General features: G+C 39.0%; 6 protein-coding genes across 29 annotated transcripts; 4 read left to right on the forward strand and 2 right to left on the reverse strand.

Moving 5' to 3' along the window:
• Nucleotides 1-488: 488 nt before the first annotated feature.
• On the forward strand, nt 489-37,862 carry CFLAR (CASP8 and FADD like apoptosis regulator). Of its 8 annotated transcripts, none has more exons than XM_074339935.1 (11): nt 713-1,138; nt 3,727-3,761; nt 11,616-12,027; nt 14,080-14,185; nt 16,144-16,279; nt 17,170-17,255; nt 20,266-20,323; nt 23,004-23,053; nt 23,758-23,839; nt 32,887-33,397; nt 34,918-37,862. In XM_074339935.1, exons 3-11 carry the CDS (start codon nt 11,666-11,668, stop codon nt 35,054-35,056), a joined length of 1,530 nt encoding a protein of 509 aa, XP_074196036.1. In that variant the 5' UTR covers nt 713-1,138; nt 3,727-3,761; nt 11,616-11,665; the 3' UTR covers nt 35,057-37,862. The 8 variants fall into 8 exon arrangements, with proteins under 8 accessions (XP_074196017.1, XP_074196046.1, XP_074196036.1 ...); XM_074339912.1 differs by lacking the exon at nt 713-1,138 and adding an exon at nt 2,948-3,122; XM_074339916.1 differs by lacking the exons at nt 713-1,138; nt 3,727-3,761 and adding an exon at nt 489-643.
• A 10,085-nt stretch (nt 37,863-47,947) lies between these two features.
• Nucleotides 47,948-83,122, forward strand: CASP10 (caspase 10). Of its 2 annotated transcripts, XM_019726789.2 has the most exons (8): nt 47,948-48,366; nt 50,783-51,115; nt 52,244-52,337; nt 63,452-63,587; nt 66,838-66,947; nt 74,665-74,779; nt 75,680-76,172; nt 78,712-83,122. In XM_019726789.2, the coding sequence occupies exons 2-8, from the start codon at nt 50,784-50,786 to the stop codon at nt 78,854-78,856; spliced, it is 1,425 nt and encodes a 474-aa protein (XP_019582348.2). In that variant the 5' UTR covers nt 47,948-48,366; nt 50,783; the 3' UTR covers nt 78,857-83,122. The 2 variants fall into 2 exon arrangements, with proteins under 2 accessions (XP_019582348.2, XP_074196067.1); XM_074339966.1 differs by lacking the exons at nt 74,665-74,779; nt 75,680-76,172; nt 78,712-83,122 and adding an exon at nt 68,592-74,651 and having other exon boundaries at nt 47,965-48,366.
• A 16,142-nt stretch (nt 83,123-99,264) lies between these two features.
• Nucleotides 99,265-123,650, forward strand: CASP8 (caspase 8). Of its 6 annotated transcripts, XM_019726794.2 has the most exons (9): nt 100,994-101,357; nt 101,765-101,929; nt 110,459-110,791; nt 114,278-114,383; nt 115,247-115,385; nt 116,374-116,483; nt 118,095-118,236; nt 120,712-121,213; nt 122,486-123,650. In XM_019726794.2, the coding sequence occupies exons 3-9, from the start codon at nt 110,487-110,489 to the stop codon at nt 122,619-122,621; spliced, it is 1,440 nt and encodes a 479-aa protein (XP_019582353.1). In that variant the 5' UTR covers nt 100,994-101,357; nt 101,765-101,929; nt 110,459-110,486; the 3' UTR covers nt 122,622-123,650. The 6 variants fall into 6 exon arrangements, with proteins under 6 accessions (XP_074196099.1, XP_019582353.1, XP_019582349.1 ...); XM_074339998.1 differs by lacking the exons at nt 100,994-101,357; nt 101,765-101,929 and adding an exon at nt 99,265-99,284; XM_019726790.2 differs by lacking the exon at nt 101,765-101,929.
• Nucleotides 116,454-155,070, reverse strand: FLACC1 (flagellum associated containing coiled-coil domains 1). Of its 4 annotated transcripts, XM_074340003.1 has the most exons (16): nt 154,641-155,069; nt 149,356-149,515; nt 148,764-148,838; nt 144,687-144,735; nt 142,569-142,696; nt 140,662-140,755; nt 138,688-138,749; nt 137,472-137,569; nt 136,450-136,502; nt 134,002-134,101; nt 132,318-132,421; nt 129,357-129,419; nt 126,619-126,708; nt 126,392-126,501; nt 125,538-125,695; nt 116,454-116,574 (listed from the first exon to the last, which is right to left on the reverse strand). In XM_074340003.1, exons 2-15 carry the CDS (start codon nt 149,466-149,468, stop codon nt 125,569-125,571), a joined length of 1,266 nt encoding a protein of 421 aa, XP_074196104.1. In that variant the 5' UTR covers nt 149,469-149,515; nt 154,641-155,069; the 3' UTR covers nt 116,454-116,574; nt 125,538-125,568. The 4 variants fall into 4 exon arrangements, with proteins under 4 accessions (XP_074196104.1, XP_019582357.2, XP_019582359.2 ...); XM_019726798.2 differs by lacking the exon at nt 116,454-116,574 and having other exon boundaries at nt 124,796-125,695; XM_019726799.2 differs by lacking the exon at nt 116,454-116,574 and having other exon boundaries at nt 124,882-125,695; nt 149,356-149,512.
• A 3,774-nt stretch (nt 155,071-158,844) lies between these two features.
• Nucleotides 158,845-215,100, reverse strand: TRAK2 (trafficking kinesin protein 2). 3 transcript variants are annotated; one of them, XM_074340039.1, is made up of 17 exons: nt 214,967-215,100; nt 214,037-214,233; nt 195,538-195,825; nt 187,994-188,188; nt 180,570-180,646; nt 178,917-179,033; nt 177,681-177,890; nt 177,166-177,244; nt 175,523-175,653; nt 174,993-175,067; nt 173,790-173,927; nt 171,796-171,875; nt 171,289-171,492; nt 169,682-169,980; nt 167,384-167,650; nt 165,400-165,505; nt 158,845-162,837 (listed from the first exon to the last, which is right to left on the reverse strand). In XM_074340039.1, exons 3-17 carry the CDS (start codon nt 195,626-195,628, stop codon nt 162,159-162,161), a joined length of 2,748 nt encoding a protein of 915 aa, XP_074196140.1. In that variant the 5' UTR covers nt 195,629-195,825; nt 214,037-214,233; nt 214,967-215,100; the 3' UTR covers nt 158,845-162,158. The 3 variants fall into 3 exon arrangements, with proteins under 3 accessions (XP_074196140.1, XP_074196139.1, XP_074196145.1); XM_074340038.1 differs by lacking the exon at nt 214,967-215,100 and having other exon boundaries at nt 214,037-214,279; XM_074340044.1 differs by lacking the exons at nt 214,037-214,233; nt 214,967-215,100 and adding an exon at nt 205,742-205,759.
• Nucleotides 213,187-236,255, forward strand: STRADB (STE20 related adaptor beta). 6 transcript variants are annotated; one of them, XM_019726802.2, is made up of 13 exons: nt 213,187-213,262; nt 213,585-213,809; nt 218,399-218,495; nt 222,716-222,796; nt 227,262-227,361; nt 229,907-230,028; nt 230,903-231,011; nt 231,859-231,982; nt 233,218-233,389; nt 233,695-233,799; nt 233,952-234,196; nt 234,886-234,928; nt 235,422-236,255. In XM_019726802.2, exons 3-13 carry the CDS (start codon nt 218,484-218,486, stop codon nt 235,563-235,565), a joined length of 1,257 nt encoding a protein of 418 aa, XP_019582361.2. In that variant the 5' UTR covers nt 213,187-213,262; nt 213,585-213,809; nt 218,399-218,483; the 3' UTR covers nt 235,566-236,255. The 6 variants fall into 6 exon arrangements, with proteins under 6 accessions (XP_019582361.2, XP_019582362.2, XP_074196172.1 ...); XM_019726803.2 differs by having other exon boundaries at nt 213,227-213,262; nt 213,678-213,809; XM_074340071.1 differs by lacking the exon at nt 213,187-213,262 and having other exon boundaries at nt 213,650-213,791.
• Nucleotides 236,256-238,026: the final 1,771 nt, after the last annotated feature.

Below are 238,026 nucleotides of genomic sequence, written 5' to 3' on the forward strand. Positions count from 1 at the left end.
GGGGTTGAACACACCCACCTTAGTCGCCTGGGGACAATGAGCATCGGTTGCTTTGGGACAGATATCTGGGAATTGGAAGAATTTTTATGGTGTGGTGTGAGAATTTCGGGGACCCTGCCTTTAATCTTGTGATGCTTATTGTAAGAAATCAATAAATACCCACGATGACCCGATTCGGGGCTGCAGTCCCTTGAGGCAGCGAGTCCCTCCGTCCTCTGTGATTTAAATGTATTTGAGTCTCTGTCTCTTTATGATAGTTTAACCCTCGCCGCCTCCCTCGGCTTCCCACCGCCTGTGTTGTGCAGGTCGCATCACTGATTGGTTGTTATGAAACCACTCTGATTGGTTAGTATAGATGTAAATGAGGATATAGCTGTGTAGTGTTCCTATTGGAGGGCGCAGATATCAGCCCATTGGCCCAAATATGATTTTATACGGGTAGTTTCAAAAGACAGGAGCAGTACAGGAAGCTGGCAGCTCAGCCTTTGGTTTTTCTCTGAAACCACAGTGCGTGAGTGGTCTCTGCCAGCATTCGCTGTTAGACTCTGATTATGAATTTGAGACCAGTTAACCAGGAGTCCTTCTTGGTGGGTGTGTTCCTTCTCCAAGGTCAATACTCTCTTGGTAGTCTTGCAACTTTCCTGTAAGTTTACATTTACTTCAAGTTAAATTTTTAAAAAATCACAAAGTAATAAATAAATGAAAACACAAATAGCTTTCACACTTGCTATTTATTATTATTCGTATACATCAGTAAAAAACACTAACAGTGTTTGTTCGTAGCGACAATCAGAACTCCTTTAAACAACCATTCTGGGTTCACAGCATGTTTTATGATCTTTATATCATAGAGGATATAAAGATAAAACAGTGGGTTGGCTGTGGCTAGGAGAATGTTTCAACTGAAGGGGACTCATTGGGGGCTGGTAAGTAAAGGGTCTCTGGCCTAACGCAGTGAATGTCAGCCCGCCCAACTTTTGTTCTGGAGAGGTGTGCGCGGAAGGCCACGTCGGTTAGTGCAACGTCCGCTTCCAGGCTTTCGGTTTCTTTTCCTCCCTTTTACTGCGTTTCTCAAGCTTCCGGGACAGTGAAGCCAGGCAGCTCGCTGCAGGAGGAAAGCCTCACGGTGGACCAGACGGTACGTGCAGGCACTTAATCCCGCCGCTCCGACCCTCCTCAGTCCTAGAGGTCTCATTGCAGGTTTCCGAGACTGTGTTGCCGCAGGGCCCGAGCGCCGCCTCTCCGGTCCCTCGCCGCAGCTCCCCGACCTGCAGTTTCCGGGAACTGGCCCTGGGCAGGGGCTGCCCGGCTAGGGTCGGGGATGCGGGGGTGGACCTTGTGACAGGTGACTCAGTTTAGTAGCTTCCTTAGATATGGTTTGCCCGCGAGCGCCCGCTGGGGCGGAGCCCCCGTCCCCGCACGCACCCCCGCACCCATCTCCTTGCCCCGCTCTCCTCGCACCCGGGATTCCCAAGAGGGCTGTAGAGGTTGCCCGGATCCCAGGTGCGGTCCGCGGTGCTCCCGGATCCACCGGGCCAAATAACCCTTAGCGGAAACAAGCTTCGGTGGCGGGTCGCGAGCATCCTGTAAACTTTGCTTAAGATCATCTTGAGAGTCACTCACTTCCTGGGGTGAACTGTTCAAAACATTTGGCAGTTTTCCTTTTAAAAAGTTGATGAAAAAGAGGACTTTTTCCTGCGCAATGTATGTGCATACTCGCCTTTACCTGGCAGGGGCAGCCGCCCGGCGGGACATTTCACTCTCTCGCAATAACTTGGTGAAGTAAGTAGGGCAGGATATGTCTAAAAGCATTTTAATATAGTATATTTTGGCAAGTTGCAAGGAAAGCTTGCCGTGGGAAAGTCAGAATGACTGACTGATACATTTATAGAAAGCCTTAAAAAAAAACAAACAATACTTGTTCCGGGCTCTCATCTCTTCCCCTCCAAGAGGATTAGGAAATAAATATATGGTGTTTTCAGATGTTGCCGGATGGTGACCGGATTTTAAAATGTTAACAGTGGATTGCAATAGAACAAAGGCCAGTGAAATTTAGACCAAGTTTTTGGTTCAAGGCAACAAGAAGTTCAAGGACGTTGAAGGTCTGGCGAATATTATTTGTTGACATTTTAAACTTGTTTACGCAACCGAGAGGTGGTGCCAGTAAGGTGACAGCATACTTGAAGCATTTTGAATAGGGACAAACCCGGATGGACGGATCTGCTTTCGATAGGAGATTCAGATTAAGAGGAACAGAATTTTTGGTATTTTCTGATTTGTGGTTCCTTTAATTTTACCAAAAATAGTCTCGTTGAGAGGAGCAAAATAACTTGGCTCAACTCCAACAAAACAAAAGACTCGAGCTTGGAAGGGAATTTTGAATGTGGCCAACAGACTTTTTATTTTAACCCTTGTTTTACTTAACAGCTTCTGAGTTGGAGGTCCTGATTAAAATGGCTTTTTCTAACGACTGTGTTTTACATTTTGTTTGTAACTGGCATTTGCACTTCCTTTAACTATCTTTACACCCTACTTTTCACCCGCTTTCTTAGGTGAATCCACCGGCAGGTCTGCAGGAACGGGGTGCCCTTTGTCCTCTGCCCCCTTGGGAGTCTTGTGCGACTGGGGGCGTTGGGAGGATAGTCGCGGGTAGTGTGTTGTTGTTTTTTAATAGCGGTGGCGGTAAGTATTGGAAGCAAAACGAAGGTGTTTTTGTTACTAGGACGCCCACCGGTCATGCACTCGCTCTGTGAGGTAGTGGGGCAAGCAGCGCCCACTCAGTTACCGCCCGTTGCCGGGAACTTCCCGGAGCTACACGTAGCCCCCTTGCCCGTCCAAGGGCGAGTTTACTCACCGAAGAGACAGGCGTGTGTGTGCACTGATGAAGTTTTTAAGGTTCGGGCGGAGGGTTCTCAAGCCTGAAGTGTCAGGTGAGCAGCGCGTCCCTGCAGGGGACTGACGCTACGTTCAGTTCGAGGAACTGACGCTACGTTCAGTTCCTCGTCCTGTTTGGAGAATTTACAACTCCGGTTTTTCCCAGTGGTGGGTCTGATCGTGTTCCGCATCGGTGGGGCGCCTTTGCAGGCGGAGATCCTGCTGGAAGAGCCGGCAGCTGCCCCGGCGTGAGTAGACCTAGAACCTTGTTTACTCCTCTTTTTCTTGTGCTGACGTCACCCTGGACTCTGGGGGGATCGGGGCACTGTCCCTCGATCCTGGTAGAAAAGGATTGAGTCGCTTTTAACCCTTTTGCGCTTCCTTGACCCTCGTAGGGACTCATTCACAGCGCTCCTAGTCACCCGGCGTGTAGCTTTTTAAATTTTCCGGATTGGACTCCAGTTGGTTATTTCTTCCTTGTAGGGCCCCAAAAGCTAACTCGCATTATGTACTGAAATGCCTCCTTTCCTTTAATTCAGGATAATCCTACCAATATTTATTTAGCTTCTCTGGGTCAGGCAGAGTTCTGGGTGTGAGAACATAGGGATGGATCTGAACTTGGTTCCTTCTGCGTGCTGGAAGCTCACAGAGTGGTTGGGGAGACCTACGCAGATAACTTGCCACGGACAGACTGGAATGGGAAGGTACAAACCAGTTGGGCCAGACTGGGGAAATAATGGCAGGTCACAGAGCTGTCAACGTGTACTGACACGTGGTCCTTGCTTTCTTTACTATAAATCAGTGAGGTAAAAAAACACTGTTATTGATATGCCCTATTCCTTTTACATTCAGCTCCTGTCGCCTCTAGGAAGACTTCACAACCCACGGTGGGTTCCTTTACTCTATGCTTGCATATAATATCTCAGTGGCTATCTTTGCACTTACCATAGGATTGCACTTCACAACACTGTATTGGCATACTTTTTCTTCAAAACCTTTCAGTCAAATTGTATTATAATTATCGGAGTTAAAATACATACAAAGTAAATAGAGAAAGCCCCTAGGAGTCCATTACCTAAGATAACCAAAGGTGGCTGTTTAGTGTCTTTTTCAGAAATGTATGCACTCAAATACAGTCTTTTAAATGTCTTTAAAATATATACATTTTTGCTTTATTTTGTATGGTGCTGTTTCTTCAATTGTATTTCAGAACTACTGTTTTGTGTGTTTTTTCTGTTAATACTCTGCTTTTCTCACATGTAGTTTCACTCTCCTCTGGCATCAGTGTTTCTAATGAAAGATTTTTTTTCTTCTAATGACTACTTGTTTTTAAGAATGTGTGTACCAACAATTTACATTTCATGAATCTACTTGTTCAGATGTCCAAATGTTTTTCCTCCCTCCTCAATTCTGCGTTTAGAGAAATAATTTCTTCTTTCATCCCATCCACATACAAATTTATGTAATATATAATATATACCTATATTCTTGAATCTTTACAGATAAAACTCTGCTTTCTTTTCCACACTTTGTACCTTGTTCTGTATATCTGTTTCTTTGATGGTCTCCACTTTAGGCCAGGTAAGCTCTTTTGGCTGCTTAAGTTGTCTTTATTTGACCACTTAAGTTCTTGTGCAAAACAGACAAAAAACTTCTTTGTTATTTTCCTCTTATTTTAGATATTGAGTTTTCATCTTTAGCAATTCAGTACTAATGAACGAACTAATCTCCACCAATTTGATACCTAATTTACTTGCATATTCAAGATATGCAGTGAACTCTTCAATTGGAGAAATTAACTCATTGTTATTTATATACCTCAGTTATACAATGTAATTGAAAAAATTCTTGTAGCTACTGGCTCCAAGGTTTCAAGTGTTTCCCAGCCTAATGACTTCCTTTAAACATCTGAATTTACAAGTAAGAACTAAAGCTTCTTTATCTACTTGTGAATTCTTAAATTTTTTTCTTTAAAAAAATTTTCAATTACAGTTGACATACATTGAATTTTTTCTTGAAATTCCTTTGGATCTTCCCTTTGGCATATATATATCTATATATATGTTTGTTCTTTTTAGTTGAGGCTTTCAAAAATAGTTTTTAAAGTCAATGATCTTTATTTTAAAGAGTAGGCAAGAGACAGATATTGCTTAAACTCAGACAACTTGGCCTGTTTTGTTTTTTCCCCCAAGGATATTGAAGCCTCATAGTAAATTGATGAATGCAGTAAATGTCACACATTCTCTGACTTTTTCATAATAATGTGAGTGAATACAGCAATAGCTCATGGAAAATTAGCTGAGTATTAAACTTATAACATATCATGCAAGGTATTAGTAATTTTTTATTTTTTAATTGGGGAATACTGGGGAACAGTGTGTTTTTCCAGGGCCCATTAGCTTCAAGTCAAGTCGTTATCCTTCAGTCTAGTTGTGGAGGGCACAGCTCACTGGCCCATGTGGGAATCGAACTGGCAACCCTGTTGTTAAGAGCTCGTGCTCTAACCAACTAAGCCATCCGGCCGCCCTAAGGTATTAGTAATTTTGAGGATATAAAATTACTAATTAATAATCAGTAATTTTGAGATGACAGTCCTATTTGAGAAAAAAATACTTTACATTTTAGGCACTTTTGAGTTTATTCTAGGAGAATTAATTACATCTACAGAGGACTGGCCTGGAGGTTTGGCAAAAAATGAAAACTTGGACACATAAACCTTACAGTTTTAGAAATTGTGATAAGTGCAAAAGATAAGTATCTAGCTAAAGGTATGGGGAGATGCACCTTTTGCTAAAAGGCTGGGATATGTCTGGTGCACTTGCCTAGAGACATTGTATTCTGCCTATTCAAGGTGAGGTCCTGCCAACTCCCTGGGTGCACTGCGTGTTCATATCTCAGTGGGGATTCCCAGATACCTGAAAGTTTTGCATGCTGCTTTCTGCAGCTGGCAAGACAGGCTTCTTTTCATTACCGCCCAGTTTTGTAGTGTTGTTGGGAAACTGTGGCTCGGTGGACCTGATCTTGCTTTCATGCTGTGCCATGCCTTGCTTCAGGTAGAGAAGCGTATAAAGAATGGAATATTAAGTATGTCCTTGGATTGGTTAAGGTATGATGGGAACTAGTCATGCTGGCTGCTATGTGGAAGGTTGTGGGAACTCGCTCCTGATAAAAGGCAAGGTCATCAGATGAGAAGTGGCACCAGTGGTTGGTGTTAAGATGGAAGGAAGCAGTGAAAGTGGAGCTGTTGTGAGGATGTTGGAAGAGCTGACCAACGTCCTGTCAAAATAATTGCCAAGCAGCAGTAAGAGACCTACTGAGGTTGAAAAATCTCAAGTGTGTGGTTTGATCTTTCTGCAGCCCTTCAGCATGACTTGATACTCTAGATGTATGAGTGCAGGAAGCTCACCATCGAGAATGGGATGCTGGGGTGACAACCATCCTGTTTTCCCAGCACTGAGGAATTTTCTGGGACATGGGACTTTTAGTGTTAAAACTGGAAAGTCCTGGCAAATCAGGACCAGTTGGTTACTCAAGGTATTGCAGAACTGGTGGTCAGGAGGCAAAAGGGCAAGAGAATTGAGGGTGCTGGCTAGAGAGTTTGTAGCATATGATCTAGGTCCAGTATGGGGAGAAAGGGAAGTGGGCTATTGGTAGCACCTTGTGAAACTCCGTTCATTTATTCATTCAACAAATACTAATTGAGTGTCTACTCTGTGTCAGGCACTGGGGTCTGCACAGAGGATTTAACTACAAAGAGGATACAAATGCCCTTATGGACTGTCCTTCTGTGGTGGATCGGGTCAGTGGGTGCTCAGACCCATTCTCACCTCTGTCCAGAGGGTGGAAAACTATAGACTATATTTCCCTGTGAGTTTAGTTCTGCCAGATAGGTGCATTCATGCAAGATTTATAAACAGAAGTGAAGTAGAGGCCAATAGCTGGCTGCTTTTCTTAGTTTCTCTGCAGGCAAGCATGGTGGTGGTGATGTGGGGATTTGGGCAGCAGTGTTATGGTGTCCAGTCACCAGATTTGGAAGTGTTGGAGGCAAGTATGGTGGTGGGTGTGGGCCCCCTTCTGATCTCTGGGTCCCTGCCGTGCAGATGATCTTGAACTCAGCGCTCCCAGGGGCGGCCGCCTGATTCCTCACTGCCCTGGCTGAGACTCGTCTTTCTGGGAGCCCCAGGAATCTTTTTCAGAAGCCCAGCCAAGAGCCCCTACCTCTAGCCCTTGCATCAATTTTGTAAGCATCCATATTAAATGTATTTCTACTGAAAATACATAGAGTGGTTTCTGTTTCTAGAACATCCCTTCTGTTAGCTAGTGTTGTGGAAATTCATGTGGAAATTTAACTTAGGTCAGTTTTGTTTAATGTTTGAAATAATTGGTAACTGTCTCATGACTTCCACTCGAGAAATGAAACTGGAACTCGTTTTAGTTTTAATCTGGTGGTGACTAAAACAGATTTTATGTGGGTGTGGAAAAAAGGAGAGATGTAATTCATTAAGGTAAAATTTGACGGGGCAGGGAGAAAAGAAAAGGGGAATTCCTTAAAAATTTAAAAAAAAAATACAGATTTCAGTTTTGTCTGGCTAGAAATGAGTGTCTTAACATAGTGGGGTGAAACAAAACTAACAGAATGCTGATCACTCAGGAGGACTGGGAATTTGAAAGCAAGAAAGAAGAATTGGGCTTGGATAGCCCCTTTGTCACCTGAGTGAGGTGAAGCAAGTGACTTCAGAGGAGATGCTGAGTGGGGCAGCTCAAGCAGGGCAGGGCTGGTAAGTGGTGGCCACTGCCCTTTTACAGACCTCTAAAGAAGTCATTCCACCTGCCACCACCCCTGCAAATCCCCTTTATCCCCTCTTGACCTGTTCTTTGTGAGAATATCTCTGGGCTTACTTGTTCTAAGGTTTGTCTGTATCTACATCAAGGAAGGTCTAAAAGCATTTTGAATTCTGTGAGATAGTTTCTATGTAAGTGTGGTAGAGACAGAAACGAATTTTTCAGTTTAAAAACCTATAGGGTTTTCTTTTGACTGTTGTTTCCTAATTTTATTGTACTATGGTCAGAGAATGTGGGGCTCGGTATATTTATTTTGGTATCTGTGTACCTATTGCTTAGCTTATGAACTAAAATATAAATTCATCTGCATTTTTGTCTAGTTCCACTCATCCTGTAATGGAAACCAATTCAGTATTTATGATCACTGTGTTTTAATATTTTCACTACACACACACCCTGAACAATACATAGTATTATTTTTAACACTTAGGATTTTAATGTATGCTTTAGCAACTTGTTTTTCCCTAGGCAAAAATATTTGTTTTGTTGTTTTGCTTTTTGCTTGTTTGTAAAATTCATGTAGTTCTCGTTCATTCATTCTCAGGGCTGTATAGTATTTCATTAAAGGCCTATAACATTTTATTCAATCTTTGCTTGATAGCGTTTTAGATAGTTTCCATTTTTTTGCTATAATATCTATTGATGCTAGGAACATTGTGTATGTGTTTTGGTATACCCATCTGAGTTTTTTTTTTTTTAAAGGCTATTTACTTAGGAATGAAATTTTCGTGTCATGGAGTAATACACGTTTTTATCTTTACTAGATATTGCCAAATTGTTTTTCAAAGTAGCTGGACCAATTTATAATTCCTCTAGCAATGTATAAGATTTCATATTTCTCTGTGTTTTCTATAACATTTGGTAACAAATACTAGCATTTGACCAATGTGAAATGATAATATCTCATTGTAGTTTAAATTTGCATTTCTGACTACTGTTGTGACTTGAACATATTTTCATATGATTAGTGGCTATTTGGGAGGTTCTTGTAGATTTTCTTCTAGAATTTTGTGTCTTGGACTTTGGTACACGTGGAGTATGGTATGAGGAAAGAATCCCAGTTTCCTCCCTGTATACATGGATAACCAGTTCCAGCACTGTTTCTGGATGTTTCCGTCCTTTCCCTATTCATTTACAGGGCCCCCTCGGTCATCTGGGTGTAGACTGATTTCTGAGCTGTCACCTGTGTATTTGTTGTTTTGTTACTTATCCCTGTGCCATATTACTATGTATTTGTATTAAATCCCGATATCTAGAAGTTGGTTTGGGTTTAAAAGACACCCCAACAAAATAGTGAGTATTTGGATCCTAACCCTACCTCTCCCTTCCATACTCCCCGTTCTTAAGTGCCTATCACCTCTGGCCACAGTTAACTGCCCCCAACACTATCCCACCACATACACACTGGTATTTTGCTGCATCCTGTTGACCTGGCTCAACACAGGGTCTGTAATTTTCCTTCTGCAGTTTTCTCTGAATATGCCAGATGCTACCACTGAGTAATTTGGATTTTGCTGCCAAACTATACCTCCATTAGTACAGGGAAGACAGCATGCCAGTTCTTTTGCTTAGTGTACATGACTGGCAGAAAGTAGTCTTGAGAATAATGGATGGAGAAAATGAACTGAGCAGATAATGTTTTTTTAAAATGACTGTTGATGACATTGTTATATCACTGATAATTATGAATTACAAAAGTTAGATGATGGTTTTTAGGGAGTTGAACGTTTCATTTCTCGTAGTTCAATTTGTTTTTTTCAGATATGTCTGGTGACTTTGGATAATATCTCATTTGGTTCTCTTATGTTTAATTATCTCTTATTTCATACTTTCTAGTGTATATAAATATTTTATAGGTTAATTTGTAATAACAACTACGAACAATACTGTGACTTTTAGTGAATAGAAAAAGAACTTGACCTCGTTTTGTGGAAACTAATGACTACATTAAAGTCCTGTTAGCCTGTGAGTGGAGCATAGGTTTAAGCTTTCTGGAACATGTAAAATTAGTATTCAGCTTTCAGATAAAAAATAAATAAATAAAGTAGTCTGAGTACCAGTTATTTTTAACTTTCATTAAGCAATAAATCATGTACTTTCATTACTCTAGTTATTCACAAACAGCCATACTTAAGGGAATTTTGGAGGAATGGGCATGGGATTGGCATAGACACACCAAGACTCATTAACACACACTCTGGATAAAATGTCTATTTTTATGAAGAGCTCACCCATTTAGACTGGTTGTGGGAGGCCAGTGTAAAAGGTACGAATGCATGGTGTGTTTTAAAATAAAATATTTAAACTTTTTTAAGAAATAAAATAAAATTGAAAATGAATGGAATATTATTACTTTCAGGCACTGAAATACTTATTAATATTTTCATTGGTGGGGAACTCTAGGAAAATTGTGCTTCCTCTAAGAATCTGTTCTATTTTTCTTCTCTTGAACAGCAAGCACTACATATTTAACGTCCCTTAATCCCCTTTTTGCTTTGACTGCCAGGAAGTTTAGGGACAAATTCACAGCCTGTTAAAATTTGTTTAGGCCTTTCTGGCCTGCATATTTGCATTGTGTTCTCCCTCTCTCCACTCCATTTTTGACTTTCTAACCTAAATTTTCCCCTTGTTCTCATATAAAATTTTTTTCTACTTATGTGTTTTTATTGCAAGATGCCTCAAATCTTTTATGAACTGAGATTGTATATAAGTAAAATAGGTTATTTATATATAAAATAGATTCAGTGTTCATTTTATTAAATATAGTTAGGTAAATATGTAAATATACTTGTATGCAAATACACAGCAACAGTTAGCAACTTGCCTTTGGGTTGTGTTTCCAATTGTTTGTTGCTATGGTGAGCTTTTAACCTGAAATGTTCTCTGACAGAAACAGACAAAGTACTCTCACAGAACAACACAAAAACTTCTTTAATGTGAAATTTAGATATGAAACTTTAGAATGAACAGTGATTGCCATCTGCAACTTAATTTTTAAGAGAAAATAGGTTGAGTTCCAAGGGAAGAAGTTAAGAATACACCCATGGCATGACCTCCCTACCACTCCCACCCAGTCCCATCCCAGGATGGGGCTCTTTTCCCACATCTCCTGTGCTACATCCTTCCTTCAGCTGATACCATCAGGAACTCTAGTGATAATTGATGCCCTGCCACAGTATATCGAGAGTCAGGGGCCTCTGGCACTTCCATGGGGGGCTCCTGGTCTGAAGAGGTGATCAAAACTTGACAATGTTCAGCTGTGGTGACAGATTCTAAGAGCATTCATGATGAATCTGAAAAAGTCCTGTGACTTTGGGAGGATGGTAGTGAAGATTTATGCTTACAGGGGTGAATGAGGGATTTTAAAGAAGGAGAAAGACTGGAAAAAAGGGGAGGGGTAGGAATAGATGCCTCTTTCTACCATCATTTTTGATACCCCACAGAGGGTACCTTTTGCCAAGACCCGTATTTATTCAAGCCAAAGGTCAAGAGTGAGGTCACCGAAAGAGGGAGTTAACACTGTGACACACGTTTTTCTGGTCCAGTGCTCAGTCATGGGGCTTTTTCCTTTCCTCCCATTAATGTCATTCATTTGTCACTTAGTGACTAACCCCTTGTGTCATTTCCACCTTACTGTGTATGTCCTGATAAAGCATGTGGGGTCTTTTTGGGAATAATTTGTCTGTAGTTTCATTTTCTTTAAAATGTAAGTTATCTTCTTTGTCTGTCTTGGTTTTGGGATCAGTTGCTTTGTTACTGAGGACCACTTTCTGTAGACTTAACAATATGAATTTAATGTGCTAGGTTCAAGAAACCAGCAAGAAAGGAAGAAACTATACTTTGCATAAGCATAAGTTACTTTGATAAGAGGATTTTAAAAAATTCCCTTTTAACCACAGCACGCCTCCATTGGAAAGGATTCTGAAAGAAATGAAGAAAACCATCAGAAATGAAGTCAGTTGCCTCGTGGCCTTCTGTTGACTGGATTAGAGTCTTACTATTAGAGTTCTCTGCAACGACACTCTACAGCATGACTGCTGAGGTCATCAATCAGGTCGATGAGGCACTTGATGAAGATGAGAAGGAGATGCTTCTTTTTTTGTGCCGGGACATTGCTGCAGATGTGACTCCACTTAATGCCAGGGACCTTTTGGATATTTTAAGTGAGAGAGGAATGCTGTCTCTCATGGATTTGGCTGAGCTTCTCTACAGAGTGAGGCGGTTCGACTTGCTCAAACGGATCTTGAAGATGGACAAAATGACAGTGGAGGCCCACCTGCGCAGGCACCCTCATCTTATTTCGGACTATAGGTAATTCAGGAGCTCTTTCTGAGGCTGACAGGGAATGAGGTGGTTTAGACTTCTGAATGAGAGAAACAAAGACAGTAAGAAAAGCAGCCTCATTATTTTCTCTATCCACTGATCCAACTGCTGTAGATGTTACTTTATTCCTTTGAACTTTAGATTGAGTTTGTTTAAAGTAATTGGGTAGAAGATCATAGTGAAAGTGGAAAGGATGGATGGTATGTGTTTGCCTAATAGATAGAGTGAGAGAGATAGAAATGATTAAGAGCTAGTAATTCTTGCCAGCCTCTGACTGTGAAATCAGCTGTGGTCTTCTCTACCTTGATTTTCTGTGACGTCAGACCGTGGCAATTTTTGATACTGAGAAAGGAAATAAGTTTGACAAATGATCTCTGTAGAACTCTGTGTGATCCTTCTTGAATCCCCGCTGGTCTTTCCTGCAGAGGAAGCCAGTGGGATGCATTTCCTTTCTGTGAGGTCCCTGCTCCCATAGGCCGTGGGGAGCTCAGATTGAACCTCTCTTCAATTAACCACTTCTAGCCCCCTTCAGTTCAGAGAGCATGTCCGCTGGAGTCCCCTTTAGTTCAGACAGCCTTTAAGTTATTCCTTCCTCCTGTTCACATCGTACTCTCTTGGAGGTTCTGGAGTGCACAGAAACCACCAGAAAGGCTGTTTCTGGGGAATCGAAGACTACTTGTAATCTTAAATTAGCAGTTCCTTTTCTCCAGACGACCAGCCTTTAGTTATGTCAGTAATTATATTTGGAGATGATATGTATTATTAAAAACTGTATTAAAGAGAGTTGAAAGCAGTGTGGGCCTTGAAAAGTGCCTGAGACTTGAGGTCTGAAGGCCTGTTTCAAGCCTCAGAACTGTCAATTACAGGCTTTGTAGGCTGAGCCAGCCACCAACATTGGTTGAGCCTTCATTTTCCTACTTGTGAAGCTAAGAATAATAATACCCGATCTCACAAGTTTGTTTGTGAGGATCAATTGTGCTAATTTAAGTAATTGTGCTAATTGAACATGTGAAGTACTTTTTAACACTGTGAAACACTCTACAAATGTAACTGTGTTGTTGCTGATCTTTTTCCACCTCTCCAACCATTATATAACATCAGTAATCTTAAAACATTTTGGAGAGGCACGACTGGGTTTTGGTGAATAAGTTATGGCACTCTCTCCATCTCCTGTTCCCTAGCTATGGTAAGTGGAGGCAGTTTCTCAGGGCCTCTGAGCAGAAAGGCCTGGCAGTGGGAGGGGAGTGGTAGATTATTCACCTGTTCAGTGGGCTTTTTTGTGGTTTGGGACATGCCAGTGTTTGGGGAGCGCTAGAGCAAAACGAATGAAGACTTTCATCCTCAAGACTCCATGAGAGTCTGATTGGGAAAATGGCCCTCTAAGCCGTGATGACAATGTCAGGGTAATAATGCTCACCTTATTATGTCCCGGGAGCTCCGTTAAAGCGTGATGATAGCTCCAACTGGAGCAGAGGTGACTGAGTCAGGAGGGGCTTTCTAGACCAAGACATCTATGGTCATAGTTCCCAAGCTCTAGGTGCCTTTTTCCCTTTGAGTTCTCAAGCGGGCTGGGATATCTGGGGTGTTACTTTGCTTTAGAATCTTGTGACTCAAAGTATCACCATCAGATCAGAATCTCCTGGAAGCTTGTTAAACAGAGAAGACAAGATGACTTTGAATTCTATTTCTGTCTCCATCGTAGTCATTCATGTACCTCACTTATTTCATTGTAACTTCTGGGGATGCTAGGAGATTCTTTAGGGACTTTTTTATTCTCTGGGTTGTTTTCAGAGCAGTTAGTTGGAAAGAGAAGTACCATTTCCTATTGAAAACTGGGGAAAAGATGAGTTTCCTCTTTGAGTTCCTCTTAAGAGCTCTTCCTGGGGTGATGTAGGCTTTCTGTCTCGTGACGGGGGCACATTCAGATAGGGGTAAGAACTACTCTTTTAACCAGTTATTGGCACAGAGGATGCATGGGCTCTTGGTGTTCTCACTGGGACTAGTATCTGAATTTACTAAAGCAACTTGTCTGTTTTACAGGGTGCTGATGACCGAAATTGGTGAAGATTTGGATAAAACTGATATGTCCTCATTACTTTTTCTCATGAGAGATCATATGGGCCGAGGCAAGATAACCAAGGATAAGGTGAGTTTTCTTTGTCTTGGTTCATGATCCTAAGAACCTATCAGAAGTTGGAAGATGCTTTATGGTGTGAAGAGAGGGAAGCAAGCACTTGATCAGGGGGACCCTGTGGGGACAGAGCCAGGAGTGCAGTTTCTAGGCTCTCGGCCTCACATGGAAAGGTGCTGGCTCTGGTAGTAAATGGCCATCAACTGTGATTGGGTGGCCATCAGCTGTGGCTAGTTGGCCATGAGCTGTAACCAGTGAGCCATTGGCCACTAATATAACTGCTGTGGCTACGCTAGCAGAAATTGGGGGCTAGCAAGAAGATGGTGGCTCAGCTAGCAAGCGGCTGAGTGTGGATTGCGGATAGTGTGGCTCCTGCTTCCTGTGTCTCCAACCCAGCCACCAGCGAGAATATAGTGGTATGACTCCCCTATTTATGGCTCCGTGGGTGTTCCTTTTTGGCCTAGCCACATCCTGCGTTCTTATGTGGGGAGCGGGGCCAGAGACTCCGCATGCCACCCTGCGTGACAGACCTGCTGGGGATGAAGGTGGGAACTGAGAAGAGTGTGGATTTTTAAAATAATAATATTGATGGGAAGAAAATTGATTTATGAATTGAGAGGAAATGCAGTGATATCTTTTGGTGTGGCCCAGGGTGTTTCTTTCATCCTCGTATTTTTTTCCTTTGTTTTTGTAAAATTCATAGACCTGCCTTACACATCAGTTTTTCTCCCTGGTTTGACAGATCATCTGGGAGGGTTAGGCAGTTCCATCTGTTCGTGCTGAGTAGAAACAGGTGGGAAGTGCTAGTCCACGCTCGTCTTGCTCTCCTTGTTCCTCTCTTTCTCCTCAGATAGCTCGAGATCAGTGTGGAGTCATTAGGCTGCATGTGGAGATGGGCTGTGGGGAGATCCTTGTGGTTGATATATCTGGGGAATGGCAGAAGTTGAGATCAGGGGTTGAAAACTAGGTAGGGGTGAAGAAGTCAGGGATTCAGGGATGTTGTGATTGCTGGAAAAGTATTTAAATTCCAGCTAACCCTATAGTACTGCTGACCTAAGGACAAGCCAGGAAGAGCTCAAGCCTCTAGTATATGGAAATATGTCCTTAAAAGACCTGCGTCTGAGGACTCGGGTAAGTCATGGCTTGAGGATTTCCTCGTTTCTCAATGATTGTAGTTTCTGAAATCTGGGAATACAGGGTGACTGTATTACTCCCACCATCAAATGCAAAATGGGAAGGGAAATGAAAAAATAGAACTTTTTTTGGGTGTCCCCCAATCAGTCACTTTCCCTCTCAATCGTGTATATAGGTTTAATTAGGATTATTATGTTTAAAAGTAAAGATAGCATTTCAGTAACCACATGTTAAACAGAAGGTAAATGAAATCAAAAGCAATGCCTGTATCTGAAATATAGTTCTTTCCCAATCTCTGTGGTTCAGGGTAATTGACTAGCAAAATGCCCTAACCTTGTAATTTTGCTACCTCATAATCCCGAGTCAGAATAAGTCGGAATGCCTAGCAATGTTTTCAGAACTTCGAAACTGTATCATTGGGATTTGTCTACTTCTCCCCAGCTACCTACTCTCCTCCTTTTTCAGGAAAGCCATTAGTTTTTCAGTATAACGCCAGCCTGACTTTTTGGAAGAGAATAAACTCAGGAGAATTTTACTGTATTTTTAGGGCCTGCTTTCTCCCCATACTCCTAATGACACAAAATGGCCCAACTTAGGTACAGGTTGGCCACCAAAAGACTTACCACTACCTCTTTGCTGAGTAAAATCCAGGAGAGTAATTTGCAGCTGGCCTTGGAGGGACTATAAAACAGAGAGGTCTGGGTTAGGATCACCGAAGGTCTGAAGGGGCTCCTCCTGTTGCCTTTTCTTGCTGTTATAAATCACATGGCCTGAGGTTTGCATTTGGGATTTAACAGTCAGCCCTACTTACATTTGTTTCTTGTTGGTGGTTCTCTTAGAGCTTCTTGGATCTTGTGATGGATTTGGAGAAACTAAATCTGGTTGCTCCAGATCAACTGGATTTATTAGAAAAATGCCTAAAGAACATCCACAGAATAGACCTGAAGACAAAAATCCAGAAATACAAGCAGTCTGGTAAGCAGAATTTTGGCCTCTCAGTGGTCTAAGGAAAATACCCTGTGCATAGTAAGTTTGGTTGGTAAAAATTCATTTGTTGGGTGTGTGGATGGAATGGAACCTGAATGTCCACAGCTCCCACTAGACTGTAATTAGAGATCATATCTCTTTGTATCCTTTATCTCCCAGATCTGCTGACTTCATCACCCCACACACATGACCACAGAGTGTTGGCCCTTGGCAACATGCCGCTAAGTGGTTCTTAACACTCCCACCTTCAGGAAATAGTCTCCACCCCCATTTTCTGCACCAGGTGGAGGTGCTGTGGGCATTTAGTTCTTTTGAATATATGCTGAACCCTGTTGCCTCGTTCCAGTGTTGGCCTGACCACCATCTAACTCTGGGTGGCATCTTAGCACTGAGCTTCTATAGCTGCCCTGCATGTGTTCTGAGTTTCACAAAATCTGCACATGGAAAAGGGTATCTTTTCTGCTGATAACCCCTCCCTCCGAAAAGGGGACCAGATTCCAACTGTCCTTCCTGCCCCATCATCTTTTAGATTTAGCCTCAGCTTGGGCTCTGTTAGCAGTCCACTGCCATCAGAGTCACAGTGTGAAGGGCATGGCTGAGACCCAGTAATCTACAGACATCTCCGTCACTACCGCCCCCCACTTCCCCACATAGACACCTAAATGACTCATAAAAGGTCAAGTACAAGAGTAGAATTTTCAATCCATTCTTAATGATGCTGGTGGAAGAGTCATCTGATCTGGTATTTTTAATTAAGTAAGGTGGCGGGAAAGTTTTGGGTATTTTGAAAGATGATTGACTCTGGACTGAGCCATTGTTGAAGATTCATTTGATAATAATTGGATAATCTTAATTCAGTACCTCTCTTCTGCTTACAGCTCAAGGAGCAGGAACAAGTTATATCAATGCTCTCCAGGCATCTCTCCCAAACTTGAGCCTTAAGGATCCTTCATATAACTTAAGAGTAAGTCTGGAGCAAACGTGTGGAATTCCAGCATGAAATAACTTTGATTCAGAACTTTGATTAAAAATATACGTATTCTCACATACACCTTTTATAATATCTGAAAAAAAATTGTAATAGAAATGTGCATTTCTCTTTAAAATATATATAACTTCTTATGGTTACAAAGCTAATATGTGTTTATTGAGATAATTTGGAAAATACAGAGAAATACAAAAGAGGGAAAATAGATCACCTCTACCCTACCTCTCAAAGATAACCATTGTTAATATTTCGTTATATTCCTTTCTAGTCTTTTTTCTTTTTGCGTGTGTATTATATGTACAGTTGAACATTTTTTTCATTGTTCATTTGTTCCTTTGAAAATTTAGCATTTTAAATAAAAATTAGGTCAGACATGCCCATGGAGAAAATAATTCAAAATGTACTAAAATAATTTTTAAAGTGTGTTTCGTCCTACCCTACGTCCTTCTCCCAGAGGCAGCTATAATTAACTATTCTCTAACCATCCAGAGATAGTCTATGCACATATTATATTTGATTTTTGTTTATTTCTTTTGTACAAATGGTAGCACACTGTGCATGCCCGTTGTCCTGCTCTGAGAATTCTTGGAAATTATTCTGTATGAATCCAATGAAACTACCTCCATTTAATCATTGTTTTAAATAATTGAACATGGTTCTGCTTTCTAGATGTATAACAAGATGTTTAGCCTTTCCTTGTCTATGTGTATCTAGATTGTTTTCAGTCTTTTGTTATTAAAAATAGTGCTAAAATAAATATCTTTGTATTTACCTCTCTGAGCATTTGCTTTTTACAGTGTTTATTAATGATTTCAGCAAAATGTTTTTGTTATCGAGAGACGTTATTGATTTGTGAACATAAATATCACATAATCACTTATGGTTGTTGTGTTAGTAGATGGTGCAAAGTATCCTCAGAATTATTCTTGGGTTAGTTTTTTGTCTCAAGAAGGTAATCTTAGTGTAATCTCATCCTTATTGCTATATAAAGATATGTGGAATTTGTAGTAAGGACTTACACCACAGTGCAATTTCATGGTTAAATTATAAACACTTTCATAAAAGTATGTGATGGAAACATTAACTACCCCTATAATATAGTTTCATGAGGAACCTGAGCTGTAAGAGATACCACTGAGCAATAGAATTTCCGAGCAAAAATGGATGTTAAGGATTATATTGTCCAACCCCCTCATTGAACACAGGGAACCTTAGTCCTAAAGAACATTAAGTATTTGCCACCTCCAACTATCACCAGTCCCTGCTTTTTCCTCTATACCATGGCATGCCATAGCTTAGATACATCTATCATTTTTCAAGAATCAACTGTTTCTTTTGTCCTTCTGAATCTCTGTGATACCAAATCATGAGACAAACTGATTTAGGATAGAGATACAGATTTTCTGAGCTTTCACTGCTATTGTCTAATATGAATTATACTGCCATTCTTAGTTAAAAGCCTGCAATATTTTTACTATTGCCTTTCTGTTTTGTTAATGAAAGTAATGGTATTCATTGTCTATGTAGCCCGTTGGGAACCGACATGCTCTCTGTGTAAACTTCTTACATTTGCTATATCAATCTGTGACCCTCATCATTCATTCATTAAGTATGAATTCAGTGAATTTCTCACAAAATTTAAGAGCCAAATACCTGGATGTAAACTCATACAAGGATGCAAAAGTGCTTAAAAATTACGGCGGCATTAAATGACACATGACACCAACATATTATAGAAGAAAAAAGTTGTATGACTGCAATATGATGCTTTTTAAACCTAGCTTTGATTTAATGTTATATGTCTTAATACTATGTAAAAGTGAATGCATATCCATGTGGGGTTTGACCTTGGATCCAATATCCTCAGCCTGTGGTTAAGTCACTGGTAATTAGTGATAAAAGCAACTTATGTATTTTCTTTAATTTAGACACACAGACTTAGCTACAGACACAGGTGAATGAACAGTCTACTTCTCTCTTTTGGCTAGGATAGCTTCAGAGGAGAAAGCTGAGCGTATCAGATGGTTGACAGTATGTGGTATGTGTACCTCTTACACAGGACCTGTCATCTGAGAAGAGAAAGGGTCGGTTCAATCTTTCATTCTCTGATTAATCCATCCCACTGTAGCCCTCAGAAGTGGTAGCTATTACCAAGAATCAAACCCACATGTGGCTTACGTATAGCTAGGCAATTATAGAAAAAAATAACTGGACATTTATTAAGCACTTCCATGTGCTAGGCACTGTGCTGTTTTGTGTAAGTTTAATTTTCACACAGATTTTATGAGGTAGGTACTATTATTATCCTCATTTTGAAGATAAAGAAACAGGCATTTTGAGGTTAAATAACTTGCTTGAGATAACATAGCTAGTAAGTGGCAGAATCGGGATTCATAGCCAGGTTTGTCTGGGCTAGACCTCCCACTGTTATCCATACATACCGTGTTTTCCCGAAAATAAGACCTCACTGGACCTGTTATTTTAATATAAGACCGGGTATAATATAGTAATAATATAATATAATACTGGGTCTTATATTAAGTTTTGCTCCAAAAGACGCATTAGAGCTGATGGTCCAATGAGGTCTTATTTTGGGGGAAACATGGTATTATACATTGCCTCTGTGTTAAAGGATCCGGTTGAAGGTCAAAGGCATGTTCCAACAGCTTGTTCTGTCTTGGAGCTCTTATAGCAGTTCTACTACACCATAACATCTGATTTTATTGAGCTGTTTCAAAACATTCTAATATGGTAGTTTAGCATATTTTCATGTGCATTGTATTTTCCGAGTTGCCTTGTTTCTTTGTAGAATATAGGATTCACGGAGTTAATGGCTTTTGCTATTCTTCTTTAGATAATTTAACAGTGAATGTGATATTTTTATTTTTTCCTGGGTAAAAATCCTATTGAGATATTTAAAGAGGTGTAATATAATGTGACTCTGAAAAAAATAACAAGAAATGTGACCTATTCTTTATATTTGAAGCTTCAGAATGGGAGAAGTAAAGAACAAAGATTCGTGGTCAAACAACTTAACATGCAAAGTAAGACCCACTTTTCTTTATGTTTATTCTTTATAAATACTTGATAATTCTGGTACAAAATGTTGCATTTTTAGAGTTGGCCATTTCCATTAAATACACATTCTAATTAAGCTCTCAAAATAAAAAGCAGTTAAAGTCTTAAAATGTATTCATTGGCATTTCTAGTTATCTATTGAATTCACTTATTTGAATTTAAACACCTCTTACTCTGTCAGCTTCATCATCTTGGCTATATAATTTGTTAAAGATAATCTTTATAAGAGTTTATTTGAGCCAAACCGCGGACAATGTCAGGAAGCAAGGTCTCAAATGCTTCCCTGGCTGCATTTTTAAGAAATGTGACAGTCCACCTGAAATGGAACAAGAACCAGGCTATGTTGAGCATTAATCTAGCCATGATAATGAGCCATGTTAAACCAAATTATCTAGCAGCAGGAAGAAGAAAGTTTACTAGGATTTTGTGTTATAGCCCATTTAATGAAGTTAGATACTCTACAGATGACATTCCCCATCCCCTAAAAAGAAAGAAAAAATACAGTAAAAAACTAGTCATTGCAACCCGTATGACCTCTTCCATTTCTCTTAAAACATCAGCACTCGATCCCCTCATTTTAAAAAAGTTATTTCTTTTTGCTTGTCTTGAGTCCTCCTTGAAGTGAGGGCTGAGACTCAGTCTCACACTGCAGCGGAGGTAGGGGTTGATAGGCAGGGAAGGAAGGTCAGTCTTACCGAGGAGTTTGGACTTCGTCCTGTGTGCAGTGGGGATTGTGAACATTGTGGGTAGGGCAGTGGCCAGATGGAAGCCTTCTTTATGTGGCAGCCTGTGTGCTATCTGCGTGCACCTGGAAACAGAAGCACTTTGCCCACATGAGCAGAGGGTGCAGCTCATGTTCTTCCCCACCTAAAATTCCCCTCTCCAGCAAAAGCCATTGAGAAGTGCATTACTCCCTGAAGTAATTACTTTCTGACAATCTGTTTTTGAAGGAACACTGGTGAGGCTGTAAAAGCTGTTTAAAGTCAAATCGGAGAGGAGACCTGGTAGATTTGGATAGGAATGAAAACCAACTGGTGTTCTTTCCATTGTGCTTCCTGATGCAGGTTTATCTTTGATCAGAATCAGACAGGTGAGGTCATTGAGGCTCCACCCCGGTGATCCTTAGTTGAGCCATTATTTGCTGTGGCCTGGACATGGTTTCCAATAAAAGAAAAAAAGCATTCTCATCACTTACCTTTAATCTAATAGAAGTTTAAAATAATCAAGCCAAGTATTCATATTAATTTAGACTTCCAAATAGATGTCAACTGAATGATGATGATAACTACAGTTTATTAAGCTCTTACTAAATGCGTTAGACTGAGATAGGCATATTACATAGATTATTTTGTGTGTTTTTATTCTGTTGATCCATGATTACTAAAATACAAAAAGATAGTGAAATTTCCTCTTAATTCCAAGTATCAGACATAACCAGTTAATGTTTGATTTATATACCTCTAGACTTTTAGCATATAGATGTGTAAGTATATGCTCACAACTACATATTTTTAAGTACCTTGGATCAATATTATCATACATGTTATTCAGTAATACATTTTCAGTTAATATATCCTGCATATCTTTTCATGTCAGATACATAAAGATCTCTCTTATACTTTTTACCATTGTATAGTATTCCGTTATATGTAGATTAATTTATGAACCTGTTTCATGTTGGTGGGCTTTTTAGGTTCTTTCTAGTTTGGGCAGTTATAAACAGTCATTCAGTAGATGTCATCCTTGACATTTTTAAACACTTGCTCTATTATTCCTTAGGATAAACTTCTTGAAGCAGAATGTTGGTCTAAAGGGTGTTTTGAATTGTCCTTTAAAAAGACTGTTTCAACTTACACAGTAGCCTTAGAATTTAAAAGTGCTTATTTCCCCCAAACCATACCAATGCTCTCATTTTCTATGCCTGTCTTTAGACTTTACTTCTCATTTTTGCAGGACTTTTATAAAATAGATGTTGGTATGTTCATCTTAGAGATTTTAAAAAAAATACCCTGCGACTTCAGGAAGAAACTTGCCCCAAATCACAGAGCTTGTCAGTGATACTGCTAAGGTTTGAGCTACCCTTTATGGTTTCAAAACTAGTGGTTTCTCTACCTCCCTGAACTAATAAAGTCATTTTTATCTAACAAAATATGCTTCAGGCTCATCTACTTTGTAAACTCTCCCCTAGTTTGCCATTGACATTTTATTTTATGATCTAAGAAAACATGGCCATCAGTTCAGTTTCTAAGGCTTTTTGTTCCCTTGGGCGTTGTCCAGTTTTAGCACATGTAAGATAGCTATTGATATTGTTGGGTGATGAGTTTATTAGATTCTCCCTATCAGGTTAAAAACTCACCAGTCACCTGATCCTCACCTGGAGAAGGGGAAGGGAGAGCCTTCCCTCACTTGCGATTTAAGCAATTTTTCTACATAACTTCTGTTTCGCACAGAGACTTGGGTTTCCTTGTCAATTAGGTTTTTCACTGTGAGGTTGGAACCTTGGGGCTGAGTACAGCTGAGGAAGAAGAGATAGTAGGGGGAAGGAAATAGGGAAGAGAACGGTTGTAAAATAAAGAAATTCAGCCAGCATAGGAGTGGGCTTAGTTCTCTTTCAGCTTTGTAAATGATTTCTCTCTCATCCCCCAGGAGAACCAGTGAAGACATCTATTCAAGAATCAGCAACATTTTTGCCTCAGGTACAGAATAAATGATCTGATTTGGTTTTGTATTGTGTATGCACAGTATCTGTGGAGAACACTGACTTGTTTAAAAATATCTGTCCATTAAGAATTTTTTGTAACAACAATAGGATTTTGAGAGTGCTATTCTCATGAGAACTCTTCTAAAGGGGAACCTTGGATAGCAAAGAGTAAGATGAGCAGATTACATGAGTGAATTTCAGAATGCAGGAAAATTCCAAAGTAGCACTTCTCTTTTCAGCTGAGTGATTACTGAACAAATAAGTAAGCAGTGACAATGAACCTTGACTTGCTCTGGGTTTTTCTTAGGCTGATACCTTTTGTTCATAAGAAGAGGCAATAGAAGGTTTCCTTTTGTACTGGTTTGGAAAGATATCACTTGTATAACCTCAGGTTACTGAGGAAACATGATCCATCTTTTCTCTCTGTTTCAAATTATCTTTATCCTGCAAAGCTAAGACACACGTAAAGAGACTGCAGTTTTCATTAAAATTAAATAAAAACTGAAATAGTTTGTCTTAAGTACATTATCCGAACAGGGAAAAATTTGATATTAGGGAAATATCAGCTGTGATGACTGGTGAGTGACTCACCTGCCAAAGGGATGTTTAAGGAAATCCAAAAGAAAAGATGGTATATAGGTGGGATCCTGAGGAAACATCAGTATCCAGAGTCTTTAACAATCGTACTTTCCTTTCCAGCACGTGCCAGAAGAGAGATACAGGATGCAGAGCAAGCCCTTAGGAATCTGCCTGATAATTGATTGCATTGGCAATAACGCAGGTAGGTGTAGATGCTACAGGTTAACTGATGCACCCACAGTGAGATCATGGCATAGGCAAGCTGTATTCAGAGTGACCAATGCTAGCTGCTATAACAAACCACTGCCAAAGTCTGGGGTTTCAAACAATGAAGCGGAATTTCTTACTCAGGTCACAGTCTCCTGTAGATTGGGCTGGAAGAACTTAGTTCCATGTGGTCATTTAGTGACTCATCATCTGAGATCTTAGAGTTTTTCCCAGGACCCTTTGTACCTGGCTGTTGGATGAAAGAAGTGGAGGATCTCAAAAGGTTTTAGGAATCAGTGGTATGCATCATTTCCACCCACATTCTGTTGGTTATACATGTGGCCCCACCTAACCACAGTGGACAAATAATTTAGTCTTTGTGTCAGGAGGAAACTGAAAGGGGATTTGGGGAACATGTAGCATTGTGTCTGGCACGCAGGTGTGATTTGTACAAGTTGGTAAGCTTTAAGCCTTATCTTTCCATGCTGGATGCTGTGGCTAGGTGGAGTCCTGGGATCCAGAGGGGCATTTAAAATGGAAGCCTTCCTGGTTTCAATATTATTAGATGCCTCAGTATTTCTTCCACATGGACCGTGAAAACTTTTCTGGGGAACATTAAAAATATGATAAACGTGTGTTCACCAAAGGCAGTGTGCCACTTAGTTCTGCCACCCTGTAGTTCTGCCAACCGAAGTTGTTGGTCCGAGTCTGTGCTACTTGTGTGTCACCAGTGTTTGAATCTGAATTGATTCTTTTGCCCAATTGTTGATGGATGCCTGACTCAAATGGAATCAATCACTGGTGCATCAAAAGAGAATGAGAAGAATCTAGGTAAGTGAAATAACATTGTTTAATTATTTATCTCTTCTTTGAGAGGATTGATCAGTTTCTAGCTGCCCAAAATTCTCTTAGAATGAGTCAGAGCGATATTTTAGGCTCACTTAAAATGTTCCCATGGTGAGATTTATGGGAAAAGAATCTTAACAAGTCAAATCAGCAAATATTAGGCTGGATGTCTCAGGATTTCAGATAAGATGTCACTTTCCTATATCCTATTTGGGGTTAGATGTTGAGAAATGCTGTCTCCTCAGCTATAGATATGTATCCTTCCTTTTATAGCCATAGTTCCTCATATGAGTATGAGGAAAATAATTTCCCAATGAGTAACTTCCTGCTTTAAAAGAGATTGTGTAATTACATTGTTCTTTCAGTTGTAATCAGTTCTGTTTCATTCATTAGCAATTACCAAAGGTACATGATACAGGATGTGTATCTGTTCTATGAAGGGAATTATAAAGCCATGATCTGTTGTGAATTTGTGCCTAAAATCCAGTGTCTGCTTGCTTCCCTTGCTGGGTTATGGGCCTCTCATGGGCAGGGACGGAATGTGTATTGGTATTTTTCTGTATCTCAAGAGCGTGGTCAGAATTGAGACCTGGAATACGACTGCATGGGTGTGAATCGTGGCTCTGCTATGACCTAGCTTGTGACATTGGGCAGTTTTCCTGGTCTGTCTCTGTCTAAGTTTTCTCTTCTGTAAAATGGGTTATTAACAGGACCTACTTCATAGGGAGATTGGGAGGAATGAGTGAGTTCAGACTTGGAAAGGGCTCAGAGTAGTGTGTGGCACACTATAAGCATGTATTAAATGCTAGCTAACATTATTTTTCCATTTTGTTTGTTTAATTTTAGTTGCAAACCACTAAGCTAGAACTTGTGTAGCTTTGTGCTTGGTACATAGAGTCTGATCTCAGATAAGTGAGGCATGAGAGAACTGGGGGCCTGAGGCCTGTGCTGGGCTCTGCTGAGTCGGGCAGGTCCCCGCAGGCTGGAGTTAAGTGGAATGGAGGGGATGACCCAAGAGGCGGTTACTTCTGAGGAAATACCCAAGTGGAAATCTGGACAGACCTACCAGTCATCAGTATTAATGGGCTTGGCAGAGAAAGAGATGCTGAGTACAAAGGCAGGAAATGTCAAGACGCGATAGGAGAGAAAAATAGAAAGGAGGCTAGAATTGGAGTTGGAGCCAGGGGCACCTGTGTCTTTGGCTTGAGGTAAGAGCACGTGTTGGCCTTCGGTGCGTTTGTATGTCTGCTTCCTTGACTCAAGCCCTCCCGGCCTCTGGAAACAAAAGGAATATCTGGGCTTGAGGCCACTTATACACCCCTCTGGGCTCAGGTTGCCAATTGACATGTAAGAAACAAGACAGCACACATTACTCCCACAGTGTTGTGGCTTTTATCAGCTGAGTGGCCCTGAATCCATTATATGCCCAGTGGAGACTCAGAGCAGCAGGAGAGGGCTAATTAATCTGAAGAGGAAGGCACAGTCTCCTCTTCTCACACACTTTCTCTAGGCCTCCATCTCTTCATTTTCCCAACTCTCCTCCTGGTGATTTTTCACTGAGGACTCCAGGCCTGAGCTCTTTTGTTGACAGAAGCTTTAATTAAGTGCAGCACTCTTCATTTCTTTGTTTCCATCTGAACAGCATGGGGTGATTCATCTAGCGCGATGATGTGGAGTTTCCATTGTCTCTTGCCTAGTTAACTTTGTCATTTGGTTGACACTGAACATTAGGAGGAGTGTAGCAGTCTAGTAATAAACCTTATTGCCAACTGAAATGGGCTCTGAAAAGAAACTGACAGTAATATGATAAGACTAACTTGGGGGTGGTAGTGATCAGAGTGTAAAATTTATTAAAAATCTGTGTGTCAGGTACTTTGCTAATTCCTTTACATGGATTCTCACTTAATTTTCATAAATAATATTGTAAGATAGGTACTATTAGCCCCATTCTCAAGGTGAGCAAGTAGAGCACAGTGGACTCACTTCCTAACTTTTGTAGTAACTGGATAGAGCTGGGATTTGAAAGCTGGACTCCAAAGCCTCTGCTCTTAGCTACTTTGCTATGTAATGTTAGTTCCATGAGGGTGTGGAGCTTGTCCATCTCTTTTACTATGTGTCTTCAGTACCTGGAACAGTGGCTGGCATATAGGAGCCCAGTAAATATTTGGTGGGTGAATGGAGGAAGAAGAAGCTCTCCTAGTCCCATCGTGTTTCTAAAACTATTCCTTTGTATCTGTAGAACTTAGCAGACTCTTTTATACCTATCTTCTGTCCTCAAAAAGAAAAAAAAAAAATCAAACTTTTATCCAAAGAGTGTGCAAGCCCTCCAAACATTTATAGTTTTATTCTTCCTTTATCCCATAAATGTTTGTTGAGTACCTACTATGTGCAGAGCACCATGCTTGGCCCTGTGTGAAGCAAATATGGAGGCAATGAGGTGGAATCTGTTCTCAGAGCCACATTGTGAACAAAGATACAGCGAGTTTTTTGGTGGCTTGTTCTTGAGAAGCATCCTTATAGAGGTCAGTAATCTCTTCTTGGAGCAGCCGTACAGGCTTAGGAATTTGGGACTGATTATCTCAGTTTGATAGAATTAAATAAGTCCTGGTGTTGCGGTGTCTGTGTCTGACTTTGCAAAGCTAGGCCTGGGCCAGGCGCTGATTCGTGGTGCCCTGATGTAGAGCTGACCTTTGATCTGGTTAGGACTAGAGACTTGAATGTCCCTGGTCACAGACAGATGGACTCTGGGCCTTGATCTAAAGGTCTGGCTGATTGGTAGGCTCCTGAATGAAAGATGATGTTGCAGATTTTAAGAAAAAAAGCTTGAAGATTTTTCTGTACTTTGAAACCAGGCTAAGACTTTGATTTCTCCAGCTGATGCTGCACATGTCCCTTGAAAATCTTGAATAAGTAAACCTTCTCTTCTAACAGCAACAGAAGTCATGAAAGCCAGTCGTAGTTTGGGGAGATGCTTTGCTAACAGCCCTGTCCTAACTGCATGGCCAGAAAAAAAAAAAAAACCCTGTCATTTCAGGTAGTTGGTTTGTAAAGAACAGAACTTTACAAAGATAGGGCTGGGTCAGGAGTGGAGTTTCCAGGGTGAGTAGAATGAGAAGTGGGACTTCTGCAGTTCGTTGAAATTTTACTTTCTATACTCAGCCCCCAAGTTTTTCTTCCCCAATTTGCGGGGAAGAACAGGCAGTTACTGTGCTACATGGGCCCCTTTTAGTTTAGGATATAGAGACCTCTCTCTGGGTTCTAAGGGGGTAGATTCCATGACAGAGATGCACTACAGGCTCTCTGATTTGTGATTTGAAATGGCTGCCTTTATTTTCTTTAAAATTATTGTATTTATAAGCACTCACAATTTGCAAAGTATCTTTTTTAAATTTAAAAATAATTTTTTTTATTTTTTAAATTTAATTTTATTATTAGTTTCAAAACAACATAATAATTAGACATTTACACACCTCACAAAGTGATAACTCCCTCGAGTCTACTATACATCTGACACTGTATGTAGCTATTACAATACCATTGACTATGTTCCCTATGCTGTACTTGACATCCTGTGACTATATGATATACTATATATGTATATTTAATTATAGTTGACATGCAATATTATTTTATATTAGTTTTAGGCATACAGCGCAGTGGTTAGGCACTTATATAATCTATGAAGTGATCCCCCCGATAAGTCCAGCACCCATCTGACACCCTACATAATCTTTATAACATTACTGATTATATGGTGTTACCCCGAAAATAAGACTTAGCCGGACCATCAGCTCTAATGCGTCTTTTGCAGCAAAAATTAATATAAGACACGGTCTTAATATAAGACTGGATATAATGTGATATGACATGATATGATAAACATAATATAATGTCAGGTCTTATATTAATTTTTGCTCCAAAAGACGCATTAGAGCTGATGGTCCGGCTAAGTCTTATTTTTGGGGAAGCACGGCATTCCCCACACTGTATTTCACATCCCTGTGACTACATTGTGACTACCAATTTGTACTTTCTAATCCCTTCACCTTTCTCACCCATTCTCCGAACACCCTTCCCATCTAGCAATCATCAGTTTGTTCTCTATATCTCTGAATCTATTTCTGTTTTGTTTGCTCATTTATTCTGTTCTTTAGATTCCACATACAAGTAAGATCATATGGTATTTGTCTTTCTGAGCCCTACGTATTTCACTTAGCATAATACCCTCTAGGTCCATCCATGTTGGTGCAAACTGTGCAAAGTATCTTGACAGAATCCTCATTGGGTCCTCACAGCCACCTTTTGAAGACCAAAGTGTAGGCATTAATATTAATCCCATTTTATAGGTGAATAAACTAAGGCTGTAATGTATTCAAAGTCACACTGTTACCACCCCTTTGATCCTATAAATTAGACTGGACTATGTCTGTGTCCTTGTGGCCCAAGAAATAAAGTTGCAGTTGCCAGGTAACATCAGTTGCCATGCTACCTCACCATCTGATAGAGGAAATATGTGATATTAATGAGAAATGTCAGTTGCAATGACTTCAGGCTGTGTCTCTTGAGTGACTGTGTTGCCTGAAGGATATTTAAAGTGCTCCATGTTGGTCTGAGGCCCGTCCAGATTTGATGTGTATTTTTGGCAATGGGTGCCTGTATGGTTTTCGGTTTCACTTCCAGTTTTAGCCTTTGTTCTCCTGTTAGTTAAGAATTCCTGCCTCAGACCTCAGATTCCCACCATGGCCTTCTTAGCCCCTCTGCTTGTGTAAGTTAGTCCTCTTTCAGGACCAGGCAGAGTTCCGACCCTGCAAGTAGGGTGAGGAGGCAAAACTTAAACTCAGATCTTGTGATTCCAAGCCTGGTTCCTCTTTTGCCCTGTACCACGCAGCTGCCTGCTCACTGCCGTGACAGCTGCTGCGCCAGTAGGAACCTGTAGGGAGCCCAGATAAAGGAAAGAGATGGGAGGCACAGGACAGCATTTGTCCCTGCATATCAGCACGGAAATAGAGACTATGGCTTTCTTTCAAAGATTTTGATAAGACAGGAAATCTATCAGTGCAGAGAGAGTTTTGAGGGAAGTTAACTATTCTGAGGTAAGTAAACACAGCTTTGAGGCTGGTGTTTCTGTTTCCTTCTGCCCCCTAGAGGAGAGACTACTCCAAGATTGGAGACGTGTGAGTCCTGAAAGGAAGTGTTTGGAATGAAACAATAGTGATGGAACTGGGTCCTAGTCCAGATTCTCTCACGGTACAGTCTGGATTTCAATCTGAGCACAGTCCTGGGTACCGAAGCCTTGCCCACATGCTCAGAGGTGATGCGGGGGCAGCACTGCTAGGCCTTTTCTGCTACATTGAGATCCTATGAGGACAAGCAAGTTATTCTATTTAATAGGATATCAGCCACCTGTGTATTATGGTCTTTGTTTCCTGGATAATACTTATTTATCATAGGGTTTTAAGGAGATTGGCAACTTCTTTATATCTCTTCATTATTATGTGATACATAATTCATTTTTTTTCACCCTTACCTGTGGGTAGGCAGAGGAGAAAAGTATCATATTTTGCCGTGTATAATGCACTCCCATGTATAATGTGCACCCACGTTTTTGGCCCAAACTTGCAGGGGAAAAAATTTTTCATTTTAATTTTTTCAAATTGTTATTTGTTTACATTTAGGTACTTGCTTTTTTGTATTTTAAAGAAATTTTAGCATTTATTTTTTAACATATTATGGTACAAGAAGTTTTATGTAACAAATAATTACAAAACACAAGAACAGACACGAGGTACAAGATATTTTATGTACCTGTAACAAATTTAGGATGATATTTACGCATCATAGAAGATCAAGAACTCTTTGTCATTGCAAATTCGTCATAAGTTCAACAAAACCGATTATTGCATTCCAGGGTATTATTTTGCATACAGATATTGTTATTGATTTCTAGTTACACTTTTAACTCATAAGCACAAATAAAATAATCAAAAACATTTATATAGACATGGGATTACTACTACCCATGTATAGTACGCATCCTTATTTTTCCCTCACAATTTGGGCAAAAATGTTCGCATTATACATGGCAAAATAGGTAAGTAGCCCGGCTACAGTCTTAAGTCATAGTCATTGTGTTCCCTTTTCCTGACAGGAGAAGTCAAAGGCCTTAACTGGTGAATTATTTATCTAATAATGTGTACAAGTAACTCCAAAATTTAGTGGCTCAGAAGAACAATGCTAATATATTTATCTCCCTGAAAATTTCTGTGGGTCAGGAATTTGTGAGTGGCCGAGCTGGGCTGTTCTGGCCTAGAGTCTGTCAGGAGGCAGTGGTCAGATGTCAGCTGGGGTCATCGGAAGGCTCAAGTGGGATTAGAGGTTCTTCTCAGGTGGTTCACTCATGTGGCTGGAAAGTTGGTGAGAAGCCTCCGTTTCTCATGTGGGCCTCTCCATGTGACTGCCTGGGTGTCCTCAGGACATAGCAGCTGGCTTCCCCCAGAGGGAGCAGTTCAAAAGAGAGAAGGAGCCAGGAGGAAACTAACCTTTTTGGGATCTAGCTTTGGAAGTCACATAGTATCCCTTCTGCCACATTCCATTCATTAAAAACGGAGTCACAAGGTATGGTCCTCATTCAAGGGGAGGGCATTACTCTCTTTTTAAGGGAGGCGTGTCAAAGAACTCGTGGACAGATGTAAAATTGCCATATCTAGTAGCATGTTGGGCCACAGTCAAACCCAGCTCTTCTGAGTGTGAAGTTCTACTTGACCCTATGTGAATGTGTCTGGATACTGTTCACAGGCTGAGGAAATTAAATGCTGAGCACTCAGGCCAACTCTTATGTATCCGGTGGCTGTTATTCCAGCTGTTTGTTTACCCACAGCTGTTTCTTTTCTTCCCTTTTATCTTTTTTCTTATTTCCTGCTGAGAAGCTAAAAGAGAAATTTCTTTTTCACTTTTATAATTAGTTGTCGGTAAAGTTTGCAGGGCAAGAAGGTGGAAACTGTTGGTTGAAGCTATGAGTCTTTGAATTATTTGTGACAATCCAGACTTTAAATTGTTCCCATTTAGTGTAGAGCATTGAGAATTTATAGTAAACAGTTATGTGGTCCCTTCAGTTATGTATCTCCCTGTGATGCTTTTCTGTGATGCCTAAACTGGTAGAAGGTGGGGCCCCTCTGTTCCTTGACGGAAGTGACATCTGTTCTAATTGTTGCGTGTCATTTGGTTTGGGGTGAATGCAGTGGTAGACTTCTGGAAGACCATAAATACCCAGGGGAAGAAGAGAACACATAGTCATGAGACATGGAAATAAACCCAGAGTAGTTAATGGGCTAATACTTTGGATGATAACCTGAATTAGAAGATGCTTGTTTAGCCTCTGGGCTTAGGACAGAACAGTTTTTCTTCCCCTCAAAGGAACTAAACACTGGAGGCATCCCTCAGACAAGAAACAGAAACTTAATGGGTGGCTCAAAAGAATGTAGAAGTTTTGAATAAGGAAGAAAAACATGTATTTCTTGCTCTGAGAAACATAAAACAATTCTGGAGGCTGTGTTTATTTTCTCAATGAAAGCAAACTGAAAAAATAGGAAAGAAGTGGACTGGGTAGAGTGTCTATGGTTCCATGCCCAGAGAAACTTCTAGAAGATGGACCGAAACAAAACTTTTTAAAAGGGGAATAAGAACTGATTTTTATTGAGTACCAGGAGCTTTATTTGTATTATCTCATTTAGTCCTCACAGCGTTCTCACAGAATGGGTATCATTACTTCTATTTAAAGCTAAGAAGACCCACTTCCTAAAGTTCATGCAGCTCTTAGGTATGGCAGGGCCAGCAGACTCAAAGTCTTCTTTTTCCACTGCCTTCCACTGCTTCTGGAGTCAAAGTCAATCCAGGATTCCTGGAAACTAGGAGAAGAATCTTTGGAGGCACTGTAGGGAATTTTGGCCAAGGGTTCCCACTGCTTAGTTGAAAATTACACTGGGAAGCAGGTCATGAGAGGAGCTGGAAGGTCTGGAAATAGTCACAACTTATACCTTAGGGGCCCCCATATCAGCCCACAGCCGGTGGAGGTGAGGGAACTCACGAACCATGCCACCGTTTCTGCAGCTGTTTGGATCTGAGCTCTGCAAATATATATATTCCTATGTACTTGTCTGTTATTTTAAGAAAGAGCCTTTTTTTTTTTCCCACCCCTAGAAGTTCTTCGGGACACCTTCACTTCCTTGGGCTATGAAGTCAAGTGTTTCTTCTATCTGAGTATGGACAGTATAATTCAGATTCTTCACCAAGTTGCCCATACACCTCAACATCAAGACTATGACAGCTTTGTGTGTGTCCTTGTGAGCCGAGGGGGCTCCCAGAGCGTGTTTGGTGTGGATCAGACTCACTCAGGGTTCCCCTTGGATCATGTCAGGAGGATGTTCATGGGGGATGTATGCCCTTCCCTCTTAGGAAAGCCAAAGCTCTTTTTTATTCAGAACTACATCGTGTCAGACAGCCTTCTGGAGGACAGCAGCGTCCTGGAGGTGGATGGGCCAGCAGTGAACAATGTGGAATCCATGGCCAGGCAGCCTGAGCCCTGCACAGTTCACCGAGAAGCTGACTTCCTCTGGAGCCTGTGCAAAGCAGACGTGTCTCTGCTGGAGCAGTCCTCCTGCTCACCATCGCTGTACCTACAGTGCCTCGCACAGAAACTGAGGCAAGAAAGGTGAGCCACCCAGGCTGTGGCCCATCCCTGGACCACTTGTTTATTTTCCTGCTACTGATACGGAGATTACCACTGCTATGTTTGATGCCCTTCTTGGCAGGGAGGGTTTGCCTTAGGACTGTGATGCAGACCCCACACAGTATATGAATGCTTTGTGCTTTAGGAGGTCACTTATTAGTCAGCTTGTAGTTTGGATATTTTTCTTCAAAATTAAGAAAATGTTAATTGTTTTTATTACAAAAGCAATTCATACTCCTGATATATATATATATATATATATATATATATATATATATGAAAAACCCATGAAATATTGATGCTAAAAGCAGAATATAAGAAGCAGTTCTAATCCTCCTTATTAGAACCAACCTCTGTTAACCAAATCTCGTTGTATTGCCTTCCAGATCTTTGTTGGATACCCAATCATGTATTAATATTTTTAAAGCCAAAATGGAATCGTCATCTGCTATTACTTTATAACCTGCTTTTAGTTTGTATAACCGTATATCACATACATTTTTACACGTCAGTAGTCACATTTCTACAGCATCGTTTTAATGTCTACAGAGTAACCATAGTATGGCTATAGCATAATTTACCTGACCAATCTTCAAGGCATTGGACTGTGTTTTGCTTTCACAAAAAGAAAGTATTCAGCATCTTTGTAGCTCAGTATTTGTTGTTATCTGTAATTGTTTTCTTGGGAAAATTCTCAGAAGTGAATTACCGTGTCAAATGACATGTATTTTTAAAGTCCTTAATGCATTTTCTCAGATTGTCCTCTAGCACAGTTATACCAGCTTTGTTATGAGAGTGCCCGTGTCCCCAAGTTCTCAGTGACACTGCATATTCTTTTATTTCCCCAACTCTTGAGAATTTGATAGGTAAACAATGGTACCTGACTGTTCAGGTCTGCAAGTTTTTGGTATGTAGACATTTTGATATTTATTGGCAAAAATGCTTTTCTAAGGGAAGCATTGGTGACCTAGTTTTCATTTAACCTGAATGATGCACACTTTTCCTCAAATATAAGATTAGCAGTCTTTTTTTCACTGGCCCCCCAATTATAGTTCCACCTGTGAAATGCATTCTGTTGTAGCTCTGGGGTCCCCAGGAATAAATCTCATGGCCTGCAGCCCCCAGCCCCCTCATTGGTGGCTCAGCAGTAAGGGGAGAGCTAGAGCAGGAGCAACTCCACCTTCCAAGGTGGATACTTCATGGACCAGCAGTATTATTGGCCTTTTACATGCATCCTGCATTTGCATAGATGATCCAAGTGGGTTGTCATTTGGCTGGTGTGTCTCCAGAGTAAGACTCAATTTCCCCTTGGGGAAGGAAACTGAGGTCAGTGGGCCAGAGTGCTGCCAGCTGATTGGACTCACTAAGCAGCTTGTAGAATATTTAGAAAGGAACAATTTCAAAGCACTTTTATGTCAGTTGGTTCATTTCACCCTAATGATAATCTGTCTCCTCTTTGATATTTGCATGGCATTCATTTTTGCCTTTCTTCTTCCCTCCAGAAGACGCCCACTTCTGGAACTCCACATTGAACTCCATGATAGCGTGTATGACTGGAACAGCAGAGTGTCTCTTAAGAAGAGGTACCACGTCTGGCTGCAGCACACTCTGAGAAAGAAACTCATCCTCTCTTGCAAATGAAAAGCAAAAAGGACCATAGGGGGCCAGCCTGGTGACTCAGGCGGTTAGAGCTCCATGCTCCTAACTCCGAAGGCTGCCGGTTCGATTCCCGCATGGGCCAGTGGGCTCTCAACCACAAGGTTGCCAGTTCAATCCCTCGAGTCCCACAAGGGATGGTGGGCTCTGCCCCCTGCAACTAAGATTGAACACGGCACCTTGAGCTGAGCTGCTGCTGAGCTCCCGATGGCTCAGTTGGTTGGAGTGTGTCCTCTCAACCACAAGGTTGCCGGTTCGACTCCCGCAAGGGATGGTGGGCTGTGCTCTCTGCAACTAGCAACAGCAACTGGACCTGGAGCTGAGCTGCGCCCTCGACAACTAAGACTGAAAGAACAACAACTTGAAGCTGAACAGCACCCTGCACAACTAAGATTGAAAGGACAACAGCTTGACTTGGAAAAAAGTCCTGGAAGTACACACTGTTCCCCAATAAAGTCCTGTTCCCCTTCCCCAATAAAATCTTAAAAAAAAGAACTTAAAAAAAAAAAAAGGACTATAGGCCCTTAAGAGCCCTGCACTCTCTATTACTAGGCAGAAAGTAGTTTTCAGGCTAGTGTGTGATGTGGGTGAAGTGAGATCCTGCCCTGTGCTGATATCACCCTCTGTGAGGAATGCTTGACAGGAAGAAGTATTGGACGATAGTTTCTGACGCTATAGTAATCATAACAACATGGCATTGGCATAAAAACAGACACATAGATCAATGGAACAGGATAAAGAACCCAGAAATAAATCCATGCCTTTGTGGTCTTTTAATCTGTGACAAAGAGAGCAAGCATTTACAATGGAGTAAAGACAATCTATTTAATAAATGGTGCTGGAAAATTGGACAGACACGTGCAAAAAAAAAAAAAAAAAAAAGAAACTGGACCACCTTCTTATGCCATATACAAGAATAAACTCAAAATGGATTAGACTTAAATGTAAGACTAGAAACCATAAAACTCCTAGAAGAAAATATAGGAAGTAAGCTTGAAGACATTGCCCTTAGTGATATTTTTACTGATGTATCCTCTTAGACAAGAAACAAATGGAAAAATAAATAAATGGGACTACACTACATCTATATCAAGCTAGAAAGTTTTATCACAGCAAAGGAAACCATCAACAAAACAAAAAGATATCGTGCTGAATGAGAGAAGACATTTGCCAATGATACATCTGATAAGAGGTTAATATTCAGTATTTATAAAGAACTCATGCAACTCAACCCCCCCCAAAAAAAATTCGTAAATATACATATATATATATTTACAAGAAGTGGAGTACAGCATTAGGAATAGAGACAGTGGAAATGTAATGGCTGCATGCGATGTCAGAGGGGTAGTAGATGGGGTCAGTGGGTTATCACTGTGTGAGGGATATAAACGATAAATGTCTAACTATTACATTGTTTTGTACACCTGAAACTAATTTTTAAAAAATGTTAAAAAAAACCAAAAAGTAAAAACATAAAAAAAACACACACGCACACACACACAAAAACCTGGAAGTGAAGCTACCTTATGACACAGCAGTTCTACTCCTGGTTATCTAGCCAAAGGAATCCAAAACACTAATTCAAGAAAATATGTGCTCTCCAATGTTCCTGCAGCACTATTCACAATAGCCAAGCTATGGAAACAACTGAAATGTCCATTGGTAGACAATTGGATAAAGAAACTGTGGTACATTTATCCAATGGAATATTACTTGTCTGTGAAAAAGAATGAAATCTTTACCATTCGCAACAACATGGATGGACCTAGAGAATATGATGCTAAGTGAAATAGACTGAGAAAGACAAGTACCGTATGATCTTGTATGTGGAATCTAAGGAACAGAATAAATGAGCAAACAAAAATAGACTCAGAGATACAGAGAAAAAAACTGATGGCTACTATTACAGATGGGAGGGGTTTGGGGGGTGGAGGAGAAAGTGAAGGGATTGGAAAGTACAAATTGGTAGTCACAAAATAGTCACAGGAATGTTAAATACAGTATGGAGAACATAATAATGTTGTAAAGATTATGTGGGGTGCCAGATGGGTACTGGACTTACTGGGGTGATCACTTCATTGACTTTGTAGATGCCTGACCACTGCGCTGTACACCTGAAACTGATGTACAATAATTTTGAATGTCAGCTATAAATACACACACGCGCGCGCGCACACACACACACACACAGTGCCAAAAAAATGTATACACATGTTAAGAAAGGACAAAACTATTAAAATTGTAATACTCAATCTAGACTGATAAGATGAATACAAGTCACGTTTGACTTCTGCAATTACAAGAGGTGCTCGGAGTGGTTACCATCAGCGTCTAGACACTCCTGATTATGGCAAACTACTGCTTGAGCAAAGTGTCCACTTGTGTACATTTATATTATTGTTTTAGTTTTATATGTATGTTTATATGCTATTAACCAAAAACTTAAAAATAATACTGTATTACTGAAGAAATTAAGGCACACAGCTTTTAAGTGACTTGTTCCCAAATCTCAAAGAAAGTCAGTGGTGGTGCCAGGTCTAGAATGTTTACAACCAGCCTTATGTTCTCGTGTTCTTGTGAAACTAGAACAAACATTGGAAACGTGTGGCATGCATTCTGGGGAAGGCATCATACTCCACTCTTACATGTCCAGGCCCATTCTCTCCCCAGAAAGGTGGCCTGGCATGGTGAAAATACAGATCTTGACAAATCAGCATCTTTTCTTTCCTTCCCTCCCTTTCTTTCCCTCTTTTTAAACAATCACTTGTTAAATTATACTGTGTTGTCTGTTTCTTTTGTCACTTTTTTTTTCCGCTTTGATTACCTTGTTTTTATTAACACCATCCATCCGTCAATCCCCAAAGCCAAAGAGAAGAATGCTAGGTGTTTGCTGGTGTGTTTTGCAAGGGTCTTGGGGTGGAGTAAAGGGGGATTGTGATTCCAGGTCCAGGCTGACAAAAAGGGAGGAATAAGGCCTTGCCTTCCTTTGCCTACTTCACAGAAATGTTCTGAGAATGAAATGAAGGAACCTTTATGATCATACCCAATGAGAGTTTTTATGACTGCTTTGGTGATGCCATGCAAACATCATCACTATTATTATACCACACTATGGAGAAGTTGTTTTGGAAAGACTGAATCAAACCTTGAAAAGTTGGTAGGATTTTGGCAGGCTGAGATGGAGAAGAGAAAATGCAGTGGGAGAAGTAACAAGTAAAGGAACGGGAAATGCAAGACAGTAACTTTTAGCTGGAGGGGAAAGAATGTGAGCAGTGGTGAAGGGAAAGCCAGAAGATGTGGTTATTTTGGGAAGAGCCTTAAAGGTCCCTATCTTTGCCTTCTAGTCAGTTCTCATGTAAATTATTTTGTGAGTTATTTTACTGTAATAGTGGAATCTATGACCCTTTCTTTGGCACTTGTGTACACAAGCATTTGGTTACTATATGCTTATTTTTCACTGAGTATAATTTTTTAATGAAATACTTTAGACATACTAAAGAGAATGACATTTAGATAACAATATAATGAATAACTCATGTAACTACAACCCAGCTTAAATAAAATATTCTTAAGTATGTGTGAGGATTCTTAGTATATCACTTTAAGTAGTGGACCTAAATATAAAAGAGAGAAATGTACTAAAATACTTCAAACCTAATAACAGCCCATAACTGAGAATAGCTATGTATTCAGTCATAGGGGCATGGTTATGATGAGATGTCCACTGGCTGGAATTTTATGTAGATATTAATATTATATATACAAATAATAAGAGCTTACATTGAGCTGTTAGCTCATTTTACATGCATTGTCTCTTAATCTTTATGAGGTAGGTATGATTGTCCTCATTTTTTTCCTATTGTACAGATACGAAACATTAAGTAGCTGAATAATACTCCATTGTATAGATAAACTACAGAATTTTTATTCATTTACCTATTGAGGGACATTTGGGATGCTTACAAGTTTTGACATTATGAGTAAAGCTTCTATAAACATTTGTGTGTTGATTTTTATATAGAAATAAGTGCTCAACTCATTTGGCTAAATACAAAGGAAAGCAATTGTATGGTAGGCCTATGTTTAACTTTGAAAGAGAATACAAGGCTGTATTCCCAAGTTGCTGTACTAGATTTTGCTCTGCATTTGGTAGTGTTAGTGTTTCGGATTTTAGCCTTTTCAGTAGATGGGAGTGGTATTGTGTTTTAATTTTTGATTACCTCATGACATATGATGATGAGCATATTTTCATATTCTTATTTGCAATATGTATATCTTTGTTGAGATGTCTGTTCAACTTTTTTGCTGATTTTTAAATTGAATTGTTTATTTTCTTACTGTTGAGTTTTAAGAGTTCGTTGTATATTTTGCATGTAAGTTCTTTATCAGACACATTTTACAAACATTTCCTCCCAGTCTGTGGATTGATTGTCTTTTCATGCTAGTGTCTTTTACAGAGTAGAAGTTTTAATTTTAATGAAGTCCAACTTATCAATTATTTTCTTTCCTGGATTTTGTTTTAGATGTTGTATCTAAGAAATTATCGCAAAACCCAAGTTTACCTAGATTTTCTCCTGTGTTGTTTTCTAGAAGTTGTAGAGTTTTGCATTTTACATTTAAGTCCATGATCCATTTTGAGTTAATTTTTTTGTGTGAAAGGTTTAAGGTTTGTGTCTACATTATTAGTATTTTTTTGCATGTCCTATTTTTCTGGCACTCGGTTTTGAAAACACTATCTTTTCTCCATTGAGTTGTCTTTGTTCCTTTGCCAAAGATCAGTTGGTTTTATTTCTATGAGTTTATTTCTGGGCCCTCTAGGTGTTCCACTGATTTTTATTCTATTCTTTCACCAATACACCATTATTTTGATCACTATAGCTTTATATTAAGTCTTGATGTACCCAATGTTGGGAATACCAAGGAAAGCAATAACATTTTTAAATAGTAAACATATTATTTGTTTCATTTTATATAGAGCACATATCGTAACTTTTAAAAATAAAATAAAAATTACTTATTGTAAAAATGGTCTAGTCTCTTTAATATATATAAACAATATATTCATTTTATTTTAAACATAAATGGCATATTGTTTTAACACTGTTCTCTTTCTTTTCATTCATGTGGCCATTTTTATATCAATATGTCTGTATGCTATTTAAGTCATTCAGTTTTTCGCTGTTTAAATGATGATACAAGAAACATCTCTTCTTCCTTATCTGGTAAGGACTTCCTGCCCCAGACCTAGGATTCCTATCCCTTTCTTAGTCCCTCTTCTGGCATAAGTCAGTCCTCTTTCATGACTAAGCATTATTTCGACTGTCTTCCATCTTTAATCTCTTCCTTTGTCTTTTATCCTTCAGTCTAAAACCAAGCTCTGACTTCCCCATCAAATAACGTCCCTCTTTTTCAAACCACTGTCTTGTGTAAATTCTAGGCTACTCTATACTTCCTCCATTCTGTCTTTCCCATTTACTCTATACTTCCCTGCCATCTGGATTTCACCTTTAATCATCCTATGAAATCTACAAGGTCCAAGGTTGACATTGATCTTTGTTACTAAAACAGTGATCCGTGGATTCTATTGGATCATTGTCACTTTCCTGCTTCTCCAAGGTATTTCACTATATAAGTTCTATCAAGGATTTCTCTGGCAAGTCTTCTTAGTATCTTTCCCCTCCGGATCCCTAAAGGAGGATATTCCCAAGAATCACTCCTTTGTTTTCTCTCTATTTTTTGGTGACAACTTTGTAGATTAAATTAATACTCTTATGTCACTAACAAAATGGATATTTCTAGCCCAGCCTCTTCTCTTAAAGTTCAGATTTCACCCTGCAACTTCCTGGCAGATGCTTCCACTTGATTTTCCCTCTGGCACCTCAGACTCGATATACTCCAAACATAAAAAACAAAACACCTCTATTTCAAATCTCTTCTGCCTGTGTCTCCAATTTAAGTTAATAGGACCTCAGAAGATCATTCTCACTACAACCTACCTTCTCCTGTATTTCTATATCCAGCTATTTTCTAAATCAAGTTGGTTCTATATCTGTAATCTTTTCCACCTATCTCCGTCAGTATACTTCCCTGCCTTCATTACTTCTCCACTGAAATATATACCACCTCTTCTTTATCCATTAATCCATTGATGGGCACTTAGGTTATTCCCATATCTTGGCTATTATAAATAATGCTGCAACGAATATAGGGGCCCTCTTCATTGAGCTATGACAATAGTTTCTCACTGTTTCTGCCACAACCTCTCAATCCTGTGATTTCATACATGGCAACCCAAAGAATCTCTCTAAATGCAGCTTTGTCACCTCCATCCTTAGAAACCTTCAAGATTCTTCAGTGCATACACAATAAAATTGTGGCTGGGAGGTGGGGTGAGGGATGGAATGGAGGAGTGAGGAGGTCTGCTGTTTTAAGTACAGAAGTCCAAAGCCCTGAGAACCAGGAGCTCCAATGTCTGAAGGTAGGAGAAGATGAACATCCCAGTTGAAGAGAGAGAAAGAAGTTGTCCTTCCTTCTTTTTTGTTGGACCCTTAATGAATTAGATGTTGCCCACCTACATTGGTGAGAGCAGATTTTCTTTACTCAGTCTACTGATTCAAATGCTAAATCTCTTCCAAAGCACTCTCACAGACAGAAATAAAGTTTACTGGCTCTCTGGGTATCCCTTAGCCATCAAATGGACACATAAAATTAGCTATCACAAGGGTATGATGTGATTGTGACATATCCTAGATCTCCCTTTCTTTTTTCATTCAGGTAGAATTCACATATCACAAGATTCATCCTTTTAACGTGGACAATTCAGTGGTTTTCAGTATATTTAAACTTCTGCAATCATCACCATAATCTAATTTCAGGACATTTTCATCGACCTAAAAAGAAACCCCATCCCTATTAGCTATCATTCCCTATTCCTGCCCTCCCCCAGCCCCTAGCAACCACTAATCCACTATCAGTCTCTATGTATTTGCCTATTCTGAATATTTCCTATAAGCCATACAACACATGGCATTATGTGTCTGATTTCTTCCACTTAGCATAATGTTTTCATCCATGTTGTGGGACATATCAGTACTTCATTTCATTTTATGGTTGAATAATATTCCAGTGTCTAGATATACTACATTTTGTTTATTGATGGAAATTTGAATTGTTGCTATCTTTTTGGACATCATGAATGATGCTGCTATGAGTATTCATATATTAGTTTTTGTGTGGACATATATTTTCAATTGTCTTGGGTATATACATAGGAGTAGAATTGCTCTGTCATATAGTAAATCTATGTTTAACTTTTTGAGAAACTGCCAAACTGTTTTCCTAAGTGGCTGTACCACTTTACATTCCCATCAGTGTGTGAGGGTTCCAATTTCTCCACATTCTTGCCAACACTTGTTATTATTTGTCTTTTTTTTCTTATAACTGTCCTACTGAGTGGTATCTTATTGTGGTTTTGATTTGCATTTCCCTAATGACTAATGATGTTGATGTCGAGCATTTTTTTCATGTAAATATTGGCCATATGTGTATCTTTGTAGAGACAGCTATTCAAATACTTTACCATTTTTTTTGTTGATTGCCTTTTTATTGTTCAGTTGTAAGTATTCTTTATATAGTCTGGATACTAGTCTCTTTTTCTTTCACATGTACGAACGTGTTTTTATTAGCAATGCATATTGAAACATTTAAGGATTTAATGTCATATTGTCTGAATTATCTTAAAATACTTCCCCCAAAACTGACCTAAATGTAGCAAATATTGATAATTGTTACGTCCAGTTAATAGTTAAATCAGATTCATTTTCTTCTCTGTTGATTTAAATGATTTTTTAATAATACAAATGGTTAACATATTTTAATTAATAATAATAATTAAAATGCCCACTGGTTCCTTTCTCCTTTGACATCCCCAGGGCTCAGGTCCTTAGCCTCCTTTTCTGTCTGCTGTTTGCACCTTCCTGGCTGCTCCCCTTTTCCCCTTGTCACATCAGCCTGTGCCACTTAAAGACATGCTAAAGACATGCCACCTCTTGCCATACATCTCAAGGTTTGGTGGTTTAGAGGAGGGAAGTAAAAGTCTGAGGCTTCACCTACAATGCCTGTTTAGAATCAGTTTATGGGTGATGGTAGCAGAATCTGGGGGAGACACTCTCCCCCATACTGAAGCCACCCGTGTCTCAGCCATACAACACTATCACACGGTGGGGGCTAACCCGGAGAAGGAAATGACTGAGGGAAAATTGGGATCTCCCCTGGGGCAGGCTTCTGACTGAGGCTGAGGAGGGAGGCAGTAGGCTGGAGAACTTCCTGCCTCCCAATTTCTGTAATTACTTATTCCCTACCATTCCCTGCTTCCCCCCACCCACCCCAAACCAAAGCCAATCTCTGCCATACTCTTTCATTCAGTGTTAACATGATCTGTGCAAGAGAGGGCACTAGACAGTGGGGAGATGAGATGAATGAGTCATGGAGGAGGCAGACTCAAACACAGCTAATTATAATAAATTATAATATCCTGTCTTATATACAGTGAAAGAGATACATACACAAGTGATCCCTTTTTAAGAGACCTCATGCCCAGTTTTCTCGCCAACAAACTTCTCTTCCTCTTTAGACTCCCAGCATCCTCCCTTACAGTAGTAATCAGTCATCAAATTCCATCAGTCTTACTCCACAAAGGTCTTTCAGATTCATCCTCTCCTCTCTCTCCATATCCCTTGTCGCTGCCTTCAGCATAAGCCATCATTGCTTACTTGGATACTAGTCTCTTATCAGACATAAGATTTGCAAATATTTTCTCCCATTCTGTGGGTTATCATTTCGCTTTCTTGATAGTGTCCTTTTCAGCATAACATTTTTGGATTTTGATGAAGTCCAATAGATCTCTTTTTTCTTTTGTTGCTTATGCTTTTTCTTATATGTAAGAAATTATTGCCTAATGCAAGGTCACGAAGAGTTACATGTATGTTTTCTGTAAGAGTTTTATGAGTTTAGTTCTTACATTTAGGTCGCTGATCCATTTTGAGTTATTTTTTGCATATGGTGTGAGGTATGGGTCCAACTTCATTCTTTTGCATGTGGATATCCTGCACTATTTGTTGAAAAGACAGTTCTTTCTCCCACTGAATTGTCTTGTTACCCTTGTTGAAAATCAACTGACTATAAATGTAAGGGTTTATTTCTGCACTCTCAATTCTATTCCATTGATCTATAAGTCTATTCTTATGCCAGTACCACACTGTCTTGATTATTGTAGCTTTGTAGTAAGTTTTGAAATTGGGAAATGCGAGTCTTCCAACTTTGTTTTTCTTTTCCAAGATTATTTTGGCTATTTTGAGTCCCTTACATTTCTATGACTTTTCTTTTTAAATTAAAGTTTATTAAATTAAAGACAATTGTTAGTAAAGTTACATAGATTTCAGGTGTGCAATTCTGTATTACATCATCTATAAATCACATTGTGTGTTCACCACCCAGAGTCAGTTCTCCTTCCGTCACCATATATTTGACATTTCTATGACTTTTAGAATCAATTTCTGTAAAGAGGGCAGTTAGAATTTTGATAGTGATTGCACTGAATGTATAGATCAATTCGGGGTGTTTTTCCATCTCCACTAAATTCCTTTCCTACATACATTAATATCAGTGACATTTCTTGTCACTGCCTCATTCTTGTAGCTTTTTGTAGAATGGCTGTGTCCCATGCTGCCATTTTGAAAAATTATTAAATCAAAGGCTAAAACAGCTATCTCCCTAATTTTTTCGTCTTAGAAACAAGCTATCTTCTAAATGAAAGACCCTTCTGTCTCTATCTTTTGGTTCTTTTAAAATCAGCATTCAAAATATTTTACTCCTTTATCCACCTAGTTTCCTACTCGATCTAATGCTAGTTTGTTGAACTCTTTTAGGAAATATCACCATCTTGTGAGGTTTTGTTATTTCAGAATTACCTATCTCTTGCCCCAAGCCCATTTAAACAAGAAAGTGGGATGGAAAGCCTTCAGGTTCATAATCTGGGGACGGGTGAATTTAAAGATCAGCGTGCTAATTATACATTTGGGTTCATCCTAAGGAAATAATTATAAATTTGTGCAAAGATTTATCGCTAAGAATCTTCAATGCAGCCTTGTTTATAATAGAAAAAAATTAAAAACAAATTAAATGTCTAATAATCAGAAATTGGTTAGATAAATATGGTACATCCATGGAAGGGAATATCATCTAGCCACTAAACATTTTTCATAGTGATACGAAAAAAATATATATGTGTTAAGTGGAAAAAGCAAATTGTACAGCATAATTCAATTTTTGGAAAACAATATACACAGAGAAAAGTGAAAGGATATACATTAACATTTTAACAGTAGTTATAGATTATAAATGACTGCATTTCTATATTTCCTATATTTTCTACACTAAATTTTGGAAGTTCTCCCTGTCTCCTCCTCCTCCTTCTCCTCGTTCTCTTCTTCCTCCTTCCTCCTTCCTACTTCTTTTATAAACCACTTTTGTAATAATAGACATGTTGAAATAGATCTGTCTGTAGTATAGTGAATACAAAATGGGTTGCTTCTCATTTGCCTAGCTACAGTCTCTTAACAGTTCCCTATTTGGAGATCTCAAGGGTCAACTTTAGTTCAAGCAGTTACTTTGTCATGTTGGATTTGGTATTTGGAAATCTCTGCTAGGATCCTTACCAGAAAAAGTCTTCTCTTCAGAATTTAGCTTTACCATGCTTCTGTATACCCAGAATAAAACTAGTTTTGGGAAGGTCTGGAGTTTGTGGATAGAGGGATAGAGTGAAAGAGAAAGGGGGTCCTGGAAGTTGGGGATGGGATGGCTAATCAAAAGAACCTGCTACCACAGGAAGAGGAGGGGAAGCTTCAGGGCACCGAGCTCTTCTCCAGCTAGTATACCCAGCTCCCCTCTCACTTGTATCCATTCTGTAATTCAGAAGTTTTTACTCCCTTTATGGACTTTGAGGATGGGGAACTTGGACCAAAGCCCGGATGTTAAGAAAAGCCAACTATTGCTACCAGCATCCCCTCCCAAGGCAGAAACAGTGTGGTATTTCCCCTTTGTCACCAGGGCAGTAGTTGACTTGCACCACTATAAGAGACTATAAAGACTTTGATTGGCTCTTCTTGTGGGCGCAGTGGGGAAAGAGGCTGTAAGAAATGTTTATTCTTTGTACTACCATCAACTCACCATCAGCATGCTCTCAGTAATTGTATTCTAAATGAGAGGAAATATGAAATACTGAATACAAATAACTCAGCACACAATCTCACCTCTGTAACTTGGTTCAAGTGTTTCCCTTGCACACTAGGGGTACCAGGATAAAAGTTTAAGTTCACTTCAGGTGTCTCTAGTCTACCTCTACCTTCCAGGCTTAGCTCAGATATCTCCTCCTCCAAGGCATCCCCATCTCTGGATTCATACCTTGCTCCTTGGGTCTCTTGTGGCACTTAGGCGAAGCCCCATTGTGGCATATATAATTACAGATATTTTGTAATGTGTCATATGGAGTCACAGGCAGCTGTAAGTAGCCTTGGGATCAAGAGCATGGGATTTGGAATCAGAGAGACCTAGGTTTGAATCCTGACTTCCTATCTCTTCCTTTGGGATGACGACAAGGTACTTTGCCTCTCTGAGTTTTGATTTCCTCGTCTATTGAATGTGGATAATAGTGCCGATTTCAGACAGTTCATCAGAAAACAAGGGGTCAAGAAATGGTCGTAGTCATAGTTATTATGGAAGGCACACACTGAGTTTTATTCACTTTTGCTTTCTAATTGTGCCCAATTCAGTGCTATACACATAGGAAGAGCTTAAATGTTTAATATTATGGGAAAAATGGAAAAACCTGATACACTTTATGAACAAGGTGAGAAGTGATAGTTTCACCAAACTGCTGAAATGGTCTAAGGGAATGAAATATTTATAATTGAACATCTGAATAGAAGACCAAGACTGAGGGCTTATCTGTCTTTATCTTTTTTAAAAAAATCGTGTTAAAATATATATAACATAAAATTTACCATTTTAACCATTTTTAAGTGTACAATTCAGTGGCATTAAGTACATTTATGCTGTTGTGCAACCACATCACCCCTAGGGCTTGTCTTTATTAAACACAGTTCTCTAACTCATACCTAGGATATGGGTGCACTTTAATACATTTGTTAATCACGCATTATAAATCTTATTTTTGTTCAGAGATAAAATATCTAAGATTTCGTACTTCTTCCCAGAGCCCTGCACATTTGAATTAGCTGTTATAGTGTAGCGACTTAGAGCCAAACTTGCTAGTTTAAGTTTTGGCTTTCTCACGACTTCACTGTGTGACTTTGGACAAATCACCCAACCTTTTGTGTCTTAGTTTTCACATCTTAAAAGAGGGGTCATGGTAATAATATTTATCTCAGAGACTTGGGGTGATTAAGTGAATGAAGGGTGCCTGCACATGGTAGTTATTATTCTTAGAAATAATGTCTTCAAAGTCTCTTTTCTGCTGCCCTGAATGTGCTGTGAGGGCACAGACTTCATCAGTTTTGTCTACTTTTAGCTGAGTGCCTTGCAAATACCTCAAATGGGCTTATAGTTCAAGTCCCCCTCCTTTTTTTTTTTTACCTTAAAAATTTTTGTTTTGCTTGTTTATTTGCACGTCGACTTATTTGAAAAAGGGTTAATGGCTGACTACTATATCATGAACTTTGTGGGTTTTATTTATCTATTTTTTCATTTATCCTTTTAACATTTTTCCTTCTTATTATTTTTCTTTGTGGTAAGGTTGGGTTTTATTTTAAAGTTTAAGTGCATTTGGGAAAGGAGATGTTTAGTAAACTTGACACTTCCCTTTTTAACTTTCAGAGGGGAGTGACCCAAGGAATGGCTAAAGCACACAGTGCTTTCCAGGGGTTAATTTTAAGAGCCCTTGGTGTTACCTGGGGAAGTCCCGAGCTCTACAGTTGTGGAAAGTTGTGAATCTACCTTTAGGAGACGCTGTTTATCAGGATTATTCTAACCCCAGGAAAAAGAGCGGGGAAAGCAGTGATGACGCCATCAGGAAGTTAAAAGTTAAAGATACTGAAACCAGAAGAGCCAGTTTTCACTTGCATGGCCAGCAGCAAGTCTTGAGTTCTCTTCCCGGGTAAAGGAGAGCTTCCTTGGAACTTGGAGCACACAAAGGATTCTAATTTCTTTAAAACTTTGTTTTCAGTCAATTTCTCCAAGAACCGTTTACTTCCAGAGGCTCAGTCGAATTTGATTTGAAGGTATGTAATTAACACCTCCCCCCCCCCCCCCCGCGGGTCTTACACTCCCGCCTTTCCCTTGCTTCATGTCATAGAAACTTGCAGAAACTCGTATTTTCAGTAATGGCACTATTTCTGACTGCATTTATTAGCCGACCCAAGGAAAATGAAAGTTTGAACAGCCCTGGGAAGGCTTCAACACAGACTTATTGGCAGAAATATACGCTAGTCACCAAAGCTAGAGATTTAGACTCTTCAGGAACTTCAAGGCAAATGTACGATGTGTTAGAATAGGAAGATGGGTCATACGGTAATTCTCTTCTTAAATTTTTGAGGAACCTTCATACTGTTTTCCATAACAGCTGCACCAATTTACATTCCCACCAACAGTGTATGAGGGTTCCTTTTTCTCCACAGTCTCTCCAACACTTGTTATTATTTTGTCTTATTGGTGATAACCATTCTAACAGGTGTGAGTCACCCCAATAAATTTAATAATAATAATAAAAAAAGAAGATGTCTCCAAGAAACTGTATCACAGGGCTGCTAGAAGGGAAGGCCTCATGGATGGTTACATTAAAATGACATTTTTTTCCCTTTGTCTAATCATAAAAGTAATATACGTTCATTGTATAAAATTTGAGAAACTTGTACAGGAGCCCAGAGAAAAATTTATAGTATCTATAATTATACCACCTAGATAAAACTATTGAAGTTTTGTTTTTTCCCATGCTCTCGTTCCTTTAGAAAGCAGTTTCTTGTTTCTAAATAGCCAAGTCTTACATAGTGGATATATACCTCAAGTCCTTATAGAATGAATAATATTACATTGAAGAATTTTTATCAACAACCAGGAGAAGCATCACAGCCATCACCTCCTCACACATACAGAAGCACGAGTTTTCCATAGACATGGCCTGTGAAGGCTGAGCTAATGCGGTCCCTCAACAAGCTAGGAGGAGTTCAGTTTGAGATCGACCTGCCCAGCAAGAAGGTTTTCATCAAGTCTGAGCACAGCGTGGATACTCTATTGGAAAACCTGAGGAATATAGGGAAGACCGTTACCTATCTCGGCCTCAGGTAGTGAGGGCCTGGATCCCCAGCCTGCAGTATGGACCAAAGTGGGCAGGACACCCATCCTTTCTTGCCTTCCAGACAGATCCGGAACCTGGCAATCCTGCTCAACAATGGGAGTTCTGCAGAGACCCTCACTTGCCCTGCTCTTCCCTAGCTTCCTGGAAATAAAGTCCAGCTGCTTTTGTTGGGGGGAAAAAATAATTTTTATCAATGTATTGCTCCTTGGACTAGAATGAAATTTAGTGTAGAAAATACCGTAGTTTACGAACTGGTCAGGTGGAAATACTGACTCAGGTAGTTTGTGATTTCCTACATTGATTTCAGAAACTCGTCAAAAACCTCCCTTTATTTCTGGGGTCTAGGATTATGGTTTCTCTTTCTGTTAGATACAGGCCTGTTTTGTTATAATTAGCAATGTTACCTCATTGTTCTTGGGTTGGTAGACACTTCCGAAATATAAACTCCCAGATTGCTTTATTTATAAAATGTAGGACATAAATCTAAGTGCTGTTTCTGCCATTTGGTGGAAATGGATTAAGAGCTCCAACCAGAAGAAGTACTCCGATGAGAAAAATTGTGCTGATCTTCCTTTTTGACTAGTTCTCAAGGGAGATATTTTTATTTCAGAGAAATCAGCGTAAATGAGTTCCAATAAAAGCTCCTTCCAGACTTCCTAAAGGATTAGCATAAAGAGTTGGGGTAGAGTTTTCTGGGCTATTGGTTATTGAAGTACCTTTGCAGTAGTTTTTATTTCAGTAATTTTTTTTTTTTAAAGATTTTATTGGGGAAGGGGAACAGGACTTTATTGGGGAACAGTGTGTTGTCCTTTCAATCTTAGTTGTGGAGGGTGCCGTTCAGCTTCAAGTTGTTTTCCTTTCAGTCTTAGTTGTGGAGGGCACAGCTCAGCTCCAGGTCCAGTTGCCGTTGCTAGTTGCAGAGGGCACAGCCTTTGCGGGAGTCGAACTGGCAACCTTGTGGTTGAGAGGACACACTTCAACCAACTGAGTCATCCGGGAGCTCAGCAGCAGCTCAGGTCAAGGTGCCGTGTTCAATTTTAGTTGCAGGGGGCAGAGCCCATCATCCCTTGCGGGACTCAAGGAATTAAACTGGCAACCTTATGGTTGAGAGCCCACTGGCCCATGCGGGAATCGAACCGGCAGCCTTCGGAGTTAGGAGCACAGAGCTCTAACCGCTTGAGCCACTGGGCCGGCCCCCGATTTCAGTAATTTTTTACTTTTCAGCATTTCTAGGCAAGTCTAGTGCCTGGAACAGAGGAGGCCGGAAGTGGGCGAGGTCCTGGGAAATTGTGGTGCAATGTGTCCTTAACTCTCTAACATGCTGCCTGGCCTCTGTCTTTCAGAATGGCCGTGACTTCCAGTTCAGATGATAATCATAGAGAGAACCTTCGCGGGAGGCTTCTGAAAATTGATGGAAACCTGGGGGATCGTGAGGTGGAGCAACTAAAGTTTCTCTGCCAAGATTTTGTCTCCTCCAAGAAGCTGGAGGGGTCCCGCTCAGCCATGGATGTTTTTGATCATCTCTTGGCAGGGGAGCTGCTGAGTGAGGAAGATCCCTTCTTCCTAGCAGAACTCCTCTATATCATGAAGCAGATCTTACTGCTGAAACACCTCAACTACACCAAAGAACGAGTGGAGAGTTTGCTGCCCATCCGAAGAAAGGTCTCTCCATTCAGGTGAGGAGGATTTTCCATTTAGTGGTCAAGCCATGGGGCTTTGAAAGGAGGCGGGGATTAAGGTCTTTTTCTAATCTACCTCCTTGTATAATATAGTGATTCTATACTAGGAGATTTCTCAGTTCTAGGTGGTGATGAGATGAGAGGTTGGGGCTCTCAGGGTCTGATGGTGGCTTCCCTTAGTTCTACTTCTCACTGCCAAGGGAAGGCCATGTCAGTGTAGCAGGCCTACGTTTTTCTCTTTTCCCAAATTCCACTCCCAGCAGTCCTTTGGCTTGTGAGCCACTGGGTGTGTCCGCTTATATCCAGTGATTTGAGAAGAGAGGAATGCACACTTGTAGCCAAATTAGCAAAGTGGAAAAAGATGTGTCTCTGGGGTCAAGGAGGGACATCATTTATGCCATGTCCAGTTACATTTTTGGGTGAAACCCAGAAAGGTAAAATATAGGCCTCAGGCCTATCATGGATCAGATCTTAGACAACACTGTTTTAAATTGTCCACGGACATAATATCTACAGAGGACTTCACTGACAGAGAACCTCCTTCAAAGGAGGAGCCATTAAAGTGTTATTTTATCTAATTACCTGGGTAATTATGTCCTTCAGGCCTCTATTTTTGGGTCAGTGAAGGGATTCTGGAAATTGTTATATCCACTCTGCTGCTTAAACAACTGAGGAATGGTCTCTGATGTTCAGAGGTGTTAGTGTGTGATTGAAGTATTCAATTTTTCTGGTTGTCCATTAAATGGCTATCCAGAAGTTGGGGTAGTTTCCTTTCTCTTCAGCAGCAGACTTTACATTGACTGGTATCAGGTTCTCTCTGACAAAGGCCTATAAAGTAAGCCTGAATTCCTAGAATGGAGTTGGGAGATGGGAGGGCATGCGGAAATTGTGTTTTATGCCTTCCTCGCACTGGACTTGGAACCCCATTGCTTACTGTGTTATCTTAATTTAATAGGTCACTTTGAAACTCAAAGTTTTGGTTTTTGAATCTATGAAATGGGATTAATAATTGTCTACTCACAAGGTTGTGATCATTTACATGAGAGAAAGCATTGGTAAAAGTACTCAATTTACTGTCCTCTGCAAGGGTAAGGCTTCATTTGTTTCTTTGGGTGTATGTCCTAGAAACCTGCTCTACGAACTGTCAGAAAACATCGACTCAGAGAACTTAAAGAGCATGATCTTTCTTCTGAAGGAATCGATGCCAAAAATCCAGTTGGTGAGTGGGTCGTATGGAATGTAGTCTTGTGAACGTTGCCTTCATTGGTGTTTGGGAAGATGCTGGAAAGGGTTTTCAAGACCATTCATTTGTTGTGGGAGACAGTGTCAAACAATGGTTAGGAACGTCGACTTTGGTATCAAACGGGCTTGGATTCTAGTCCTAGCTCTGTGACCAACTCTTCCCTATGTGAGGCCAGTGACTGCACATTTCTGAGTCTTCATCTTCTCATACGTTATATTATGGAAAATCATACTACTTCCTTCCATGACGGTTGGGAGGATTAGAGGAAATAATGTACATAAAGCATTAGTACAGGGACTGTATTTGGCACACAGTAACCATGTGTTACTTGCTATTGGCATCCACTGTGTTTTACGATACAGAAATCTTCAGGGCATGATAAAGAAATGAGGAAGTGGGAAACAATGGCAGAGTGGGAATTGGTGGTTCGTCATTTACACTAATTGAGTTGTCTGAAGGAGCTGTGTGTCCTTTTCAGTGGACTTTGCAGTGTCTCCCAGGCAGGCTTCTGTGACAATCAAATGAGACAAATGTTTGAGGATGTACTTTGTAAAGGGCTGTTCAGGTGCTTTGAACGAATAGTAATGTTTTAAATATTAATATAATGCTATTTGGTAGTATTTTTTTCTATGTTGGCCACAGATTTTTTTTTTTTTTTATTAGTTTCTGGTGTATAAATATTGGTCACACTTAAGGGCAGGAAAATAGCTGCATGTCTCTCTCCCAGGCCTCAAAACTTTATATGTTTTCTTTTGACTCCTGTAACAGCGTGTGACAAGCAAGTTAGTCCATTTGGAAAGGGACCAATTTTCAAATTTTACCCTGTAACATTACTTTAATTGTGTTATTCAACTGCTATTTTTATTAGATTTTGTTATATAATGTTTGCTAAAACACACCAAAAATAACATGTAACATGTATGGAAGTTATGAAATGTAGCACTAAGTGAATAACCATGAATTCCCCCATCCAACTTATGAATGAAAACCTCACCAACCCTCTTAAGCCTACATGTATAGCCCCCCATCACATTCTCCCCAGATCAACCGATATTAACCACAAATAACTTTGTTTTTCTTTTTTTAGAAAAATCATTGAGGAATTGGAAGTTGTTTTACATGTGGTAGGTCAAACAAATGAGGACGTTAGTCATTCATTGCACATGTCTCCTGGTGTCAGACATGTAGCAGGTTAATTCTCTGTTTTGGCCTCAATCTTTGAGTCTTTTATTTCCCTTTCAAAGCCCTCAGGGATTTTAGCGTCTTCTTGTCCTTTGATTGGCCACCTCTTGAGGCTCTTTTCTTTTCTTTTCTTTTTTTTAAATTAACATTTATTGGGGTGATAATTGTTAGTAAAGTTATATAGGTTTCAGGTGTACAGTACTAGGATACATCATTCATATATCACATTGTGTGTTCATCACCCAGAGTCAGTTCTCTTTCCATCACCATATATTTGATCCCCTTTACCCTCATCTACCACGCTCCCCTCCCCCTATACCCTCTGGTAACCACTAAACTATTGTCTGTGTCTATGAGTTTTTGTTTCTTCATTTGTATTATGCTAAGCAAAATAAGTCAGACAGAAAAAGTCAAGAACCATGTGATTTCACTGATATGTGGGATATAAAACTGAAAACAACAAAAGAACAAGACAAACAAATAAGGCTCCTTTTTCCCAAAGATTGTTGTGGGTTCCTTTGGGGGGTGGGAACTGAGCCTTACTCCTTGTTATAGTCCCAGAACCTTGCAGAATCTGTTACAAAATGGTGCTCAGGATGAAAGCATGAATGAATGAAATGATGCTATCTTCCCCCTTCTCTTTCCTTCTGAGAAAATGGCCTGAACACTTTCTGTTTATGTGATTTTATAATGAATAACTAGGGGATGAACTAGCAGGATGAACTAAACCACCAAGATAGGGATGTGAAATATATAACATTCTCATAGTTGTTGCCCCTTGTTAGAATCTATTAATTTTCTTCCTTAGATAGCCCCTGGAAGTTCTGATATCCTCTTGTTTTTGTTTCTTACACTCTTTTCCTTTTAATCTTTTTATTCTTAAACCCCTCTCCTCAACAAATGATGACTACAGAAAATGACACAAAACAAACACACAGCTTAATGAATTATTATAAGGCTAATATCCTTGAAACCACCACCCGGGTCAAGAAAATGAACTTTGCCAGCCACTCCAGAAACCCCTCCATTTGCCCCATCCCAATCACGGCCCCTTCTCACTCACTTAGAAGTAACCATGTCCTGGCTTTTACAGTAACCACATTCTTATGTTTCTTGATGGTTTTATCACTTACCTGTACATCTCTAGACATCAATTTAGTCTTGACCAGCTTTTCTTTTGAGTGTCTTTTGATTTATAGGTTAAATTCCCCTCCCCCCAATCACTTTGTTTTTCTTAAAATTTATGTGTTGAAGATCCCCAGGACAACTGGCCTGTAGAATTTCCCCCAGTCTAGGTTTTGCTGATTGTGTGTGCTTGGTGCAGTTCAGCATGGTTCTCTGTCATCTGTATTTCCTGCAAATTGACAGCTGGATTCAGAAGCTTCGTCAGACTCACTGTAGAACTTTTAGTCAAGACAACAGTAGTCTTGTGTTGTATTCTTTTATTGGAAGGTATGCAATTCCTGGTTTTCTCTCTTTTTTGGTATTAGCAACTGTTGGTGTTCAACAGTTTTATGTATTGATTCTCTGGAGGTTGCAAAATGGAGATATTCAAATTCTATCATTTTGTTTTCCCATCATCTACTATTTGGTTACTCGGTGAGACATTTTATATATAAATCCTTGATTCTTTCTTTTAAATAAAAAATGTTCAAAATAGTTGACAGGCTTTCTCTCATTCTCTGAAAGTGACCCATTATAAAAATATATAATTTTTTTTTTTACCTTTTATTTATTTTTTATTTTTTTCCTTTGAAATTCTTTTTTTTTTTAAATTTATTGGGGTGACAATTGTTAGTAAAATTACATAGATTTCAGGTGTACAATTCTGTATTACATCATCTATAAATCCCATTGTGTGTTTACCACCCAGAGTCAGTTCTCCTTCCATCACCATATATTTGATCCCCCTTACCCTCATTTCCCACTTCCCACCCCGCTTACCCTCTGGTAACCACTAAACTATTGTCTGTGTCTGTGAGTTTTTGTTTCTCATTTGTTTATCTTGTTCTTTTGTTGTTTTGGGTTTATATACCACATATCAGTGAAATCATATGGTTCTCTGCTTTTTCTGTCTGACTTATTTTGCTTAGCATCATACTCTCAAGATCCATCCATGTTGTCACAAATGTTCCTATATCATCATTTCTTACCGCCAAATAGTATTCCATTGTGTATATACACCACAACTTCTTTATCCATTCATCCATTGAAGGACATTTTGGTTGTTTCCATGTCTTGGCCACCGTAAACAAAGCTGCAATGAACATTGGAGCACACGTGTCTTTATGTATAAATGTTTTCAAATTTTTTGGGTTATTCATAATTTTTTGAGGAACCCCCACACTGCCTTCCTAACAGCTGCAACAGTCTGCATTCCCACCAACGGTATCTGAGGGCTCCTTTTTCTCCACAGCCTCTCCAACACTTGTTACTATTTGTCTTGTTGATGATAGCCATTCTGACTGGGGTGAGGTGATATCTCATTGTGGTTTTGATTTGCATTTCTCTGATGATTAGTGATGTTGAACATTTTTTCATATGTCTATTTGCCATTTGTATGTCCTCTTTGGAGAGATGTCTCGTCAGGTCCTCTGCCCATTTTTCAATTGGGTTGTTTGTTTTTTTGTTGTTGAGTTTCATGAGTTCCTTGTATATTTTGGATAGTAGCCCCTTATCGGAGGCACTGTTTGCAAAAACCTCTCATTCAGTTGGTTGCCTCTTTATTTTGTCGATGGTTTCTTTTGCTGTGCAGAAGCTTTTAAGTTTCATATAGTCCCATTCGTTTATTTTAGCTTTTTTTTTCTTTTTTTTTTAAGATTTTATTGGGGAAGGGGAACAGGACTTTATTAGGGAACAGTGTGTACTTCCAGGACTTTTTCCAAGTCAAGTTGTTGTCCTTTCGATCTTAGTTGTGGAGGGTGTTGTTCAGCTTCAAGTTGTTGTCCTTTCAGTCTTAGTTGTGGAGGGTGCAGCTCAGCTCCAGGTCCAGTTGCCGTTGCTAGTTGCAAGGGGCAGAGCCCACCATCCCTTGCGGGACTCGAGGAATTGAACTGGCAACCATGTGGTTGAGAGCCCACTAGCCCAGGTGGGAATTGAACCGGCAGCCTTCGGAGTTAGGAGCATGTAGCTCTAACCGCCTGAGCCACCGGGTGGGCCCTATTTTAGCTTTTACTTCCATTGCCTTTGGAGTCAAATTCATAAAATGCTCTTTGAACCCAAGGTCCATAAATTTAGTACCTGTGTTTTCTTCTATGTAGTTTATTGTGTCAGGTCTTATGCTTAAGCTCTTTGATCCACTTTGAATTAATTTTGGTACATGGTGACAGATAGCAGTGCAGTTTCATTCTTTTGCACGTGGCTATCCAATTCTCCCAGCACCATTTATTGAAGAGGCTGTCTTTCCTCCATTGTATGTTTTTAGCTTCTTTGTCAAAAATTATTTGTCCATATTTATGTGGTTTTATTTCTGGGTTCTCAATTCTATTCCATTGGTCTATGTCTCTGTCTTTCTGCAAATACCATGCTGTTTTGATTATTGTAGCCCTGTAGTACAAGCTAAAGTCAGGGAGTGTGATACCTCCAGTATTGTTCTTTTTCCTTAAGATTGCTTTTGCTATTCGGGGTCTTTTGTGGTTCCAGACAAACCTGATGATTTTTGTTCTATTTCTTTAAAAAATGCCATTGGGATTTTGATGGGGATTGCATTAAATCTGTATATCGCTTTGTGTAATATGGCCATTTTAACTATGTTGATTCTTCCAGTCCATGAGCACGGAATGTCTTTCCATCTCTTTGTGTCTTCTTCAATTTCTTTGAAAAATGTCTTATAGGTTTCAGCATATAGGTCCTTCACATCCTTGGTAAAGTTTATTCCTAGGTATTTTGTTCTTTTTGCGGCAGTTGCAAAATGAATTGTTTTTTGTATTTCTTTTTCTGAGATTTCATTGTTAGTATATAGGAATGCAATGGACTTTTGTACGTTGATTTTGTAGCCAGCAACTTTACTGTATTCGTTGATTGTTTCTAATAGCTTTTTGGTGGAGTCTTTAAGGTTTTCTATATATAGCATCATGTCATCTGCAAAGAGTGATAATTTAACTTCTTCATTCCCAATTTGGATGCCTTTTATTTCTTTCTCTTGCCTGATTGCTCTGGCAAGGACTTCCAATACTATGTTGAAAAGCAGAGGTGATAGGGGACAGCCGTGTCATGTTCCTGAACGTAGAGCAAAGGGCTTCAGTTTCTCACCATTAATTATGAGATTAGCTGAGGGTTTGTCATATATGGCCTTTATTATGTTAAGGTATTTTCCTTCTATACCTATTTTATTAAGTGTTTTAATCATAAATGGATGTTGTATCTTGTCAAATGCTTTTTCTACATCAATTGATATAATCATATGATTTTTGTCCTTTATTTTGTTTATGTGATGTATCACATTGATGGATTTGCAGATGTTGAACCATCCTTGTGCCCCGGGGATGAACCCCACTTGGTCGTGATGAATAATCTTTTTAATGCATCGTTGTATTCGATTTGTTAGAATTTTGTTTAGGATTTTTGCATCGGTATTCATCAGAGATATTGGTCTGTAGTTTTCTTTTTTTGTGTTGTCCTTACCAGGTTTTGGTATCAGTGTAATGTTGGCCTCATAAAATGAGTTAGGGAGTACTGTCTCTTCTTCAGTTTTTTGGGAGAGTTTGAGCAGGATTGGTATTAGATCCTCTTTGAAGGTTTGGTAGAATTCACTAGTGAAGGCATCTGGTCCCGGACTTTTGCTTTTGGGAAGGTTTTGGATGACTGATTCAATTTCGTTACTGGTGATCAGTCTGTTTAGATTTTCCAGTTCTTCATGGTTCAGCTTTGGAAGGCTATATGTTTCAAAGAACTTGTCCATTTCTTCTAGGGTATTGAATTTTGTGGCATATAGTCCTTCCTAGTATTCTTGGATGATCCTTTGTATTTCTGTGGTGTCCGTAATAACTTCCCCTTTTTCATTTCTGATTTTGTTAATTAGTGTCTTCTCTCTTTTTATCTTAGTGAGTCTAGCCAAGGGTTTGTCAATTTTGTTAATCTTTTCAAAGAACCAGCTCTTTGTCACATTAATTTTTTCTATTGTCTTTTTGTTCTCTATTTCATTTAGTTCTGCTCGTATTTTTGCTATTTCCTTTATTCTGCTGACCTTGGGTTTCACTTGTTCTTCTTTTTCTAGTTCTTTAAGGTGTAACATGAGGTTATTTATTTGGGATTTTTCCTGTTTCTTGAGATAGGCCTGTAATAATATAAATTTCCCTTTTAAAACTGCTTTCGCTGCATCCCAAAAATTTTGGTAGGATGTATTTTCATTGTCATTTGTTTCTATGTATCTTTTGATCTCTCCTCTAATTTCTTCTTTGACCCAGTCGTTCTTTAAAAGTATGTTGTTTAATCTCCATAAAATATATAAATTTTAACTTATGGATTTAAATATATTTGCTTGGTTTCAATCCATTGCAATTATTATCCTTATTGAAGTTGAAATTGTCCTATTTTTGCCCAGTGGTAGCTTCTTCAAGTTGGTTCCTGAGTCATTTTGACATTACCTTAGTAGTCTTTGATGGCTTTTTTGGTGTGACAAGATGTCACAGGTTCATTTCATACATTTTTTTGCCCAGACCTAGAATTTGTCATTTTCCCAAAAAGCCCCAATTTCTTTTCATGAGAAATGTTATTTCAAGACTACAAACTAGACGCTGAAGATGCTCATTGTTTCTAGGTTGTTTTTTAAGGGTAGTGTTAGGAAATGGTTGTATGTCTAGTTTTTGTTTTGTTTTCATATAAAATACTTCATAAATTCATACTGCTATTTTCAAGTCAAATTTTAATTAACCTCTTCTATATTATACCTGTCTCTTTTTTTCTCTACTGAAAATCTTGGTCCTCATGTCACAGGGGATGGTAGAATTAGTCACCTGATTATTTGTTTTATGCCACATTACACATACAACACTCTCACAATATCTATATTAATAGTTCTATCACCAATATGATTATTCATAACTGCTGAAATGTTTGTTTTGCATGTGCTATACCCATTGTCTTTCCATTTGTTTTTAGGGTTAAGATGCATCTACATTGTCAGAGTATATAGCCACTATATACTACACTCTCTTTTTAAATTTTATTTACTTATTTTATTTTTACACTCTCTTTTAATCTTCATTTTGTCTTTTTACAAGTAAATGTATGGAAACCGAAAACACCCTATAAAGGTCATTTTTGTCCCTCTAGAGCACCCATTTAGAGCCCTTCCTTTTTGCCTGAGGGGTATTCAGGCCCTTCTCTACTGGCTGGTAAAAAATTTATTTCTGTGATAAATGTTTTGCAATTGCAATTGCAGATAATGCAGCTTTATTAAGCCCTGGTATGGAAGCCTAGATGAGTTTCCATACCAGGGCTTAATAAGGCTGCAATTTACACACACACACACACACACACACACACACACACACACGCATGCGCGCACGCGCGCACGGTGCCAGAACTATATATACACATTTTAAGAGATGTTATCTATGTAGCAGTAGTTGGCCATAATCAGAAGTGTCTGGATGCTGATGGTAACCACTCTGAGCACCTCTTGTAATTGCAGAAGTCAAATGTGACTATATATTGAGTATCACAATTTTAATACACTTTTTTCCTTTCTTAAAATGTGTACACATTTTTTTGGCACCCTTTGTAATATATGTATGTATTCTTGGATTCCAAAGGATCTCAGCTTTATTCTGAAGGCGATCTCATTCTTCACATTAGAATTGTGGCTGAGTTATACACTTCAGATAATACAGGTTAATCTCTATGGGACTTTGGGATCATGCCAGCCTTCTGAAGTGTGTGAAGGATAATCTCTAAGCCATCCAGATGAGTTTTCATACCAGGGCTTAATTTAATAAGGCTGTGTTATTTACAATTGAAATTGCAAAAGATTTTATCACAGAAATAAACTTGTTACCAGCCAGTGGAGGAGGGCCTGAACACCCATCAGCTGAAAAGAAAGAGCTCTGAATTCATATGGTCGCTCCAGATGGACAAAAATGACTTATGTAGGGTGTTTTAGGTTTCTTGTTTGATGGCTTTCATGCAAACTTCTAGCACGATAGCTGCCTCCATACATCCTTAGAGACCCTGTCAGGAAATGCTTTCTCAGTGTAACTTTCAATGTAGAACTGGTGGATGTAAAGGAAACCACACCCAAATCTACAAGCCTTTTAGCAAAGCAACAGAGCAAAAGAACTTTCAGACACTTTTTGCTAGTATTTGCAAGGATGGTGTTCTTTTATTTTAAAATTTATTTTTAATTATAGTTGACATATAATATTGTATTAGTTTCAGGTGTACAACATAGTGATTCAACATTTATATACCTTACAAAGTAATCACCATAGTAAGTCTAGTAACCATCTGTCACAGGAAGGTGTTCTAAAACTAGAATAGTGTACAGACTCCATTTAAATTGTGTGTGTGTGTGTGTGTGTGTGTGTGTGTACAAGGTGTCATTTATTAAACATCTAATAAACTTTCTACAAAGTCCAATGAATTTCCATCATTGTTTCTGGAATCATGTCTTAGCCCCTTTTCTTTCTCCTGGTAAGATGCTGTCAAGATAGGAGTTTTTATTTTGGGGTTTAGAGACAGCTTATTTGCACATAACCCACTATTGCACCTTGTGTGTGGGTTCCCTACAACCTGTTTGCCCAGCTGATCAGCTCTGGATGAATCTTCCTTCACCCCCAACTCTCTCTCCTGCTTTATTCCCTGGCCAAGCTGTTGGTGTGCAGGGGCTGCAGGTAGAGGCACGCACACTGTTTTGCCTTTTTGGTTATCCTACCTGTGTCTGGAGTTTCTTGAAAATTTATAATCTCTCTTTTGATCAGATGGGTTTGTAACTCTGGCCTTTCCCTTTGTTGTTGGCATTTTGACTGCCTTCTTTGAACACACACACACACACACACACACACACACACTCTAACTTTTTCTCATCCTTATGTTATTGCTCTAACTTCCTCCTTCCCTCTATTACCAAACTTCTTCTTGAAACAATAGTCTACACACACTCTTTCTCCACTAACTCAGCTCTTGGTCACATTACAGTGCATTCCAATATGGCTTCGGCTTCCATCACTGCAGTGAAACTATTCTTGCTGAAGCCACCACAAACCCCCCGCAAAACCAGATTTCTAGTTTCTCATCATTTTCCTCATGTGGTTTTCTTTGCCTGGAATGTCCTTTTCCATGTTGGCAGTGAAGGTCTAGTTATTTTTCAAGATGTACTTGAAGTATCACCTCCCAGGTGCAGCTTGTGTGAAGCCTGCTATGTGGAGTAAGTGAGTGATGGATGAATGAGTGATATCACCATTTGAAGTCATCTTTGAATCTTCCTTTATTTCTTCACCCATTTCCAACCGATCTCCAAAACTCACCAGATTATATTTCAGAAATATTCTCAAATCCAGTGCCTCTTCTGCATTTCTACCACTAGCTTTGGACCAGGTTTTAATCACCTCTTCACAAGAGTATTTAATCTTCCTGTCAATACTTTCTCTCTAATCCATTTCCTCCTCCAACCTATCCCAAAGACTTCTATTTAACAACAAGTGTTCATGTTACTGTTCTTAAAAACTACAACTGTCACCCAGTGACCTACGGGACACTTACTTGCCCGGACTCCTCATATGATGTGTGTGTTCCTTCACAGTCTGATACCAGCCCACTGTTCCATCTATGACCTAGCTCTTATGGTTTGTACTCATGCTTCCTTCTCAATATTCCTGAACACACTGTCTCTTTTCAACTGTTTAACCGTTCAGCATGTTTGGAGACTCTTCCCTAGTTCCCACCCTGCTGATGCTTATGGATACAGTTAGATAGTGTTCAGATGCTCACTTTCTGAATAGTTTCTTTTTTCTGGGAGCGCTAATATAATTTTATATATATATATATATATATATATATATATATATATATATATATATATATATATATATATATATATTTTTTTTTTTTTTTTTTTTTTAACCAGTTGAACATATTGAGAAGCCCTAATCATTGAAAAGATTATGGTGCCTTCTACCCCATACATAATTCAATATTAAAGTAATACTAGCCAATTTGCAGTTTTTCCTAGAAGTACATAAGATATTTTTTTCTCTTAAAATACCAAATACAAAATTCTTTCAGAACATTTTATGCCCCTTTCCTTGGTGCTTCTGTTTTGTGCTGCCCTGATCTATTATATCATCTATAGCTGTGAGTTAGAAGCAGTACAGCTCAATGCTTAATAAGAGAGACTTTCACATCAAATTGTTAGCGTTCAAACACCATCTCTGTCACTTATTGGCTCTGTGATGTTGGACAAGTTATTGAACGTCTCTGTGCCTCAGTTGTTTCATTTTAAAAATGGAGATTATAATAACATTTACCTTTACCTCATTGGGATGTTTTTTAGGTTAATATACAGCAAGCACTGCCTGGTATGTATATGTATGCATATATTTATATCTAATAGATGTAGATATATAGATCTATAGATCTATAATATATATGTGTATATATAATACACACATATATATTTGGTATATATATAATATATATATATATTTGGTATATATATAATGTATATATATATATATATATATTTATATATATATATTTGGTGTATACATATTTGGTATCTAGTATTAATATAGATTTTATAGAGAGTTATTTGGTAATGCCTCTTCCCCATACTATTGAACTCCTCAGGGATAAATACTCTACTTATTTATCAATGCAAAACCTGTGTCCGGTGGCCATGTAGGTAGTGTTTAATGAATGAATGGATAATCAATAGGCAAGTAAATGTGACTCCACTGATCCTCTTGCAGACCTCTATAAGTTTCTTGGTACATATGGAGAAACAAGCTCTAATAGATGAAAATAATCTGGTGGTACTGGAGGATCTCTGCGCAAAAGTTGCACCTCATCTTAGAAGAAAGATAGAAGAATATAAAAGAGAGAAAGGTAACTAACCTGTGCTTGCTTGCTTGCTTGCTTGTGCCAGGCCATGAGAATTTTTAAACTAATGGTCATGTATGATGTTTGCTCATCACTCTGATGATATACTCTTGGGAAAGCCAGAACTCTTCCACATTTGTTTATTCAACACATATTTATTGAATGCATACTTTGTATTAGACAGTTTTAGGAGCTCCTCATAGGAACCTATATTCTAGTGGGGAAAAGTGGTTTTAGACAAACGTCTTCTTCTCATTCTTATATGGGAATGAGAATATAGGAAATCATTTTGAATGAAATAACGTAAAAAGAAGGAGGCAGGAAAGCATAGGGATTAAGAGTGGCATCTATGGAGTCAGACTGCCAAGACTCTTTTATTAGTGGTGCAGCGGCCCATTCCTTAGCATTTCTATGTCTCACTTTCCCTATCTATAAAGTGGTGATAATGATAATACTTACCTCATTGGTTTTTTTGAGGATAAGAATTTTATAATTCCTATAAAACACATGTCTGGCACAGAGTAAAGCATTCAATACATGCTGCTACGAATATGTTTGTCAGAGAGGAAAGTCATGAAAACTTTCGTATTCTCAGAAATTACTATCAGAGAAGAATATTATTATTTTTCAGTCTGTCTTGTAAAGGTAGATTTGCTGTGGTATTATATAGAGGTAATAGCACAGGGGAGAAATCAAACCTGGCTGCCTCACCATGTATCAGTATGCCAAAATTTGTGTTTTTCTGAGTCTATTTCTCCACTGTTAAACAAGAGCTATAAATAGAATATCATGAATATATTCATGAAGCTTTTATGCCATACCCATATTACAGTTCAGTTAGTCAGTCTAGTGTGCAAATTTCTCTGGTTAAAAACGAAACTAGCCAAAAGGAAACGTCTCTCTAAGAATTCTATAAATATGAAATGAACTGCGGAACAAAATATATATTGTTGTTAAATTGATATAATCTCAAACCATAACTAAAGCAATGAATAAATGTATAAGTTAAGTAAAAGTTATGAAGAATAAAAACAGGTTCTTCTAACCATCAAGGAATCAAATGAGAAATAAAAAACAGGAAGTTGATATCGAAAGTATATTTGGAATCCTCAGTTGAACTCTGATCACTGAGTTGTTGTTGTTTTTTTCTAACTACATTGCTATTTTCCTGTAATGTAGTAGCCCACACAAAGTAAACATAGGGCAGGTAGTCAGATTATTTTTGAATATTTGAACCCTGCAGAAGGCACTCTTGTTTTTATGTAGTAAATGCCTCCATGAATCTCTAAGACCAAGCTTTATTTCAGAAGAATTTCAACTTTGATTTTTTTTTTTTCCCTACAACCTACTTGCTGTGTCATCTTTGGGTGTTGAAAGAAATACACTTGTTTCCTCTACTACTATCACACCAACACTTCTGACCCCAGATATGTGGGTATTTCCACATCTTGGTGTGGATAATTCTCCAATTCTCTGCAGACACCAACTTGGGTGTCCTACATTCAACTCAATTCTGACACTAACCAGAGTTAATGCAGACCCTAAGTTAGGTTAAGGACTCAATCCCCCAACACTACCCCCCATTTCAGACACAAGTTGCAAATAGTGGGTCCTCAGATTACCCACATCTTCTATCTGATTTGTCTACAAACTGGGGGTTCCCATGAACCCTTGCTTGGGTTCAATAATTTACTAGAATGGCTCACAGAACTCAGGAAGGTCGTTTATTTACTAGATTACTGGTTTATTATGAAAGAATATGATTTAGGGACAGCCAAATGGGAGAGATGCGTAAGGTAAAGTATGGGGGAAGGACATGGAGATTCCATGTCCTCTTCAGATAGTTTACCATTCCCGCACCTCCACATTTTCACCTACCCAGAAACTCTCTGAACCCCTTCATTTAGGGACTTTTATGGAAGCTTCATATTATGCACTGGTTGATTAAATCGAGGGCCGTTAGTATAAATTCAACTTCTAGCTCTTCTCCCCTTCCTAGAGGTCTAAGGGTAGGGCTGTAAGTTCCTCAGATCACAGGATTGGTTCTCCTGGCAACCAGCCCCCATCCTGAGGCTATCTAGGAGCCCTGCCCCACAACCAATCATCTCATTAGCATATAAAAGACGTCACTTCAGAGATTCCAGGGGTTTTAGGAGCTGTGTGCCAGGAAAGGGAGCAAAGACCAAATCTATCTTCATTATTACAGGTGTCAACTGATATTTTATAGTGGTTTTCTGTAGTCTTAAGAGTTTGGGCCTAATTCTGCCATTTAGGGTGAAGGACTAAAGGACTGGAAAGATGGAAGGTGTGCAGATTTTAGACTTTTCTGTGAGTGTGATCCTCAAACACAAGCTCTGTTTAAGAACCACCTGGTTAACTTTTGAGTTTTCTTGAGCCTTGGTGTGCTTTAATATTTTAAATTTATTATTAAAAATTTGTATAATAATTATGATAAAATTAAATAAAACTCAAATAATGACAATAATACAGAGTGTAGAAGGTGAAAGTCTGTCTCTTCTTCCTGTACTGCCAGCCCATACCTCAGAGATAACCACTATTGGAGAATATTTTTGTAGCCTTTCTTCTTTATGGAGACAATGTGTGTGTGTGTGTGTGTAGATTAATATATATTTAACTAAGATCATACTAATCATATTTTATAACTTGCTTTATTCTCCCCTAATATATCTGGCATTTTACCATGTATATAATATAGATATAGCTCATTCTTATTAATGGTTCTATAGAAATACATTTTATGCACATAACATTTATTTAATTACCACTTTTGAATGATTTTTCTTTTTCTTTCCCTCCCTTCTTTCCCTTCTTTCTTCCCTCCCTTATTTCCTTCCATTCTTCCTTCCTTCCTTCTTTCTTTCTTTTTCTTTTTGCTATTATAGTCTGAGTTCTGGTTTTATTCCTTGAGGTAATGCTTTCATAATCCCTACTTGGCAATTATTTGACACATTAAGCACCATAAGTACTGAAATAGTATTTGGTAAAGTATATAATACATTTTAAAGAACTAACAAAATTATAAAAATAATAAAACACAAAACAATAAGAAATAAAATATAATGATACAAAGAATAAAAATATAATGATAAATAAAAATAATTGATAAATTCACATTTATTTTTCTGGGTTTATATGTAGGTCTCTTTAAGCAAATGGCTCCACAAATGTATAGGTCTGTCACATAATTTCTTTTGCTGATTGTACCTTGAATTACTATCTGTAATTCTATTTCCAGCCTCCCAGGTAGTGACATCTCCGGTAAAAAAGGAAACTGAATCATTGCCTCAAGGAGAGGAAGAAGTATTTTCCGGTTCAAACGTTAAACAATTCCTTGGAGCCTTACAAGTAGGTTCATTCGTAAATGTTTAAGCACCAGTTCCACTCTCCACCCCCAGCCCTCAAGAAAGTGAGAGAGAGAGAGAGAGAGAGAGAGAGAGAGAGAGAGAGAGAGATATTTTCCATGGTTGATTTCAAATTACCAACATGATATCCATTGGATTGCAGAATTTCTGAAAATTTAACAATGGCTCTCACTAGCTGGTTTGAGGTGACTCCAGTACACTGTGTCATCTGTTTTTATCTGCAGTGTTATCTGCAGTGTTCGATCAGGGCTGGCTTCATGGGCATACAGCCTGTGCAGTCACATAGGGCCCATGCTTTTTTAATGCTTAGCTGTCACTATTTTGAAACTCTTAATAATGTATAAACAAGGGGTCTCACGTTTTTGTTTTGCACTGGGCCCCACACATTTTGTAGCCAGCCCTCCCCAGAGGACAAGAACTGAGTTCCTGTAGTGTTGATCACGAAAGTGTGAGTAGAGGGGGAAACACTGGGAGATATTGCAATCTGTTCTTCACAACATTAGCACGATTCTTAGGAGACATATGACATTCTTCCCTGGGATTTCTATTTCTTCCCAGCAGACTTGGCCAGTTCTATTTTGCCATCATCTGTGAGCCTCCACGAAGTTAGTTTGGCCTTAGAATTTTTTGTTTTTGTTTTGTTTTTTAAATTGTGGTAAAATACAAATAACATAAAATTGATCATTTTTAACCATTTTTAAATGTACAGTTCAGTACCATTAAGTCCATTCACATGGTTGTATAACCCATCTTCAGAAGTTTTATTTATTTTGCAAAACTGAAACTCTATATCCATTAAACAATAGCTGCCCATTTCATCCCTCCCTCTAGGCCCTGGCACATACCCCTCTAGTGTCTCTCTCTATGAATTTGACTACTCTAGGTACCTCATATAAGGGGAGCCATACAACATTTGTCTTTTTGTGACTGGCTTGTTTCATTTAGTATAATGTCCTCCAGGTTCATCCGTGTCAGAATTTTCTTCCTTTTAAAGGATGAATACTATTCCAGTGTGTGTATATACCACATTTTGTTTATCCAGTCATCCATTGATGGACACTTGGGTTGCTTCCACCTTTTGGCTACTGTGAATAATGTTGCTATGAATATGGGAGTACAAATACCTCTTTGAGACCCTGCTTTCAGTTCTTTGGGGTATTTACCCAGAAGTGGAGTTGCTGGATTATATGGTAATTCTGTATTTCATTTTTGTTTTTTTTGAGGAATCATCATAGTGTTTTCCACAGCAGCTGCATCATTTTGCATTTCTACTAACAATGAATAAAGGTTCCAATTTCTCCACATCCTCGCTAACACTTATTTTCTTGGTTTTTGATAGTAGTTATCCTAATGGGTGTGAGGTGGTATCTCATTTGATTTTGATTTGCATTTCCCTGATGATTAGTGATGTTGGGCATCTTTTCACATGCTTGTTGGCCATTTGAATATCTTCTTTGGAGAAATGCTACTCAAGTCTTTTGCCCATTTTTAAATTGGGGTGTTTGTGGACATTTTATTTTTTATTCTTAAATATTTCTTTCATAGCTTCTTTACCACTTTCATAGTTTCATATTTGTACAGTCACAATTTTTTATTTTTAAATTTGGAAATCATTTCAATCTTACAGAGAAGTTTTAAAAATGTGACTAAGGGGCCGGCCCGATGGCTCAGGCGGTGAAAGCTCCATGCTCCTAACTCTGAAGACTGCCACTTTGATTCCCACATGGGCCAGTGGGCTCTCAACCACAAGGTTGCCCGTTCAACTCCTCAAGTCCCGCAAGGGATGGTGGGTTCCGCCCCCTGCATCTAGAAAATGGCAACTGGACCTGGAACTGAGCTGCGCCCTCCACAACTAAGACTGAAAGGACAACAACTTGAAGCTGAACGGCACCCTCCACAACTAAGATTGAAAGGATAACAACTTGACTTGGAAAAAAGGCCTGGAAGTACATACTGTTCCCCAATAAAGTCCTGTTCCCCTTAAAAAAATGTGAATAATATAAAGAACCCTATATACTGTTTACCCAGATTCACCCACCTGTTGTTGACTTTTTAGCCCATTTGAAGTATTTGGGGGTAAAGAGCCATCATGTATGCAAATAACTCTCAAAAAGTTCAGAAAAAAAATGTGTCTATGTAGCTAGCTAGATAGATAGACAGGCAAAGATAGAGCGTGCAAACGATACGGCAAATGGGCTAAAAAGTCAACAACTTTCAATGTAGAACTGGTGGATATGGTATACATACATGGTATTTAGTTGTTATGTTTCTTTAGTCTCCTTTAATCTTGAACATTTCTACAACTCTTCTCTTTTATGACATTGAGACTTTTAAAGAATACAGTTATCCCCCGATACACACCTTTAAAAAAAAACAAAACGAATTTGCCAGAATATTACGTAAATGATATACCTTTCTGAAGGCATCACATCTGGAAGCAATGGTGTCCTCTGCCCCTCATTCGTGATGCTAATTTTGATTCTGTGGTCAAGATGTCTGATTTCTTCACTATATAGTTACTTTTATATTATTACTATTTTTCCCTTGCAACTAATAAACAAGTGGTGGGAAGACATTCTAAGAAGAAGCAAATATCCTACTCTGCAACAAAAATTTTCCTCTGGATTGAGCATCCAGTGATGATTCATGTGTGATTGAATATTTACTATGTTGGTTGAAAGCAATGATTTTCAAACTCCAGTATTCTCTCAACAATTATAAGTCAACACTCAGCGGTCTGTAGCAAATGCCCTTCTTTCTTCCTCCCAAAGTTTTTGCCCACTAAACTTTATTCCTCCCTCCCACTCTTTCAACTAGTTTTGTGTGTGCTCAGACGTTAATGTGCATGTAAAACACACACACACACACACACACACACACACACACACACACACACGGCTTTGCTCTTTGTCACTTAGAAATTCAGTAGTTTCTAAGGGCTGTGGCTCAGCCTTGGTCTCTAGTGCTGCTGTTTTGCTGACATAGGATGATTCTAGCCATGGCCAGAGGAAGATGAAGCTAGTTGTAGTGGTGCTGGACATATGCAGAAGGCTTTGGGGAGCAGCCCCTCACATTGCCTATGTTCTCATAGACTCTCAGGTTTGGAAGGTGTCTTAAAAGTTATCTAGGCAACGCTGCCCCTCTGCATGAAGTGATGGATAAAATAACACTTGGTAAATCATCTCATGTTTCACATGTACCTGAGAGGTTTCCTTATATAAGAGAGCACTGCCAACAATTGCATTTAATGAGAAGAAACTGGATTTCAAACCACATTCCCTAATTTGTTTAAAAAGCAAATCAATATTTTTGAGTGTGACATAGGCTTTTTTTTACTAGAACCCTCTTGAAAACAGTGGGAAGAACACCAAACATAGCCAGGCAGTGGGTCATTCATTCATTTACTCATTTCTTTCTTGGTGGGTGCCAACAGAGGATGCAACAATCTCTAAGAAAGAGAGCCATGCAGAGTTTAAAGCTTATTCCTCATCCCTGTTCTGGGATGACAAATCAAGGAAACCGGGGGCCTAGAGCCCATTGTTGCCCTTAAGAGTTGTTTGCTCAACTCTCTCAAAACCACCTGGATAAACTCTGAAAATAGCCTGCCAGAAGGACTCCAGAATTCCAAAGGAAGGGAAATGTGCCTTGCAAAAAGAAAGGCAGGAAGTCTTTTGGAAAGTGAAGCTAAATTTTCTTTGCATTTGTTCCCTCAGAGCTGAGGAATCCTGGTGTTGTGCAGCCTGGGAGTGAGGCAGTGCACCTTTGGTCTGAGTTGAAGATAAGTTACCCTCCTGTAGCCAGAAGCCTTGTGGGCTCCACCAGGGAGGCAGGCCCAGTGACTTGGAGGTGACTTGCTTGTCACCTCAAACAGGTCTCCTGGTGCTGCTCACCACAAAGCCAGTGGCAGGGTCAGCCCCTCCCCAGAATACCTTGCTCATGTCCCCTTTGGGGCTTTCTGCTTCAGGCGAAGGACTGGGGCTGGTGGGGGTGGAATGGGTGGGGAGGATGCTGCAGAAAAGCTGAGGGCCCTACACTATGTTTCAATTTTGTATTTAATTATATAAAAAAAAACATTTATGTAGGCCCAAAGTAAAAACTATAAATAGAGTACACAGAGACATCTGGATTACATCCCTGCCCCTCTTCCCTTCCCCCATAGATCATCATTTTTATTAGTTTTCTGATCTATCTTACTGTTACTTTTGGAAAAAGCCCCCCCCCCACCAATCTCACCTTTTTTCTAAAAGAGGAAGCATGCTAAAATACTATTCTTCACTTTACTTCTTCATGTAACAGTATCTCCTGAAGAAGTATATAGAGATTGTCTTCTGCATCCTATGCCACTGTGGGATGTACCATAGTTCTTTCAACCACTCCCTATTGGTAGACATTAGGGTTGTTTCCAGGCTTTAGTTATTCCAAACAATGCACAAGAATACATACCCTTGCGCATGTGTCATATCATATTCTTGCCACTCTGTCTTTGTGAATCTTCCCCTTTGGAAGAAGGGAGTTGATTTTCTTCTTGTAATCTACCAGTGACATTTTCTATGCGTGGAGATTAGGTATCTGTCCTTCTCTGCATCAAATCTAGATTTTTTTTTAACAGTTTACCTTTTCAGGTTTATTATAAGGGATACAACTCAGGAACATCCATATGAAAGAGATCCATAGGGCAAGATAGGAGGATTGGAAATGGCAGGGAGCTTCCATGTCTTCTCAGGGCACATCATCCTCCCAGCACCTCAGTGTGTTCACCAACCCATTAAGTCTAGATTTTCAACCCTCATCCTAACTTTGTAAATGTCCTGCATTTCCTGTTTCCTCAGCAGGAGGGGTCCTGGTAAGATGAGCCTGGAAGGAGTAATGGTAGATGTCCCTTTTTATAACTTGAATCAATATGGCAGGAATTCGTATATTTGGCATATACGAAGTAATTCGAGGTGATTTAGGAGAAGGTTTACAAATGAGTGGACAATTCATTTCTCATCTCAATCTAGGGCAAGCTGCTGAATGTATGATTATACCAGGCTTTCCTATGGGAGGGTGAAGAGGTGGTTTCTACTCTGAAAGCCTAGCATAGCAGCTTCTGGGGAATGCAGATAACCCTTCAGAATTCAGTCACCCTCTGTGGGGATGGAAGGCACCTAGGGCAGCAGTGACAGAGCAGAATGTGGAGTGCAAGGGAAGGTCTGGTGTAGGGTGGCTCCAGGGGCTGCTTGTATTTTTTCAGACAGAGAAAGGCCAGAGGGAGGGGTTTGGCCATGGTGTGTTTGGTGCCTTGACTCCTTGCCCAGAAACAATGACCTCAGGAAAATATTCCAGAATCTGCCACTGGGCTAACCTGCTTACGAACAGTTCTTTTTTTTAAAAGATTTTATTGGGGAAGGGGAACAGGACTTTATTGGGGAACAGTGTGTACTTCCAGGCCTTTTTTTCCAAGTCAAGTTGTTGTCCTTTCAGTCTTAGTTGTGGAGGGCGCAGCTCAGCTCCAGGTCCAATTGCCGTTACCAGTTGCAGGGGGCGCAGCCCACCATCCCCTGCGGGAGTCGAACCAGCAACCTTGTGGTTGAGAGGACACGCTCCAACCAACTGAGCCATCTGGGAGCTCAGCGGCAGCTCAGCTCAAGGTGCCATATTAGCTTAGTTACAGGGGGCACTGCCCACCATCCCTTGCGGGACTCGAGGAGTTGAACTGGCAACCTTGTGGTTGAGAGCCCGCACTCCAACCAACAACTGAGCCATCCCGGAGGCAGCTCAGCTCAAGGTGCTTTGTTCAATCTTAGTTGCAGGGGCGCTGCCCACCATCTCTTGCAGCCCTCGAGGAGTTGAACTGGCAACCTTGTGGTTGAGAGCCCACTGGCCCATGTGGGAATTGAACCGGCAGCCTTCGGAGTTAGGAGCACGGAGCTCTAACCGCCTGAGCCACCCGGCCGGCCCATGAATAGTTTTTTTGGTGTAGTCTCTCTGTGATGTGTCAAGTTTATCAGAGGACACAGACAGAAAGGAGTGGAGCGGGGAGTGGAACCAAGCAGTCTGACTTCACTCAGAGCTCACTCTTCGATGACCTGGACTGACCACTGTGTAGCTACAGGACCTTAGGCAACGGTTTCACTTTTCGGACACATACACATGTTTCTTTCAGTTCTGCAGTTCTGCGGTTTCAAAGTTTAGACATGGCTTTTCTTCTCCCAAGGTGAGGAGGAATGTAGAGGCCCTCCATATGACTGCAACTTGGGTCCCTTTCGGTGTGCTCTCTGGTCTGGGGGATACTGGACTCACTCAGCCTGAGCTGAGCACCCAGGACTGACCCTTAAGCATAGTTAATAATTAAGTCAGGCCTCAGAGACAAGGGTAGCGCTTGTTGGATTCTATTTGCTGGTGTGAGAAGAAGAGCTTCAAGATACATTTGCCTGTTACTGTCATACGACAAATAACTCATCGTTGGTTTCCTCTCTATAATGGATTCTTATTCTGAGGAACCAGGGAGCTTTGTAGGAACACTTACAAACAGCGCAATCCTCAGCCAATGCCAAAAGCATGACTAAGTAATCCCAGGGCTGTGCACTGGTTTTTGTCCTGCCAGTTGGGTCTCTGGGCCTTTTTATTCCCTCTTTCTTCTCCTTGGTATCCTCCCAGCCTCCCTCTATCCAGTCCCAGATAAATGGTGACTCAACCCAACCAAGATTTCTACCAGAAACTCTTGAACTGATTCATGTGATGTTGACTCTTAACCCATCCTGTAGAAGAACATCTAAGTCTTTGGGTCAAGATATTTGAAGAGTCCAAGTACTTCTCTTTCTGGGTGACAGAGCAACCCTGGTCTCCATGAAGATCTGCTTACACTCTAACTTCAGAAACTAGCACAAAGGTCGGGGCAGTTTCTTCAGGGCTTCTCCATCTGGGATCTAGCCTTTCATGACTTTGAGGGCTCAGAGCTCTTTGTGTCTGTCTTGGTTTATCTTCCTCTCTGTGTGATTAATTCCATCCTTCCCACATTTTTCTGTAACTATCCGAAGTGTGTTGACCTTTGGCGATAGAGGAGATGCTATTACTCTTTTAGTCATACATACCCTTTGAATTATTTCCAGAAAGGGAAATTTCTTTTTTTCCCAACTGATGCCACTTCTTTTCTGCTTGGATTAAAGATGTACCATGTTTTCAGGAGATCATTTTAGCCACACAGAGGCCCCGCTGATCCTAACTCAGATAATTTGTAATCATATGCTGTTTATAATAGCCCCCAGAAATAATTGCACATATTTAAAAATTCCCACTGTGATCTCTACAAAAGAGATTTCTCTGTTTTTGGAGGAATCAGATCACTCCAAATCCTACCATCTAAAAAAAAAAATTACCATGTGATATTTTGGTTGTCTTGTGAGATTCTTACCTAAGCTTTCTTCACTTTGCTAATCCAAAGGAAGACGCTTTTCCGTAAACCCTGGGTTTGCCAAAGTTAAAATACATATTCTGATATTTAACACCGAGAATTGACATTCTGCAGTCAAACCAAGTGAAGTCTTTGTCCTAATCAGGGCCTTGATTCCACCTTGGAATTAATCAATTAATTCCAGACCAGGTCCAGGATCTTGAGAACTCCCTGCCTTTGGTACTGAAAAATGGAGTGGCTGGTTAGAAACATTAAATCCTTAAAATGAGGTTCCCTGATAAGTGACTCTATCTCTTCCTCTTTCAAGGAGGCAGCTGTGTACCGGATGGACCGGAAATTTAGAGGTTACTGTGTTATTATCAACAACCACACTTTTACCTCGACCTTCCTGAAAGAAAGAAAAGGTACCAATAAAGATGCAGGTAAGACAGGCTGGAATAGTGTAGCAAATGCACGATGGGGAATCTTAAAATCATTTCTTATTTTAATATTTTCTTTCCGTAATTTTTATCTTTCATTTAAATGTAAGGACGATACTACGAATGTTTCTAAGCCTCTTGTATGCCGCAGGTGTTTTAGTCCATCCAAGCTGCCGTAACAAATGATCAGAGACTGGTAGCTTGTAAACAACATATATTTATTTCTCACAGTTCTGGAGGCTGGGAAGTCTAAGATCAAGGCTCTGGCTTTTTGATGTCTGCTTCCTAGGTGGCCGTCTTCTCTCTGTAACTTCACTTGGCAGAAGGGGTCAGAGTGCTCTTTGAGGTCTCTTTATGGGCTCAGCCCTTGGGATCTAAGCATCTCCCAAAGGCCCCACTTCCTAATATCCTCAACCTTGAGGGTTAGGATTTCAACCTATGAATCTTGGGGAGACACACACTTTCACTCCATAGCACCTGAGGTGTCACTAGCCGGCTTAAAGAGTGACAAGAATCCCTGACTATTTACGACTCTGTGATTTAGGGGAGGGCACGCTAGGGCAGCACGGGAAAATCTGGGTTTGAGCTCTGGCTTCACCACTAACCAGGGTTTTGACCGTGGGGGAGTCACAGGGCCTCAGCTCCCTTATCTGTGAAACAAAATGAAACTCTGGTCTCTGCCTACTCTCAGGACCATTGTGATAGCACTGTAGTTACTATAAAAAAAGGCAGGTTAATTGTAAAATTTTATTGCTATGAAAGTGGAAAAAAAATCCAAAGCCTCAGGCTATTTGCAGTGCAATTTTTATAACCATTAGCATTGTGTGACCCCTTCATTTTATTTCATTGCACTCAATTTCATTTAATTTCATTATTCTTCCCCTTCTCTTTTTTTTTTAACAGAGTGCCTGAAGCTTGTGTTTCAGTGGCTTGGGTTCCGTGTAATAATACAGGTTGATGTGACTAAAGAGAAGCTAGAGGAGGTTCTGCAAAACTATAAGATACGTTCAGACCATAATGATGGAGACTGCTTTGTATTTTGTGTTCTGAGCCATGGGAAATTTGGAGCTGTCTACTCTTCTGATGGGGTCCTCATTCCCATTCGGAAGATCACATCTCACTTCACAGCCCAGGAGTGCCCTGGTCTGGCTAACAAACCCAAACTCTTTTTCGTCCAGGCCTGTCAAGGTGAAGAGATACAACCTTCTGTACTCATTGAAACAGATGCAATAAATCCTGAGTCAACAAACCCTCCCCTTTCGGACAGTGTTCCTGTTGAGGCAGATTTCCTTCTTGGCCTGGCCACTGTCCCTGGCTACGTATCCTTTCGGCACAAGACGGAAGGTAGCTGGTATATTCAATCTCTGTGTAATCATTTGAAGGACTTGGTCCCAAGGTGAGAGTTTTAAGTTGTTCTATCCACCTACCTGTTCCTACATTTGTCTACCCACCCACCCTTGCATCCATTCATGCACCCATCCACCCATCCATCCGTCCATCTATCCATCCATCCATCCATCCATCCATCCATCCATCCATCCACCCACCCACTCAACAAACCTGTATTGAGCACCAACATATAAATAGAAAGGAATATACGAATTTACAAAAGACATCGTTCCAGCCCTCAAGTTAATCACAATCTAGAGGGATAGACAAATAGATTGGAAAGACCATCCCCCTTTGGTAAATACACATTGTAAAGCATAGGTGTTATGGGAATACATAGAACTAGTACTCCACCCAGATTTGGAGGACCAGGGGAAGCTTCTAGAGATGACAAATTGATGTTATGTAAATAATTGGGGTGAAAGACATGTTGAGCAGAGGGAACAGCATGAATAAAGGCATGGGGGCCTTTTATTTGTTCCTTCATTTATTCATTTATGAGTCACTTATATTTAATGAGTGCCTATGTGCTGCCTTTGACATTATAATATCCTTGGTCTCCTGCCACTGCTCTGACAACTTTCCTTCTATTTCTGCCACACGCTTCTTGCCTGGTACCCTGGAAATGGGCCTTCACCATGGTTTCACCCTGGACCACCTACTCTGCTGTCTATCTATAGCCCCTCTTGGCAGCTTTAGCTATATCGGGAGGTCACTGGCCTCTCCATGAAAATGTTTCCTAAATTGACATCTCTGAGTTTCTGAAGGGCAGAGTAATTTTATTTAATTTTATATCCTTGGCACATGATATAGTATCTGATATATTGTTGAACTTTATAACTCTTTGCTGTACCCATGAATGACTGACCAAGCCAACCTCATTCTTAAGGTGAGTCCTGCACATTTTTCACAGCCTGGAGGCATCCTACTTCTGTGTTGCCCTTGCATCTCACATCCCGTATGAACAGTCCTGAATTCATCTTCTCAGTTCTCCCCAGGAGCTCCTACTCCTGACTCCCCATTTCTAGAAATACTCACAATGCTTTTCTAGGAATTCAGGATAGGGAATCAGGACTGGAGACGTAAGTTACTTAAGCTTTCCCCTCTTCTTTACCAACCTCTCCATTCCCACCATAGCCATCAAAGATCAATGTCCTATGGCTTCAGTGACAAGGCAAGATTTATCAAGGGGCTATTATGTGTACTATACTGGGTAATGAACTAGGGACTAGGGGTATGATTGTGAATAAGAGAGACAAACTCTCTTCTCCATGGAGCTTACAGTCCAGTGAGAGGAAGACATATAATAAAAATGTAAATAAGTGAGTAATTAAGTTAAAGATAATTTCAGGAAGTGATACCTGCTGTGAAGAAAGCAAAACAGGATAATGATAGAGAGTGGGGCCAGTGAGCTACTTGAGAAGGCTTCTTGGTAGAAGTGATATTCAAGTGTGATAGTCAGCCACAGGATGATTTGGGGACAGAAAAGACAGCTAGTGCAAAGCAGGATGAAAGGACTAAGAACCAGGCAGCGTCTGCTTTACCACCTAAAAAATAACAATGATGATAATGAGAAATAGTAGTAATGCTAATAATACTAAATATGATGGTCAATGAATATTGTAGCCAGTGTTCTAAGTACTTTCCATAACTTATCTCATTTAATTATCATGGCAATCCCTAAAATGCATACAATTATGGTCTTCATTTTAGAGCTGAGAAAATTGAAGCATAGTGAAGTAAGTAACATGCCTAAGACCCCATAATTAGTGAGTGATGGAGCCATGACTCAAACATGAGTTCTATTTGAAGAGCCTATGCTTTACTTCCAATGACATGTTTTGCCCACCCCTGGAACTTTCTGGTAAATGCTACACATCCTGCAAGCTCAATCTCAAATGCCACCTACTCCGTGGCTCCATCTCTTCTCCCAGCCAGAAGTGCTCTCCTCTGAACTTTCAATGGAACTTTAACCTACTTTTCACATGGTATCAATCACATTCTGCTTTGCATTATGACTTTTGTGTTTATCCCATCCTTGGTACAGGTTTCATGTCTGCATTCTAAGTGTTTAAGATCAGGAATTGTATCATATTTATCTTTGTATCCCTTCCAAAACCAAGAATAGAGAGGACATTAATAATAGGTTCTTGCTCTCTCTGTCAGCTACCTATCTATTCCTTAAATCATGTATGTATATCTATATGTATACGTATATGTATATGTATATCTAATCTACTAGTTTGAAGGAAGAACATGGAAAAATAAATATATGCAAAATTCCTTTGTGGACTAAGTGCATTCAAGTGCCAGATGTAATTATTATAATGTTCTTAAACAATGAGTATAGAATGGAAAATTTTTACATTATCTAGCATTTGTTTTTCAATTTCAGAAGAAGTATTTCTTTATATTTGGCAGGATATCAGTTAGGCTGTGGGCATGTTAGACTAGGAAGAAGCCACATGTTTTGCAGTCTTTTTTCTAAGACCTGGTATGTGATTTCTGTCTCCTGATTGAAAATATATTTTCTTTTCTGCCTGCAGACATGAAGATATCTTATCCATCCTCACTGCTGTCAATGATGATGTGAGTCGACGAGGTGGAGCAACGAAACAGATGCCTCAACCTGTTTTCACACTGCGTAAAAAAGTTGTATTCCCTGTGCCACAGGAAGAACTCTCATTATAGTAGAGCGTTTTCATTGGTTCTTCGACTTGAAAGGAACCTTTTGTCATCTCTTCCAACTTCCCACCCAGCATGGGAATCAATGACAGATGGTTAGCTGGCCTCCATCTGTCATTCTTGTAATAAAAATGCCATTTTCTGGCACAGCAAATTCTTTTTTTTTTCTCTTTGACAAGTCTAACTGTTAGACAACTGTCTGTATTGATACCTTGCATTATAGTCTTGGCTTTAGTTGTGTACTCTGAGCAAAAAGTAATTGGCGTTGGATTGTGTATCTGTGAAGTAAAAGGCGGGACCAGGTACATTTTAAGGTTCCTTTTAGCTCTAAGAACCGGCATTCATAGATTTCCCCTCTATATTACTACTCCTTGTTATAATTCTGTGTGCCCTATGCATAGCTCTGTTTTAGACATTGGCTGATGACGAGGTCACAGTTCGCTGACCCTCCCTCTCCTCTCCCCTTCCTAAGGCTTCTCTTCTGCACATCTATTGAGGAGAAAATTTGGTCTGTACCACGCCATTTCCTGCTTTAGTGTTGAGGAAGGTGTTCCTGTAGGAACTGTTTCTCTCGGGTTGGGAACTGGATTGGTTCTAGGAAGATGACAGCTCAGTGTGAAGAGAGACACATTCAGCTACTCTGTGAGCTGAGACTTTACAACCGATGTTATTTCCATGTCGGTTCGAACCTTTCAGATGCTGGTGAACAGAACACTTCACTCAGACCGAATTTACTGCCTGTTTCACTTGACAATGCGTGAATGGGTGGGTAGTGCTGGCTTCCGGTGAGGCATGAATCAGGATTCAATCTGCAGCACAGCATCTCTCTCTGGGCCAGGGGTCCTTGGGGTTGGCAGCTGCATGGTGCTGACTACAGCCACCCCTCTCCCCATCACTAACATCCCCTGTTCCTCTGGACCAAAGGATGAGGAGCGAGGCAGCCTGGGGGACTGAAGCTGTTCACAGGGATTGTTGCTGTCTCCTTAGCCAGACAGGTGTCTGGCTATGCCTTGTGGATGGGGTGGCTCTGTGTGAAAGCCTTGATACTTTTTAAATTATGTGAACTAATTATGTGAAGGCTTTTCCATTCTATACTCAGTGTTTAAGAACATTATAATAATTACATCTGGCACTTGAATGCACTTAGTCCAAAATTCCTTTGTGGACTAAGTGTTTTGAATATGTTTATGTATGTGAACTGTTTTTAATTGCAAGGGGAGTTTGTCTTTTTTTAATTCTTGGAAGGAACTAAATTTTAATTCCTGGAAAGAGGGAAATTGAAAGTCCTATTGTTCAAGCCTTCCTTTCTAGACAAGGAAGCTGAGGCCCAAGGAGGCAGAGCTGTTTTCTACAGCCTTTTAGCTAGTTACGTGGGAAATAAAATCCCATGTAAATGAACTGGACTGTCATGGGACATAATATCAATTTATGAATGTCTCCTTGGATATACAGGTGCTCATGAAAGGTGTCAAGGAATGAAGAAGACTCTCAGTGATTCCTGATTTTATAATTATTTCTGTGAAAGTCAAATTAATTTATGGTGAACTTGCTATGAGAAATATTCATAAGAACTTCGTTATAATGCAGCTAATAACCTCATGGATTTGACTGTAGCTTGACAAAGGAAATTAATCTAATACATATGTCAGGAAGTTAACAGCTGGTGGTTATAGTCTTTGTTCAATTAGATATACACAGTTTTTTGCCATTTAACAGTCCTTCTCTGCAGGTGAAGCATGAAATGGTACAAAGGAAAGAGCAAAGTATCTGGAGATAGAAACTTTGGGTTTCCATTTTGCCCTGTGATTCCCTTGCTCTGAAACACTAACTCAAGCTAGATTTTTGAGCTTTATCTATAAGGTAGAGAAAATATTATCTGTTGGGAGGATTAAGGAATATATACATATATATATATATATATATATATATACACACACACATACATATATATATACACATATATATCCTTAGATTTAATGGATATCTATTTACATATATATGTATATATGTAGGTATATGGCTATAGCTGTGTGTGTATGTTCCATTTAAATTTAATTGTGGTGTGGTACATATCAGGCCTTTACGTGGCAGAGTTTTCTGGTAGTAATCTCAATGGAAATAGCAGAGTTTGAGTTCCTTTGCATCTAATTCCAGCTGACTTTTAGCTGCAAATCAATGCTAGTAATACCTACTGCCATTCTCTGAGTGAAGAGCTGGTTCTTCCCTTGCTGGTTCACAATGTCCCCAACAGCAACAAGGCCAGCTCTTGGCTCTGAGTCCAGATGGACAAAACATTGCTGATGAATTCTCCTTCACCAGTAACATTTAGGTTTGATGTTTAAGACCTAGGCCTGTGTTCTAGTTCATATTTCTGTTTTGCTGGGACTTTGAGCTTGTGCAAAGTTAAATTCTAGAATCAGGAAATGTTCCATGAACTTTCTTTTCAGAGGCCTCCAGTAAGCACTTTAGCAGTTACTAGACATTTATGCCTGTGAGTCATGGATCTATACAGATGCCAGCAGTGCAGTTGTCCTTGGTTCATTAGTCCTCAATGGAGTGTGCGCATACTTGTCCCGTGTGTGTGTGTGTGTGTGTGTGTGTGTGTGTGTGTGAGAGAGAGAGAGAGAGAGAGAGAGAGAGAGAGAGAGACAAAGAGAGACAGAGAAAGACAGAGAAGTCCAGGAACAACAGGAGGTGATTGATCACAGCTATTTGGCAATGGCTACACCCATTGTCCAGACATTTGTGAAATGAATGGGCCAGTTAAGTGAGGTTTCTGTATATTTTGTTTAGTTTTGCTCAACCTACAAGAGCCGTAGTTAATTTTTTTATTCTTTTCTCTTCTTTCCTTCTCAGAAGTTTGGCTTTTACAAAGCAAAATAAAGGACATAAAAACTTGATAGGGTATTATGCAAATATTAGTTATTTAATAATGATGATGCTACCGGTGTTTATTGTTATTAGAGCTATTAGTCACCACAGTGTTCTACTGGCCTCTACTTCAGGGACTTATTGTGGTGGTGAGCAGGTTGAGACCATGGGGATTCCCCTTCACAATGCATTATATTGTGCGAATGCTCAGGTAATTTCAATGTATAAGCAACAGGTGCACTGTGGTACTGACCAATCAGAACAGACACTGACCAGTATAACACAGTGGTGAACAGCAGCTCATTTATCAGTGATCAGGTCTCCACTGAGATTAACCATATTAGAAGTTTAGATCATTTTATCGTTAACTTTTGTGTCATATCTGACTCACAAAGTCTTCCAGGTTGGATGCTTTCTGAATGATCTAGTAAAGGTTTGTTCTCAACCTGGAATTCTTGAGCCCTTGGATATTGTGGATTTATGTCCAGGGTCTATAAGTCACCCACCTTCATTTTTAAATGTTGTAATTTCTTTTTGGCCATAATCTTTAAAAATGACTAGAAGTGTATCCTGGCTCTTCTGTGTGATGATGTCATGGTTGAATTCTACCATACAACCTCTGTGTTCACATCCTGGTGTCCATAGAAAGTGATGAACTTTACACTGAACTGTTTAATGTAGCATGGATGAGGGTCATATTTATTGTCAGGTACAGTGATTAATCTGTTTGAAACCTGCTCCAACCCATCCTCCCACCACCCCATGACAGGACTGCAAATCCTCCACTTTCCCTCACCTCTGCTTAACTCTTCCAGCAGAGACAACTCACACCACACACAAAGTAATGGATTTGAGAGCTTAAAAGAACCCTAGAGACCCTCTGGTCTAGCCTTCAGTGTTAAACAATTTACCGAAGTCTCAGAGCTGTTAGTGGAGGATTTGCTATCCTGTGTATCTCCTGCTTTGCAATCCTACTACCTGTTTTCACTTTTGGACAGCGTTAATTGTTCTTGTCTCTATTGGACTTGAATCTGCCTCCTTAGAATGGCCTTGAAACCACTGGTTCTCATTCTAAACTCTGGAGCCGTACCAAACAAGTATAATTATCCTCCTGTGAGGTAATATATTGTAAGTGAAAAGTTATTTAACTTTTTTTTGGTAGGATATGAGTCTTGTCAAAAGTCTTCAGTTTTCTTCTAAGGATGTGGTAAGAATATAGTGACCCATTTGTATCTTAGAACAGGAACTAAATTTTGTAAGTGGAACCCTTTAAAAAAAAAGTACAAGGGGAAATTCTCTGTTGAAGGAAAGACTCATCTCACAATACAAACAATAATTTTCTAACATAACTTTTGCATATATGATTTTTAAAAGTGTTTCTATTAAAATTTAAAAATTGTATTAAGTTTTAAATTTATTTTTGAATAGGTAATATCTTTACGTTGTTCAAAAATAAGAAAATACAAAAAGGTATTCAAGAAAAGTCTTGCCCCCATTTCTGTCCACTGTGTGACCGTTCCTCATACCTCCTCACCCCATAACTAATGTCAGGGTTTCTTAATGCAAATACAAGTACAACAAATACAAATATGTATGTATTTTAAAATAGGTATTGCTTGAAACAAAGTACATACACTGTGAAACTCACATCTCTCATTTGGTCTAATTTTAAATGATTTTATGTAAGATGCTTTTCTAGAATGGAAAACTTTGTGAGCTTTGTGGACTGGGTGCTTGTAAATAATGGTAATTGACTTAATAAATAAAGGTTTTTGCTTTTTTTCCTTTTTACCTTTGAGTAATATCTTTGATTTTTCTTTCTACTTACAAAGTAATGTATGCTCACTATGGAATATTTGGGAAATACAAGAATACATAAAGAAGTAGGGTTAATTCATTTATAATTCCCTTTTGGAGTACACTTTGCCGTTATTTCACTCTGCACTTGTTCCTGATCTTCCCTCCCCCCTTTAAACCAGCTTAACCTTCCTGTCCTCCCAGTCACTCACCTGGTAAACTTTGTCATTACCAATATCTATACTTCTACCTAAGTCTCAATTTCAAGCATGCCCCTCTGACAACCTCCTCCTACTTTTCCATCTCACTTTCTCTAGGACCCTTTCTCCAACAGTCTTCAGTGCCACCAGGCCTCTAGTTAGTCCATTAACCCCATCTGCCATCTTTCCAATGCCATCTTTCCATCCCTCCCCCGCTCTTTACCCAGCTAGAGTCCATGTGTCATCATTAAACTCTCTCTCTTGCACTCACCCTTAACACTCTTGCCTTTCCCTCAGTCATATGCATGGGGCAGAATCCAAACTCTGGTTAATCTCATATGTCTGCTCTTACCACGTTTGTACTGGAATTCCTGGTTGTGGCTGGTGTGAAAACATACAATGTTGCAGACTGGTCTCATTTAAAACCAATGACCACAAACCTCCAATAAGCTTTCAGTGGTTCCCAGCAATCCTGGGACATTTCCCGAGTTATGTCACCCTTTAGTTCTCAGACAATTTTACACCTTCTTTTGTCTCCTCAGACTTCTATCATCCTCCACTCTTCTCACTTCCATTTGATGGTCTCAGTCATTTCACTGAGGGAAGTAACTGGAAGAGACTTCCGTCTTCTACCACCAGGTCTCCCGATCCACCTGCACTTACCCTTCTTTCCTGCCTTCGGGCCTGTCAGCAACGTGTGAGCTGTTTGTGCTACTCCCAAGAGGGCACTCCGGCAGCGCTTCCTCCTCTTTTCTGCTCTATTAACTTTCCCCTCCCTCCCAGATCACTTCCCTGGGCTTACAAAACATGCTGTAATTTCCATGCCTTCAAAACAAAACAAAACAAAACAAAACAGGAATCCCCAAATGCCTATCTTGTGTCACGTACTCAGAATCAGACCCTGAGTGGAGGATTCCTGTAAAAGCGATTTATACAGGAATCGCTCTTTGGATGCAGGACAGGGAAGAGAAGGCAGGCAAGGCCAACGGACACATGTTATCTCTCAGCCTGTACCGGCGGGAGCACTCTGGAGTGAAAATTATCCTGAGTTCCGTTCCACCAGAGGCAAGGGAACTGGGCTTCCATCCAGCCTCACCCCTCCACCCGTGGCTAATAGCTTCCCCAGGTGGGGGAACTTAAACTTCCAGGCACTTCCCGTGGTCTGAGGACCATCTGTAACATAGTCTCTTACACAAACCCCTGCAAGCTGGGGAGGGTAGGAGAGGTGTGGGCTGTGTGTGTGTGTGTGTGTGTGTGTGTGTGCGTGCGCGCGCGTGTGCGCGCTTAAAGGGGGGTATAAAAGGATTAAAGAGATCTGCCTGGAGCACTGACAGCACCCCTACACCCCTTTTGATTCCACATCACAGCTCATCTTCCCATTGTTAACCCATCATCAGGCCTGTGCAACACTTTCAAGGCCCGGAGCTGTAGTAAAATCGGAAGCCCATAAACCATACTACAATATAAACATCCTATAAACTACACTCCTACTGCATCTTTGGAACGACTTGAAAGGCCAGGTTAGACTTCATCATTTTTGTGGTGTGCAGAGTGTCTGCCCCTACTCCTAGCTCCTTCCAGATTACCTGAGGCCCTAATGTATGCAAAAGAACATGAAAAATGTCACATAGAGTCAAAACAATGTTGTGGAACATTGTCAAATAGAATGTTGTGGAAGAATTTTCTATGCTCTCAACTTAAAAAGTTAGGGATGTTTCCGGAAAAGCCCCACCTTTAAAAAAAAAATAACCCCCTATAGAGCTGTCAGTTGTGAATTTATCTAAGCAGAAATACTCTTTTGCCTCCTGACTATTTTAAAACATCAAAAAACAACACTGAAAAACTAAAGAATATACCGTGTTTCCCAGAACATAAGACCTAGCCGGACAATCAGCTCTAATGCGTCTTTTGGAGCAAAAATTAATATAAGACCCAGTATTATATTATATTACACCTGGTATTATATTATATTAAAGAGCCGGTATTATACTATAGTAAAATAAGGCTGGGTCTTATATTAATTTTTGCTCCAAAAGATGCATTAGAGCTGATGGTCTGGCTAGGTCTTATTTTTGGGGCAACACTGTGTATATATATATATATATGTATATATATGTATATGTATGTGTATATATATATATATTCTACAATTTAATAAAATAATTAATCCAGTTAGATGGGTAAAAAATATGAACCAATAATGAAAAGGAATATGAATAAACAATAAATATATGAAAACATAATCAATTTTCTTAGTAACCAGAGAACTGTAAAAATGAAGCCACAATGAGATACCCTTTATACCCATTATACTGACAACATTTAAAAACCTGTCAGTACCAATATGGGTGAGGATATGGAGCAAAGGGAAGTCTATTATGCTGCTTGGAGAAATGTAAATTGACACAATCACTTAAAAGAACAATTTGTCAGTATCTATAAATGTTGACAATATGCACACAGTATGATCCAGCAATTCCATTTCTGGGTCTATGGTTCAAAAGAAACTCATGGACATGCACAAGGAAATACGGAGAATTTTCAGAGCAGCATTGTTTGTAAGAGAGAAAAAGAAAAAAACCCCCAAAATACCCCAAACGGAAGCAACCTAAGTATCTGTCAGTAAGGGGTTAGATAAATTGTAGTCACATGAAGGAATACTACCAAATTGTGAAACAAAATGAACCATATGAAATTGCCATTCTTGTAGGACAGAAACAGTCAGGTATCGGCAATTTCAACTTCAAATACTTGTATCAGAACACAATGCTTTCTGAAGTAGATGGTGGTGGATGTGAACATTGTGAATGTGCTCAACACCGCTGAACTATCCACTTTAAAATGGTTAAAATGGTAAATAAAATAGTCTACTTAAGAAACACAATGCTGAGCAAATAGAAGAATACATACAATGTGATAGAATGTATACAATGCTAAAAACATACATAATAGTCCTATGTGTTGCTTATAAATTTATACATATGTTGTCCAAATATAAAGATCTAACAAGGAGTTTAGAATAGTGGTTACCTGTGGTGGGGTTGGGGTTAGGGAGCAAGGGAGGAGAATGCAATGGGGAAGAATTATGCAGGGGCTTCAGCTGCACAGGTCATGTTTAATTTCTTCAGCTGGGTGCTGGATCTATGGGCATTCTCTTTCTTCTAAGATCACATTGCTTGTCAAAGCTGATTCATATCCTTTGGCCATTAGACAGGGTGACTTCTCAGTTTGTTGCACTGTTGAGTACTTAGCCAGGTAAGGTCTGCAGGGAGGCTTTGTCCTCTTGGTTGGAGCAGAGTAAGTTTCTTCAATCCAGTACGTGTCTGTATTTTTGGTAGTGGTTATTTCTGTGGTAGTTATATAATTAGCATTGCCAATGCTGGGATAAGGAGCACTGACTCACCTTTTGTTGCCCTGAGTCATCCTTGTTGCAAAGTAACTCACTTGATATTTAGTCTGGAACAGGAAAAAAGCCTGCAGATGGGAAACTCCCTTGTGATGCCTGTAAGTGCCCCAAACCTGTTCTGATAAATTAGTGTAAGTCAAGGGTTCAAGTGCAGACTCAGTCTTCTTCATCCGAGATCCTTGTTGCTGCTGACATTTCTCCATTCCCAGAATGAACAATCAGAGGCTCAATACTACATCTGATCATCCTACACTGCTGCTTATTTTACCACTTGAAAGAGTCCTCCTCTCCACTCCCATTCATGCCTTCCTGAATCCCCAGCTCTGGCCGCGCTTTGAGGAGACAGTGAGCCAATTTGGGCGAAGGACTTCTTGCTGCTGCCAACTGAGCAACTCCAGCTCTTGGGTCTAGCCACTGGCTGATGCTGAAAATGATGACTCCATGAGAGTGACAGAGAGGTGTTTCCATTTTATAGATCAGAAAACCAAGATTCAGAGAAGATACCTAATAAATAATTCCACACTGCTAGAAAGTGGGAAGAACGAGACTTGTGAAGTCTATTTGGTTGTTCTTCCAGTCCAGGAAAGTGTGAAAATATTTCCTGAGGGACAGAGGGTGGGCTTACATAATTTGTACTCCATCCCCAGTCCTGGAGGTGGAAATCTGTCCTTTCCACTTGAGTTATCACTCTAAAAGGTCAAGGACAAGCCAATTTTATCAGATTTCAAGACTGTGAGAAACAGGGTGGGCCAGGTTAAAGATTGTGACAAAAAAAAGATTGAAGGAATCAGTTTTATTACTTACAAGAAAGATGATTCATTCTGCCAGTAATTGAAAGCACAGCTGTCAGTAGAATAGTTAGGCTGATTTAACTTCCTCAGGCCGCTAACACTGATGCCTTAGGTCTGGGATCCCTGCATGTGGAAAAACCCACTCATCCAGGCTTCCCTTGTTTTGTTCTTTGTATTCAGTAAAGGGTTCTAGTTTCTGAAAATGAAAATGAAACTAATCCAGTGGCAGGAAGAGAACACATGTAGGGGCACTGAGCAGATCCTCAGATCTCAACCACCTCCCTTACCAAGTCCACTACGTTCGTGGACAGGCAGGGCAGTATTTAACAGCCCCTTCCAGAAGCTTGCTTCTCTGTCCACCGTGCTACCTGATATTTACAGGGCCCTTAAACAAGACCTAAACCTGGCCCCTTTCCAGCCCCACCTTTCTACTTTGGAGCCATGGAGTTTAGAATTCTGAACTGAGCCCTCTTCTACCCTCTTACTGTTCACTTTTGCTTCATCTGTATATGTTTCTAGCTTACTCATTTCATTATAAACATCTTTTAAATTTTTCTATTTTTATTTATTTGGAAATATAACACAAGCAAGTGGTGAAAAAAATTAAACAGTACAAAGGAATACATAGGGAAAAGTAAACCTCACACTTGTTCCCCAAACCTCCAGTTCCTTCCACAGAGGTAATTATTGTCTCCAATGCTTTGAATATCCCTTCAGAGATTTCACAAAAGAATAAAAATGAAGTTATGAAAAGATATTCAATCTCCTTAGTAGTTTCACAAAACAAACTAAAACAATGAGATATTATCCTTCAAACTAATACAAGTTAAAGAAAAAGAGATTGGTAAGGTGTGGGGAAATGAGCACCTTTAAATTCTATTGGTAATTGTTGTGGGGGGGCGTCCGGTGGGGTCTCTGCTCCCGCTCCCCACATAAGAATGCAGGATATGGTGAGGCCAAAAAGGAACACCCACGGAGCCATGGATAGGGGAGTCATACCACTATATTCTCACTGGCGGCATCTGCCTCTCTGCAATCCGCTCTTGCTAGCTCAGCCACCATCTTCTTGCTAGCCCCCATTTTTCTGCTAGCGTAGCCACAACAGTTATATTAGTGGCCAATGGCTCACTGGTTACAGCTGACTGCCAACTAGCCACAGCTGATGGCCATGCAATCACAGTTGATAGCCATTTGCTACCTGAGCCAGCACCTGTCTATGTGAGGCCGAGAGCCTGGAAACTTTCTGGGGCTCTGCCCCCACAGTGAGTCACTAGCCAAAGCTTGTCTGCAGTCAGCAAGCCGGACCTGGTGAGCAGAAGGCTGCCCCTCGTGTGCCCACAAAATTCTCTGGAGGGTGAGCAACCCTCTAGGAATTCTCTGGGTCTTCTGCAAGCCAGCTGTGCCTTAGGAGCCGGAAGAGAAGCACCCTGAACCAGGAAGGGAATCCCCTTCATCTGCTCTGACTTGTGCTGTACCTTCAGCGCCCTCTATTGACAAATCCTAAAATTGTGCCAACTGGCCAAGGAGACATTTTTATATCTTGTAGCTACGGCATGACCAAGCAGGATGAAGAAGGGTGGATTTGAAGCTGAGAGGCAGTACACTGATTGATTCCAGCACAGCACACTAGTCCTGCTTTTGTAAACAAAACGGTTTATATGATTTATGTGCATAGATGCTGTAATATTTGTTCCCACTTATTAGGCATTTACTCTGCATGCCAGGACCTGTTCTAAAGATCTTGCATGTATTAATTCATTTGATTTTCATAATTATCCTCAAATGCAGGAATTAGTAACATCTCTACTCTGTGAATGAGGAAACTGAAGCACTGAGCTGTTAAGTAACTTGCTCAATGTCACACAGCTAGTAAGTGGCAGAGCAAGCAACATTATGGCTTTGTAGGCAGAGAAAAAAGCCCGAGAGAATCCAAATGTTAACAGTGGTGACTGTCATGGCAGCACTGAAGAGGCCATGGGAGACTCTCTCACTTTTTAATCAGTACTTCAAATAAATACAGTGATAAAACAACTGCTTTTTTCTTTTTGTATATGTGGGTTGGACTCTTGGGGGGATAGTTTTCAAAGAAGAAACTAAAATAATAAGTGATTTTAGTAAGAAACAAAAATTCCTCATTCTAGTAAGAAACAAATGTCCCATTTGTTTGGAAGGTAAGCATTCCAGGAGGAAGTGGCAGTGGCCTGAGTAGGGAAGCTTTACAAGAGGGTGAGTCACACACTCTGAGTGTTGGTTTCACATACATTGGTTTCGGACCACATTATGGTCTGAGCTGTGCTTGGTTATCCACACTGAGCTTCGGGCCTGCCCTCCCCATCCCAACAGCTTCAGGGAAAAGGTGGCTAATGGCTGCCTAAGGGATGCCCGTGGGCAAGTGAATTCGCATTTATGGAGCACCTGCTCTCTGTCAGATAACATACGCAAGCACCGTCTGCACACTGCTTTACTCTGCTCCCCACTGCAGCCTTATCAAGTACTCATTATTATCCCTGTTTTCCATATGAAAAGACTAAGGCTCAGTGAAGCAAAGGAAGGTACCCAGATCCTCAGCAAGAGGCAGAGCCAGTATTTGACCCCAGATCTGTCCGATCCCAAAGTCCAAGCTCCCTCTACCACACCCAGCTTCTTTCCAGATAGTAAAGGGCTAGGCTCCTTTCCCCAACTACCTGCTTCTGGAAGGCTAACCCTGGTGGCTCCAACTACTTTAGATCCTTCCCCAGAGGCTGAGGGCTGAAGGTCAAGGTGTCAGTGGAGGGAGAGCCAAGCCGGAGGGGCTGACATTGGTTTTCAACTTATCATCATCTTCCTTCTAGGAGCAGCTCCTGGGCTATATCTACTTTCAGTCTGTGTGGGGCTGGTCCTGTGCAGCCTGAGCTCAGTTGACCACTCAAACCTTGGGAACACTGAGGTGAACATAGAATTTCCAAAGGAGGTTGGGGGCAAGAGAAATGGTGAGCACCACTGCCGTGCTCAGCTCAGAAACCAATGGGCTGACTGGAGCAGGGGCCAAATGGGATCTACCCACCCTCTCTTTGGTTATTAGTCTACTATTGTTACCTTCAGGCTTTGTATGTATGGAGGGGGGCAGTATTTAGCCAAGTTCTTGATACCTGGGCTGTGAGCTAATGCAGCGTTCCTCTATAGTGTGGGACCCTACCACAGAGGAGGGGCCACGGGTGATACTGGGAGGTACATAGACATTACGCAATCAACCATGATGGATAACATAGTAAAAAGTTATTCTCTTTATAATTCTCTTACCTCAGGGGGAAAGAAATTCACTTTCAGTGCTAGCATATCTTTACTATGTCTCAGAACATGCTAACTTCCCTTTTTGAGAAAGGAGAGAGTAGGCAATAGTATCTGGCTAGAATTTAATAAGTGCGATATTTTTATTTTATTTATTGTTATAGCTCCTCTTTTGTAGCAAACGTAATGCCTTTCCATTTATAGTAGTGACATAAAATTTCCTTTTTAACACTTTTATTTATGTAAATTTTTACTTAAGAAAGCGAATCAGGTACAAATGAGACAAATAAAAGAACAAGTAAATTGGAAATATGATAAAAATGGTGAAAGTCATCCAGGAATGACTGAAGTGGGCAACATGGTGCTATTCATGATGAAGGCCAAACTGCTTTGAGAGATAGCACCTAAAGTACCCAGATGATGATTCAGCTTTGCAAGCCCAGACTCTTTAGGGAAAGTTCTGGAATGACCAACCCTTGGTTAGAGATGAGTGATTTTTAGGATAACATTAAGGAATTCTTTCGTATCTGAGTCTCACTGAATGTGTACTTTAATGATCAATTAGGTTAATTTTGTAGTAGAACACATACCTATTTTCAGTAAACACTGGTAATGCAGTTTTAGTATAAGGCTCTTTCAAACCAGTTCAATGAAAACATTACTAATTTAGAAACCATAACTACTTTGACATATTAGAATCACATGTAGAGATGTTCAGTTGTCTTTTTTCATGTTAAGTAATGTTTATGTTTTATGTTAATATGTGTTCTTATGAAGTGAATTAATCTACTAGACAGGAGTAAAATGTTCTTATTTGATACCTGAATATTGGATACACTCAGTGACTTAAAAGCAAAACTTCTTAAAAAGATTTTTCTTGGCAACTCCAGGGTTATAACTTTAGGTAATGAATGGTAGTGGGACGGATAGCTTTAATGAGAGAATGGGGAGTGAGAAATATAGAAATCCAAGGTTGGCCAAAAGTTAGAAGGGGTGGCCAAATGGTACGTTTTTGGTACACTTGTTTTCTACTTCCTAAAAATGTAGCCTATTTTTAGGATTTTCGATTGATTTTTAAAACCACAGCTTAAGCAATAACAATCAAAGTGCCCAAACACTGCCCTTTCTCTTATGGAGAACAGTCTCCAGTAAAAGCTGCATATAACAAGCAATAACTGAATTGAATGGCTGTATACTATTCATGAAATGTTTTTTAAGACTTGTATATGAATTGCTTTTTACAAACTCTGTATAGATTTTAAATGGCTGGAACTACTCTTACATGGACTAGACTGTATATTTGACCTACACATATTTTTGTAACTAAAAAAAAAAGTTTGCCTTGTTTTTTCTAAAAAAAAAAAAAGAAAAAGAAAAGCCTGTATGCAGTTATGGAACATAGAAAAATACGTTTTTCCCAGCTAATTTGGTGAGGTGTACATAGCCTTGAATCCACAAGCACAATGCAGTCAGGGCCCTGAGTTCATTGGATCAGACACTTAAATTTAAAAAATAAACAAATAAAACAAACAAATTGATTGAATTTCTTATCTCTGTGTGAGAAAGACCTATCCGAGCTTAAAATGAGTTTGAGAAATTGACAAAGGAATATAGAAAAAAATTATATGAAGATGAAATATTTTGGTATACCTCACTATTGACCAAATAGAGATCAATACTAGAAATAAAATAGATATGCTTGAATATCCAATAATTTAAAAACACACACAGTCTCTCTCTCTCACACACACAAATAAAGCAAAAGAAAAAAGCAGAGTTGGAAAAATATATGTGCTAAAAGAAAGAAATGCCCATTTGTAGTATTTAGCAGCAGCACAATCAGCTGTTTATCTGTGGGGTCAGGTAGAGGGTGACACCTCCAGCAGTTTGTCAAATACAGGGCAGGGGCAACTTCCGGAACTGGGTGATGTGGAAGTCGCACAGGCTACTCTGTGGGAGAGAGGGAAACTTCTCCGTTTCCCATGACCAATCTCACAGGTTCAAAGCTGCTCACATCCTGTCAGTTGGAGGGACTTCTCCCCATCAACTGTGGGCAGTCTCTTCTGTACCAGGAGCAAGGATAGCACCTTTCATCCATTACTCAGGGTGGTGAACCCTTATCATCTGCCTTGGATCCTCTTGTAACTCAATAAAGTCCCAACTAGAATGAATGTCCTAACTAGAATCCTGGAAAAATAGAGATCCTAAATGAAAAAAAGAGCACATCATCATGCACGCCTTAAATGTTGAACTGAAAGTGATCTTAGAAGTTTTCTAGATTTTCTAACTTCCTTGTTTTGGAATGTAGAAATTGGACCGAGAGCTAAATTGAACCGCCCAGATCCAAGTCTGGGTACCTCATGCTCTGAATGTGCTCTCTCCATGCCGTAAGATGGCCTGTCATGCAACCATGATACAGAAAATGGTGTATCTCATTTTCTGCTTAGAGCCCCACCCTCTCACACTGATTTGCTGAATCTGTTCCACCTGTGGAAATTCCAGAAGTTGAGATCACAGGAATGCTAGCAAAATGCTCTTCATTTGACTTTCATTATATTTTTGGAGGCGTTTCTTGGCAAGAACATATCCCAGAAAGAAGCATCTGTATTTACCTTTTGGTAAAATTTATTTAGAATTTTAGGAAGGAATCAGCTTGTTTCTGGAATTTCTAGGCTGCTGGCCACTTGAATATCCAGGTAATACTTTTCTTTTAACTTAATATATATAAATTTCAGTTTCTCTGCAATAAACCAAGAGTCCACCTGGGACGTTGAAACTTTCAGGCTGGAGATCCTTCCTCCTGGCTCCATTCTTTCCCCTCAGCTCTGCCTTTTGCCAGGCATGGCTGGATTTTGCAGAATTTCCACTAGCACAGTGTATTAATGAATAACAGCCTCGATTTTTGACCATCCAAATACCCTTCCTTAGTCATTAATTACCATGACTTCCTTAGTCATGGTAATTAATTCTCTCTTTTCTACTCTAAATAATTAACAAGATAAAGAAAAATATCCAGGACAATATAATAGGAAATGCAGGGCAAGAAAATCATGGGGAACCTTACCTTATGGGTTGACCATGCTGGCTTGCATGAAGATCCTGCTTAATGGAGCTCTGGTGTGTAGCCAGCTTGTGTGCTAAGAGAGTGATCAGATTGGGTGGGGACATGACTGATTGAGGCGGCTAACGTGGCAACCTTATCAGTTTAGGTTTTCAGCCTGAGTCTTTCAGTTAATATTCACTTCAAAACAAGAGGCAAATTTTCCCTCAGAAAATCATTTGAAGGCTTTTCACTTTGGAGGTGTGGATTCATGATATTGAAGGAGCTGGAATGCAGAGGAGACGCCATTATGTGATTTCTGGTGGTGGTCCTGTGTGTATCTGTTTATCGTTCTAGTGATGCTATTCTGCGACACCCCTTTTCATTTACCAACATATCTTGGAAATTGCTCAATGTCGTTAACATTTCTTCTTCTGTTCTCTGGCCTGCCTTTTTACTCTCTTAATGGAATCATCTTCTGAACAGAAGCTCTTAATTCTAATACAGCCCAGCTGATCATTCTGTCCCTTATGGTTAACCCTTTTAGTTTCCTATTTAAGAGTCTTTGTTTACTTTAACATCATGAAAATGTTCTCTTAGGTTTTCTTATAAAAGCTTTGTTGCTTTCCTTTTTATATTTAGGTTTATGATCCATCTGGATTTGAATTTTCTGTAGGTAGGAGATAAAGGTTCATTTTATTTTTATTTCTTTTTTAAATTTAATTGGGAAATATTGGGGAACAGTGTGTTTCTCCAGGGTCCATCAGCTCCCGGTCGTTGTCCTTCAATCTAGTTGTGGAGGGCGCAGCTCAGCTCCAAGTCCAGTAGCTGTTTTCAATCTCTAGTTGCAGGGGGCTCAGCCCACCATCCCATGCGGGAATTGAACCTGCCATCTTGTTGTTAAGAGCTCACACTCTAACCAACTGAGCCATCTGGCTGACCCTCCAGAAGCTCAGCTTGCAGCTCATTGTCTTCAGTCTGGTTGTGGAGGGTGCAGCTCACTGGCCCATGTGGAAATCGAACCGGCAACCCTGTTGTTCAGAGCTCGTGCTTTAATGAACTGAGACAGCGGGCCGCCCCCAGTTCATTTTATTTTTATATGTTACTATTTATCATAAAGATCATCCTTTTTTTTTCATTTCAATGCAGTGTCATCTTTATCCATTAATCAGGTGATAGTATATGTGTGAGAGTTGGTTTTTTTTAAGTAACAGACTTTATTTTTTAGACTAGTTTTAGATTTACAGAAAAGTTGAGCAGAAAGTAGTTCCCATAACCTCTCTCCTGGAACTTTCCTCTATTATTAACATCTTTCATTAGTCTGGTACATTTGTTGCAATTGATGAAGCAATATTATTATTATAACACATTATTATTATTAGTTAAAGTCAATAGTTTACATTAGAATTTACTGTTTGCATTGTACAGTTCTATTGGTTTTCCAAAAAAATATCATGTGTCCACCATTACAGTGTCATACAGAATACAGTTTCACTGCCCTAAAAATCTCTCGTGTTCCACCTGCTTATCCTACCTCTCCAACCTCTGGCAACCACTAATCTTTTTAACTGTCTCTGTAGTTTTGCCTTTTCTAGATGTCATATAGTTGGAGTCATATAACACGTAGCCTTTTCAGACTGGCTTCTTTCACTTAGTAATATGCATTTCAGGCTCCTCCATATATTTTCACTGCTTGATAGTTCATTTCTTTTTAGTGCTAAATAATATTCTATGGTATGGTTGTACCACAGTTTATTCATCCATTCACCTATTGAAAGACATCTTGGTTGCTTCCAAGTTTTAGCAATTATGAATAAAGCTGCTATAAACGTTCATGTGCAGGTTTTTGTGTGTAGACATAAAATTTCAACTCATTTGGGTTAAGAGTCTTGGTTTACTGAAAGCATAATTTCTGGATTATATGGTAAAAGTATGTTTCATTTACCAAACTGTCAAAGTGGATGTACCATTTTGCATTCCCACCAGCAATATATGAGAGTTACTGTCACTCCACATTCTCACCAGCATATGGTTTTGTCAGTGTTTTGAATTTTATTGCATCTAGAAGATGTATGGTGATGTTTCAGCATTGTTTTAATTTTCAGTTCCCTAATAACGTGTTGTTGAGCACTTTTCATATGCCTTTTTTACCATCCGTATATTTTTTTCATGAGATGTCTGTTCAGATGTTTTTGCCCACTTTATAAATGGGGTGTTGTTTTCTAACTGTTGAGTTTTTAAAATTCTTTGTTTGTTTAGGATAATAGTCCTTCATCAGATGTGTCTTTTGAAAATATTTTCTCCCAGTCTTCAGGTTGTCTCTTCATTTTTTTGTGTGTTTTTTGAATAACAGAAGTTTTTAATTTTAATAAAGTCCAACTTCTCAATTATTTCTTTCATGGATTGTGCTTTTGGTGTTGTATCTAAAAACTCATCACGAAACTTAAGGTCACCTGGGTTTTCTCCTTTGTTACTTTCTACAAGTTTTAAAAATTTGCATTTTACACATCTATCTTAGATCCATTTTCAGTACATTTTTGGGAAAATGTTAAGGTCAGGGTCTAGATTGTTTTTGTTGTTGTTTTGTTTTGCATGTGGATGTTCAGTTGTGCCACTTTCCATTTCATGAAAATAATATCTTTTCTCTCAGCTCAGTCACTTCACATTTCTCAGCTTTGGTCTCCTAAACGTCTTCATAACACCTGCCCTGCCTGTTTTAGACTAAAAATTGTGGTTACCAATGAAGGTAAAATGAGATGAAATAGGGAAAATGCTTTAAAACTGTATCCTGTTTAACATATTCTTATGATATCATTAAAAATGGCTCTTGGATGGTGGCAGTGGTTGCACAACAGTGTGAATGTACTTAATGTCACTGAAATGTACACTTAAAATGGTTAGAATGGTAAAATTTATGTATATTTTACCATAATAAAAAATATTTTAAATGACTCTTGACATTTCTCCTCAGGGTTTGACATGCCCCCTTGAGTAGGGGCATGTAATAAAACAAGAACATGGAGGACCCTCACCTTGTCTATGTTCAGACCTTCAAGAAAATATTGAAAAGGCTAGGTTGATGACATGAATATTGGCATCACAGCCCAACAATTACTTCATTTTCCTCCTTTCTAGGTCAGTGGTATGGGTTCTAGTTTGCAGTAGTTTCTGTTAAAGAAAGTAAAGGCAGATACTGGCAACCAGCACGTTGCAGAATATACATGTTGAAGTCAATGACTGTAACCTCTTCTATCTGTTCACAACTGTCTAATTGTCTCAATACCAAAATAAAGAAAGAAAGAAAAAATAAAGAAAAGAAATCAATAATCAAAAGACTTAAAATCCCAGGGGTTAAGAACTTTTAGACAACTAGTTGAGTCTCTCCTTGGAAGGCTCAGGAGGGGATGAAACAGATTGATTGGAATGCAATCTCTTTTCTTCCCCCTCACCATTTCCTGGAGGGAATCTAGGGCAGGAGCCAAGGCCAGTGCCTAAAGTAAAAGAAGGCCTGTGGTTGTGTTGATCGAATCCACAAGAAAGACCACCTAGCCTTTGAGTCAGGTATGTGCAACTTAATAAAGAAGCAACAAACAAAAGAACATGCACTTCTGAAGATTTTTCTCCCGCTGTCAGTATTTATCCTTGATTAATGTCCTGTGGTTCAAATCCAGATCAATGGGAAGGGTGTGTTACAGTGAGTTGAGAGGAGGTGTAGTCTTTCTTGGCTTTTCTTAGGGAGACTTACAGATCCAAATCTGCTTTTAGCAGATCGGTAGATGGTGAGTCTCCTGAGTAGACCTTCGGGTGGGAGCAGAGATTAAGGAGGGTGGAAATCACCTGGTGATGAAGTCAAATCAGGCCATCCTAACCCTGCATTAGGTGGGGAACAGTGGCCCCATGTCCTGCTGCTACTGCAACACCTCCTGGTGTGGGAACAGAATCGCAGAGAGCAGTTTCCAGGCTCTCAGCCTCATGTGGAAAGGTGCTGGCTCGGTTATTAGATGGCCATCTGCTGTGGCTGGGTGGCCATCAGCTGATACCAGTTAGCCATTAGCCACTAATATAACTGCCGTGGCTATGCTAGGGGGTTGGTTGGTTGGCAGAGAAGAGGACGGCGGATTGCAGCTAGCAAGTGGGGTTAGCAAGCGTGGATGGCGGATTGCGAATTGTGTGGATCCTAACTTCCTGTGTCTCCGCCAGCCACCACCTAGACTGGGATGCTGGAAGACCCCCTGTTGGGGTACTGGGGGATGTTGGCTTTTGTGTCTCAACCAGCGGCCATGGAGAATATACTGGTATGAGTACCCTATCTATGGCTCCGTTGGTGTTCCTTTTTGGCCTCCACATCTCCTGCGTTCGCCTGTCAGGAGCAGGAGCCGAGACCCTGCATTACACCTGATCTTCCAGCTTCTCTGGAGCTAAAGACCATGTACGTTATTCATTTTGATATAAATAACCACACAGACATATATCACAAGATGGAAGCAAGAAACTGTTTAGAGCAAGTGAATTAATAATGATCCTTGCAGATCAAAATAGGAATTTAACTAACTCGAGGTTCACAGTTCACTTATTAATTATTCATCTTCCTTTTTAAAAAGAGCTAAGACTGGGAAAGCCTGGGATCAATACCTTACAAATGACATAAGTCGAAGTCCTAAGGATCTCCACTCATCCACAGCATGGCTCCCTGGATGCCTCTGTTGACCTTTAACATATAGACAGCCGGATATTCCTCCTGCAGAATAGGTTTATTCAGGAACAAAGAATTGCAATTCAGGACATGCCGTCTAATGGTCTACTGCATGCATGCAAATCCAGAGAACAAGGGAGAGGAACGCTCTTTTATGGATTTGGGAGGGGCTGGTGTAAAAGGGTCCATCAAGGAAACTGAAAGTTCAAAGTATAGTGTCTTTACATTGGCTAAGTGTGTTTACATTGGCAGTCTCCCATTGGCTGCAGCTGTTACTGGGCAAGGAGGAATCTTTTCTTCTTCTTGCTGAGGTGGTAATGTAGTCAACTTCCTGTTGGAGATGCAAGGTCCGTTTCTTCCTGTTTTGCGGTGAGTGGCAGGTCCCTGGGAGTTCTTTTAGCCTATGGGCTCTATTTTAAATGAGCTCTGTTTATTAACTTTCACATCTTCGGTGACTCATCCATTTCTGCCAGTCTTGGTGCAGATTGGAAGATGAGCATAACCTCTCAAGTGAGAAAATTCTGGGTTTGTTTGCTGGCCCTGAGGTTCGTCAGCTGGTTGACACTGAACTTAGTTTCTTCATCTGTACACTATGTCTAATAATTCATAGACATCTTACCCATGATGTGAGCTTAAGTAACAATGGTGGTGAATATTTATTGAGAAGCATCGAAGGCCCAGGCCTTACTTTGGGTGCTCAATCCGTTTTATCTCCCATAATTCTGCACAGGTAGGAATTTCAAAACTGGGGCCTGAAGAGTGATCTTTTTTAAATCTTCCCAGTTAATTCTGAGATCAGTCAAGTTGAGAACTATTGTTGTGTATTAATATTTAGGCAGGGATTAACCACTCAGTGTCTTAGAGACAAATTGACCTCATTCTGTCACTCACTAGCTCACTTGGCCGTCTTTCAACCTCTACAGGCCTCAGTTTCCTCATCCACAAAATGGGAGCAAAAATAGCAAAAAAAATTGTTCAGAGGATGAAGTGAGCCAATTTAGGTACTGTGTCTGGCATACATAAAATGTTTGATAAATGTTAGCTGGTGCCTTTGGCCAACTCCTTTTTCTTAGGTGACTGAGAACCCAAGACCTTCTGACATTTGAGCAGAGGTCACTCTGTCTTAGTTTAAATGTATTGCTCTTTCAGCCACATGGTTTATTTCAAACCCTAAGTGTTTGGGGAAGAGGAGGAAGTGTGTTATAGTGAGAAAATCCTGTATTTGGTCCAATGGGACTGAGTTTGAACCTATGTATCTATTTGAGCCTCAGTTTCCTCATCCATAACATGGGAGAACAAGATTCTGCACTGCTGTGAGAATTACAGCTAATTCATGTGAAAGAGATACAACATCTAGTCATTGTATTATTGTTGGTGTTTTGTTTATAAAATGTGCAAGATATAAAAACAAAAGGGCAGAAAAATCCTTTAAAAATTTAAACAGGAAACAGAGGCAGAGGGTGGGGAGGGGACGGAGGATGAAAAAAAGCTGGGGAGAGCCTGGGGCTCGGTGTCCTGGGAAACAGATCGCCACCTCTGTCTCCCACCTCTCCAGGCACGGCAGTGGACAGGCACCGGTTACTACTAACCTAAGAGCGTGGCCAGGAGATAAGCAGTGCTGTTACCCCTACCCTAGGCTGGGTCAGACCCACCCCCACTTCTTAATCAGAATCTCCCCACGTTTCTGCTAGAGGCCTGCTTTGACCCAAGAAGAGCCCTTGCCATACGATCTGGGGCAGCGGCTGGTCCATGGCTTCAGTGCTGAGATTTGGGCCACTTCACAGAAGGCATTTCCTCTCCCCAGCCCCCTTTCAAGGGGAAGTCTGAAGCCTGTCTTTAAAAATTACAGGGGTTATTAATACTAAATGTAGTCAGCATAAATGCTTTCCACTGAAACATGTCCAGCTTCCAGGTTTTTAGTTTGCATGTTGACGAACACATGCCCAATTTCTGAGTGGTTGGAAATTGGGCATCTGTTCCTTTAAATAAGATTTCTTTCTAGAATGAGTCATCTGTTTTCCTTTTTTAGGAATCAAGTTTATTCTCTAGTGCTTTCTGTTAAGGAATTTTCATTCTCTCTTGCTGAACACCAGGTTCTGCCCTTCTGCTGCAGGGCAATGTTTATTAATTCTTCTTTTGTCTCCTGTGATTTTTTTTTAAAGCCATATGAATTTGCTAGTAAATTCTGAATGTAGAGAACTGAGAAACAGGAAGTGAGTCCCCTGGAGGTGGCAGAAGAACCTGGTGGAATGATCGAAAGTGAAAGAAAACTTCCTGGAGGCGTTTCCATCCCTACCCTTTGCTCCCCTCTCTGTTTCAAGGGATTTTTCTCTGGTTGTGTGGATCAGCCTTAGGAATCTGAGCATGTGAAATTAGGCAGTGAAAGGGTCTTGGCATCGGGAGATTTGGTGACTGTGATGTTACTGGAAGAGGGTGGAGCAGGTGAGTGCCTGGTGCGGAGGTGGCTGCTGGATACCATGTTTCCGGGACTCACTCAGGGGGCGCCTCCAACCTGCCCAGTGGTGACACACCTGGGTCCTTCCAGGATCTCCGACTGGTGTTTCTCTCTGAACTACAGCCACTGGCCTTGCTACTTCTTAACTCGGGAAATCTTCAGTTCCTCTGCTACATTTCTCAGAGTCTCCTCGAAATCTCCAGAGGCCTCCAATGCAGACACAGTGTGTCTCTCCTGCTGTAGTTTGGAGATTCCATAAGACATTCTTTATCTTCTTGCGTTTGTTTTCTTTTCCATTTGCCCTGCGGCAGAGGGTAGAGTGAATCCTTCTGTCAGACCCTGATGGCCTGTGGTCCTTGGTCTCTAAGCCCCTTCTCCCTCTGCCCTGTTCTAGGTCCTTTCTTTGATTTCCGCACTCCCAGCCCACTTCCTACTCCTCGTGATGGTTCCCAAAAGACAACTCTTCAAATCTCTTGATATGTATCCCTGAATTATTCTGTATTTTTTCAAAATTGTTTTGTGTGTATACACTATTTTCAAACTATGCGAACTGGAGCAAGTAAGTACTGTCTTTGTGCCTCTGTTTCCTCATCATTAAATGGGGTTAGTACTACCTCATGAGGTGGTTGTGAGGACTTAAGGAAATAATACGCGTTAGTCACTTGCAACAGTGACTGGCACTACTAAGTACCCAGTAAATGTTAGCAATTATTATTACATACGTATTAGTATTATGTGTGTTGTATTTTGCTCGTTCTGTTTCTTTTTCTTTTTTTTTTAAAGTAAGCACTCTGTATTTTAAGTTCTATGTGTTTTGCCTGCCTCCACTTTCTAACCATTATGTAGTATTCCATGATGGACAGTTTCCACCGTCATATATAAGGACTATATAAGAACTTGCCCACCAGTTCTTGACCTGATCCAACTTGCAAACCTTTGCCAATCTGATAGGTATAAAGTGGGTATCTTGTTGCTTTATTTATCTCGTTGCCAGGTTACTGATGAGTTTGAGCATCATGTCCTACACTTTGTTACTTGAGTATCCCCATGTTTGTATCCATTGTCCTTCCACATGGTTTCATTTTCTTGTCGATTTTCAGGAAAACTTTGTATGTTCTAGATACTGCTACGTAGTCTCGTAGCAGGTCCTAGGAGCACTTAACAGATGCAGTCTCTGCCCTTTGACGATCACAACCTAGGACAGGAACTAGACACAAAACAGTGGGACAAATGATGGGGTAGATGCTCAAAAGGCATCAAGAAAGAGTCAGAGAATACGTCCTGGGCTAGGATTTAGCCGCTAATAGGATTTCATTCTGTTGTGTGTTTTCACTTAGCCTTTATGAGCAGAATCAAGTGGTAGAGAAGGACGTGGGTGTTACCATAGCACATTTACCTAGCCCTCTACAGGGGAAGAGGCACTTTCAGATACCTTGTTTAATCCTCTCAGTTATAAGATGGGTCTCTGAAAACTTATATTCTGTTTGGGGAAAGAAAAAAGGCAGTTTCAACGAACAGAGGTGTTTGATTTTTTTTTAGTTTTTATTTCTACTTTTAACATCAGAAAATATTTCAACTGACTCACAGCAAAAAGGCAGGGCTAATGTGTGTTTTGCTCACTTTTACATCTCCCAGGCTCAGACCACGGTGAGGGCTCCAGGATTTGCCTCTTTGGTAAAGTCGGCTGGATTGAGGCTAGGATTTTCTAAGCCACTGAGGGTGGGAGCTAGGTGACTTGGGGCCCATGTGGGTGATCCGTGTAGTATTTGAGTGTTGGTTGGGAAACCATGAGAGTTGGCTGTGGGAGTTCGCAGATCCTCTGTGAGCCATGGCGAGGGTCCCATAGTTTCCGGATCTCAAGATCTCTCAGAAGTGCTCAATTGATATTTATGGAAAGAAAACATTAAAGTCTTAATAATGAACTTAGAATAAATTGTAAATTCCTGAAATATGAAAAAAAAAAAGCATTCTTAGTTATCATCCGGTCCAACTTTCCAATTTTGGAATGTGGTAATGGGATCCCCAGAATAAAATGATTTGTCCAAAGTCACACAGCCAGAGCCAAACTCAGAGCCATGTTTCCTTCCGAGGAAACACTTTGTTTCTTGCCCACCAAGTTTTTTCCTGAAGCTTTAGAAGGAGGAGCTTCGCAGAGCACCCTATGTGACTCAGAGTTGAGTGAAACAGGAAGTAGAGCAAGTTGTGCTTATAATTCTTCATTCGGCTTGTACTCTAGCCTTAAGTGCACCAGGGGAAAAGAAGCAGCTGTGAGGATCCCAAGCCTGTGAAGAAGCAGCTGTGAAGTTTCCAAGATTTGCCTTTGGTAAAGTCAGTTGGGTCTTTGGGGAGGAAGGCCTTTGATTCTAGAGTTTTCTAGGCTGCTGGGGATGGGATCTAGTGTCCTTGGGGCCCATGGAAGTGAGCCTTTTATTTAAGCATAGATGGGGAAACCGGTAGAAGTCCCTCTAGAGCCTCCAGGCCCACAGATTCCAGATCTCAAGGCCTTCCCAGCTTAGGTTGAGGCATTCCTGGGGGTTTTTCTGGAATGTTTCAAGTACAGCTGTCTGTAGAGAGGTCTTACCTTTAAATTGGCAAAACTTGTCAAAGAAAAGAAATCAAAATTTAAATCTCAACTGATTTTGCTGCTACAGCTACCCATCAACCAACACACACTCACCGGCATCTATAACCACTAACATACACACATACAAACACACATGCACACAGTTTTAATAATTCAATTATTTACTTCTTTATTTTAGAAATAAAAAAGGTACAAAGTGGTACAGAGAATAATATAATAATGAGTATAGACTGACAAGATCTGAGACTACTTTTGGGGTTAAGCATTTATAGATGAAATTATGAATTTCATTTAATTTGAAAATTACAGGGTTGGATGTATGTTTTATTGAGGTTTAAACACTTTTACTGGATTGTATGAAAGCACTGACTTCAGGGCCCTGCAGTGGACAGTGTTTGTGTGCAGAGTGGCAATCTTGCAAGTTCTGAGGGAGTTCCCGTTTTGGGGTGGCCGTCCTGGTGGATGGAACGGCCACACTATCGCTTATGGGTTGGGCCTGAGAGCCACTTTTAAGTAGTGTTGAGCTTTGAATGAGATGTGGATATTTGTCTCTGAAGATTAATGCAAGTTTTGGATTTATTTTCCTCATCTTTGAGGTACGCCACTGAAGAAGCTAGGGTGCTGCTAGATTATTGCTAGAAGGACTGTTTGTGATTAGATGAAATTTATTTGCGATTAAATTGTGGCATATAAGGCAGCGGTGGAGCTGTGACTCTGGAATGAGATGCTGAGGTCTAAATCCAGGCTCCAGCATGTGCTGGCTTGGTTTGTAAGGTTCTGCCCCTCTCTCTGCTCTAGTGGATTTGTTAAGAATTCTCGTTTTTGTGGGTTTTCTGTTTTTTTGTCTTTAAACATTTTTAATAATTTTAATCTTTAAAAATATTACGATTATATGTTTTTCTTAGTTAAATTCCTTCATTGGCTTCCAACTGCAATTAGAATAAAATAAAAAATCTTCACAAGGCCTGTCATTGAAATCCTTGACTGAGATGCTCAAATCTGAGCCTGACGCCGCTCTTATTAGCTTATTTCTAAACTGATTGTTCACAATAGTAAAATGTGGATGATTATAGCAATTTTTTCAGAGACTTGTAATAAAATGAGACAAGAAAAATATTTTTATGTTTATATGAATTATATGTGATAAACCCATATATCTCAATATAAACATTTATATTGAAATATTTTGAGGCATGACTATATTATAAAAATATTAAATATACTTATATATTATGTAATACAAATGTATTTATATGAATTTATTATTTAACAGATATTATATAGTAATCGACAGTAAAAGAAAACTTCCTGGAGGTATTTCCTTCTCATTTTTTCTCCTCTGCCTTATATGCATTGTATATCAAAATATGCAAATTTATATATTTTATGTGTATATAAACACATTATATATGTGTGTTTTTATTATAATTGATATATAAATAGATGAATAAAAAAATCACCAAATGTGACCAAAGAGTTACTTTAAAAAAATTTTTTATGAGTTTATTTGAGCCCAAACTGACAATTGTTGTGAAGATCTCAAATGCTCCCACCAAAGAATTACTTTTAAATAGCGAGCTTCTAAGTAATTTTTCTTTTTATAGTTTTCTGCACTTGGTGTAAGGTAAAGTGTTATTTTTACTATTTTATGATTATAAAAATACAACAATGAATGTTTTTTAAAAAACTATTACTTTAACAAAGTTCTAGCCTGTCCAGTAAGGTTTTTAGCTTGTTCAGTAAACCTAGTTCCAGGTCCCTGTAGTTAGAACCCCAGGGCCTGTGGTTAATGGTGTAACATCTTGCATAATGGTGTAAGAAATATATATATAAAACATATAGTAGGAAAGACTAAAATATTTTTAGGTGTGTTTGGATGATGGAATTATGGAATTAGAGGTAATTTTAATTTTCTTTTTTATTTTTTCTGTATTTTCTAAAATGAATATGATAAAGATTGGTATCAGAAAATAATAATTGTGGAGGGAAAAAATAAGATTCTGCTTACATTAGCTTCTGTAGTTGATTTTATTTTATAAAATGAGATTTTCACAGTGATTAGAACTGGTTTAAAAATTTAAAGACACTGAACCTAATGGTACTAAAGAGGGTTGGACCTAGTTTAGATCTGTTCCAGTATATGAATAAAAACCCATCTGTAAATAGATACCTTTAATTTAGGTATGTGTACATTTAGAATGCACATGGTACAAATTTTAAATGGGGGGAAAAATGTTTCACTTTCTTGTTTACCCCGAGGCCTTCCTTACACTCACACCCAGGCCCTCTACTTTCTCTCCCCTGAGGCAACCACTGAGCAGCTTCCTGTGTATTTTGTTCAAAGATCTGTGAATACTCAAATCTATGCACCACTTACTAAAACATTATACAGATCACACATATCCAATCATGTTGATCTTTCCATTCTTTTAAATAGTTGAATAGAGTACCATTGGATATGATTAATAGTTTATTTAATTCTTCTGTTATTGATAAATAGTTATTCCTACTCTTGTTATTTCAAGCAATGCTGCCATGAATAACCTTGTACATATGTCTTAGTACACTGATGTTTAAGCTAATGTAGGAAAAACTCCTGGAAGTTAAATTGTGGGGTCAAAGGATATGTGCATTTCATATTTTGACAGATATAGCCAAAACACTCACCTACCTGTTTTTGTTTCCACCGGATTACAACACTGTATTGCAAGTTTTCTGTTTCACCAATTTGGTAATTGAAAATAATCTTTTGTAATTTTAATTTCCTTTAAAAAAAATTATTGTGAGATTGAACATATTTTCAAATGTTTAAAAGCCATTTGTTGTAAAAAAATAAAGCCACTGGTACTGTATTTTCTCTCAACTGTCTGCTCATGACTTTACCTGTATATGCATTGGATTGTTGATCTTTCACTCTTCTTAAAATTGACTTATAGGAACCTTATTTTTGAAAAATCAGTCCATTTTCTATCTTATATCATCATATCATTGCCCCCTTTTTTTTCAGTGCAAGATTTATTGATTTTTAAAAATTTTGTTTGGGTTATTTTTCAGAATATTTTAGTTTTTATTTAAGGACATTTACCAACCTTTCTTTAATGGTTTTCAGGTTTTCTGTTATATTTAGAAAGGTTCTTCACCACTGCAAGATTATTTTTAAAAATTCCCCTATGTTTCTTTCTTTAGTATTTTAATTTTAAGGATTAACTCTTTGATCCATCTGCAGTTTATTTTGATGTAAGGAGTTCAGTTAGGATTCATTTCAGTTTGTTCTAGAAGTCTTCCCAATTGTTCTAAAACCGTGTGCTAAAAAATGTCACCTAAATGTGGCTAGCCTTTTTTGTAGGGTGTTCGATTTGGCCATTTTTTACTAACTTCCAATTAATACATTCATTTCTAATTTCATTAACTTCTAATAACCAGAGAACATGGACTGTATTATTTCTGCTTTTTGGAAATTTATTAAGATTTCTAAAATTTATTAAGATTTTTTCCTATGTGGATATTTTGTATGTGTATAAAAAGAGGTGCATTTTCTATTGAGAGGCAATGCCTGATAGAGTTGGTCAGTTGTGCTATGCAGGTATTCTACAGTCTTCTTATATTTAGTCTACCAGATTTTTTCAGTCTCTGAGGGATGAATGAAAGTTTCCTGCCATTTGAGGGAAAATAAATTCTTCGAGTTCTCTTAAGTTCTTTTTAAAGTTTAAAGTTCTTACATTTTGTTTTCTTTTAAGAACACAAATATGATTGTACCACTCCTCTGTAATCTGGTCTCCCTGCCTGCTGTTATCTGCCTTCAGTTTCCCAAAAAGCCTCATTTCTTGCCTATCTACTCACTTGATTACACTCTCTTAAACAGAAGAACACATCCAAGCTAATATTTTAACATTAATTTCATTTACGCAGATAGTATCTGCATACATTTTTCTTAACACATTATAGGAAAAGATAAATTCCCTTTCCTCACTCCTTCACCCCCAAGTTCTAATTTCCTCCTCTGTTCCCCAGAAAGAACAACTTTATGAGTTTGGTGTGCCTCTTTCCAGGTCTCCATACCTTTTTATTTTCTGCTTTTACATATATGTCTGTAATCACTGAAAATCTATTGTATTGCTTTAGATGTATTTTTTTTTCTCATTATATTGCAAGTTGCTTTTTTCACTGTCATAATAATAACATGTCTTGGATATTCATTTTTATTTCAGAAGATGGAATGCATTTTCTTAACTGCTGCATACTATTGTATAGTATGACTATACCTTAGTTGATTTAGCCATTCCTTCATTGAAGGACATATGGGGTGTTTCTAGTTATTCGGGGTTACACATCATTCTGTGATGACACTCCAAGAACATAACCTGTTGAGCACATGCGTGTTTCTGTAGTGTGATTTAAGGAATTGAGCTTGCTAGTTTGTCCCCTTGTATGGTCTGCAGTTTTTGTTTGTTGCACTTTGAACGTGTGCTGTTAGGTGCTAGCCACTTGTTTAAGATAACTTTCCTAAATAAAAGTATTTCCCTGATAATTGATTGCTTTTGCAGGGAAGTATCTGTATCCTGCTATAAAATACAGTTATAATTCACTGTATTTCCAATTTTCATAAAAAACACTGCTTCTACATAATCAGTGTGGGGAGAAGAAGGTATTTTTAAAAGTTTCAAAGTGCATTTTGGCCACTTTTTAAAAAACATTAAGGCTTACTTTAATGTGCAAATAAAAAATATTTCTATTTTAACATCAGATGTAGAAAATACAGAGGTCCTGGATCACTTTCGCTCACTACCTCTGAGTAATAGTCAGGATTTGCGTTTTTAGAACGTTTGTAAATGCAGGGAGCGATCTGCCTTGTTTAATGGAGGAAAGAGGTCGAAACAGGTTAAGGTTATTTGAGGTTAAAGGAAAGTGCCCAAGAACACAGAGTCTGTGGAATCAAGGAGATGATGGAGCTGGATGGGAAGTTAAGGTTTTTCTACTTCAAGGTTCTCAGAGGGTAGATCTCCGGGACCACCACTTAAGGTAAGTAAGCATGTGAGTGAGACTTCAACGAAAAGTTCCTTAACTTTACAGAGTTTGAAAACCACCGCTTCCAACTGAATTTTCACATTTATCAAGCGAGGCAATGGGAAAACTAGGAGGGTAAGAGGAGTGCTCCTGTGACCAGTTTGTGTCAGGGCCCCACAGTCTGGGTCTTTTTCCTTCTCTTTGGTTAACACTTGTTTAGCATTCACTAGTTGGTGGCCATTGTTATCTAAATGAATTAGAGGTTATATTGTCACAACACTTGAGGAGATGGGTGTTCTTTTGATCCGTGGTTTACAAAGGAATCTAACCTCAGAGGACAGGAACTGCCCAGGGCCTGAAGGCAGCTGCCTCCTGGATTCTGATCTAAGTTTTGTCTGAACCCAAAGCCCCTTACTCGGTACCTACCACTGCACTCCCTGCCTCCCCCGAGGGTCAGCTGCAAGGGAGCTTCCTGGCTTTGATGGCAACACTGTATCCTGCTCTATAGAGCCAGGTCCCAGTTTTGTTCCTATGAAGAAGCCATACAAACACCGCTCCCAGGGCTCTTTCACAGGCCTATCAGAGCAGGGAGAGTGGCGAGAAATTGGTAAAGGTGACTGACTCAAGGGCTTCAAGGGAGGAGAAACCGCAGATCCTGGACTGGTTTCATGAAGGTTGTTTGGGTTTCCCGAAACACTGCCCTCTCCCCCCCCTTTTTTTTTTAAACCTATTTCAATGTGTGTTTGAAAAAACCGCATTGTCTAATTTAGGGACTGTTGAAAGGGTTGCCAGGGTTGACCTGGTTCTGCCCCCAGTCTCGGGTTCTTGACCAGCAGTGGGTGCTTTTCCTAAGGTGTGTGGAGGACAGCACTGCAGCACGTCCTCCCACCACCACCGTTTCAGTCAGACTCTATCTCTTCTCCACCTCCAACCCTTCCAATCCGTCCTCCACACTTTAAATGTTAATTTCAATCAGATGACATCATTCTCATGTTTATATCCTTTCTTAGTTCCCTATCACCTCCAGGACAAAGCCTGAACCCTTTAACCCATAATAGGCCCTGGCCAGAGCTTCATCTCTTTGTCCCATCATTCCCCATCCCAAGCCCTTCCAGCTTATTTATTGAGTTCCTTGTGTCTGTCTGAACTGACTTGAATATTCTTGACTCCATCTTTTGCATAAACGATTTCCTGCAAGAACTGCCCTTTCCCACCTCCTCCCCAAAAGTGACTTCCCTCCAGGAAGCGCTTCTCCCAGGCTTTATATTCCTCGGGCACTCTGGTCACAACTTGCTGACCATTGGCTAGTTCGTATATCTACCTTCCTAAACAGTAAGCTACCTGAGAGCAGGAGCTTGTCCTGTTTGTTTTACCTTCCCTATATCCACAGTACAATGTCTAGTATATACTGTAGTAGATGTAATAGCATTTGATGCAGGAACAAACCAGTAAATGCTACTTTTCTTCCTCATTTGAATATGATGTTGCATTTTGACCTAGGCTATAACTACACTAACACTGGACAAGCATGGATTTCAGCGATTGTCTCTACGATATCGGGGAACAACTGGACAGTGATGAGCTGGCCTCCCTCAAGTTCCTGAGCCAGGACTACATCCCACAAAGGAAACAGGAACCCATCAAGGATGCCTTAATGTTATTCCAGAGACTCCAGGAAAAGAGAATGTTGGAGGAAAACAACTTGTCCTTTTTGAAGGAGCTGCTATTCCGAATTAACAGACTGGATCTGCTGGTCAAACACCTGGGCACCAGCAAGGAAGAGATGACTAAGGAGCTTCAGATACCAGGCAGGGCTCAGATCTCTGCTTACAGGTGGGGAGAACCTCCAGTGTGGCACTGGGAGGTATGTGGGGAGTGGACACATCTTTGTGGGCAGGGTTGATTTCAGGTTGCCTGTATAGTATGACTTTGGAGGCTCTGGGAAGATGTCCTACCAGGGCCCAATTAAGAAATTTAGAGACCTTATGTATAATTCAGAAAAAAAATATGCTAAAATCATAAAATGAAATCTTTTTCAGAGTGAAACATTACCTATAAGTATGCTGACATTAAAAATAGACTTTTTCTAAATGTTCTAACTCTCTCACTTTCTGTTACATGTCTATTACCTCAGTCTCTCTGCTTTGCTGGTGCCCACATTGTGTGCTTACTTTGTCTATTATCGGGTAAAGCATCACTGCTTCCTACCCTGAAATCCTCTTCCCACCTGCTTGTGGATGACTACGGAAATTCTCAGGGGAGAATTAGGCTTTTATCCACACTTGCATTACAAAATTCTCCAATGAGGTGTATGTTGCCAGTTGTTCTGTATTGGCCAGGCTGGACCCCACAGAGACTGCTTAGCCCCTGTGAGGTCAGCTGCTGCTAGAACGGCGGTGATGTGGGTGTCTGTCCTGACAAAGACCTTGCAGCTTGGCCTGTCCCCACCTGTGGGACAGCAGGTAACCTAGGGGTGATAAATCACATTCAGTTACATCTTTGTGATTCTTAAGACTTTAAAAATAGAAACACATTACCAAATTCTCTTTCAAAATCCTCTATTCTCAGACACTCCTTAAAGATATTTTTAATTTTCCTTTCAGGAAGCTTCTACTCAAGCCTTGGGTGTAGCCCTTGTCACTGTCTCTGCTTCCTTGTCAATAACTGTAGCATGTGCAACATTAAGTCCTCACGGCCTGGGTTTGCTACCTTCTACTAGAACGGCCTGTTAATACCCTGGTCTTACTGGTCTCAGAGATCTGAGATTCTGGCATGTTCCTTGTCATGCTCTCTTCTTGTGGCCTCACCATTTTTATTTTAAATGACAAAAGAGATATTCTGAGTGTATTTCTGTTCTAGGGTTGCTGTAACAAAGTACCACAAACTGAATGGCTTAACACAGTAGAGAAATTTATTCCCTTACAATTCTAGAGGGTAAAACTCTGAAACCAAGGTGTCAACAGCGTTGGTCCCTTTTTGGAGGCTCTATGGAGAATCTGTGTCATGCTGATCTCCCAGTTTTTGGTGGTTACAGGCAGTCCTTGGTGTTCCTCATCCTGTAGATGCATCGGTTCAACATCTGCCTCCGTTCTCCTTTCTGTCTGTTTGTCTGAATTTCCCTCTTCTTATAAGGATCCCAGTCATTGGATTAAGACCCACTCTAGTCTAGTATGACCACATCTTAATGAGATCACAACAGCAGAGACCCTTTTTTTCTAAATAAGGTCACATTGACACATTCTGGGTGAACATGAACTGGGGAGGAGAGGGAAGGCGGACACTATTGAATATTATTTAATACTGGGTAACTTTGGTTTAATGGGATTGTTAAGTTCTTTTAAGGAATTTGTAAATTAAGGCATCAATTAGTCCTAAAAAACACAGCCCCAGAAGTAGGAAGGCTGGACCATCTCATCTTATGCCCACTGTCTTGGTCTTCTGGAGGTTACACTCCTTCTGCCATGTGAGTTAGATTCTGAGACAAACTGCTAATACCAGACAATGACCTGTCCCTCTGTGTTGGAGGGTCAAGAGTTACTAATGAGGGCAGGATCTGTCTGTTAAAAACTTCAACACACTAACTTGGGAATAAAAGGCTCAGCACAAGTACAACCTACTGCTTATTCATCGTTGTTGAACATTAGCCAAGAAAGAAAAAATATGCTAGTGTGACCACTTTACATTTATAAGGAAACACTAGACATTTTAATTTTCAAATTATAATTGCTACTTATAAAGTAAGTGTCTTATAAACTATCAGGTTAATTAATGTCTAGACAATGATGGTACAATAAAGCCAGTATGTTTCAGTAATGAGGAAAGTAAAAGCACAACATACCTTGTTATAAAGTTAAAAGGGGTGGTAGCTTTGACCAAATCTTGACCAAACTTGACCAAAGTAAGAAAGTGTTAGAGAAATACTTCTAGGGTAGAAGATTCCATGAGAAGAAGGGTGAAGCAGATGATAATACTGAGTAATTTCTGTTTCTACACCATTTTTATTTTCAGAATTTAAATTTAATTTTGATGTTAACATGTTTTTGTGAAAGGTTTTCTGACTTCTAAAACATTCCTTTGTTCATTTAACAAGCATATCCCAAGAGCCTATCATAGATTTGGAAATAGTAGTGCCTATCGCATATCGAACACTTAGTCTGTTGCCAAGGATAGTTTTAGCACTTCAGATAAACTTATTTCTGTAAGCCTCAACATGTCTGAATGGTGTAGGCATAGTATTGTCTACGTCCTACAATGAGGAAAAAAATGTGTAACAATCTGAAGTCACCCAGCTCATAAATGGTGGAACCAAGGTTCCAACACTAGTAGTCTGGGTCGCCTAAATTTAAACACTGTACCTCACAACCCTCTGGGCTTATGGAACAAAAAGAGCATGGACCCTGCTCTCAGGGGATTCGGACAGCTTTATAAACACACAATTATATGTGTTACGCTTCAGGTGGTACAAAGGCACAGCGGGGTGAATGCAACCCCGAGGACACTCAGGCAGTGCATGAACTGTTAATGGATGAATGGTTGTCTGTAGACAGACAAGGGAATGGGAGTGAGGGGGGCACAGCATAAAGTGTCAGGGGGCTGCTGGGTGTTTGGAGAAGAGATGGCGGAGGGTGGTTAGGAGTGGCTAGAGAAGAGGAGGCAGGCTGGGCTCAGTTCACAAAGGTCTGTATTATAGAACCGAGTATTTGGCCTTCCAACTGAAGGTAACAGCTGGGAAAACACTGCCCAGTTTTAATAAGGAAATAGTGATCTGATTTGCATTTTGAAAAGCATAATTTCCAAAATCAAAACTTTTTTATTGCAACAAGGTCGTGATTTTATAGTGAAGACAAGGGAAGCCACAATTTGTTTAACTGAATTTTTTAAAAAATAAATTTTATTGGGAAACAGCGTGCCTCTCCAGGGCCCGTCAGCTGTAAATCATTGTTCTTCAATCTAGTTGCAGAGGGCGCAGCTCAGCTCCAAGTCCAGTTGCTATCCTCAATCCCTAGTTGCAGGGACCAGCAACCTTGTTGCCAAGAGCTTGCTCCCCAACCAACTGAGCCATTCATTTAACTGAATTTAACTGAAGGACAAAGGTAGTAGAACTTTAAAATCAGTTAAAGATGGGATAGCTGGGCATGAGTGAACAGTCTTCCGTGTCACTACACCAGCCTCTTTCCAAGGACTCAACTCATAAATCATGTCATTAGCTAGCTTTATTTTAAAGGGAGGCCATTGGAATCAAGTCTGCTGTGACTCCATATATCAAATGGGAAATTATTTAAGGAAGCATTTCTCAAGTGTCTCCATTTCCCACCACAGGGTCATGCTTTTTCAGATTTCAGAAGATGTAACCAAACCGGAATTGAAGGCCTTTAAGTTTCTTTTGAGCCAAGAGATTGCCAAATGTAAACTGGATGATGACATGGTAAGACCTGTTGTCGCACCAAAGTTTAGTTCTGAACCAGTGGGAATTTCTGCTTATGAAGAGAGGGCTACTCTGGTAAAAGCAACCTGAATTCTCATGTTTTAACCAGGGGAGAAGAAGTAAGCTGTCAGCCATGAGTGTTCTATGTATGAGTCCTTTGTATATTGTACAGTACTGCTCATTGATTATCAGGAGCAAGGCGGTGTCAGGAGAACAGAAGGCGGGTTGCGGGGGCATAGCTCAATGTGGGAACCTGCAGAGCCAGGAAAGACAGCGGTGGACCTGAGGTAGTTCCCCCACTTCTGCAGTCTCTGAAACAACCTGGGACCTAGAACTGTGTGTGTGTGTGTATGGTGTGTGTGTGTGGTGTGGGGCATGTGTGTGTGTGGTATGTGTGTGTGTGTGGTATCTGTGTGTACGTGTGTATGTGGTATGATGGTGGTGTGTGTGTGTAGTGTGGTTTTGTGTGTCTGTGTGTGTGGCTGTGTATGTGTCCATGTAGTGGATACAGTACCAGAGGCAATAATGGGTGTGAAGCAGTCCCCAGGCTGCTGAGTCTCAGCAATACAACTTGGGCTGTTTCACAGTCTTCCTATAAAGATATCCACAGACTTTGAGCACAGGGGCTAGGGCTTGGGGACTGGGTGATGTCTGATGTGGCTTCTCCTCTGCTCACTTCTGTCTTTCTGGGCCAGAAAACACAGAATTGTCTCGATAGTAGTCTATTGGCTTTGTAAGACCACATGCCCTCTCAGGAGGGTCTGCTTAGGAAGTTAGGTTTGGAGAAAGTGAAAGTAAAAAATCCAATCTAAAAGCCAATATGGCCCAATTCTGGCTTCCAACTTTATTTCTCCTTCCTCCAGACATTGCTCGATATTTTCATAGAGATGGAGAAGAGGGTCATCCTTGGGAAAGGAAACTTGGATACTCTGAAAAGAATATGTGACCAAGTCAACAAGAGCCTGCTGAAGAAAATCAATGATTATGAAGAATTAAGCAGAGGTAGGTACAACCTGATAGCTGTGAATCAGCAAAATATATTCTTAAATTGACAAATCCCTCTATGTCACAGTGTTTCCAATAAAAAATGTGTGTTTCTGTTTTAATTCAGAGGGATGAATGAGCCTTTGTTAAAAGTTCATAAATAGCCAAAAGAAAACCAATGAATCATTGTAGTAATTAACAAAAATTTATTAAGCACACACCAAAAAAGGCAGTTTGCAAACTGAAAGTGTTCAAAACAAAATGTGGAATGAGGTTCAGAGATACGTTGTTATAAAGCAGCTTATATAGTGAGAAAGCAGTAACTATGTATTCTTCACAGTGATTGGTTAGAACGTTAGAATTTTCTTAAATAATGAGGGATTGGTCCATGGTTACTTCATATCATCAATCTTGGACAAAAGTTCAAGTTTTGCTCATGATTTCCAGAGGCATAAGCAAGAAATGGCTAAGGTCAAAGTAGTCTTGCCAAATAAGCTAAATTAAGCTTTGCTGGTATGATTAAACTGGTTTTGTTTGCTCAGGAGTTTTCAAGGCGGGTCTCCATTTGTTTTTTATTATTTTACCAACTTGAAAAAAGTCCAGATGAATTTTCATTGGTAATACTTGGAGATATGTTTTCAAGGTTTATTTAGTTAATTTACTCTGATCCTCACTGCTTGCTCTCCACAACCTTCTACCACATCCACATCTTAATGGACCTACAGCCTAATATCAGGATGAATGCTCGGTGGCTACCTGTTGTCACCATCTCTACACAGTGACAGCAGTAAAAAGAATTGTCAAAAGACACAGCCCGTGTGGCCCCAGGCTTGCAAGTTTGAAAAAATGCAGTTAGTCAGTAATAAGATTTATACCTGTTATGTGAACTACGAGGATATTATGTTCAAGGCAGTCTGTGAATTTTCATTTTAAAAGGGACTTCATGTTGTCCTCGGTGCCACATGTTTCTTTATCAAAATGTCTTCCCTCTCGTGTCTCATTCCAGAGGCGTCTCAATTGTATGTGGGGGAGGGGTCTCTTGGGATGCTGTCAGTGTCGGACTCCCCGAGCCAACAGTACTGTGAATCGCGAGAACAGGACAGTCAATCGCGACAGGTATGAGGAAACCTTCCATTCCTTCTTCTCTTTGCATTGCAGAATCTAGTTATTGTATGCCTTAGCCTTTGTTTTCTAGCATCCAGACAAACTAGAAGGGGCAGAAACATAGGGAAAATTTTGAGAACTGTAGGAAAAATTCACAGAAGGACAAGCTTAAAGTGTGACTTTTTAGTTAAAAAAAAAAAATGATTTCTTGGGTTTCCTATGTTTAAAATTTTTATTTTAAAACCCAAGACAAAGACATTGGAACAGTTGGAGGTCAGAGGAGTGAGAAGACTCCTACCTAACTCTTTCAGCAGCTGCATCCGCTTCACTGGGAGAGGGCTTTGGGGAAGGAGTCCAGCAGGACTGGAAGAGCAAAGCCTTTTCTTTTAACTTGACATTTCAACACCGTTTCTTCTTTGTGATTAGGTATCAGCAGCAAACGCTCACGATCTAGCCATCTCCGTGTTCTCATCTCAATGAGCCAGTGTAAGACTTGCCTTTCTAGACACAGTCATGTCTGTTTATGTAACCTTCAACAACGGACCAGATGCATTCTGACTCTTTAGCCCATTTACTCCTCTCCGTGGCAGGAAGCAGAGGAAATCCTGAACGCTATGAATCTAGCAGGAGACTTGAAATTAAGTTTGAGAGAAACAATTTGCTAGTGGTCTCCTGAACAAATTACCAGACCTCTCTCAGTCTGGAAATCAAGGGTTAACCAAAGTCCTGTGGTACTTTGTGAAGAGTAAAGCACTCTACAAGTGTCCCCAAGGAACAGCCAAGGATACTGACTGCAAGAGAGATTAACTTGCTCAAAGTTTTAAGGTTATTAAGTGGTAGAGCCAGCAATTTAGCCCCCAAGTCTGGAGCTCTGTTCTATATCTAGAAGAGCTGCATGCTTTTCTCGGTAAATGCTGACTATCTCAGCACTGAAACAGCCCTGAGAACACCAGGACAACACAGGGCCACCTCTGACTGATGCTGGCAGGTACTAGAGTCTAGATACTGTAACCTGCAGCACAGCCAAGACCCTGCCTGACCAGTGCCTCTCTCGTCTCCAGTCGCTGTGGTCCTGAGAGTCAGATTAAGCCATCAGCTTTAAAAATCCTGGGACCACACTATGCCTTGTGTGAAGGGCAGGCCATCAGCTGGTAGCCCAGAAGCATGGAGGAGTTGAGTAGACAGCCAAGGGAATCACAAAATCAAGGAAGGGCAGCACTAAGACATCCGTTCATTCAGCAACTCCTGATTGAGCTCTCCCAAATTAATAAATTCTAGTTCCCGACACATATCATCTGCCTTGAGCAGAAGTGAGAACAAAGAATGATAATCTGTTATGAGGACAATATTAATATAAGTGCAAAGTGCTCAGGAGGCCCAAGTATTGGGACATGGACTCTATACACTAGCTGTGCCGCAGAAGTCTGGGGAATCCTGTGTTGGGAGCCTAGGCGGAAACGAATTCGCTAGGGAAACGTCAAGTTGGGTTGGAGCCATGGAATGAGCACTTGCAGCCCTGTGTGGCTTAGGGGACAGCCTCGCCTCTTACTGGGGAGTTGTATGTTCATATCTCATGTGTTTGACCCACAGAGTCAGTTCTTGGGTTGGATTTTTGTTTTTCAGATATCCAGCAAAGTTTACCGAATGGAAAGCAAACCTCGGGGGTACTGTGTGATCTTTAACAATTTTGACTTTAGCATAGCACGGAAGGAAGTGCCCAAACTTCACAGCATGAAGAATAGAAATGGAACAGACTTGGATGCGGGTATAGTAAAACCCAAAAGAGAATTGAAATATGTCTAATACTTATGTTTCTATCAGAAGGGGAGATCGTAAGCTGTATCAACAGGGCCACATGTTGTTGTTGTTGTTGTTTTAAATGGATATAACCATATTTCCCTGTAGAGATGAAGAATACTCTTCTATATTTGCTGGTTTACTGCTTTTCTTTTTTTATTTAATTTTAAAAATCAAAACAATGTGTATATTAAGATAAAATATCAAATATTACTAAAAGGCTTATACTGAAAAGCAGCAATAAGCTTTTGCTTTATTTTGTTTATTTATTTATTTAAGGAGAGCGTAGCTCACAGTGGCCCATGCGGGGATCAAACCGGCAACCTTGGTGCTACCAGCACCACGCTTTAACCAACTGAGCTAACCGGCCATCCCAAGCTCTGCTTTTAATTCAACAAAATGTACAGTGCTTCTGTAGAATGTGTGAAAACATGGCCTTGGTGCCAAGAGCACTTATAGAAGTTGCATTTATAAGAGTGCAGCAGAAATTGTGAGTCCCCAACAGAAGTAGCATTTTCAATGTTAAACTAGACAAATCCTTTCGCTCAGCCTATTTCAGCTAAGATTGAGAACTCACAAGTTAAACAAAAAAATAATTGGTAGTGTGTGTACATAGAAATGGCCACAACTAAAAGTAATGATAGAAAGAATCCAACCCAACCTTTGTGATATTAAGAATTTTTATTTGGTCAAAGAATTTTCTAAATGGTTTTTACAGGTTATAACATCAGGTAATGACTTATTTTTTCAAATTGAGTAAAGTTTAGGGAATTAAGGTAGGCTGATTTTAATCATCAGGACTCTGCAAATGGTCTCTGTTAACATTTGTTTATTCAAGCAAAACGATTCTATGATTTTAAAAGGCCACAGAGCTTAAGTTCATTGACTGCATCATTCATCATTACACATCTTGGCACTCAAGAAAAGGTTTCTAGCCTTTGATTTCCATTCATTTACTATTAAAACTTTAAAAAGAAATAATATTTGATTGTATTTCTGGCGTTTTGTCAAACGGTACAAAGTTGCAGTCATGTAGGATGAATAAGTCTAGAGATCTAATGTACAGACTATATTGAATACTACTGTGTCTTCCCGAAAATAAGACCTAGCCAGACCATCAGCTCTAATGCGTCTTTTGGAGCAAAAATTAATATAAAACCAGGTCTTATATTATATTATATAAGACCCACTATTATATTATATTATATTATATTATATTATATTATATTATATTATACCCGGTATTATATTACATTACATTATATTATGTTGTGTTATATTATATTATTATATTATATTAAAGACCCAGTCTTATATTATATTAAAGTAATCCTGGGTCTTATATTAATTTTTGCTCCAAAAGACGCATTAGAGCTGATGGTCTGGCTAGGTCTTATTTTCAGGGAAACACAGTAGAAATATGCTAGGAGTATATTTCAGGTGCTCTCATCTCTCTTTCACACATATGGTAACTATGTGTGGAGATACTCGTATGTTATTAGTTTGACTGTAGTAATCATTTCACTATGTATATCATCATGTTGTACATCTTAAATATATACAATTTTAATTTTTTTAAAAAGGAGTCAGACAGGCAGCCAGAAAATATTGAAAGACTTTAACTAGATCTATGAGAGCATTTGGGGGAAAATAATGTTAAGCGTACAGCAAATAAAGCAATAAAAAATAATGTGATTACAAATTCCAAGAAAGACAAAAAGTTTAATAAGAAAGGAAGCAAAATTAAAGAATATTATGTTTAGATATTACTAGTAACACAAACATTACTACTGATTCAACTAAAAGTTGTAAATAATTGTGTAAGAGCACCAAAGGCTCATCACCCATAATAAGAATTCAATACAAAGTTCTAAAATTTATCAACAAATAAATAGCAATGCACCCAAATTTATTATAAAATGGAAGCTAATACCAAAAAAGAAAAGTAGTTGAAAATTGAAAGTGGTTGCCTTCATGGAACATTGCTGGGTAATAGGGAGGAATAGAGAGGTGACAGTCTTTTAGTTCTATTTGATTTTGTAAACATTCATATATTATATTTTGACAATTTTGAGAGGATTAGGAATAAAATAAGTATGGATCTTTTATTCAAAAAGTTTTTTGGCTTTTGTATTCTGATTATGTAAGTAATACAATTATTTTTTAGATTGGTTTGGTAGTAAGCCTAAACAATAGCTTACCCATTTTGTAGACTCGTTGAGATAACACAACATGCCAACAATAGTACTCTCCTTTTCTTATTTGCCTCAAGACTGGGAAATGTTTTCAGCTGGTGGCAGTAAATATTAGAAGCCTGTGGAATTCAGTCATTAATATAGAGGGTCTTGTTCTCAAGTTCTGCTTCAAATTCTTATACGATCAGTGTTCTCTTTAGCTGGGAATTATTGAAATGTAATATGACCTTTCTTATTTCACTTTTCAGTGGCTTTGAAAAACACCTTTAGTGAGCTTCATTTTGAGGTAATTGTTTACAAAGACTCAACGGCATGGCAAATCTGTGAAATTCTGAAATCCTACCAAAGCATGGACCACAGTAACAAGGACTGTTTCATGTGCTGCATCCTCTCCCATGGAGACAAGGGCATCATCTATGGCTGTGATGGGCAGGAAGCCCCCATCTATGAGCTGACCTCTTACTTCACTGGTTCGAAGTGCCCTTCCCTTGCAGGCAAACCCAAAATCTTTTTTATTCAGGCTTGTCAAGGGGATAACTACCAGAAAGGTATAGCTGTTGAGACTGACTCAGAACAGAAGGAAGACGATTTAGAAAGGGACTCATTACTTCAGAGGACATATATCCCAGATGAGGCTGACTTTCTGCTGGGGATGGCTACTGTGAACAACTGTGTTTCCTACCGAAACCCCATGGAGGGGACCTGGTATATTCAGTCACTTTGCCAGAGCCTGAGAGAAAGATGTCCTAGGTAATTTTTCCCTACCCAACCCTTCATTCATCAATAAATGTCTAGCCGTAGATCACATAGCTGTACTTTCCAGGTCAGTTGCAAAGTGGGAAAGAAGGGAAGTGTTAACATCTTTAGTTCATAGATAGAAAGAACTGAGCTACTTACTGAGGAGTTTCCTTTTTTTAGCACCTCAAAGGACAATCAAGGTATCGTATTGCTAGGAAGGATGATAAAGTCATATAATCTAGCTGGGCGTTTAAGCAAAAACATGACTGTTTCAACTCAACTAGAAAACTTCCAAGAAGGCAATAACCCATTTCAATGTTTAACATCCTCTAACTCTTTCAAAAGTTCTAAAATAGCTAACCAACCTCTTGGTGCATTGTGGGAGATAAGTACTAAAGAGTAGAAACCCTCTATAGTTTTACTAATTTGGCCGGATTTGAAGCGACAAAATGTGGGAAAATATCCTTCCCTCATTTAAATATCCTATGCTTCCTTTATTTAAATGATAGTTTTGTATGTCACAGTTCACCCAAATGCACACACAACTGACGGATAGCAAGGAATCTTCTGTAGGTTCCTTCTAGTCGTATATCTCATTATGTTTTAAGTGTTTGAAGAGTGAGAATTTTCCATGGCAGACATCAACACTATGTTTTCATTTTGGAATTTAGACCAAAAATCCTGCACGTTCTAGGGACTATCTGTAGAGGTGGATGAATAGGTTGCCCAATTAAACTGATTAGAGAGACTAGTGAGAAAGGGGTGAGGTGGCTGCAGGAGACATCCAATTTTTACTTGCTTCAAGTTTGATTGCATCATAGTTGAATCCACAGAAGCTATGTCAATTAGAGGTAGAGTGTTTAGGGGGCATTGAGGTGATCTGGGGGGCAAGTGACATAGTACACGGAGCAGAGTAATGTACAAATAGTTTGGGAGGAAAAGAAACAAAATCTGATGTTAACACTGAGGTTTCTGGTGGTCTACAGAGATCCTGAGTAAATCAAAGATAAGTTATTAGGCTCTGAGACCCACTCCATTACCTGGAAAGCTGTGGTACCTCTTAGTTTAGCAACTTATTATTTCAAATGATGGTGAATAAGATGGATGAGGACACACTGTAATGTTTTTATTTGACAGAAATTGCCGTATACCAGAAGCGATGTGTGACATAGAGTGTTGTTTATTTCAAATGTTTTGAGGGAAATAACTATCATAAGCACATCATATGAAAGGGTTTACCAGTTATTTTTCCCTCACAGATGGTCAAAATGTTATGTTTTTCAGAGGTGAAGATATTCTCACCATCCTCACTGAAGTGAACTTTGAAGTGAGCAATAAGGATGACAAGAAAAACAAGGGGAAGCAGATGCCACAACCTTCTTTCACTCTAAGAAAAAAACTCTTCTTCCCTCTTAATTGATGCATAACACTATGCATAACTGAATTGTTAATAACACACTGCTCTTCCCCACTTTCTGTTTTTTGTTTGTTTTTTGGATGACAGGAAGGGGAGAGAATGGGAGCCAAAGGAAATCAGTCTAGTTTTTATGCAAATTCAAGCTTAAATCTCTGGGTTTGTAATAATAGCTAGACATTTATAGCCATTTTATTTGTAATAAAATGGAGTGATTTTAATTGTATTTTTAATGTGATAAAAAAGTTTTTAAAAACTATAGTAGGAGGCTGGCCCGGAGGCCCAGGTGGTTGGAGCGCCGTGCTCCTAATGCTGAGGTTGCTGGTTCAATTCCCACATGGGCCAGTGAGCTGCACCCTCTACAGCTAAGACTGTGAACAATAGCGCTCCCTGGAGCTGGGCTGCCTCGGACTAACGTGTGTGGCTGTGAGTGGCCCATAGCCGTCGTGAGCAGCCGGCATCCGGGGAGAGCTGCCGCGAGCTGCTGTGAGCAACCCACCGAGAACCGACCGCCTCAGCCGGCGGGGAGCGCAGGGCTCATAATACCAGCATGGGCCAGGGAGCTGTGTCCTACACAACTAGACCAAGAAACAATGGCTTGAACCGGAGTGGAGGGGTGGGGGACAGAAGAAGGGGGAAAACAAATTATAGTAGGCACAAAAAGTACAGTAAGTTTAAAAGAAATGTAACATTATGAAGGTTCAAAAACAGTGGCAGAATGTTCTTCACACATCTCTCATCTGCTTTTAACCCATAATCACTTAATTTAATTTCCTTCCAATTGTTCAGCATTTACTTTCTTTTTTTGGACGTCCACTCCCTCTCTTTCCAGGCCACCTTCCACGTTACTTTGCAATGAAAACTTTTTCTTTTTACTCTTCTAGATTCAAAGTGAGGGTGAATATTTTGAGGGGAATTAATGGCAATGTGTCATTTACTGTAATAAATTATTTTTATTTAAACATTCCCTGTATTGTTGATCACACCTCATACTAATTAAATTGATGTAAGATAAATTAACAGGAGAAAAACAAATGTAATTTTGTTGTTTTTTTGTTTTTGTTTTTTAACAAATTTAATTTCCATAGCTATAGGCGCTCATAGAAATATGAGACTCAAAGAAATGACCAAATAAGGCAGATTTATACCTTTTAGACAAAATAACACATTTGTGATGTATTGACAAGACAAAGGTGTTTGGAGTTGGGGTAGTAACAAGATTTATTTATACAGCCTTCTTGACCCTAAATTCCCTATCTCTGGTGATAAGGATACCTTCTAGCTTCCCCGGTACAGGGAGGGTACCATTCACATGGGAGGTTTATTTCCTGCCTTTGGGGGAATAAAAGAGGGTCAGTGTCCTTCTTGCACTGGTTGTTTCTCAAGTAACTTTAATTCAAAATAATCAATATGCCCTGAACCCTAGTACAGGTTTCCTTAAAGTACAAATTGGAAAATGTTATTTTTTACATTAAAATCTTTTTAAAAACTCAAAATGTTTTATAAATCCTTTATAATCTGTTTCCAAACTCCCTTTTCAGCCTTTTCTCTTATCGTTCTTGCAATATATACATACTTCTGTACATGTTTGATTTGCTTTCTTGCTAAAAATGATGAGGTCCCTTCATGCATGCAAATTTATAATTCGTTTATGTGTTCAGTTCGTTTGAAATATTTAGGATTTATGTTATTTTTAAAAACTAGACATTTTTTAAAGAATAGTTTTCAAAAATATGCTTACCATGATAAAATATAATTTTATCTTACAGTTCCTTGGAGATTGTTTTGTTTGATTTGGTTTTGTTTCTTGCCAATGGCATCTCACAAGTGGAAAAATTTTAAATTACAGATATGTTTTACTCGAGCCTCCTATTGTTTGCTCACGCAGTGGTTGTTCTAAAAAATGTGTTTTTCATATTTCAAAATTGGCAGATGTCACATAAAAACCAGAATACTGGGGCAGCTGAATAGCTCAGTTGGTTAGAGCACGAGTTCTCAACAACAAGGTTGCCAGTTCAATTCCCGCATGGGATGGTGGGCTGTGCTCCCTGCAACTAAAGATTGAAAATGGTGACTGGACTTGGAGCTGAGCTGCACCCTCCACAACTAGAGTGAAGGACAACTCCCTGGAGAAACACACTGTTCCCCAGTATTCCCCAATTAAAACAAAAATGAAAACAAACCAGAATACCTTTTATTGAAAAATCAGAATATTTGACCACATTGACTCCATGCTCCCATTTGGCAACAATGGAATGGGTTCTCCCACCCCTCACCCCCAATCCCGTACACCACCCTGCGCAATCCCCTCATTGAACCTACTGCCAATTACCATTTATCACTGTGCTTATGGGATTGCTTTTATTTATGTCCAGCCCACTTCACTTATTTATGTTGACTGTCCTGTGGACATTTGAATTCTGGCAATGGTTTAGAGAAGGTGGCAAGAATCATCAGAAACTCTTCCCAAATTATAGGTTGGGAATATGATTGAGAGGTGGGAGAGTGGGGACACATGTAAGAAAGAAAAGTTCGTGGAATCAAACCAATAAATTATCTATCTTGCTAGTAAATGCCTCAGTCGAACAAAAGGTATACCTCAAAATGTAGTCGACATTCAGTAAGAAGAATTTTTTTCAGATCAGTGTCTTCAAAATGAAATACATTAAGGTAGAAGAGAAAAATAGTACAAAGCCCAGAGAAAGCTCAGCTCCAGGTATAGAGAACATCACTTTTCAATGAAGAGTCATGCAAATCTATGTAATTGAGATGAGAATTGAAACATTCCCAACTACTCAGAAGAAAGCACATTGTGAAAAGACAAAAATAGAATGAAGACAACCCAAGAACTAAACTCATCGTATGCATTTCCCAAGAAAACTCCACAGGAGTTCTCTAGACTTACAGAGACACTATTCCTACCATCTCTGATGATGGAGAACAACTTTTCTGTTCATAATTCTTGTCTTTTGTTGCTACTATCTTCTAAAGTATTGGAATCATCCTCATAAATAGTAACAGAGGTTGATTTTCCCAATCGTTCCTCATAAATTTCTTCATTCTTGGCAATTATCTTTTGCCTGTAAAGAAAGAGATGTATCACTATAGACTCAAAGGGTAGAAAGAGGTGTAGGATATTTAGGGAGAGAGAAATGTTGTTTCATTCCTTCATTGGGGGCAGTCTCACGCATTACTTGTAGTGGCTTTGAATTTAGTGAGATACAATATTTGGGTGACCAAATGCCCATATGAGGAATTTTCTACTAAATAATTACAATGAGTAAATTCCCTTTATTAAAGTATTGACCAAAGTTTATTTCAATGATTTAAGATGCATCTTCAGGTAACGGTATAATTTTTGACCTGAAGTTGTTTTCCACAGGAAACAAATGCAGCTGTATCTAAGGGTAAACCATTAACACCTAAACCCCTAAACTATCAGGGGAGATAAATTTAAAAATAATCCCTAGTCACAAAACTGAATAAACTCAGAGATTCTCAGGCAAATCTCATGTCATTCTGCATAAAAACTAAGATGTAGATAGGTAAGGAAGGGGAGTCTAGACACATTCTCAGGTCCATTTCAAATGAACTGTCTGGCCTCAGCAGGTAAGTTCTGTGGCCAGGCTCAGAGTGACTATCTCCCTCCCATACGTGCCTGTACCTTGACTTCATTATGGAATACCTGGGTTCATTTTCACCTTTTCCTCACCCAAATTCCCTCCTACTTCCTAAAGGCAACTCAGCCATGTTTCTGTGAGCGGCATCATTCACACCTCAGATGAATGTTTTCTTCTGTCAGGAGCTGGATGGTGTATTTAAACTTCTCTTCAGATTCGGCAAACTTGGTCTGGAATGTTTTCTCCAGATTTCCAACCACAGCTTTCTGAAAGACGTATACATTTTAATAGCTACTTTTCCCACACCAGAACTATAGGGCCAAGCTGCACAGAGACCTGGATTCCTCCTCCCAACTTCCATCCCCACTCCAGCCAGGACTCACCTCTTTCTGGAGTTCCATCTGGGTGTGGTAGAGGGTTGTGTTAAGTGATTCTAGGACAATTGCTTGTGCATTCAGCTCTTGCTCTATGACCTGTGCAAGGAGAAATTGTTTCAGGACGTCATGATGATATCTACCCATTTATTCTCTTCTCCAGGGCACCTGGACTAGAATGTGAAGCATCAACTTTAGCTACTCCTTCTCTTGCACCATTCAGTCACTATGCCCTGTCCATTCTCCCTCCTCTATGTCTCGTCCATCTATACCTTCCTCGGCAGCCTCACTGTCACTGTGCCAGAGGCAGCCCTCACCAGAGCTCACGTGGGTTGTCACAACAGCGATCAATTATTCATTCATTAAACAATTATTTGTTAAATATCTACTATGGATTCCAACTGCACAACATTCTGGAAAAGGCAAAACTATAGAGACAGAAAAAGACCAGTGGTTGCCAGGGGTTGGGAGGGGAAGCAAAGGGTGCATAGGGAAACAGAGTAATTTTAGGGCAGAGAAAATATTCTGGATGATACTGCAAGGGTGACTATGTGGTATGATGCATCTGACAAAACCTATAGAACGTACAACACAAAGAGTGAACCCCCATGTAAACTATGGACTTTAGTTAAAAACGGTGTATTAATACGGGTTATCAACTCTAACAAATGTACCACACCATTGCAAGCTGTTAATAACAGAGGAAATTGTGTGTGTGGATGGGAAGTTTCTGTACTGTACTTTCTGCTTAATTTTTCCATAAACCTAACACTGCTCTAAAATTAGTCTGTTAATTAGGAAAAAAAACCCCAAAAACAGAACCCCACTACTGTATTAGGCACCAGGAATATTATGATGAACAAGACAAATATAATTCCTACTCTTTTGGGGAAACACTGTAGTGAGGGGAGATACAAACAAATTAAATAAAAGTAAATAAATAATTATAATAATAAATTGAAAACAAACCAAGGATACAGGTAGAGGATGCAGTGTAAGTGCAGGAAAGGGCTAAGTGTGGGATCTACTTTAGGTAGATCCTGGAGAGACTATAAAATTGAACCAGATTGGTTTCTGCTTGCGGGTGTCAGCCTCGTTTAACTTCCACATGTTCTAAGAGCTCTTCCCATGTAATAAGCATTCTCCCATGATGTATAACTGGAGAGGTACCATCACTTACTGCAACTGCATTGTGCAAAGCACTGTACCAAGTCATTTTTCATTTTTTTATTCATTAAAAAAAAATCAATTGCTATTTACTGAAAGTCTGTGATGTGCCAGACACTGTTCTAGAAATGGGATTAGCAGTAAATAAGATAGACAAAATCCCTGCCAACATTGAATTTAGCAGGTTAGATGGTTATGAGTCTATGAAGAAAAACAAAACAGGGAAAAGGAAGTGTCAGACCTTTTCTTGAGCCTTTAAATAGAGCATCCCCTGAGAAGGTGGCATTTGAGTGAAGACTGGAAGGAGGTAAGGAAGTTAGCAATGTGGCTATCTGGCAAAGAGCTTTCCAAGAAGAGAAAAAAATCAAGTGGACCCCAAAGTGTGAGCATCCTGGCCTGTTAAATAAACAACAAGAAGTCCACTGCCACTGGAGTGGTATGATGGAGGGGAAGAAATTGAAGGAGATGAAATAGGAGGAAAGAACCACCAGCATGGAGTAGGTGGAACAATCCCCAGGACCAATTCTGGACTGGGACTAGTTCATCTTCCCACCAGCCAGAGTAGAAAAACCCTTCCAATACACAGTATTGGGTAGAATTATAGCATCTCAGTAGGGAAAAATTAGCCCTAGACTAAATTCTGCCTAGCAAAGCTTAATAGCAAGGCTTGAAAAGATCAAACTATTTCCAAGTAACTGAATCCCAGAACAAAACTCAACAATATTTAAAGGAATGCAAAAATAATCAGCACCCAACAAGGTAAACTTCACAATGGCTGGCTCCAATTTAAAATAATTACCAGGGATTCAAACAAGCAAAAAAATGTGACCATAAAGGAGGAGCAAAATCAATGGATAGAAATGGAATTAGTAAACAAGCTCATTAAAGCAGTTATAATAATACACTGGATCTACCTTGCTCCAAAACCCTTTACTTCACTTTGTAGGACATTATAGTCTGCCCAACAATGGTGAAGCCCTGCCTGGGTTCTAGAAGATATCATTCCATGCTTTCGTAATGGCTGATCACTTCCCAAACATGTCCATTCTGGACCCAAATTAAATTCTCAGTGTAAGAACCATAAGACACTTTGTGGGTTTGAACCATTTCCCTTCAGGTGCATCCCACGTGGAGTTCCAGAAGAAAAGTGTTCATTGAGAATGCTATGGGGGTGAGGTACACTCAGAGTTTTAAGGAGAAGCTTGGCGTCACAGTTCCAAGGGGGGGCATTATTGTACTTTTCAGAGCTTAAAGGGAAGAATCTGGCATTTTACTATTCAACACTCTTTTGTGGTTTGAGCCTTACTAGAAATGGAAGGCATTTGACATTGAAGATCACACAGCATATTGCTCATATATTTGTTCAAATCTGGCTCTAGAAAGATACCAATGGCTTTCTTTTACAGGTAATTCTAAAATCCTATTTGGCTTATTGATTTCAGCAAACTCAGCATTAGGTCTTTCTTTTTTTTTTAACTGGTTTTGGGAAAATTATCACAGATTCCATTTTATTGAGAGTATATAATTTTACCGATGTATTTGTAAGATGCTAATTCCACAGGAATAATGAAAAAGCTTACCTCTTTGGTCTTTTTTAGTTCCTCTAACTGCAAGGTGTCCTTTTCATGTTGTTTCAGGAGCTCCTAAAAATAATTTTATTTGGAAAAGATCAGCACTTGGGTTCTCGTACTTCTTTCAAAAACTAAGAAAGCCAGAATAGGAATCAGAAATATAATATTTACCAAAGTTTAGATATTGATTTTATGAAGTACACATTATAAACTAATTACATAACATGTTGAAATTAAATAATGAAAAATCTCATTCATGTTCATCCTCAGTACATTGACAAATATTAAAATAAATTATGTTTTCGTCAAAGGCTTTTCTTGTTAGTATACAGATTTAATACTGCTAAATAGCCAATTCTCCACAGATTGAATTTATATTTAGTCAATTCCAGTCAAAATACCAGCAGGTTTTCTTGACAAGATAATTCTAAAATTTATATAGAAATGCAAAGGCTATGAAAGAGCCAAAATAATCTTGAAAAACAAGAGTGAAGTTAGAAGATTTTTACTCTGTGATTTCACATAGGCAAACAGTTGAATAGAACAGAATAGAGAGTCCATCTACTCTCCTCCCCAAATACAACAAAGACACCAAGGGAACTCTGTGGAGAAAGAAAAGTTTTTTTTAACAAATCATTCTGGAACAACTGGATATCCATATGGGAAAAAAAGAAGACCTATGTCCTCTATTTCCCTCCACACTCAAAAATTATTCAAAATGAATCATAGAATCATGAAAGCTAAAATTAAAAAGCTTTTTGAAAAGACTATCTTCCATAAAAATTAACCATAAAAATTGTCCTTGGAATAGGCAATAATTTGATAGAGAAGACACAAAAACTGTAACTATAAAAGCAAAAGTTTGATAGTTTGATTTTCACCCAAATTAAAAACTTCTGCACATCAAAAGACAATGTGAAAAAAGGAAAAGGTAAACCACAGGCTGTGAGAGAGAATTCAGAACACATATATCTGACAAATTGTATCATTGTATATAAAGTATTTCTACATATCAATAATAAAAAGATAAACAACCCAAGTTTTTAAAAAATGAAAAAAGACTTGAACTGACACTTCACAAAAGAAGACATAAGTATATATGGTCCAATAAGCATATGAAAAATTAACCAACATAATTTGTCACCAGGGAAACTAAAACCATAATGAAATAACACTTTATACTCACTGGAATAGTCAAAATTAAGACTGGCAATACTAACTGTAGTTGATGATATGCAGCAACTGGAATTCTCGTATATTTAAGATGCAAGAGCAAAATGGTCCAACTACTGTGGAAAGTGGCTTGGTAATTTCTTATGACGTTAAATCTATACTTACCCTAGATCTCAGTAATAGAACTCATAGGTATATACCCAAGAGAAATAAGAGCATATGTCTACAAAAATACTTGTATAGGGTGTTTACGGAAGCTTTATTTGTAAAAGGCCCCAAAATGGAAACAACTCAAATTTCCAAAACAGGAAAATTCTAAACATATTGTACAATATTCCTACAAAGAAATATTACTGAGCAATAAAAAGGAAGAAATTACTGCTATCAACAACAAACGGATAAATTTCACAGGCATGACATTAGGGGGAAAGAAGCTATACACAAAAGAACATACACTATAGAATTCAAATTTCTATGAAGTTTAAAAGTAAATAAAATTAATCTACGGTGGTAGGAATCAAAAGAGTGGTTGTTTTGGGGTAAGTCTTTAGGGAGATCGGGCATAACTGGAAAGGAACACAAGAGTGCTTTCTGGGTTGAAATGTCCTAGATCTTGATTTGGGTATTGTTTACATGGATGTATACATTTGTCAAAACTCATCACTGTATATTTAATATTTGTGCATTTTGCTAAGTGTCACTTATACCAGAGAGAGACAGAGAGACAGAGAGAGAGGGCGCCCGATTTATAGTCAGATTTATAGTCAGTGTCACTAGAGGAAGAAGGCATGTGTGCAGATAATCAAATTTCTTCCCACTAGAGGAACTGCTACTTCTTATTCAGACATCTGAGCAAGCCAGACCCCAGAAGCATTGGACATACTGCAGAGCGTGCCCCATCTCCTCATTATTGTTTTGCTCAGTAATATAGTAGATGCCATAAAGGGGCTTTTATTGGTGAAATTAGTGGCTTTTCAATTGGCATGAGGGTTAGAAATGGGCTCTTAAAAATGGAATGTTCAAGATATCTAAAATATTTTAGAGTCACTCTCCACTTTGCATGAAATGGGCACAAGAATCCAACAAAGTCTATAGCTTGTGTACTTAGAGATGGGGGTCTAAGACTTGACCCCCAAATGGTCCTGTGTCCTGCACAGGAGGACCTCTGGTCGCCTGATGCTGACTACAGTGGTTACAGAATCCTACTTTTGTAATACCTTCACGTATACTTCTGGTAAATCTTTCATGAACCCGAAAGCTCAGCAAACTGGTGGTATAAGCGCTTAAACATGCTGATGAATGCATGTTCGTTTAGTAAATGTCCATATGTTTGGTCTGGGATCTGCTTTCATCATAACCTGGAATCTGTATCAAGCTTGTGGGGGAGTGACTACCCGGAGTAGCTAACCCTTACTAAGGTAGCTACTCTGCTTTATTAAGAGTTGTACATGACCACATTTGCTTAGTTTAATTTGCAACAATACCCTTTCTCTTCCGCTGTAGTCAAGGATGAGAAGGACATTCAGAGTCTGAGATTTTGGCCAAATAGGGAATTTCAATTTCTGTACATGTTTCACATTCTTTTATTTTCTGTTAATTACAATTTTCATTCCAATAACCCCGTGTTAAGACTTTCTAGATAATGGACAGCAAGATTGTCAGTCTACTTGCATATATGGGGAAAGGGGAAATATGCCAGAAGGACAAAATCTCCTCTAATGACAGAGGCACACTTGGGAACCAAATGTCCCATTTCGACCTGACATTCAACCACTGATGTGCGTTGGGCTGAGTTACCTCTTTCTCTCGATTGAAGTTCTCCAAGGCAGCACTGTAGGAGTCATTTATTCTCTTCTTTTCTTCTTCTGACTTTAATTCAAACCTTTTTGTCATCTGATTTTCTGTGGAAGTGAGAAGAGACCACATGTATGTGTACATGTGGGAAAAACATGCAGAGAGAAAACCAGAATATCTGAAGATAACAGAAAGCCCAGACTGGGTGACACGAAAGGTCCTTTCAGTCTGGTGTTCGGCCTGGAGGTGCTTGCGAGTGAGGTGAGCTCCGTGGTGACTCCGTCACAGCAGCCCTATGGGATTGACCTCTAAGGTCTTCGCTACTTTTTGCGTAGTTTATTTTGGATCTGTTGCTTATTATTTTGTTTATTCCCTCTGCTGAAGTAACCACTACGCTTTCTTGAAAATCCTTGTCTTAAAATACAGCTCTTGGCTAAGGTGACTTTTCTAGCAATACAATTCATTCTGTACTTAGCCCTGGGTAGAGGTAGGCTTAAACAATTTTTTCTGGGGGGGAGGCGGAGGGCAGGGGAACTTGTCAGCAGAGACCCAGTACTAAATGGGTAGAAGGAGGGGTGAGGCGCTAACACCAGTTTCTTGGTGCTGAGTATGGATAAGGAGGCAACTCCTGGGCTCACAGGATAAGTCTAGACTGAGCTACATTCTGAGCAGCTAACTTCTGCTTTTCCAAAACTGGTTGTTCCATCTTTAGACTCTGACAACATGGATGAGTGTAGTATGAGTAGCTAGGAGTCTGGGAGATGACCTGGGCTATGCTAAACCGGGATTCTATGTAGAGCCCCACACAGGAGCAGCTCGTGTTCCACCCCCCAGCCTTAGCGCCAGGGTCTTCATGCTGCTACCTTCTAGCAGTCCAGCATTCCCACCGAGGTGGGAACGGCCTAAAGGATTAACTTTTCCAGGGGCATCTGCATTTAAATGAGTAATTTGTTAAAAATCAACTAAATCTGATATGAATTGGGTTGGGGTAGGATGTGGCATAGGTTTGTAGAGGCCCCACTCCTACCTCAGCCAATCCTCTAGGTCAGGGAGCAGAGTCTCCATAAATTCCTCTCTCCTTTTTCTGCTATTGAAGATGCTCAGGGGGAGTCGGAGGCTCACCTACAGAGCACTTCGTATGATCCAGCACTGTGCTAAGTGTTGGAAATATTAAAGGTATATAACAGAATGTATCAAATTATGTTGTACACTTTAAACTTACTCAATATTATATGTCAATTATACCTGAATTAAAAAATAGATCAAACATGGCTTCCTCTGGGGGTGGTGGGAATATAGAGGCTTGCAGTAAAACAGATTTAGTTGCTCCACCCTCAAGAACTGAATATTTGAAACTCTAATTCAAGGACTTTTTTTTCTGGAACTTTGGGGTCACCTGCATCCAGATGACAAGTCTACATTCCTACACATGTCCCAAAGCTCGTTCCTGCCTATGATGGCCAAACTTGGCACCAGTGAGTTTTGGTAGAGTCAGGCTTAGAATCTCAGGTGGTAGAACTTCATAAAAGACTCCATTCTTGCTGTCACTTTCTTAAAAATACCAGGCACCAGCCATGTGGCTCATCACCCTGAGTGAAAGCAAGCTGCCTTCCTTGAGTTGAGACCAAGCCTAAGGACACCCTTTTGGTGCATCTGTCCTCAGGAAGTCAGACGTTTCTGTACTCACTTTGGTGTAGCAGGATCTTTTCCCGCTCCAACTGCTCATTCTTCTCCCATTCTGCCTTCTTCTTTGACCACTTATCTTCCATTTCATCATAAATGCTGTCCTGTGGAGGCACAAAGGCATCACGAAGTAAAAGGGTCCTGAAAGAGGCTGCGCACAGCCCAAGGCATAGCACTGGGCCCTTTGCAGCTCCCATCACCTGAGATCCTGGCCGAGGGGCCCCATTTGGGGGACTGCTGGAAGTACATTCCAGCTTAGCCATCCTGAAAGCCTGAAGAACCTAAAAGTCAGTCTCTGTACAGGGTTTGCCCACTGGAATGGAGCTTCCTTTGGAGACAGTAGGGTTCCCCATGTTGAAGATTCACGTCAGCTCCCTCTAAATCATGAATCATTTATAAATAGCATATGAAGAAAGAAGGGAAATGTCTAGTAGCTAATTTGAACACTTAGAAAACAATAGGATGTTTTCAGAGTGCCCATTCCCCACAGCAAATCTAACTTCCTTTGTGGTTGAGGTTAAATAAGCCTAAAGAAGATGCCAGCCCTTATTGGTTGGCTCAGACTTCATGAGGGTGGGACCGCAGGAGGGAGCAGGCCCAGGACCCGGATGCTGTCACTAACATCTCAGAAGCCTGACTCCTTTCCTTGTCAGGTTAGCTGCAGAATTCACACTGGGCCTGGGCATCAGAGCTCCTTTGCAATTATTTGTGGCCATTTAAATAGAGGTTCTCTTGGGGCCGGCCGGTGGCTCAGGCGGTTGGAGCTCCGTACTCTTAACTCCGAAGGCTGCTGGTTCGATTCCCACATGGGCCAGTGGGCTCTCAACCACAAGGTTGCCAGTTCAATTCCTCGAGTCCCGCAAGGGATGGTGGGCTCTGCCCCCTGCAACTAAGATTGTACACAGCACCTTGAGCTGAGCTGCCTCCCGGATGGCTCAGTTGTTGGTTGGAGCACAGGCTCTCAACCACAAGGTTGCCAGTTCAATTCCTCGACTCCCGCAAGGGATGGTGGGCAGCGCCCCCTGCAACTAAAATTGAACACGGCACCTTGAGCTGAGCTGCTGCTGAGCTCCCGGATGGCTCAGTTGGTTGGAGCGCATCCTCTCAACCACAAGGTTCGACTCCCCCAAGGGATGGTGGGCTGTGCCCCCTGCAACTAGAAAACGGCAACTGGACCTGGAGCTGAGCTGCGCCCTCCACAACTAAGACTGAAAGAACAACAACTTGAAGCTGAACAGAACCCTCCACAACTAAGATTGAAAGGACAGCAACTTGACTTGGAGAAAAAGTCCTGGAAGTGCACACTGTTCCCCAATAAAGTCCTGTTCCCCTTCCCCAATAAAATCTTAAAAATATATATTTTAAAAAAAAATAATAATAAATAAATAGAGGTTCTCTCTCATCGTTTTCATGACTAGTGAGTGGGCAGCTGTGTTTCTATAGAGGTCAAACTCTCCGGAGAGGCCCAGATTGAAGCAAACACAAAGTATACCTAGGAAACTGGGGCAGCTAACCTGCTCATCGACCTGACACTTCTCTTGGACTCTGCTCTAAGATGTTTTTTCCTGACTGTATCAAGGTACATTCTTGAAAAATGAGTTTTGGATACAAGCTCAAAACTAAAACTGTGAGTGGTAAATCAAATTTCAGAGGCGGTGCTGGCGCTTCACTTGGTTTCCTCTTTCGATAGGGTGATCAACTGGCCTTGTTTGCATGGGACTCAGTTGTTTCCTGGGACTCCAGACTTGCAGTGCTAAATCCCAAAAGTCCTGGGCAAACCTGGTCACCCTAGGATGAAGGTTTCTCCCTCAGCCCTTCCCTGTCTACACCCATCTCCCTCTCTCTCATCTCTCAGGAAGAACTCCTACCCTAAATTTGTGTCTCTGGACCTCCATCCAATTAGCTGATAAAATGAATGGGATATGTTCTGAGATGGCTAGAGCACTCCCACGTTCTGCTTGTGGGAGTAGTGAGTGCAGAGTGATACAGGTCTTTCTGGACGGCAATTTGGTCAAATGTATCAAAGACCTTTACAGTGGTTATTCCTTTTGACCTAGCACTCTACTAAAATCCAAGATGTCACAAAGTACAAATATTAACAGTAGTTGTCCTGGGGTGGTGATTCTTTCTTTTTGTTGTTGCCGTTGTTGGTTTTGTATTTCCATTTTTTTTAAATACAATGAGCAGGTATTAATTTTGTAATCACAAACATTTTTCAATGGGCTTCTTTAGGGTCTGGGTGACTGATTTATCATTCATGAAAGCTATCATAGTTCACAGGTTCACTCTTCTTCCCGGGCGCAGTTAGTGCCACTTAGGTCCAAGAACGCTATTCGGAATCTCAGGAAATTATTTTCTGGGCCAGAGCTCTAGATTCATCCCAACATTATCAGCCAGGAATGAGCTTTGCTTCTCTTACTCGCATAAACCACCAAGGAACTCTGAATCTCACCTGATACGTATGAAACACATTCTTCAAATACTTATATTCCTTTTCCATTTCCTCTGGACAAAAGGAAAACAGGGTATCATTATTGCTCTGAAATGCACATTTTCAAATTCAAATGTGAGGTCTCCTGCACACCTTCCCTACCTCAAACTCATCCCCTAGGTGGTGAAACCATGGTGTGCCTCAGAAATCACTCTGAAAGCTTATTAGAAACTCAGATACCTGGACCCTACAGAATCGAGCTCAGAGGAGAAGCCAGGTCTTTGTTGATAATATGCTTCTCAGGCAATTCTCATGAGAATTAATCTGAACAAGTCTGAGAACGAATTCCCAGGGTAAACCTGCATCTTTGGAAGAAGAGGACCAAAACTTTGCAGCATGCACCTGCCTCACTCTTTTTAAAATAACATTTTGTAGTGTACATTGATTTTGAAAATAATACACATTCTCTTTAAAAAGCTAGGGAATCAGCAAGGTATAAATTGCACCTTTTAAAAGTGCAAGGCAAAAGAAAGGGAAAACATTATAGAATTCCTCCTCTCTGTGGAGATTAGTCTATAAACTCGGAACTCTGAAGAAGACGCACTTTCGTCTTCTCCAAAGCAGCATAAACAATGGGAAAAATGGCCAACACAACCCTTCTGAATTATAAGGTCACACAAATCATCGAATGTCAGATTTAGTGAAACACCATCATTTTGCAGGAGGAAACATGCTGAATTAGAATAGTATTATATTTGTAGAACTTTAAAAAATGATTTTACATTCTTATCATTCTGATAAAGGCAGATGAGGAAACTGAGACGTAGGATTAAGGGACTTGCTCCCAAAACTTGTTTGCAGGAAGGTTTGGGTGCAGGGAGGACTTTGGTAGACATGGCTTCCCTCTTTCTAGTTTCATTCTCAATCACTCCCTCTCCCTGAGCTTTAGGAGGAAACCTTTAAAGTCTAGCTATTACCCATCCATGGACATGAGAGTTTCTCCCGCCCCTTCACCATGGTCATTCTTCCGGGTCCGAACGTACCTAGCTTTTCCTGGGCAGCCAACTTCTCTGCCTCTAAGGCTGCTTTGTATTTGTTCTCCAACTCAGTGAGCTCTGCTGCATGAGCCTCTTTGAGCTCCCTTTGGGATCCCAAGAGAAAGCCACAATCATCAGTGAAAAGAAATCCAAAGCTGAGCTGTTCCATTCACCTGATCCCACCTCTCCTCCCTCACACAGGAAGCCAATGGGCAGGCTGTGGGGCCCACATTTCCTCATGCATTCTCCTGGCATCTACCCAGAGAAGGGGGAAAGGAGTCTTATTTTCACCAATTACTATTTTGAATGGAGCCCGTGGGTGCCATAAACACCCCCTAACAGCACGGTCTTTGCTTACAGCTCTCTTGGGAAACTATGGGCTGCATTAGCTCCCAGCATAATTTTAGAGTCCAAGGTCTCTCCAGGCTCTATTCCAGTGTTCAAGATGAATGTTAAAATGAAAGGCTCTATGATCTGTCAAGCCAAAAAAAGAAGACATAGAGGAACCTTAAATGCATATTAGTAAGTGAGCAAAGTCAATCTGAAAAGCTGGGGCCTGTATGATTCCAGCTATATGGCATTCTAAAAAAGGAAATACTATGGAGACACTCAAAGAGCAGTGGTTGCCAGGGGTTATGGGGGACAGAGGGATAAATATGCAGACCACAGAAGATTTTTAGGGCAGTGAAATTATTTTGTATAACATTATAATGGTAGATACATGTCATTATACATTTGTCAAAACCCACAGAATGTTTTGACAACACCAAGAGTGAACCCTAATGTGGACTTTGGGTGACAATGATGTGTCAATGCGGGTTCATCGATTGTAACAAATGCACCATGGTGGTGCGGGATGTCAATAATGGCGTAGGTTGTGTGAGTGTGGGGCCAGGGGGTGTATGGGAATTCTCTGTACTTTACTCTCTATTTCACTGTGAACCTAAAACTAGTCTAAAAAACTCGTTTATTATAAAATAAGTTAATCAATTCACTATTCTAAAATAAATAAGTTAATTAATTAATTAAAATTTTGTTTTTTAAAAAAGCAAGTTTATGACTCAGTTAGGAGGACTTCTCTCCATCTGGGCTTATGAGGCCGCTCTAGTGTCCAGCAGGTGGTGCAAAGAGGATTTTGTGGGTTTCTTCACCCACACAGACAACACATCTCCTTTTACCTCTCCTTGGTTTGTCTCTGTGGCTCTGGCTCCTGAAAGCATACCTGTTCTTGTTTTCAAAGTTCTGCTGCATCTCAGCACAGCGGAGATTCATTTCATTGGAGAGCTGGAAATGGGGCCAGCATTAGCAACACAAGATTGAGGACCCCGCTCCCCCTCCAATCTGCAACTTCTGAGAAGTCTTCCCATTGAGAGGGTACACCCACTCCGCATGCCTCTCCATGATTACTGAGGGAACAGAACAATTCTTGCCTTGCTCTGTGTTGTTTGGTGGGTAATCAGTTCATAATGTTGGTGCACAGAAACCATCTCTGTCACAACATGGTTTTGTGAGCAGGTCTGGTCTCCTCTGCTGGGCTGTAACCTCTTTGTAAGAGCATGGCCTTTGGACTTTCACATATGTAATTCAACTGAACAATCGTTTCTTGGCCTAGAAGAGCCAACGAGGCCTAAGCCTCAGACTCTGCCTTCAATGGACTTAAAACCCACTGTTAATAAATCCTTGTTGGGGGGTGGGGGGTGGGAGATGAGGGTAAGGGGGATCGAATATATGGTGATGGAAGGAGAACTGACTCTGGGTGATGAACACACAATGGGATTTATAGATGATGTAATACAGAATTGTACACCTGAAATCTATGTAATTTTACTAACAATTGTCACCCCAATAAATTTAATAAAATAAAATTTAAAAATCAATCAATCAATCAATCAATCCTTGTTGGCAGAATGGTTTGTTCAGCAGGCAGGATTTGCTCACTTCCAGGTACCCTCCATTTGAACACATCAGATCCTCTGGTCAGTGTCTCAGAAAGAATGGACTCTTCCAAACCAGTGAGCACCCACTGCCAGCTGAGACAAGGATTCAGGGTTTGTTCTTGTCCCTCTCTGACTAAATACTGGCACCAGCACTCCTCCCTTCCACAGGGTCACACAACAATTTGTGATGTTCACAGGTGGGAGAATTTTAAGGGTCACCATCTGAGGTCCCTCCCTAGAATAATCTCTAACTATATCTTCAGCAGGGCTGATGTTTCAGTGACTGAAAATGTACATTTTGCCCAATAATGCAGCACTGATCAGATAAGTGATCTTAAGACAATTATTTAACTTCCTCCATTTCCTTCCTGTAGGAGGAAACCATAAACCTGGCAGGACTTGCAGATAAATATAGTAATAAATCAGTAGTAGGGGAGGGCTTAGTCTGAGTCATAAGACAGGTGGTGCAAAGAGGATATCCCTTGTAGGAGTCAGAAGCATCTGGAGTATATCAGAGGGCTTGGAAATCACCTTTCACAACTGGGTTTCAATAACAACAGGCAAGTGTGTGTGTGTGTGTGTGTGTGTGTGTGTGTGTGTGTGTGGTTGGGGGAGGGGCATGGAGTGGGGAGATGTTTCTGATTATGGCTCTGGCTTATCACTCCAACCGAGGCCACCAGGCACACCTGTTCCAGGTGGGGAAGAAGAGACTATGATAAAACAGATGGTAAAATTTAAAGGAGGTGTCTCCCAAATCCCCAGGAAACAGAGTGCAATTGATCTCAGCAGAAACTGAAGTGAAGGCTTTGGTAGTTTTGACAACAACAGGAAGTGAGCACTGGAGGCTCCCGGGTAATTGTTGAGCAACAGTGGAAGCGCTGACCGTGCTGGTGCCCTAAGCAAGAGCCTCTGTAACCTCTGAAACTTAACTGTCCATGAAGGCCTCTGCAGACCCCGTGGGAAATTGCTGGTGCCCCCTGGTATGGAGAGGACGTTGGCATTGAACGTACCAGAGGCACCGTGAGAACTCACAGAATATAAGAGGCCTTGAGGAGGGACTTGAGTTCTTGCAATTATGGATGAGGATGGAGACAGAAAAGTTACTGGGTGACTACGGTGCTATCTCCAGAGCTGTCACCAGGACAACATGGCTCTCCTGAGTCAAGTGGTTGACATCATGCCTGGCACATAGCAGGTGATCTGAAAATATTGGTCTTTTCTCTATCCAGAGATGTTGGCTAACTCAAGGGGTCACTCACCAATTTTTCGACAGACTGGTGTTCTCTGTTCATTTGTTCTATTATCACCATCAGCTCTGAGATCTGTTCTTCTAGATCAATAATGATATCAGTCCTATGGGATAAGTAATTCTTTAATCGCCTGCAGAGCTTCCATTTTGTGCCAGTGAGGTCCTTCCCTGAGCATGACTGACTTGGGCCTGGTCAGAGCCAGACCATGTCCTGCACCTGCTCCACCATCACTGGGGTGGGAGTGTTGGGGTAGATGGGTGGTCTGGGAGAAGGAATTTGGGAGTAGGGTGGTTGGCCCTCAGACATGGTAAGCTAGCCAGGAGTGAGATGGAGTGGTTTGGTGGCCTATGGATAGAAGGGAAAGAGGAATATGTCAGAAATCTACTAAGGTTTCACCTGGATTTGGTAATGATAGTTGAAATGGGGGAGGGAAAAGTTTAAAAAATTAGGGAATGAGAAGATGGGGGCATAGGATTGATGCTGACAGTGAATCATAGGCAAGCTATGGTCCAGAACTGGATGAGGAGGGGATTTAAGAGAGTGGCTTTCAGAATTGATAAAAGTTTTCTGGTTTTGGGGCCTGGGGTCTCCACAATGTCTATAAGATTATTTGGCTCTATGTAGTTGAGCTGGAGTAGACAGGGTGGCAGGCAGCGCTGTGAGCAGTGCAGTAGAGAAGAGGTCCTTGACTCGGGAAGATGAGAAAACAAAAGCATGTAGGAGAAAGCATCAAGGTATGAGAAAGAAGAAACGGTGTGAGAAAGTTGAACAATAGGAACTCCCATCTTTTGAACATGATCTTCAGTATAAACAATACTCACAGCTACTCACAGGGAATAAAACAAGCACGTGCTATTCTGTTTTATGATGCTACAACTGGTGACAACTTTCTTAAGAGGCCAACAGGTAGCTGAGGATGCTGGCTTGACTGTGGGTACACAGCGCATCTCCTCCTGCAGAGGGTTGTGAGGGAGCAGAGCGAACAAAACAGGGCCTGAGTGTTCCCACTGGAGGGAAGACGGGGACTGGCGTCTGGTTTCTCAGGGCGACTCCATGCGTGGAGTGGATTAACTCAACCATGGGCTTATGTGTCCTTCAGCCTCATTTCCAGTCTGAATCTCTTCCTAAATGAAACCACTGCTAACAGTTTGGTTGTATCCTGTCTGTACATTTACAACTAGGTAGGTGATGTGTGCGTTTTCTGTTGTTATTGTTGATCTTTTAGATTTCTGTCCTGGAAAAATAATTTTCACAGCAATTTAAAGCCCAAGCAAGAGACACTCATTGGGAAACCACTGCAATAGTGCAGGCAGGAAGTAACAGATGGGGAAGGAGAAGATATGAATGAGAGATTCGGGAGGTGAATGAAAAGGAGGTGGGGGCTGCCTTTACATGGCATTGGAGGACAGAGTGGGTGGGATTTGAATGACAGAGAGGATGACCGTGTGTTTAACTGGGATAGAGTCAGGCCAGTATCTTCCATGCTGTATCTCTCAGAGGAATGGACTAAGTGGTACCTTTGGACAAAATGGAAAAGAGATGCATACTTGGGCCTACCAGAAACCTGACTTTACTTTTAGTTCCCACCTTCCAAATTTGGACTATTTTATGACTATTTCATCTGTTCATTACTTCCAGGAACAAGTGCTCTCCTTTAGTACGAATTACGTTACACCTAATTATTTTCCTGATCAGCGGCTCGACTTGATCTTCTTCCTGCCTAGAAGGGGATTGGAGCAAGATGGTGGGCGTGAGAGAAGCAGGCACAGGGCTGAGGCAGGAAGTAATCTTGCAACACCTCCAGAACGATGCCCAGTCGTGTAGACTGGGCACAAACGTTAGGGCTTGTCCTTGAAGCCAGGCCCAGCCAGGCAAAGATAGGTCTGAGGAGCTGGATGTTGGTCCAAATACATTACCTGGAAAATTTGATTTTGTCCGTGATCTCTGATTTCTTTTTCCTCTCAAACATCTCATCTCCCAAGGTGACAGAAATCTGCTCCCTATTCTGAATGAGGCGAAAGCCAGGCGACACGTTGATCACTTCCTAGACACCAAGGTGTAAGATAAGATACTATTGCAGGCTTGGAGTGCTGCGATCCCTCCCAATCTTCTACTAGTGCCCTACTCACATCTATAAACAAAGACATGAGATGGGAGCCCAAGTCCTTCCCTTGCCCTCCCCCAGTTCCCAGTCACCCAGGGATATCCGGCCCAGATTTCTCTCCTGAGATTCAGCTTCAAGACTCAGTTGGGTCCTGGATGTCCCCATAGGCCTTTCAAGCTGAACATTTGCAAAACCTAACCATTGCCACCCACTCTATACTCTGCGTCCCAGCCCCGCTTCTCCTCTGCCTTCTCCATCGTGGCCAGAAGCCAGGAGTCAGCCGAGCATTGTGGAAATCACTCAGGTTTTGGCATTAGACAGTCCTGAGTTTAAATCCTGGCTCTGCCACCCCCATAGTTACTCAACATCTCTGCCTCAGTTTCCTCATCAGAAAATAAGGATAGTAACTCTTCCTCAAAGGGATTTTGTGAGGAAAAGACAAAATAAATATGGGAAAACGTTAGCATAGTTGCACAGAAACAAAACAAAACAAAATAATCCCAAAACAGTTTAGTTAGTTCTTCCTCCGTGTGGGGGCAGAGCCCCAGAAAGCAGTTTCCAGGCTCTCGGCCTCACATAGACAGGTGCCTGGCTCAGGTAGTAAATGGCCATCAACTGTGATTGCATGGCCATCAGCTGTGGCTAGTTGGCTGTCAGCTGTAACCAGTGAGCCATTGGCCACTAATATAACTGCTGTGGCTAGGCTAGGAGAAGGAGAAGAGAGGAAGAATGGAGGCTGGCGAGAGGATGGCGGCTGGGCTGGCAAGCGTGGATGGCGGTTTGCGGACAGTGTGGATCCAGCCTCCAGTGAGAGTATAGTGCCGCCAGAGAGAATATAGTGGTATGACTCCCCTACCTGTGGCTCCGTGGGTGTTCCTTTTTGGCCTCACCATATCCTGCGTTCTTATGTGGGGAGCGGGACCAGAGACCCTGCAGGCCTCCCCGCACAACAAATGGCGCAGCGAGCAGGGTCTCCCGCATGACACTCCGTCTCCCACTAGATGCCAAGTCAGAAATCTGGGCAGGGCTACCAGCCAGCATAGACCAGGATAAGATGGTTCCTTCTGGATTTGTGCAGCACACCCAGCAGTGCCACACGTCCTGTCATTGTTATCTCCTCAATGTATCTGAACCTCATCCTCTCTTCTCACACCCTTGCCCCTGACATAGCCCGAGGCCGCCATCTGTTGCTTTGGCTCTGGAGATACTGTCCCAGCTGGCCTCTCTGCCTTCAGTCTGGCTCCCCTAAGTTCATCATCCTCTCCACCTGGAGGGCTATGACATATTTTTTTCCTGACCGTTAAGAGACTGCATGATCTTAAAACGGGGGTAGGGGAGAAAGGAAAATAGATAAAAGCAGAAACTGATAAAAAACACCAATTGTATCCCACCAGAGGATGTTTTTCCTAAAATGTAAATCTTACTTGGTCCCTTGTCTATATCAGACCTCCTAAAGTCTCCCAGACAATGAAAGGATTAGGCCCAGTTTCCTAGACAGGTGTTAAGATCCTTCTGGGTTTGGTCCCCATCTCTTTCTCCAGCACGCTCCTGCCCCCTGCTCCCCTCGGGTGCCGTGACAGTCCCTCGCCCAGCATTTGTGGGTTCCCAAGTGTGGCAGAAGGTTTTCTGCATCTGGGCATGAGCTGTCTCCTGCCTAGACTGCTTGTCACGTCTGGTTTCCCTGGGACACTCTCCTGGAACTACACAAGGCAGTAGAGAGGTAATTAATGCTCTCTGGGGTCACCTGAGCTGAGTTCAAGTCCTGGACTTGCCACTTAGCAGCCACACTCTATATGCAACAATTCTAGCATCTCCTCATAGGATCATCACAAAGATTCAATGAAGTAAGTACGTGTAAAAAGCCCATGCCTGCACTTAGTAGGTGGTCAATAACTGTTAGTCCCACTGACCTCTTCCTGACTTTACTCACATAAGGCAATTTATTGCTCTCCTCTTGTTTTCCTGAATGGATTTTCACTCTGCAAGAGAAAGGCACGCTTAGAAGCAGCTGGAGAGCAAAGACAAGTTCCAAGCTTAGGAGCTGAGCCTTGACCCTGCCACTCATCTGTAAAAAGTGACATTCCTGGGATAAACTCTGAGGCCCCTTTCAGCTCTCAAAATATTCTACTTCAGGAAATGGGGAATATTGAATTGTCCAGGAATTACTAATACAAGGTATAATAAAATGGCAGGTAGTGAAAAACTGGGAAATCGACTAGTCACTAGTCTAATAGTAGAACCATTTCTGACACAAAGGCAAAGAGGCTTGGAGTGAAGATCCAAAGGGCTCTCTGATGAGCATGGTGTATAATCTTAAATCTCACGTTTTTTGGTGACATGTATGTTTTCTGCCCGACTGTCTTTCTTTTCATTTGCAGCAGAAATTGGTGTTCTGGGACCCTGAAATTGCCAGTTAAGTGAATTCAGGATAAGCAAAGTGTTACTATTTTGAAATCTGGTGCTAACCCTGATCATAATTAATTTTTCAGGTACCAGAAACATGAGCATAATATCAGTTACCCAAATCTCAAAAGAGTATGTGTACACATACCATCGGGCAAATGTTGTGAAGAGAGACAACTGAAACCTGCTTAGAAGCTCCATTTCCTCACGATCAGAACACCCACAATATCAGGGTGGGACTGGTCCAGAGTCCATGGGTAACTCTGGATGTAGGGAGAAGGGTTGGGAGGACTTTACCTGGTGGAAGCAGTTCCATCTTGGTTAATAACCAGCAGACCTAATTCCCAGCTGAGATCAGGTGTTTGAGGCCTGAGTCACCAGTCAAAAGCTGACTGATGAACAGGTTCTCCGTGTTTCATGTGGAGGTCATGTCAGCATCTACTTGAGCCCCTTCCCGAGAGTGAGGCCAGGAGCAGCTGGCCCTCCTGTGCCTGGCTGCTCCATTGCCCAGCCCCCCTCAGCGCTGCCTGGACCGGACTTGGAGGCCAGCTGACATGGAGCCCCAGGAGAGGCGACAGCGACCAAGTGTGTCTACTTTGAATTGGTTTTAGAGGATGGCATGTTTCAGGGAAGAATTTGCCTTGAAGAGTTTTACTGAGAAGTTATAAAGACAATTAGCAGATCTTTGATAGAGAATTTAAAACATAGCCACACAGTGTCTCTCACTGTATTTCAAAGCCAGAGGAGGCTGGTGTTGGCAGGGGTTAACGCTGGAGGTCAGGCTGGAGCTGAAGGTTTCTCCCAACAAGAGGTGCTGGGTGACTGAGCCCTTGAGCGTGCCCTGTTAGTATGGAGGTTAGATAAGCCCCACACGTGTGACCATACCAGCAGGGCGCCAGCGCACAGAAGGCAGGCGGGAAGGAAGCGTTTCACTCTCACAGCCATTCAGTGGATCCCTGTCCTGATCAGGCTTTGCCACCACCATCCATTGAAACAATTCCCTGCATTGTCACCAAGCTGCGGGGCTACTAAATCCAACAGTACTGCTCAGCAGCCTTCAGCAGACTTATCTGCAGCAGTTTTTCACACAGATAATCAGACCTTCCTTCTTAGAACATTGTTGTCATTTTGCTTCCAGGACTCCAGGTAGACAACTCCTCACCGGCCTCACTGGCCACTGTCTCCCAGTCTCCTTTTTGAATCGTCCTTGTCTCTCCCACCTCTCAGCACTGGAGCGTTCTGGGGCTCGGTTCTCTCACCTCCTCCTCCCTCTATCTCCATTCCTCTTGAAGATCTCACCAGAGAGCAGGGCTCTAAGGACCAAGTATATGCTGATGACTCTCAAGTGTACCCATAGCCCAGACCTCTCAGACCTGCTTAGCCAACAACTTACTTGCCATTGCTACTTGGATATTAACAGGCATCTCAAACGTCCTAAGCTCAATCCCCGACACATATGCCCCTCCTTCAGTCTTTCTCAGTTATAGAAAATGGTGACTCCATCTTTCTTGTCGTTCAGCCAAAGATCTTGAAGTCAGCTTTTGACTCCTCCTCTTGTTTTTTTTCTCATACTTTGCATACCTAGCCCATTAGCAGATCCTATTGGTTTCCACCTTCAGAATATATCCAGAGTGTGACCACTTCTTACCACCTCTACTGTTTCCACTGGGTTCAATCACCATCATCCCTTGCTTGGATCTTGCGATTAGATCTTATCAGGTCTCCCTTGCCTTCTCCCAAGGTTTCTACCCTCGGCCACTGCTGTCATTTCTCAACACAGTCGCCAGATTAGTCTTTTCAAAGACACAAGTTGGATCAGGATACTCTTCTCAGAATCCTCTGATGCCTGGCCAGCTGTTATAGGCTAAGTTGTGTCCCCCTCAAATTCATATATTGAAGCCCTGGTATCTCAGAATGTGACTGTATTTGGAGATAAGGCCTATAAAGAGGTGATTAAGGTCAAATGAGGCCATTAGTGTGGGCCCTAATCCAGTGTTATTGGTGTTCTCATAAGAGAGGTAAGGACACCCGGAAACCCTAGGGATACACATGCACAAAGGAAAGACCATGTGAAGAGGCAGCATGTAGGTGGCAATCTGCAAGCTAAGGTGAGAGACCTAACAGGAGACCAACATTCCAGCACCTTGATCTTGGACTTCCAGACTCCAGAACTATAGAAAATAAGTGTCTGTTGCTAAGCCACTCAGTTTTTTTTCTGTTGTTGTTATGGCAGCCCTAGCAGCTAATGCACCATCCCTTTCACAGTAAAAGCCAAAGTCCTTACAGTGGCCAGCAAAATCCACTGTGTAAATTTGCTTTTGCTGCTGTAACAAATACCGCAAGCTTAGTGGCTTAAAACAACATCAATTTATTATCTTATAGTTTTAGAGTTCAAAGTCTGCAGAGGGTCTCACTGGGCTGAAATCAAGGTGTTGGCGGGGTCATATTTCTTCTAGAGGCTTTAGGGAAAATCTGTCCCCACACCTTTTCCAGCTTCTGGAACCTGCCCTATTGCTAGTGGCCTTTTCCTCTATCGTCAAAGGCAATAACTGCATCACTCTGACCTCTGCTTCTGTTGTCACATCTTCTCTGACACTCTGACTTCCTCTTTCATATATAAGGACATTGGGCCCACTAGATAATCCAAAATAATCTGATCATCTCAAAGTCAGCTGATTAGCAAACATAATTCCATCTGCCATTTTAATCCCCCCTTGGCAAGTAACAGAACATGGTCACAGTTTCCAGGGATTAGGACGTGGACATCTTCGGGGGACCATTATTCTGCTGACCACATTCATCACCTCTGTTACTTCTCTGGGCTCATCTCCCACCTGTCTCCTCACGTCCTCCATTACCACCACACGGACTTCTTTGCTTTTCTGGAAAAGGCCAGATGTGCTAAGCAAGCTCCCGCTCACACCCTTTGTGCCTGCTGTTCCTTCTGCCAGGCACGCTTGCCCCAGGTGTCAGTGGGATGCCTGCTGTCCTCTTTCCACTGGGACGTTCCCTGGTCTCCTTCTACCAGATAACAACTGCAAGCTCCAGGAGAGCAGAGGCTTCGCTGTGCTCCCTGCTGTTTCCCACACTTGAGAGTGCCTGGCAAAAAGATGTGCTCGATAGATATTTCCCAAATAAATAAATAAAGGGAATACAAAGACTCATGCAAAGACAAAACGAAGTTACACTTCTACGCTTATAAAATATGGGTAAAATTCTACATTTATAAGTAAAAACTGAGTTGCAATTTACAAAAGTTCTTAGACACAGGAAAGTAATCAGTACAAGGGTAAGCCACCACCTGTGGGAGGCTCTTTGCCTGTGACAGGCATAGAGCACTGTGCCCTTTTAGGGCCCAACACAGTTGTCAGGGGCACCTTAGCTGAGAGCTCATTTGAGAGTTTTGAAAGCTGTGGGTGCAGAGGGCCACAGAACCTACATGTAGGATCTGAGGTTTGGGGGAAATCACGGTAGGTTCTGGCAACTCTCTGACATTCCTGGCAGCAGTTGGTTCAAGTCAGCAAGGTTGTGAGGGCCAAAGAAGGAGACTGTTTTATTTACATACCTCAAACCATTTCCACCCCACGGATGTGAAAATACTTACTTTGGGGAGGCAACAGCTTTTGTTGTTGGTTGGACATAATTTTGGTTTTTTGAAGGTGGAGGAAGAGGAGCTAGCCTGAAATTAAAAAGTAAATAACAAAAAAGAGAAATTTGGAAATTCAGAAATGTGTTTTAGTATGCCCAGATTAGGTAAGTCCCATAGGGACCCAAAATTGGAATATATGGGCTGACGACGGGAGTCTTTCAAATCAGGATTGTCTTTGGCAACCTCTGGCCGAATGCCTTGCTACTTGTTCACTGTCCTAGGGGGTCCCTGGGTTGGTAGCACAGTGTGTCCCCCAGGTCCGAAAGCACTTGGTCCAACCTGGAGGGGTCACCCGTCATGGGGCCCTTTGGTTGGAAGCCCCCCTTTCCCTGTTGCACTAATTCTGCGACCTCCTAATTTAAAATGACACTGAGCCTAGTCAGGGCTGGCAACAAAGGGCTGGCAGGGCCACGCTGTGCAAAGGCAACGTGTGTGGCCCTCTTGGGATTTTGCTATCAAATTGACTGTTTTGGAAATTTCGTGAGAGAAAGAAGGCTGCAAATGGAACTCAAGCCCCGGGCTCTAGTCCATCCCAGGTAATCCTTACTGGGGCTTCCCTGTGGAGCGCTTTCTTGGTGGTTGAGGGGTCTTGATTAGCTTCCGTGGTCCCAAGTTCCAGGGGTCCCAGCAGGTGCAGTAGATGAGAGGGTTGGGGTACATGGCAGGAGGTCCAGGACAGCCTTGGCTGCTAAGTCAGAAGGCCCCTGCTGAATGGGAAAACAACAGCAGAGTTACACCATTCAGAGTCAAAGTGACAATACTTAGAGACAAATTGGGAATGACCCAGGAAAGGCCCAAAACACAGATGGTAGCTTCTGAAAGATTTTTATCTGGTACAGGGTCTTGACTGTAGAATAACACCTCACCCCTTGCGACCCAATAGGCTTGACTTGAAAGCAATTTAAAATTTGCTGTGACTACGTGCTTACTGTGAGCCAGACACACAATAAGTGATCAATTACTGTCATTCCCATTTTACAGATGAGGGTACTGAGGCTCAGAGAAGCAAGTTGCAGAATTGGGAACAAACACGAGTCTGCCTGACTCCTAAGCCCATGCCCTTCCATCAGGTCACATTAGTTCTTACTGAAGTGAAGAGAAATCCCTACAGCTGGTCCTGTACAGAACTTTCTGGAAAATTAGCTCTGTTAATCAAATTAAATTGGATCTCCCAGTTTCTCATTCCTGGTCACCTGCCTGAATTATAGTAAAAACTCTTTCTTCTTGGCTTAATAAAAAGAAAAACAAAAACAAAAATCCCTAGTATGAAAGTTTGCACAAAAGACAACTACCAGAAAAATATGGAGGTTTTATCACACTTGTTCATCTTTTTTTTCCCCAGCACCACACTGAAATGAGAGTACAGGATTAAAAGAGATTTAATTCCATAAGAACAAAGAGAATGGGGGAGGAGACAATATTGCACAATATACATTTGTCACAACTTCCTATTTAGCACACCATAGGAAGCTACAGCCTCTGTGCTTGCAGAAGGGGTATGAATCAGGAGCCAATTTCCCAATGAACTAGGAGCCAATTCCGGTATGAAAGGCTCCAAATGACTCAGAACTTGGAACTGATTATCTGATGAAACTGATAGGGATTTCACTCTGTTGGAGCGTGTGGTGGGTCAAATAATGCTCCTCCCCACCCCCCACCAAAAGAAAAAAAGAACAACACCCCAAAACATGTTCTAATCCCTGGACCCTGTGAATATGTTATTTTATGTGACAAAAGGAGCTTTGCATCTATGATTAAATTATGGATTTTGTGATGAAGAGATTATCTGGATTATCCACGTGAGCCCAAGGTAATCACAAGTGTCTTTATAAAAGGAAGTGGGAGGGTCAGAGCCAGAGGGGAAAACGGTCAGGTAGGAGTGATCAAGGAAGGGGGATGAGCCAAGGACAGTGGGCAGCTTCTAGAAACCGGAAAAGGCAAGGAAGGGATTCTCCCCTGGAGCCTACAGAAGCAACACAGTCCTGTCCAACACCTTGATTTTAGCCCAGTGAGGCTCATTTCAGATTTTTGACCACAGAACTATAAATTGGTTTGTTTTAAGCCACTAGATTTGTGGTAATTTATTACAGAGCAATTGTAATAAAACAAAACAAAACTAGAAAATTTGGGGGAAACTTACCAAAAGAAACATAGAAACCTAAGAAAATAAAAATTGCATAATTACTCCAGGTTAAAAATATTATATAAAGAAGTATACATAATCATAGTAAGGTACACATTGTATATATTTATGCAAACACTCAATATTGATTTAACTGAAAAGTGACTTAACTCTAAAAGATTGGGGGGGCGGGCACTGGAGAGAGGATGTGTAAGTATTAAATCCTACATACCAGACCAGGAAGTCAATAGAAAATGTCTAAAATTGAAAAATTAACAAATGGAGTAGAGAAATTATTTAGCAGCATGAAGCTAAATTCCGAAAGAAATAGCAAAAAGAGTTGAAAATAACTGTCTCTAGGGAACACACTGAGAATAGAACTGAGAAGTAAGGAGGGGTGGGGCAGAAATTGTAACGTTTCATCAATGAATTTTTATCATGGTTTGATTTTTAAATGATGTCGGTGAATTATTTGATAAAAAACAAAACCAACACCAAAAACATTATGAGAGCCAAGAGACCAACAGAAGCATTACAATGACAGCCGATTTAATTCAAATTTCTAAGTCAGTGACTGGTTTCCAATAGTACACTGGAATAAATTTACTTAAGAATCAGCTGAAAAATGAAACAAACCCTTTTTCTATACCATGACTGAAGCTTGAGAAACCCAGTTCACGAGGTCTAAGGACAGGGCCTCCATATCTAGCTGTTTGTGTTCTCCCGTGTTTGGGGCCCTGGTCAGGATATCTCAGGGAAATGAGTTCAGGGAAGCAGATCTGGTGGAACATCCTAGGTGAGAAGACAATGCCACAGGGGCTAGAATTCAGGTGAGAATCTGAAAGGAGGCGGCAGCAGTAGCAAGGTAGTAGTTTTGCTTCTGTTTAGGATCTTGTATCAGCTTCCAGTGAAGACAGGGTCCAATCCAGAACTCAGGGGAGTTAGCAGGAGGCCCTGAGGCAGGAAGTGAGCGGCTAGGGCAGGCCAGCTCCCAGAAACTGCCTTCCCTCTTACATTTCTTGTCTGCCCATCTGGACTGTGCCATTCCTGAAGTCCTGGACTTCACCACGTCATTCTCTGTGCCCTCCACCCCCTGCCAGAACCTGGCAAGGTAACTTGTCTGCAATGAGTATTTGATAAATATGTATTGCCTGACTAATAAAGTGGGTGGCTGTAAGCACAGGAACTAGTTCAACAAGGAGAAAAGAGATCCACAGATGAAACTGCAAAAATGTAACGGTCACTACAATGTCATAGATAATATTAAAAGTTAGAATTAAAAAACCAAAATGCATAGGTAAATTATGGCACAACCACTAGATGGAGTTTTACATAGATTTTTAACTGACCACTTTAAAACCTGTGGAAACATGAAGAAATGTTTATAAACAAAGATATAAAATGGTATGTATGCAATGGATACAATTTTGTAGAAGTATGTACCTATACAGAAAAGGATTAGAAAAGAATATATTGAAAAATGAAAATTGGGCCAGAATGTCAGTATTATGATTTTGTTTTTTCCTCTACAACACTCTTTACTAAAATTTCCCTTGGGCTTTTGGGTCAGATGGGCCTGACGGCATAGAGGCTCCTCTGCTTACCAGCTGTGTGACCTCAACAAATTTACTGTTTCTCAGTTTCTGTTTCTCAGAAAATTCTCAGTTTCCTCATCTGGAAAATGGGAACATGAGAGTTTACACCTCATTGGGCTGTCATGCACATGAAATGAGACCATGTCAGGAAAGCTCTTGGCATACTATCTTGCACACATTAGGTTCTCAAAAACTGGTAACTGAGTTAGGAATATTATGAACCCCAATGGTATTTTGTTTACAGAAACTTTCCTTTCTAAGTTTTTGGGGAGAATAGGTTTATTCATTTGTGTGTGTTAAATTGAAATAGGATCATTGTAAAGAAAATTATAGCACAGAAAAACCTAAGGAAGTAAAAATTATCCAAAATACTAAACATCTAGAAATGACCTCTGAAAATATTTTGGTTAATGTCTTCTAGAATTCTCTCTAAAGAAACAGTTTTATATAACTGTCCATAAACGGAAATAAACTCTACTTATGTTGTAGATAATCTTTTTTCAATAATGTCCTGAGCTTCTTTTAATGTCAGTAACTATACATATAATCATCAATTTTTAAACTTAAGTTTACTGTGGAGAAAATTTTTAAATGTACAAAAGCAGAGAAAAGAGTATAATGAGCTCACCCACCATCTAGCTTCAACAGGTAGCAATTTGTGGCTAATCTCATTCATCTATACCCAGTCCACTCCTCCAACATCATATTATTTTAAAGTAAATTTAAAGCAAATGTATAACTTAAATTATACTTAAAGCAGATCTTTAAAGCAAGTCTGAGATTTGCTCCTGTATCATCATAACTGTGTAAATTTCTATTCAATGAATGTACCTGTTTACAATTTTAATCAGTTTTGTATTGATGAACATTTTGTTTTTTCCTTTCTTTCTATTATAAACAATGCTGTGGCATATATGCTTTTGCTCTTAAAAAGTGAAGGCCCTAGGAACATTTGTGACAACATGGATGGATCTTGAGAGTGTAATGCTGAGCGAAATAAGTCAGACAGAAAAAGCAGAGAACCATGTGATTTCACTGATATGTGGTATATAAACCAAAAACAACAAAAGAACAAGACAAACAAATGAGAAACAGAAACTCATAGACACAGACAATAGTTTAGTGGTTACCAGAGGGTAAGGGAGGTGAGGGGTGGGAGATGAGGGTAAGGGGGATCAAATATATGGTGATGGAAGGAGAACTGACTCTGGGTGGTGAACACACAATGGGATTTATAGATGATGTAATACAGAATTGTACACCTGAAATCTATGTAATTTTACTAACAATTGTCACCCCAATAAATTTAAAAAATAAATTAAAAAAAAAAAAGTGAAGGCCTCTTCTTCCAAACACCCATGGAGGTGATACTCAAAATATTTAATAACTAGTAAGACAATCAGAATATATATGGGCTACAGGGCTGGAACAGGGGAACTGGTGGACCCCACTCCTACCCTCATGCCAGGCATTAACCCCTGAGTTGCTGAATCATGAGGAAGTCTGGGGGTGCCAGGGGAGGTGACGGGCTTGGACAATGTATACTCGTATACACACAAGCAGTATGGTACTATTTCAATATTCCAATAACTGTGCATAATACTAACTAAACATCATCCCTCAACTTCCAGTACTCTCCCAAGAGGAAACCACTGTTAAGTTGTTTGGGGTATCCTCCCAGAAGTGTTCTCTCTCTCTCGATACATGAAGATTTTACATACATGAGAGCATACTTTACACACCAGGCCATGCCTTGCTCTTTATACATAACAGGATATTTAGTAGGTATTTCTACATCAGCATAGACAGATCTACTGTATTCACAGTGGCTTGATGTTGCATTGCATGGCTCTAAGCATACAGAAGTGTGTGTGTGTGTGTGTGTGTGTGTGTGCGCACGCGCACGCGAGTGTGCACATGCGTGTGTGATTTAGGATTCTTTCTCCCCATTCTTTGCCATTCCTGCATCGCTCCCTAATGACTTTGCCCGAGGCTCAGTGGACTGAATGTGCCACCTTGTGACACCAGGTAGCGGACCCTTCAGAAAGGTCACTGGTTAGTATTAATAATCAGAAGAAAAAAAATTATATAGAACATCTTTTCCAAAGAGCTTACCTTGGACTGTCCAAAGATTTGTTTTTCCCACGTGGTTCTTTCCCAAGTTGAGAGTCTTAAAGACACCACAATGTTATAGAGAAACTGTTTCCCATCGAGACAAAATCAGAATTCATTGTAGGTTAAATCCAGAGGTTCCAGAACTCAAGAGTTTACTGGTCACTCCAATGCCAAAGCAGAAAATGCAGAGTATGTGTAGTGCAGAGAGACAGACTTCCAGTGAATCCCAGGCACAGGCGTTTACAAAGGTTGAACTGGCATGAGCGCAAATGTCCCTTCTAAAGACGATTCAGTCTGAGTCTTCTGAAATTGCAATGAAAGTCAAACTCGGGGAGAAAGTCACCCCTCCATTCAGATTCCCTTGACTTGGGCCTTGAGTTGTCCTTGAGGTTTGGCCAGAGGAGGTGGCAGGCCAAGGTTTGTTTCTTTTATTGCTATGGAAACAGAATGGCAGCACCTGACTTGCTCAGGCACTCTGCTCTTAAAGAAAAAAAGGCTGGAGAAGCAGCCAGTTAAGAAATTCTCCAAGACATGAGACAAAATACACTGACGATATACTTTCAGAGGAAATTAAACAGCACTGTTAGGCTTAACTGGCCCATCGCAGCAGTTGCCAGACAGGACCTGTGATGGATTTTTAAGCTCCTCTGATATTTGCTCACAAACACCTAAAACTCTAAAGTAGCCACTTCCTTGAATTTCAAGTTTTGAAATCTGTAGAAGTACAAATCCCCCAGGGCAGGAGTCTTTTTCAGGTGCCAGGAATTCAGGGTTTTTTTTCCCCCCAAGTAAAGCTACTTTTTCTCATTAAAGAAAAAAATGCCTGCTTATTATAGACCAGCGGCTTTCCTTTTATTTTATTGCAACTCACTATAAGAAATATATTTTATACATTTTGAAATAAAAAGTTGTATGAAATAATATCCTTATTACTAATTCTCATCTGATTCTTTCTCTTCTACGTAAAATGAAAGCTGACTATAAATCCACTGCACTGATCTCATTATCCACTGATGGTTCACAACCCATAGTTTACAAACCATTGTTATAAATTTATGCATTCATTGTATTCCACATTTATTATCGACTGTGTGCCAGGCACTTTTGTGAGGTACCTCCATTCCTGTGGTCCATAGAGGGGAAAGAGACAATTGTGGTCACCCAGCAGCCTAGCCATCTGTCCCCTCCAACCTTTCCTTAGGGAAAGAAGACTGCGGGACTGTGCATCTTTGGGGTTGAGTTTATAATATCCTGAGTCTCTTCATCTGGTCCTCAGGAGAAGGGTCTGCAGTCAAAGACGAGTAAGATTCCTCAAGGGAGGGACAACTTAAGCCAGACGGGACCCCTTTGGGACTCCCATGGGCTGACATAATAAAAGTCAGGAGGAAGCCATACCCCTCCTCCTTGTTCTTACAGAAGCTGCTGATGCATGCCCCTATTGTGCAAAGGACCCATTAGAGCAATAAGATCTGGCTCTTTCTGCTTAGCTCATGGGATAGTTTTACCTTGTGAGACTTGCTCCCCCAGGGGTTGTACTTACTGCACCTTAGTCATCTGGGGACGATGTGCATCGGTTGCTTTGGGACAAATATGTGGGAATTGGAAATATTTTTATTATAGTGTGGTGTAAGAGTTTCGCAGACCCTGCCCCTAATCATGTGATGCTTATTGTAAGAAATCAATAAATACTGACGACGACCCGATTCGGGGCTCCAGTCTCTTGAGGCTGTGAGTCCCTTGGTCCTCTGTGATTTAACACTATTTGAGTCTCTGTCTCTTTATTGTAGTTTAACCCTCGCCTTCCCACGGCTTGTGTTGTGCAGGTCACAACAGACAATAAATTCAATAAATGCACAATGAAACTTACCAGATGCAGTGTGAGTGTATAGCAGGGACTCTCTTCTAGTCTGATGAGTCAGACAACAGTTTTAATCAGAGAAGGAACCTGACTAGCTCTGCATACTAGAGAAATCATTTTGACTGCAATGTAGAGAAACACTGGAGGGGCCGAGACAAGAGGCAGGGAAACCAGTTAGGAGTCTGCGGCAGTGGGCAAAGAAGACACAATTGGGGCCTCAACTGAGGGAACAGCAGTGGGATGGAGAGAAGAGGATGCAACAGGACTTGACTGATTGGATCCCAGGTTGAGGGAAAGGAGGCAATGAGTCCTGGGTTTCTAGCTCAAGTGGTTGAGTAGATGGCGGTGCCATTTATTGAGATGGGAAAGTCAGGGGATAAAACGGCTCAGGGGAGCAGATTCTGACGTCAGGCTTGGATATGTTGAGTTTGTGATGCCAGGGAGACATTGAAATGGTGCTGTCTATTACAGAGTTTATTACATGTTTTGGGAATTCAAAGGAGTCTGGGTTGAAAACACTTTAGGAGTCTCAGAGTGGATAATATTTAAAGCTAAGGATGAGCTCACACAGGGAAAGGGTGTTATGTAAGAAGACAAGAGGTGTCTACAACAGAGCCCGGAGAAGCCCAATATTTACGACAGTATTTCTCAATGTGTAAGTTAAAATATGTACAACTATCACTTGAATGAAAGTCCTTAAACCAAAGAGGTTTCTTAATTTCATGAAATATAAAACATGGAGGTGGTGCTACCAGTTGATGCAGTTTCAGCAATGTCATCAGAGAGCTGGGTTCTTTACGTGATTCTGTCATGCCAGCCTGTGTGTCGCCTGAGGGGAGCCTTGTGGTTGCACTATGGCTGCCACAACCCCAAGTACCATTAGCACGCTAGATGGAGACAGACTTCAAAAGCTAAAAGGGAGGGAAAAAAGGTATAAAGAGAACAATGGATAGATTTGAGTAGTCATCCACGAGAGATTGGATATTTTCTCTGAATCTGTTTATTGTGTGAAATTTTATATTAAAATGCTTCCTTATGATTTAAAAAGAGCAGGATTTAGGTCTTGTGTGTAGAGTAGTTAAAAACAAAGATACACAGGAAGGAGCCAGTTGACTTGGCCAAGGTTTAACACAAATTACCACTACTTTGGGATTTTTTTCCTCCTTTCCTCTGTTTAGACATTGGTACAACTTTGTCAGCTCCAAAATGGTGGCGGGGAAGGGAATGAAGGCTTCTGGGACTAAGAGTTAACTGCTCTCTCTTTGGTTGAATTTAGGGGAACTTGGGCATTGCATGAAAGATTCTTTCCAAAGACCCAGGAAGGGGACTGATGCTACCAACATTAGTGATTTTGCCGAGAAGGCAAGAAAAATACATTTAATGAAATAATCCTTTGATGTTTATATATTAGCTTTTCTGTATTTTTCCCTAACATCTCACATCACCTTCGGTGTGCTTTCCTCATACTTTCTCACACTGAAGAACAAAACACTTCATGCTATTGCTGGCAACACTGCCTGCCAGGCCAACAGTTATATTTCAGCATCTCTGTCAAATCTGCACAGCAACATTTGTTCATTTGAAAATTTTATGGCCCTTATTTGGCTTTTATTTAAAAAAAAAAAAAAAAACTAATGAAAATCAAAGCTTGATACTAGTATAACTCAAACTTAATAAAAACAGATGGAAATTAACAGGATGCTGAAAGCATCAAATCTTTTCTCTCGTCTGGTTTTTGGACTTAAACACATCTACTATAATGATTTGTGAAAGAAACAATTCAAAATGTTGGAAATACCATTAAATTTCATATCAAACAAGTACATACTCACATTTCACTTATTCCTCACAAAATATTCATAATTCTAAATGGATATTAGATGAATTTAAAAAACACAGCAACTAAACTGTGACGAAGATGAGAATATCAAATAACTTTCTCTACCAGAGTCCAACAATTTTTAAATTGTTTCTTGGAAACAGTTTCTAAAGAGCTAAGAATATCAACAGTATATTGTGGACTGTAAGAAGGAAGAATTGCTTCACATTTCCTAAATACTTTCAAATTAAAAATCTGCATATCAGTGACTTCAGATTTTACTTTTTGTTGCTGGTACTTTGCTAAGGAAGAAATACAGCATATACAGATACTCTGTCTATTCTGTGTTTTAAACAAATATCTAAGAAATACAATAAGATCTACTAAGTACCACTACTGCTGGGTTTGTTTTGGGTTGGTTTGACAAATATAGGTTGTTTTCTGTACCCAAAACAACAAAATAAAATGGAAAGACTTAATGCAGGACTATTTATGAAAAGAACTGGGACAAATACACAGGAGACAAATGAAAATTTAAGAAGATACTCATGTTTATTATCTGATTTACATTTGACAAAGCAAAGGTAGGTGCAACAAAGAGCTGTTTGACAAAATCAACCCCAGATATCAAACAGGATTTCCCTGGCCGCCCCACAGGGCACTTTGCCACTCCTAGGTAGCTGTGCTCTGCAAAGCAAGCTCTCAGTGTAGACACTGTCTGCTGCACTTGGAGTACAAGCTTGCAGGCATCTGACATCAAAGGAGCGGACCATTAGACACTCAGAGCTCTAGTTCCAGATGTCAAAACTCAATGTTAGTAACCAACAAGTAGTACAAATTATGTACTAGAATGGTCAGAAAAAGTAACAGGTTTTGAATACTGTATAAAATACACCCTTGAAAATGCTCTTGGGAGCTGCCTCTAACTTATTTCCTTTCTTTGCCAAAGTCTGTTCATTCATGTCAAACAAAGAACAGAGTACAAATTCTTTTTTAAAAACTACTTGAACAATGGTTATTAACTTCTCCCTAAGACACATGCCTCAGGTTATTTACATAAGATTTGGGATCATCATACTTCAGGAGTACCTTTAATTCTGAGCTTACGAAGGTATCCGTCCTATTATATAACAGGATACTCAGAAATACCTGAGGTATAATCGCTGAAAACTTTGAAGGAGAAAAAGATCGGAGTTTCCTATACTCGCATAAAAATATGTACACAGTTGATATAGAAAAACTAAAATGTGAACAGTGTTAAAGCATAACAGATAAAAGGAAGAGGAACTTACTATAAGGCTCCAGTTCTTCTGACTATAGTTTGCACACAAGTTTGTTATAATAAAGATTCTCAGGCTGTATCAAAAATGATTTTAGGTGGAAACTTCAAAAACCAGCAAAACCCAATTCAAAACAGGATTCATTTCTAGAGAAAAGCGTGCACCAGTATCCAATTCTGCTTCTGGTGGAACAGCAACATAAATCTAATTTTCAAAAACCTAAGTCTGCTTCTCTTTAATCAGATGTGTTTATTTGGCTATGAATACGCCCTTGCCCGGCCTCTAAAGTGATCTTTTTTTTTTTTAGCATAGGTTACAGAAAAGTATGCTAATTAGACAGACTACGCCAAGTACTAGCTTAATTTACATAAAAGATACAAATCTGTCAATTTCACACTTTGTACTCCTCTCTAGCCCTGTATTTTCCTATTTCCTGATGTCTCTTAGAAACTGGCAACAGGAAGATTACTTTCTTAAGGGAATAAATAAAAAGCTTTAAGAATTGGCTAAAATAAGCACCCCAGAATTACTTTATGAAGTAGAAACTCAATCACTATTTAAAAAAGAAGCGAATTGGGATATTTTGGAAACAATATTACATCAGGAATTCTCCAGCCAATGCCTACCACATTCAGGGACATTTACATTCAGTGGGACTCCTTTCTGAACACGTATGTGTAAGGTCTGCTGTACTCAGCATGACGGAGAGAAGGGGAGCGAGGGGGAAGGATATTTTCACTTTCTGTTTTTAAGAAACGGACTTAGAAAAGTTTTATTAAAAGACTCTAAAAAGCATGGAAAACTCACACATTCTTCCCACAGCATGCATGTTGTTTTTCTGCCCTTTTGAGCACATAGTTCTTGAAAGGCACCTCAGGAGGAGAGAAGAATAAGCGCATCGGTGGGAACCACAGGAGCAAGACTCTTAATAAGAATTCTTCAGAAAATTCTTTTCAGTTAAGTCAGTACAAAGGAGCAAAAGATGTGCAAATTAAGCACCAAAAGTCAAGTAATATGCCTCTCGTTTTCAAAGATAAAATAATTAGCCCCCTCCCTCATCTTCTCTCCATCATGCCTTTCATATAATGGTATTTCTTTCTGAACTGCCGTTTAGATAAAGCTTGTCATTGGATGAGGAGCAGACCGATTGATCAGCAACACTCAGAAAACAGATCTGTTTCTTTCCAATTCACAGCCTTGCATCACAATGCTGAATGCTGAAACCTAATCCCCCTAGTTTCACCTTGTTATTTCACATAGGAAAAAAGGAAGGAAGGAAGGAAGGAAGGAAGGAAGGAAGGAAGGAAGGAAGGAAGGAAGGAAAAAGAAAGAAAGAAAGAAAGAAAGAAGCCACCAGAGGTAAAAGCAAAAGTTTTAACTCTTCCATTAGAAAGTTCATCATATAATTTTACAGATATCTAGAAAAAGGCAAATACATTTTAATTTTATTTTACATTAAAAAAACCAGTCTCAAAGCAAGCACCTGGGTTTTACTTCAGCTTATAATAATTTAATGTGCCTGAGAATTTTTGTGCAAATACACGTCAACTTTCATTTAAAATATGCATAGCACTTTGGAAAAAGTTTAGTTGCAATCAACTTTCCTTATAAAAAGAACTTACAGACATAAATATACAACATTCTCTAATTCCTACTGATTGTACGTTTGTTTTAACCCCATCCAGCCTCCAAGGAAATTTGAGAGACATGTAGTTAGTTACTCACTCCTTGGCCGCTACACTTATCCAGAAGAAATCTTCTGAAAACAAGTTTCCTTGGTTCCATTTTACCCATATTTCCTTCTTAAAGTAAATCCCTTTTACATGTTGTGTTTTTTGGATGTTGTATAAAAATACAAATTTAAAAAAATTAAACTTGTGTTAATGACAAATACAAACGAAGTTTGGGTGGTGTTTGGGGTCCCAGAGGCTCAAAGTCTTGAAAACAGAAAGGAAAAAAGGGAGTCTACTATGCCGCTCTAATGAAATTCCTTGTTTGCTAATGCTGTGAGCATACCACTTGATGGATGTGTAATTTAACCAGACATCAACAGGAGAAAACATAAAGGCCACCTTCCTGCTGTCTCAGTAACAGACCGAGCTTACCCCAACCTTCCAGAACAGTTTTCTTTAGGCAACAGTCAAAGCTGCTCTCTTTCTCTTCCCATCTCCTAACCTGGGTGCTCCCTGCTTATGCTTCCCAGAAAAGTCCTAGGCAAGTTTAGTATTTCCGGTATGTTTCAATATTACTGAATTTATTTTCTAGTCACTTTTTATTTTCAAGACAAGAAAACACAACTGAAGGACTATAGTAAACCTTTCTTCCTCTTCTGCCTCCAGACACTCAGGACCCATTCATTTATACTTTCAACTTATTAGATCTCATTCATTAGGCTCTCATCCCCATTCTGCTTCCACTCTTCCACTTCCCTCTTCCCACGTTCACAACCCTTCTGCAACATTCCTGTTCCCTCAGTTAGACCAGACGACATGTATATGTATCAGTGCAAATCTCTCCTTCATCGGCTAATGTGCGTTAAGAGGTCAGTGAAGTGCTGAACCTCAGTCTTCCTTCAGGACATCCATTTTGGGTGAGGGTGCGCAGACTGAGGCGCCAAAGCTACCCATCATGATTGGAAGACTCTGATTCCTCCGCAATCCACTCAGTAAGTTGCTACCTGAATTTAAATAAACTGCAGACTCTGGTCTTTGAAGACCAATTTCTGCCTCGTGGCTGCTTCCATTTTCTTGGGCATCAGGGGCTTTGATCACTCTGGCTATCCCCAGTCTCTTCAGCCTGTCCACTAAGTTCATCTTCAACTGGCCAACATCAGGAGGGTTTCGGGAAGGTCTCAATCCATACCTCTCCTGGAGGAATGTTTCAGCTGGTCGGGAGGCCAAAAAATTTTCAGAGAGATGCACTCGAGGCTCAAAGGGCAGAGGAGAAGGGCAAGGTGAGTGAGATGGTGAATTTGGTGGTGTGGAAGGAATGGCCAGGGCTCTGGGGAGAGGCTGGAGGAGGGGGTTCTCTGAAACTGGGCCGTGGTACACTTGAGCGGAGATACCTTGCTCTTGTAGAAGTTTGGCCAAGCCCAAGGTGCTACTGAAGGTTACGGTGGAATCTCGTCGGTTGGTGATGGATTCACCAGTGCTGTGTCTGTAGGACATAGCAGGAGGATTCACCGCTGTGTTTGATGAACTGCTACTGCTACTTCCACAAGATAATAAAGGAAACCCAGAGCTAAAAAAAAAAAAAAAAAAAAAAAAAAGCAGGAGAGACAGCTTAAGAATAAGAAGCAATCTCCAAGTCAGCATTTAAGTAATTACTGTAGCTATCCACAGTAAATATAGAGGGACAGCAAACACATTAGTAACCGAACTCTAAGGAATGAAAATTTTGATATGTTACTTTAGTGACTGGCTAATTATTTGTAATTTGTCATTTAGTTATGAACTTATTGAAACATATTTCTTTTCATAACATGGAAGTTTACTCTTAGATACCTTTACTCTTAAATTTTAACTCTTAAAATATATATCTCTCAGAATATAAATAAATTTTATGATGGAAACAAAAGAAATGTAAATATTAAAGTAACTCTAAATGAATACATGCACTCCATAAAGTGAAATATACCAAGAGACAATAATCCATGAGTAAACAATACTTCAACTTTTTAGAAAACACAATCTTTCAGAATTAAACCAAAGATGCTCTTCTAAGGAGAAATTTATTTCTTTTTAATCTTTCAATTTTATATTACTGAGAACTAATAAAGTTCTGTTAAATTTCCATTTTTAAGAATGTTAATTCCAAACAGTAGTAGTATAGAGATACCAAGGGACACATTTTTCTCAACCTTGACTTAGAACATATGTTTTTGGGCAATTAAAAACAATTAAAAACTTTAACAGCTTTTAGAATCTTTCTTCTTATTTAATATGTTGTTAAAAAGAAAAAAGAAACTAAACAAGAAATTGTGCACTCAAGAAAATGGTGATAGAATGGAGAGAGTACTTCTTTAGTCAATTTTCTCCCCCTGTGCTAATGTTACCATATTTAATAAACTTTCATTTCAACACAAAATGGTACATCAAGATATCAAGATTTTTAAAGATTATGAACAAAATACAAGATAAGGATTAATAAATAAACTTACCGAGATACCAACTTGCATAAAAGCAAAACACAATTTGGTTAAACTAAGAACCTCTGATCTGATGCAGTGTGTGTATTATACTCCCCGTCTCCTACCTCCCTGTCCCCGCTTTACTGTAGAATTGCCTATCCTTTCCCAAGTTGTATACTTCATATGATGGTATCAACCTGAATTGAGAGAACCAATTTTATACAACTTATCTTGTTGACTGTAAGAACAATGTAGAAAGATTGCCGATATGTCTGTTCATCACAGACTGAGATTTTTATTGGACAACACCCAAATGCCTCTCTAAACAATTGATTTGCTTCTATCTTATAGACATTGTGAATCATACTCTTATTTCCCTCCACACTAGCAGCTAGAAAGTTGACTCAAATGCATGGCTCACCTTAGCAAGTATGTAAGACTTTATGGTCCAATTGGTACATTAAAGTTATTTCTCTATCTGTTTTATATCCTTACTCTTGATTCCTTTTTGTTTTATTTTTCTTCTCTCCTAGTTAACATTATCCCGGCAATGTTCCACAGATCTTTGAAAACTACCTTAGATTCTTTTGGGAATTGGTGGGATAGAAATAGTAGCAATATGGCTTAAAAAACTCTCTCAACTACATGTTGGAGTACCCACTAAGCACTCTGCCGCATACCAAGATACAATGGTTAGCTAGAAGAAAAGCACATGTGTAGTTGAGTTGAAATTTGTTCACGGGACGGGACACCGCTTTTACTTGCAAGAACAACTAACAGACTGTGTAGTAAAGAATTTGGCCTTGCTTAGAGGGGTCTGAGAGGTAATCTGTGCCACCGCTGACAGAAGTGTCTTTGTTTGCGATGAAGATTTTGGGGTGGGCCTGGCCACACCCAATAGTTGCAGGGTGAGGGCTGGCCATGCCAGAGAGACCCACGATTTGATTCAGGTGGGGGCTTTGGGTCAGTGGACCTGAAGGTGAGTTCAATCATATGGGTAATCAATGAACCAATCGATCATGTCTATGCACTGAAGCCTCAATACAAAATCTGGACACTGAGGCTGGGGTGAGCTTCCCTGGTTGGCAGTACTGTGTGTGCACTACCACGCATCGATGCCAGGGAAGTAATGAATCCTCAGGACAAGGGACGCTTTGTGGGTGGGAACCCTCCCCAACTCTGGCTCACTGTCTCTTCCTTTGGCTAATTTTAACCTGTATTCTCTCCCCGTAATAAATAGTAACCACAAACATAATAGCTTTCAGTGAAATTCTTTGAGTCCCTTTAGCAAATTATCAAATCAAAGAGTGGTTTTGGGAACCCCATGAACTTGTCTGGTGTGGGAGGGCTGGTCCCTCAAATCTTGCAGTTTGGCTAACTGTGGGTATAGTTCCAATTGGGCTATTTACTACCTGTCTAACCTTGGACATGTCACATAAACCTCCTCTGCCTCAGTTTCTTCATCTACACAGCATATACCCACTTGCCCTGGCTACTTCAAAGACTTAGAATTGTCCATTGAGAAAATGCAATGTGAAAATATTCTAAAGACAAATTATCACAGAACACTAATTTAAAATCTGGGAATTAAAATGAAAGTAATTTTTAAAAGAAATTCATAAAAACATAGTTGAAGAAAGAAAGAAGTGAGGCCTCAAATTGCCCAGACCTACCTAGGGGTAACCTGAGTGATATCAGACGGATGTAATATCCTACAGGTGGTGAAGGTGAATGTCAAGTTTGTGCACGAGAGACACTTCCCTGGGTTTGAGGTTGCAACTGAAGTAGAGATTTTTAGGGAATCAAACACAAAATTGAAAGACAGGGTTAAAAATGTAAACAGTTCATTATTATTTATTAATAATATTGCATTTATCAAGTGTCATTTGTACAATAATCCCCAAATCTGGAAATGAAACACACATAAATATTGCATTAGTAGTTACTGGTTAGTATATAGCTGAATCCTTTAACACCATCATTTAAAAGGATTAGAAGTAGCTTAGAAACAAGAGAAAAACACATACTGAGAAAAAATACATTAAAAAACCCCCCAAAAATCCAAGATCTAGTCATCCAATCTTTCTAGTCAAACTATCTACTTCAGTGGTTCTCAAAGTGTGGTTTGCAGACCTTGTGGGAGTCTACAGATCAAAACTACTTTCATGGGGATGCTAAGACGCCATCTGCATTTTCGATTACGTTGGCATTTGCACTGCTGGTCCCAAAGCTATGGTGGGTAAAACTGAGGGCTCCTTAGCAAAAATCAGGGCAATGGCACCAAGCTGTACCAGTATTCTTCACTGTTGTCCACTTACAGTTTTTAAAATAAACAAGCCAGATTCACATAAGAATGTCCTTGATGAAGGACATTATTTATTAAATGTTAACTCTTGAATTCTTTTCAATATTTTGTGTGATGAAATAGGAAGTAAGCATTAGGCACTCTGTAGCATACCGATGCAACGTTCATCTAGACAAAAAGAGCATGTGCAAATGAGTTGAAATTTTTTCATGGGACACCGTGTTTACTTGCAAGAACAACTAACAGACAAACTAGTTACCCAGATTTGGCCATCTGGCAGAAATTTTTCTTGAAAACGAACGTAGTGAGACTATCTCTTCAAGAAAAACAGCTGACAGTGTTTGCTGCCACTGACAAAATTTGAGATTTTGAGTGAAAATGAGAGTTTTGGAAAACCTGTATCCACCGAGAGCTTGAAAGCTTCCTAATTCTAACAGATTTATCAGATGAGACAAGTGGCAATATTAAGGTGGTTTTACTATATAATGAAATGTGTCAACATTTGGAAGATCGGCATAACTCAGTGAACCAGTATTTTCCAAATGATCAATGCATGTTACAAAATCATACATGGGGAAAAGATGCATTCAAAGCGTAGGATAGACCAATAAATTTTAATGTAGCAAAGTATGAAAAGTTCACTGATAGGGTTTCAGATTTCACATTGCTATAAACCTTAAACTACCATTTATTAAGTTTTGGTGTTATATAAAGAATATCCACAAATACTTGAGGGGTATTAAAATAATCTTTCCTTTTCCAACTACGTATCTATGTGAGGCTGCATTTTCTTCACCCTTCAACCAAAACAACGAATTGTAAGACTGAATGTGGAAGCTGATATGAGAATCTATCTTTTACTAAGTCACAAATTAGAGATTTGCAAAACTGTAAGACAAAACCATTCTTCCCACTACTTAAAAAATAGCTATTTTTCATAAAACATATTATTTGCGTTAACATGTAATTATTATTTTTAAATGAGTTAATACTTTTATAATTTCTCAGTTTTGATTTCTAACATGGTAATTATTAATAGATACAACCTATATAGACAAGCTGTCTTGTATTCTCAGTGATTTTTAAGAGTATAAAGAGGTCCTGAGCCCAGAAAGTTTGCAAACCACTGACTAAATTGATCTCTCTCTCTCTGCCCAATCGATTTATGTAGTCCGGCTAAGGAAAGTAGAATTAGAAGGGCCACTAAAGCCATTAATTTTTCACTATCTTACGTTCAAGACTAAGTATACTGCAGTGAGGCTTAAGTAGAGGTAGTAAGCTGACCATAGAGTAAGTCAGGATGCAAAGTACTACTAGTTACTAGACTATATTCAACAAAGCACTCTTTTCACCTGTGGCTGGACCACCTGCGGAAGTAACGGGTGGTAGAAAGATTCCTGTTGCTGGCTTGGAATCTGTAGGTTTTTGTTCCACTTGAAGAGGTTGCTGAACCTGAAAAGTGATACCTTCCTCTTCATCCTCTTCTAAATCTGAGAGGTGATAGATGGCATCCTTGGGCAACTGGGTACAGCCTTTAGTAATGACACCTGGTCGTGGGTCAAGAATGGTTCCTAAGTTTGGTTGAGCAAGCTGCTGCCAGTGGTGCAGAGTTTGTGATCCTGAATACGCAAGACAAAAACAAATAAATAACAAGGCATGTTTAAAATTTTCCACAAAAATTAAATCTTGAAGCAGAAGCTAAAATTACATGCGTGAAAAAGTAATAATAATAAAACTACTTATTAGTCTTAACATTTTGGTAAAATTTGCAAATTAAAGTTCTCTGTGGAAGACCGACAAGTTGCTGAAGATATAAATAATTATCTTTCTATTTCAAAAGTTAACTTTAAAAGGGACATCTAAAGCAGGGGTGAAAAAACACTTTTTTTTCTTTTTTTTAAGGCTTAGGTGTACAAAACAGTGCAATAGTTAGACATTTACACCCCTCAAGCTGGACCACTTTCTTACACCATATACAAGAATAAATTCAAAATTGATTAAAGATTTATATGTAAGATCTGAAACCATAAAACTCCTACAAAAAAATAAAGGAAGTAAATTGGCAGACATTACCCTTAGTAATACTTTTACTGATCTATCCCCTCAGGCAAGGGAAGTAAGACAAAAAATAAACACACGGGGTTACACCAAAATAAAAAAATTTTTCACAGCAAAGGAAACCATCAATAAAACAAAAAGGCATCCTACTGAATGGGAGAAGGTATTTGTCAATGATACATCTGATAAGGGGTTAATAGCCAAAATTCATAAAAAACTCATTCAACTCAACACCAAAAAGACAAACAACCCAATTAAAAAATGGGCAGAGGGCATGAAGAGACATTTTTCTAAAGAGGATATACAAGATGGCCAACAGACATATGAAAAAATGCTCAACCTCACTAATCATCAGAGAAATGCAAGTAAAAACCACAATGAGATACCACCTCACTCCAGTCAGAATGGTTATCATCAATAAATCAATAAACAAGTGCTGGCGCGGATGTGGAGAAAAGGGAACCCTCGTGCACTGTTGGTGGGATTGCAGATTGGTGCAGCCACTATGGAAGTCAGTATGGAGGTATCTAATAAAACTGGAAAACAACACTCTTTATAGCAACCAGGATGCCGAGGCAGTGATGAGAAGGAAGGTATGTGCCTCACAGGTGGGGTTGTTATTTTCCCAGGTGACAAAAATCAATACTTCTTCAGCTTATTAAGTTTGATGTCAAAGCCAGGATCCTAGGATGGAAGACACCTTGAAATTTCAGTGATTTTTGTGTGTGTAGGTCCCCATCTTGTTCATGACTCTCCTTTCACCAGGCTCGCAAGGAGAGTAAGAAAATGAAGGAAATGATAAAAGGTGGATATACCCCCCATGCTTCCTGTCTACGAACCTGGTGAATGATCACCCCAAGCATTTGCACCAGATGCGATGTCTAATTATGACACTATGGTCATTTCATCCTAAAAATGGCAACTCTGATAAATACCTGCACTAGCATTAATGAACACCACTAACACATAGAACTTCTGAGATTGAGGGGTCCTCATGGCTTTCCTACTCAAAATTTTGTCTAATGCAGACTCTCTTATAATAATAGCAGAGAATCATCTGAAGATTGTCAATATTCTATAAAACAAAGAAATTTATTTTGAATTCGTGTTTTCTCTTAGGAGAGAACAGAAACTGAACTGAAATGAACAGAACTGAAAAGAAAAATACAGGCACACATACCTCTAAGTAAATGAAAATTGGGTAAAGAACTCTCTTTTGAAAAGGAAGATAGAGATGAAATATTATATCTAGATTATTTTTACTTATCATATCCCATTTATCTTACCATGAAAACGGCCATCAATGATATAGCTTAGCAAAGGACAAGAAAAGGTTCCTCTTCCTCCCTCAGATTTATGTTAAAAAAAAAACCCAGTAAAAGAAAACTGATGGCTGATGACCTGGAGAATGCAGCTCTCTTCATTCATTTTCCACAAAGTACTGCAATGCACTGTCACCTAAACTATGAGATTTGGAGATAAGATATATTCTGCACATATTGCTCTTACAGTTACGATACAAATCACAGTTCTAGGGGAAGGAAAGGCCAACAAGCAATGTGGCTTGAAAATGGCCCTTACTGATTTATTACCTTCAAGGGGCTTGACAATTTGTAATTTTTCAGGCATAAAACACCGAAGGCAACTGGTACTGCTGAGGTCCGTGATCTCCGACTGGTCAGTGCATAGAGATGCAAGGCTGTCTGTGGAGGTGCCACAGGCACTGATCCCTTCTCTCTGATCAGCCAAAACATGGATCTTCCGCTCCCATTCGTCAGCAAAGAACTGCTTCTCACTTAGGTAGTTCTGTCGCCGCAGACTAAGGCGATGCAGTGCTGTAGCCAAATCACTATCTTCAGAGAGTCCTGGCTGACCCACCTTCTGAGCGCTCCTACACGAAAATCACAGCTATTGATTAGATCTGTCAGGATCATCAGCACAACCTAGACCTCTCCTTTCTACAATGTGAGTGTGCAAGAGAGTTTCTCTTAGATATATGGAATACAATAACAACAAACCAAAATCATTAATGCTATATATCATTTTTACAGATCATTTCAAATGACTTCAGATAGGCAAAAAACATACTTTATTATTAGGTTGTGTTTACTAACTTTTCTATTTCATTTAATTTACGAAACTACTGATATGACCATCTATAAATTCAGTTTAGGTGGTCAAAAAAGTAAATATTATCCTATTTCATGAATCTTTAATGCCACTGATTACAGAAGGCACCATTATTTTATGTACTACTAAGAAAGAAAAAAAATGCTGCTCATTAAACTATAACATGCCACTAGTTGTAAAATATAAACAATTTCAAAAATATTAAAATGTGGTAAATTTTCCTTTGGGCCATAGAATCCTCTATGAATATTGTAGAATATTTAAGAGAAAACAAGATTTATAAATACTGCATTTTCATAGTTCTGTGCTACACATTTTTTTCACTTCTAACCATTTAAAAAATTAGTCAAAATTAAAATTGATATCAAAAGAGAATAGCAAGCTGAGTTGCAGTTGCTCCTGGCTACTATGTATGAATTCACACAGATCTCAGAGGAATGGATTTTTGCATTAGGAAAGATTTTTCTCAGGTGCTAAACATCTGTTTTCCAAAAGCTTTCAGCTGACTTTGAAGTAATGCTGCTTAATTTCTAGTTAAAGGTAATTCAATGAACTGAATTACAGAAAAGTGGGGGGGAAAAAATCTAAGTTGAAACAAATAGGAAATTAAGAGAAAGCTACTTTTCCTCAATACGTGTTCAAGCTTGTTGTTTATCCTGAAGGCACTAAAGCAGCTGAATTATGAGCATGGGTTATGAGCAAGTGTCACCTGATGCTATGCATAACTGCAAATGACCAAACAAATTCCAACAAATTTGATTTTGAACACAAAAAAAGATTTAGACTCAAACTCTGCCACACCAAAGAAGTAGTGAAGAATTTCATAGTTCAGTGCAAGCTCCATTTTGAACACTCTTAATTAAATGTGGCCTTTTCACTCCAAAAACTTTCATGAAATCAAGGATCGATCTTATTAATACAAACAATGATACAGGGCATCATTGTGGAATGAAAACTGACAGCTCCAGCACTTCCTTGGGATAGCACAGAGCAATGCGGGACTTTGAGTATGTGAATCTGGTATGTCAATGCCACAAATGCAGAACCACCGCCATGATCTATTTCTTACCCTGGAATCTCCTCCGAGTTGCTCGCCTGGCTCAGGAGTGTTTTGTCCTCTGCTTGTTGTAAACCAGACTCAAAAGGTTTTGCTGTCATGATGACACTTGAATGGTTGGAGCCTGGAATGGACAGCAGAGCTGGGAATGGGACAGAGCGGCCCCGTGTGTCATTGGCAATCCTGACGGTATCAAATACCCGTTTCTGTTGGGCTCTATCAAAAAAGAAGTGTTCATTATTGCCACTGCCTACTGCTGGAGTGCTTTAGAAAAGAGACACGTATGTGCAGTTGATTAAAAATAAAGAAGCCCTGAATAGCCTCTAAAGTTTAGGAGAGATCATCAGAAAATAAACTGAGAATAAGAGAACTCTCTCACAAATGTGAGCACTAAGAGCAAAAAACTGAAAAGTAAGCAGACTTACTGCTGACTCTCATAATACCTATCACTTTGGATTGTGCTTTCTTTTAAATTTCCATCCCAGTGGTTGAACAACAACACATCTGATCTGTACTTACTTTTGTTTAAAGAGAGAAGATTCCTCATCCAAACTCAGCTTTTTACGCATGGTCCCCTCGATCTCAGCTGCCAAAGATTCCTAAGAAAAAGAGTTTGAGATTCCTACAGTGATCATGTAAGAAGGCTGTTAAGAAAAAATGAATTGTCCTTAAGTTAATGAACAGGGTCTCCAAAATCCAGTCCTTCTGGTGTTATAATACAAGAAAATATAGAACAAAAAATACATTCTGGAAATGTAACTTTTAAACAAGAACCAACTACTTTTTCATGGTATATTTTTACAGGAAAGCAGTGGCAAAAACCAATATGATAAATAGAAAATATTACATATGCAGACACACAAAAATAAAAGGTGTGAAAGGCTATAAAACAAGACATTAACAGTGATTCTGTGGAGGTCAGGATTTGATGATATTTAACAATTTCTTATTGCTTCTCTGTAATTTCTAATTTTTCTATAATAAACATGTACAGCTTTTATAATACAAAAAAATCATTAAAAGAAAAATAAGCAAGCTTCCCTTTCCCCTGGTCAGAAATGAGGATTCAAACAGCACTGGTGGCACACTCAGTGGGGCTGAGCTGCCAATGACTGGGGTTGGAGGTACTGGTATGAACAGTGTGGATGAAAGATAGATATAGATGTGTTTGTGTGTGTGCATGTATGTATGAACATACATATATTTCTTAGCTCTACCTGCTGATAAGGCCTGGATGCAACAGACTCAGAGCACCCAGATCTTGGATTCTAAATACCATTCCTCATTAAAAGCAAACAAAGCAACTTGAAGAAATGGCCAATCCCAGGACTGTGACAGGGAAAGGGCAAGATGAGTTTGAAGGAGATCCCACTGGCCATATGTGGGACAATTTGAGTATCAAAATAAAAAACAGTAGTAATAAATTATAATCCATTGACTAAAACAGTAATCTGTGAGTCCATACTGAAATAAGTGAACAAGTGAATAAATCAGACAGAAAGCTCTAACTCACAAAAGAATAGCAATTAGCAAATGCTGAAAACATGATGAAATTAGAAAGTCACCATCTGGCAATTATCATGTATTATACCGATGTCAGTTTCCTGATGTTGATGGTTGTAGCACAGTTATGTAGGAGAGTGTCCTTGTTGTCAGTAAAAACACACTGAAGCATTAAGGGGTAATATGGTGTATCTGCAACTTACTGTTAAATGGTCCAGAAGGAAATAAGAGAATGATATGACAGATGTAGTAAAATGTTAAAAACTGAGGTATTTAGGTGAAAGATATATGAGAGGTTTTTGTACTGTTTTTGGAATTTTATTTTAAATTTAAAGTTATGTCAAAATTAAAAAGTTAAAAACGAAAAATTCTGCCCCCATCTTCTTCAGAAAATCTATTAGAATTTATAGTTTCAGTGTTTTAAAAAATTTCACAGGATTGCATGTAAGTGTTGAAGAACTAGATTGTTAAAATAAGTCTTTGACCCAACATTACAAATTCTGGCATAAACTCAGATGTTTTCATTAATTTCTATAATTCAAAAAATACTGTTTATTGATGAATTAAATAAACAACATTCTTGCCCTCATGGGGCTTACTTAACTCTAACTGGACTTAACTATACCAAGAAACTCAAGATCCATTGAAAAAGATTCCAGATGTTCAGAGCACTATTTGAATAAGTGGCACATGGTGGGCCTCGGGTAAGGATGACCCAAGTTTAAGTAGCTCTCTGGTACACAGACCTAAACCTAATTTCCTTGGGGCTCATCTCATATATTACAATAAATCTGGATGGTCATCTGTTAGAAGGAAGGCTACAGTAAAAAAATGTAATAAGGTAGATAATGCAAATTAAGGCCTAAATCAGGAAGTGAATTCCAGAAACAGTGACAATCCTTGTTATCTCTTCTTAAGATGCTTTATACCATCAGAAACCATATCACTCTGAAGACAACCTCATCTTAAACAAGTTTCCTTCAATACTAATACCTTTCTCAGTTCCTTACCCCAGAAAAAGCCCCATGTGACTGGGAGAAGTAGAGATGAGCAGCAGGGCTAGATCTACTACGAAGTTCCTTTATTTCTTCTTGGGATTCATGTAACATTTCCAGACACTCCATATTCCTGTCTTGTAACTCATGCAGCTGAAAGAAAGGATGGTAATTAGCGTACTTTATTATATTCTCACATAACAAAACCCATTGGGATAAGTATTAGTTTCATCCAGAGAGCTAGCTAAGTCTATGAATATAATTCATTTCAATACAAAGACTCTGAAATAAACTAAGCAAGGAGAGTACATATGTATTTCAAGCTGCCAGAATCAGGGGTGTCTTGGTCAGAATTATACACAGACATGATTTCCTAAAAATCTGACATGTAGCTGAGATAACCATAACTGTTAATTCAATATTTAATGCTTCATACCCTTAAAAAACTTATAGAAGTACAGTAGTTATGGTCCAGTCAGATTTAGCATACTGTTAGGTATATATATTTTAAACATCATTCTGAAGTCTATAAATGACAAGATAAAGTTGCAAAGTATCGTATATGATGTCAGGGTGCTCAATTAGCTAAACAAGTAGTTTCTTCTCCCTTGTTTCAGAACCTTCTTTATTGTTAGAGACACAAGCATGGTAAAAAGAGTACATACTTTTCAGAGTACATTTTAACTTCAAAGATTTCTTCAAGTGTGGTAAGTGGACTGGATTATTACATCACCAGGACTGGGGATGCTTATTAAAAATGCAGATTCTACGTGTTCATTTTAGACTTACTCAATGAAACACTTTTGGGGATGGTGCCTAGGAATCTCCATTTGAAACTCACCCTGCCAGGTGATTCTTATGCACGCTAAAGAACCACTACATTATATCGAATATAGAGAATTTTTATGTAGATACCAAGTAAGAGATTTTTGCTATTTCTCCTGACATTTTAAAAACTGTTGGGTTAGTTAAGATGACTGGTAAAAGGGTCACATATTCCTAAATAATCTTATAAAAGTCAAGGTTTTCCCTATGAGCCAAGAAGGATGCTTTCATGTTATTAGTTTCAGAGGTAGAATTTTTTAAATGCTTTACTTCTTAGCTCTCATAATTTCATCTTGATCTTCTGTTGTTACTTTAAATCTTATTCATAAAGATGAAAGAAACTATTCATTCCTCTCCCTCCTGTATTCACATGATAAAGGAAGATTTCATTACCTCCATTGTCAGTTGTCTTTGGGCATCTTTGGAAGCTTGTAGGTGAAGTCTCAGTTCTTCCTTCTCAATCACATGCTAGTAACGACATATTAAAAGAGACCTGTGAAGCCTTCCCATATAAAATAGAGGCTGCTCTTTTTAAGACACCTTAAGAGTGCTTTTAAGGGGTACAGTCTATGTAGAGGCCTATAAAAATCTAAACTTTCAAAAGCCAAATATGAGCAATAAAATGGGCAGAATACAAAATCCATCAAGGTGTTCAAAGGACAATGAGCACGAGTCAATAATTCCCATCACAACCTTCTGAGGAAGATCTAACCCCATTTTTATGGAGAGAAACAGTGATATGAAAGTAGTTATTCATCATACTTCACGACAGAGAAAAGACTAAAACAGCAACCAGACTCAAGCACTTTAAAAGGGCAGAAACCGTGTTTATTTTGCTTAATGTATCTAGCACTTAGCAGAGTGCATGGTTCTAGGTCAGTGCTTAACAAACAACTATTGGATGAATGGATGAATGAACTTACTTCTTTAAGTTTGTGCTGAAGATCTATAATCTGAGACAAGAGAGAGGAGATCTCTTCTTGGTATTGCATCAGTTCATCACTCTTCCCAGACAATTCTTCGGTCATTTTGGACATCTGAGCATTCGTTTCACCTTGGAAACAAAATAAAAAATTTAGAAGTTAATATAAATGTAGGGTAAGGGTTGGTAAACAATGGCCTGTGGGCCAAACTCTGTTTTGTAACAAGCACTGGTCTATCATAAATAGATTTTTCTTAAACATAAATTTAAAAAATAAACGCAGATAACCCAACAGAGAAAAATAAAGGTTCTTCTGAAATAGGCTAATGCTGGGAATTGATTATGAGACAATGAGGGTAAACGAGATAACTTTAGCTTGGAAACAAGCTAAAGCCTTTGCTTCCATCTTTTTCTGGATGAAAAAGACACATGCTCCAATTTTTTCTTTATGAAGGACAAGAAGGCTGAAAAGAGATAGATGATTTATATATCTTTGCAAGTGTCAAGACATAATCTTATTTATGTCTTTGAGAACTCTTCAGGTATGTAAATAAAATCCCACAAGCAATGGAAATTAAACTTAACAAGTCTAACAAAGGAACGTTTCCAGGATGGAACAGTCACAATCAGTTAAAGCTCCCGATAAAGTTCCTGAGATGCTTCTGTATTAGAGAGACTTTTCTGGGATACCCGACAAACTGAGTAGCACCTCTAAAGCAATTCTTATAGCCTAGCATTCTTGCATGCACATGAACTACAATCTTTAGAATTCCACTGGGGAAATAAATCTTTGTCTCATATAAAAACTTTGACATTTAAATACAAGTGACAAGACCATTTCTGTGTCATATAAAACTATTTTTTAATTCACAGAAGGCCTATAACATTTCATAAGGTGGCAATAAAGAGGAGGGAGACCTGGATGTGAGCTTTTGGGTAAGTCATTTCTTTTCTGTTTTTTAAAGTTTAAGAGGTGGGTAATGATAGTGCTGAAGGAAAAGATTCAATTTACATTCCTTCTGGTTCTCTACTATTCTGTCTTGCTAAGGTATCACGTTCTGAGGCCCACAGCCCAAATGACCTGATGTGATGTTACATCTTCTCTTTCAACATAAAATGCTATGTAGTTATAGAAAGAGAAATTAAATAACTTTTTCTAGTAAAGCTGATCTTTTCCCAACTAATTTAAAAATTATTTTAATTAATATTATATCAAACCAAAATATATTCCTTTATAGACATATAGTGGCCACTTAATACATTCTCATTGAATGTCAGGGCTTTATGTCATCATTTAGGCCCTGGCTCTACCACTTATCATTTTCTGACTCTGGTTAATCATATTGTCTACAGAACTATTTCCTCATCAACAAAATCAGAGCTTTGGTTCCTTTCAGCTATAACTGATAGAAATATAGGCCTTTATTTTATGATGGCAATTTGAAACAAAGATATTTCTTAAAAGTACACATGGCATTTTATTTAGAGTTGTGGGCTCAGTGTGATATTTCAAGACTTTAGTGATTGTTTAACACCGTTTCTTGAGATGCTTCTATTGAAACCAGTAATCTAAATTTCTGAGTTGGAGATATCCTACCAAAGAAATTGCCCAAAGGATATGAAACAGAATATGTTAATACTTACGAAGTTCTTTAACACAGTCATTGACAAGCTGTTGTTCCTTTTCTTCATAGTTAATAGTTTCTGTCTTTATGTGACAAGCCTTCAAGAAAAAAAAACAGTATGCGATATCTTTTAATGATTTTATGTGTATGCCTGGCTAATCTTTAGCCTAAATATCACTTGCTTAAGTAGGACTTCTTTGATTCCTCCTCTTTATACAAGTTCACAGAACCTTGTAATTTTCCAACATAGTTCTTATCACAGCTGTAATTATTTAATTATTTATGTAAACTCCACAAGATGCATATTCTGTGCTGTGGCTTTCTCTGTTTTATCTGTCAACTTGCTGTTATCCCCTTTTCAGTGGGATCTAAGTAACAATGGAAGGCAAATACATGTGCCTTGGCTGCCACCCCCTAATTAGAATGTCAATAGCGAATCCTTAGTTACGCCGTATTTCACCTCCACACTACCTGGGCCTAACGAAACCTTACAGCCTTTAAGGTAAAGGAAATTGGGGATTAGGTTGAATGTACCTTTGATCGAAGGACCATATTTTCTTCTTCCAGTTCCTTGAGCTTTTCTTGCAGCATGTCCAACTGCAGCAAACCTTGAGATAAGCTGAAGGACTCATTGAACCGAAGAGGTGTAGAACAGCTGGAATCAGTTTCACTCTCTTCAGAAGCAATGGAGACAATTCGAAGCAACTCATCTTTCTTGGATAGCTCATGCTGCAGTTGATTAACCTGCACAGCAAAAGGGCTCGATTTACAAGATGGTCTTCAGTTTGCATTATTTACATGTAATATAGCTTCCAATTCATGGAGCAATTGTTTCTCACGATAAAGCTAAATAGATTTTCAGCTACTAGATTTTACTGACTAAAGTAGCAAGTGCTAAAAACAGAGTAACAAACCTCAGATACTTCTTAAGCTATAATTTTAGAGCATTAAGTCTAACGAATATAGCTTTTTCTATGCTAGGTAAGAAAAAAAGCCAATTTTTACATTCTGTATAACAGAAATATGGGAGGAAAATTTCACATAAGATAATGATACAGTCACAGTTAAAAACAAAACAAAACTGAAGAACCTTCGAAGTATCAGAAAAGATCCCTACTTCAAATTCTTATCCTAAAGGCTTGTACTTTCAAGCTGGATAAGTGCATGACTTCCTAACTTCAGTTCCAAGGAATAAATATTTTCAACATAAAAGTTCAAATATTATTAAATATAATACATTTATAAAAATTTAAATAAAACTATATAAAAATAACAAATTACAGAAAATTTGAACTTTAACCATTCAAGTTAATAAATTAATTCTTACTAAAAATATTTATTTCTTTGGAATAAAAATATTTTCAAAAATTTCTTTTCCTTTTCCTTTGTTTGGGTTTTTGAACAAAGACACTTCATTTGGGTATCGATTTTGGGGGACATATTTAAAAAAAATAAAGTTAAGATCAGATCACACACAAAATCTACACAGAGGGGTGAGGATGCAGTGTTAGAATCTAAGCGGGGCGTCACAAGTGCTGGAGGCACTGAACACAGGCTTTTATCCTGACTAAGGTCATCACAGAAGCAGTCCTCTGTACAATAACCTTTCATTTCTCTACTGGTTAGTTCAATGGTTACCAACAAAGACAACATGTACTGGTGTCATTTACCTACTTATTTTCTTCAATTCAGGGACACCCAGGAAAATCAATTTTTCCAATGCCCAAGACCTAATTGTTTCATGCTGCAAATACTTGATCAAAGACTTACCTGATCAAAGGCTTGCCCCAGCTGCTCCTCCAGGGCTTCATTCTGCTCAGACAAGGCATGGTTCCGCTTTAAGAGAGCTTGCCCAATGCGAGCAGCTAGCTCCAGATCACGATCCCTCTGTTAAAATTCCAAATACACACTTTCTTTGAGTACAAACAAAATTAAATGATAGTTTAGAAATTCTGCAGTCAATTTTGCTAAACGCAAAAGCAATGTCCTAGAAAGCATCATGATTCTTTTCAATGCCCAGATACCAAAATGAACACCGGGCCTGGCACACAGGTGGTGTTTAATACATGTTGGTCAAATGGATGGCCACCACAGTTGTAAATGCAAGCGGGCATTTCTTTTCTTGATATCAAGTGAGATTTATTGATCGATCACCCTTTTAATTAGGATCCAGCAACCCAGCCTTTAAACTTGTAACTTTGGGGTATTAGGAAATCAATGTAGTCTTTAAAAATGAGGACAAGGTCTGGCACACAGGAAAAGCCCAACAAATATTTGTTGAATGCATCCATCTATCAAGGATGGTAATGATCTAAAATGAGGTATTCAATATATGGGGATCAGGTATGCTAAGAAGTTTTGTTTACGCCAAAGCTTCTATGCACTGAGAACCAGAGGATTAGAGGAAAGAGCCTTATTGTCAATTGGTGTACGAATGATGATGTGAAATAAAACAGGGGATGAAAGACTTGAAGTCTTGAGGCTACAAGGTTCTGCTTAGAGTATAGAAAAAAAGGGAGTCTAAAGAAGTTCGTAGTGATGATGCAGGGAGGCCTACAGAAAAGCCACGCAAAGCAAGAGCTGTTCCTTCTGTGTACATGGTGATACTTCACAAGGGCATAGGAATCCCACCTACGTGGTGGTGCTGAGGACTGTATTCTGTAGGAAGGAAAACTGTCAGTATGCACCTAACTGCCTTATAAAAGAGTATGGGTTCTGCTTAATCACTATGAATAAAATTAAGCTTCTGTCCTTTCGTTCCATAGCATGTGAAAACAGGTAGATGGGTTATTCCCAAATTTTCAAGGCCCATTTATCTCATTTTCAATATAGGCTAAGTGGCATACACAAATGATTCTAGGGAGCTGGGGGGAGAGGGGAGAGAGGTACCTCAAAGAGAAAAACCGTTTTCCCTGAGATCAACTGAAATTGAAGGATAAGGAGAGACCTCTATGACTGCCAATTGGAAGAGATACACTATACATATTAAAAACATCATGGACAAAGTGAGCTCAAATAATGGCCCAAACTGAAAGTAAAAATCTTTGGGAAGATGCTCCAAACTGTAGGTACTGATTTGCAATGGAGCTGCTTCTTGAATAGGATGCTCTGCTCTAGGCTGAGTCACAACATCTACTTTTCTAGGACAGGGAGGCCAGTGGTACCATTATAACAACAACAAAAATAACAACCCCCCCACCCCCGAAACCTTCTATAATTTCATTAACAATAAACTTCAGGAACCACTCTACTTTGAAATGCCAGTTGGTATGTCAGTTGTTCTAATGGTAACAACCTTATACAAAATAACCTAGAGGAAAGATATCATCATTTTTCATTTGATGTAAAAATTTGATAGATTCCAAATGATCATCAAATTTCAGCTTTTTGTACTGGAGAATGAAAAGAGATATTCATTCCTACCTCTGCCAGGAGATGTGTAACCATGTCGATATCATTGTAAGTTTTGGTCATCTGCTCCACCCTGTCTGTGCCTAGAACTAAGATAGTTAAAAACAACTGTTTATAGGACTTAGAAATAACAGAAAATTTTAAATATTTTTAAGAACTGAAAGATAACAATAACAAACCCAGGCTTTAACAAAGAGCCATTCAGGAGAATAAAAATGTATGTGAAAGAAGAAATGGAAAGAAATGCGTCAAATACTAGACACTCAGGAAACAGACCAATTAATTATTACAAACAAATGTGCATCATACAATGAATTAAGAAAGTACCAAATGGTCACAAGGCAGTCACTTCCTGACTATCTCCTCCCCCCTCCGTAAGATTAGAACTTTGGCCCATGCACACTAGAGAATGTGGGCTAGGAGAATGCATTAAATCACCAATTGTTTTCTATCCTAATCTAAAGTTACTGAGGGGCAAGTTAGTGAGAGGTTATGCTGTTACAAAGGAATTTAATTAGAATTCTGTTGTGATTACCTTGAGTATGTATCATCACCCATCACACGAGCTAATATCAATAAATAAGGAATAGGACTTGTAGGACTTTTTGTAGCTCCATCATGAACAATGTCCTTTTTAGCTTAATTAAAAACACTTTATGATAATGTTCGTATCTAGGCCTTTGCTATAACATAAATTGTATACTGTACTATGACTTGCATAATTCAAGCCCTGTATTTCTGCACTTCATAAACTCAGGAACTGCCAATGCACTTGGATAATTTAGCTCGAGAGAGACCCCAATGATTCCAGTCACAATATGCAATATCTTTTTAAGGTAATGATGATTCGTAATAAATAAGGGATCTTTTGATTTGGAGTGCACTACATGATACAGATTTGTGTGCGACTTAGACTGATTTTATAATTAGTTGTCTTGAAAAAAAACCTGAGACTTTGGAGCAGAAAAGTTCAATTCACATATTTGAGTGGGCCTGAAAAAGCCACTTAACCCTGCTGAGATTCAGATTCCATACCTATAATATGGAGGTGGTAACACTCGTGTCACAAGGTCATTAGGAGGTTAAAATGATGATTTATCGAGCAAAACTTCTAAGTATCATACAATTGTTTAGTTATTACTCTTTAAACACAACTGGTATGTATGAAATTGCCCTGCTTCTAAATTCTCTGTAAATGATTCACTGAATCGCCAGCAGGTACTATGATTTAAGTAATTTGTGGTTCTTCAGCTCCATCTTCACACTTGAGGGCTGCCCAAAAGACAACATTAGGCATGTTTTACTTTTGTCTGAGCTTTTAATTTTTCTTCCTAGCATCACTGCTTAAAATGAATCTGGGAATTACATAGAGTTAATTATTAATTACACAGAGTTAATTATTAATGATGCTCACATTCTTAGTTAAACAAAATGCTGGGTTGATGGTAGTAGGAGATAGCTTTAAAAAGTTTTAAACTGAATATAAGAAAACTGAAAAAAAAAGCTAGAAATATTTTATTCCAAAAGAACTTATATTTACAAGTAGAGAAACTGGCTCCATAATTTAACCATGGGGAGAAGGGAAACAAGCTTTTGGGCCTAAGGAATCTTCACAATTTAATTCGGTAGTATAGCAGGAACAAAGGATTAAAAATAAGGCAGACACAGTGTGTGGTCGGTCTCCTATACTTTTGGTCTGGGTAACCAGAAGAGGGGAACAAATTAGGTCAGTATTATGTCTGCTCTAAACTAATTACAGAAAACCAGTCAATAGCTTCAAAACCAAATTTAACTTAGGGCAGTGGGTCTGAAATCCAGGTTCTAATTTAATTGATTTGGAGGTGGCAACCCAGAGCACAGGCAGCATGTAAAAGATGCCCAGGTGTTAGAACTGATGTGGAGCTAGGGATGAAAACCACTGATCCAGGATTAACACTGAAAGCAAGAACCTTCCTTCCTTCTATTCATATAATTATTTCCCTTCTCATGAAAACCTCTTCCCTTCACCACATAAAATGGAAACACTATTTGGGTTTCTGCCTGAATCAGTGCTTCCTGAACAGCTATTCTTTGTGATTTCAAATAAATGCTATTGCCTCTCACCTTGGCCTTTTATTTTCAGATTAATAAGACTCAGTTAAAACCAGTTTTTATACAACTAATTTAAAAAATTCATGACATGGTTTATTATATTACATGATTGACCAGAGTTGAAGATGAAGTAGCAAATTAAATTTGAAGTAAAGCCAGTAAGTTAAGGACATAAAAAACAGCTGTGAGCTACAAGTCACACATGATGAACGGGTAAGAGAAAATGAAGGACACAGTAATACAGAAACATTTAGTGAGGAGAAACTAAAATGTATTTCCTATAAATATTTACCATCTGTTATAGTCTGAGAATTTAAAGCTGTATCTTAAGAAGTCAATCTAGTTTAATGATCACATTTTCTTATATAAGGAATCCTGACTGAGAGGAATTACATGACATGTCCAATACCACAAAGCAAAGCATTAGTGGCAACGCCAGGATAATAATAAAAAGGCGATAACAACAACGCCCATTCACAAGGTCGTAAGAAAACACTTGTGTCTGCTCATTCCCAGTAATGGGCTCTAACACCATCCTGCTGTTTCTACCACAGTCCCACCAAGACCAAAAGGCCTTTATCTGATGAAACACTAGAGTTATAAAACAGCATAGATTCCAATTTTGTTCTTTAAAATGTGAGCATATCAATATATGAGAGGCTGGAAAGATATACATTAAAATGTTAATAGTGGTTATCTCTGGGTAGGGGTTATGGTTGTTCTGTTGTTGTTTTTTCAGTTTTTTTTCCCCCCTAATGTTTCATGGAAAACAAATGTTATCTTGGCAATCAAAAAATAGTAGCTCTTGTTGAGAGGTTTCAAAAAGCAAAAATGAATTTAAAAATGCTTAAATATTTACTATGGCAAAGGAATTAAATAATGCAACCAGAACTCTCCAATTCTTATGTTTTATGTGAAATAAGCTATTTACTACCAAGCCCCAAAGGCTGGGCCGCTTCAATTGAAGAGTTGCCAATTGATGTCAGTTAGTCACAAAGCATATAGGGAACAGCATGGATTCCTCTCTGCAGCCTAATGAGTTCTGTCTTCTCCTTATCACTGTACTCCTGATAAAGACTTACTGCTTGGGATGATTCCAGAAGTACTCAGGGCAAAGCTCTTTCCCACTCTCTTGGCATTTAGGCACTGTAATTAAATGCTTCCAAAGCCATAGACCAATTCTGCACTGTAATTCTGTCACCAAGAATGCAGTGACAGTCAAGCAGGCTCTCAAATCCTATTTTCCCTTCAGTTATCAGCTGTTGAAATAGGAATATGTTAAATGGTACAGAAATTAGCAATGCTTCTTGCTTATTTCCAGACATGAACTGCCCTAACCTCATTCAAAAAAATGTTTTATACATTAGGGAGATGATAAACATTATTTTTTTAAAAAATTTCATTGAGGGATAACTGACATTACAAACATTTTTACAAAGCAATTTTACAACATTCTTTCAGAAGGTTGTTTATTCATGTTCTACATTTTTGGTGTAATATTTCGAGAATCTAATGTTCCTGAAAAAAATACAGGGGGTAATTACATAAGCACTTCACTCATCCTTACTTTATGCTCTAACTCTGTATAATCTCACATCAACTACTCCAATCTCACATTTTTTCAGGGTGGGAAATCCCAAGTGTTCTTCCATTTTGACATCTCTGACATTTACACGAGATGGTGCTTAATAGTTCTCTCAGATGTCCCTTGTCAAGATCTAGAGTTTCTTTGTTTTACAATTACTGAATTTTAAAAAGACTTCTTCTAATCTTTCATTATTCTTCAACCCTCCCACATTAAAATAAAAAGAAAAAAAATACTAAAATAAAACACAAAAACACCACCCATGTGGCACAGTATAAGTTGCAATAGCTCCTGACAACTATAGACAGGTCTTGAGGTTTTAACCCCAAAGACTGTAGCTCTTGCTATTATAATATAGAGAACATTTTTTCTACAATGCAAAAAACTGCCTTCGAAAGAACTGAGACAGAACAAAAAGGAGACTGATGATACACACCATCTATGGCAGACTTTCTCAACAGAGTTCCAGGGAGAATTAAGCCCTACAGATGATTTTAGTGCCAATTTTCTCAATTCTCCCACAGATAATACTTAGCTAGTATATGATGCATAGGTGATAAGGTAATTATACAATACAATGTTTCCCTGAAAAGAAGACCTAACCAGAAAATAAGCCCTAGTGTGATTTTTTAGGATGACATCCCCTGAACATAAGCCCTAATGCATCTTTTGGAGCAAAAATTAATATAAGACCCGGTCTTATTTTCGGGAAAACATGGTAGATGTTTTAGGACATATGGCTTAATTCTTTTGTAGAACTGGGTGAGAGGGCTGATCTAAGGAATTATACATCTGCTTATTCTCTGTGACCTGACTATGGTTAATGCTTCCTGAACATTATCAGTTATATTTCCTATCCTGCCAATATAGGTCAATAATTTCTGAGGGCAGAGCTCGAGGAAAAATGTAACCATCAACCAGAAGTAATAATTTCTATAACTGTATGTCTCTGCAAAATTCCTAATTCTTTAGATTCTCCAATTAACGTCATTGAGAAATGGGTATTTAGCTTTGATTGACATCGCTTTACATCAGTGGTTCTCAAATCTGAGAGTGCGTCAGCATATCAGGAGGACTTGTTAAAACACAGACTGCTGTGCCCCACCCCCAGAGTTTCTGATTCTGCAGAACTGGCGTGGAGGCCCAAGAATTTGCCCAAGTTCCCAAGTGATGTTGATGCCTAAAATAAAACTTACATAACCAATAATTCTCCCCACCCTTTTTCTTATCCATTAGGAAATGGTACATATGTAATCCCTTATTCCCAAGTAAAAAAATAATCCTGAAAGGCAGATCAGGTTTCTATTTTTAACTTAACATGAACAAACAACACTTTCTGTCACGTGTGCTCTGGTTGCACCGCTCACCCCACAGCTCACTCCGGGTCTCACTCTTAATAAAATTAAGAAAACCCTGGAGTGACCTGTTTTGCATGCAGAACATTGTTCGAGTATCTTAAACATAGAGTGTGTGGTGGAGACTAAGATGGAATTTTCTTCTTTTTTTTTTGGACCTAGCCATTGCTTTGACGTCTTCTATTTTAAAAGTAAACAACCTCTTTCTTGTTTGTTTGATGGGGGCTTCAGAGAACAATCAGTATCCTTTCATTCATGTGAGGAAGACTACTAACCCCAAACGCCCATGTTTCCTTCCAAATTTCTTTATTTTCTTCTCATAGCTTATTAAATTTCTTTATGTTCTATAAGAAAGTGCCACTTCTTTTTTTCAGTCGTTCAAATTCATTTTAATGAGCACCAGTATCTATTGGCATGTGAGGGAAGTAGGGATAAGACGGGGCGGAAGTAGCACCAGGGAGCTGAACCCCAGAACGGTTCACCAGGGTACATAATAATTATTCAAAACCACGAATCCTGAAGTCTCTGGTGGATAGAAAACTGTGGGAAAGGGTAAGAGAATGTTTTGTATCTTGCTTTTTAAAACCTTGGTCAATTTACTAAATAAAGTAAACCAGTTATCTTTCACATTCATAAGATGCAAATTCATAATGAAATTTACTTGTATTTGAGTGAACTGTTAATTCAAAGAATTGATACCTTTAAAATAAGAGTGAAATTAAAATACAGTACAAAGATAAAGTATTAGTGGATCAATTATAATCCCAGTTTATTTGCTTCATGATCTTAGGGATATCATCTATATAATTTATTTTTCAAATTGTTGAAGTGAAAATAGTATCATTTGACTAAAGGAACAGGATAGTTTTCCAGAACCTGGAAGTACGGATTTGTATCATCCTATTAATCCAAAGTTCTAAATTGCTCCCTTGAACATTATGGTTTATTTTGTATAAAGTCCTGAAAATCAAGTATTTCAGATTTTGCTTATCTTTTATTTTCCAGTTTTTCTTTTAAAATTCATCCTAAAAGTAACTTTATTAAATCATGATCTATGACAGCTTTCTAGTTACAGTTCAACTCTCCTTCCCCGTGACCTATAGGACAAAGAACAAGTAAACTAAGGGGCACTTTATGTGCCATTTTATCAAAATAATGACAAACTAAATTTATTGTGATGAAATTTCAGTTTGAAATTTTCTTCTCACAAATCTAAAAACTCATGGAACAAAGGGAAATGGAAATAAAAAATAGTGTTCCTTCTAAAAAGAATTCCCAGAAAATCTCAAGCAAGCAACTTCTCAAAGCAGAAATTTAGGAAAACCCTAAGAGCCTTAATTTAATATTTAACTCTTTAAAAGAATTCAGGACAGAAAAACAGTTTTATTTGAGTTTCTTGATATTCCCCTTCAAGTTTAAACAATGTTTACAATTCCTTTTCTTAGCAGTAAGTAACCTGGTTCCAGGAAACTACTATTAAAAGCAAGTTAATGATTACTATGAAAATGAGTATTTCACAACAATCATTCTCCACCTACAATCTTTAAAAACACTAACGCACTTACTCGGAAAATGTCTAGGACCTGACACAATCTCTTATCTCATTCAAATGAAAAGAATTTCACAAACCTATCAACATTGAACTTACAGATTTTTATTATATATTCTATGCACATGACATTTTTATAGTGAATGAATAAAAAAAGTAAGTTAAGCCTGAATGCAGATTTTTGAAATGAGGACAAAAGCCAAAAGGTCTCCATACTTTAAAGTTTAAAAAGTGTCCTATTTAATTTTGTCATTTATGAGAGCTTGGTGTAAAACAGTTATTTTCAGGACAAATCTGGCTTATTAGTCTCTCACTGAAATATCCTCTATGAATCCTTAAGTAAATAACGAAGATTACTACATAGTGCACATTTATTTCTCCTTGGCATTATTAAAACTACTTATGTATCCAAGAACTATGCTTCTTAATGACTGACAGTTCCTGTGACTGTTTAATAGGGAAGAGTCAAAAGCTGACGGCTCAGGATATCAAACTATTGGGATAATAAATGTCAAGAGATAGAGAGGAATATTAAAACTTTAAATGATTTCACTATTTTTTTTAAAGTTCCTCTTTCTACTCAGTCTGAGGAAAGTATCAGTAAAAGATGGGAGAAGTGGGAACATGTGAGTATGCTTGCAACCCTGGATACTCAAGAATCATAAGAATGACCAACTTTCTGCATTCTGACATAACACAATTAGAACCAACTCTTCGTGTTGTTAGATCTGTTTGAGTTAAAGTCAGTATACACTGAACAATGGCTAGGGATATCAAATGCTTTAAAAGTCAACACCAAGATATTCATGATTTTTATTTCAATGGACAAACTCCACAAGGGTAAAAAAATACTCACTCATATAACGGAAAGTCTCTTCAGCAAGGACTGGAGAGAGGGCATCAGATGCATGCTGCTGCTGGTTTGGGGACCGAGTCCAGTCTTGATTTTCATACAGAAAGAGAGAGTCCACTCTTAGCCTATACTGGGGTAGCTGTTCTTCTAGCAGACTCACCAGCTCGACTTCAGGGAGATCCTCATTGGAGCAGACATCTAAAGAGGAGAGTCCATATAAATAAGCCAATGTATTTCAATTACTAGGCTACAGAGAAAACTCAGTGAAATTCATTTTGGGAAAGTAGGGTAACCAAAGACACGTTATTAGCCACATCATTTCTCCACTGATTTTTATTAATGTATCTTGATGCTGTAGTTGGTCTTTCTCCAGGTTTCTTTAATATGAAAACTTTTATAGTAAAAATTATACCATGAATTTTAATTACACCCTACCTAAAAATATATTGCTTAGTGAATATAACTTTTTAAAGTTTAAAATAAGTTTAGACAAATTTCTTATTTCTTCCTTATCAATCTAGTGCTGCTTAAAAGAGATCTTATCTCAAATAAGTTGTATGCTTGGGGGGAAAAAGGCAGCACAAGACAACCAGCAGAAAATAGCCAGTTCAAAAGGAATAAAATCACATGTTCTTTAGCAACAGAATTTGAACTCTGTGGGAGGATTCTTCAAAATCTGGTAAAATTAAATTTTAGTATATTCTCACAGCAGCTAGATATAAAAAATTAACATTTATTGGTTAAATATTAAGCAATAAAGTTAACATTCCAACACTGTGTTCTGGCACTGATACTGGAATAAGTACTTTATCATTTTCACTTGACAGATGTGGTCCATTTAAAGTCCCGAATACCTTTCACATCACTACCTCTCACCTGCACACCTCTAACTCTCCCACTGCATACATATCTCTGAACATACCTGGGGTTCTCTGCCTTTACGTGTTTACTCTGGCTTTCTGTTCCAAATACTGCCCATCATTTAACACCTCCCAAATTTAGCCATTTACAAAAAAAAAAAAAAAAAAAAAAGGAACGCTATCGCTTGTAAAATGCTTGAAATACTAGGACTTAAAATAGAGATATTGCAGGATGTTACATCAACCCCCTCACTTTTTAAAGAGATCTGGTATTTCCTTTGTGGGTGGTATAGAGAAATATGTTCTAACTCTAGCAAAGAACAACCAAGTTCATAAATAAACAAAAACAAAATAAACAAAACAATCATTGGAACAATCATTCCTAAAAGAGTGAATTTCTACTACTTGACCTTAACTTAAGAATGACAATTTAATAAATCAAACACAAGGAGGCTGGCAATCCCAGACAACCCTATCTACACAAAAGGACATGCTGTAGCTTCATGTCCACAAAGATGAGGTACATTTAAAAGCTTCAATATGGTTCTAAAGAAGCTCTCCACACTTAGATCTCTAACATGAGAGCCCTAAAATACATCCAAATTCTATTTCTATGAATTCCATGTGATTATCCAAAATTTTCCTGCCACAAATAAATCACATACAGGTTGTCACTGTAATACTTGCAGGGGGAGAAGTTGATTATAAATACATGAAGAGCTAAAAACTCTTAGACATTCATGGAAATGAAGAACAAAAGTGACATTCATTAAATGAGTTACTATTCCCTAGAAATTTTCTTTTAATAACCATTAATGAAATTCTGTGAAAATTCAAGGTTACCAGTTCCCTACTTCCAAAAGGTAATTTTAAAAATGAATATATAATCAAAGTTTAGTAGATTAAACTAAATATCCTTCAGATTAGCTCCTTCTATTTGCTTCCATATTTCTCATAATAAACTATTTATTACTCTCCTGACTGTCCAGTCATAACAACCCCACTCCACCATTTTATTCTTCAACAAATGTCTCTTCCATATGCATACTTCCTGCTAGCCACCTTGCCTCGATTTAGCTTCAAGGCCTCCTCTTGTTTCTCTTGAATATGGCCTCAAAACTGGTCTGCCTTCATTACACTACAATTTTCCTCCACATCTTCGTATCTTCATTATGTCACTCTTCTATACAAGGCTAAGAGAGGCTGACTTTCCTCTAGGCAGAGTAGAAACACCTCAGGAACAGCTGGGACAATCAGTAAAGATCTTAGAAGGGTCATGCCTACTGGTAGTAGGGTTAAATTAATGCCAGAATAAACCACCTAGGAGTATGGTCTCGAGTCCCATATAACAAAGATTAAAAAACAAGCCTCAAAAGGATCCACCTTATAGTAAGTAACTTAATGACCTGCCAAAACAAATTTTAACAGTCTTCCAAGGAAAACAACAAAATCCAAATGCCTAACAATGTAACATTCATAATGTTCAGCATTAGGTAAAAAATTACCAGAAACACAAAGAATTAAGCAAATTTTATCCATTATCGGTTGGAAAAGGAGTGAACAGAAACAGGCCCAGTAATGACAAAGATGACAAAATTAGTGAGCAACAATTTAGAAACAGCTATTATTAATATGCTCAAAGATTTCAAAGGAAAACATAGCGATAAAAAGAGAAACAGAAAATATTGCTGTGTTTATAAAACCCTAATAGAACTAGAGTACAATATCTAAAGGAAAAAAGTTCACTGGATCACATGAACAGATGAGTCATTCTCCAGAAGGACAGAACAGTAGACTTGAAGACACAGCAATGCAAACGATCTAAAATGAGGTACAGAGAAAAGAAAAAACAACTGGGAAAAAATGAACAGATCATCAGTGACTTTGTGTCACAATATCAAGCAGTTTGATATACATGCAGTTGGAGTCACAGAAGAGACAGGTAAGAGCAGAAAGACTATGTGAAGAAATAATGGCCACATTTTTCCAAATTTAATTAAAACTATAAATGCATAGTTCAAAGAAGTCGAACAACTTGAAGCAGGATAAACCCAAAGAAAACCCAAAGAAAAATCATAAAAGCGGAGAGGAAAAAAAAAGACATTTTACATTTAGGGAACAAAGACAAGAATGATCTCGTCAGAAGCAATGCAAGATAGGTGACAAGGGAAGGTCATTAAAGTGCATATAGAAGTCAACTCAGAATTCAGTACCAGTGAAAACACTTTTCAAAAAAGGTGAAATAAAGACTTTTTCGGACAAGCAAAAACCGTAACTATTCATTGCCCCCTGAACTACAGTACAAAAAATGTTAGTTATTCAGGCAGAAAGGATACAAGATGGAAACTTCAATCTACAAAAAGAAATTCAAGTACTAGAAATGGTAAATTTGTGTGTAAATATATAAGCCTTTTATTCTCATAATTTATTTAACTTATAACTGTTTAAAGCAAAAATAATGCACATAATATGTAGGTATAAAAGGCATGGCAACAATAATACATAGGATGGAAGGAAGAAATGGAAGAATACTATTGTAGGACTGTCACTATATGAAATAGTATAATGTTATTTGAAGATAGGTTGTGATAAGTTTAAAATGCATAATGCAAACTATTAGTACATGCAGACCCAGAGAGAGGTCCCAGGACTGAAAACCTACCTCCACAAGTGGGAAGCAGGGAAAGACCACAGGGCTGGCCACTCTAGTTTGACAATTCATAGAGATTTTTAAGGGAAACTTACATACCTTGGGCAGCAGCAAGACGGAATGCACCCCTGTGCTGCTTGGCAGGAGCCAGAGAATTATATAAAACAAGATGGGAGAGTATCGGGTACAGGTAAATGCTTTACACACTTGACCAGGTAAGGACAAGGGCCTGTTCCAGGAACCAGCACATTGCAGGAAGCAGGGAGGGGTGCTAATTTATGTCAGAATGAGTATGGATTACAACCAGACAGTCTCTAAAGGGGGATTGCAGTAAGCAATCTCCGTTCTGGCCCAGGTCCAGCTTGTGGATCTGGCAGCTGTTAATTCATGGAACAGTCTTTCTTCCACACAAACAGAGCAAACAATGAGAAAAATGAGAGGTATAGCTACTAAATCAATAGTGGAATTAAAATGGAATTCTAAAAACAACAAAACTTAATTCAAAAGAGGGAAGGAATGAGGAAAAAAGGAACAACTTTAAAATGGAACAAACAGAAAACAAATAGGAGTACAGTAGATTCAATCAAACTGATAATTACAGCAAATGTAAATGGTCTAAATACCCCCATTAGAAAGTAGAGCTGGTCAGACTGGATTAAAAAAAAATCTAACTATAAGCTATCTATAAGACATGTCCTTTAAATATTCAAATAAGTTAGGATGAAAAATTCTATAATACTAATTCTATACAAACTCTTTCCAAAAATAGAGAAGGGGATACTTTACAACTCATTTTATGAAGTCAGCATTACCCCAATACCAAAATCAAGCAGAGACAATGCAAAAAAAAAAGAAAAGAAAAAAGTAGTAACCAATGGTTCTCATGAATCGTGTACACAGACACACACACACACACACACACACACACACACACTACATAGCAAATCATATCTGAAATATATAAAAAGAATAACACATTGTGATCAAATGGAGATGTCCCCAGAAATGCAAAGTTGGTTTAAAATTCAAAAATAAATCAACAGAATTGGAGAATAGGCATTTGGCAAAATTCAACACAATTCAACAAAATTCAACAAAACCTCTTATCCAACTAGGAACAGAAGGATGCTTTCTCAATTTAAAAAAAGGCATTCTCAAGTAACTTAATGGTAAAAGGCTACAACTTTTCTCCTAATAATGAAAATATGACAGGGATGCTTATTCTTACCACTTTTATTAAAAAATATACTGAGATCCTATCCCATTCAGTAAGGCAAACAAACAAACAAAGAAACCACAAATAAAACACATCCATATTGAAAGGGAATATGTAAAAATGTCTCCATTTGCAGACAACATTATAGTTTATGTAGAGAATTCTAAGAAAGCTACAAGAAAGTTAATAAAACTAAGTAAGTTAAGCAAAGTTGCAGAATACAAGGTCAATATAATGAGAAATCAATTTCATTTCTATATACTAACAAACAGCTGGAAAATGAAATTAAATAAGCAATGCCATTTAGAGTGTCAGAACAAAATAAAAATTTAAGATTAAATTTAGTAAAATCTGTGTAAGAAATATATAATAAAAATTACTGTGTTGAGAAATTAAAGAAGACCTAAATAAATGGAGAGGTATATCATGTTCACAGATTATTAGACTCAATAGTCTTAAAATGTCAATTCTCTACTGAGTATGTGTAATTCCATTCAAAATTCCAGCATTCCTTTTTGGTATAAACTAACAAGTTGATTCTAAAATTTACAACAAAATATGGAACGTCTAGAATGGCCAACATAATTTTTGAAAAAGGACAACAAAGTCAGAGAATTTACATTACCTGATTTCAAGATTTACTGTAGCATTACATTAACCAAGACAATGTAGTATTCTTTATCTTTTTTTATTATTAAATTTATTGGGGTAACATTGGTTAATAACATATTAAGTTCAGGTGTGCAACTTTATCGTGCAACTTATTTATCCTCTATTGTGTTTTCACCACATGAAGTCTAGTCTCCTTCCATCGTCTGGTATTGGCCTCCTTTAACTTCTGTCCTCTCCCACCCACTTTCCCCTTCCTCTCTGGTAACCACCACTCTAAGGCAATGTAGTACTTATGTAAAGACAGACTTAGGGATTAAAGGAACAGAATAGAGTCTAGAAATAAACCTGTACTAATATAATCAAGTGATTTTTCAATGAAATTACCAAGGTAATTCAATAGGGTGAAAGATAGTGTTTTCAACAAATGGTGCAGGAGTAACTAAATGTTCAATTGAAAAAAAAAAAAAAAAACCTGGACCCTAACCTCATTTCATACTCAAAATTTAACTATAAAATGGACCACCAACATAAATGTAAAAGCAAAAACTATAAACTTTTAAAAGACAACAAAGGAAAATATCTTTGTGATCTTGAGGTATGCAAAGATTTCTTAGAAACGACACAAAAAACATGAACTATAAAAGCAAAAAATTGAAAAACAAGACTCCACCAAAATTTTAAAATTGTTGCTCCTCGGAAGATACCATTAAGAAGATGAAAAGGCAAGTCAGAGTCTGGGAGAAAATATTTGCAACCCATTTATCTAAAAAAGGCTTTACATCTAGAATACATGAACAACATTCACAACTCAATAGTAAGACAAATTTAAAAATGAGCAAATGATTTAACAGACAACTTAAAATAAGATTTAGAAATGCCCAGTAAGCACATGAAAAGATGCTCCATATCACTAACCCTCAGGGAAAAATAAATTGAAATCACAAAGAAGTATCAGTGCATACCTACTAGAATGGCTAAAATAAAAGCACTGACGTTACCAAGTAATGATATCGTAGAGTAGTTGCCAGCAAACTAAGGCTGACAGGCCAATTCTAGCCACTGCCTCCACCTGGTTTTTAAAAATAAAGTTTTATTGGGACACAACAATCACATTTGCTTTTATGTATCATCTATGGCTGCTTTACCACTACAACAGCAGAGTATTTGCAGCTCAGCAATAAAAATGAATGAACTACTGACACATATCACAATGTGGATAAATCTCAAAAACATTTTGTTGCATAAAAAAGCTAGATACCAAAGACACAGATTAATCTATAAGAAATACTAGAATAAGCAGATTTTATCTATTACGACAGAAAGCAGATCAGTTGTTGCCTAGAGCCAAGGGTGAAAGGTGGTGAATTCTGTGTACGAGGGATCTTTGCAGGGATAATAAAAATGCTCTATAACTTGATTGTACTGGTGGTTACATGAGTGTATATATTTGTGAAAACCAAACGTACGCTTAAAATGACTACATTTTATTGTATCTTTTAAAAATATCTCAATAAAGCTGAATAAAAAAATGGGGGGAAAAATCTTAGGTTTAGATGGGTTTCAGAATTTTTTGGAGTTTTAGTTAAGTAGTACTGTGCATTTATTGTATGTTACATAACACCCCCAACTGGTTATACAGCAGTGCCCCATCCTTAAGTAACATTAATACATTTTCAGCAAACATAAATATTTATAAACTAAGTGAGAGAAGTTTAGAAATAGCTACACAGGTCAGGTTTTGTGAACCAATGAGTTTTAGAAGCAAAGTTTAGAAAAAACTTTGGGTGTTCAGAGTTTCTCTGATTTGTTGCAAATGAGGGCTTATAGGTCTTCACTTGTGTTTGTACACCCTGCATGTCCCAAGCGCCCCTCCTGTGCCAGGTACTGTTGTCTGCTGCTTGCAGGGTATAAAAACACAAACAACTCTGTCCTTGCCCTGTGGAGACAGGAAGACATGTGTGACACGGTTTCTGCTGACCAGGGGCTCACACAGTACAGTGAGTCAGGCACAAGACAAGGAAAAGCACACAAGGCAGAGTTTGATACTGTGATCTAAAGGATGAAGAAATTAATTCAGTCGGTCTCTGAGGAGACCAGGCTGGAAAGAGAGGCCAGAGTTTCATCATGGCAGTCTTATACACTGGATTAAGGTGTTTGCATTTTATCCTGTAAGTAAATAGCACATCAATATTTATTAAACTGGACTCACCAGTGATGCTCTCCGAGTCTGTGTGATTGCTACTCATGAGGTTTTCTTCACCTGTTGGTGATGTAAAAATGGCATCCTGGGATTGATTCATGCAGGATCCTTTCTGGCTTTGGTTGAGGACAGCTTTGGTATGAATTAGAGTGAAGGAAATCCATCAAGCCATTCAATAAAAAAATGGATCTGGTCGTATGGGTAGTTGCTTTTAAACAGATTTTTTTCTGATGAGTCAAATGACATCTGCGGCAACGAGTGTTCTCAGGCGATTATCATACCTTGGACATTCATGACCTAAAACAAAGAGCACATCAGGTGACTATGAAATTCACATGCTCTTTCATAACAGCAGTCCAATTACCTGCAATGTCTGTCATTAAGAATGTTTTCCTATTGATACATACAACATGGGTAAATCTCAACATAACTATGCTGGATGAAAGAAGTCAGACAAAAAAAAAGTACATAGTTTATGATTCCATTTATACAAAGTTCTAGAAAATGTAAACTTATCTATAGTGACTTATCTATAGAAAGATCAGTGGCGGCCTAGGGTTGGGGGAGGGCTTACCGAAGGGCAGGGGAAACGTTTTGGGGATGACAAATACGTTCGTCATTTTGATTGTGGTGATGGTTTCACAAGTGTATAAATATGTCAAAACTTACCAAATTGTACACTTAATTATGTGCAACCTAATGTATGTTAGTCAATAAAGCTGTTTAAAAATTTTTTAAAGATAATCGGCTATTGAAAGTAAAATAATAAAATATTATGAGGTCTATAACACATGTTGAAGTAGAATGTGCTACAAAAATAGCACAAAGGCCAGGAGGTGAAAAATGGGAATATACTGCAGTAAAGCTTTTATGTCGTGTGACATAGTAAAATAATGCTTGAAGGCAAACTGTGGTAACTTAAAGCTATATACTATAAACCCTAAAGCAACCCATAAAATAACTCAAGAATTACAGATAATAAACCAACAAAGGAGATGAAATGGAATGATATGAAACAGGCTTTCTCAACCGTGGCACTACTGACATTTTGGGTCAGATAACACTTTGTTGTGTGCTTTGTAGGATATTCACTATCTGACTCTTTACAGAAAAAGTTTGCCAGTTCCTGATCTAGCAATAAAATAATTTAGACATCAAACAACCACCTGTCTAACGCAATGATTTCGTAGATCAACTTCTTAAACAGGGTTCCCCTTACATTTAGACACGTGTAATTAGATCACCACCTCTAGAAGAATTTCAGTAAAATAAAGAAGAGACTTCTACTTTTTACACCTACAACTATATTTAAAGTTATTTTCAATTTCTAAGAAAGCATTTTTTAAAAAAGTAATGTCACAAATTTGCTTGTGAAGAAGGAAAAGAGAAGGGAGGGAAAAGGGAGGTGGAAGAGGATTAACAGGGACAGAGTAAAAGCCAGGTGCCTCTCACACTGGTCCAAATTGGTTCTTAAATAGAACTGTGGTTCTTAATCATACTTTAAGCAAAGATCATTGTGAAAATTTAATGATAACATTGGGACCTTCTGCTTGACTGCTACACACCAGCTGATTTAATCTTATATTTACATTACCATTATTATTATTATTATTATTATTATTATTTAATACATATATCACACAGGAACACACAAAACTATATATCATTTTCAACTATGGACTCCAGATCTTTGCTCTAGAGAACTGCTTCTTAATCAGTTCTGGAGGTTATGTTAATGGTTTGGTCTTAAGTTTTGCACACAAGAAGAGAGAAAACCAAGTTGACACAGAACTAAGACCATTTCCAGAGGTATGCAGGAAGAATCTAGACCTTCAGGGCAACCCGAGAACCTGCCTAACCTGCAGACTGTGCGCCATATCAGGGATGATCTGGAAATGGCATGTTCTTCCTGGTGACTCTTGAGAACTAAATAAACCCTTTGGATATGCCCTGGTTTAGATCTGAGCTCCTCAGCAGGTTAGTCTGGGACAGCAACGGTGGGCACAGAACAATGTCTGTACCTTGGCATTAGGCAAGCCTGAATTTTCAACTTGTTTACTGGTTTTTTGGCTCTGAGCACATTATTGAACAGTTCTTCATTATCAAGATAGGAGTTACAATTAACTACTCGTTATAGGGAGGGTTGTGTACGAGGATTAAATAAAAAATAGAAATTGCTAGCCTGGTACCTGACATACAGTAGACACTAAAATGCTTGTTCCCTTCAGCTTTCCCACTTTGCTTGGGCCTGAAGAAAAGATGATGTCTTCTGCCTAATATTTCTTAAGTTTCTGGTTCAACAGCCAAATCTGAGCAGAGAATGGCTACCCTGTTTGAGTATGGAATAGATGTTGCCTAAAGATTACTTCTGAAAAATCTTCATATAGAAAGAGATAAGAGCTGAGAAACTGTGCTTCTGGCAATAAAGAGACAAGTGCCATGAGCAGGACTACCGAGGGAGATTACTATTGGAGCTCATTTCTACATGAATTCTGGGGAAGGACTGTTTATGATAAAAACTCTTAACTATAACTAGTACTTTGATCCACAGCATAGTGGCTGTATTAGTTTACTGCTACTGCTGCAGCAAACTACCACAAATTTAGTGGCTTAAAACACCACCAATTTATTATCTTACAGTTCTGGATGTCAAGGGAGGAAATGATCTCAATGGACCAAAACCGAGGTGTTGGCAGGGCTGTGCTTCCTCTGGAGGCTCAAGGGGAGAATCCATTTCCTGTCTTTTCTAGCTTCTAGAGCTACAGCCCGGGTTCAGGGCCCCTTCCTCCATCAACAAAGCCAGCAGCCTCTTCAAGTCCCTCTTTCTGCTTCTATGTCACATCACCTTAGGCCAAATCTCCCTCTAACAAGGAAACCTCCCTCTTACAAGGAAACCTGTGATTACATTCAAGGCTCAAATGGGATAATAAAGAATATTCTCCATATCTCAAAAGCCTTAATTTAGTCTCTTCTGCAAAATCCCTTCTGCCATGTAAGGTAATATTCACAGGTTCCAGGGATTAGGATCTGGGTACACTTGAGGGCCATTATTCAGCCTGCCACAGTGGAGAATAATATGGATTCTGGAGCTATATGATGATATTTGAACTTCAACTCCACCACTTACTAGTTGTATGACCTTGGACAAATGGCTTCACCTTCTTTTTTCATCTGTAAAATGGGCCTAATGACAAAGTCTACTCCATGGGATTGCTATGGGTATTAAGTGAGTTATGAGAAGAAAACAGTAGCACCTACCTCAGAAGGTCCCTGGGGGAATTACATGAGTTAATACCCATAAAGCTCTTAAAACAAGGCCTTAGAATACAGTAAATGCTACGCAAATATCAGTTATTATTATATCATCACCAAATAGTACTATTACCATTATTATTATTGTTATTGTACCTTCCACAAAGTTGAGCAAAATGTACACCCTGTTCTTGACTGCTTAATGGAATCTCCTCTCAACATAAGTCACATTTACTTTCTGCCCTCTGACAAGTAATATTAGTTTAGCGCCATTAATCATTTTCTTTCTACCTCTCTGATGTAGGAAGAAAGAGAAAGCTTGCAGAATCAGAATCCTAAATGTAGTAGAAACTACTCTTTGGCAAGCACAAACAACACATTTTCAGTGCCCTTCCTAGTTTGTACCCACATATTCTTAGCACTTCCTTGAGTATCATCTACTTTCTATGCTGGATCTCTGTTCACTCTTTTTAGGAACAACTTTGCAGCTTTTCTTTATAAAACAATCAACCAAGCATGCATTTTTAACAAGAAGCCAGCCTTTGTAATTCATGCACATCCAGGAAAAAATAAAGCAAAATAGCCAAGTGACATTTTAATAAGGATGAGACTTAAAAAGAACCACCAAACATTCCATTGATATAAATACTGCTGGCAGAAAACAACATGGTTTATGACTTAGTTTAGCCTAGCCATGGAAATTAATGGTCAACAGTGAGTGCCTAAATATAGGCCCTGGGCCTTAAAAAAATCTTGCTACTTCCTTAAAACAGGATACTCTGGCCAAAACAGCCTCATAGAAAAGGTTAGGACAATTCAGGGACACTTCATCTTGACAGGCGTGCAGAGGCATAATTACAGTAAATGTAATGATTTAATGAAACATTTAAGTTGGAAATATATTTTAAAATTTTCTCGTACTTTGGGAATTAATTTAAAATACATGTTGGCTACATATCTGCATGCTGAAGAAGGAACAGTGCCCATCACGAACTCCACCAGCAACTCTTTAAAAAGGCAGTGGCAGCCCTAATCCAGGCAAAAGATAAACGGTGTAATTTAAACATAAAAGTACCATGTCCCTACATGAAATAATAGAGCCTGACAGAGATTTACCAATTTTAAGGCATCTGGCTACACCAAAGATAAGATTTGCAAAAAAAACACACACAAAAAAACCACATTAAGTTTAAAATGAGATATTGAACCACAAAAGACTATTTGATGGCTTCAGTGTTAAGAGCTGAGAAAAACAAGGGGTGGTGGTGGTGGCATCACCACCAAAATTCAACCCGGCCAGTGAGCAGGTGACCTGACAAAGGAAGAGACCCCACACCAACACGGAGAGCAGCACACTCACGTGCCACAGTGTATTACACAGGCTGTATTCAGCACAGCTATTCTACCAGTAATTCTAAAGTTCACCCCGAGGAAATAGGATTTGTGCTCAGCAAATATTTGGGCCTCTTTTTCAGTGCCATTCAATGTAAAGATCAGTAAGGTTTTCAGAATATGAAATATATGGAGGCAATTCTACTTTCAAACAGGTTGGATTCCAAAAGGCAGTTAAATCCGTTAGTTTAGAAGTCCAAAACCATGAGTGAGATTTAGGCTCATAGCATCCGCATTTCCTCTTAGCTATTTTGGATATTTTTTAAAAACTGCCCTGTTTTATTTACTATGAACATTTGCTGAGGTGGGCAACCCCTCCTTGACACAATCTCTATCAACAGAAGGGAGGGAACCTCTGGCAGCTGAGGAATCCACACCAGGGTTTACCTTCAGATTAGAAAGGCCTTGAACCCACAGGGCCATCTGCAGATTTTGATAAATTTCCACAGCTGCACTTTCATTCACCATGTTTAGCCTTAAGTTCTTAAACTCCTAACTTGAACCTGAATTAACCTTTGACTAAATAGGTATCCCACTCTAACAACGATCCTCTGCCATTCACATTTCTTCGCCTTTGGCTCACTCATAATCTTTCTTATTGTTCAATCATTGTTTTAATATGTGTAATTTTCTTACTTTCAATTTCTTACACTAGCTCTACTTTTGTAGAAACCAATTTATCATAGCACTGCTTTTAGGGACAAAATGAGGTTTCTAATATTTATAAAATACCTCAAAACTATACACATATAAACCAAACATGCTATCGATAACAGTAACGGCTGAGTTAAAAGTGACCATCTGGCGATGATCAGCAGAGCTGCATCCCTTAGTCTGCAGCATCCTTTGTCCCTATCCAGAGAGTTCATACATTACAAGTTTTAAGCAGATGAGTGTGTGTCTCAAAACGGGTAAGAAAGTAAATCTACCACGCAACGTGAAGTCTTTTTGTCCTATACACAGAGGGTGCCAAAAAATGTATACACATTTTAAGAAAGGAAAAAACTTATTAAAATTGCAATACTCAATATATACTGATAACAACAGATGAATCCAAGTCACACATACATTTTTTTGGCACCCCCGGTATTTGGAGATGTAATTGTAAATGTTTGCATCTGGCATCTGGTTTCAAGTCAAGTATTAAAGAAGGTTTAAAGCAAATTTTAGCCTGATGTCTTGTTTGCAAAGATAAATAATTTACATTCTTTGAAGTAATCTAGCCCAAACTACTGAAGTGTAAAGAGATACTGTTTCTCTCTACTTTCCTCAACAAATAGTGAGTGGGTGGGTGCTAACAGTACTACTATCTGTGATTCAGCCGGGTCTTGAAATCACTAAAAACTAAAACCACTACAGAAACAGAAACACTGAAGAGGTTTTCTAGGCAAGGAACCACTTGTGAATCAGTGATTAATTTTACAGAAAAGCAGCTACATTATATAATTGTGGTTATATATTCCATATTTTACCTTTTATAAGATTATGGTCATATTCCATATTTTACCTTTTATAAGATTAAGCAAATAATCCAAAAGCAAAAGGATATTAGGACTTTTTCCAAAAAAGGAAGGTCTAGTCATTATCAGAAGCCATGCTGTACCATATTTCACATCTATATCCTCATCAAAGTACAATGACAGTCATCGAAACATGACTCCAATCATGAGGAAAATATTAATTCACGCATTCATAACTACTCTTTAAGAAGTTAGGGAAGCAGGATTTAACATAAAATATTAAAAGAAAATACTTTACGGTGCTTAAATAATAAAATTTTACCTATCTGGAAAATTCACATATCCCGTGTGCTGGAGTACCTACCATGGCACGTACTAAAGATTATCATTATCTTTAGATTTTATTTTAAAATTCTTAGAATTATAATGCTAAACATGTTAATAGATGTGTTTCCCTTTCACATTTGGCCTTATGAGTTACACATATTGGTATTTTCCATATTCCCTAGTTAGTGATATTAAAACTGAGAAATCTATACTTGGATAATGCAATCCCTCTGTGCCTCAGTTTCCTTATTTATAAAATGGGGGCAATAATCATACCTATCTTATAGGGTTGGTATGTGGATTGAATGAGTTAATATTTATAAAGCATATATAACAGTACTTGGTACCCAGTAAGTATTATTTATGCATTAAACATAATTTAAAAGTCAACTAGATAAGAAGGAAGAATTATAAATTACAAACAATACCATTTCATGGACCTGGGACATAGATAATACTTGATTAAGATCAGTTCCTACCCTTCCACATTGTTATCAGCTCTAGCTCTAAAAAAGCACATGCTCTTATAAAAAGCCTGGATGGCTCATGTCTCATCGGTAGCTGCCACTAAGAAATAATTCAGGAGTTCTAGGTAATCCTTTCTTGTCACTAACTACTGGTCTTAGAGAAACTCATAAAAATTTCCCCAAACAAAAAGCCCATGGTGGGAATGCAGACTAGTGCAGCCATTCAAAGAAACCATCAGAAACCATACGGTTAAATTAGGTACATATGTACCCTAAGACCTGGCAATTCTGCTCTTGGGTATATGTATCCCAAAGAAATTCTCACATCAGTCCATAAAGTGACATGCCTAACATTATCTCTTTCATCGCTGTTTGTGATAGTGAGGGCCTACTCCTTGGAAAGTGAGTCAATAGGCAAAACTTTGTGGATACATACCACAGAGCAACCTACGTACTACTAGAAATACAGTACTGAGTGAATAAAGCAAGAAGCAAAATGAGAGAGCTACCACAATTCCATTTACATAAATTATTTTTTTTCTGCATTATAGTTAAAAACACATTAAAATGCTTGCCTTGGGGGGAAGAAAGTGAGGGGAGTTTGGAGCAAGGTATGGGGATGAAAGGAAAATTTTACAAACCTATGGAAATCCTACTGTTCTTTTAGCAGACTACGTATCATATATTATTATTGCATTTCTTCAATCCTTAAAGTCTGAACACATGACTGAGCATGGAAACATTTGCGGGAACGGCCTATACACAAGCAAGCTCTGCAATGCAAACTATGTGGACACAATTTCTGACAATTTCTTAAAAAGCCATGTTGATTTTATATTTATATCACTACCTAGCTGCTCTAAAGCAGTGTAATTAGATTTCAACCAAGGAAATGGAACAAAACAAAAAAACAAGTGAGATGAAGCCTCGATGTTGTCCTTTTCAGTTATTTGGCTATCTGTTAAAAACTTTGAAGGAAAAAATGTTTAAGTTCAAAAATGACAAGAGTTTAAAAGTGGTGCATGATAAACCATATTCCTTAAATAAACAAACCTATTTCTCATCTGATGACAATCAGCCAAAGCTACACTAGAAATTTCCACTAAGTTTCTCTCTCTTTAAAACATGCAAACACAACACACACATAAGCACTTGTGCATCTTTGTTTATCATTATAAAGTATTACGTTCATTCAAAAAAAACTCAGGTAGTAGATAAATGTGAAGAATCAAATGAAAGCTACTTTACCAGCTCTCACTGGGAGATAGAATGTAAACATGCTGTTTCCATAGAAGCCTATTCATTTCTTTCCAAATCAACTTATCATTATATGCCATCATTTTAACATAATTAATTTCTGAATTACACAATATTCAGAATATACAATTATACAATCACTGACAGCTTACATCAGTGACTTTCCAACAATGAACAAACAGGTTATTCATCCACTTTAAAATTCAAGAATTCATAACAAGTTTCAACAAACTTTTTTGTAAAAAGCTGGGAAGTATTTTAGGCTTTACAGCCATGTGAGGCTTCTGTTGTCATTTATTTAGTTTTTATTAATCATCTAAAAAATGAAAAAAACACTCTTAGCTTATAAAATTGGCTGGATTTAGCCCATGGGAGGTCAGTTTGCTGACCTCCGTTCTGTACCTTAAATCATGGTATTTCTATACTACAGAATAAAAGACTACAATGACACCAAACTCATAGAAAATGCAACAAATAGCCAAATAAGAAACATCGACATCATCTTTTCACAACTCTGTTTCTAAACAGGAATTCCATCTTTTGCTTGATGTCCCAGAGTGGCAATGAGTATCAAAGGAGATAGCAGATATTTAAAAATCCCTAAAATAGCACTGACTACTATTTATACATCCCTAGTTTGTTATACCAGTTCCCATCACCAATTTTTTTTCAAACTCATTTCTATAAAAGAGCATGAATGGCTTAGAAATATGAAAAACAAGCATATTATTATTTGGCAGTGAAAATAATTTAGTGATGTCATATGGTAGTTTAGTCAAAGAAATTAGGAAATAGCTCAAAAATACTAAATGTCGATCTCAAAAGGGTAGATTTCAGCGTTACAGTCACAGAATAGGCTTGATTTATTTCTCTAAGAGAAAGAGCAACTTGATACTTAAACTCCCTATCTAAAATTCTGTATCCTTTTAAGAGAACATTATCTTCTCTGTACCATCTGGCAAAAGCACTACACAATGCTATATAATATATTCAATACTAAAATTGCAAAAGCTTTGTCAAGATAGGGTTTTCTTGTAACTTCCAAAGAATGAAGACTGAGTTTAGTAAGAACTATTTATATACATGAAAGTTTGATAAATGGAGAAAGTAAGAGTTACTTGAAGGGTTATTATGATCAAGTTATATCCAATAAGGTGCACATTTCATCATCTTAACATAGGCCAGCAGAGCTCATCTGAGGAAAGAAATGCTTTCTGTTTGGGAAAATACATGAAAAAGCCACTTCTGGTGGAAGGTGAGGCCTTACAACATTAAAAGGAAGGCTAAGATCCTCTGCATAAGACTAGGGAAAAAATTGTTCGTTTTTTTTCTTTCTCTGGAGAGGGAGAGAGAAGAAAAGGGACAGAACTCCCATCCAGATGGCAGTAGCTCAGAGGCCACAAGAACACCAAGAATTCACAGAAATCTTAGGGAGGGTTCTGGCTTCCCTATAACATGAAACTGAAGGTACAAGCCAACTATTTACCTCTTAATGTCCGAACACTCAGCTGACATTTGAGTTATAGACACATTAAAATATTTGTTCATAAGAGTAGTTGCTGTCGAGAATTTATATTCCAGGATATTAATAAAATCACCACAGCCATTATCTTTTAAAATCTTTTTTTTGTTTTAACACAGAAAATTATGTCATTTTGAATGAAGTACTGATTAAAAAAGGGAAAAAACAACTTGAGTAATGCAGAAAAATAAAAAATGAGTAATGCAGAGTAAATGGCATTGTGGATTTCCTGTTCTCTTAACCAAAATGGGAGAAATGTCTTGAGCAGAACCATTTTATGCAACAGATTCTGTTGAGTACTAAAGTATGCACGTACTATATTTCTAGAAACAAATCAATCTTTCCCCACCAAACCAGAAAGCATTTCTTTTTTTTCAATGTCGACTGGCAAAATTTAGGTAGTGGATTAAATCAAGAGACACCATGACCTGAAAAGCTACAAACACTTCACAAACAATTAAGAAATAAACTGAACAGATATAATCATGCTGGCAGACTTAAGAGTATTACTGTTTAATCTGCTCTTCAGGACTTACCTTCAAATCAACTAGCTAAGAAGACCTCTTGAAGCAGCACTTTCACATAGTAGTAATCACAAATTTTAAAAACAGAAATAATTCAGGGACAGGTAGAAAATCTCTGTCATTTATTTTTGTCCCTTCTAACAATCAAATGTAAATGCTTTTGGTGAGTTAAGATGATCTTAAATCTTTCAGTTTATATTAAACGTATAATACTTAAAGTCTTCAGTAGTAGAAGTTTCCAAAAGGTGCCAAAAGAAAAGTGCAGGCAATATATAGGTCCTCAGATCAACAAAGTCATCAATGGTACCACGACCTGCAATCTCCTATCACCAGGAACAGGGTGTAACTTGAAATGGGGGGTGAGAGATGGTCAGAACAGAATATTTATTATGTAAATATACTTATAAACATAGCTAATTCCACAATGATTCTAAAATTGCACATATCTAAGATATATAACCATTTTAGTAATGTAATTCTACTAGGCAAGAAACATTAAAATTATATCCTGGATTACACATAAGACTCATTTTTCCAAACCAGTTCAAGTTCACAACTGGAAGACGAGGTTACCTTTTGAAGGAGCACTGACCATAATGAATTATTTTGATTTGCCAATGACATTCAGGAACCAAATAAGAACAGATAAATGTTTAAAGGTATGGCTGTTAGCTACCTGCAACTCAGGAGATAATTAGATTCTTAAATGAGCTTGGCAGGTAGTTACTAGGGGGCTGAGAAAACTTAGGAACCCTTTTCTTCCACCTGCCTTTAATAGCTAGTATCCTCAGTTCTTTAGGATTTTATCATGGGCCCTCTCTTTTTTCTCCTCAGAAATCTCATCTACTTCAAAAACCTTAATTTCCAACTATATGATAATTATTTCCCAAGTCTCTATCTTGAGCCTAAATTAGCATTTCTTGACTGTAAACTGGAACTCTCAATATCAACTTACAATTAATACAATAAATTTGCCACATTCTAAACTGAACTCATTATCCTTCTCCCAAGAAAAAAAATCTGTTTTTTCTTGTTTTACAAGTTAACACTATCAAGTCACCTGATTAGCAGAGCCACAAACCTAAGAGCCATCTTTCTCCTCCTCAATCTCTGCTTTCCGTGTAGTTACCAGTTCCTGTCAATTTATTCTCCAAGCCTATTGTGATGGCCTTTTCAAGCCCTTTTGTCTGTCTGCCCCTGGCTACTGCCACCTGGCCCTCCAGCTTCAGCCCGCTCTACTCAGAGCTTGTGTGGCTCTTGGAATGCAGACTGCTACTCAGCCCACCCCTCCCCTTCCCTTAGCACACTGGTCCTTAAGCTTCAAATGTCCTCCACTTCTAAATGCAATGCATACACACGAAAAAAACTGATAACTTGGTTTCTCATGCAGATTATTCTATAAAGGAAAAATATACTAACTATGGGCACCAAAATTCCACTGTATATTAAGAGCAGACACTCTGGCCTATTTATCTTTCTTTAGTGAGTTTGCTTAGTGTATTTCCTCCTCCAGTCCTGGTCTACTCTGAGTACACTGAGACAACTTCAGTTTCTAGACCTGAACAATTAAAAAGACATCACCGCCCTGTGAGACTTTTCCTGAGCAGAAACGAACTCTTGTTTGACTGAAAGCAAAAATCAAAATTTAACCTTTGTTAAATTCATGACCTTACTGTAAATATACCAAATGCAACTAGCACTACGGAAGTTTTCTAAGATCAGCTTATCATGGTAAACAATTGATAATAAAGACAGAAGAACCGTTTCAAATGGAAAATACATGATAAAGAAATAATAGTCAATTCTGTTTGAAATTCGGTTTTCCTAATAATAACACAGATGGAGCACTTACTACGTGCTAGGCATTGGGTTAAATACTTTATGCATGTGACCCCCTTTAGGCCTCACAACAAATAATCCCATGATGTGGATATTATTGCCATGGCTTTATAGACAGGGAAAATGGAAGCTTAGAGGTAGATTAACTTACCCAAGCTAGGAAGAGCCCAGAATCAAACCCAAGACTGTGTTCTTCCAAAGCTGAGGCCTCTAACCTCTGAGCTCTTCCGGCAAGAGCCTGGGAGTATGGGAGACTGGGAATGTGTGTAGTTTCAAAAAGCCTCCGAGATAATTCTAAAACAACCCTGCCTCTCCACTCCTTTATAAAAAACACATCTGATTACTGAAAAAGGAAAAAAAAAATAGGTAAGTGACCCAGTATGTTCTTATATTATTTATATTTGCTTTTAGAAATGAGTCATTTGATCCCAAACTTGGTTCAACTTACAATGAAGCAGAATGATGTGATTTATGCATATTATGTTTCTTTAATAGTAAGACAACTCAAAATTTGAGTTTGATTTTGCCTTTAGATGGGTTACTCTTCAGTATCAAGAAAATAATACAGATGTATTACTGTAAAGTGGGAATAATTCTGTTACTTGTTCTAAGTTGCTAAAAATAAGTGGATTATAGATCAAAATACATAAATCCTTATTCCAATAAATTAAGTCAACCTATATCTTGCAAATATAATTTATAAATTATTTAATAAATAACATTTTAATATTATTTATTTAATATTTCTTAATTAAATAATTTATTAAATAATTGTTTAATAAAATTTATTAAATAATTATTTGATGTTATTTAATATTTAATAAATAATGTTTAATAAATAATTTATAAATTATTTAATAAATACCTTTTAATAAATATGTTAGATGAATGAATCAATCTATACTCAAGTTACACTTTTCAATCCGTAGCAGGGAGAAAAACCGAACTGCACAAGAAACATACAACTGTTAGAGCATTTGAATATTGAAGGCTTTCTCAGCCCCATTTACAAAAATCTACATAGGTCTCTCGTGGTTTTCGGTAAGAGATGTGAGTGTACTGCAGGGCTGTATCATTTAAGCCCATCAGTGACACTGAAGTTGCAAACATTCCCTAGAGAGGTGTCTGAGAACACTGTGGCAAAACCCACAAAATCTTTAATACTACCCCCCTGCACTCCCGTGTTTCCTTATTTTACAAACTTTGGTAGTAAGATGTTTCCCCCTAAAGTTAAGACATGGTAATGGGGAAAGTCCAACAAACTGCTATTGGAAGGCAGGGGGCGGGGTGGGGTAAAGGAGTCCTTAGATAGAATAGACTGAAAGAATTTGATGACTCAGGATCATTGCTATGACTCAGCAATTACTATATTATAATATAGTGACCACACTGATATCCTTCAGGATTATAGGCTTTAAAGAGCTTTCTCCCTACACTAAATGGTCTCAAATTGCTAAATTTGTTTTTGAGATTTTAAGTCCACTTCTAATTTTGTTTTCTGCCTCATTGTGAGGCTATCAACCATTACGTTTTACTGTTGCCAGTGTGCCTCTCCCCTTTCTAAACTGCTGTTGGCTGAGGAACCAGATAACCGGGTTATCAGAGAACCCAGAAGGTGGCTGCTTGAGCCTGAATCTTAGGACCTGTTTTTCGGCCCTTGGCTGGTTCCTCAAGTACCTCTTTCTTTCATCCCCCTAAACCCGAGGGATTTAGTTGGCTTGCTTTTCTTCCTTTGGCACTGTCGCCAAGTGCTTTTCTCACCTGGTGTTCTTTTCCCTAGGCTGGTTATGAATACACTGTCCTTTTTTTATTGCCTCTCAAGAAAAGCATAGGTCTACTTCTCTTTTGCAAGAACTTGTTAATGGCTATAGAGAAATATGGAGTGGATTACAAACATGGAAAAAATGTTTAGAAAAACAAAATTTTTCATTGTGACTTTGCTCCTTAATCAGGGTTTAATGACTCCCCTCTTGAATGCTCCCAGAGGACTACGTGCTCACTTTCTTCCTCACTACACTGTGAGCTCCTTGAATGAAGGTATCTTATGTCGTATGCCCCAAACCTAAAAGCAATGAATATATAGTAGGCTTGCGATACATACCTAATTATAAGCTTAATGATTAAAAATGTCAATACACTGAATAATAGTGGCAATTTAATGAACAAAATTGATTACTAATACATGTCAGTCCAACATCAACTAAATGAATTGCCTTGAAAAACAAAATCAAGCTAAGATTGAACATTTGAAAGAAAACATATTTGCTTTATGAAAAACTCTATGTAAGAGTTTGCTGTTAGAATGTTGATTTATCATTTTTATAGCAAATAACACAGTACCCACTTTTCTTGTAAAAACTAAAAAGAACCGGTTATCAATTTCATAGGAAAGCTAAAACTGAATTTTTGGCTCACTGCTTAGTTTTACCATGTTTTCCACTAAGAGCACGTGCAGCTGTTTATGAAATGCATTTAAAATAAGCCCCACATCAAATGAGAAATGATCAAATATTTACTCTAAAATTATCACAATTGCTAATATAAGTCTCATTTGTAGTCTTCTGATTTTGTGACTAAAAATAAAACAAAGGAAAATTCAGTGGTTTATTGTAGCACTAGCTAAAAAGATGAGAATGTTTAGGAAAAAAAAATTTTTTTAAGTTGTTAAATTACGTGCTTTAGGAACAGCAGTACCATCTCAGAGACATTTTAGTTGGTTTACAGTCTCCTCCTCCTCTTCCTTTCTTCCTTCAGACAGAGAGTGCTCTTTCTTAACCAACAAACTTCCCTTTGTTTTGATTTATACCACTGGTCTGAACAACCCCAAAGCACCAACATAACAAGCCTATGACTAAAAGCAGTAAGAGCAGAAAGAACTTTGGCACTTGGATCTCAAATACATATGTTGAATTTACCATACATATGCTGAATTTTTGAGAAGTCCATTTTCTAAGTCGACATGCATTTTACATATAAAGAAATGGTTAAGTTCTCCTGAAAATCAGGTCACAAAACCATGTGAATGGGGCTGCTGCAAATTCGATCATTAACTTGGGCATTTCACCATAGGCATGCCCTCCATTATCCTAGTAAATGTCCTTTTTTGAGACAATTCCATATCACACTTTTCTCACTCACCTCTGAACCCGTTTTCTATTTCTCTGACTCTCATTCCTCCCACCAATAAATCCACATAATCTATTAGCTAGCTTTCTCTCCAAACTCTGAGAATTAAGTACAATCAATTTCAATCATGCATTTGCACTTATTGACGGGAGAGTAATTGAGCAATCCTCTTACAAGAGGAACTGTGTGTCTGGAAGGCAGAAGGAGGAGAGAACCTTATTTTTCATCATATACCTTTCAATTTTTCTAGAATGTGTATATGTCCACACAGTTCAAAAATAATGAAATACATGTCACTTACAAGTCTCTATTCCTGCCTTCTCTAAACTTTGCTCCACTGGTAATTCCTATCCCACACTAGCTTCACCCTCTTCCATGGCCTATTATCATGTTCCAAATCTTCCATTTTATTAAAAACAGATAAAATGAAATTTTAAAAATTTCCTTTCCCCAAGAAGTGTCCCCCATTTAGCTAATGTCCTTTGTCCTCAGCCAAGCTTCTTTAAAGAGTATTTACTGTCATTCTCTTTTCTCACTCATACCTCAACCCCACTACAATCTGATTTCTCTTGAAACCACTTTCCCTTCAGTCCCTGCTAACCAATCTCATCATCCCTTCTTAGTTGTTAGGTTATCTCTGCTTCAATATTGTTGACTACTCCCTACTTCAACTCTCCTCTTGTGGCTCTCCTGGAGCCTCCATCTTACAATGAATGTCTTCTCAAATCCGTTTATTGGATCACTGCGCTCCTTCCCCTTGATCCTTAAATGTTGGTGTTTCCCAGAGTTCCAAATGGGACCAAGTTCTTTATTACTGCTGCTTTTCCTTTATGTTTCTGCAACCCAACCACTACCAGAGATTAAACCACTTTTTCAGGGTTAATAACTCTCAGTCTGGCTCTCAGACCAGACTTCTTGAGCTCTACTCAAATTTCCCAGAGGCTGGTTTATGATCCCCTAAATTTATCCATTGAACAGTAAATGCCTCCTTTCTGTCACCTTGCCACATCCAATCCATTATCAAATCCTCTGTGTAGTCTGATATCAATATATATCTCAAATTTACCCACTTCTCTTCATCTCCTCTTCTATCATCCTAATTCAAGCAATCACCATCTCTTAGACTCTGAATCAACCTCCTAACAGGACTCCATGTCAGTTTTTTATTCCTCTCTATTCTCCATAGGTAACAAGAATGTTTTTAAAACAAAACTTAAAAAAAAAAAAAAAAGTCAAGGGCTCCCATAACACCTAGAATAAAATCCACACTTCAGTCTACATGGCCTGGCCCAGTCTGGTCCCTGACTACTTGTTGCTCATCTTGCACCACTCTCCTTCTTGCTCATACTGAGCCACAGAGACACAGACCTTTTGTCATCTCTGCACTTCCTCAAAACACTCTCTCCTATCTCTGGGCCTTTGTAAGTGTTCACTGTACCTGGAATACTCTTCCCTCTTGTTCTTTAGCAAATGTTTCCTATTATTACATGAACACTGCAGGGCTGAACAAATAAGACTGGAAATCATGAATAATTTAGTTCCTTCAATTACTAAGTCATTTTAAATGTAATACTTTAATGCTTCAGATTTCTTACTAACTATAAATAGGACGGTAACTAAAGAGGTTCAAAAATTGGTAAAGATGATATAAACAGAGCTCAAAATAAACATGAAATAATATATTATTATCGGTCTCATTCCTTATATTGGTATTTAACATATGTTGGGTATTGAAGTATAATTTTTAAGAAACAAGTTTTTCGACTCTTGTGATTATAGATGTTAACCATTTTCAGTGGAGAACAACACGCCTTGGCTCATATTTTCAACTGTAGATTGACCAAATCTTTGAATCAGAAAGGACTTTTGAGATGAAATCCAATCCTATCATGTCTTACATTTATAATTAGTAAACTGAGGTGGATTTGGAATGGGCTTCTAGGTTCTTAACAAGCTGCTCTCTGGAGGACAGGAATTGCAAGTTGAGAAGAACTTGTTCAAAAGTACTAAAGCAGGGGTTCTAGATGCCCAAGGTGTGTAGGAACCAGTATTAGGGAATAACACTGGAAAATACTGTTTAATCATCCAATCTTTAAGGTAATTTCTGAAGTAGCTACAGGTTACCTGACCTGTAACTTTGAAGCAAAGCAAATCTAGGTTTGAATCTTCACTTAATGTCTTTGAACTTCAGATTAGTCCAAAGGGTTATTATATAGATCGAGTGAATGTATGTAGAGCTCATAAATGAGACGCCTGGCTGATTGAAAGTACTCAAATATTTGTTCTTTTTGACTCCTTCCATCATTTGAATAAAAACCTATAAAATAACAAAAGAGATTTTCATAGTGTGCACTTGCTGAATGTCTGAGACTTGTTGAATATTACTTAATTTTAAAAATAGAAAGCTGGAAGAATGCTGAGATGATAAAGTGTCTTCATGCCTGCCCTTTCTCACCACCAAATGTCCTTCACAATTTGTTCTGAAATGTCACGTCAGTCACCACCAGTAACATGCTATTTGGAGATCACTGTGGCGCAGACATCCAATTCTACAGCAAAGATTTGAAGGTCGGGAAAAACTTACTGAAACAGATTTTTTTAAAAAATAGAAAAGTCCATTTCATTTTATTCCTACGGTCCACTCTAGCTTGATGAATTTCCAATGAAAAATTACTGGGTTTTGTTTTCTGTTTTATTTTTCCGGTGCAGAAACTGCAGGTTTAAATAAAAGGTTTGTGGGCAAGTAACTGAGTTCAGCACTATTATTATGACCCTGAAATCTTTTAAGTTTTCGAGAGATTATCTTTATGCTGGCACTAAAAATAAAATGGACGTCTGCCAATATCCATTATTTACGCTTGAGATTAAAGTCAACCATTTCTTTTAAAAGACGTGTGGTGTCTGGCTCAAATTCAATCGCAAGAAGAGCCCAATTCAACTCAAGAGCTCTTTCCAATACCGTCTCCTCCCGCTCACATGACAGATGGCGACCGCGGCTCAAGGTTTAACAGCCAAACACTAAAGCTGCTCATCGCTCAAGGATGGGGCTCTCAGTGGATACTGTCCTGCAGAAGATGAGATGCTGCCACCCTCAGAGGTAGTGTGAAACCCGGAGGCAAGAGCCTAGCGACCATCACTTCGCACTCACACTTGGGAAACAACCCACTTCCCACCGCGGGGCGGGGATCTGGCGAGGACCAAGACCTCCCGTACCCAGCCTTTGACTCCAGTGTCCGCGCGTGACCTCCGAGGACCGGGAGGAGTGCGGGGCAGGGAGGCTCCTGTGCCTTCAGGGGAAGTTGGCAAGGGCAAGTTAGGGTCGTACACAGGAAGGTTACTTACAAGAATGGCTCGGAGTCCTTCCTCCGCCCGCACTTCTCAGGGAGAAGCTTCTAAAGCGGCGGCAGCCTGAGAGCAGCAGCCGAACGGCCGCCGCCGCTTGTAACCTCCCGGGCGTGGCAGGGATGGGCGGGCGATTTCACATCATTACTCGGCGACTTCAGTTTTACAGCGACGCCGGGTCGATGGCAGTCCCCAAGCTATTGGGGAAAGGCAGAGGAGACCCACTTTCCCAGCAGCCTCCACGGCTCCAGCGCACGACCTGCTGGGAATTGTAGTTTCCTGTCGGCCCCGCCCCCTCACCCTCCGTAGTTGTTTAGTCTCTGCCCAGTCCCCACGATCAAAGGCCCCGCCCCCTAGCTGCCTGGCCCTGGGGTGAGAGGCGGGGCCGCGACCCTGGGGTCGGGGTGGGGCGAACCCATCCTGGCAGATTGCCTGGGACTGGGGCAGAGTTCCAGGCGGACTGTCCCGGTTCGGGTCGCGCCACCTTCCTGCGCCCCGCGGCCGGCGCTGGGAGCGGGCCTTGCGCGGTCGCCTTGCCTCTCGGCTGACCGGGCTCCCACGCCCGCCCAGGCCCCGCACCGCTGGCCCCCTGAGGAGAGTCGCTGGCGGTGATCGCCACCAGGGTAATGAGGGGAGTCCAGGTCCGGGAGGGAAAAATCTAGGGGCGAGTGGGGGGACAGGAGGGAGCGCGGCTCGGTCCGCGCACGCTGCTGGAAGCCCGAGGCTAGAACTCGCCGCTGGGTCTAGATCCCGGCCCGGCGTGGGTAGCGGCCCCTGCACCTCGCGCAGCTCCAGCTCTGCCCGGAGTCCCGGGCCGCGCGGTGCTGGAGGCACCTGCGTGCGGGGTAGGCGGTGCTCCCTGGGGTTGGCGGCGCCAGGTGCGCGGGGCCGGAGCTGCCCGCAGCGCTCTCTACCCCCAAACTCGCTCACCTTTGGCTGAGCTCACGAGTCGGGCAGTTTCCAAACCGAAGACACCCTCTAGCCCTGGCTGTGTGCCACCTTCTGCGAGTTCGCTACAAAGCCCCCCAGAGCAGGCCTAGGAAGGAACCTTTTACTGAAATAAATGCTCAAGCGTCGTTTGTTTTGTCTTCGGTATTTAAGTTCAGCGTTGTGTTTTTCCCGCGTGGGTTTGTTGTATGCAGTACCTTTCCCCTCAAAACTTGATCAGAATTTGTGACACAGCGCCTGCGTAACACAGCACACAGTAGGCGTTCAGTGAAACCTTTTTGAAAACATGAGTCACGATACTAAGTTTGGAAAATTCTACCGAATTGTGCGTCGCTATAATTTTTAAGATATTATGAGTTCCCAAGATCACTTTGAAAATTACAGTAATTTTAAAGCTCAGCAAAGAGAGTCAAATCAGGTTTCTTGCATTCCTTATAACAGTGAACGCTCTTGGATGCTTAAATCAACTCAAAACCCGAGTTCTGTAAATACCTAGGCGCAGCCTCTGATCTTCACAAAAAGTGGCAACCTTTCAGATTAAAGCCCTCGGACGAACCATTCTATTATAGAACAAATTTAAATTATTTATAAAGCTTTATCCTAATTAGTTTTTTAGATACAAGTGTCAGGGACCATACTAATGTGCTCGTGTATACATTTAGAAATATGTCTCTGAAACATGAATTTTTAAAAACTATATTAATACCTAGTGAAAGAGCATGCAGAGAAAATTATGACAGCAAATCATCACCCGCCCCAACACACAACCCACCTCCCTGCCCCTTCCCTACTAAATGCAGCTGCTGCCTTGATATCAGAATGTCTGTAAAATTATCTCTTAATAGTCTGGCATATCTCAAGCAAAAGCCTCTGGGATTAAGCCACACCATGGGGACAACCCCATTAGTACTAACAATTTCCATAGATTGTGCCTGTTTCTTCTGAGTTTTTCCAAAAAATAGGTAATGTAATAAAGTTTAGTTTTTTGGTTGTTGTTGTTGAAGAAAGAACTTACTAATACTAAGTGGGAAACGCAGGAAACAAAATCCTAATAACCAGAAAATTCAGTTAATCATGACCTCCCTAGTCATTCTGCTTGTGGGAAGGTAAGCGACAAGTGGTCAGGATTTACCTGCAGTGATCACCAGTGAGTGTCCCCAATGCCCAGCTTAGTGCTGGATCCATAGTAGCCATTCATTAAACAATTGTGGAACGAATACTTGGCAAACAGTACAATGACTTTCTACGTATACGTGGTTTCTTCCTTTGCTTGCGTATTTCCTTAGGATAGAATTACTGGAAGTGAGAATCTTACTGGGTCAAAAGGTATGAACATTTTCATGGTTATTGAAACATTGCCAAGTAGCTTTCCAAATGAGCTATATATACCATTTTGCACTGGGATAGTTGAGTGTACCTTTCAGGGCAGCCTCTCAAGCCCTGTATATTGATACAGTGTTTGGTGGTTATGAGTATTTTTGATGAAGTATCTCATTTGCTGTCAATCACCGTGTAAGGTGGGCAGGACAGGCATTACATTGCCTCTTTTGTAACAGCGAATTCCAGCACCTTAAATCAATGATAGTGAATGGCAGATGACAAAATAATCATACCCTTTCAGGTTCTTCTTTCTCCCATTTTCTATCTTTGGTTTGTAGTGAACATCCTGAATAAAGTTACTTTTTTCCTTAGCAATAAAATTGGGTATAATGTCGATGGTTTACAAAATTTTCCTTTTCTTTCTCATTTGGCTTTGATATTTGCAGATGCCTTGATCAAACTTGAGGACTTAATTAAAATGAAATAATGAAACACAATTTATATGAAAGAGAAGGTACTGATTAGGTGTAAGGAAACACCCAGGCACTAGCAAGTTTAGAACTTTGCTACCCTTTCTATTAGGAAAGATCTGGAAACTTTTCGTAGTGCTTTTGTAGCTCATTGAATTTGAAGAAGTTGCGATTTTAAATCCCTGAATGTTACAGAGTCTTCATAAACTACTGAGATTAATATTTTATGAGTGAAAGTGGACAGGGATTATTTTAATAATAATCTGCATATCTTTCATATCTGTCAATAAATTCCAAGAATAAAATTGAGAACTAAAAATCATAAGGTAAAAATATTAAACCTATAGAAAATAATACTTTCATGTGAAAACTGAAAAAAAATTCTCTTATTCTAAAACATATGGCAACAAGAAGATGTTATTAATTCCTAGTCTGTTATTAATCCTGATTCTTTCCAAGTTTGCTGATCAGGGACTCCAAATGATTTAATAGGTAATTAATCTGCTTAGGAAGCTTTGGAAGCTTCAAAGATTAGTTATAAGTGGAATTGTTGGAAATTCTTGGGGCATATTTGTAAGTGGCACCATTTATATCAAAAGTGGTTCCAACATTACTTTTCTGTATTGCTTTCACATTTGCTTCAGGTCCTTTAAAAAAGTAGTATAGGAAAAAATGTAGCACAGATATGGAAGGGAGAGATGCAGGTATAGTGAGCCTTTGAAAATATTCAGAACCTCCTTTTTTTTCAATCAATTTAATTTATTATAATATTGGGATAAAAAACAAAAGCTTTATAATCAATTTAATAGGCACAGTAAAAATTTTTGAAAATTTCATTAAAATATTTCTTGGAAAAGTAGGAATTAGTAAGAACTTCCTCATTCTTTTTTTAAATTATTTTTTTCAGTTACAGTTGACATCCAATATTACTTTATATTAGTTTCATATGTACAGCATAGTGGTTAGACATTTATATAATTTATGCAGTGATCCCTCCAATTAGTCTAGTACCCACCTGGCACTATACATAGTTGTTGCAACATATAGTTGTTGACTGTATTCCCTATGCTGGACTTTACATCCCTGTGACTATTTTGTGACTACAAATTTGTACTTTCTAATCCCATCACCTTTACACACCCAGCTCCCCAACCCCCTCTCTTCTGGCAACCATCAGTTTGTTCTCTTTGAGTCTGTTTCTATTTTGTTTGTTTATTTTGTTCTTTAGATTCTACATATAAGTGAGATCACATGGTATTTGTCTTTGTCTGACTTATTTCACTTAGCATAATAATACTCTTTAGGTCCATCCATGTTGTCACAAATGGAAAGATTTCATTCTTTTTTATGGCTGAATAATATTCCATTGTATATATGCACCACATCTTCTTTATCCAGTAGTGTCTTGATGGGCACTTGGGTTGCTTTCACTTCACTGTGTCTTTCTGTCAGATCCCAAATAGTGTTCAGTAAACAGAAATGCTCTTTAAAGATACTTTTGTAGGAATGTCTCCACTCCTTGTGTCAAAGAATAGCTGCCTAAATATTGTGTGGGTTTATTATGGCAACTAGTTCTTCAAGGAACGTTTATGTAAATTATTTTGCTTTTTTTTTTTTTTTGTAGGATAATTCTGCATCTTGAAGCTAAAGCAAAAATCTTCTCTGGAATAGATGGATTTTGGTCACTTTCTGTGAACTAAAGCGATTCAATGTCTCTTTTGGTAAGTTTTTGTTAATGTGGATCTAATTTTGTGCCATCAGAGTAGTTAGATATTAATACTATAACAAAAGGAATATTCGGATGGGATATTCTTAGGCTCTGAAATGTTAAGGAATTAGTTAAATTCTCATTGAGTTTTTATCTCTTCAAGAGTTTCTTCTATACTTTTGCAATATACTCATTATTCTGTTCCTTTGACCTACACCCACTTTTTCGCATACATACGCTGTATTTGGATATGCCTCTTTCATCCAGTTAGCTATGCCTTATCCTTTAAATCTTTAAAATTCTTTTTACAAATTTCTGTCTGACTAAAGGCAAGCAAAAAAGTAAGCCCCCCGGGGGACTTAACAGCACGACTAAAAACATTTGGATCAATGTATAATATGATGTATAGATACCAACTTGTTTTCTGTTTATATTAGATCCATGGTATCTGCTTTAGATCAAGTAGTTTTAGGACTTTCGTCGTGTCTTATGTAGAATACAATACAATACTTGAATATTTGAATTATTATATTAAAGCAGTGATCTTTTAAAAAGTGGTGCATCTGTATGATGATTTGTAGTTTACAAATACTTTCATATATTATATCTCTTTCAGTCTTCAAAATTGTGAGTGATTGGCAGAACAGGTGGTATAATCCTCACTGTGAGTTTGGCCCAAGATTGCAAAGAATTAGAGCCAGGGCTCAAACTCATATCTGCCAATCACCTTCACTTGCCAAGTCTGAGAAGCAAAACTATGAAGTTAGGAGACTATATTGTTAGTTATATAGAAAATACAGAATGTATTTACTTTATGTTTACAGTATAGCTTTTCTACTTAAAGGGGGAGCTTTATGTATCTGGAAAATACACTGAGGTGAAATACCTACCTCATTTTTGAAAGCAAGGATCAGCAAACTTTTTCTGTGAAGGACTAGATAGTATTTGTGTGTTATTTGGTCTCTGTTAAATTACTGTTCTGTTGTTGCAGTGTGAAAGCAGCCATAAGCAATATGTAGATGAATGTGTCTATGTTTCAGTAAAATCATATTCACTAAAAAAAAAGATGGTGAGTCAGGACCATAGTTTGTTGATCCCTGCTCTAAAGGATTGCTTAAGATTAACAGTTTTATATCAATTTGTGATTTGGAAGAGATGTGAAAAGGCATTTGATAGATGAAGATTCTGAGATTCAGAGGGCTGTGTAGTAGCCCAGGGCATCCAAATTTTGAAAAAATATTATCTTTATCTGTTATTCCATAATTATGGACTTTGTGAAAAATAATGGAGTATGATAATGGGTGATTTACATTCGTTCAATTTGTTAATAATTTTACTTTAAATGATATTCTTCCTGCAAGGATGAAATGTTTAGAATCCTTTGAACTAAGATATTCATGTTTTTCCCTAAATGAGATATTTGTGCAACTGAGATAAAGTTGATATTTTTACTTATGAAAGATTTCTCCCCATTCAAGTCTTACCCTCTATTTGGAGCTAAGAAATGGTGATTTCAAAGGAGCAGCATAAGTAAAATATTTTCCTTTAGGTTCTCTACAGGGTGTTACTATTTTCCTTTGGCTTTTATGATAATGGATAAAAAAAGTTACATTCAAAAATATTTTGGTGGGAGCTTTCTTCTGGATGGTTTTAAATCATTACACTGCCTAAAAGAGATTAATATATAGATTTTTCGTGAGCTGTTATATTCACCAGCATCCAGTTGATTCAATGTGGATATAAAAAATGTTTTGAAGGATAAAATACGACTATTTCGTGATGTTTTATAACCTGGGCAGCTAGTAAACATGCTCACATTTCTTTTTTTGAGGGATCAGCAGAAATATTTTGCCTTACAATACTGGCTGTCTTTAACTGTCTTTGTATTTAAATGATTACACTTTCTTGCACTGTGAAAATTTTATGTAAAGATAATGAAATGGAAGTCTACCATATTAGTTTATAAAATGTTTTCTGTGTTTTTATAAACTGAAAACAGATCACACTCTTATTTTGAAAATAAATTAGTGTCAATTTAAATTTTAAAAAATATGCCCAATATGTCTTAAATTAATTTCTCTTCCATCAAAAAAAAGTGATGGGCATTTTTTAAAGAGAAAGACTCTTTTTATATGCTTGAATGTATTTTAATAGCTGTGTCAGAAGTCCCGCCCAAGACTACTTCTAGGTTTGGTGATTTGCTAGGAGGATTTGCAAAACTTAGCATATAGTCATATTCATAACTAAGATTTATTACAACAAAGGGATACAAAGCCAAATTGTCAAATGGAAAAGGTACGTGGAGTGAATTTCAGAGGAAACCAGGTACAAACTTCCAAGAAGCCTCTCCCGGTGAAGTCACATGGGTTGTGCTTATTAATTCCCCCAGAGCTGTGACAACATGCGTGAAGTATTTCTTACCAGGGAAGCTCATTAGAGACTTATTCTCAGGATTTTTATTAGCAATTTTTATCACCTTAAGAAACAAAAGTCATGTAGGCACCTTCTGCTAGCAGGTAACAAATTCCAGACTCCCAGGAAAAAAGCAGGTGTTCAGCATAAACCATAATTGTTTGCACAAATAGTTTAGGGAATAGTGGGAACTCTCCCAAAGTTTAAATTCCTAGATACCAGCCAAGGATCAAACTTGCAAGCAGGTCTTTTCTAAGAATAGCAGTTTTAGGCCTGCTATGTTAACTCTTTTCTGCACAATGATGTTACTGAATGTTGTGAAAAATTCAGGGTAAATGTTGCAACAAATGTATAAATACCAAATATATGATGGTTATTTTTAATCTGAGCAACAGTAATAAGTGTCTTCAAAAACTGTTAATGTAAAGTTTATTTACCCTAGACAAATCAATACAAACTTTGCAAAGCAAACGATTCTACAACTATCTTGATATTGTTAGCTTCTGTTCTTCAGGTGCAAGTTTTACATAAAACTGTGGGGATGTACAGTGGTACTTCGGTTTTCTAATGTAATCCACAAGGTCTGAAATGTTCAAAAACAGCTGATAGCTAGGCCTCAGGATCTTGCACTCACCGGAAGCCATGTGACATGTTCGACTTCTGAGTCGTGTTCGAAAACCAAAGCATTTACTTCCTGGTTTACAGCGTTCATAAACCGAAGTGTTAGTCAATGGAGATGTTCGAAAACCGAGGTACCACTGTATATCAAATCATTGTGATAAAATTGATAAGGTATACAGACCATAGGAATTCAACTTAAAATAATCAGTAATTCAGGCTAACTGGGAAAATGATTTGTTTAATTAGTGAGACATTATGGCATATTTTAAAACAAAAGAAGTTTACTTTTAAGTAACTGACTACAAAGTGTTAATGGATGGACTTCTCTTAAAGACTCATTCGATATTAGTGCTTTAATGTTCATATAAAACTGAATGTTCATGAGATGCTTAAAAATTACTATAAAAATCTCTCATAAAATTTATTTATACTTTTGACATGCCCTTTCTTTCTAAATACCATAAGGCCAACTTCACCCTACTAATTAATGGTGAGATAAATCATATGTAGGGTTACATTTCTTTATTGGCAATATGTGGTAATAGGATCCTGGGTTAAAATGCAGGAAAATATAAATTGTGATAATGGAACTAAGTCTCTTAATTTGCTTTGAGTTGAAGTTAAAGATGTTTATCGTCCTAAGAAATAAAAGTGGTTCCAAATATACTCAATGTGTGGTTTTATGCAGATAAACATGGTTGCTACACATAAGGAAAAAAAAATCTGAGGATCAAAATAAAAATGATTATAATAAGTACAGCAGAATAATCTTTAGCTAAATATTAGGTTGGTGCAAAAGTAATTGCGATTTAAAAGGTTAAAAAATCATTGCAAAAACCGCAATTACTTTTGCACCAACCTAATATTTAGTAGAAAACTGCAAAGATGATGAAAGGGTAAAATGTTAACACTAGCTCTAAAAATTAATTGATATCATGACCTCCAAAGGAGAGGACAAGGATCGGGGATCGTGCCAAGTAGAATTATAGCAGATAGGAAATTTGTCTTCTGCACAGCCGGCTGCTTCTCTCGCATAGTGAGCGCCTCCATGGTATGGATCCTGGCTTTGATTCCAGGTTCCTCCATGCTACCCTTTCTCTGCTCCTCACCCTGGTCACCTGGACCTTTTTGGATCCACATACCACCTTGCTTAACTTGTGACTCATTTTTCACTTATTTAATGCATTTCTGAATTTCCAGGACTGTTTCTGCACTTCACGAACACAAGTTGAATCACTCAGACCTGAAAAACAGTCTGAATCCAGTATCCATCAATACTTGGTAAGGAAATGAATGAGTACAGTTAATACTCCCCCTTTACCGTCTGTAATGCCATTCACTCCTGTTTCCCTTATATCTCTTTTTCTTCACAGTGTCTTTTACTGTTTCTTCTTCCTCACTCCTTCTATTCTCCAGATGTCTATAATTCATCTCTTCTCTTCTGCCTGAATCAGCTTTTCCTGAGCAGTCTCACCGATTCCTATGTCTTCAGTGGCTCAGATTTCAGATTTTCCTTGAGCTACCTCAGGCCTCCCTTCAGGTCAGGACCCCAGCATCAAGCAGGACTGGTGATTCTCAATTTTTACCTGCAACCCTGAACTCTTCCTGGGCACTTGAGGTGTCTGTAGAATACCTTGGATTAGGGTTTTCAAAGCATCTCTATGCAGTTTGAGTAAAACCTTAGTCTTCTCTCAGACTTCACCAACCCATTGTATTTCCTGCTTTGGCTAATGAAAACACATGCACTAACTCATCCTAACCAGAGACTGTGGAGTTTATCCTCACATGGCCTTTACCTCCGCCCCCTCATCTAGTTATACACCAGGTCTTACGAATCTGTCTGAAATGCCCCTGAGTCCATCCCGTCCTGACCTGATCACTACTGCTACGCAAGCTTCATCATCTCTCAACCTACACTATTGCAGGTACACTCATTGCCTCTAGTTTCCTCGACACACACGGTAACCTCCTCTCACCACTCAGATCAGTATTCAACACTGTTACTAACAAAGGCCTGCTTGTGTCGCTTTCTAGCTTTAAAACTTTCATTGTTTTCCGAAAACCTATGGGTAAAGCCTAAATGTGTGTGCACGATCATGCCTGCGTGTGTGTGTGTCTATATAGGAAGTTTATTGGGAAATTGTCTCTAGACCAAGACCTGTGAAGGGTGAGGGAGGCAGAGTTGACTATAACCAGGAAATCTGAAAGAGGCCTCCGCCAGTCCAATGAGCATCTCTGGAGCTGGCATGTCTCTACCTGATTTTCCTAGTTGTCCACAGGCTCCAGGCATTGTTACTCCTGTATCCACCAGTCTTGGACACAGGCTGCTCCTGGGGAAGTGGTGTAACCCTGGGCGGATGGCTTTTTCTGAAGAGGGCAGTTCCCTCTATAAGACTCAGTTGTTCTGGTATTTGGGGCGATTAGTGCCTCCATTCTGACAGGAAATCCGGCTGTGCACCATAGTATCCCCCAGAGGGAGACTCAGGACAGGAGATATTATTGAGTGTCTTAGGATAATCATAGAGGTTTTCCAGGTAGGTGAAGGGGAATACACTTCTTAGCGTGGTATCAGGACTCTTAGTGGTGTGGAATATGTCTGATAATTTTGAGTTTTAGTTCTTGCTATTGAGTCTTAGCACGTAGTCATCTTCCTGCTTAAAATACCCTTCTTCCTTTTCTGCCTCTAAAATCTTTCCTCATTCATAGAGTTGGCTCAAATATCACATTTCTGAAGTCTTTTCTCTTTCCCCTTTTCCCCCTTATGTTCCTACATATCCTAGACATTTGCATAAAATGGCATTTACTGTATTATAATGAGTGGTGTATACGAGTATGTCTCTCCAACTATAACATGATCCCAATAAAATAGGCTTTCTGCCTTTTTCATCTTTATCTCCTCTGGGCAATGCCTGATGTAAAGAATATTTAAAGAAACATGCTTGGGAAAAAATATTTATCTGTGGTCTCCCCCCGCCACCTTAATCCCTATTTTATACTGGAATTCTTACTACAGAAACAGAACCTGCTTTGCAAATGGCTTATTTCCTACAAAATAAGGGAATCCCATTTAATAATGTTTATAAATTTATCCTGATCTTATCTTCAGTTGCCTTCATTTGTATCATTTTACTTCTTAGTCAATACTCTAAATTCTTCTAGTTACCTCCCCTTTTGTATAATAGGATGTAATGTCTAATCCTAGTTTTCATTCAAATTGAGGTAGTGTTCAGAGAGTAAAGTGTTATCTCCTTGCTTTGCCAAGAAAGAGGCCTAGAACTCCAGAAACTTGCATGGGCACTGCTTTTTTTTGGTATCGTGCTAAAATACACATAACATAAAATCTACCATTTTAACCATTCTTAAGTGTACAGTTCAGTGGTATCAAATACATTCATAATATTGTGTAACTATCACTGCTATCTATCTTCATAACTCTTTTCATCTTGTAAAACTGTAATTTTGTACCCATTATATAATGTCCTATTCCCTCTCCCTTACCATCCCCTGGCAACCACCATTCTACTTTCTATGATCTTGACTACTCTTAGTATCTAATATAAGTGGAATCATACTGTATTTGTTTTTTTGTGACTGAGTTATTTCACTTAGCATAATGTTCTCAAGGTTCATTGTGTTGCAGCATGTTGCAGAATTTCCGTACTTTTTAAGGCTGAATATTTCATTGTATGTATATACCACATTTTGCTTATTCATCCATTGATGAATGGTTGGTTGCTTCCATATTGTAGCTATTGTGAATAATACTTCTATGAACATGGATGTACAAATATTTCTTTAAGACCCTGATTTTTTGCTTTCTAATTCTCTAACTAGTCATCAAATCAAAAAGAGAAGTTAGGTTAGTTGGGATGATTTACTCTTAGTAAACCTATGCTGTCTTCTTGCTTTGTTCTTATGTGTCCATAAGTCATCTATTGAGTAATTTGATATCAGACTTTACTGGGCAACTGCATCAAGTTGGCCCCTTGTAGTTTTTTCCCTGTTTTGAAAATTGGGTCAGTGTTTGACTATTTCTTTTTTTTAATTTTTAAACTTTTTTATTAGTTTCAGGTGTACAAAGCAATGTAATAGTTAGACATTTAAACCCCTCATAAATAAAGTGATAACCCACCCCCAAGCTACTACTCCTCTGACATCGTATATAACTGTTCCAATGCCATTGACTGTCTTCCCTATGCTGTACTCCACAGCCTGTGACTATATATACCTGCATATTTACAGTCGACGTTCAATATTATTCTACTTCAGCTTCAGGTCTATAGCGCATTTGTCAGACATCTACACAGTCTATGACGTGATGCCCCTGATAAGTCCAGTGCCCGTCTGGCACCTTACCTGATCTTTACAACATTGTTGATTGTATTCCCCCTACTGTATTAACTACCAATTTGTATTTCTTAATACCTTCACCTTTTTCACCCTGACCCTGACCCCATTCCCATCTGTCACCCTGATCGATCTAGTACCTATCTGGCACCACGCCTAGTTATTACAATATTGTTGACTATATTCCTTATGCTATACCCTACATCCCCATGACAACTGTGTAACACCCAATTTGTTCTTCTTAGTCCCTTCCCCTTATGTGTGTTCTTTACATCTGAGTTTATTTGAAGACTACCTGTTCCAAAGAAATTAAATTCATTTAGATTTCTCTTTTTTCTTCTTCATTGGGATTATTTCCAATTGTATAGTAGAATTTCTTTTTACAGTCTTTCATCTTGCTTGAAAAATATTCACCTCTATTCATCTTTAGCCACGAGCTTGTAATTTTTTCTGCTCTCTTATAAGTTTAGGGAACATATAGAATCTAGGATGTAAAAAGTAGTGAGCACAATTCCTAATTCATAGTAATGTCATCCTAACGCTCATTTTTTTTTTCCTCTCTGTCCTGAAAGTAGTAATAAAATTCCTGCCGCCTGCTGGTGCCTGTGGGCTCCTAAGTGTCTTACGGATGCTGGTGTCCTTTGGGAAATCCTCCTGGCTGTCATATGACACCAAGTGGTGTCAGCGTCTTCTTTCTCCTCTGTGCGTCTTATTTCACTGCTACTGAGATTGGTGCAAACGTAGGACTCTGACTCCAAAGCACATTGTGAGACGCCCATATCAGTACATGGTCATTTGCTCAGGAGGTCTGTAACCTGTTCTCCCATCTTTTGATGTTTATTTTTCTTTCTGACCTCCCTTCTGGTTTATTTCATCTTGTGAAAAACTTCTTCAGAAATTTTAATAGATTGCAGTATGGAAATTGTTCCTTAACTGTTAACATCTCCACGTGCTGCGCAGGTGCCTCCATGCGTAATGGATGTAACTGGTGACCACTTGAAGTGAGAGCGCAAGAATGGAATACTTCCGCAGATCTCTGCATCTCTCCCCTTGATGGATTTATTAGATGCCCTGAAGAATTAATTAACAGCTATTCTTAGCAACTGCTAAAAAACCTTACTGGAAATTATTCTTTGCTCCCCATAAATATGTTTTTCCTGTCCTTTCTTCCTTTAGCTTCCTTTATCAGGTTGATAGCTTTCTGACTAATACCAATTATTAGCAATTGTAAACTCTTCTTAGACCTTAAAAATATCTTAAGCTACCTTTCAGTGCCTTCTTGATAAGCACTTGTGTGTTTGAAAATATAATACCTGTATTTTACTGGGGTAGGAGACCAAATTGGGGGGGCCAAAGAAGTTTATACCTGTAATATTTTCATCTTTTTAAAACAATGCAGGTCGATGAGCCCTCCTTTTCCTGGTTGCCTCCATCTACTAAAGCCAGGGAAGTGTTCTGTTCCACCAACGTTTCTCACTATGAACTCCAAGTGGAAATAGGTAATAATCCTTGATTTCACCTAATTGACCCTTCATTGTTAGAAATGAAATTGATGACAAAAAGAACTTTTCAGTCATAGTCCTTCAACCAAATACTTTCTTTTACTTAACAATTTACCTAAAATCCTTTATCAGTTAAGTTTGGAATAGGGTGGGTTATTGTTTATAGTCTTATACATGTGAAACATTTGCTCTGAATATTCAGAAATATCTGTTAAGCACTCACAGGTACTGTGTTAGGTGCTGGGGATATAAAGCCACGTGAAACACTTGAGTTCACATTCTCTCTTGGAAGGTGAGCAAGTAAGACAGCTTTGTTTTATGCACTAGAGGGTGTTACAATAGAGATGTGCTAAGTGTTATGGGAACAGAGAAGCTGGAACATCCAGCTATCCGTCTGGGAGTCAGGAAAGATGGCCAAAAGGAGCGGGATCCTGAAGCATGAGGACAGGTTTGCTGAATGTTCTAGTCAGGGTGTTTGTTACAAACAACAGAAAAAAATCCTGATTAACTTAAGCAAAAGAGGAATTTTTTGAACAATATTGCTAACTCACAAAATTATTGGCTAGAGAAATAAATAGGCCTGAAAGAAGCCAAGGGAAGCTATGTTAGTAGAATCACAGCCAGGGCCATGGCATAGCAGCAGCCTAGCTGGGTACTTACATCACCAGACATTGGACCCCAGACCGCGCATTCTGACTGCCCCGCTTCTTAATGTCACTCACTGTATCCTCCACTTAACCAAGCGTAGCTCATTGACCCTCCCCTGCCAGGGTCAAGGAGTCAAAGAGAAAATAAGCATCTGACCTGTTCTAAAATAGCACTGGTGGAAATGCCCTAAAATTGGAAAGGAGGTTCAGATGATGTCACTTCAAAAAAGGTAAAAATTTACTTCAGCAGATGAATGAGGAAGGATGGTTAGAAAGGGACTACCACATAGTTGCCTAGAAGTGGGGACAAGGGGAGAGTAGGCAGTGGTAGTAGGAGATACATCTGAAAAGGCAGGTGTGGAGACTTCCCATTATGACAGATAAGGATACGGAGGCTCTGAGAATTTGAGTGACATGATCTGAAAGTAAATCTTTCTGGCCACACGGTCTAAGCTCTCAACTGCTGCACTATAGTACCTTTCTATTGCTAAACTGCTGAATTTAGAAGGACAATTGGCAGCAGTTCCAGGCTGGAGGATGTAGTAGATCAGTGATTTACAACTGGAAGTATCATCCTTGTCACCTGAGTCTTTTTAAAAATTGCAATGCCTATATCCCATCACAGGCCTACTGAATCAAAATGTCTGGCGAAGGGGAGTGAGGCACTGGCTTCTGAGGCAGTTTCCTCAGTCATCTGGATGCAGAATGCAGGGCATAGTGAGGAAGTCACTGCATCTATCCCGAGAAGGAGGACAGAACTTGAGCTAAGGCAAGGCAACCTTGAGCTAAGACAACCTTCTTATAAGGTTAAGCATACATGACCCAGCAAATCCCACTCGCATAGTGAGGAAGTCACTGCATCTATCCCGAGAAGGAGGACAGAACTTGAGCTAAGGCAGTGAGGCTGGCACTAAGGGGATGAATTTGAGATTAACGTCTTCAAAGATAAAAATGGCAGAATTTGGTGACTGTGGAAAGGGAGGGAACTTAATCAGGTGCCTATTAATAGGGGCCACTCTAGGTGTTTCAAATTGTAAAAACTGATGCCAAATGCTGGTGAATATATCAAGCAACTGCAGCTCTTACACATTGCTTGTGGGAACACAGAATGCTTTAGCTGCTTTCAAAACAGTTTGGCAACTTCTTATAAGGTTAAGCATACATGACCCAGCAAATTCCACTCACAGGTATTTGCCAAAGAGAAATGAAAACATGTCTGCTTAAAAAAATGTTTTTGACAGCTTTATAGTCTCCAAAAATTGAAAACAACCCAAATTATCAATTTATGAATAAATTGTTGTATTTCCATGGGATGAATTATTACTCAGCAATTAAAAAGAAACTAACTACTGAACCATACCACAACACAGATGAATCTCGATGGCATTATGCTAAGTGAAAGACACAAAAGACTACATTCTTTATGATACCATTTATATCATTGATTGCCAAGGACTGGGATTGGGTGGAGGAGATTGCTGAATAGCTCTCCATTGTTTGCCTATGTCACATGTTGTTTATCAACTCACAATTTTAGCCATTGTAATAGGTATATAACGGTGTATTGGTGTGGTTTTAATTTGTATTTATCTTGAGCATCTTTTCATGTGCTTATTGGCCATTCCTATATCTTCTTTTATGGATTGCCTATTTAATCTTCTGCCTATTTTTTAATTGAGTTTTTTGTTGTCTTATTATAGAGTTGTAAGAGTTATTTTTATACTCTGGATGTAAATCTTGTCAGTTATAAATATTATTAATACTTTTAATCAATGGCTTGCCTTTTCATTTTCTTAACAGTATTTTCTTGAAGAAAATTTTTAATATTGATGAAGTACAAATTATCAATTTTTTTCCTCTTTGGTTGCTAACATAAGTTTTATGTCTGATTATAGGAAGAGGATTTGACAATTTGACTTCTGTCCATCTTGCACGGCATACTCCGACAGGAACACTGGTGACTATAAAAATTACAAATCTGGAAAACTGCACTGAAGAACGCCTGAAAGCTTTACAGGTAACAAGATGAAAAAAAACAAAAACATTTAACGTACTGTCTATCTAAGGAGATTATCTGAGGAGATTACATTTGTAAGAATTTATTTCCCCAAATTAATAGTCCCTTCTATTAGAGAAAGGTAGATTTCTTCTAATAAACATGCTATTACAGAATTGGAAAGAATACTTGGAAGCCAGATCCATGGATGAACAAATATATTCAAACTCTGTAACTACTGTAAATTCCTTCAAACGAGTATCATATTTGAAATACCCCTAGTCAGTCCAATCACAAATAGTCATATAGGGACATATAAAAAACAAAAGCAGTTTCCTTTTCATCCAGTTAAGTAAAATTAACTTCTGAATTGATAAATCTTAACAGAATTACATTTTAGGAATATTATAATACCATTTTCATTCACTAATCATTTTTGATATAAAGAGGGAAAGTATATTGCACAGAAAAAAAGAGTGGAAGAAATTCTACCAAACTGTTAATAGTGGTTCTCTCTGTGGTGTAGGGTTAGTGGGGACTTTCACCTTCATATTTTGATGTCTTTTTAAATGTTTCAATACTAACAACATAGTATAGTTAAGAAGAGTATGACCTCTGGCGTCAGACAGTTACGTTCACATCCCACTTTCACTGCTTTTATTAATGGTGTGCTCTTGGACAAGTTTTCTAACTTATTTCTAAGTGTCCTCTTCTGTAAAATGGGAATTGTAATATCATATACTTCATATAGTGGTTGTGAGATTTAAAGAGATGATAGCACTAAGAACAGTGCTTTGTAATAATAAGTTCCACTGTTAGCTGCCACTGTTGCTATCTTCATCATAAGGAAAAAAAGTAGTTTTTAAATGTCTTGTCTCTTATATGTCTATCCTAGAAAGCAGTGATTCTATCCCACTTTTTCCGGCACCCCAATATTACAACGTATTGGACTGTTTTCACTGTTGGCAGCTGGCTTTGGGTTATTTCTCCATTTATGGCCTATGGTAAGAAAACTCGTTCAGGTAAAATAACTCATAGTTTAGCCTGGATGCTATAATTATAAGGATGAGTAGGATCTTAGATTTATGATTCACAGCTTTTAATTTATAAATCTGATGGCCAATTCCAGATTTCATGATATATTTTTATATCTGGTTCATGTTGAATTTTAGTCTTCAGCAAAAAATAGAATGGGTCTGATGACCAGTGAACCACCACTGCTTCTCCAAGAAGCCCATGTCTGTGAACAAGCTGTCTTTTCCCTTCAGTTTCCTTCCTCTCTCTCAATGGAGAGCTACCATTATTCTTCAAGCAGAAGTATTTTCCACGTGTGCACACCATCCCTGCCCGTTTCTCCATATTGTAAACTTATTTCACTTCATTGTAAACATATGTGTGTACCTGTCTCCTTCACTGGATTTGAGCTTCTTGAGGGCAGGCTCATGTATGTATTTTTCATTTTGGGGCACCCCAGGTGGTCGTATAGTACGTAGCAAAAAGTAGTGCTCGGTAAGTGTATTGAATAAATAAATGAATGGATTCTAGAACTTTGATTTTTAGGACAGCTTTTGTGATTTTTCTCTGGATCTAAAACATAAACACACAGTTTATGTATTTTTTTAAGCAATATTGAGAATTGTTAATTCTCTTTTAGAATCTCTAGAGTGTCATTAGAAAATTCTGAAGGAAAATTACCTTTGCATAGGAAAGTGATTAGACTAAAATGTAACGTTGTGTGTGTGTGTGTGTGTGTGTGTGTGTGTGTGTTTATGGTTGAAAAGAAAATTTAAAACATAGCTAGAAGGAAATCACTTTCAATGTTCATTTAAAGATTTCAGGGGTTTCTTTCAGGTTCAGCAAGTCAACTCTTGAAGACTTACTTTCCTGAAGGAATGAGTGAAACTTTAATAAGGAACCTTCTCTTTGGAGCAGTGAGAGGGTTGAACTATCTGCACCAAAATGGCTGTATTCACAGGTATTTACTTACTTGTATTTTGCACAATGAAAGAATTTTAGTGGAAGAAATCTTTTAGAGAGCTTTTAGGAGGGAGCACTTGACTGTTAGAAAGGAGGAATAGGAAATTTGTAAATAAAAATTGAGGGAGGAAGAGGCCAATAGATATGCTTACATTTTGTGTTCATTCACCAAAATGTTCAGACCACCTTCTCTGTTCCAAGTGCTGTGCTCAGTACTGGGGTGGAGTGCGTGTCCTCATGGAGCTCAAGTCTCAATCTAATGAGGGATAAAAGCTGTAGGGTGTGAGACTCTAATTAGCTCTTTTTTTTTTTCTTAAATAAAGAGCTTCTTTATCTGCTGTTCAGCTTTATGTCATAGTTATATCATGTACAAATTGTAACTAAACCTTTCTTTGATTTCTTAAATATTTTGTAGCACCTTTAGATCATTATACTAAATATCAATTCTCTTGTTACCAAACTATAGATGCAGAAGTAATTGGCTATATGGTAAAAAATAGTGCTGTTCTAAGATATATTGAGACTTTGTTTTTCTTTTTAAGTTACTTTTAAATAAGCTTGCTTTCTTATTGTTTGTTTCAACCTCCTTAATGCTTTTTTTCTTACTATTTGTTGTTTTTTTTTAGCAGCGTTCTGGTTACCTGAGAATTTCTAATACACTGTATTCTAATTACTCAAGGTTTTATTACACTTTGCCAGACTATTGGCCATCCTATTCTATTAGTCTATTAGGAATTCTGTTAGTTTCCAAATTCAGTGTTTTGGATGAAAAACAAGACTCCTTTATTTGAAAAAGGAAATTTTTATGTAAGACCTATTTTTATAAATTATGTTAACACCACAAGAGGCTGTCTTTTATTGGATAATATTGCATTTAACTTTAAATTATAACTTATGCTTTAAATATTATTTGATTTTTTAGACTTCTCCTTGAGTGTTTTGCAATAGCATCCTAAAATAGTGAAATTAATTTGATTCCATTCCAAGTTTGAAAAAAATATTATCACTTGCAAACATGTAGCTGTCAGTTATATCTTCCCTTGTTCTAATGCTATAATAGCTGAAAGGATTCCATATTCCTTGAACATTTCCTACATGTCTATAGCAGTGTGCTGCTATTTTATAAAGAGTATTTAATTTCCAAGAGAATACATGGATTTGTTCTGACCAGATTTTTATTCTTTCTTCGTTGGCCAATTTCCTAGTATTTAGGATTGTTTCTTTCTGTTCTAGGAGTTTTAAAGCCAGCCATATCCTCATTTCTGGTGATGGCCTAGTGACCCTCTCTGGCCTGTCCCATCTGCATAGTTTGGTTAAGCACGGACAGAGGCATAGGGCTGTGTATGATTTCCCACAGTTCAGCACGTCAGTGCAGCCGTGGCTGAGTCCAGAACTACTGAGACAGGTCAGGTGTGGCCGTTGCATTGGGTTGTCTGTACATCTCGAGTGTCTTCTGAGCTTGACTAAAGGATAGTTGTGACCTTATATTTGGATTGGTGAATAGTTTACTACCACAAGGCTTTTTTTTCCCTCTTTCTTGTCAAAATTATTGTTAGGAATTTAAAAATGTATATGATATATTAAATTATAGTTTGATTTCTCATTCATGAGTTTTTTCCATTATTGTTCACCATCCTTTATCAAAAAAGCACATGTGTATAACGTTTTAAGTTATTTACACTAAAGGACTTCAAATTAATTATTCTACAGGATTTACATGGATATAATGTAAAGTCAGATATTTACAGTGTTGGGATTACAGCATGTGAATTGGCCAGTGGGCAGGTACCTTTCCAAGACATGCACAGGACTCAGGTAAATGCTACTAAAATCCCTGAACTCCTTTCATATGATCCCATGTAGTCTAGTTAATGTGTCAAACAGCTTTGCTGTAGACTCTTCGGATAGTTATTGTTGTTTTACTATTTTGCCTGCGAAGTGGTGAAGAAAATTTTTCTTTCTTTCAGATGCTGTTGCAGAAACTGAAAGGCCCTCCTTATAGCCCATTGGATATCAGTATTTTCCCTCAGTCAGAATCCAGAATGAAGAATTCCCGATCAGGTGTAGACTCTGGGATTGGAGAAAGCGTACTTGTCTCCAGTGGAACTCGCACAGTAAATAGTGACAGATTGCAAACACCGTCCTCAAAAACTTTCTCTCCTGCCTTCTTTAGCTTAATACAGCTCTGTTTGCAACAAGATCCTGAAAAAAGGTACTATGGTTCACTTCTAAAGAACATAACACATGTGTTTTATGTCTTACAGAAGCTTTGTGATAGTTTCTTCCCACCAAATTAAAATCTTTTAATAAAAAAATTATAGTCTAATCCAGACAATATCATTGCTAAGAACAAGTAGAGGCTATAAGCAAAAGGGAAGAATACTGGGTTCAAGGTCAGCAGACTTGGGCTCTAGTCTTAGCTATTTCATTTCCTAACCAAGTCACCTTGTAAAGGTAAGTTAATCTTTTTGGACATTAATAACTGCATTTATGTCAGGACAATTTAGCAACTTCCAAGCAGTACAAAAATGTTGGTTACTGCTATTATAATTATATAAATTATCATGGATAATGTATATTAGCATTAGTATTTTGGAAATAAGGTATATGTCTTATCTATTTTTAGCCCCTTAATGCGTAGTGTAAGCTCCTTATAATTAGTAAGTGCCCAATAAATGTTGAGTTATGGACTAATTAAAGGATATCATTAGAATTAATTCTTCCCATTAATCAAGGATAAGGCTAAGAATCAGGCTTCCTTGACATATGTTATTTTTCCTTTTAATTTTTTAGTATTGGGTTTTATAGCTCTAAACCTAATTTCTAATATATTTTTACACCTAAACATCTACATTCTAATATGAGGTCCTTCTTTTATATAACTTTAAAACAATTTTTCAGGCCATCAGCAAGCAGTTTATTGTCCCATGTTTTCTTCAAACAGGTGAGCTGATCTATCTTCTGTTGTCTAGATGTTTTTAAATACTATTAAAAAGTCACTTCGTTTTGTTGCCTTAATGGGACAGTTTGGTTGCCAAGGTTCTTAATAATAATTTTCTTACAAAACAAAACTTTTTTGGTAGTTCAGTTATAGACTTCTAAAATATGTCCATTCTGCAAAACAAAATGAGTATAAACCAATGGAATATTATCATATGTTACTACAGCCTCAGTTTATATTTTGATTTAGAGACATTTTAGTTTTCTGCATTGGCTAGAAGTGATTTAAAGGAAAAGTAATTCTGATAAAATTCAGTTTTTTTGGCTGTCACTTCTTCCTGTTTTCATATGACCAGAATCAAAGGCATTTTTAGTGAAAATACCTAAAAATAATTTTACACACCTTTGTGATTCTTTTTTAAAAAGTTATTTATTGCTAACAAAACTAATGTATTGAATTTATGTATCAACAGCCTTATTTTGAGTTTCTTTAACAGGTGAAAGAAGAAAGCCAGGATTCAATACTCTCACTGTTGCCTCCTGCTTATCACAAGCCATCAGTAGCACTGCCTCCAGCATCACCTTGGACTGAGCCAGAATGTGATTTTCCTGATGAAAAAGACTCAAACTGGGAATTCTAGGGCTGCCAAATCCTTTTATGTCCTATATACTTGACACTTTCTCCCTGCTGCTTTTTCTTCTGTATTGCTAGGTACAAATACTAGAATTATACTTGAAAATACAGTTGCACTGGAGAATTTATCATTTAAAACCACTCTGTTCAAAGGAGCATGAGTTTACAGCCCCTTTGGTTAGCTCAGAGTGCTATTACAACTCCAGGGGAACTTTAGAGTTATTAATCTAGCCACATTTAGTGTACTCTATTCTCACATTTTCCCCCCAAAACTGTGATTAACTCCTCTTCTTGATCTCTCAATATTAATTTTTGAGCCAATTAACTTTTTCAGCATTTTGTTGCCCTCAGGGGAATGAGCCCTCAAAGGACAGTGCTTCCAAGTACACTTTTTACTTCCAGATTCTCTAGCCCTTTTGATCAGCTCTTGTTAAACCAACAGGCTAGTTTATCTTGGCATCAAACCCTTTTTTGGTAGCAGGGAAAATGTTTATGATTTGCCATTTTCTTCTGTTAATATTTACAGTAACATCAAACTGAGCCTCACTCACATTAAATGATTCACTTGAAATATGTAGAGAAGTTGTGATTTTTTTTTTTTTAAGGGCTAGTTAAAGTAACACTTTTCTACTTATGTAAATTAAAGATCCTAAATTCATGCACCCTGTGGGAGCTCAATAAAGATTTATTGAATTGAGTTTATGCTTTTTTTTATTTGTGCGGTTTGACAAAGCTAAAATACAGATTCTAATTTACTTTTTGCCAAGGAAAGCTGTTTTGACAAAAAGATTTGTTTACATAACCTATTGAATTGGGGGCATCCTGGTATTTGATTCAGTGGAATCAGAACCGGTTCTGGCCCTTTATATGATTATGAGGTGTGACAATTAAGTTCGCGAACTTGTTGCAAGATGTTGCTAACTTTCTTTGATATCAGAGGGATTATTCATTATGAATTTGTACCAACTGGACAAACCGTTAAGTAAGTTTACTATTTGGAAGTGCTGAAAAGGCTGCATGAAAATGTTAGATGACCTGAAATTTTCACCAACAATTCATGGCTCTTGCGTCACCACAATGCACCAGCTCACACGGCACTGTCTGTGAGGGAGTTTTTAGCCAGTAAACAACTGCATTGGAACACCCTCCCTACTCACCTGATCTGGCTCCCAATGACTTCTTTCTTTACCCGAAGATAAAGGAAATACTGAAAGGAAGACATTTTGATAACATTCAGGACATCAAGGGTAATGCAATGACAACTCTAATGGCCATTCCAGAAAAGAATTCCAAAATTGCTTTGAAGGGTGGACTAGGCGCTGGCGTCAGTGCATAGCTTCCCAAGGGGAGTACTTCGAAGGTGACTCTAGTGATATTCAGCAATGAGGTATGGAGCACTTTTTCTAGGGTGAGTTCATGAACTTAATTGTCTGAACTTGTATTCTTTGTTCCTGTAGGTAATACAACATGTAAGGACATAGAGATCTTAATTCATGTTATCACCTTATTAGCAGAAGAAATGCTGTGTCTCAAAAAGTATGTAGTTTCAACTGTAGTAAATTGGGACCTACCTCAGTAGCTTTTTCTTAATCTGTACACTCTTATTAAGCAACCGAGATCTGCCAAGGTGGAGGAGGGAGAGGAGATGAATAGTATTTGAGGCCCCGAGATTACCTGTGGTGGCAGGGGCTATAGTATTCCACTAACCTCCTAAATGCTCACAGGAATCATAGAGGAGGTTCTCCCAAATCTGTGTGGAGTATTGATAGTGCTAAAAGTGGACTGTGGAGACCATGAAACAGTGCCTCTCAGATCTCCTGTGAGTATATTATGGTTTGCCACAGAAACAGAACCAAGAGGAGATTTATTACGTGGCATTGGCCCACATGCTTCTGGAGGCTGACAAGTCCCAAGATCTGCAAGGTGAGTGGGCAAGCTGGAAACCCAAGAGAACCAATGGTGTTCTGGTCCGTGGCTGGCAGGCTAAAGACTCAGGAAGAGCTGATATTTCAGTCTGAGTCCAAAAGCAGGAGAAAGCTGATGTCCCAGTTTGCAGGCAGGCAGGCAGGAGGAATTCTCATACTCGGGCGAGGGTCAGCCTTTTTAGGCCTTGAACTGGTGAGGCCCACCCATATCAAGGAAGGCAATCCACTTTACTCAGTCTACAGATTTAGATGTTAATTTCACCCCACAACACCCTCATAGAAACACCCAGAATAATGTTTGGCCATATATCTGGGCATCCTGTGGCCCAGTCAAATTGACACATGAAATTAACCATCACAGTAGAAACTGTATTCAACTGATAGCCTCATCCCGAGAGTGAGTATCTTAAATTTTGTCCCATAGGTTCCTTGCTTGCTGTATTAGCTTTGTATTGTTGTTATACTAGATTACCACAAACTTATTGGCTTGAAATAACAAATTTATTATTTTACAGTTGTGGAGGTCAGAAATTTAAAATGGGT

Source organism: Rhinolophus sinicus, linkage group LG01 (genome assembly GCF_036562045.2).
Source record: "Rhinolophus sinicus isolate RSC01 linkage group LG01, ASM3656204v1, whole genome shotgun sequence".
Lineage (NCBI taxonomy): Eukaryota > Metazoa > Chordata > Mammalia > Chiroptera > Rhinolophidae > Rhinolophus > Rhinolophus sinicus.

Coding starts and splice junctions, on each gene's coding strand:
- FLACC1 (XM_074340003.1), bottom strand. CDS start 149,468: ATGTACCCCAACCCTCTCATCTACTGCACCTGCTGGGACCCCTGGAAC. Junction 144,736..148,763: donor AAAGCTGTTGCCTCCCCAAA/GTAAGTATTTTC, acceptor TTTCTCTTGCAG/AGTGAAAATCCATTCAGGAA. Junction 140,756..142,568: donor GACAAAATCAAATTTTCCAG/GTAATGTATTTG, acceptor CTTATCCCATAG/GACTGATATCATTATTGATC.
- CASP10 (XM_019726789.2), top strand. CDS start 50,784: ATGGCCGTGACTTCCAGTTCAGATGATAATCATAGAGAGAACCTTCGC. Junction 51,116..52,243: donor AGAAAGGTCTCTCCATTCAG/GTGAGGAGGATT, acceptor TGTATGTCCTAG/AAACCTGCTCTACGAACTGT. Junction 63,588..66,837: donor AGAATATAAAAGAGAGAAAG/GTAACTAACCTG, acceptor TTCTATTTCCAG/CCTCCCAGGTAGTGACATCT.
- STRADB (XM_019726802.2), top strand. Junction 231,012..231,858: donor TTCTCCATTTATGGCCTATG/GTAAGAAAACTC, acceptor GGTTTCTTTCAG/GTTCAGCAAGTCAACTCTTG. Junction 234,197..234,885: donor CAACAAGATCCTGAAAAAAG/GTACTATGGTTC, acceptor ACAATTTTTCAG/GCCATCAGCAAGCAGTTTAT.
- CASP8 (XM_074339998.1), top strand. CDS start 110,487: ATGGATTTCAGCGATTGTCTCTACGATATCGGGGAACAACTGGACAGT. Junction 110,792..114,277: donor GCTCAGATCTCTGCTTACAG/GTGGGGAGAACC, acceptor TTCCCACCACAG/GGTCATGCTTTTTCAGATTT. Junction 116,484..118,094: donor AGGACAGTCAATCGCGACAG/GTATGAGGAAAC, acceptor TTTGTTTTTCAG/ATATCCAGCAAAGTTTACCG.
- TRAK2 (XM_074340039.1), bottom strand. CDS start 195,628: ATGAATCAATCCCAGGATGCCATTTTTACATCACCAACAGGTGAAGAA. Junction 171,493..171,795: donor TCTTCTCTCTTTAAACAAAA/GTAAGTACAGAT, acceptor CTTTTTTGATAG/AGCCCAACAGAAACGGGTAT. Junction 162,838..165,399: donor ATCACTCAGGTTACCCCTAG/GTAGGTCTGGGC, acceptor TTTTTTTTTTAG/CTCTGGGTTTCCTTTATTAT.
- CFLAR (XM_074339916.1), top strand. CDS start 11,666: ATGAAGTCAGTTGCCTCGTGGCCTTCTGTTGACTGGATTAGAGTCTTA. Junction 16,280..17,169: donor CCAGAAATACAAGCAGTCTG/GTAAGCAGAATT, acceptor TTCTGCTTACAG/CTCAAGGAGCAGGAACAAGT. Junction 33,398..34,917: donor CAGAAACTGAGGCAAGAAAG/GTGAGCCACCCA, acceptor TCTTCCCTCCAG/AAGACGCCCACTTCTGGAAC.